At 44.1% G+C, this 288,358-nt stretch overlaps 3 protein-coding genes across 5 annotated transcripts; 2 read left to right on the plus strand and 1 right to left on the minus strand.

Moving 5' to 3' along the window:
• The first annotated feature begins 21,383 nt into the window (after window positions 1-21,383).
• On the plus strand, window positions 21,384-185,188 carry SYT15 (synaptotagmin 15). Of its 3 annotated transcripts, none has more exons than XM_063434660.1 (8): window positions 21,384-21,660; window positions 56,542-56,746; window positions 77,902-78,044; window positions 78,902-79,197; window positions 110,223-110,393; window positions 120,217-120,337; window positions 163,573-163,755; window positions 184,165-185,188. In XM_063434660.1, the coding sequence occupies exons 1-8, from the start codon at window positions 21,654-21,656 to the stop codon at window positions 184,299-184,301; spliced, it is 1,263 nt and encodes a 420-aa protein (XP_063290730.1). In that variant the 5' UTR covers window positions 21,384-21,653; the 3' UTR covers window positions 184,302-185,188. The 3 variants fall into 3 exon arrangements, with proteins under 3 accessions (XP_063290730.1, XP_063290731.1, XP_063290732.1); XM_063434661.1 differs by having other exon boundaries at window positions 120,217-120,328; XM_063434662.1 differs by having other exon boundaries at window positions 21,517-21,660; window positions 56,547-56,746.
• A 52,242-nt stretch (window positions 185,189-237,430) lies between these two features.
• LOC134575371 (oocyte zinc finger protein XlCOF8.4-like) lies at window positions 237,431-244,349 on the minus strand. Its single transcript, XM_063434663.1, has 5 exons — window positions 244,257-244,349; window positions 242,259-242,401; window positions 240,566-240,814; window positions 239,949-240,018; window positions 237,431-238,625 (listed from the first exon to the last, which is right to left on the minus strand). The coding sequence occupies exons 2-5, from the start codon at window positions 242,334-242,336 to the stop codon at window positions 237,670-237,672; spliced, it is 1,353 nt and encodes a 450-aa protein (XP_063290733.1). The 5' UTR covers window positions 242,337-242,401; window positions 244,257-244,349; the 3' UTR covers window positions 237,431-237,669.
• A 271-nt stretch (window positions 244,350-244,620) lies between these two features.
• LOC134575841 (zinc finger protein 260-like) lies at window positions 244,621-253,304 on the plus strand. Its single transcript, XM_063435277.1, has 2 exons — window positions 244,621-244,688; window positions 250,679-253,304. Exon 2 carries the CDS (start codon window positions 250,757-250,759, stop codon window positions 253,046-253,048), a length of 2,292 nt encoding a protein of 763 aa, XP_063291347.1. The 5' UTR covers window positions 244,621-244,688; window positions 250,679-250,756; the 3' UTR covers window positions 253,049-253,304.
• Window positions 253,305-288,358: the final 35,054 nt, after the last annotated feature.

The following is a 288,358-nucleotide window of genomic DNA, read 5'->3' on the forward strand; positions in this document are numbered from 1 at the left end:
GGCTATGGGGGTAATGTAAAATAAACAGGTTACTGGCTATGGGGGGATAATGTATAATAAACACAGGTTACTGGCTATGGGGGATAATGTATAATAAGCACAGGTTACTGGCTATGGGGGGGGATAATGCATAATAAACACAGGTTACTGGCTATGGGAGGATAATGCATAATAAACACAGGTTACTGGCTATGGGAGGATAATGTATAATAAACACAGGTTACTGGCTATGGGAGGATAATGTATAATAAACACAGGTTACTGGCTATGGGAGGATAATGTATAATAAACACAGGTTACTGGCTATGGGAGGATAATGTATAATAAACACAGGTTGCTGGCTATGGGAGGGATAATGTATAATAAACACAGGTTACTGGCTATGGGAGGATAATGTATAATAAACACAGGTTACTGGCTATGGGAGGATAATGTATAATAAACACAGGTTACTGGCTATGGGAGGATAATGTATAATAAACACAGGTTACTGGCTATGGGAGGATAATGTATAATAAACACAGGCTACTGGCTATGGGGAGGATAATGTATAATAAACACAGGTTACTGGCTATGGGAGGATAATGTATAATAAACACAGGTTACTGACTATGGGGGATAATGTATAATAAACACAGGTTAATGGCTATGGGGGGATAATGTATAATAAACACAGGTTACTGGCTATGGGGGGTAATGTAAAATAAACACAGGTTACTGGCTATGGGGGGATAATGTATAATAAACACAGGTTACTGGCTATGGGGGATAATGTATAATAAACACAGGTTACTGGCTATGGAGGATAATGTATAATAAACACACACAAAAAAAACAAGAATGCAGCATCAGAATTAATCTAAATTGTATGCTGTCTAGGATGTGGGAGGATCTGGGAGGGAGGGTCTGCTGCTGATTGGCTAGAATGTGTCTGCTGACTGTGAGGTACAGGGTCAAAGTTTACTCAATGATGACGAATAGGGGGCGGACCGAACATCACATATGTTCGCCATCCGTGGCGAACGCGAACACGCTATGTTCGCCTGGAACTATTCGCCAGCGAACCGTTCGGGACATCACTAGTGGTCACCCAGCAGTAGAGTTTTCCTTTAATTCAGTAACGGATTTTAAAGGATGTCATTGTTCATCACCTCTTATTATATGGCTACAAAGTTTACTTCCCCTTAATCATTCTCCCTTCATACTCAACCCCCATCTGCATCTCTCCTCCTCTATCAATGACATCAATGACACATATATATCTCTCCTGCTTTATCAACCCCATCTGTCTCTCACATACTGTTCAAAACCCATCTGTGTCTCTCCTCCTGTTAACCCCCATATGTGTCTCTCTTTGTCTCCCAGTATGTCTCCTTCAGCCTGTCCTCCCACTTCTTTAAGTTTGGATTCCAATATTGTTGAATGGGTAAGGCAGTGGCTGAGTGACAGACAACAGAGGGTTGTAGTCAATGGAGTATATTTATTTTATTATTTATTTTTTAGATAATGCATCTTGGACGTAAAAACCCAAGGGCAGAGTACAGAATTTTTGATAGAGTCATAACCTCAACATCCGAGGAAAGGGATTTAGGGGTGATTATTTCTGATGACTTAAAGGTAGGCAGACAATGTAATAGAGCATCAGGAAATGCTAGCAGAATGCTTGGTTGTATAGGGAGAGGTATTAGCAGTAGAAAGAGGGAAGTGCTCATGCCATTGTACAGAACACTGGTGAGACCTCACTTGGAGTATTTTACGCAGTACTGGAGACCGTATCTTTAGAAGGATATTGATACATACCTTAGAGAGAGTTCATAGAAGGGCTACTAAACTGGTTCATGGATTGCAGGATAAAACTTACCAGGAAAGGTTAAAGGATCTTAACATGTATAGCTTGGAGGAAAGACGAGACAGGGGGGATATGATAGAAACATTTAAATACATAAAGGGAATCAACACAGTAAAGGTGGAGACTATATTTAAAAGAAGAAAAACTACCACAACAAGAGGACATAGTCTTAAATTAGAAGGACAAAGGTTTAAAAATAATATCAGGAAGTATTACTTTACTGAGAGGGTAGTGGATGCATGGAATAGCCTTCTAGCTGAAGTGGTAGAGGTTAACACAGTAAAGGAGTTTAAGCATGCGTGGGATATGCATAAGGCTATCCTAACTATAAGGTAAGGCCAAGGACTAATAAAAGTATTTAGAAAATTGGGCAGACTAGATGGGCCGAATGGTTCTTATCTGCCGTCACATTCTATGTTTCTATCCCTCAGTTACCTGATCGCCAGGTCGGGAGCTGCTGGCTGAAGTTGCTGCGCTCTGTACTGCTTCATTCAGTCAGTAGAGAGAAGCTGGGATAAGATGTAACTTTCTATCCCTCTCTCCACACACAGCCACCCTAGTGGCTGGTGCTGGTACTGCAGTCTAAACTCAGAGAAAAATACCAGCATTTCTGTTACTACTTTTATTGGTTTATATCATGGGTCGTCAACCTGGTCCCTACCGCCCACTAGTGGGCGTTTTAGGATTCCAGGTGGGCGGTAGGGATTTCCAGGTTTTGACGACCGGGCGGGTGCGTGACCATTTGCGGCCCCGGCCCGCGCGGCAAACCGCCGGTGCCACATATGGAGGGGTCCATCGGGTGGCCCATGCTGTCAGGGCCACCCGATGGATGTGGATTGTGAGGGGGCCTGGTCAGCTCTGGGCGCTTTAACAGCGCAACCGGGCCCCCTGTGATGACATCACAGAGCTGGGAGGAAGTAACTGCACGTCACTCCTCCGAGCTAACAGTGAGAGCGGCGCGGGAGGAAGACCAGGGAGTCAGAGTGGGAACTCTGACTCCCATCCACCTGAGCCACCACTGGACCCCAGGGAAAGTCACCCTCCTGCATCTAAAAGGTAGGAAACAGGAGGGTGACTTAAATATGTGTGTGTGTCTTTGTATGTATGTCTTGTCTGTGTGTGTCTGTATATATGTGTGTGTGTGTGTGTGTGTCTGCATGTGTGTCTATGTATGTCTTATGTGTGTGTCTGTATGTGTGTGTTCATGTATGTATGTGTGACTGTCTGTTGGTATGTGTGTCTTGTGTGTGTCTGTATGTATGTGTGTCTGTCTGTGTTCCTATGTGTGTCGTGTGTATGTGTCGTGTATATATGTGTCGTGTATATATGTGTCGTGTGTGTGTGTGTATGTATGTGTCGTGTGTATGTGTGTGTGTGTGTCTGTATGTGTGTCTGTATGTGTCTTTGTATGTGTGTCTGTATGTGTGTGTGTGTGTCTGTGTGTGTGTCTTGTATGTGTGTGTGTCTGTATGTATGTGTCTGTGTGTGTGTCTTGTATGTGTGTGTGTGTCTTGTATGTGTGTCGTGTGTGTGTGTGTCTGTATGTGTGCCTATCTGTTATAGTGGACTATAGTAAGTGGGCTACCTAGCTCAGCCTTCCTACTGGGCATTGCTACAAGGAAGGTTAAAAAATAGAAAAAATGGAAAAAAAGGTGGGGAGGGGAATTGAGGAGGGAGAGGAGATGAGCTGACGCACAAATGAGAAATCATATTATGCGCAAACAGAGAAGTCGTCTGAATATCACTGAAAGAGACCTTCGTTTGTTCCTTACGAAAATCGAACCAGATATCAAATATTTAGTCTCGCAGCATCAACCTCAAGGATCTCATTAATCACTAGTAAAGGTAATTTCAATTTACTTTATTGTTTTCTCATTAAACTTTATGAAGTTAAAAACCTTATAAACCTGCATTAAGTAGAAATAAAAAGAAAAATGTACGTACATTTATTTTTTTTAAAACACCCTCCTTTCTAAAAAATATTCTGCATTTGCGCGAAAACTGGTGGGCGGTAAGGACATTTTTTCAACCAAATTAGCCAATTAGTTTGATTCCTTCTTAAATATGGACACTCTGTGTGGCTTACTTCAAACCGGTGGCACAAGTCCTAAAAGACAAAAATCCTGAAAGATTAAAAACAGTGGTTTAGATATTACCACCCTTAGCTCCATAAGTAATTGTGGCAGAATGCCATCAAGCCATTGGTTTTTGCTTTTTTCCTAATCCTCATTTACTAACACACCCTTTTCTTATTAATGTGAATACTTTCACCTTTCAATTTCACTTGTATCATTGTATGGTATTTCTTTAATAAACGGCTTTCATTTAGTTTCGACATATAAACAATGTATACCAAATTCCTTCCTAAAAATGTATACCAATATTAAATTAACTTCCCGATCATACGTTGGGCTCTAATATTGAAAACTAGGCACCAGTTTCCACATCCAGCCCCCACCAATGGGGGCTACATGTGTCTCACCCCAAGCTTTTCCCATGATTTGCCATTTGAGTTGGAGTGCTCTGATTGGTCAATTGTGGGGAAGCCCTTATTAGAGCTCCCATGCTATGCAAGCTTATTCTACGCAGAGCCTTCCATCGGTGAAGGATTTTTTTTTTATATGCTGTGAAATGGTGCAGCAGGCATTGCATATCCCACTAGCATTTGACCAGACCACCAGGAAGTAACACTTAGAGCCCCCTCACTGTAAAAAAACGTGTGAGGAGGCTAGTCAGAGAAATACACCTTCCTTACACACATTCTACCACTCCAATTCACCCTGTCACATCACACAATCACACTTTCATACTTACCTACAACACTCACCCCTCAATCTGTCACATTCATCCTCACACACAGTCACCCGCACACACTCAGTCACCATGTCGCAGTCACCGTATCACACCTCCTACACTCAGTCACCATGTCACCCTCACACACAGACACACTCCCCCTTAGACATGCTCATTAAGTCACTCCTCATACCACATAGCTTCGCCATAAACACAATGCACATACCACAAGCAATGCACCAAAGACCACAAGCAGCCGCCTCACAATCACTACAAGCAGTTCCTCCACACACATTCACTCCCAGGAACAGAGATACACATGTCCACAGACACAGAGATACACACTCACAATGATCCTCATTTTCAGACACACTCTTAGCACATATACACTACACAATGTCAATCATGCACATACAGGTATCCAGTGGCGTAGCATAGATTGCCTGGGGGTACTTGGATGTTGCTATCATCCATGTCTCTTCCTCATGGTTGCCATGTGTTTGAGGTACCCCCCATGTACTTGTAGCTGTTCTCTACATCTCCTATATGGCCTTCTAGTACTTGAACTCCTTATGTCTTGATCATCTTCCCTCTTTTTGCTATCATTTATCTAGTCCGAATGACATTCCGATGTCCTTGCTGTATATCCTAGTTAGGTGAATCAGTGAGTCAATGTTCCGCTCACTCTTGGCATAGAGCCTGATGTGGTCCATGTAGAGTATGTGGCTGCTGGTAGCTCCACTCTTCAACCTGTAGCCTTATCCACTCTGAATGATAATCTGGCTGAGGGGGTTCTGCATAGGCCTCAACACCCTGAGCTATATATATATATATATATATATATATATACACACATACATACATACAACTGATAGTGGAGGGCATGATATATCATGTATATGTGAGAGGATTATAGACTATTTAGGGGAAAAAGTCTATGTTACATTTGAGAATTATTTACAGCATTTATTTACAACACTGCTTTCTTATATATAACATCATTGTTTGGTACAAGATTTATTAACCCCTTAACGCCATTACGGAGTTCTATGCCGTCCCGCATTAAATGGGCTTTAAAGCCGTTGCGGCGGCATAGAACGCCGTAACGGCTTGCAGCCCCAGGAGGTCAGATTTACTTACCTCCGTCGCTATCCTCTCCTGGAGGGCTGCCTGACAGCCCAGGCAGCCCTCCCACGTCAAATGAGGCCACCTATAGCTGGCTGTGGATCTGCCAGAAGGGGACTGTCTGAAATGTCAGACAGCCCCCCTGCTGGTGGGTAGTTTAAAAAATAATAATTAAACAGTTTTAAATTAATTAAATGTATTAATATATAAATATAAAATATATATATATTATAAATATAGTATATATACACATCTTATATATATGTAACGTCATACATAGTGTATTTTAATATTAATATAAGTATATATATTAGTATTAAAATACACTTAGAATGACGTTACATATATATAAGATATATATGTAGTATATATATAATACATCTATATATATTTTATATTTATATATACAAAAATATATAAAATAAATAAATAAAATATTTTTAAAAAAATGTAACTAAATTATATATAAATATGCAATTTCATTCTAACTGGTTTTTGTTATTAATATATATATATATATATAAATTGCTAACAAAATACACTTAGAATGACATTCTATATTTATCTATATATAAAATACAAATAACCGCAAATATATATAATTACATAAATAACTACATAAGTGTACACGTAGACTTTAAATACATGTATATGTATATATATTAAAATTCTACGTGTATATTTAAGTAATATTTTAACATAATTATGTGATTTAATTAGTTAAAATTTGATTGACATGCCTGACAACCCAGGCAAAAAGTGCAGAGAATTTGAATGGCAAGCATTTTATTTAACCCTGTAACTTTCCAAGACACCATAAAACCTGTACATGGTAAGTTTTTTGTATTTTTCACACATGAACAGCACTTTTACTGACGATATTATTGTTGTATTACAAGTTACCATTTTGGAACACTAATATTTGTGTTCAGCAAAGTCTCCTGAGTAAAACTGTTTTACTCAGGAGACTTTGCTGAACACAAATATTAGTGTTCCAAAATGTACAGGTTTTATAGTGTTTTGGAAAGTTAGAGAGTCACATATAAGGCTTGCGTTTCAGTTTTTTCACATTAAAATTTGCCAGATTGGTTATGTTGCCTTTTGAGACCATATGGTAGCCCAGTAATAAGAATTACCCCCATGATGACATACCATTTGCAAGTAGACAACCCAATGTATTGCAAACAGGGTATGTCCAGTCATTTTTAGTAGCCACTTAGTTACAAACACCGACCAAATATTAGTTTTTTGCTTTTTTCACAAAAAAATTAATATGAACGCTAACTTTGGCCAGTGTTTGTGACTAAGTGGCTACTACAAAAGACTGGACATACCCCACTTGCAATACCATGGGTAGTCTACTTTTGCAAATGGTATGCCATTATGGGGGTAATTCTCATTCCTGGGCTACCATACGGTCTCAAAGGTAACATTACTAATCTGGCAAATTTCAATGTGAATAAACTGAAAAATGGAATGTGCTATATGTGACCCTTTAACTTTCCAAAACACCGTAAAAACTGTTAAAGGAGGCTACTGTTGTACTCGCGAGACTTTGCTGAATCCAAATATGTGCTTTTTCTGCAGTAAAAGCTAACAGTATTATGACATTTACAGCTAAAATGTGAGGCGGAACTACAATTTTTTTTTAAATAAATAAAATTTCTCACAGTTTTTTTTATTTTATTCATAATAAATTATGTTCCATATATAAATAGTTAATGATAGATTAAAGCCCTGTTTCTCCTGAACAAAATGATATATAATTAGTGTGGGTGCATATAATATGAAAGAGGTGAATTACGGGTGAACAGACATATAGCGCAAATTCCAGTTTTCGTTTACGTTTTGTTTTGATCAGAACGTGCACTATTGACTCCGTCCTGAAGGGGTTAAAGGTTTTCTGCCCAAAGTTTTCATTTGTTTCCATCACATAATGTGCTATTTCTGCATACTGGAACAAAAAAATACATCTAAACATACCTTTCCAAAATACTTAGAGTATGGGTGTTTTTTCGGAGGGCAAACTGCTTGGCAGTGAAGGGGTTAATGGAATTCGTAGAATTCCAGTCATTTTATTTCTCTACATCTCATTATTCCAGTATTTAAATCCTTTCCTGTATCTCCCGAAGATACTTTCATAGTCTAATTACTCTGTGTGTAAACACTAGGAATTAAATAGAAGCCCAAGGAACTGAGACGGAAATCTAACAAGGTTAGGTACAATGGATTAGCGTCATCCTGTCATTTGACGTTTGCAAAGTAAATGCAGCAGCTAACATTCTAATGAGTATGCAGTCACTGTATAAAAACTGTATAAAAAGAAAGGCGGTATTGTGCTACATGCTACTGAAACTGGTTTCTGTGGTGATTACCCCATTACTAGTACTTTAGACCACTTTTAAAACATAACACCTTGATAAATACCCCCGCCAATCTTTCTGTGGGTGGTTCCTAGTGGTTGGTTGATATGTAGATTTTTTTTTTTTACATGCCAGCTCCATGGAATTAAAGCATACACTCAAAAAAACTTGCACGGTAAAAAATAACTCACTATTTGAAGGTTAAACCACTTTCCCCTTTTACAACATACAATAGGCTGGTGGGGAGAGCTAAGTACCAGGAGCCTTGGTCATGGGCATCTCTAATCCAGTCAGCCTTAATAGTAGACCTGCAGTAGTAGTTCCCCAATGCTAGTGTGGCAAGGCACTGAATTGTCTGAGATCATCGATCATCATACCAGACGCAGACAGAGCGGCACGGTATGAGAAACAAGGTAAGTTAACTTTTAACCCTCGCGTATTGGGAGTTGCCCGGTCACCTAAATGGTGACTAGGCACTATAGCATTAGTAATACATGTTGGGAATGCATGTTTGTTCCTGCAATCCTATGCCTAACTTCTCTTGAAAGCCAAACACCTCCTGTACCTTAATACGGAATTTAACCCAACTCTAACCCTAAACTCAATTATCATAAAAGATCCCCTTGTACCAAAGTACTAAATTCAACCCCACTTTAACCCTAAACCCAATAATCCTAAACAGCCCTTATACTACAACTTTAATCCCTCTCAAGCTTTTAATCTTCTTAAAATAAACTATAGTGTTAGGAATACAAATGTGTTTAAGTACTGGCCTCCCCTATTCCCCCACCAAATCCAAAAAGCAGTAGAAAGAAAATTTCCTTATACATCTGGTAGGGGAGCATTGTGGTCAGGGTTAAATTTACATGTCTGGAACCTGTAGGCACTAAATTCTAAGGCACCTCTATTTAAAACAAAGAAAATAAAACCAAAAACATAAAGCACTACACGTTTCACCCAAAGTGTTCTTATGTCATTGGTTTTGTTATCTTTGTTTTAAATAAAACTAGTTTTTTACCTTACCAGGACCTTCCTGATTTTATCGTTTAAGATTTTATCTGGAGAAGTCACACTTTTTACCTCTTTGGTCGCAGACACCCTCCATGGCTGAGATCATCAAGACTGATGGTCTCAGCCAATCTAACACAGCGCTGCACCATAGCTGCTGCTCAGCTATTTTGGAGGCAGTGCCTCTAGTGGCTGTCAGAGTGACTCATGTAATGGTATTGCCCAAATTAAATAAAACATTTTTGGGAAGATGTTAATTTTTTAATGCAGCAATTCCTAGCTATGGTAACTCAAAATTGCTCCATCTATTAAATTTGTCTCTTAATTCTGGCCATTGTTTTTCATAATGTAAGAAATACATATCTGATAATTTTATTGTAGTATAACATCAGCCAATGTCATAAATGTTATATTAAATGGTATGTAAGTAATGCAGAGCATTAGTAGGATCACTAAATACAAGAGTAATGAAATGTTTCCCTATAGTTATGCCTTTAATTTCTTCTTTATTTATAATAGCTATTGTTACTCTTTCTCAGACACCAACGAGAGAAGCATGGAAGGCGTTTGAGTAGAACAAATATGATAAATTACATTTACAAACCTTCTTGTACTACCTGTAGCCAGTCTCTGCATCACAAACCCCACCTGGTCATTGTTTATCAAACTTGGAATTAATTCTGCTAATCTTTTAGCCAGTATTTTGGAATATATCTTTGTTGTTTAGAGATATAGGTCTAAAGTTAGTACGGACATCTGGTGTTTTACCCGACTTAGGTAGTGTTACTATTTGAGCTTCTAATTTATATACATTATACAATTTAAGTAATTGGGGAACTAAATTTCAGTATATGTTTTCTGATATAAGATGGTACAGCCATTTAGGCTTGGTGCTTTGCCACTAGTAGTCTCTTTTTCAGATGGCAAGATTTTTTTATCTAACAGATCGATTTGATCATTATTTACATTTTTAATAGAGTTTATTAAGAAATTATTGTATTTTTTTCCTCTGTAGGTTGAATCGTTTTATCATCATTTCTTAAATTATATAGACTGATGATAACAGGTAAATACATTACTAATTTAAGTTGGGTACTTAATCGTAGTTCTGTTATCTTTTAAATATTTAAATCAATCCTTGATTGCGAACTTGGTTGATTTAATATAGACGCCGATAATGATGATGGCTTATTTCCTTATGAATAAAAAAAGCTGTTTAAGTCTTTTTAACATCAGTGCAGTGTGTTCCAATCAAATTATGTTTTTTTTTTACATCTCCAATCATTTCCGTCACTGACGCAGAGGAAGGCCCAAGATTTTATTTTTTTTCAAAAAGGCTGCCCTCTGTATAAAACGTTCTCTCAGTGTTACTTTGTGTGTAATCCACAGTGTTTCCTTTGTTAATTCTGAGAGGAGTTTTCTTTAAAGTAATTATGTAACGCTGCTTCCATCAACTGTTTATTTACTGGTCCCATTATCAAATAGTCACCTAATTTACATGGCCTATATGTATTATCAGTAGATGATTATTATTTTTTCAAATTTATGTTTTATTCTTTTAGTCAAAATGGTTCGGGGTACAGAAGAGAAGGTGGGAGGGTTAGTCAGGCAGATGTCACATCCATCGTGACAATCATTAATGGTTACGTAACAGCATAATATAAATACATGTTGTACATTTGTTTCATCATGATATTAATGGTTACGACACAGCATAATACAAGTATGTGTTGAACATTTGTTTCATCGTTACCTTTAACAATAAAGTGCCAATAGCTAGATAAAGCATTAGGTGTCACATTGCTCTTCCCTTCTTCTCAAAAGTCTGGATGGTATGAACCTGTTTTGGGGGTCAAGAACTTGGGAGGGGGGCCGAATTTGGAAAGGAGGGAACTGTAGGAGGGGGGGGGGGGGTTGGGAGGGATAGGGAGAGGTGCGTGAGTAATACCTATGGTCATTTGGTTGGTATCTTAACCCAGGGTCAGTGTTATGGTGGGGGCAGGGGGTAATTCAAGACATACTCCTAGTTAGTGCTTCTGGCGGAGTTTGCCAGTGGCTGTGCCCTTTCTTTTATCCCTCCAAACTCTTTCTCCCATTGTCCCCAGGTAACATCAAATTGTTGTATTTTTACCGAGGATGTAATTGCCATTCTCTCATATGTGTGAAATTGCTCCACTTTATCCTTCAACTGGGGTAAAGAAGGGCAGTCCTGGGATTTCCAATTAAGTGCTAGGAGATTTCTTGATGCTAGTAAGACCAGCACCATGATTTGTTTTTTGACCTGGGTTTAGTCCTGTCGGGAGCAGTAGCAATAGGCAAATCAATGCCGTCAGTTCAAATTTTGGGATATCTAGTGTGTCCAAGATTGACCTTGCTGTAGTCCAGAGAGGTTGAATGCCTCTAAAGGACCACCACAGGTGAAGTAGTGTGCCCGGGGCTGAGTTACATCTCCAGCACATCGGGCGTGTCGTGGGGAATAACTGGTGGAGTCTTTGTGGGGTCATGTACCACCGGTACATGAGTTTCCTGTGGGCTTCTACATGTGAGAAGCACTTTGTCCATTTGGACAACGCGTTTAATGCCTGGAGCCACTCTGTGTTATGCCACAGTCCTTTTCCCATTGGACTTTGTGCGAATGTGGTTTTGTTGGCGTGAGTTCTTGCATGGTTTTATAGCACAATGAGAGTGCTTTAGGTTTATTAGGTGAGGACCAACATCTGTCAATGAGTAGATGTGGGGTAACCTGTGGTGGGTCTTTTGAGTTGTGTGGGGTTATCGCATGTGCTTGAAGTACACTTTTCACCTGCAGGTATGAAAAGGTGGCTCGGCTTGGGAGTTGCCACTGTGACTGTAGTATTGGAAAGAGTGTTACTTTCCCGTCAGTCATCAGTTGGGATATGTTCTTGATCCCTGCTTTGTGCCAGTCTTGGAGTGGTATGTCTGGTACTATTGCCCTGAGGGCTGAGATGGGCGATTTAGGGTGAAGGAGTTGTTGTAGCCTATTGCTCCCATAAATTCGTCCCACATTGCTATCGTAAGTTGGGTGGTTGGGAGGAGATCTTGTCGTTTCAATCTTAAATGCTTGGGCGTCCATAGATATTAAATTAGGGATTGATTACAGAATTGTGCCCTTTCCATATCCACCCATTGGATTGTGTTAGGTGGTGCATGCAAGAGAACACCTGAGGACAGAATTGCTGCCCTGTAATATTGTCTAATATTTGGGAGGCTGACACCTCCAGAACGGGTGGCTGGCTGTAGGAGTGCCATAGACACTCTGGGTTTCTTGCCCCCACAAAAAAGCGCACTACATAATTTCTGTAGTGTTTTGCAGTATTGGTTGGGAACTCTGAGGGGAAGCATCCTAAAGACATAGAGGCTACGGGGCAGGATCATCATCTTGTAGGCATTAATTCTCCCTAACTAGGAGATCATGGTATGTTTCCATTTGTTCATTTCCGTTTTGCAGAGCGTCAGCAGTGGTGTATAGATATGTAATAGAGGTAGTTCTCCAGTCAAATTTGTATGTGGTGCGGAGGGAGTCTGTTTGGGTTTTTGTTAAGTTGATGGGTAGGGCCTGGGTTTTGTCTTGATTTAGTTTATAGCATGAGACTTTTCCAAATTGTCGTATGAGATTCAGCATGTGGGGTAGTGAATGGGTGGGGTCCGTCAGTGCTACGAAGATGTCATCGGCAAAGAGGGCTAGGCTGTACATCTTGCCTCGTATGGGAATTCCTTGTATGTCTGGGTGTAGTCTGATTTTACATGCTAGGGGTTCCAGGGCCAGTATGTACAGAAGGGGGAATAGGGGGCAACCTTGCCGGGTACTATTCGTGATGGAGAAGGGGTTGGACAGGAAGCCTCCATGGGAGACTCTGGCTGCTGGATTGTGGTATAACGCCATAATACTTTTAATGGTAGGCTCAGGGAAGTTAAATTTGTGTAAAGTCTTGGCCATGTACGCCCAATTTAAGCGGTCGAAGGCCTTCTCCGCGTCAAGTGCGAGGAAGAGGCCCTTCGAACCACCCGTGTCAAGTGTTGCCAACATGTTCAGAATTTTCCTGGTGTTGTCAGAGCCTTGACGGCCTTTTATGAACCCTGACTGGTCATTGTGTACCAGTTTGTGGAGGAGAGGGGCCAGTCGGTTGCTAAGTTTAGCATAAATTTTGGCGTCTCCGTAAAGTAGGGAGATAGGCCTGAAATTTTTGCACAGGTTGGGGTTTTTTCCAGGCTTAGGGAGGGTGGATATATGGGCCAACAGCATCTCATCTGGCAAAGCACCTGCAGTAGCACATTGGTTTAAAAGGCTTAGAAGGTGTGGCGTGAGGATGGTTGAGAATTTCTGGTAATAGGCATTCGTGAAGCCATCGGGACCTGGGGATTTGTGGGCTGGGATATATTTGTGAGTTGTGATATTACAGCTGTGAGCTCGTCTAGGGAGAATGGTTGTTGTAGCAGGTCTAGGTCTCCGACTTTTAGTTTCGGTAAGTCGAGGCCTGTCAAGAAGTTGTCAACGTCACCATGGGTTGGTAAGAACATGTTGGTGTCATTTTTGAGATTGTACAACTCACTGTAATATTGTGCAAACAGATCTACAACACTTTTTGGTTTCAATGTCTCCTTTCCCTTATTATCTATTAGTAAGGCAATCCTGGAGGCGACACATCTCTCCTTTAATTGTGAAGCCAATTTGGCACCTGCACTATTTCCATTGGCAAAAAAAGTTGTGTTTAGCTTTGCGTAGGAGATACGTTGTTTTTGCTAATTCTATGTTTTTCAATTGGCTTTAGAGGGCTAATAGTGTTTTGTAAGTGGTCTTGCTTGGTTCTCGTTTGTTGGAGTGTGTCAGTGTAGTGATTTCCGCTACCAGCGAGTTATAATTTGCCAACCTTTTTTGGCTCGACTGGCATGTTTTATGAGACTACCCCGTAAGACCGCCTCATGTGCTAGCCAGATCTGTTCTATAGAGGAGTTATGTGTCGTATTTTCAGTGAAATAGTTCTGGAGGTCTATAGTGGTTTGTGCTACTATAGAGGGATCTGCTAGAAGTGACTTGTTTAGTCTCCACGTGCCTGTCCCTTTATTGGGGAATGTTTCCTTAATGCTAAGGGCAGTGGTGTATCCTGGTTTTGTTCTGCCCTAGGCAGGACAAAACTCAGGCGCCCCCCCCGCGCGACACCCCCACCCAACCCTCCCCCCCGTCCCGCCTTCTAAATACACACACACACACACACACACACAAATTCACTGACAGATACGCATACACTAGCTAACAGACACAATATATATATAATATAATATATATAATATAATATAATATATAAAATATAATATAATATATAATATAATATATATATAATATAATATATATAATATATAATAATATATATAATATAATATATATATAATAATATATATAATTAATTTAACCTACCCCCCCAGCCTCCTTACCTTTGGGAATGCTGGGGGGGGGGGTTTCTTTACCTCCCTGGGGTCTAGTGGGGCTGCCGGTCGGGCTGCTGGGCTGGTTGCTGGGCGGGCGGCTGGCGAGGGGGCTCTTCCTCTGAGCTGTCTGCTCAGCTCCCTCGCGCGCCGCAGAGTGAGGGAGCGGCGCGCGAGGGAGCTCCCAGCCTCACTCTGCGGCGCGCGAGGGAGCTGAGCAGACAGCTCAGAGGAAGAGCTCCCTCGCCAGCCGCCCGCCCGCCCGCCCAGCAACCAGCCCAGCAGCCTGACCGGCAGCCCAGTTAGCCGCAAGGCCCCCTGGAAAATGCCGCCCAAGGCAAATGCCTTGTTTGCCTTGCGGCTAAAACTCCCCTGGCTAAGGGTAATAGTTGCATGGTCAGACCATGACATCGTACCAATAGTAGCTTCTTCTATGTTAGGCATTAAGGTGGCGGGGATAAGAAAGCGGTCTATTCGGGAGTAGCTATTATGTGCTGCTGTATGGCATGTGTAATCCACCTCTGTGGGGTGGAGGATGCGCCATGGGTCCACCAAGTGTTGGGAGGCTAGCGTGGTGCAGACTTTGGCTGCTAGAGCCGTTCTTTGTCGCATGGTACCTCGTGAAAGCCCTATAGCAGTTGACGAGTCAGACTTGCCATCTAGTAAGAAATTTGTGTTGCCCCCAATAATTACCTCCCCATATTTATACATGTCAAGTAATGCCAGAGTCGAGGTTAAGAATTCATGTTGGTTCTCATTAGGACTGTAGATATTGACTAGTGTGTATGGAGTATTATTAAGAAGACATTGCAATATTAAGTATCGCCCTTTTCTATCAGTTATCTTGCAGGCCAAAGAGAATACTGCATCTTTGCTTATTAAAATGGAAACACCCCGTTGTTTGGCTATATAACAGGTGTGGAAGTCGTGGGGGAACCACTTGGAGGTAAATTTAGGTCTATCCTTCCACCTAAAGTGCATCTCCTGGAAGAACGCCACTAGAGAGCCACATTTCTTAGCCTCCTGTATGGCCAACCTACGTTTGTTCGGGGAGTTAAGCCCTTTCGTGTTTAGGGACATAATCTTAATCACCATAATGTAGTTGTAAGGTGCGCTGTACTCTTAAATATTAAAGACCCAGGGATTCGTTGTAAGTTGGGTATGGTGCAGATCGTGAATATACTCACAAGGGAGGGGGAGTAACAGGTTAATAACTATATACAGTACTCCGTGTGTCACCGAAGTCACTTCTCAGTGACATATGATGCTCTAGGCAACGGAGAAATAGGGCTACTGGAGCCTTGGGGGTATACCTCTCAGGGTTAGAGTACTGAGGTCCCAACAAGTAAGGGGTCAACAATAGTCTGAGTCCGAGCATAGTGCATCCGGGTGTGATCCACCCGCCGCGGCTAAGGCTTTTGGCCTTCTAGTAAACCTTTCAATGTATCCTAAGGTAAATAATATTTGTACATATAAACCCAAAACATAAAATTGGTGTAAACCTGTACAATAAGTCCATGTGAATATTGGTGGTGTGGCACCGGTCTGTGGGCCTTTCAGGTTGGTGATGTCTCCGGATCGGCCGTTGTGCGCGATGTTCTGGGCACTTGTGACCAGTCTTTGGAGATCGTCTTTGGAGCCTGGGTCGTCGCTTGTTTTTTCCAAGGGCTGTTGGATGGGAGCGGTATGTTCCACTCTTGCAGCATTCTTTTGCCGTCTACTGGATTCATAATGGGTTTGTCAATGCCGTTTCTTTTGATCAGCAGTTTTGCGGGGAAACCCCACTTATAGGGGATATTTGCGTTTCTCAGTGCTTCTCTTATCGGTGCAAAGGTACGGCGCTTGGTCATGGTTGCTGAGGAGAGGTCTGTAAATAGCTTGATGTTGTTGTATGGTTCCGGCCATTTGCTGGTGGTTCTGGTAGTTTGCATAATTCTGTCTTTGACAGTGAAATGATGGACTCTGGTTATGGTGTCCCTTGCGGTGTCAGGGGGAAGATGTTTGGGCTTGGGGAACCGTTGTGTTCTGTCCAAAATTAAGTCAAATTCAGACAAGGAGGGAATTAAGGCCTTGAACAGGTCTTTGACATACCTGGGGAGATCTTGTGGTGTGATATTTTCTGGCATGCCCCTTATACGAATGTTGTTTCTCCTACTCCTGTCTTCTTGATCCGCCACCTTTTCTTCCAGTACTTTGATTTTGTTTTCCAGGGCTGAGTATGCATCTGCCATGGAGTTGTGTGCCTCCACTAATTCCTTTGTCCTGTCTTCCAGACGGGTAGTGCGTTCCCCCATGCTGTGTATGTCTGCTTTAATATCTGCAGTCATCTGCATAAGGTCTTCCTTAAAGGAGGCTTGTAGCTCTTGCATTATTAGTCTGATGGAGGAGTTTGTTGCTGGGCTGTTGTGTTCCTGCTGGCTGTCTCCTGCTTCAGAGCTACGGGCTGGTGAGTGTTGCCCGTCGGCGCCATTTTGATTTTTCGACTCCGTGGTTTGCGGCCTCTCTAAGTGAGAATTTAGCGTTTTTTGTTTCAGTTTTTTGGTAGCCATGGGGTACAGGGGTATTTACCCTTCAGTGTGTGGGTTTTTCGCGGTGTTCATAGGTTTTTCCACGCTGTTTAAAGCCGGTTTTGTGCCGCGGTCCGGGAGAGCTCCGGTTTGCACATCCGCTCACATGTGCGGCTAGCAGTAGATGATTATTTTAAATGCAAGGTGAAGGGATATATTTTAAAATCACAATCAAATGGGAAAAAAAAAAGCAGACCTCATTACCTGGCCAGAATTTGTAATATGGGCAAGAAACTAAAAAGTAAACCAGAGCTTTTATTGGTTTACTACTATAATAATTAAAAGAAAGAAAATGAAATATTTATATATAAAAGATAAATATGAATGAGTGAACCGATATGGTCAATCCCTGAATGATTATATTACAATCAAAACATAATATTAAACATATAACTAAATATAGCATAACATTATAGGTTAATTGCATGTTATTATACATTACCATCACATACGTGCGATGGTGGGATTTCTAGCGCTTGTTAGATTCAAGTATGGCAGCTGGTACTTCCAAAATCAGAATCTCTTCTATCTGTAACTAGGTATAGGTCAGGAAAGGTTACAAAGAAGCAGCGCCTTCTCAGTATCCTTAAACTCGTATGGTGGTGAGTCAGTATGGGAAATATGAAGACAGAAAACAGAATACAGTCTACAGGTGGTGAGGTAAAATAAGAGAAATGAGACTTACAATTTTCTGGAGCTTATGTTCACCTCCAGATATATGCACCTGGCCGATATGATCCCCTCCTGTGGATATGTTTCTCAGCTTGGTTCCTTGTAGATGGTAGGTCAGGGTCAAGGGCCAGTTAAAGTGTCAAGTGTTCACGGGTATTTCCCCCCAAATTGGAGTATCACAGATATTTACCAATTGCATAAAATGAGAATTAAAAACAGAAAAATGGTGCACTCTGTTTTGTTGTTGTATAAGCAAAATTAAAGGAGGTATACTCACGTAAGGAAAGCAAAAAAATTGGTGTTTGCTTAAGCGTGTGTAGCGTAGGTGGTTTCCTCCCCACCAAGGAGGTAAAAAGTGTGGCTCCTCTGGATTAAATCTTCAGGGATAAAATCAGGAAGGTCCAGGTAAGGTAAAAAAAAAAACCAAAAATACTTTTATTTAAAACAAAGACAATAAAACCAATGACCTAAAAACAGTAATGCGTTTTTTTTTTACATTCTTTATTTTTTGTCATTAACCATGAGGAAATTTCACAAGCTTGCAATATAACATATCAAACAAGGTCATTGTCAGAAGGATAATATCATGGTGAATGATTTGTTTTAAATGATAAAAGTAAAAGAAATAACAGAATACCTATATGAAATACAAAACGAGTGGATGAGGTCATGAGAGGAGAACAAGAATTAACCATTAGTGAGGGTACCATAGTCAAATGGGGGGGATCCCTGTCCAAAGTTGTAACGTTGTCAGTAAATGCTTACAGATAATGGCAGGTGGTAGGGAGGGGGTGTTATGGAATTGTTGCCCCTAGGTTAGAGCTGACTCTGATCGGCCCGTAGGCCTGCAAACCACAATGGCTGAATATTGGGCGAGGTAGTCTAGGCTAACAAACTATTTACACATGAAATGCAAATAACCTGATCTCAGCTATACGTGAATAGCCATAATATAATATTATGCGTGCTAAGATAAGGAAAGAAAACTGTGGTTTCCGGTGGTGGGGGTGGTAAACCTGGAGGAAGTGCATGGGATACAGGACTGCAGTTCAAGTCACTTCAAGTTGCCCCTCTTGCGGGTTTTTGGCACTTGAACGTGCGGGGGAAGAATTCTGCTACGGTGGAGGCATATAGCTGTGATAAGCCTGTTCCGTCCGTTCTTGGTGGTGTATTCAGGCCCAGCTGTTGTAGTCTGGAGTCCAACTCCTGCAAAGTCTTCACCCGGTGCGAAGTGCCCTGATGAGTAAAGATGTGTATTCTTGGAAGCCCCAATTTGTATTGGACATTCTGTCGCGGGAGGATTTGCAGGAGTAGTTGTAGGGCCCTGCACCATGCAATGATCCTACGGGTTAGGTCTGGGAAGAGCATGAGTGAAGAGCCTTCAAACAGGAGGGCAGATTATTACTGCGAGGAGGATGGCCCTGTCTTGAATGGACTGGAAGCGGATGATCAAGTCGGTGTGTGCCGCTGGTGGTGCTGTACCCGGCTTCAGTAACTGGAACACGCCGTCTAGTTTTAATGCCTTGGCCTGCTTTGGTGGTAACAGCGTTTTGAGCAGACGGCAGAAAAAATGTAGGCTTACAGTGTCAGGTACACCATGGATCTTCAAATTGTAGTGTCGTCTCTGATCTTCGGTGTTGTCTATTCTGTTGATAATGGCCTTTTGTTGTGTCTGGAGTACAGCAACTTGCTGCTCCAGTGAGATGATTCTAGAGTTCTGGGTGGTCGAGGAGGCCTCCAGCAGGGTTAGTCGGGAGGTGGCGCCTTCAATAGCGTATTTGATGAAGGCAATGTCAGCCGCAATATTCGTCTGCAGCTCTGCCAGCATTCCTTTCAGTTGGTCTGCCGTGACTGGTTCCCCCGTAGGGGGTATCTTGGTGTTAGACATATTCGGTAGTTTGGCCGCAGCTCCCTCACCCAGGTAGGAAGATATGTCCTCTGAAAAGGAGGAGGATTCATCTTCTCCCATTGCCATTTTGTCCCATGGTGATTTTTGGCTGCCTCTCAGCAATTCTCCGATATCACAGCTCATCAGGCCCTTGTCCGCTCTCGTTTTTTTGTTTTTCTGTCCCATATCCTCCTACCCCAGCTGTTGAGCCGGTATCTAGCTAGTTGGGCACCCGTTTTCCACCTTAAATCTGCTGTTGTCAGGTTATGTAGCACGGAGCTCTCCAGAGCACGTCTGCTCAGTTGCACTGATAGCTCTGTCCCCCGCATTACTGACATGTTCTTGGTTTTATTATCTTTGTTTTAAATAGAGGCGCCTTAGAATTTAGTGCCTACAGGTTCCAGACATGTAAATTTAACCCTGACCACAATGCTCCCCTACTGGATATCTAAAGATACAGCTCTACAGGGTACTCTTCACTGGTTTGCTAGGGATAAACATGAAATGAAAAAGCCTCACTCAAGACAACACACAACACAGCCTCTCCCGCACACATACACAGCACTCACCCACGCTCAGACTCCCCTCCACACACACAACACTCATTCCGCACCCACAGACACACTCAGCCTCCCCTACCATATAGCTCTGTCTACTCTACACACTCAACACTCAGTCACTACACACAGCATCGAGCCCAGGACACTAAGAGGGTTCCCAAATCTGGCATCCAGTATAAGGCAATCTTAATACAGATGTGTGTGTGTGTGTGTGTGTGTATGCACGTGTGTTTGTATAATATACCCCTCTAACTTTGCCACCTCAAAACCCCTTAGTGCCATTATTTTCTCATAATCATATCAAGATGACCACTATCACTAATTATGTAGTCCTGAGTCTAGTGGCATTGCCTACATCAGGAAACAGAACGTGTGCCATCCCAGGTCATCTACCACAGCCCCGATGTTCCTGAGTAAAACCATAAACCGTTCTAGATATATCAGTATGTATCAGTAATTATGGATTAGGGAAGATAAAAAATACTTACACAAATACATTTTACTCAATAAAAACAGGTCATTTCCATGTAATGTTTATTATGCTATAAAAGAAGCAGATTGTGACCTTTTAGAAACTTTCTCCCAGCTCTGAGAACCCATCCAGGCCATGTTCTCATTAGTTTAATTAGCATGTAGTCTGCAGGAGGTTAAGAGAGAGCTGAATCAAAAGAATGTTTTAGCATGCCTAGCTTTCGGCTCACTCATTCATTCATAGAAAGACAAAACAAGATAGTTCAGAGTTATTTTTCTCCAGTTATAGCAAACGAAACAACACACTAAAGAAGAAACCAGGTGAAAATAGTAGAAGTACCAGACATTCCTACAAGATTTTTGCTCAGGGCTAAAAGCAGTACACTTTTCCTAGTACTGCAGTGACTGTGTGAACCGACATCCAAATACTTTCCTTAATTTAACCCCTTAAGGACACACGACATGTGTGACATGTCATGATTCCCTTTTATTTCAGAAGTTTGGTCTTTAAGGGGTTAAAGGCGTAGCTTACAGAAACAACAGGATCCAGAATGGAGGAAAGTCACCTAATGCCTTCTTATATTCAGAAAAAGCTCCACACCCCTGTCAGCCACCTATCTTTACACAAATAGAAGAGAGATCAGTGTGTGTAGACGTATACAGAGGAGTAGGAGGTCTCACTGCACAGTGTGCACAGTGTGTGTGACTGCTCGTTCAGGACATAACCATGGCAGCAATGTGTCTGAAGTGCTGGATTTAATGAGCTCCGAGGGTAAGATCCGAGGAAGATCACAGACAGCTGGGTAAAGGATCTTCATGGAATGTAGAAAGATATAAGGTGGATCATAAGAGAGATCGTTCACCTGCCAGCTGTAGAAGTTTCCATTCGGTCAGTAAGAAAGAGAGCACACAGCAATGTCTGGTGAGTTATAGCACATGCACCTGTTGCTTTCAGAAGCACCTTTTCTGTTCGTTTTACGGCAGATGTTGGGTGTTCTTACACCAGCATTCATTAGTTGATGCTGTCTAGAAATTAATATTGAAAAAAATAGATCTACCAAAAAATGAAGGAGAAAGAAGCGATTGTGAAAAAGGGATCTCTAACAAAAGGTTGTGTTGCTATAATTGATTAAATAACTGCGGTACAAGCAGTATAGAAACTTTATAAATTGTCAAGATTCTACCATTGTTTCTTTTCTCCTTAGTGGCCAGTAATGTAGCCCCTGTCCTTCCGATCTATTTAGGGTTTTTTTCTTAGGTTTGTTACCTTTTGGAGAGTTTTCTACCGATGCTGTGTTTCATTTTTATACACATAGCACCAACTCTTCCTCCAAATCCCCAGGGGCATCTCCTGTCCAGATAATCATAGTCTCCCTTATGTTTCAAATGAGATAAATAGCTTGTTTTTCAGCCCATTTAACCCATAATTTATTATCTTTTCCGCTTTAGATGTTGATTCACCAAGTTATATCATGTGAACGTGGTATTTTTTCTACCATAAAAATAACGCAATAAAGCATTATTGGCTATTGTTTATTGGTATATTTGGATGGGCTCCCTTTATCTCTTGTCCTTCTCTACATTTTAGTAATTGTGAAGGTTCACATATACACATGGTAATATGTTCAATCATATATAAGTTAATAATGGATTTATGCTTTTACATGTTTTTAATGTTAAGGATTTCTTTCCAGTACTCCCATCGTGAAGAACTTTTTTTTTTTTTTCATATGATGTTTTGTGTTAGAAATGAATAATGATCTGGATTTGCTTTGCACCATCACTGTTCTCACACCTAAAAATCGTTACAGATTACAGAGAATTATCAAAGACTTTTATTGACTAAACTCTGAATTGTAGTGGACTGCTATCAAAACATATGCAAAAAAGCTGATTTCAAATTCCAAAAAAGCTACAAATTTTATTTATAGTTGCAAGCTATATTTACCAAAATGTTTAAAATTCTATTACAATTTGTATTGCATAGAAATATTTGCTGTGTTTGTTAAAAAATGCACTATTTAGAGTAATGATTTTGGTGTAAGACTATAATTATTTGAGATTGCACAGTTTTAATGCAGAGCTCTTCATACCATCAGGGTTATTCAACGAACTAGGAACTGACCATAGATTGTTAATTGTAACTAATTTTAGCGGGGTTGAATAATTTTAGAAATTTGAATTATTTTGTTTCTAAATTTGCAATTCATTGATTCATTTTGGATGATTATGGTTTATTGAAAAACCTTTGAGGAATTATTAACAAGCAGTGACAATAAGTCAGCTGGATAGTTTACCAGCTCTGCTGTTTTAGCCTCCGTTTCCAATATATTACAATTCAGTGTCTGGTATTTAAAAAAATAAATAAAAAATCACTCTTCCGTTATCTGAATAATCCACTTATCCAAGTCCTAACTGCAAAATCTAAACCGTGTTTCACACCAATTAACATTGTCTGAAATTTACAATCCTGGCTCTAGATGAGCAATAATTTTGTCTAGATTCCTACCTGTCCGGGTGTGACCTAATAGCTCGAATCAGGAACTGAATGTTCTAAATATGGGTCTGAATTGTAAAATCTAGCAGCCAGCAGGCAAATAATTAAATACCCCCTGACACATAAGTGTTTGCTAGTTGGCCAACTAATTCTAGCCAGATATATATAAAAAAAAAAAAGTAAAAATTCATGAATAATGCAAGCATATGAGGGTCAGTAGTATGAGGGTCATATAACTAATTGGAGTATATAATTTCCCCCTTATGCCCCCATCCATCATGGGGTTATATCTAAACAGTAGGTCATCAGCAGCTGCTATATCATGAATACTCCATCGCCTGGGTTATGGGATTGGGTGTTTACATAATAAGTTAAAAAAAAAGTAAATAAGAGTAAATAGGGATCTTTGGTCCCTCTTTACACCCCCGCCTCAGTTAGGTGTTAAAAATTAGGGACTGGGCAACTATTGGTGTCCATTTGCTAAAGTCCCTATCCAATTTAGCTGTAGGATGGGGGCTGTAGTGAATTTGGGGAAATATTCCAATAATTTCCTTGGCACTATTCATAGGTATTAGATGGGAGATAAATTATTATAGCAGGGAACATGCCTTTTTCCAGCACCTGTCCTAACGAAACAACACCAGTTGTTCCAACATGCTCCCGCCCAAGGACACTGGACTGAAGGTAATAAAATGATAACAAGGTGTTGACATGTTGCTTATCCCCCTTCTCTGCCCCAACACATGGTCAATGGGTTGGAGCTAAATAGTAATAGAGAAGTGGACATTGCAGTCAATCCCCCATGTACATTGTGTTGTGGGTTATTAATAAAGTAAAGGAAGTAACATGCCAGTGTCCAGCCCTCTAGTCTCTGGGTTCTGCCTTCAATAACTCTCCTTGGGTAGCTGGGGTCCCCAAGACCCTAGCTACCTCCTTACCCCTAGATGCTTGCATGTCTATTCCCCCATACTAATTATACTGAGGGGTCCAATAAATCTGATACACTTTGAAAAATGTGGCCCCAAAATGGACAAATAATATAAATAATAGACAAAGCAGCTATTAAAACTAAAACAAACACTGATGCAAAAATGAAAATCAGTGTGAGCTCCACTTTGAGGGCTCCACTCCAACTAAACATGCAAGATGGGAAAGGACTTTATAAAGGCCTTCCCATGCTTTATGTGCCAGCTGTGATTGACAGCTTAGAAACCAACTAATCGCATCGCTCTGGTGGACAAGTCTCAGCCCTTGCAAGACGTGCCTCATAACGTCGATCTATCTAGAGGCATTTTGACATGTATCCTGTGACACTTTTATAGTTTCTGTTCTGACAGACTGCTTTACTGAGACCATGTCTTCTTTAAGTTTGAGTTACTGGTTACAAAGTAAAATTAAATCTATCATGGTATACCATTTGCAATCAACACCACAGGGAATGTGACATAAAGTTAGTTTGAGTGGAACTACGAGGCCATTTCATCACCAATTTTGCCCAATGAAAGTTATCTGTTTGAAACCTTGATGCTGTGTCAGGGGCATGAGGCTGTGTCAGATGCCAAGATATGTCTGTAAAATTCCTTGTTATGACAGTAAAAACTATTTTATTCTTAGAACTTAAAGGAACATTTCAAGCACCATGACAGCTAGAGCCCCCCTATTTTCCCCATTGTAAGTAGTTAAAACATTGTAGAATGGTTGGAATTCATATCTGAGGTCTACCAGGTCCTGCTCCTTCTCAGGCAGAGACTGAGCTCACTGGCTGAGAGCAGTCTAGTTTAGTTCTCAGCCAATGAACTAGACTTCCACTTCAGAGCTGTCACGGTTCACACCGTGCCATCCAGACTGCCAGGCGAGGTCGCCCCAGAAGTGCCCAACAGTGGATTTGAACATGGGGGCCTTCTGCATCCTAAGCCCAAGTTCCTGCTTCCTGAGCCACTTCTAACCTTGTTTTCCTGGCATTGCCTGCAGCACTAGGGGTCTGGACATCACCAGTGGCTCCTACCTGTCCCTCTAAGTTCACCTGAGGCAGTTCACTCATTAGCTGGGCATAAAACACTGCCCCTCCCTGAGGACATGGTCAGTTTGTTGTTTCTTGTATCCTGTTTCCTAACACTGACTTGGCTTGTGACCCTTTCTGTTTGGGTTATTCGTTATTGCCTGTTCGCTACCTGCCCTGACTTTTGGAACCGTGTCTGACTACTTTACTGGATTTGCCCTTGTCTGTTTCCACGTACCTGAGTACTGTTCCTGCCTAAGCCCCCGTGCACAGGTTCACAGTCCTGGTAGTTTCTAACCTTATCACCTTGGACTGTGTATATCTGCACAAATCTCTGCCCACCGGACTCCCAACTAAGGTAAGCCATGACATAACGAACTGACCATCATGGAGTCCGCAGAGATGTGAAAGCTGCTTACCCAGCAAGTGTCCAGCCTGGCCCAGACTGTTTCGGAGGAATAGTATGCCCAGCCCCTGAACCTGCTTATCCTAAGCCGTTCGTCATTATGCCTGAGAAATTTGATGGTAGCCGTCCAGCACTTTAAGGTGGACTGCGAATTGTTGTTTGCCTTGAAGCCTCGGACTTATGCTACCGCCTTCATAATGAACAGAGCGGCTATGCTATCAACCTCCTGTCTGGACGGATCAGAACATGGGCACACCAGATGTTGCAGGCTAAGAGTCCTGTCCTTGACAGTTGGGATTCCTTCATGACTGCTATGGATTCAAAGTGCAAGACCTCTAGGAAGACCGTTGTGCCAAAGCCTGCTCCACATCCCAGATTCCTAGAACCCGGGATAATCAGTTCAAACACTACTCCCGTGTTTCCTCCTTAGGATCCGGTTCCTAGGAAGACTCCAGAGGTATCCTATGTTCCTCTTGACTCTGAGGAACCTATGGAAATAGGACTAGTCCAGCTCAAAGTCCCTCATGAAGAAAGAGACTGGAGGAGAAGCCATGGTCTTTGTTTTTACTGTGGGAAAGGGGTGACTTTATCTCTCATTGCCCTGTTCGCTCACCTAGGCCTCTAGTTCTCCGATTGGCTACCACCTTTCTTTGTCCTATGAACTCTGCATGCCAGCCTGTAAAACCTCAACACGCCGACATGCCTGTCTGTGTTTAGCCACCCTGAGAAATTCTCCATCTCTTTCTCCAGAGATGTCTGCACCACCTCCTGAAAACACTCATGTTAAAACCGGTACCATCACCACTTCCTGCCTGCTCAAAGATCTACCTTCGGATTGTACCTATGCCTCTAATGGTACTAAAGTCCACATAAAGGATTTGGAAATGTTTGAAAAGGCATTGCAAGACGCAAACTCCATTCCTGTTGATGTACGTAAGGAGAAAAGTTCAGAGGATGTGCATCTACCTTTTGGCACCCCTGGTGTAGGACTAAGAAATCTGCCTTGACATGGCAGGTGAGCTTACACTTTTTATGACTATTATAGAAGTAGTAAAAACCTTTATTTAATAGTGTGCATTGTAGGCAGGTAATATGTTTGGTTTTGCTTTGTTAGGGCTGAATACTAGAGCCGTTGCTGCCACCCATGAGAAGTGGAAGTTTGAGCATCGGGTTATGTCTGGTTTTATCATTTGTTTTTTTGTATGGACACTCCATTCATGGGTTCTCCAGCTTGACTGTGTAGAATAGATGAAAATGTATCCATAATTACCGTAATTTTCCTTTCCTGGTCATAGGCCATGGCAGCACAACAATGGGTTAGCTCCTCCCTATCCCTAATTAGACAGAAACAGAATTAAAATAGAGGTATAAATACCCCCTCCCACCATTACTCCCTCAGTCTTGTTAACAGCAATATCCCAGGGCGGGATCTTTGTGCTGCCATGGCCTATGACCAGGAGGTTCAGCAAAAAGAAGCCTGAAGTTGACAGTCAAAACTGGATACAATATCACTGAAAGGACTACCAGATGCCAGGATAACCTAAAAAAGGTAAATTTGTTTGGATTTGGCACCTTTTTAAAGGAGGCGTGTGACGTCACTGATGACGTCACCGGCTTTGCGAATGATCGCAATGCGCATGTGCGGAACCTGTACCACGCACATGCGCGGAAGATAGCATGACGTGCCTGCCGCTTCCGCGCGGAAGCCAGCATGACGCGCCCGCCGGTCCTCGCATGCGCGGAAGTCCCTATGATGCGGCCGCCGGACCCCAGGATACCGATCAAGATGGCGGCTGCCCAAACCCGGGAAAATTTCAACCTAAAGAAGAGGAGAGGAGGAAAAAAAAAAAGAAATGGCAAACAAATAACATTTACTAAGAGGTGGAAGGGGGGGGACCTGACAGCCATAAAGTTATATATATATACATATAAATATGTATATTTGCTTACTGTGCATGCCAGGTAAAAGATAAGAAGAATCTTCTGAAGATGAGGTTCTTCTGCCACTTCCTGCTACCGCTTGGTCACTGCAGGGAATTTGTTCTTATTGACAATTTAACTTGCTACTCCTAGGGTCACTGCAAGTGGTCACTAAAGGAGCATCTCCAGGGGTTTTTCCTTTGCGCAGGGCCGTGTACTGGAGACTTCCCAAGGAAGAGAGGCTGAACTTCCTTGGGGCCGAAGGTAAAAACCCTCAGGTAAGCCAAAAAGAAAAGATGTTCTCAGTCTATAATGACCAGAGTCCTATAGGGATAGGACAGGAACAAAAAGACTGAGTGAGTAATGGTGGGAGGGGGTATTTATACCTCTATTTTAATTCTGTTCCTGTCTAATTAGGGATAGGGAGGAGCTAACCCATTGTTGTGCTGCCATGGATATGGCCAGGAAAAGGGAATTTACAGAAGAAGGTCTTCCGTTTACCACTACTCACTAAACCCTCACATTTTGCCAATTTTATTGTCAAATTACCTAGGGTGTAAATGTGATGTAAATTAATACCTCTATAAACTGTCTATTAGGTGAGAGAAAATAATCAAACTAATGTGCAAAATACATTCACTAATGCAAAATGTACTTAAATGCATCACTGTGCTCTTCTGAACTGGTTGTATGATGACTTATTGAAAATATCAACATGGTGATTTTGTTGCTTAAATGCATGGAAATTTACCTTAACCCCTTAAGGACCAAACTTCTGGAATAAAAGGGAATCATGACATGTCAGACATGTCATGTGTCCTTAAGGGGTTAAAAATGCTCAAAAAATATATTTGAGAACGTTTGGTTAGTTAAGTACATCTCCAGCTACTCTGTGTTCTGTACACTTCAGTTTAAAGGTAATAATTGAGCCAACCTTTTTAATCCTCAATTAGCATAATTAAACAACAATGCACATCAGTGTATGGTCTTATTTTCAGATATTCCATGGTTACTGCCTTCCTTAACCCCTTCAGGACGGAGTCAATAGTACACGTTCTGATCAAAACAAAATGTAAACAAAAACTGGAATTTGCGCTATATGTCTGTTCAACCGTAATTCGCCTCTTTCATATTAAGTGCACCCACACTTATTATATATCATTTTGTTCAGGAGAAACTGGGCTTTAATTTCTCATGAACTATTCATATATGGAACATAATTTATTATGAATAAAATAAAAAAAACTGTGAGAAATTAAGATTTTTTAAAAACAAATTGTAGACATTTTAGCTGTAAATGTCATAATACTGTTAGCTTTAACTGCAAAAAAAACACATATTTGGATTCAGCAAAGCCTCACGAGTACAACAGTACCCCCCATTAACAGTTTTTACGGTGTTTTAGAAAGTTACAGGGTCAAATATAGCACATTTCATTTTTTTTTTCACTATGAAATTTGCCAGATTGGTTATGTTACCTTTGAGACTGTGTGGTAGCCCAGGAATGAGAATTACCTCCATGATGGCATACCATTTGCAAAAGTAAACAACCCAAGGTATTGCAAGTGGGGTATGTCCAGTCTTTTTTAGTAGCCATTTAGTCACAAACACTGGTCAAAGTTAGCGTTCATATTTGTTTTTGTGTGAAAAAAGCAAAAAACTAATATTTGGCCAGTGTTTGTGACTAAATGGCTACTAAAAATGACTGGACATACCTAATTTCCAATACCTTGTGTTGTCTACTTTTGCAAATGGTATGCCGTCATGGGAGTAATTCTCATTCCTGGGCTACCATACGATCTCAAAGGCAACGTAACCAATCTGGCAAATTTCAATGTGAAAAAAATGGAATGCAAGCCTTATATTTGACTCTCTAACTTTCCAAAACACCATAAAACCTGTACTGTTATACTTGGGAGACTTCACTGAACACAAACATAAGTGTTTCAAAACAGTAACACATATTACAACAATAATATCGTCAGTAAAAGTGCTTTTCATGTGTGAAAAATGCAAAAAACCCAACTTTTACTAAATATATCATCGTTGTAATACAAGTTACCATTTTGAAACACTAATATTTGTGTTCAGCGAAGTCTCCTGAGTAAAACAGTACCCCCCATGTACAGGTTTTTTGGTGTCTTGGCAAGTTACAGGGTTAAATATAGTGCGTGCAAATTACATTCTCTGCACTTTCTGCCTGGGTTGTCAGGCACGTCAATCAAATTTTAATTAATTAAATCACATAATTATGTTAAAAGATTACTTTAATATACACGTAGAATGTTAATTTATATACATATATATGTATTTCAATTCTATGTGTATACTTATGTAGTTATTTATGTAATTAAATATATTTATCTATATATAAATATTTGCAGTTATTTGTATTTTATATATAGATAGATAAATATAGAATGTCATTCTAAGTGTCTTTTGTTACCAATATATATATATATATTAAAAACAAAATACAGTTAGAATGAGATTACATATGTATGTATAATTTATTTTCATTTAAAAAAAAATATTTTATTTATTTTATTATTTTATCTATTATTGTAATTATATGTATATATATAAACATAAAATTTATAAATATGTATTATATATAATATATATATATCTTGTATATATGTAACTTCATTCTAAGTGTATTTTAATACTAATATATGTACTTATATTAACATTAAAATACATTATGTATGACGTTACATATATATATATAAGATGTGTATATATTTATTTGTGGTCGTGGCAATATAGCCGTATACAGAAATCATAGCATACAATAACATTAATATCGATTGGTTGGAACTAGTCGGTTGTGGTGTGCCGAAACCGACAGAGCAGTAGGCCTGTAAAAAGTGGGCCCACCTTAGAGGGTGTTTTGTAATAGAGGGAGTGGCGGGTGGGATGACTCGCCAGACCATTAACGGTAAGGTGAGAGTGGATTGGTAGCCCTTTTATAGGAAACCAAGCCCCTCCCACAACTACAGGCCAAGCCTTCAAATTTGTGGTCGTGGCAATATAGCCGTATACAGAAATCATAGCATACAATAACATTAATATCAATTGGTTGTAACTAGTCGGTTGTGGTGTGCCGAAACCGACAGAGCAGTAGGCCTGTAAAAAGTGGGCAAAAATAAGATACCATAAGACATAATACGGTGACCAATACTCTTTATTTAGATAAGTCACAGAAAGCTAGTCTTAATTCTTTTACAGGATTGGGTATGTAGAGAGTGTAAGCTGAGGATTTACAGCGTCCCATTGTTTTGATGATGTGCGGGGGTATGTGGTTAGCAGATGCTGTAGATGCTGCCCTGATTCGAAAAGAATGACCTGAGAAATGACTAGGGTTCAAGCCGAGTCTAGTCAACAGCAGACGTACATATAGCATAAACTTTGTTGTGGTCAGAACGTTACCGTGCAGTTCGAGCAAAGGTTGTAAAGGTTGTTTGTGGAGTGAGTGAAGATAATTGTCAAAATTTTGTACAGGGCACCATTTGTTATGAGTAGGGTACAAGGGGATCGTAACAGTATGAACTATGGTGCTGGTTTTTGATTGTTTTAGCATGAGTAGGTAATGGTCGTTCTGTTTCCCCAAGTCCATGGTTCTCAAGTAATCGGGGGTTGTAATGGTCTTAGTCGTAAATTCGTTGGGACGGAGAAATCCATAAAAAGCTAAATATATAGCTGTCTTTATTACCGTGTTCGTCCTGGGCTCAAAAGGAGAGGAATCTAACAAATTGACTAGTGCATGGAATATGTTATCTATAGGTAGGCGTTTTGAGGGGACATGTGCGTCCAATTTCTTAATGCCTTTAAGTACTGTCTTGATTTGATATGAGGACAGGAAACTCGTAGCGTTGGGTTGTTGGATAAGCATGTGGTGTTGAATTCCCGTAAGGTATAGTTTTATTGTGTTAAATGATAGTTTAAGGTTAAAGGACCACTCTAGGCACCCAGACCACTTCAGCTTAATGAAGTGGTCTGGGTGCCAGGTCCTTCTAGGGTTAACCCATTTTTTCAGAAACATAGCAGTTTCAGAGAAACTGCTATGTTTATGAATGGGTTAAGCCTTCCCCCTATGTCCTCTAGTGGCTGTCTCATTGACAGCCGCTAGAGGCGCTTGCGTGCTTCTCACTGTGATTTTCACAGTGAGAGCACGCCAGCGTCCATAGGAAAGCATTGTGAATGCTTTCCTATGTGACCGGCTGAATGCGCGCGCAGCTCTTGCCGCGCGTGCGCATTCAGCCGACGGGGAGGAGAAGAGGCGGATCGGAGGAGGAGAGCAGGAGGAGATCTCTCCGCCCAGCGCTGGAAAAAGGTAAGTTTTTACCCCTTTCCCCTTTCCAGAGCCGGGCGGGAGGGGGTCCCTGAGGGTGGGGGCACCCTCAGGGCACTCTAGTGCCAGGAAAACGAGTATGCTTTCCTGGCACTAGAGTGGTCCTTTAATGTGGCAAAAGGAAGTGAAACCCAATATTGATTCTAACGTGAACATGTCGTGAATGTGGAAATCAGTGATGAATTTCTTAAATATGTGAAATGCTCTATCGTAAGTGTTTCTAGTATTTACAGAAAGTGCCAGGTGAGAAATGTGACGTGCGTGATCTAACAAAGCTTTTAAACCATTATCATGTCTTTGAAAAGTGGGGCTGAAGTTGCCAGTTTGGAGGCGGTGGGTAGTGTCGTGAAGAATTCCTGAAAACGAAATCGAGACAAGTGATCAGCACCGATGTTTGTGCACCCTGGAACGTGAATACATGTTATAAAGAATTGACAAGTGGCTGCTACCCATGTGAGTCGTCTTAAGAGTCTCATAATTACCAGGGATGATGACCGGCCTTTATTGACAATATGGCAAGTAGCCATATTATCAGAATAGCACCTAACCGTGTGACCGGACCAATGGGGTCCCCAGGTAACGGCCGCCACCACGATGGGGTACAATTCGAATAAAGCTGAGGTCTCTGTGAATTTTGTGAGTGATCTGACCTCAGTTGGCCTTGGCCCCCCGAGCCATTGGTCTCCCCAGATGGCTGCAAATCCTGTGTTTGCTGCTGCGTCTGTCCATAGTGTAGGTGAAGTGTCAGAGTGAGGTGGTATAAACATGGCTCGCCCGTTCCAAGAAGTGAGAAAAATTCCCCACATACGCAAATCGGATGTTGCATGGTTGTCTAATGTAATACTTGATGTGTCTGAGGTAAATTGTGTAAATAGGGATAGTAAGTGTGAAATAAACAATCTGCCCTGGGGAATAATTCTCATTGCAAAGTTAAGTGATCCCAGCAATTATTGTAGTTCTTTTTTGGTGCAACAACCTTGCCGTAGGTAATGGTCAATGCTTGCCAGGATACGCTCAATTTTTTCATGAGGGAGGCTAGCCTGCATGTGTACGGTGTCCAGTTGTATCCCCAGAAATTGCATCTGAGTGTCGGGCCCCAGTGTCTTGTGTGGGGACACTGGGATAGTGAGTGATTCAAATAATGCCAACATGTGTTTTAAACTTGTGGGTGGAAGTGTGTTGTTCTCAATCGTGAGGAAATCGTCTAAATAGTGAATAACTGAGGGGCATTTACATTCATTTAGTAACAACCAACATAAAGCCTCTGCAAATGGGTCAAAAATACGCGGGCTGCTTTTAGAGCCAAAAGTGAGACGGGTGAAGAAATAATGTAACCCTTCCCATTTAATGCCGTGAAGGTGCCAAAGTGTAGGGTGCATAGGGAGTAATTTGAAGGCATTCACTACATCCGTTTTACTTAACCATGCCCCCGTGCCTGCTTTAATGATGGCTCCAATGGCATGGTCGATAGTGGCATAATGTAGTGAAAACTCTTCAGATGGTATGAGGGAATTTAGGCTAGGGACCGTGGAGGAATGTGGTGCAGATAAATCAATGATCAGCCTAGGTTTAAGTGAGTTTTTCCCCGTGACAATCCCAATGGGATTGGTTCTCCAAGAAGTAAAGGGTGGTGAAGGGAAAGGACCCAGCAAGAACCTGTGGTTCACCTCGGTCATGATGAGTTTATGTACCAGCTGTGGGTCATCTAGTGTGGATAGTAGGTTGTCACATTCCAGTGTGCCTGTAGGTAAATGTTTCAACCCTGTGTGAAATCCCTCCGACAGTCCTGTTATGAGATCTGTCACTGAAATGTCGTGATGGGTGTAGATGTAGCAAATCGGTGAATAAGCTGAGGTTCACGCATGTGAGATAGGGTTTTGGGAAAGCTTTATTTGGGCACATTGTCTTGGAATGGGCCCTAAAACAGTATGAACATACATGCATCAATCTACAAGAGCTAAAACCACAATTGCCTGCATTAAAATTGTTACACACTTGGGATTTGCCTAAGAAGACGATATATCTTCCCAATTTATCTTTCAAACCTTTAGTAGGCCTTGGGAGGTTTGTTGCTGCTTGGTTTTGCTCAACCTCGGCTGTATTAGGGCAGGGATTTGTGCTGTGGGTTGCTGATGAGCATACTGCACAAGTTGGGGGTCTGAGGCCTGCAAAGTGCCTGCAGAATAGTTCAGTGTCCAACTTATTCCAATTAATGCTTAAATTGAATTGAGCCAGAGCTGCAGCCACCTTTGCAGAGAAGGAACGGTGGTAATTGTAAAACGCAGTACCACCGTATTTGTGCCCCAGATCCACCATCTTGTGCATATACGCATCCAGTTCAGCTCTTTTCCCAGGGTAAACAGTGCAGTATACATCTCTATAGATGCCAAACCCTAAGACAAATGCTGGGAGGTTCAATTTTTTGTTCAGGCGAGGGTCTCTAGCCCTTAGGACTACCGAAATGTCCCCACAAGCAAAGGTCCTGTTCTCTAGGACATCCTGGGAGGCAATGAGCAATGAAGCTAGGTTAACGTCCTTGCCCTCCAGAATGTCCTTTTTAAGGTGAGCTGGGACCATATGTGAGGGATCAATAGACTCTATAATTGCCGTAGCTGTCAGGGTATTACCGGGCAAGATATTAGCAAGAGGCTTAGTGGTGACCGTCGTGTTTGTAGTGGACTGACTAGCACTACCAGCCTCCAATTTGTCCAGCCTGTCACTAATTGTGCCAATGGATGCCATAAGGGACCTCATCATAGCATGAAAAGCTGGTACTTGGGTCCCGCTAGGGCCTTCCCCTGCCTCGGAGTTGTCAGTGGTAGCGTTCAGTAGTCTATACAACTCCGCCTTCCTAGCTGTAGCTGGGAAAGGGATGCAGCGTCTTCTGAGTTCTGCTGTAAGACGTGGTATGGTCCATGATCTAAGGGATGCAGGGCTATTCACATCTGTACCAGGACCAGGGGTGGCAGGCCTAGCGGGTGTGCTAGGTAGTGATAGTTCCTCAGGGATATCAGGCGTTAGTGACATAACTGAAATTATAAAATAGATATTATCAGTCGTATGTAATGGGTTTGTGGGTGGGTACTGGTGGGCTAGCTAGATACCAAGCGGTGAAACAATTAAGCTTTTTGATCGTGACAGATGAGTCCCTGCTAGTTGCCAAGTGGCTTGAGAGGCACTATCTATGCGTGGGCCCGAGGGGAAGTTTGAGACCACCGAACGTTGTGGCGGGGTGTTGGCCTCTCGGTGTCAATTAAAGCATAAGAAAGATTGGGATTGACAGGTGAGGCTCTCTCTTTGCACTGTTGCGGGGCGGCTAGCTATGATTTGGCCCGAGGGACATAGTACCGCCGAGTATGAGGTTGGGGATGTTGGCCTCGCGGGACCACTAGCCTATGGATTAAGACCAGAATTTTTTTGATCTAATTGGGCCACATAACCTAGGACCAGTACCCCTTAAAGCATAGAAAGTAATGGGTTCTGGCGTAGTACCTGATATGTGAGTCAGGCTGAGCTCTCAATGAAGAGTGACTGTGATAGTGTCGAGTGGTTGACCTGTGGGTATAAGATGATATATAAATATCTGAATATAAGGTAATGGTTAGGCCAGATCGTGGACCTTAGAACCAGAACCTACCCGATAATCTGCAGAGGGGATTTAACCGAAAGAAAGTGACAGCTTTCTTGCTTGTAAAAGCTACCGCCAAATGACTGAGAACCTAGAAGAGTAAATCACACACTTAACTAATATCATATGTATTATTGGCCTTTACATTAATCATATTTAAATTCCTTACCCACCTATAAAGAAAATTACAAATGATACAGATGTCAGAATCCCCAATCTTAGTACGACTCCCTGGTAAGGAAACCTGTGGGAAGATGTCAGGGAAATCAGGACACCATTCAAGTGTAGCATATTTATATATATTATAGAAATTATGAGTGTAATATAGTTTGTGACCGGTATGGGCGAAATTCCCCTTAAGAATTGGATGAAATTCGTGTTTAATTTGTGAGTAATTGCGCGAATTTAGATGGAGTATGGGTACATACGAATAGATACATTTTAATTGAGCCGAGAAGAAAATGCTATGTGTATAGCCGAATGCTGCGTTCGTTAGTTTCAGTGGTATTAACACGCGAGTGGTTCAATTGCCGAGCGGCGTGCTTTATATGAATAAAAAGTACCGAACGCGGTTGATGCGAACGGGGCTCTGCCGTGTAAAGCCGTGAATTTTGCAGCGGTTTCCTTTACGGCGGGCCTAACTTACTTTTTTTGCGGCGGCAAGTACCGGACAAGCTGTGCGGACGCCGGCGGTGGGAAGAAGAGCCCGGAGAGCACCGGACAACCCAGGAGAGCACTGGACCAGGAGACCACGAGGAACAGGTAAGAAGAATCCAAGAGGGCGGTCTGAACCGGAAGTAAACGTTTCAGACTCGCCAGACCATTAACGCTAAGGTGAGAGTGGATTGGTAGCCCTTTTATAGGGAAACCAAGCCCCTCCCACAACTACAGGCCAAGCCTTCAAATATATATAATATATATACACACACACACACACACACACACACATTTATTTTATTTTAAAACATGTTTAATAAATATTTTTTAATATTTCCCACCAGCAGGGGGACTGTCTGACATTTCTGACATAGCACGTCCGCCATCCTTAAGGGGTTAAAGTTCTACACCTCTGATATATAGTCTTCTATATAATCTACTAACCTGAAATTGACTTCACATATTGATTACTATGATTTATTTCACTGATCAAACTCTTTTCTGAAAGAAAAGCGAGTACTTGACTGACTTGCTTTCATCTGACAGCATAGATTAACTATGACAAAAATGGGTTGTTGTGGATGGACATTCATACAGTGCATAATGTTAATTAAGAACCTGGCAATGTCTCTTTCTTCTTATTACTTAAAGCGGCACTGATATTGCCTCTTGGCAACGTTAGCTCTATGAGCTGAAGAGGAGCAGCAGAAAGAGGATGGTGGTGCCCGTAAGGGACAGGTTCAGGCAATTGAATTTCATATTTTGCCTAACTGCCCCCCCTCCCCATGGCCACCAGACCCAAAGTGGCTATGTCACCGCCAGGGGTCTCTGCAAATTATGCAAAGACCCCCAGACGGTGACAATTCAACTTTAACTAATGTCAATAAATTAGAGATGTTTACATAATATTATATATTGGGAATATAGATTAGTTTTTTTAGCAAATCTGTACACTTATACTTAGTAAAATCATTAGAAAATATGTTTTGGGATCCTAGGAACATACAGTTGATATTTGAAATGTGGATTTTCAGTCTTCCTTTGGATTCAACCAATCTCAGGTAGTGTATACAGGGCCGTCACCAGAAATTTTGGGGCCCCTAACTCAGCTCAGGGTCTGGGCCCCTTGGGGCCCGCGGCCCACAGGGTCCACCTCCAAATTCTGCCCACAGGAATACACAAACACACACACTGATACATACTAACAGACACACATACTGAAACCGAAATACACGCATATAGGCATACATACTGACACACACATACTGAGACATACACACATATACACACAGGCATACATAGTGACAAACAGACACATACATACATACAGACACACATGCATAAGGACATACAGTCACATACATACATACAGACACCGACATACATACACGCATACATACATACATACAGACAGACAGACATGCATACAGACACTGACATCCATATACACACAGACATACATTCATAATGACATACAGACATACATACGTTCATACTGACATACATTGATACTGGCATGCATACAGACATACTGACATACATACATTCATACATACTGACATACATTCATACAGACAAACATACATGCATACTGACATCCATACACACACATACATACATTCATAATGACATGCAGACATACATACAGACATTCATACATACTGACATACATACACTGACATCCATACATACATTCATACATATATACATTCATACATACTGACATACATGCATACATACATTCATACAGACAGACATGCACAGGGGCGGACTGAGAACCCTCAGGGCCCACGGGCAAAATAAATCAAGGGCCCCCTTACAGGCCCCACCCATGCTCCGTAGCAAGCCCCACCCTTGTCCCGCCTCCAGCCACACCCTACACAATCTTTAGACACAAGGAACAAAAATGCAATAATCCCCTCAAGGCCCCAGTAGAGACTACAATTGAGGGCTAATGGGCCATGGAGGGGGGGTCTTTCTAGCAGAGGCTATCTCAGTGTTATTTAGAGAGTGTTAGAAAGAATCTACTCGAGCCCCATTAGAGACTACAATGGAGTCTAATGGGGGCCTGGAGGGGGGTCTCTCCAACACTCTGGTTCCTATTTACAATATAGCAACACAACATAGCTTGCTGATACCTAGGCCAAGTTGGCTCCTCCTACCTTAATTACCGTTGCTGGAAGGCTGTGGGCTTGCTGGCTGCGGCTGGCAGGCTGTGGCTTCCCGGCAGGCTGTGGGCTTGCTGGCTACTGCCGGCAGGCTGTGGGCTTGCTGGCTACTGCCGGCAGGCTGTGGGCTTGCTGGCTGTAAGCCTGTGGCTTGTTGTAAGTCTGTGGGCTGGCTACTGGCCTGTGGCTGGCTGCTGGCCTGGCTGGCCTGTGGGCTGGCTAACTGGTGGCTTGGTTGGCTTGTGGGCTGGCTGGCTGGCTGGCTACGGGGGCACTTGTAGATTATTTAAAGAAATAATCCATGCACAATAACCACTGCTGCTCTGTGTAGTGGTTATGGTGCCAGGAGGGCCAGGACCCCCTCCCAGAGTAAGTAGTCAAACCGTTTAAGAACAGTTTGAAAACTTACCTGGGGTCTGCTGGGATATGGGGCTGTAGTAGGGTATAGGAGCAGTGGTGCAATGTGTGAGGGGTGCAGTGTGTGTGAAAGGTTCAGTGTGTGTGTGTGTGTGAACATATAGGGTGTGTGTGGCAATGTTAGTATGGGGGTCTGTGTATGGGGGTCTGTGTATGTGTGAGGCAATGTGTGTAAATGTGTAGGGTGTGTGTGGGGACAGTGTGTGTGTATGGGGGGCAGTGAGTGAATGTGTATGGTGTGTGTGTGGGGGGGCAGTGTTTGTATGGGGCTAGAGTTCACTCTCACTACTACGACCACCAGGAATCCCTGGTGGTCGCAGTGTTGAGAGTGAACTCTAGCCCGTAGCTCCAGGGCTAGAGTTCACTCTTGCGAGAGCCGGAGCGTTGCCGTGGTAACTGCGGCAACGCTCTGTGCTTGCGTGAGAAGGACCCAGAGAAGCTGCAGGCTAAGCTCCCGGGTCCTCTCTTCTTCCCTCCCTGCCAGCTGCCCGCACGGTGCCTGCAGACCGGGGAGAGAGATCGGCTGGGGCGATCCACCAATTATATATACAGCCCTACTGTGTGCCTTTTTGTCTCCCCCAGTCCCTCTGTATGTTTCTTTCTCCCCCTCACTGCTCCTCTGTGTCCATGTCTCCCCTCTCCTTCCCAGTCTCTCTTCCCCCTCTGCCTCTTTCTCCCCCTCCCCTTGTGGGTCTCTCTCCTTTCTCCCTGTGTCTCTCGTCCCCTCTGTCTCTTTCTCCCCCCTTTCCCTGTGTCTCTCTCTACCCCACATCTCTAGTCCCCTCTGTCTCTTTCTCCTCCCTTTCCCTGTGTCTCTCTCTACCCCACATCTCTCGTCCCCTCTGTCTCTTTCTCCCCCCCTTTCCCTGTGTCTCTCTCTACCCCACATCTCTCATCCCCTCTCTCTTTCTCCCCCTTTCCCTGTGTCTCTCTCTACCCCACATCTCTCGTCCCCTCTGTCTCTTTCTCCCCCTTTCCCTGTGTCTCTCTCTACCCCACATCTCTCGTCCCCTGTCTCTTTCTCCCCCCTTTCCCTGTGTCTCTCTCTACCCCACATCTCTCGTCCCCTGTCTCTTTCTCCCCCCTTTCCCTGTGTCTCTCTCTACCCCACATCTCTCGTCCCCTGTCTCTTTCTCCCCCTTTCCCTGTGTCTCTCTCTACCCCACATATCTCTCCCCCTCTGTCTCTTTCTCCCCCCTTTCCCTGTGGCTCTCTCTACCCCACATCTCTCATCCCCTGTCTTTTTCTCCCCCCTTTCCCTGTGTCTCTCTCTACCCCACATCTCTCGTCCCCTGTCTCTTTCTCCCCCCTTTCCCTGTGTGTCTCTCCCTACCCCACATCTCTCTTCCCCTCTGTCTCTTTCTCCCCCCTCCACCATCTCTCTATTCCCCTTCTTTCTCCCCCTGTGTCTCACTCTCCCCCCCTATCTATTTCTCCCTCCTTTCCCTGTGTCACTCTCTCCCCCCCCTCTGTCTCTTTCCTTCCCCTCCCCCTGTCTCTCTATTTTCCCACTGTCTGTTTCTTCCCCTGCCTCTATCTTTTCCCCCTCTCTGTTTTATTTTTCCCCCTCCCATTTACCAAGAGAAGACTGAAGGGGCCGGGTACATGCTGGAGCCGCCGGGCCGGGTGGCAGCCTCGCCGGTCCGGCGGCACTCCTGTCAGGCTGTCAGTAACGCTGAGGACGGAAGGAGGGGAGGAGCATGTCTCTCTCACATGCTCCTTTGCGGTTCCCACATCCTGTGCTGGGAATTGTGGGAACCGCAAAGGAGCATGTGAGAGAGACATGCTCCTCCCCTCCTTCCGTCCTCAGCGTTACTGACAGCCTGACAGGAGTGCCGCCGGACCGGCGAGGCTGCCACCCGGCCCGACGGCTCCAGCATGTACCCGGCCCCTTCAGTGTGCCACCGGACCGGCCACCCGGTGGCACTTACATGCACAGATGCCGAGGCCGCGGTGGGGCAATCCGGCCCTGCCGCCGGGCCCCCTGATGGCGGCTCTGGCGGCGGGCCCCCCTCCCAGCCGGGCCCTCGGACCATGTCCGAAGTGCCCGACTGGTCAGTCCGCCCCTGGACATGCATACTGACATACATGCATACAGACACTGACATCCATACACAGACATACATTCATAATGACATGCAGACATACATACATTCATACTGACATACATACATATATATATATACATTCATACATACTGACATACATGCATACAGACACTGACATCCATACACACATCCATACATGCATTCATAATGACATGCAGACATACACACTGACAGACATACGTGCATGCATGCAGACACACACACACACAGCAAATTTTTCAGCCACCCTCCTGTTCTTACCTTTTCTTTGCAGGAGGGTGGCTAGGGCTGATAGGAGTCGGCGCGGCTCTCCCTCTTCAAGACCTCCACGCTGGCTCTCCTCCCGTGCAGAGTGAGCTGGGAGGAAGTGACCAGTTAATCCCAGCAGCACTTGCGCTACGGCAGCACTTTTTTTTTTTTTTTTTTTTTTTTAAAGGGGCCCGGTCGAGCACCATCGGGTGGCCCTAAGTGCAAGTTGAGAAATTATGATGAACAGCAGATATTTATTTTGTGTAAGATGTGACCTGAGTAGGCAGCGTGTATAACATGTAGGGCGCAATCCTTTTTAAGGTAAGGGTGAGGGCATGGAGGTATTTATCAATCTGGATGCTAAGAAGGCCAGAATCTGTATCTATTTAGTATGCTGTAATCATCAGCATCGAACTTTTAGCCTTATGGGCGCCTTGGCATAAACAGCGTATACGTTGCTAAACAAATATAATGAGCAGGCTTCAGAAGGCGGTGATAAATCATAGCTATTTGTAACACAGCAGCCCCTACAGAGTTGAGATTAAAGCATGTGATAACAGTGTATACATAAAACGGATAAATAAGAGCAGGGCTGGTCTCAGTATCGGTCCTATGAGGGCCTCCCATTGTGGTGGAATCTCGGTAAAAATAAATTTAGTAGGCCGAGATTACCACGTGGCATGTGTACGTGTATATGCTGACGTATCGATCAGTTGGTTGCACGAGGCAAGATACGATCAGTAGTGTACGGAGCATGTGCAAGAATACAGGATGTAGTATTCCCCCTCCTCCATTGTGCTGGACAAGCCATGCGGTCAAACAGGAAGTTAATTCTTATTTGTGTTGATTGGTTAAGAGAATGTGCGGGTGGAGCTTAATATGGGAGGAGTTATATGCCTATATAAGGAGCCTGCACTATTGTCCGGGGCTCAGAATTTGCTGTATTTTGGTGACGCTAGTCCCTCTGAGTCCCGATCGGTGATCCAATAAAGAATCTCTTCCTTCCTGAAGAAACCTGTGTCCATCTCTCTGTGCTTGGCTTCCGTCAGTTTCTCCGGTATCATTTGGTGCATTGGCCGGGAAGCTCATCGTTCAACGGTAGCTGAGAGGCAGAGGCGTGAGACGGTCTATCTTTGCCCACGTTCTCTACGGCTGCACCCCTGAACTTCTGCGTGGACCTCCCTTCGTCTCGGCGCCACTGGTCTGTTGTCCAGGAGATCATCGGCCTCTACGTGAGAAGTGCTGGGGTGTCCCCGTCGATGAGTGTGAACTCAGGTTCAGGAACGAGGAGGTAAGACAACTGCTGTTTTAGACGGCAGGACCCGCTAGGGGTATACCGATTGTGCGGTAGGCCCAAAGGGGTTTTTGAATCTGTATCTGCCCCCTCTGTCGGAGGGAAGGAGCGAAGGCGCACCGCTCGATCGAACGCTCTTTAGTCAGACCGTTTGATTTGGTTAGTCAGGCGGGGTCCTGGTGTAAATAGCCCTAGCCGGACACCGGTGTCTTGTCTAGACTAGCGTTCTAGGGTGTATATTACGTTCGCTAGGTCGGAGGGACCGGGAGACTAAGCGGCGCCTGTGTAAATTCGGTTCGCTAGTTCTCATCCTATCTGGGCTAAGTGGGAAGGCGTGTAAATTTGGAACCCACTAGACTTTTGATAGTACGACTAAGAGGCGCCTGTGTAAATTCGGTTCTCTAGCTCGTTGTATAGTGCGACTAAGAGGCGCCTGTGTAAATTCGGTTCTCTAGCTCGCTATATATGTGGTGATTGGGCAGTGTGGCTAACCAAAACGGGTGTATATAGTTTTAGGTAGTCCATTCAAGGTACTGGCCAATAGTTTAGTTGGGAATTGTAAATGTGTTAACGATTGTTTTAGTAAAGTGTATATCTTGTTAGATAGCGCGAGCTCAGCCGTCTAGCGAGAGTGTTAATAGTGTGTTGCTGTATTATAGTGCACGGTACCATAACCCTGTATATTTACTGACATTGTATAATAAGTACTAATCATTGTCGTCAATTGCATGTTTTAACACCATAACCACTAATAATTGTATTGTGACCTTAACTTGTACTTTGACCTATGCTAACCGTACTGTAACCGCTATTTGTAAAAGACGATGTTACTGGGGTGTGTTATAGACGGGTAATTCGTATATAGAGAATTATAGCGTGGGTGACTGTATAGTTACGCCAAAGGGCATAATATTGATTATATAGTGACTGGTGTAGCAGCTGTGTGTGTACGGGAATTCCCTGAGTGTTTATTGTTATTGTGTACGTTTCACTTGGTAACCGTACCACGTGGTGCTGTTGCCAGAGGAAACGGGTGTGATTGTTGAATAGTACGCATGTATAGTAATCGTTGTCGACGACGTTCCATTGTTAAATATGGGTGCGTCGCAGTCAACGATTCCGGATCCCTTAGGATGTATGGTTAAGAATTTTAAAAAGGGATTCAAGGTTTGTGATTTTGGGGTTAAGATGTCTTCTGTGCGTTTAGTTACTTTGTGCACTAGGGAGTGGCCTACTTTGGTTGCGGCATGGCCGCCACGTGGCAGTTTGGATCCAACTCTGGTACAGCGCTTACACGTGGCTGTATCAGGTAGGCCTGAACTTTACGGCCAGTTTCCTTATATTGACTGTTGGAGACAGGCCGTAAATGACTCGCCAAAATGGCTCCAGACATGCCACGAGGAGCAGTGTCGCCTCATGGTAGCTAGGACTTGTTCGTCCACTAGGACTGGTGTTAGGCCCATTTTGGACACGCCCCCTGAGTCCGAGATCCCTTTGCCGCCCCCTTACTTTCCGTTAAGAGGAAGTGACGCAAACGCAGGAAGACCTGCAGCCCTCCCCTCATTACCCCCATCCACTTCCGCTTCCTCCTCCAGTACAGGATCCACCCCCCCTCGTACTAAATCTCCCCTTCCGGAACCAGAACCCACCCCCATTAGAAACGAATATCCTGATTTGGCGCCACTTCAGACTTCCGGTCAAGCTTCATCTAGCTCGGCCCGAAGTGTTCTATTTACCACCTTTTCCCAAAACCAACCTCCCACATCCCCATACCCTATCTCTCCCCGACCGGAAACCATGACTGACGCTTCCCTACGTAGCCCCATCCAAACCCGACAGTTGACTGGTGCCCAACAATTAAAGCATTATCAGATGCCTCTTCGCCTAAATCCCGGGTCAGCTTATATCGATGCCGCAGGTCAAATGGCACACGCTGACCCAGTCTTCGTATATGTCCCATTTACCACTACCGACCTTTTAAACTGGAAGACCCATAATTCCTCGTATACTGAGAAACCACAAGCCATGACTGATCTGTTCACCTCAATAGTACAGACGCATAATCCGACATGGGCTGATTGCCAGCAGTTACTAATGACTTTATTTAACAATGAGGAAAGGACAAGAATAAATCAAGCAGCCATTAAAGCATTAGAAGATAGAGCCCGTGCTTTGAACCAAGCTAATCCAGCAGCATGGGCCGCAACACACTATCCCAACACTGATCCCGATTGGAATGTAAATGGTGCTGATATGGTTCAACTCAGAGCCTATAGAGACGCTATAATTGCTGGCATGAAAGCCGGAGGAAAGAAAGCCATTAACATGTCGAAGACAGTTGAGGTGATTCAGAAAAGCGATGAAGCGCCCAGTGTCTTTTATGACCGATTATTGGAGGCATACCGCTTGTATACCCCCTTTAATCCGGAAGACGCAGATAATTCCCGAATGGTTAACTCCGCCTTTGTCAGCCAAGCATACGGAGATATTAAGCGCAAGCTACAAAAGTTAGAAGGGTTTGCAGGTATGTCCATCACCCAACTAATGGAGGTAGCAAATAAGGTCTATATGAACAGGGATACAGAAAATAAGAAAGAGGAAGAGCGTAAGATGCGTAAAAAGGCTGATATGCTAGCGGTAGCAATCGCAGGCGTAGATAAACGGGGCCCAGATAGAGGCAATAATAGATGGAGTAGGGAGCCTTTGAGTAGGGATCAGTGCGCGTATTGCAAGGAAGAAGGGCATTGGAGGAACGAATGTCCGCAAAGAGAGCAGTACGAGAGAGACCTACCCAGGGCAGGCTACGGAAACTTTAGAGGCAGAGCGAGAGGTAGAGGAGGTCCCGGAGGGAGTAATGGTTATAGAGGGAGTAATGGGAACAGAGGAAGTGTTAGGGAAGACAGGTATATTCCAGCAGCGCAAAGGTCCCGCGATAGAGAAGGTAGGGACTTCGTAGGATTGGCTGACACGGTCATGGAGGACTATTGATACCGACCGGGCTCCATCCCCCTTGGTCGAGCGGAGCCTATGGTCGATGTATCAATAGGGGGGAAAAGGAGTGCGTTCATGATCGACACTGGTGCCGAACATTCAGTGGTGACTAATCTAGTTGCTCCTCCATCTGGAAGGACTATTACTGTGATAGGAGCAACTGGAAGAAGTGCTGAAAGACCGGTTCTTAAAAGTCGACTCTGTACATTGGGAGGCCACGTAGTAAAACACCAATTCCTTTATATGCCTGAATGTCCAGTCCAATTGCTGGGACGTGATATGCTATCAAAATTACAAGCGCAGATTACGTTCCTACCAAATGGGACAACATCTTTGAAGTTTAATGGACCTTCAGGTATTATGACTTTATCCGTACCAAAGGAAGAAGAGTGGCGACTTTATACAGTGTTGACTAGCCAAAACCCTAGGAGTGATGAGACATTGTTTAACATACCAGGAGTTTGGGCAGAGAACAACCCACCAGGACTGGCCCGCAATATTCCACCAATAAAAATTGAACTGAAACTTGGGGTTTATCCAGTAAGCCTAAGACAATACCACATCCCACAGAAGGCTAAGAAGAACATCCAATCCTATCTGGATAAGTTCATACGGTATGGTATCCTAAAATTCTGTACTTCCCCCTGGAACACCCCATTGCTGCCTGTTCAAAAGCCCGGTACAGATGAGTATCGACCTGTGCAGGACTTAAGAGCAGTCAATGATGCGGTTGTTAGTATACATCCAGTTGTACCCAATCCATATAACCTGCTTGCTTTAATTCCGGGCGGGGCTACTTACTTCACAGTCTTAGATCTCAAAGATGCCTTCTTTTGCCTCCGAATTGCCGCAGAAAGTCAATGTATTTTCGCTTTCCAATGGGAGAACGCTGTAACGGGCTCAAAACGCCAAATGACTTGGACAAGACTGCCCCAAGGGTTTAAAAATTCACCTACCCTATTTGGTTCAGCCCTAAGTCAAGATTTATTGGATTTCGAGTCTATCCCAGGAGAATGTGTATTGTTACAATATGTAGATGACTTGTTGATAGCAGCAGTTACAAAAGAAAAATGTCAGCAAGCAACGCACGATCTACTACACATTCTCTGGAAGGCAGGATACAAGGTGTCTAGGAAGAAGGCTCAGTTGTGTTTGCCAACTGTCAAGTATCTGGGATTCCATATCTCTGAAGGTCAAAGGATTATGGGGCCAGAGAGAAAAGAAGCTGTCTGCCAAATACCAATACCCAAGAATAGAAGACAAGTGCGAGAATTCTTGGGGGCAGCGGGCTTCTGTAGGATATGGATTCCCAGCTATGCGATACTAGCAAAACCTCTGTACGCAGCTATCAAAGGTACAGAGCACGACCCCTTCTTATGGACCCAAGAACAGCAAACGGCATTTGAAGATGTGAAGAAGGCTTTGATGAGTGCCCCAGCATTAGGTCTACCTGATCACACACGACCATTCTACTTATATGTACACGAGCAAAGAAGAATGGCTGTGGGAGTATTGACACAGTACTTGGGATCATGGCAAAGACCTGTTGCCTACATGTCTAAGCAATTGGATGCAGTGGCCAGCGGACTTCCACCGTGTCTAAGAGCCGTAGCTGCAGCCGCCCTGCTAGTAGCTGAAGCCGATAAACTCACTCTGGGTCAAGAACTTTATGTACGAGTCCCACATGCAGTACAGACGTTGTTGGATTACAAAGGAAATCATTGGTTTAGTAACAGCCGTATGACCAAGTATCAAGCAATGTTGTGTGAAAACCCAAGAGTGCATTTAGAGACTGTAAACACCTTAAATCCAGCTACCCTTTTGCCACAACCTACTGAAAGTCAACATGATTGTTTGGAAGTAATGGATGAAGTATTCTCAAGTAGACCAGATCTTCGTGATTTTCCCATCCAGAACCCCGATGTTCAATATTATACCGACGGCAGTAGTTATGTGAAAGAAGGGATCCGCTATGCAGGATATGCAGTGACAACAATAGACAAGGTGATAGAAGCTCGGCCACTGGCGAAAGGAACATCAGCACAAAAGGCAGAATTAATAGCACTAACACGAGCGTTACAATTGGCTGAAGGTTTAAGAGTGAATATCTATACGGACTCTAAGTATGCGTTCTTAACCACTCATGCCCACGGAGCTTTGTATAAAGAAAGAGGACTACTGAATTCAGAGGGCAAAGAAATCAAGTACGCAGCTGAAATCCTACAACTATTGGAAGCAGTGTGGGAGCCGAAAGAAGTCGGTATCATACATTGTCGAGCGCATCTGAGAGGAGATGGTGATGTAACTAAGGGAAATCGGATGGCAGATAGTGCAGCTAAGCGTGCTGCTGAATCAGGAAGACAGGAGTATGTGGGGCATATAGCTGCTCTTATACCAACTCCACTGTCCCAATGGACTCCAGTTTATACAGCTCAAGAAGAGGAGTGGTTAAAGACTGAACCGGGAAAGTATCTGGAGAACAAGTGGTATCAGCTAGAAGATGGAAGAATAGTTATACCAGCATCGCTAGCGGTAGAAATTGTCCAAAATTATCACAACGGGACACATTCTGGGAGAGACAGTACTGAAGAATCTCTCCGGAAACATTTCTACATACCAAGATTGTCCAATTTGACTCAGGCCATTGTACGCAGATGTGTAACGTGTGCTAAGAATAATGCAAGACAAGGACCAGTAAAGCCACCAGGAGTCCAGTTTATGGGGGGACTCCCCATGTCCGATCTACAAATAGACTTTACAGTGATGCCTAAATCGGGTGGACATCGTTACCTGCTGGTAATTGTGTGCACCTATTCAGGCTGGGTAGAAGCATGTCCTACTCGTACCGAGAAAGCAGGAGAAGTTGTGAGATTCCTGCTACGAGAAATAATACCCCGATATGGACTACCCTGTTCTATAGGATCGGACAATGGTCCAGCTTTTGTTCACCAGTGCCTACAACAACTGACTCATATGCTTGGTATAAAGTGGAGGCTTCATACTGCATATAGACCCCAGAGTTCTGGTAAGGTAGAGAGAATGAATAGAACTATAAAGAACCAGTTGGCTAAAATGTGTCAGGAAACCCAACTTAAGTGGAACGTTCTCTTACCTATAGCTCTATTGCGAATCCGCAGTACTCCTACCAGAAGGATGGGCCTCTCTCCTTTTGAAATTATGTATGGGCGTCCACCTCCCGTACTTGGTAACTTAAGGGGGGACTTGAGTCAGTTGGGAGAAGGAATTACCCGGCAGCAGGTTGTAGAGTTGGGTAAGACTATGGAGGAGGTACAGAAATGGGTACAAGATAGATTACCTGTGAATATTTATCCCCCTGTTCATAATTATCATCCAGGAGACCAAGTGTGGATTAAAGAGTGGAATAATGTACCGTTAGGGCCCAAGTGGAGAGGTCCTTATGTTGTTCTTTTGTCTACCCCTACAGCAATAAAAGTAGCAGAAGTGACTCCGTGGATACATCACTCCAGGGTTAAACCAGCAGCAGTCGATTCTTGGCAAGTTACAGCAGATCCAGAGAATCCCTGCAAGATCCGGTTGAAACGCACTACTCAGTCGGAGTAACGAGGAATTATTGTGGATTACAAATTTTATTGTTACAGGTGTGAGTGAGAAGGCCATAATAAAGCCTGTCCGCTTACCATCACATAGTGTATAAGCCAGGAAAGTCCCGAAGGGACACCTGTGAAGACGAGCAGAACTCCATTCCCTGCAGCCCTCACATCCTGGAAGCTGAGGTTCCATCGCACGGACGAAGACTGAGGATGACGGCGAAAGATGTGCTTTTGATTATGTTTATTTACATGTGTTTTTATATTCAGGAAGGTAGAGGTACCGACACTCCTAGCTGTGAGGTATGCATTAAGACTACGAGAACAGGTAACCATATTTCCCAAACCCTAATCTGGCATTCACAATACGAGTGTAAAGGAGATGTATCAAGATGTAGATACTTAAATATAGATTATAGTGTGTGCCATTTAGGAGTAGGAGAACCTAAGTGCTTCAGTCCGGAGTATCAGCCTCGTACAATTTGGTTAACTCTCAGGAATGGAGATCCTCAGGGGACCCTAATTAATAAGACGGTGTTAGAATCCGTACATTCTTCGGGTGTTCTGCTATTTGATGCGTGTAAAGCGATATCGAGTGGTAGAAAGCCGTGGAATGTATGTGGGGATCTTAGATGGGAGAGGACGTATGGGTCTAATGATAAATACATTTGTCCCAGTAGCAAAAATAAATATGTGAGTCCTAGATGCCCAAATAAAGACTATAACTTCTGTCCATATTGGTCTTGTGTGGGGTGGGCGACTTGGGGACAGACAGTAGATAAAGACATGATAGTGACTAAGTTGCCGACTAGCCCTTATTGTAAGTCTATGGAATGTAACCCAGTCCATATACTTATTAATAACCCCGACAAGTTCTTAGATAAGTATGGCAATTTATTTGGGTTTCAGATATACGGGACGGGTTTAGATCCTGGGACATTATTGTTTATAGGAATAGAGACTGATACGGTATCCTCCCAGACTCATCAAGTATATCATTCCTTTTATGAAGAGATGAGTATAGATAATAAGATCCCCCATAACGCTAAAAACCTGTTCATTGACCTAGCTGAAAGTATTGCCGGTAGTCTTAATGTTACCAACTGCTATGTGTGTGGAGGTACTAACATGGGAGACCAATGGCCTTGGGAAGCAAAGGAGGTAATGTCCGGTTCTGAGGCAGTTGACCAACTAATATCTACACAAGCCGATTATCATATGAGTGTTAGAGGTAAATCTGAGTGGAGATTAAAGACCTCCATCATAGGTTATGTTTGCATAGCAAGGAAAGGAATAATGTATAATACTTCTGTAGGAGAATTAACTTGTCTAGGGCAAAAAGCTTATGATGATGATACAAAGAATACAACTTGGTGGTCGGCTTCAAATGTCTCAGAACCATCTAACCCGTTTGCTAGATATGCCAATTTAAAGGATGTGTGGTTTGATTTATCCATCACATCTACCTGGAGAGCCCCAGCAAATTTGTACTGGATCTGTGGTAAGAAAGCCTATTCGGAGCTGCCACAGGACTGGGAAGGGGCATGTGTGTTGGGTATGCTCAAACCATCCTTCTTCTTGTTACCGATTGAAACAGGTGAGACTTTAGGTGTTAAAGTGTATGATGTGAATCATAGGAAGAAAAGGGGACCCATAGAGATAGGCACCTGGGAAGATAATGAATGGCCTCCCCAGCGTATTATAGATTATTATGGGCCAGCCACGTGGGCTGAGGATGGTACCTTTGGTTATAGAACCCCTATTTATATGCTCAACCGTATTATAAGATTACAGGCGGTGGTTGAGATTATCACTAATGAGACATCACAAGCGCTCAATCTTCTAGCGAAGCATAACACCAGGATGAGGACAGCAGTCTACCAAAATAGATTAGCCTTGGATTACCTTTTGGCAGTAGAGGGAGGTGTATGTGGGAAGTTTAACCTAAGCAATTGCTGTCTTCAAATAGACGACGAAGGGCAAGCAATAGCTGAGCTTACTAGCCATATGGTTAAACTAGCGCATGTGCCTACTCAGGTATGGAAAGGGTACAATCCAAGTAGTTGGTTTGGTAGCTGGTATGAATGGTTTGGAGGGCTTAAGGCAGTGGTAGGTGGAGTCCTACTGATTTTACTGTTGTGTCTACTCCTACCGTGTCTTATACCCTTAGTAGTTAGATCTGTGCAAAGCCTGATAGGAAGTATAGCAGAGAGGAAGGCTGCTGCACAGATAATGGCGATATATAAATATAGGGCTCTAGATCAGGGAGAACCAATGCAGGAAGATGAATGTTGAAGATTCACATCATAAGATAAGTCTGGTCTGGTTCAAGGTAACTTGCGGTGTAAGCAAAACTAAGGTTATGTGATGCCTCAAGTAATTGTAAAATATCAAGAGGCATCAAAGGGGGGAATGTGGTGGAATCTCGGTAAAAATAAATTTAGTAGGCCGAGATTACCACGTGGCATGTGTACGTGTATATGCTGACGTATCGATCAGTTGGTTGCACGAGGCAAGATACGATCAGTAGTGTACGGAGCATGTGCAAGAATACAGGATGTAGTATTCCCCCTCCTCCATTGTGCTGGACAAGCCATGCGGTCAAACAGGAAGTTAATTCTTATTTGTGTTGATTGGTTAAGAGAATGTGCGGGTGGAGCTTAATATGGGAGGAGTTATATGCCTATATAAGGAGCCTGCACTATTGTCCGGGGCTCAGAATTTGCTGTATTTTGGTGACGCTAGTCCCTCTGAGTCCCGATCGGTGATCCAATAAAGAATCTCTTCCTTCCTGAAGAAACCTGTGTCCATCTCTCTGTGCTTGGCTTCCGTCAGTTTCTCCGGTATCACCATGACATGGCCGCCGCGTGACCTCCAGCCTGTCGGGTCACCATCCGTCCTCCCCGAAATGGCCCCAGCCCAACACACGAGTCCCCCGCGGTGCTGTGGGCACTCAGGGGCAGACAGTCCACCTGACCCCCACACCAAGGCCACCGGTCCGCTGGAAGGGCTGCGCAGTCCCGCCCCACAGGGCTCATGGCATCGGGGACAAGGCTCTCCGGGGACCCCACAAACCCAGAGGCCCAGGTACTCACTGCTCCTGCGGGCCGGTAGCCATCACGGGGTATTCATCTGGCTTCCGGCAGTGCCGAGGCCCGCTTGGGCTGCCCTGGTCAGCTCCCCATGGTACGTATTCAACCTATTTGCTCCGGCTCCGTGCATGTAAAGGTGCCTGTAGGGAGAACAGGCGCCGGTAGTGGGACGCAGCTTTGTCGTGTCTCCGACTTTTATGACCTCTGTGTTGGCTTGAGACCCCTGGGTCCCTGTCAGGGTTCTTCCGCCCGCGAGTGCTCCTTCCTCATCATGTTGCTGGCGGGCTCCTTGTCGGCAGCCTTTGCCAGTCCAGGAGGACAGCCCGAGCCCAGTACTGGATCTCCCGTCTCGGCCTGTGTTGCCTCCATGAGGCCGGGACTGCCCCCACCGGCCGGGGGGGGGGGAGCGGGGCCGGGCCCCGAGCCAGCTGCATCCGCCACCAGGAAGAGTTTCTTCCTTGCCTGTTCCCTGGTGCGGGGGATCCGCACGTGTGTTGGCCGACTCGTGTGCACCCGAGTCGCAGGTAGGCCGCAAAATTCTTTTGCGGTGCTTACAGCCCGCTTTTGGGCTCCAGTTGGTAACATCTTAAAGCTGGTGTTATTCTCCACGCTGTTGCAGCGGGCAGACTGGTCTTTGTGCCTTCTGTGGTCATTTTAGTTTGTTTGGGCCTGGAGCCACATTAGTCTGCTGACATGCAGCTCGGCAGCCCAGCCCCGCCCCCGACTTTATATATTTGGTTCTCACATATGGGAAGGTTGACTAGGGTACTTGATATTTTTTATTTTCTTTTTTTAAGAAGCCAAATATTTCTCTCTAATCTTCTGCCACCCGCACCAATCTTTGTCATAATTCTTATCTTTTCCTTTTATCCGATATGCCATTTTTTTTTATACTGAGACGTCATATCGACTCTCTTTAACACATCCTGAATGGTAGGGGGACTTTTATTTTCCATTTGTATGCAATGCCCATTTTAGCAGCTAACAGAATATGAATTATTACTATAGATTGAGACACCTCCACAACCTCAGGAAGCATATGTAAAAGGTAAATTTGTGGCTCAAAAGGCAAAGTTATTCCCATTATCGAGGAGATCACCCCTTGAATCTGCCTCCAGTAAGAGTACAATCAGGGGCAGGACCAAAATACATGCAACATGGAATCTCTATTTCTGTCACATCTCCAGTATACTGAGGACGAATCCGCATATATGAGATAGCCTAGAGGGCACCAAGTACCATCTCATAATCAGCTTACAATAGGCTTCCCAATGGGAAATGCTAATTGATGACCCCTTCGTCATTGATATAGTTTTTAACCATGATGTCATAGGAATACAGGCCCCCAAGTCCCTCTCCCACTTTGAGGTTTGAGCTCCATCTAGACTTAAATAATAGCATTTACAGTTGACAGATTTTCTAGGGCCAGGGCCGGATTAACATAGGGGCTGATGGAGCTGCAGCTCCAGGCCCAGGCCCATGGAATAGGCCCATTTAAAAAAAAATAAAAAATTTAACTTTTTTTTTTTTTTTTTACACACTACTCTTACGTTTGCCACCTGGCTGGTATTTTAATGGAACAGCCGGTATTTGAGGCTGCCTGGCACAGCCGGTATTGCAGTAATACCGGCAATACAAATGCAGGTCATTTTCTTAGTATAAACGGACATTACTCTGCAATACCAGCACCGGCCAGTAGGGGTCACTGTGTGTGGAGAGAGGCAGGGATAGGAAGTTACAGCATATCCCTGCCTCTCTCTACTACTCACTGATCCGTGGGGGAGCAGCTACACAGCACAGAGAATCCAGACAGCAGCTCTACAGCTCAGGTAAGTGAGGGATAGGGTGAAAGGCTGCAGGGAGACATGGGGACACTGAGACACTAGAGGACACATGGGGACACATACACTAGGGGACACTGGGAGACCTGGGGACACTGAGATACTTGGGGACACTGGACAACACAGTGACACTGAGACACTAGGGGGCACTGTGAGACATGGGGACGCTGAGACACATGGGGACAGTGTGAGACATAGGGACATTGGGAGAAGCTGAGACATTGGGACACGGAGATTCTAGGGACACAGTGTCCCCATGTCCCCCTGCCAGTGTCCCCATGGCTCTCAGTTTCCCCTAGTCTCCCAGTGTCTGTGTCCCCATATCTCTGTGTCCCTATTGACTCAGAGTCCATATGTCTCCCAGTGTCCCCATGTCTCCCAGCCAGTGTCATCAGTGTCCCCATGTCTCCCAGTGTCCACAAGTCTCCTAGTGTCTGTGTCCCCATGTCTCTCAGTGTCCACATGTCTTCCAGTGTCCCAATGTCTCCCATGTCTATGTCCACAAGTGTCCCCATGTCTCCTAGTGTCCCCAAGTGTCTGTCTCCCAGCCAGTGTCCATAGTGTCTCAGTATCCCCTAGTCTCCCAGTGTCCCCTAGTCTCCCACTGTCTGTGTTCCCATGTCTCTCAGTGTCCCTAGTGTCTTAATTTCCCCAAATGTTTCAGTGTCCCCATGTCTCTGTGTCCCCATGTCTCTGTCCCCATGTCTGTATTCACATGTGTCCCCATGTCTCACTGTGTCCCCTAGTATCCTAGTGACACACTGAGACATGGGGACAATGAGAGAAATGGGGACACAGACACTGGGAGACTAGGGGACTGGGCTACACGGGGACACTGACACTGTGATACATAGGGGCACTGAGACACTGGGTGACTTGCGAGACTGGGAGACAGGGAGACACTGGGAGCAATTCCTCTATACAGCAGAATCAAACTGTGAGTAGTTTGTTGGTGATTTTACAGAATTTTCACTCCTTGTGATTTACATCATGTGATGTCACGCATAACTAATTAATTATACAAATGATTAAGGCTGGTATTTTTTTTCCAAGAAAGGTGGAAACCCTAACTACTCTTCACATACTCTTGCTTAAAGGAACATTATAGGGTCAGGAACACAATCATGTATTTCTGACCCTATAATGTAAAAACCACCATCTAGCCCCCCTTTCCCCTTCTTGCCTCCCTAAATATAGTAAAATCTTACTTGTATTCTGTAGTCTGCAGCTGCTGGCTCTGCCTCTGAACTGACTCTGTCTGCTGACATCATCAGAAGTGGTGGTCTGAGCAAATTGCAATGCTTCCCTGTAGGATTGGCTGAGACTGTCAACTAGGCAGATCAGGGGCAGAGCCAGCAAAGGTCAAACATAGCCCTGGCCAATCAGCATCTCCTCATGAAGATAAATTGAATCAATGCATCTCTATGAGGAAAGTTCAGTGTCTGCATGCAGAGGGTGGAGACACTGAATGGCAGTGCTGCACACTAGGCAGTACTGCCCCAGGAAGCACCTCTAGCCGCCATCTAAGGAGTGGCCAGTGGAGTTATTTTCTCTGAAAAGACATTATTTACTGCAAAAAGCCTAAAGGGAATGATTCTACAAATACAATAATCTGTAGTTGTTCTGGTGACTATAGTGTCCCTTTAAGTTTGTTTAAGAGGGATGTATGGCAACAAAACTTGTGTGGACTGGCTGACAATAAAATTAGGTAATTGGGTAATGCAGACTTTGGTTTCTCTAACACTGTGACATGTCCTCTTTCTTCTACAATCACTATATACACCTTTACTCTGTCCCAGACTATATACCAGGAACGTCTGTCTGCTAGTAAGATGATAAGGAGACAAGTGGACATGTGAGTGCTAGGGGACAGTCCTTAGAAAGCGTGGGGTAGGCGCATCATTTGATGCATTTATGTCAAGCTCTGGGTGCTGCCTGCATAGTATGCCCTTAGTTGGACAGCATTCATGCCAGGCTGGCCTTCCAATTCTTTGGACAGACATGCCCCCTTTTTGGGCATGTTCACCCCTTTTGGCAGGTCTGGTCACGTGATTTGCGTCAGTGGCACACCCTTTTACCCTTCCCTTTGACTTCCTGCTTCACTGGACACTGCTGTTAGGGGTTCTGGATTTACTTGAAAGATGAAAGCATAAATTAGAGAGAGATTAGCATAGAGTATGTGTTTTCATATAGCTGCATCCTTTGAGTTTCTCTCCAACGCCATCTCCATCAGAAACATGACGCTTGGGAGGTATGACTGTTTTAGTGTTTTTGGTCGATAAGATTCTGTAATTAGGCCCATCATAATTGTCAGCTCCAGGCCCTCTGGGCTCTTAATCTGGCCCTGTCTAGGGCACAAATTTCCCAAACTGACTTGGCAAAAGTCACTGAAATTTTCCGTACGACCTATGCTAGTGCCGCTGTTTGTTTACAGAGATTGGCTATGGATTTTTTTGCACCTGTGTTTGATTGTGTGTGTGGTAATGAGAGAAGCAATGTTGCTTGTGAAACTGACACCCAAGAATGTATCTCTGCATGTGAAGTTTTCAACAATAATGTGGTCTTAGAGTCAAATGACTGGAGTCATTGGATCATTGTAATAGTGTGCTTCTCTCTGTGTTTTTGTGCAATTAGTGCAGGTGGTTGCAGTGGCCGGTGGTGTGATTGGAGGTGTCCTTTTCCTGCTCCTGGTTGGCGTTTGTATCTACATCTTGTGGAAAAAAGTCTGTATTGGTCCACCATACGAAGAGCTTCACAACGTGGCCACGCCCACACACACAGATACCATTACTGCGGATCAGATGATGACATCATCGGTGGGCCACAACAAAGATAACGGGTAAGAAGTGCCCTTACTGAAATGTAATCATTTGTTCACTCTTATGCAAAAATATGGCAGTGAAAAACTGTAAATTAGAAAACAAAGTTGCTAAGTACGATGATCACCAGCTTCTCATAGGCAGCATTTAATGGCCAATGGATGTTTAGGGTGAATGTCGTAACAGAAAAACACCAAATATGAGATTCAAGAGCTAAGATTTATTTCACCTTATACATTAGTGGAAAACTGTCATCAAAATGATGTATTTATGCAATGTTTATGTTATAAAATATAATTTAAAGGGACACTATAATAACTAGAACCAATACAAGTTAAAGTAGTGGTTCCGGTGTCTATAGCCTGTCTTTGCAGTGTTAGCACTGTAAACACTGCCTTTTCCCAGAAAAGGAAGCGTCTGATTGCTCCCTGCTCACGCCCGCCTATTTCGTCATTAAGATGGGAAAAGCCTTTATATATCTGATTTGTTGGCTTGTAAGGCAGCCAGTCAGAGCGCTCCAACGGTCTAGTTTCACCTCTCGCTCGAGACTTGTGTGGGAATATTCATTTGAATTTTGTCCTTGAAATTGTTTCTGACAAAATAATTCAGATGATTTGAAACGCCACATCGATTATTATTTTATTTTTTTTGACCAATCAATTTAGCCGAATCACATTTTTTTCCTTGTGCGAGTCTAGAATTTAGTCATATAATATACTCCCGTGAATCTGCTTGACATGAGGTTAGATTAGTGAAGAGATGTAATAAATAACATGAAATTAAGTGAAATGTGTGTTTTAATTTTACAAATTTCCCTGATGGGCTATGTTTAATAGATCATAATTCCACCAAATAGATAATAATTCCACTAAATTAAGGTTACATGTTTTTACCCCTGTATCCCACCAAACCACATACACATGTATTCTACAAAACAATGTCATTCGTCTCTATGCCAGAAGGCTGTCCACCACCCTGAGGAAAACACTTTATTGTAGGCATTTCCATGGAGTCTGCTGTCCCACCATTGGCATTGGGGACTGACTGAAATAGCTTGGCAGACCCAGTTTTTGCTCCTGAGGTTAAGACCCACTGCCCTAGGCTACATTCTTGTTGACTGACTGTGAATGTGTATAGAGCTGTCAATGATTAATAATCACAACATTCCACATTGACAATGTATCTACACATGCCAGATTATCATGACCCAAGGAATGTCTGTTGACCATAAGGGTTAACAGAAACATATACAGTGATGTTTACCTTTTCACATTCAACTTAGCACCTAAATTGGAAAATATTGATTTTATTTTTTTAAGATACGGTAATTAATTGTACTTTTGTTTCATTTTGTTTCAGTGCTATGTTGGTCACTCTTTAGTCTGCTGAATGTTATATGATGCTGGTTGAAGTGTAGGAAGAATAAGCCTGAGGCACATTGGCAAAAGCCAACGGAAGCTATAAGACATCGACATTGCATGCCTTGGGCATAACATAGTTAAAGAAGCTGTTCTTAGTTTAGAGACAAAGTTTAAGGAGTAAATTGCAGATCTAGTGCTCTGCCTTTCTACTGAATAGTATTACTCCATTATAAATACAAAAAGACAAACAAGTTCTGCGCTCAAACCCCCATCACTCCTGGGCGGCAGCCCCAATACATACAGTAAAACCCAAAGCAACATGCGCTCTTCCCAAATCCCTATGCATGTTTAAACAAATGGAGGTTATTTAGTTACTCCAATGGCCATTGGAGGGAATGCCCACCTGCCAACGTCAAGGCAAACCTTGAGCTCCTGCCAAAGGTTACGCAGGTAACTTTATTCTTTGGTTTTTACTGTATGTATTGGGGCTGATGTGTACTATGGTCATTGCTGCTGCCCAGGAGTGATGGGAGTTTGAGTCACACAGCTATGTTACAATGCTGCCGCCCATCCCATATGTTCTGTATTAGGGGTTAATAGGGGTAGGGCTAGGGGTGTATATAAGAAAATACCCTTTCTGTCTCATTAGAGATATCTTTGCAAGAAGCTCAAGGAAGCAAGGTGAAAGGTTAGTCTAGGACGCACCTGAGAGGCAGGTGCCCACGTGGCAGGTGGGCTGAAGTCTTTCATGGCCACTGGAGAAACGAAATAACCTATATTTGTTTAAATATGCATAGGGATTTAGGAAGAGCGCAGGTAACTTTCTTTGGTAATTACTCCATTATAGCCTGGATAGGAAACCGTAGTATATTCTAGGTCAGTGGTGGATCCAGGGGGGGGGCAACGGTGCAATTGACCCCCCCCCCCCCCCCCGAGAGCCGATGCTCTCTCCTGCTGTCCAAGCGCCGGCCCTGTTATGTGCCTTCACGGACCGGAGGGGAGATCAGAGATCTCCCTCACCGGTCCGCAGGCATATTACTGGGCACCATACACGGAGAGAGGAGGCCCGGCAATGCTCCATTCTTGTGAGAGTGAACTCTAGCCTCAGGAGGTGAAGGTTAGAGTTCACTCCCCACTTGAACACCAGGGATTCCACCAGACCACCAGGGATTCCAAGCAAATCCCCCCCACCCTCCCCCTCCCGCTGGGCAAAGGTAGGAAGGTAGGGGGGATTATAAATAATTTATTAATTTAAAAAAAAAAATTGTTTTACATAGCCCCCATACACACTGCCTCACCACACACACTGCCCCACCAAACACACTGCCCCCACAGCCCCCCATACACACTGCCCCACCAAACACACTGCCCCCACAGCCCCCCATACACACTGCCCCATCAAACACACTGCCCCCACAGCCCCCATACACACTGCCCCACCAAACACACTGCCCCCACAGCCCCCCATACACACTGCCCCACCAAACACACTGCCCCCACAGCCCCATACACACTGCCCCCACAGCCCCGCATACACACTGCCCCACCCAACACACTGCCCCCACAGCCCCCCATACACACACACTGCACCCCCACACACACACTTCTCCTCCACACACACTGCAACCCCACACACACACTTCTCCCCATAAAAACACTGCACCCCACACACACTGCACCCCCACACACACACTTCTCCCCTATACATACAGTGCTCCCCATATAAACACTGCACCCCCACACACACTGTGCTCCCCCACACAAACATTACACCCTCACACACTTCTCCCCCACACACATACACTACACCCCCATACACACAGTGCACCCCCACACAAGCACTGCACCCCCACACACATCTCCCTCCCCACACACACACTGCACCCACATACACACAGTGCTCCCACACACAAACACTGCACCCCCATACACACACTTCCCCAACTGCACTCCCATACACACACTGCCCCCACTACACCTTCATACACACACTGGCCCCATACACACAGTGTTTCCACTGCTACCCACATATACACACTGCCCTCCAATGCACACACTACACCCCTCACACTGCCCCTCCTACACACAGTGCTCCCACTGCACCCCTTTACACACCCCACAAAGAGCTGTAGTGGTTATTGTGCCTGAATTGTTTCTTAAAATAATCTATGAGTGCCCCTCCCGCGATAAGACACTGGATCCGCCAGTGTTCTAGGTTGGCCTTGTTTTTAAAAGCTGTACTAGGTAATCCCTTTCAACAACCTGGAGTAACTTTTAACAGCAAAGTAATGCAAAACATACCTTATCGTCCAAACTCAACTCATGTACCACCTTTGCTTCAACTCTGGTTTTTATGCTACAGATAAATGAACATGTAAAACGTGGGACATTTCTGAATTGGGATAGTTACACATCTTACTGGAACATAAGCAAATGATTTTGACAGTAATATTACAATTACCATTGTTGTTATAGTGTTCAGGTGTATAGTTTGTACTAATATAGTAATATACCTATCGGATACCAGGTAGGGAGCAGATACTGGCTGACAAGGTCCTGGGAGAGTGACCATTACCATTTGTATGGCAGCTCTTGGGAGGAAGCATTGCAAGGGAAGGACAATAGTCATTTAATGTGTGAATAGAGGCTGTAGAAGGTGCAGTGGGACTGTAGTGAGTGCATAGGGGGATAAGGGCTGTAGAGAGTGCATGAGGGATAGGGGCTATAGCGAGTGCATGAGGGGTAAGAGCTGTAGCGGGTGCATGAGGGATAAGGGCTGTAGAGAGTGCATGAGGGACAGGGGCTATAGCGAGTGCATGAGGGGTAAGAGCTGTAGCGAGTGCATGAGGGATAAGGGCTGTAGTGGATGCAGGGGAGATAGGGGCATTAGCTGGAGCAGGGAGGAATGGAATCTGTACTGGGTGCAAGGTAGGCATAAAGGGCTGTAGTGGGTGCACAGAGGGATTGGGTGCTGTAGTGGGTGCACGGAGGGATTGGGTGCAACCAGACAGGGGTACAGGATCTGTGGTGGTTGCAAGGGGTAGTGAATGTAGTGGGTGCAAAGATAAATATATGTTGTTTTTGGTGCAGGAAGGGATAAGGGCTGTTGGTGCAGGGAAGATAGTTGTACAGGGGTCATAGGGTCTGTAGTGGGTGCAGGGGAGGGATTGCGTGCTAACGTGGGTGTAGGGGATATAGAGGTGCTCGGTGGGTAAAGGGACTATGGTGGGTTCAGGTTGGGGATAGGAGTCCCATATAACTCATACTGCCTGTGCCACTGCCCATCCCATGTCACTACACCTCCTATTTTACTTTTAAAATAGGAACATACCTGGTGTGTGCTGCCTACCCGGCTGCTGCAAATCTGCACTCTGCAAGAGAGGAGAGCACAAGAAGTGATGTCACTTCCCAGACCTAGCCTCCTCACACAGAGCACCGCACAGGGAATCATGGAGACTTGGCACAGAGAGAGCAGAATCTCTGCCATGTGTCACTGAGAAGGCAAGGGGAGGAGGTCACTTACAGCAAGAGATTGCAGGGGTTTTCTGACTGGGTAGATCGCTAATCTCTCCAGCCACTGCATGGCTGGTCAGTCCGCCCCTACCATATGTCTTTCTAATCCCCCCCTCCCCAAGGCTGTTGTGTACCTTTCAAACTCTGGCCTTCTGTGGCATGCAGATCTCACTGCCCAGTCTCTTTGGAGGAGTTCCTGCCCCCTCCACTTCCACAGCATTTCAGGCACTGCCATGAAAAGACAAGGCAGATGGCTGTACATTACTTCATGGTGATACTCCCTGATAGCATCTCCCTCCAGGGAGCACCCCTGTCCTCTAAAAGGATGAACAACCACTCTCCTGTATGTACCCCATGCCCATGTGTAACGGACCGTTTTGCTCAAAAAGGGATAAAAATCGTTTAGGCGATAATCCCCTTTTTCCTAGACCAGCAGCTACTGCAAGCACCAATCTCCCGAACTGCAAACTGTACGAATTCTGGAATCAGCCGAACAGGAAAAGCATACAATCCGCTTACACTCCTGGCAGTCAGCATACAATCCAATTCCCCCAAAAACGAGACGACACATCGGTTTGAGGGTCAAGCAGAATCTGGTTTACTGAGGGCTGCCTGCCCAGTATTTATGCAGGTCTCCCACTTGGTGGACACTCCCCTAAGGGACCAAATGGAAGACTGAAACAGCAGACAGACATGTATCACTTTAGTACATACAGCCACAATACTTTCCCACAATGCATCCTGGCTTCCTCCTCTCTGTCCTGGAGATAATTAGAGAAGTAATTCAATTATCTCCTAGGACAAAGGCAGAACTCCATTATACACGTGGGGACACAAAACAGACTATCACTTTAAAATACATAAAGACACATTTTATACATAAAACACAGACATGTAACATATCCCCAGATAGCTCAGGTCTGAGTGCACATTATTAGGTGAATGGCACCCAGACCACCCGAATACAGTTTAATTGCCATGGAGCCAAAGTCTTTAATTATACGAACAGGCTCCATGGCATTGCTATCTGGGTTAAAACATTCACATAAAACATAAAATACAGAATTTCCCTGCATTCACCAAATCCATACGAATTAGAACCAGGGGCTGGAGGTTCAGCGGTGCCTGCACGTAAAAGTGTCCGATTTTGGTGCATGAAAGCCGGGCAGAAAAGCGCTGGCTGCCCGGGGAGTTCCAGAACACCGCCACCTAGCGGCCGCTAAGTGTAACAGCGGCCACCCAGTAACATTCAATTAAGCTGCGGTTAACCGCAGCTTCAGGGAGGTAAATTGGAGGCACACTCCAGCTTCTGGGTGGCCCATTAACAACGCCGGACGGCTTCCCACGGCTCTGGGGAGGTTTGTAAACGGCTGTTTGTTCGGTAGATGGAATCTACCGAACTGCTGTGCAGAAAGGGAGAAATAAATCCTTCTGCACAGCAAAATTAACCCTTTAGCTGCCGGTCCATAATCTAAAGGCAGCAGGCGAGCAACCAGGCTTCTCCAGTTCACAGTGGCGAAGTTGGTTTCGCCACAATTCTCCCCTCTACCAATTAGACTAACAGGGTACCTGACCTCCTGCCGGTCAGTGCCCTTGTTAGTTCAGCAGCCCACCCACAATACAGAAACAGCAGTACAGCCCACCCACAATAAACGATTACTACACCTGGGTAGAGGAGAATCTTGTCCATGTCCAGGTGCCTCACCACGGCTGTGTGGGGGACTGGTAGGCTGCCTGGGTGGGTTGCTGAGGGGGCAGAGACCAGCGGTACTCTGTCCTGGTGCCAGCACTACCACGGGAGTAGTCTGGTTGGAGCCTGGTTGCTGGAGACTGACTGTCTCCCCTTTAGGTGCATAGCTCGGCTGCCGGAGGGGGAGACCGACTGTCTCCCCTTTGGATACATCGCTCTGTGGTTAGGGGACAGGACCGACTGTCCCTACCCCTTGTGCTGTAAGTGCAGAGACTACGGTCCCATCTGCACAGTTGTGGGGCTTAACATCTCCCCTTGATGGGTTAGGCTGCCGCTGGAGAGACGGTGTAACAAGCTCCTCTCTCTGGACAGTAAACTGCCGCTGGGGAGAGGGGTTAGCAGGCTCCTCTCCCTGGCACTCTCTCTGCTGGTGGAAAGGGGGACCAGCTGTCTCCCCTTTCATTCTCTTGTCCTGCTGCTGGGGTGCGAGACTAACGGTCTCTGTTCCCTGCAGGACACTCAGTCGCTGGGGAGGAAGGACGGCACCTTCAGCTCCCTGGGGTGTACACTGCCGCTGGGGAGGAAGGACGGCACCTTCAGCTCCCTGGGATACACACTGCCGCTGGGGAGGACGGACGACACCATCAGCTCCCTGGGTTACACACTGCCGCTGGGGAGGAAGGACGGCACCTTCTGCTCCCTGGGTTACACACTGCCGCTGGGGAGGACGGACGACACCATCAGCTCCCTGGGATACACACTGCCGCTGGGGAGGAAGGACGGCACCTTCTGCTCTCTGGGTTACACACTGCTGCTGGGGAGGAAGGACGGCACCTTCAGCTCCCTGTAATACACTCTGTCGCTGGGGAGGAAGGACGGCACCTTCTGCTCCCTGGGACACACACTGCCACTGGAGAGGATGGACGACACCATCAGCTCCCTGGGGTACACACTGCCGCTGGGGAGGAAGGACGGCACCTTCTGCTCCCTGGGTTACACACTGCCGCTGGGGAGGACGGACGACACCATCAGCTCCCTGGGATACACACTGCCGCTGGGGAGGAAGGACGGCACCTTCTGCTCTCTGGGTTACACACTGCTGCTGGGGAGGAAGGACGGCACCTTCAGCTCCCTGTAATACACTCTGTCGCTGGGGAGGAAGGACGGCACCTTCTGCTCCCTGGGACACACACTGCCACTGGAGAGGACGGACGACACCATCAGCTCCCTGGGGTACACACTGCCGCTGGGGAGGACGGATGACACCATCAGCTCCCTGGGGTACACACTGCCGCTGGGGAGGAAGGACAGCACCTTCTGCTCCCTGGGACACACACTGCCGCTGGGGAGGGCGGACGACACCATCAGCTCCCTGGGTTACACACTGTCGCTGGGGAGGAAGGACTGCACCTTCGGCTCCCTGGGACACACATTGCTGCTGGGGCAGAAGGCCGGCACCTCCGGCTCTCCGGAACGCACTCTGCAGCTGGGGAGGGCGGACGATACTGCCAACTTTCTCACGAACTGTACGTATTTCTCCTCTGGGTTGGGGCCAAAGTAAGCCAGCCGCATGGCAACCTCTCTGTCAAACTCATCCTGAGTGTAGTCAGACGCCATGCTTGCTCTGCCGACGTTGGTTCCTTTGTAGATAGGGGCGCTGTACAGGTACTGGCGTTGCCCTCACTTTGTAAATCCAGGGGATGGTGTTACCTGAAGCTGTCCTTCTGGTTGTAGGAACGATCCCACTGCTGCCACCAATTGTAACGGACCGTTTTGCTCAAAAAGGGATAAAAATCGTCTAGGCGATAATCCCCTTTTTCCTAGACCAGCAGCTACTGCAAGCACCAATCTCCTGAACTGCAAACTGTACGAATTCTGGAATCAGCCGAACAGGAAAAGCATACAATCCGCTTACACTCCTGGCAGTCAGCATACAATCCAATTCCCCCAAAAACGAGACGACACATCGGTTTGAGGGTCAAGCAGAATCTGGTTTACTGAGGGCTGCCTGCCCAGTATTTATGCAGGTCTCCCACTTGGTGGACACTCCCCTAAGGGACCAAATGGAAGGCTGAAACAGCAGACAGACATGTATAACTTTAGTACATACAGCCACAATACTTTCCCACAATGCATCCTGGCTTCCTCCTCTCTGTCCTGGAGATAATTAGAGAAGTAATTCAATTATCTCCTAGGACGAAGGCAAAACTCCATTATACACGTGGGGACACAAAACAGACTATCACTTTAAAATACATAAAGACACATTTTATACATAAAACACAGACATGTAACATATCCCCAGATAGCTCAGGTCTGAGTGCACATTATTAGGTGAATGGCACCCAGACCACCCGAATACAGTTTAATTGCCATGGAGCCAAAGTCTTTAATTATACGAACAGGCTCCATGGCATTGCTATCTGGGTTAAAACATTCACATAAAACATAAAATACAGAATTTCCCTGCATTCACCAAATCCAAACGAATTAGAACCAGGGGCTGGAGGTTCAGCGGTGCCTGCACGTAAAAGTGTCCTATTTTGGTGCATGAAAGCCGGGCAGAAAAGCGCTGGCTGCCCGGGGAGTTCCAGAACACCGCCACCTAGCGGCCGCTAAGTGTAACAGCGGCCACCCAGTAACATTCAATTAAGCTGCGGTTAACCGCAGCTTCAGGGAGGTAAATTGGAGGCACACTCCAGCTTCTGGGTGGCCCATTAACAACGCTGGCCGGCTTCCCACGGCTCTGGGGAGGTTAGTAAACGGCTGTTTGTTGGGTAGATGGAATCTACCGAACTGCTGTGCAGAAAGGGAGAAATAAATCCTTCTGCACAGCAAAATTAACCCTTTAGCTGCCGGTCCATAATCTAAAGGCAGCAGGCGAGCAACCAGGCTTCTCCAGTTCACAGTGGCGAAGTTGGTTTCGCCACACCATGTAACATTAAAGGACCACTATAGGCACCCAGACCACTTCAGCTTAATGAAGTGGTCTGGGTGCCAGGTCCAGCTAGGTTTAACCCTTTTTGCAGTAAACATAGCAGTTTCAGAGAAACTGCTATGTTTATAAATGGGTTAATCCAGCCTCTAGTGGCTGTCTCATTGACAGCCGCTAGAGGCGCTTCCGCGCTTCTCACCGTGATTTTCACAGTGAGAAGACACCAGCGTCCATAGGAAAGCATTGAGAATGCTTTCCTATGAAACTGGCTGAATGCGCGTGCGGCTCGTGCCGCATATGTGCATTCAGCCAATGGCGGGAAAGCAGGAGGAGAGTCCCCGGCGCTGAAGAAAAGGTAAGGGATTAACCCCTTCCTCCCCCTAGAGCCCGGCGGGAGGGGGGCCCAGAGGGTGAGGGGGACCCAAGGACCCTATAGAGCCAGGAAAATGAGTATGTTTTCCTGGCACTATAGTGGTCCTTTAACATGTGTATGGAAAAACATTGTGGATATTGCAACCCTGCTCACTGTTTAAGCTGCATTGTGTTATAGCTTATAATATTTTGCATATTGATTGGGTGTGTTGAATAAATCCGATATGCAAGGATTTAAAACATAATTTTAAAAAAAATACAAAAATAAAAATTTCAATTCCTCAAAGTATGAATAATAATAAAAGGGAATATAAAATGGTCTTGGTATACTTTTTTTATTGGCCAACATCTGGCTATTTAATTGAACATAACCACTTCAACCGCTGCAGACACAAACCACATGGCTCTGGCATCCTGTACCAATTATCTCCAGACATTGTTAATTGGATAAGTGTATGCAGTGATATTGCCCACAATACATTCTATGATTCTTTAAAGTTCAGTAATTTGGAGAGCTTTTAAATGTGATATTTCTGCAAAACATTAGCTGTCTCGGGGACGAGGTATTTATTGATTTATCTAATTGAAATCTAGTCCACCTATTGTTTTCGAAGGGAGAAAATACCTCATAGTATTGCATTGCGCAACATGGATAATAGGACTTTTTTTCTGCAAACCTATTGTAACAATGGGCTGTCTACTACTTGATTGCAAAGTAGCTTCACTTCTATTTTTCCATAAATAAAGTTTCTATATGTACAATCGAGCATACGTGAAGCTAGTGTACAGGCTCTCAATGAAAGCTCTATGCGTCTGTATAGGTCACTTAGGACATGTGGGTACCAGTACATATTGCAATGTCACAGGGAAATGTAACCTTCCTCATTTCCTTCCTCTGGCAGGACCTCTTCAACTCCTAGCGCTTTGGCACCAGGAGCCGACATCACTGCTGTACTCGCATGCATGAGAGTACAGCATTAAGGTCTGTAAGGATCTATGCGGGATCCTTCATACACAGAGCCAATTCCCTGCAGATATCACTGGTGACGGCTGTCGGGATTGACACTGTAGCTGTGACCAGTGTCTAAGAAAGTCAGGCGGAGAAAATATACAGAATCAATGTAGTCCTTACTTTGTTTCTGTATATCTCTTGACCGGGTTGGAATTTCAGTGAACTTCCTGCACTGTCAAAATTTGTATTTCAGAAAGATTCGATCTTCATGAAATACTCATTTTTCATGGGGAGGTGAAGGGACAGTGCTGCATTAAGGCCAGAGTAGCAAAGCTGAAAGCATAGCTGAGTTAAGGGATTTTTTCAAGCTCAGCTATTTTGACCTTAAATTTTAAATTGACTTACAATTCTCACTTTAGTGAATAAAACTAATGATTCCTAACTTGGGAATTAATGTTCCTCAGCAACAAGGACATGATGAGGTCAGTTCAAAACTAGTTTCATAGCTAACCTGGGCGTCTCCACCTAATAGTGCATTAAGGGTTATTGTAAAGTTGAGTTTTTGGTCAAGTTTCAGTGAATCCGTGGGTAGAAATTTTGGGGGACGCACAGTGCATCAAACCAAATTGTTAAATTCTATTAAAGCGGCACTGTCATGCCGAACTTACCTTTCTTTCATCGTTTCCACTTCTCTTTCTCTCTCATGATCTGTTCTTCATTTCTTCCTGTCTGCTTTAGTTTTCTTTAAAACATAAGACAAAGTAGGGACTACTTTGTCTTATAGAGGTTTCCTATGCCTGACCATCTGACTAGCGGAGGAGCAAAGTGTGCTTAGTTTCCAGTGATCAAAGCAATTTTCCCACAATTCTCACCTTTGATTCGTGATCTTGCGATGCTTACTGTCAGTATTCCCGAACGTCCTGTTGCTTAGACAGAACGCCGGCGAAACTACCAATTTTCGTCCTAACAGAATAACAACAGTTTGTTCATTCATGTTAGGACGCATTTCGGGACTTTGTTCGTATCAGAATTTCATTTGAATGAATGAAACTCTGATCCTATTCGTGCCATGGCTGCATCTTGCATCCGCTTAGTGGATAACTCCCTAATTCCCATGGTATCAGGGAGCTATGTACCAAAAGGCTGAAAGACCTAAATTGGTCTTTCAGCCAAATTTACTAATACTGAGTAAAGATTACTGTGTATTAATAAATTGTGCCTCTACTCGATATGCCGCGAGTAGGGGCATGTCTAGTTAAAAAATAAAAACCCTAGTGTCCCCTTGCTGTGTAATTTGACTCATAACAACACTCTGGTTGCTATCAGACAACCAATCAGAGAGTTATGAGTCAAATTACACAGCATGGGAAAATTCCAAAGAACTTTCCCACGTTGTGTAAATGACACAGAGCACTTTGATTGGCTGAATTTCAAGTCAACCAATCAGAGTGCTGTGACAGGAAAATGTAGAGACTTGGTAGAATATACCTAAACATATAAAAAATAAAAGAAAACGCTCATAGGGGATTAATGTAAAACACACGGATGCCCCTTATGTTTATGTCACACTCACGAGATATATGTGGTTTTCAGGCACATCAAATAGATGAGTATTCTTAAGTCCCTCAGGGTCAGAGTAGTAGTTTGGACATGTAAAGAATAATAAAAATCGACATAGTGTAACGTTATGTAAATAAAATCACAGCTTTAATGGTTGCACTTACAGTGTAACACTTGTAAAAAGGCCCATCAGAACAAGTCTTTTCCTCCCATCAAAAGTGGAGCAGAACGTCCTTGTTGAAATTTCAGGCAGGCAGTACACAATAGTAAAATAATAAGATAGCAAATAGCAATCACTATCAGTCTCTACGCATTTCGTCCGGTTCGCCGGACTACCTCAGGAGTAGTGGAGTGCTTCAATCCTTCTGGGGCTTCCAATCCCTTTTAAATCTTCCCGCCGACATTTTGATCTAAATTCTCAATTTCGAACAGCTGATTGTCAATACGTTCATACGCTCCATATATGGAGTTCCGGCTCTCATTCGTGGAACGCACGTGCGTTCCACAGACCCGGAAATACCCGCGTCACCCTGGACTGAGCGGATGTGTGTCACTGGAACGCACGTGCGTTCCACTTCGTCCGATCGTCAACGGCATTGGAAAAAAAAAACATACGAGGAAACAAGATAAAGAAATAAAACAAAAATAAAGACATATTAGATATCCAATATATCATAGGACACCAAAATGAATACAATACAGATCAAGTCAAAATAAAACGCCATTACACTTATAGGTCTAACAGGACCTTCCTAGCTATCTATCAGCCCTTTACTGTGTATTAAAAACACACAAATCCAGACATATCTTACATAACCAATGTTATAAAAATCCAAACATATCTTACATAGCCAATGTTATGAAAACACTTTATCCATATGTGACAAAGAGTGGAGTTGGGAAGGAGGGATGTGTGGAATAAAGGGGAGGATTCTGGAGCCATCCGGCCAAAAATAAAATAAAATAAAATAAAATAGAATATGAAAAAATCACACAAATACATAGAAATCAAAAGTGTTAAATAAAAATAAATGATGTTTATAAAAAACAAACTACCGTATATACTCGAGTATAAGCCGACCCGAATATAAGCCGAGGCCCCTAATTTTATCCAAAAAAACTGGGAAAACTTATTGACTCGAGTATAAGACTAGGGTGGGAAATGCAGCAGCTACTGGTAAATTTCTAAATAAAATTAGATCCTAAAAAAATATATATTAATTGAATATTTATTTACAGTGTGTGTATAATGAATGCAGTGTGTGCGTATGTGTGTGTGTATGAGTGCAGCGTGTGTGTATGAGTGCAGCGTGTGTGTATGAGTGCAGCGTGTGTGTATGAGTGCAGTGTGTGTGTGCATGAATGCAGTGTGTGTGTGCATGAATGCAGTGTGTGAATGCAGTGTGTGCAGGGCCGGTGCAAGGATATTTGCCGCCGTAGGCAAAAAATTTTTTGCTGCCCCCTCCCCCCCCATATGTCCTGACTTCCCCTCCTCCTCCCTCAGTGGTCCTTACCTCCCCACCCCCGTGTTCCTTCACCCCCCCCCCCAGTGGTCCTGACTCACCCCTCCCCTAGTGGTCCTTACCCTCCCCTCCCCTAGTGGTCCTTACCCTCCCCTAGTGGTCCTTACTTCCCCCTCCCCTCCCATAGTGGTCCTTATCCCACCCCTTCCCTCTCATAGTGGCCCTTATCCCCCTTCTCCCTCCCATAATGTTCCTTATCCCCCCCCATACCTCCCATAGTGGTCCATATACCCCCCCCCCTCCCTCCCATAGTGGTCCTTATACCCCCCTCCCTCCCATAGTGGTCCTTATACCCCCCTCCCTCCCATAGTGGTCCTTATCCCACCCCCTCCCATAGTGGTCCTTATACCCCCCCTCCCTCCCATAGTGGTCCTTATACCCCCCCTCCCTCCCATAGTGGTCCTTATACCCCCCTCCCTCCCATAGTGGTCCTTATACCCCCCTCCCTCCAATAGTGGTCCTTACCCCCCCCCCCTCCCTCCCATAGTGGTCCTTATACCCCCCTCCCTCCCATAGTGGTCCTTATACCCCCCTCCCTCCCATAGTGGTCCTTATCCCACCCCCTCCCATAGTGGTCCTTATACCCCCCCTCCCTCCCATAGTGGTCCTTATACCCCCCCTCCCTCCCATAGTGGTCCTTATACCCCCCTCCCTCCCATAGTGGTCCTTATACCCCCCTCCCTCCAATAGTGGTCCTTACCCCCCCCCCTCCCTCCCATAGTGGTCCTTATACCCCCCTCCCTCCCATAGTGGTCCTTATCCCCCTTTTTTTTGTTATTAATTTTTTTTTTTATTATTATTTTTTTTTATTTTATTTATATATTTATTTTTTTTCGTCCCCCCTCCCTGCTTGATATATGGCAGGGAGGGGGGCTCCTTCCCTGGTGGTCCAGTGTCATTGGCAGTTCAGTGGGGGGAGAGGGGTGCTGGCAGAGCTGTAACTTACCTGTTCTGCAGCTCCTGTCAGCTCTCTCCTCCTCCGCGCGGTCTGTGCAGCTCCCTCTGTCAGCTCCCAGTGTAAGTCTCGCGAGAGCCGCGGCTCTCGCGAGACTTACACTGGGAGCTGACCGAGGTGCTGAACGGACGGCGCGGAGGAGGAGAGAGCTGACAGGAGCTGCAGGACAGGTAAGTACAGCTCTGCCAGCACCCCTCTCCCCCGGTCTGTATTATGGCAATGCAAATTGCCATAATACAGACAGTGACTCGAGTATAAGCCGAGTTGGGGTTTTTCAGCCCAAAAAATGGGCTGAAAAACTCGGCTTATACTCGAGTATATACGGTAAATCAAAATCCACATTGAGTCCTAGTGGATGTAAAGTCTTTAGCCTATGGATCCAGAATCCTTCCCTTTGTCTGAGTTTGGTGGTGATATCCCCTCCCCTTGCGTCCAAATTCACCTGTTCAATAACAATCCAAGACAGGTTGGAGATTCTAAAGTCTGGGCACTTATTGCAATGTGTGGGAACTGTGTGGTTCTGGACCCCCTTCCTTATGTTGTTCAAATGCTCCAGAAAGCGTATTTTAGCTTTCCGCCCTGTTCTTCCCACATACTGTGCCCCGCAACCAAACATGAGTAAGTAGACTACATTATTGGATAGACAAGTTACATTTCCCTTAATTTTAAATTCTTCTCCCGTAGTTGTACTTCTAAAGGTATGGGTAAGACCTGGTCTATGTTTGCAGGCTTTACATTGCCCACATGTATAAAAGCCTGTTCTACAGTTTTTTCCTCCAGTTGTGTTTATAGGTTTAAAGAAACTCGGTATAAGGTGTGTTGAGAGATTTCTCCCTTTTCTATATATGACCTTAGGGATGTCTGGCAATTTCCGTCACAGGAATTCATCAAGCTGGAGAATTGACCAGTGCTTTTTAAAGATCTTATTAATATGAAAAGCCTTTGAGTTGAACTGTGTGTTGAATGAAAACTCAAAAGGATTTTTCATATTAGTTGATGATTTAACTCTATTTGTCAAAAGGTCCCCCCTACTGGTGTTCCTGATTTTCACTGCCTCCATCTGTAGTTGATCTTTTTTATATCCCTTCTCTACAAATTTCTTAATCAGAAGATCTGCTTGTTCTGTGTATGACTTCTCATCAGTGCAATTCCTCCTCAGCCTCGTAAATTGGCTTTTGGGAACCCCTGAGAGCCATTTAGGGTGGTGCCCACTGTCCGATTGGATAAAACTATTTACATCTGTGGGCTTGAAGAAGGTTTTTGTTTTTATTTTTGAATCTTCGATGTAAATCGTTAGATCCAAAAAATCTATACTGGTAGGATTAAAGACCGGTGTAAACACCAGCGAAAACTTGTTGTTATTTAGATATGAGAAGAAGTCATCAAGTTGTTCATCAGACCCTTTCCAGATAACAAGAATGTCATCAATGTACCGACGCCAGAGCACCAGGTTTGCCCCAAAAGGACTGTCCGACCAAATAAATGAACGCTCCCAACAGTCCATGAAGATGTTTGCGTAACTGGGGGCAAACCTGGTGCCCATAGCCGTACCCTTGATCTGTAGAAAGAAATCATCATTGAAGACAAAAAAATTATGCGTCAGGATAAACTCTATGGATTCAAGTAGGAACAACCTAAACTTGAGGTCCACAGTCTGATCTCCCTCAAGATTCTCTCGTACAGCTTCTAATCCTTGCTTGTGGTCTATCACTGAATATAAAGAACTAACATCCAGTGTAATCCAAATGTAGTCTTTACTCCATTCGATCAAATCCAATTCTTGTAATAGATGTTTTGTATCTTTTAGATAGGATTTCGCTGCTTGGGCATATTTTTGTAGTGAATGGTCTATAAATTGGGACAATTTGGATGTAAGGGAGTCAATCCCGCTTATTATCGGTCTTCTGGGCGGGTGGGTTTTAGACTTATGCACTTTCGGGAGAAAGTAAAAAGTGGGAATTCTGGGATGTTCTTGAAAAAGAAACCTATAGATGTTGGTATCAATTATGTTATCATTAAGTGCTTTTTCTAATAAAGATTTTAGTTCGCCCCTAAAAAATATATTGGGGTTATTCGGAAGTCTAATGTAAGTAGTGGTATCTCCCAACAGTCTATCAGCCTCTCTCAGATAAAAGTCTGTTGACATAACCACTATGCCTCCCCCTTTGTCGGAATGTTTAATGACTATGTCATCCCTTTTCCTCATATCCTCCAAAGTTTTCATCTCTTTTTTAGTCATGTTATTACAAAACTCTTTTTTGTTAGTTAGTTTTTCCAGATCTTTAGTAACCATCTTGTTAAAAACCTCTATTTGACTACCTTTTTCTTGAGGATTAAAGGTAGACTTAGGTCTAAATTTCATAAGGGCGTCTGTCCCATATTGGGATTCCTCTTTTTGTCCTAATGGGTCCTCTAGTTCTTTTTTGATAAAGAATCTCTTAATACTCAACTTTCTAATGAACTTCTGGAGGTCTATATAAACCTGGAATGGATCTGGAGGAATATTTGGTGTATATTTAATGCCTTTTTTCAAAATTAGGCATTCCTCTTCAGTTAGTTTTATTTTTGAAATGTTAAATATACCCATTGCTTCCTCCTTCTCCTGTTGTGTTATTTATATGTTTCCTTCCCTGGGCTTAACCTCCTCCTTTTCCCTGGGGTGTCTTGATCTATTAATGGGGTGAAACGATTGGTTAGGTCTATCTTGTGGGACTTCGGAGCAAAGTATTGGGTTATACCCTTTTTTCTGACCCTTTGGTCTTGCCCCCTCTCTAAAAAATCTCTATCTTGGGTTCTTCCCTCTAGATGTGTCTCGTCTCTATTGGGTCTAGATGTCTCCTCTCTATTTGGTCTAGGTTCATTTCTTACTTTTAAACTCCATTTAGATTGTTGGTTATATGTGGAGACATATCTGTCTCTGTTTATCGGGGAATGTTGTTTATAACCCTCATCCATTTTTCTCTTTGTCAAGTGAGTGTCATACCTCATGGGTTTGACTTGTTTACTTTTATTATAGTTAGAATGAAAATTTTGAACACTGCGTAACTGTGTGTAACTTGTCTATCCAATAATGTAGTCTACTTACTCATGTTTGGTTGCGGGGCACAGTATGTGGGAAGAACAGGGCGGAAAGCTAAAATACGCTTTCTGGAGCATTTGAACAACATAAGGAAGGGGGTCCAGAACCACTCAGTTCCCACACATTGCAATAAGTGCCCAGACTTTAGAATCTCCAACCTGTCTTGGATTGTTATTGAACAGGTGAATTTGGACGCAAGGGGAGGGGATATCACCACCCAACTCAGACAAAGGGAAGGATTCTGGATCCATAGGCTAAAGACTTTACATCCACTAGGACTCAATGTGGATTTTGATTTAGTTTGTTTTTTATAAACATCATTTATTTTTATTTAACACTTTTGATTTCTATGTATTTGTGTGATTTTTTCATATTCTATTTTATTTTATTTTATTTTATTTTTGGCCGGATGGCTCCAGAATCCTCCCCTTTATTCCACACATCCCTCCTTCCCAACTCCACTCTTTGTCACATATGGATAAAGTGTTTTCATAACATTGGCTATGTAAGATATGTTTGGATTTTTATAACATTGGTTATGTAAGATATGTCTGGATTTGTGTGTTTTTAATACACAGTAAAGGGCTGATAGATAGCTAGGAAGGTCCTGTTAGACCTATAAGTGTAATGGCGTTTTATTTTGACTTGATCTGTATTGTATTCATTTTGGTGTCCTATGATATATTGGACAATATCAATGCCGTTGACGATCGGACGAAGTGGAACGCACGTGCGTTCCAGTGACACACATCCGCTCAGTCCAGGGTGACGCGGGTATTTCCGGGTCTGTGGAACGCACGTGCGTTCCACGAATGAGAGCCGGAACTCCATATATGGAGCGTATGAACGTATTGACAATCAGCTGTTCGAAATTGAGAATTTAGATCAACATGTCGGCGGGAAGATTTAAAAGGGATTGGAAGCCCCAGAAGGATTGAAGCATTCCACTACTCCTGAGGAAGTCCGGCGAACCGGACGAAACGCGTAGAGACTGATAGTGATTGCTATTTGCTATCTTATTATTTTACTATTGTGTACTGCCTGCCTGAAATTTCAACAAGGACGTTCTGCTCCACTTTTGATGGGAGGAAAAGACTTGTTCTGATGGGCCTTTTTACAAGTGTTACACTGTAAGTGCAACCATTAAAGCTGTGATTTTATTTACATAACAACGTTACACTATGTCGATTTTTATTATTCTTTACATGTCCAAACTACTACTCTGACCCTGAGGGACTTAAGAATACTCATCTATTTGATGTGCCTGAAAACCACATATATCTCGTGAGTGTGACATAAACATAAGGGGCATCCGTGTGTTTTACGTTAATCCCCTATGAGCGTTTTCTTTTATTTTTTATATGTTTAGGTATATTCTACCCTGTTTCTATATTTGTGAGGATTAAGAGGAATCCTCTTGTTTTACCTGATTAGAAAAGGGAAGTAACTATCCTTTTTATTTATTTATTTTTTCACTGCACCTGGGTGGTCTGAATTTGTAAATGTAGAGACTTACCTGTCAGTCTCTTCATTTACCTGTCAGAGCTCTCTGATTAGTTGGCTTAAACCAACCAATCAGAGCACTCTGAACCTAATTGCCAGGCTTGGGAATGCTTTGTAAGCCTTTCCCCACCCTGCGGAGCTCATTCTGCGCTGTGCCCTTCATGGGTGAAGATGAATTATTTTTTAGCGTTGGGCTGTTTTTTTTTAATCGTCTTTTTTATCTTGTTTTTTGCGCACGAGTTTTTATTTTATTTTCAAAGTGCGACGGGTATTATTGACTTTTATTTGGCCTTTTTTGGGGCTGAAAAAAGAAGACATCAAATGGTAAGTTTATTTTTTTTATTTACAGGGATTTAGTTTTATTGTTCCCCCCTCACTATTTTTAGGGTGAGGGTGGTAGGTAGGGGTTTAGTAATTTTTTTTTGTGTGGGGGGGTGACTAGGGGCTTGGGGACTCCCAGTCACCTGGGGGGGGTTAATATTTTTATGTAGGGCCCCAACCCGCCGCTCATGTGTGGGGGCTGGGTAGGGACAATAGATGTTTCCCCCCCATTTTTATTTAGGGCACCCACCCGCCGCTCAGAGGTGGTGTCCAGGGAAGGAGAAAAATAGGTCTCCCCCTTATTGTTATTTAGGGCCTCCACCTACCGCTCAATAGGTCCCTCCTCTCCATTTTTATAAAGGGCACCCACCCGCTGCGCAGGGGTGATGGAAAATAGGTCCCTCCCCTTATTATTATTTAAGGCCACCACCCGCCGCTCAGGTGTGGGCGCCTGGGGGGAGGACAATATGTCCCCCCCCCACATTTTCATTTAGGGCCCCCACCCACCGCTCATGAGGGGATGATAGGTTTACTCACTGTTTACTAGACATGCCGCTACTCGCGGCATAGCGAGTAGGGGCAGATTATTTACTAACACTAAGTAATCTTTACTTAGTATTAGTAAATTTGGCTCAAAGACCAATTTGGGTCGTTCAGCCTTTTGGTAGATAACTCCCTAATTTCCACAGTATCAGGGAGCTATCTACTAAGACAATTTAAGGCTGCAAGATGTAGCCGCGGCACAAATAGGATTCAAATGACATTCCGATCTGAACAAACTCCCGAATTGCGTCCTAACACAAATGGAGAAACTGTTCTCATTCTGTTAGGATGAAATTCGGTAGTTTCACCGGCGTTCTGTCTAAGTGACAGGGTGTTCGGGAATACTGACAGGAAGCATCGCGAGATCACGGAGGAAAGGTGAGAATTGTGGGAAAATTGCTTTGATCATCAGAAACGAAGCACACTTTGCTCCTCTGCTGGTCAGAGATGGTCAAGTGTAGGAAACCTCCATAAGACAAAGTAGTCCCTAGACTATGTCTTATGTTTTAAAGAAAACTAAAGCAGATGGGAAGAAATGAAGAACAGATCCTGAAGGAGGAAGAGAAGAGGAGTCGTTTGGGGAAAGGTAAGTTCGGCAAGACAGTGCCGCTTTAAATTGTCTGACCAGATTTTGTGCTTAGTGCACTTGATTTACACTTGACGTTGGAATTTCTGGTGCATACATTGGTACTAAACCTTTACATTTATTAATAAACATGGCTCTCTGAATAAAACAGACATACTTTTATTCTTATTAAATAATTGTCAATATTTCAAATAAATCACAAAAAACTATTACAAGCAAAATAGAAAAAAGTAATAAAGATGGTTCCCTTCACATTCTAACAGATTATTATCTATTTGTCAGGAATAAAGGTGTTCCCTTTATTTTGCCTCCCAAGTTCCATGGACGAGATTGGGTGGATTTACAGAATGGAGAGCGAATTCAGGCGGACAGTGAACCCTATATTGCCCCTGGTATCCTTCCTCGGTCATCTTTCTGTTCAATGGGTACAGTTTGGAACATTCTATTTTTCAATATGTAGCATCACATCAATCTGAAATGTATTGCTGATCCAATAAATTATAGCACAGGTTACACATTTTACAAAGTTGATATCCATGCTAAGAAAGTTCACAGCTTTGTTCAAGCTATCAATATTAATTAACCCTCCAAAAAAGCGAGCTGCTTTTTTTTTTTTATTTTTTTTATTTTAATGGCTCCAATGTTATCATGTAATGGACCATCTGTTAAATTCTGGACATTTAACTAAGCTGAATTTCATTTTAAATAAATACCATGACATTAAAGCAAAACCTATTGTGAATCACCAGTTGCACGGAATTGATCTAAAGTACCCCAAGATAACTTTGGAACCCCAGATTTTTGTAACTCTATTTTCCATTATACCCAACAAGCCGGCCATAGTTCTTATCTTGCGTATTTCACAAACATCTGCAATGTCACTAATCTAGGGAGTTATAGTTTAATAGGTGTGATAGCAATGAGGGAAGCAAATAATATGCACTTGGTCAGACCTCAATGAATCCCCTTCATCACAGACAGAACAAAGATCCTGAGAAAAAGAGTCCAAATAGACTTTTATTAAACATGTTTTAGCTCCTAATAATTTTAACAATGGGGTAATGGTATCTATAGTAAGTTTCATAAGCTTGCTGCCAAGTTCACTTACAGGAAAATCTTAATTATTTATTTTCTTTCTTTTAATCTGTTTAAATAAATTTAAAAAAACACATTGTAATTTCTCCATAAAAAAAAAAGAAGAAAAAAAGAGAGAAAATAATCTATTTTCATGGCAATGGTAAATATCACAATAATCTAACTATACATTTATTTTGGTTTTAAGGGGGAGCATATGTTTTGGGCTCCATCAATCCTGATTTGTACAAATATCCAGATGACAATGAAGAAACCGATTTTCCCAAGGGTAACATTGGTCGTATTTGGTTTGCAGTGGAGTATGAACATGAGACAGAGAGACTTGTGGTCTCCCTGATCAAAGTGAGGAACCTCCAGCTCAACTCTGATTCATGCAACCCCTTTGTCAAGATCCATCTCCTTCCAGATGAACGGCGCTATCTACAGTCTAAAGCAAAGCGCAAAACTGCGAACCCACACTTTGATGAAAACTTTGTGTTCCAGGTACGATTAATAACATACTAACTTCTAAATTTTCTTTGTGATTAATAAAGTATTTATTGCTTAGAAATAGAATATCAAGTTAAACTGGCTCAACATTTTTATATTTCAGATGTAAGCAATCCACCCTTCAACTATCAATAATACATTTTCTAATGTCAAGCCTTTCCTTTACCCTTAATTTCTCTGATTTGTGTAGAACAGAAATAAGCCACTACTTGGTACTAATCCATGTAGAGAATGATAGGTGAGGGAAGAGACCATGTCATGAGGCAAGCCTCACTGGATAGAACCCAATTGATAGGCTTGTGAATACAAGTATTTCTAGTCCTTGGGGTGACTGGACTTGATGCAAAATAACTATGAAAGATAAAGAATTGTAGTCAGAGGAAACACAAGGTCCAAGTTCCAATTAACTTATTCATAATTCTAGTCAAGACAGGTACACCCATGATTGTACATAACAGAGCATCAAGGAATTTCTAAAGGGCGTAGATACCACAACAGGACACTGCTGATAATAAAACTGTGTGGTGGGTCAAGTGAACATCTCCAAACAGAGATGGTGCTCAGGTGCACACAAGCTGGTCTATTCTGTGATATTTGACACAAGTGTTGGGTAAGACTGAGCATACCTGTGTGTGTGAGAGAGTCACAGCATCCATGCTGCTGGCTGAGATATAAGTACCCTGGCATTGTACTATTGTAACTGACATTGTAATGATAATAGACATATCAAAACTACTAGCCAGGCTATAAACGTTACTTGCCACTGCACTCCTGCAGGGTTCATGGCACTCTTACCAGGGGTGAATTTCTATTCCACTAGGGTTAAATTTTGACTTGTCAAGTGGCGAGTGGAGATTTTGAACTCTGTGTTTATCATAGGGAAGCACAGCGTGGGTGACCCCTACAGGTAGTTGGTGACCTTCCCCATGGTCCTTCTCCTCTCTCCAGTGGTCCAAACACCACCCAATGTGACCCCGCCTCCTTTTATGATGCTGTTGATTATGTCGCAACCCATCAAAATCTGCAAATTCCAAATTTGTGGGCGTGGCTATAGAGTTAAAGTAACAGACTATAAATAGTTTGCTAAGACTCAGGTCCTTGCTCTGTTGTGGTTCTATTTTGGTTCTCAATAGCTCTCATTATCCTCTCATTGTATTTATGGCTTTAATCTTGGCCATAACTGACTATTCTTCTATTTATACTCCTTGACTCACCTATTGTACCTCTCTATTCCTGATTTCTGACCTAATGACCGACCCTATAGTGCCAGGAAAACAAGTTTGTTTTCCTGGCACTATAGTGGTCCTTTAAGACCAAAATTTTCAGCTATGCTTCCATTTTGCCTTCGTTGGCCTCATATTTGATATTCACTCTGAATTCACTTTAAATTGTCACTATAGTAAATAACCTTTAAATATTCTCCCATAACCTTTTAGTAATTGTCCTTTCCTAATTCCTGCTGCCCAAAGATTGACAGTGGATTTTTTTATTCTTGGTTCTCAGTCCAGTTAGTTTATAATTTATCCCAATTGTTGTTCTCCTGAACTGGGTTCCATTTTGGATTTTCTATATTTCTGTGTTCCTTCACTTTTGCTTGTTATTCTACCTTTGCTAACCTGTCTGTTGATATATTTTTATGGTAATCCCAGCCAAATGCAAGGACTGGTAATATGCTTCAATCATGCTTATTTACTGTTAGTACCAAGAAAGTTGTGAAAGCCTAAATTCTACTTGTCAGGGTCCTATCCACTTTGACCGAGAATGATTGAGTGAGGTTTTAAACTATATTTTCATTGTGCTCAATTAGCTGTTTGCATGGTGTAACATTTAATTTAAAGCTATTTACAATGTCCAAATCTTGTTGAAGAGAGATTTGGGGAGGTTACTAGTGGACTCTAGACTCCATGACAGTTGTCCGCAATCAAAAGTCAATATATTACAAATGTAAAGGCATTATTTCTTATAACTGTATAAAACATTGCTTACACTTTACTTTAATATGGATCCCTGTTTTGGTCCTAATTTATAAAAATAAAAATAGAATGGACTATACTAAAGTGAATGACAATGAAGTTATTAAAGGAACACGCCAAGCACCATAACCACTACACTACCACGAAAGCTAATGGAAGTTCCTGCTTAGGAATTTTCAGCACTCCAGCATTAGTGGTCAAGGTGGGACAACTAGTGGACCCCAGGTTATGGTAAGCGGTTTAACTCAGTCCTGCACAACCTGCAGCCCCCTAGATATTTTGAACTACAATGCCCACGATTCTTTGAATGAAATAGCCAGGGAATCATGGGAGTTGTAGTTCAAAACATATGGGGTCCCACAGGTTTTTCAAGCCTGGATTAACTACTTACAATGGGGGCGGGGGCCAGAAAAAATTCTGGAACCATAGCCACTACAGCAAGCATAGTAGTTATTGTATGTGGAGTGTACTTTTAATTAAAAAAGAGTGAAGGATTTTCGTTATGAACTTCTATAAAAAATGTGGTTGTTTACTCTTTAAAAGTACATTACTGTGTACAAATGTATATATTAAAACTGCATCGACCTGTTTAATTTTCATGTATTTCTAGGTGTGTTGAGGAATACTAAATGCATTCATCTAGGTGTAGCCATTAGTTTCATAAAATATCAGTGTATATCCTGGGGCTGAAAAGGGATAAAGTGACATCTATTGTGATTCAAAAACACACCAATATGACACTTTGTAGAAGTTTGAAGAAGAAACAAAAATAGCATTGAGCTAGAACTTGGAGGAAAGGCTTCTAGCTTTTAGAAAATAGCAGTAATGTTCATGGAATAGCCTTCCAGTAGAGGTGGTAGTGACCAAACCAGTTGATGATCTTCGGTGAAATTACATATTGTGGTTATGGAGATTCCAAATCAGGAATAAAGTGTGTGTTTTTTGTTGAAAATAGACAGACGTGATAGGCCCTTGAAACCCCACATGTCCTAAACATGACTGCTGACCCATAATCCATGTCCCCACCGTTGCCCCCCAATAACACACCAGACACCTTCTTAGTGGATAAGGGCAACGGCCACAGCTTTATTAAATGTATAACTTTTAACATTATCCAATCTGTCAGCTGTTGAGCGGTTGCCCAACAGACAGTTCCCCCAACATTTTTTCCATGAGACTAAACAGCCGGCACTCCGCCATCAGCTCCCGTGCGGGCTGTCATCTCCCCAAAGTGACTCTTCGTCTTAACCTTTTCTTTGCGCTGTCCAGGATACTGCCAAGCTGTGACAAAACAGAAAAGCAAAGCCAGACACCAAACAACCAACAGGGTGGGTGGGAGGGAAAGTCAGTATTCTCCTCTCCCTTGTCTCTGCTGACTGGTGAGACTCCTCCCCCAGCCTCCTACCAAACTGACCACTTTGCGACCTTGTATAATTTTATAATCCAGCCCCTTATTCATGTGCAGCAGTCATGCTCCCCCTTCCCAAGTTGTCCAGGGGGAAACTTGACTGCTGACCCATAATCCATGTCCCCACCGTTGCCCCCCAATAACACACCAGACACCTTCTTAGTGGATAAGGGCAACGGCCACAGCTTTATTAAATGTATAACTTTTAACATTATCCAATCTGTCAGCTGTTGAGCGGTTGCCCAACAGACAGTTCCCCCAACATTTTTTCCATGAGACTAAACAGCCGGCACTCCGCCATCAGCTCCCGTGCGGGCTGTCATCTCCCCAAAGTGACTCTTCGTCTTAACCTTTTCTTTGCGCTGTCCAGGATACCGCCACCGCGATGCCCTCCTCGCGTGCCTTACTGCGCGCCGGCATCGCGCCCCCCGCCAACAGCGCAATTTCAATTCCTGACTGGAGTCCCACATCGAATATGCCCAAGCCTACCGGTAACAAATGTACGCCATCCCCCTGCATCAAATTAGCATTATCTCCTTCCAGCTCAAAGTGGCGTACTACAACTCCCCCCGTGCGCTGAATAAATCTAGAGACCGTCATGTTGACCTCCCTCCTACATCTCTCCAAGCCTCTGCCATGTGCGCTCGCCCGCCATACTGGGCAAGGGATGATTTCTGACCAAACTACAATCAAGTCCTTAAAAAGAGCAAAGCAGTGCGGCAACATCTTGCTTCATGGCCAGTATGAGATCGACCGACCGCCGGCGGCCAATGTTATTCCCGCCTGCGTGCAATACCAGGATGACTGGACTGGAGAAGCTGCGGCTTAATTGAAGACATTCAGAGTACATTTGGTCCCAGCGTAATACCCTTAACCCCCTCCAACGTACCCAAACTGACTCATGGGGAAAACTCAAGTTACGGCCATACACTCTGTCTACCGCGTGCCGGGCTGCCCCGTACACATAGTAGAGCCCTATTATCCATACGAAGCACAGACCCCTGCCTAGAATGAAGGAACAGACATAACAACCCTACATCCGGGAATCACATAACTAACAAATTGAGGGAAGGGAAGAGGGGGGAGAGAGAAGGGGAAATTGCTAAACCATCATAACATATGCGGGCATACATATAGCTGATACCGGCCCGACTTCCATCTCCTAGCCGTTTTAATGCCTCTGCAGGGAGACCTGTCCAACTCGCATGCGTCGCCGCACCTATACGTAAGGAATGTGACGTGTACTGGGTAGGGTCTGCATACCTACAGAATCCAAGAGAACTGGAATCGACTCAGCGACGTACCATCCTGGTGAACCAAAAGGGAACCCCTCCCTTTGACCCAGAAACCAGAGGAACTCCATCACTAGCAAAACTGGGCAGTATACACCCCCGTAACTCCGATACGAACCTGGGCCCCTTCGCCTGCCTGATCTGTCTTTGACCATCGTATACGGAGCACTATGCCCGATGTTGACAGCTCCAAATCCCTGAGCCACCAACCGCGAGTGCGTCGAGGCCCTGGGTGCTACCAATTCTCCAATCCGCAGCGCTCCGAAAAAGCACAGTAAACCTCATATGCAGGCGAGCACACCTGAGAAAGGAAGGACAACAGCTTCCCCAGTATCTCAAATGAGATCGGCCTACGAGAGTCCGGTCGTCGACATTGCATCCATCCTTCCACCACACGAGAAAAGCCAAGTACCTTGGAGACATCCTCCCACCCGAACCATTGACACAAAAAGGAGAGAGCAGACAAGTTGCGACTCCAAGAGTTCCAGCATCACACGTAGCCTCCCCGCCGCTGTCGACAAGCCCTTTTCCGACCCGATGACAAACCAACGCCGCCATATCTCTGTATAGGACCTCCAGGTTGACTCTGATAGGGATCCCCTAGCCAACCTCCTCAAATGTCAGACATCAGGTCCCCTAACTCTCGAGGACATTGCTCCCCCGTCTGCGCCGCCTCTGGCGCCGTCTCCCGAAACCGGTCCCACTGACCGAGAAAGGGGGATCGGCGATGACATTCAGCACGCCTGGAACATGACACGCTAAAATCCCCACATTATGACGCAGGCTCAAGAGCACTAACCGCCTAAGCAGATGCGACGCAGAGGTAGACCGATTAAATACATGGACAACACCCTTGTTGTCCGTGCGCACCACCACCTTCCTATTCGAGAGCCCTTCTTCCCACAGCTCCACTGCCACTACTATGGGGAAGAGCTCCAGAAACGTAAGGTTTCCCTTTAACTTACTCTCCTTCCACGCAAGCAGCCATGCGTCTATGCACCAGCGACCGTGGAAGTACGCGCCAAACCCCACAGACCCTGAGGCGTCCGTGAACAGCTTGAGATCCGTATATGACATAGCAGGACGCAACCAACATGACTGACCATTATACGTACCGAGGAAGGAACTCCACGTCTGCAGATCATCCCGCAGCTGACTGGAAACCCGACCTATGTGAAAAAGCTGACTCCTACAGAACGCCCGTCCCATAGAGAGCACATGAGGTGACCCAAAAGCACCTGGATTTGCCTCAGCTGCCTTTTTTTTTTTTTTTTGCACACCCTTCGCCATATCAACCAACCTGAGTAATTGCTCCAGCTTCACTTCCGGCAGTCGAAAGACCATGAGCGAGCAATCAATCACTATGCCCTGATAGGAGAGGACCTCCACTGGCCCCACTGTCTTGATCTCTGCCAGGGGAGACCTTCCTAAATGACTCCCATAGACGGACGCATGTGACCGACCCCCGAGCTCCCATGAACAAAAAATTGTCCAAATAGAGCATAATGGACGAACAGCCAGCCACCCATTCGAGAAATGAGGCGAACATCTCAAAGTATGAACATGAAATAGCACAGCCCATAGGCAAACACGTTCAAAAAGAACGAACCCTTAAACTGGCAACCTAGTAAATGAAAACATTCCGGATGCACCGGAAGGAACCAGAAAGCGGATTCAATATCAGACTTCGCTAGCAAAGCCCCGGCTTCCGGCCTCCCTAAGCAATTCAAGAGCCCTGTCAAACGATGCGTACCTAACGCGGGACACCTCTTTATCAATATCATCATTCACCGACCCGCCCGACAGGTACGACAGGTAGTGAATGAGCCAAAAAGCCACGGAATCCTTTTTTGGGCACAAAGCCCAATGGAGAGACTCATAAATTGTGAAAGGGAAGAACCGTGAATGGGCCAGCCATGCGCCCCCTTCGCACTTCCTTGTCCAACTTCTCCGCTAAAATGTCTTCTTTTCCCAGCACAGACTTCAAATTACTGGAGAGGGAAGGGGAATCTGAATGTACAAACGGAATCCCGAATCCCACGGCAAATCTGTCCAACAAATCTCAGCTGCCCGCCAGTTAGGTTACCGGTCGAGCCACGGCCGCATCCTTACCACGCTCCCCGGCAAGGGCGCGTCATCTCTTGACGAACGCTGACCTTGTTTACCTTTCCTGAAGCAACGCAATGCTGGGTGAGACCCTCTGCAATGGGAACACTCATGTTTAAACCTGCAAACTCTCTAAAGAGCCAGCACATGCCCTTGCGTGCCCCTGCCGATGCACCAGGAAAAGGGAAAATTGCTGGTCGTAGCGACACCAACATTGGCCCCCCATAAACTTTGTACGCCCCCAAATAAGATCCACATAACCGAACAGTGCCGGGGCCTTCCCTGGGAAGCTCCTTGACACTATACTCGCATATACCATGAACCCTTGGAGCCAGTTTCCAAAGGTGCGTGGAATCTTACCTTATTCACCCTCCGCCGACTCCCCGCGCTGCGGTCTGTCCACAGATTCCCGGTCGGGGGAAACCAGGGTTAACACATCTATAGACTCACCCCTGATTATTTTATCCCTGACCTCCATGGGAATATGCATCCCTAGTGGTGCCATCTCGCAACGGGGCATAGGGGGAGGACCAGACGCTAACGCCTGCATAAGGACACTAACCAGCACCTTGGCCTGAGCAGCCCCCTCTGGCAGCCTGGCTAGTACAGCCCTAAGCAATGAGAGAACACTATCCCCTTGAAGATCCCTTGCTTGTCCCATGCGCTAGCGCAATACTCACCAGTACCTGTTGCAGGAATCAGCGCTGGAACAGTGGTCCTCTCCTCCTCCGATCTAGACTGGGCACTGCCCTCTTCAGAAGGTGAGGTTGGGGACCCACGGCTGCCTGTACCCGGGGCCGTTGTCTGTACCTGCTGCTCCTGTCATGTAGATGTTGCTGCGCCCAGGCCTGGGACCGGCGCTCTCCCCTCTGCGCCGCAGTCCCGTACTCGCCCGGCGTTCCTGCGCCGACTTCCGGTGCACGCCATGTCGCGTGCGTGATGTCGACACTTTTGCTCTGGCCGGAAAAGACTCACGCGGACTGCGCGATCTTCTGGCGGGCTTGCCGCCATTGCTGGGGCCGCCATCTTGGGCCTCACCTGCTCCTCCTCGTTTGGACCGTCACCTGCGCCCCGCAGCTACCGCTGGCGATGTCCTCTCACCACTGCCGGCGACCCCCTGGCTCCCTTGTCGCCACCGGTCACCTCTCCTCACCGGACTGGGGGATAAACGCGACGGAGGCCAGGACCGCCTGGCCCTCCGTCCGCCAGCCACCGCAACATCATCCGTTGTCCCTGTGGTCCCCAAGGTCGTTCCCACGCCTGATACCAGGGCCTCCAGCGCCCCCGGCCTGTGGGATGCCTGTTAGGCCTCCAGGAGCCTTACCAGGTCGGATTCAGCCATCAGTGTTGTGGTAGTCATACTGGAAGGGGTGTTACACAGGGTCTCAGAGGCCTCTGGTCAGCCTAACAACTTATTTTTCTTCCTTTTGCTTGCAGAAATCTTCAGGACAAAACTGGACAAATTTAAAAGTCAGTATTCTCCTCTCCCTTGTCTCTGCTGACTGGAGAGACTCCTCCCCCAGCCTCCTACCAAACTGACCACTTTGCAACCTTGTATAATTTTATAATCCAGCCCCTTATTCATGTGCAGCAGTCATGCTCCCCCTTCCCAAGTTGTCCAGGGGGAAACTCACCTTTTCCTTAACTCTAAATTTAACCCCTCTCAAAACATAAACAAACTCTTTCCTTATTCCCAAATTAAAGCACTCAAAGCCTAAAGCTGAAAAAAACTCTTTATCTAAAAACTAAACACCCCATTTATCCCAAAACTAAATTTAACCCCACTCTAACCCTAAACCCAGTAATCATAAACAGCCCTTATACCACAACTAAAACCCTTCTCAAGCTTTTAATCCTCACCACTAAATGCCCTGTGTAATCTAAATCTGAAATTAATCCTTCTAACTTTTTACACAAACCACTTCTAACATTATCTTTGACCCTGCATGTATTTACACAGCTGCAAAAACTCACTATACTCACAGATTCAAACACAATACATTACAAGTAACAATATACACATACATACAGGGAGTGCAGAATTATTAGGCAAGTTGTATTTTTGAGGATTAATTTTATTATTGAACAACAACCATGTTCTCAATGAACCCAAAAAACTCATTAATATCAAAGCTGAATATTTTTGGAAGTAGTTTTTAGTTTGTTTTTAGTTTTAGCTATTTTAGGGGGATATCTGTGTGTGCAGGTGACTATTACTGTGCATAATTATTAGGCAACTTAACAAAAAACAAATATATACCCATATCAATTATTTATTTTTACCAGCGAAACCAATATAACAACTCAACATTCACAATTATACATTTCTGACATTCAAAAACAAAACAAAAACAAATCAGTGACCAATATAGCCACCTTTCTTTGCAAGGACACTCAAAAGCCTGCCATCCATGGATTCTGTCAGTGTTTTGATCTGTTCACCATCAACATTGCGTGCAGAAGCAACCACAGCCTCCCAGACACTGTTCAGAGAGGTGTACTGTTTTCCCTCCTTGTAAATCTCACATTTGATGATGGACCACAGGTTCTCAATGGGGTTCAGATCAGGTGAACAAGGAGGCCATGTCATTAGATTTTCTTCTTTTATACCCTTTCTTGCCAGCCACGCTGTGGAGTACTTGGACGCGTGTGATGGAGCATTGTCCTGCATGAAAATCATGTTTTTTTTGAAGGATGCAGACTTCTTCCTGTACCACTGCTTGAAGAAGGTGTCTTCCAGAAACTGGCAGTAGGACTGGGAGTTGAGCTTGACTCCATCCTCAACCCGAAAAGGCCCCACAAGCTCATCTTTGATGATACCAGCCCAAACCAGTACTCCACCTCCACCTTGCTGGCGTCTGAGTCGGACTGGAGCTCTCTGCCCTTTACCAATCCAGCCACGGGCCCATCCATCTGGCCCATCAAGACTCACTCTCATTTCATCAGTCCATAAAACCTTAGAAAAATCAGTCTTGAGATATTTCTTGGCCCAGTCTTGACGTTTCAGCTTGTGTGTCTTGTTCAGTGGTGGTCGTCTTTCAGCCTTTCTTACCTTGGCCATGTCTCTGAGTGTTGCACACCTTGTGCTTTTGGGCACTCCAGTGATGTTGCAGCTCTGAAATATGGCCAAACTGGTGGCAAGTGGCATCTTGGCAGCTGCACGCTTGACTTTTCTCAGTTCATGGGCAGTTATTTTGCGCCTTGGTTTTTCCACACGCTTCTTGCGACCCTGTTGACTATTTTGAATGAAACGCTTGATTGTTCGATGATCACGCTTCAGAAGCTTTGCCATTTTAAGAGTGCTGCATCCCTCTGCAAGATATCTCACTATTTTTGACTTTTCTGAGCCTGTCAAGTCCTTCTTTAGACCCATTTTGCCAAAGGAAAGGAAGTTGCCTAATAATTATGCACACCTGATATAGGGTGTTGATGTCATTAGACCACACCCCTTCTCATTACAGAGATGCACATCACCTAATATGCTTAATTGGTAGTAGGCTTTCGAGCCTATACAGCTTGGAGTAAGACAGCATGCATAAAGAGGATGATGTGGTCAAAATACTAATTTGCCTAATAATTCTGCACTCCCTGTATATATGCAATTGGCAAATATATACATACATATATATATATAAATATAAATTCCAAACAATACCGGTACTCTGGGATTTCCAAAAATGTATTCTTTATTCAAGCAAACCACGTCAACGTTTCAGCTCCTCAACAGAGCTTTCATCAGGACATACAAAGCATACAACACAGTAAGGGGCTCTATATAGGACAAATAGCATAAGGGTACTCCCCAAATCATCTGTTCCCTGTTCTGTCAATTGATGCATTGCATTGGACGCCATGGCGCATGCGCAAAATCCCAGGGTTCACACCCATGTTTACGTTCTGGAGCTTGATAAAGACCTTAAAGGTCGAAACGTTGCGGTGTGACATTGGGTTTGAATAAATTGCCTACTTGAACCTTGGAGTGCCTAAACCTCTTTTTATTTTCTGCATATGATATCTGGGACCTGGTGCTGGGTCAAGGTTTAGTTGCACCATGGCTTAGAGTGATTGGATTCAGTGCAGTTCCTAATTTATTTTTGGTAAGGTCTGGATCAGGACCAATCAAAGCGTTCCGGCTACGTCATGTTGCCAGGGAAACAAATGACACATCGCGGCCATTGGTTCCTCCTGCATGTACAGATGCTGTCGGGAAATTCACTTCTCTAAGCCAAGACAGACCTGGGCTTGACGTGGGCTTTGGTGCGTATATATATATATATATATATATATATATATATATATATATATATATATATATATATATATATATATATATATATATATATATATATATATATAGAGAGAGAGAGAGAGAGAGAGAGAGATTGTAGCCGTATTAGTCCAGTGATGTAGATGTAAAAAACAGATACAATGTGTATCTTGTAATACCTTTTTTATTGGACTAACAGAATTTTTTAATGACAAGCTTTCGGGATAACCTCCCTTTCTCAAGTCTGAAGCATTTCTGAGCAAGACGACACATAGAATGCAAAGTTGAGTTGTGATACAGGGGTTAAAGCGACATGAGTGTAGATAAGACACAGGTTTGTTAGAAAATAGACACCATTTTTGCAGAGGGCCATAAATATATTTCTGAAGAGCAGAGTGAGGGGGGAGATGTGTGTGTGTGTGTGTGTGTGAATACGTCTGTCAGTGTATGTGTCTGTGTGTGTCAGTATATCTGTCAGTGTATGTGCCTGTGTGTGTATGTATGTATGTCTGTGTGTGTGTGTCAGTATGTCTGCCAGTATATATTTGTGTGTCAGTGTATGTGTGTGTCAGTATGTATCTGTGAATGTTTTAATGTCTGTCTGTGTGTATGTGCCAGTACGTCTGTCTATGTGTATGTCAGTATGCCTGTGTGTGTCAGTATGCCTGTGTGTGTGTCAATACGTCTGTCAGTGTATGTGTCTGGGTGTGTCAGTATATCTGTCAGTATGTCTGCCAGTGTATGTGTCTATGTGTGTATGTATGTCTGTGTGTGTGTGTGTCAGTATGTCTGCCAGTATATATTTGTGTGTCAGTGTGTATCTGTGAATGTTTTAATGTCTGTATGTGCCAGTATGTCTGTCAGTGTGATTGCGCATTGGGCGTAATTGGGGGTGAGGGATAGGAGGGGCAGAGCCCAGGAGGCCCAAGAAAATGCATTGCCCAGGGTCCTAATCATATTATAGACGGCCCTGCATCCTCATGCAAGACATGAGGACATCCAGCGTTGTTTCGCTGAGTTAAACTCTGTGAAAAGCCACAACGCACTGCTAGAGCCTGTCTGGAAGACATACACTAGAGTTTGTCTTAACCCTGCATGTAAACATTACAGTTTCTCTGAAACTACACTGTTTTACATTGAACGGTTAAGAGGACAGGGGCACTGCATACAGAGCACTTCAATAAGATGAAGTGGTCTGGGTTCCTATAGAGTCCCTTTAAACTCACTTTATCTGCAGGGAGCACCTTAGAATTCTGTGCCTACAAGACACCTGATATGTAAATACATTCATAGACACATAGAATGTGACGGCAGATAAGAACCATTCGGCCCATCTAGTCTGCCCAATTTTCAAAATACTTTCATTAGTTCCTGGCCTTTTCTTATAGTTAGGAAAGCCTTATGTCTATCCCTTGCATGCTTAAACTCCTTTACTGTGTTAACCTCTACCACTTCAGCTGGAAGGCTATTCCATGCACCCACTACCCTCTCAGTAAAGTAATACTTCCTGATATTATTTTTAAACCTTTGCCCCTCTAATTTAAGACTATGTCCTCTTGTTGTGTTAGTTTTTCTTCTTTTAAACATAGTCTCCTCCTTTACTGTGTTGATTCCCTTTATGTATTTAAACGTTTCTATCATATCTCCCCTGTCTCGTTTTTCCTCCAAGCTATACATGTTAAGATCCTTTAACCTTTCCTGGGAAGTTTTATTAATTATTCATGAGCAAACCACACAAGAGAGAGCCAGTAATCCTGAAATACTTTTTTACCAAACACGTATTGGGATACACAGACATTTTCAATGTAAAAGTGTAATCCCACTAGTGAAATGCAGGGAATACATTTCTACAGTATGGCAGACTGAATAAAATATAACAAAGATATATGCAGTTAACACAAAACAGATCACAAGGGAATTACAAGGTTATGTATTCAAAAGAATCATTTACATACCAAATAATTCAATATTAGCATTGCTCCAGATATGCAGTACTGTTTGTAGAGGCAGAGAGGCAGAGGTTTTAGTCTAGTGGAGATTGTATGATTTCTGAAAGGGCATCAAACCGTAGTAAAGGTCTACAAGAGAAGCCTGATTGTCCCACTTAGTTTTTGAAATATTGATGTAATATAAAGATCAGAGACAATTATGGTACTTGGGGTGTCCTTTTAACATATAAGGATTAGTATTTGTAATCCATTGCCTGACATATGAGGATAATTATTTATTCTGAGTGCTGAGATGATCAAGAAGGATTTGTGTGCAGATGATAATCTCACATCTACATTTTTAATGACTTGTTATAGTATTTGTTGCAAAAGTTATTTCCTTAGAAAGGGACTTAAACCCGGTGTGTTTCTCATCAGAAAGCCAATTTTAAGATAAAATTCCAATATGAAGTCTTACTGAGAGATCGCGGGCTGGCAACATACCAAGATACGTTTAGGAATTACCTGTAAATGTATGACTGATTGGGATTGTTCAGTAATTTGTGCAATTCTCAGACTGCAGTTTTTGTCATTATAGAAAAAATATATATATATATTTGAGACAATTACAATTTATGTAGCGCCAACATACAAATACAATAGGTAACACAGATAAACATTTCATTTTTACAAATCACGATTGACATAGTGGAGCAGTAGGTGAAGAGGGCCTGCCCAAACAAGGAATAAGTGCACAAAGGGAATTTGTGATCTGTATTTACCTGAAGGATTGGGGGGGGGGCGGGGGGGGGGTTGAAAATAGGGAGCACAGTAGGTTGGAGATGACAGAGGAAGGTTATAAAGGATGAGGCAAGAAGTATGTTTTTTTTTAAGGATTTTTTTTGAAGGACTGCAGAAATTGGGACAGTTTAATATGGCGCGGGAGGACATTCCATAAGGGGGAGATGTCCTGCAGGCATGAAGGCAGGGTGCGGGCATGGGAAGGGAACAAAAGCAGGTAGTCGGCTGAATGAAGAGGCCTAGCTGGAGCATAACTGCTTACACAGGGGTTCCCAAACTGTGTGCAACACTGAGAAAATCATGCTGTGCCTCACTCTCCCTTACCGTCTCTGCAGGACCGCAGGATCAGAGATCTCCCTCACCCGCCCGCTAGCACTGTAATGCTGCAGCCGGCAGAGGAGGGAGAGAGTATCTGGGGGAGCTCTAACCTGTAGCTCCGCCGGGTTCTCCTCTCGTGAGCTCAGAGTGTTGCAGCGGTTACCTCAGGAGTTGTTAGAGTTCACTCTCACCACTGGGATCCACCAGGGCTTCTCCACCGGACCACCAGGGATTGCCTTGTACTGTCCCACCTCCCATAAAAGGAAATTATTATTTTTTTAAATTGATAAATATAAACTTTTTTTTTAATCTCCCCTCCTACCCCCAAAGACCCACAATAACTCCCCCCTCACACACACTGCACCTATACACACACACACACTGTACCATCACATATACACACACACTGCCCCCCATGAACACACACTGTACCCCTCACACACACACACACACTGCCCCCTCACTCACACACTGTACCCATCACACATACACACACACACACACACTGCCTCCCATACACACACATTGTACTCCTATACGCACACTGCCCCATATGCATATAAAAAAGCTATAAAATTTAAATTAGTAGTAAAATAGTAATATCATGCTTTGATTTTTTTTTTATATAATTGGATGATCTACTATAAAAAAAATCTAGTATGTATAGCAATTTAGTTGTACTCAAGTTTCCTTTATGCAGTTCACACAATCAGAGTGTCAGAGAGGTTTATTTACGAACGTGACAATTCAAAGTGTTTGGCTTTGTTGACCTTAAATTTTAAATTCACTTTGAATTCCCACGATAATAAGTAAACATGAAAAAAGTGAATTTAATGGTTTGAGCTGTACAGGCAATTAAGTAACAGGCTATATATATATGTATTTTATTTTTTCACAATCCGCAGTAAAGTGAAATGTTTTGGAATGGATTGAATCAATTTGTACTAGTACAAAGACTCATAGTAGCCCAATAATCAGAAGAGACCTCTGTGCACAGCTTCTTCCGTTGGTACCCTCTTTTCATTTGTCTGTGATCAAAGGGAAATGGAAGTTCCTGAACAGAAAAGGGTGGCACAAAGTATAGCAGCATGATTAAGATTGGGGGAACCTCTGATGTACACAGAGGGTGTTTTCTGAATCCTCTCCAGAGACCACAAGCACCACTAACAATGCCGCTACTACCACTAGCAATGGTTCTACGGTTCCCACTACCTCTAGTTCCGTGATTCCTCCTATATTTTATGGTAGTAGCAAAGTATCATTGGTGAAACCACTAAAGTTGCTGCTGTCATTGAACATGCTACCTCCCCTGTGTGTGTGTGTGTGTGTGTGGGGGGGGGAGGGGGGGGGGGGAGGGGGCATAGGGAAAATTTATTTTTTTGTTTTTATTTAAAATTAGAAGAAGAAAACCAACCTTCACGTCCCCCCTTTAGTGCCCCCACCCTTCTTACCTTTGGCGGGAGGGGGGGACACTGCTTACCCTGGTGGTCCGGTGGTGAGTAATGATCTAAAACCTACAGCTCCTCTGGCTGCAGGCTATCTTCACTCCTCCCACAAGCAGAATGCTGTGTCGGCGATCACCGGCGATCGCGACCATGGGGTCTGCCAGACCCCTCTGCCCGATACGGCCCTCCCAGGCTATGTGATCGTGAGGTCCTCGCGATCACATGGCCGGAATAGCCGGCTTGTGCAGTGCCTGCAGGGGGCCTGCCTGAGCTTGAGAAAATTCCAAGTTGGAAAACTGGAATGTGCACCCTCCAAAAAATGTATTTTAGCCCCCAGAGAACCCGACACACCTATACATGGGTGGTACCACTGTACTCGGGAGATGTTGCTGAACACATATTGGGGTGTTCTTTGGCAGTAACCCTTAAAGTTCTCAGTACATGTATTCGTAAATTGCAGTGTGTGTCAAAAAAATTACCAATTATTATTATTTTTTTTTAATTTGGCATAGATTGGTGGTGTTGGATGAAAAGAGCACGAAAAGAGTCAAAATACCCCAAGTTTAATACCTTAGGTTGTCTTCTTTTAACAAATATATACATGTGAAGGGTTATTCAGGGATTCCTGACAGATATTGGTGTTACAATGTAACTTTGCATTAATTTTGAAAAATAATGGTTTGGAAATAGCAAAGTGCTACTTGTACTTATTGCACTATAACTTGCAAAAAAAAGGCTAAGAACATGTTAACATTGGGTATTTCTAAAATCAGGGCAAATTCAGAAACTATTTAGCATGGGTATTTTTTCGCGGTTGGAGATGCGCAACAGATTTTGGGTGCAAAGTTCGAAAAAATTTGTTTTTTTTATTTTTTTATTTTTCATCATATTTGTTATAGTAAATTATATGATATGATGAAAATAATAGTATCTTTAGAAAGACCATTTTAATGGCGAGAAAAACAGTATATAATATGTGTGGGTACAGTAAATGAGTAAGAGGAAAATTACACCTAAACACAAACCGCAAAAATGTAAAAACAGCCCTGGTCCTTAACGGTAAGAAAATTTAAAAGCGATCTGGTCACTAAGGGGTTAATGACGCAGTTTTCTTGTACAGATCCAGGCTCTGAAGTATCACTGCTCAATTCTCTGACATTTAGGAGTTAAAACACTCTTTATTTCTGTCCATGCAGCCCTAGCCACACTTACCCTGGCTGTGACTGACACAGCCTGCAATGAAAAAAAGTGGTTTAATTTTCAATCAGATGTAACTTACTTTAAAAGTGTACCTTACTTTAAAAGTGTTTATCTTCTGCTCTGTAAAGTGAATTTTAATTACATACAAGAGGCTCCTGTATGGTTTAACAAGCTATTGAGAGTGCCAGAGAAGAAATTCTAAATTAAACAGAATTTGCAATAAAGGAAGTATAAACATTAGATTACTCTTTACAGAAAGTGTTTAGGAAGTCATAAGTAGGGCAGTGTGACTAGGGTTGTTTCGGTGACTATAGTGTACCTTTAATATATTTTGGTCCACTGTATCAAAACATTTTGAAACAGTTAAGAAAATAGGTCTAAGTTTAGTTTTTGCAATGCAATTCTAAACATCATTAAAGGCAGTTGTCATGGGATGTTCAGAACAAAATTCACATGAAATGGGGTCAGAGAAATGGGCAAAATGTTATATCTGTATAGTTGTTCATGAACATATCTTTCTAGATCTTTAAAATGGTATATTTGCTGTGTTCCATTCTTGGTGTATAACACTTGAAGATGGGCACAGGAAGAACTACCAGAGTCGCAACATTTGTGATTGTGACCAGGTGCTGAAGCACCTTCTGTCATCGGGTTCAGACCATGAGGAGGCCCCCCTGTAAAACAGCTGTGCCGTTCCTGCCTCCGTGGCTTAGATAATCCATCTTGATGATCTCAGCCAAGCCAATGCTTTCCTATAGGAAAGCATTAGGAGGCAATTGTGCATGCGTTAATCAGCATCTCCTCATAGAGATGCAATAAATCCATGCATCTCAATGGGGAACATTCATCCAAATCCCACACCTACATATCACACTCAGCCAGCCACACACATCACACTTTGCTAACCTCCCCCACACATACACTGACAATTCTTGCACCAGGGCCCTCAAGTTTCTAATGGTGGCCCTGATTAGTGGGAATATATAATTAACATTTATATTTAGCATGAAGAAAGACTGTTGGAGTCTGATCATCGCCAACTTCCTCATCATCACGTTTGTATTTTATAGTCAGGGAAGTGAAACATCCAGCAAAGCGGCTTTTAAAAGTGTTTGCTTTAGCTCCAGGGTATTTTAACATACCTATGTATTTTTTTTAGGAGTGATCAAGAATGGTTTTAGGGACAACTGAAGGTTTGTAGATGTTTTCAATTCTATTACAGACATTTGCCAGGTTTGATCATTTCCTCTTTAAGTTATTTGTAAAATATTCAGCAATGCAGATGTTCTCAGATGTTTGAAGTATCACACAATTATTTGTAAATTGTGTGTTTTACCTTAAGGACACATGACATGTGTGACATGTCATGATTCCCTTTTATTCCAGAAGTTTGGTCCTTAAGGGGTTAAAGAGACTTTAAATGTGTTGCTATGTTTAACTTCATGTAATGCTTTCAGTGATAAATCACAATGAGATCCATTGCCAGCCATAATGTATGGATCACCCTTTTAGAAAGATTAAAGATAGAAACAGTTGACTGTATTCCTAGCTCCTGCATTGTATCTGGACAGGACAAGAGGATCGATTCGAGCTAAATAAGGTGTATTGAATAATAGATTGGTATATAAACAGCAAATGTCATATCTGATCAAGGCAACTTACTTAATATATATTTGTAATGCATATTTAAACTTTAAGATTGCAGACTGAATTTCTATCTTGGTGAGCACCAATTGACTTGGGAAATATCTATTCTGCAGGACAAACTTATAAAAAGGAGAACATCTCCAGGTATTCTTCCGAGTAAATGTTTTATTGTTGCCGATCCTACAATAACTCTCACTGGAATTTATATGAAAGTTTAAGGCCGGCCTGAAAAAGTTATTTGCAAAAAAGAAGTATTGAAATGTTTATTTTCATTTGGATCTCACAGACCTATGGAATAAATATACACAGCTAGAAGTGGTTATGGTTAATGAGTTAGATATGGATATAAAGGCAAATGAAATGAAAGTGTTGAAAATATAGTGTTAACATGCGTGTTAGACTTTGGTCTCTGATGGTATTGCAGCAGTTAAATTCTCTTGTAAAACACTGTTGCAAAAGTTTTTAGAAAACTTGGTGCACTTCTCATGCAACCCTGTATCGACAGGTTAAGGCTTACAGCAGATGACAAATGTCAGGAAGTGTCCGTTTAAATGCAATACAAGCTTCCTTAAAAGCATAACTCCATAAAGGGCATCTTTTGTAAGCCCAAAGGAACACTACAGCGTTAGGAATACAAACTGCCCTGTTAACAGTTTAGGTGCTTGACCCCCCACCTGTAAGGAGTAAAACAGCAAGAAGCATGTTTTCTATATGTATATTATAATTATATTAAAGAACACTTAATCTCACCATATTTTGATAAGCAGTCATAAGTGTGGTATGTTGAACACAAGGTGAGCATGAATGTGATTTGCATTTTTAAAAATAGAGTAACATTTGTTTGGCGCATGGGATCCAAAGCTTGCAAAACACAAATTCATGATTAAAGCGGCACTGTCATGCCGAACTTACCTTTACCCAATCGATTCCTCTTCGCTCCCTCTCTCAGGATCTGTTCTTCTTTTCTTCCTATCTGCTATAGTTTTCTTTAAAACTTAAGAAAAAGTAGGGACTATTTCTTTTCTGGAGGTTTCCTACGCAGTGACCAGTGGAGGAGCAAAGTGTGCTTCGTTTCCGGTGGTCACAGCAATTTTCCCATGATCCTTAGCTTTCCTCTCTGTTCCCACGATGCTTCCTGTCACTTAGACAGAACGCCGGCAAAACTGCCGAATTGCGTTCTAACAGTTTCTCCATTCGTGTTAGAACGCAATTCGGGACTTTGTTCGGATCGGAATTTCATTCGAATGAATGAAACTCCGAACCTATTCATTGCTGTGGCTGCATCTTGCAGCCGCTTAGTAGATAACTCCCTAATTCCCACGGTATTAGGGAGTTATCTACCAAAAGGCTGAAAGACCTAAATTGGTCTTTCAGCCACATTTACTAATACTAAGTAAAGATTACTTAGTATTAGTAAATAATATGCCCCTACTCGCTATACCGAGAGTAGGGGCATGTCTAGTAAGCAGTGAGCAGCCTGTGGCTGCTCACTGTAAAAATAAAAACACACAGAAAAAAAAACAACCTATTGGCCCCACCCCTGTGCGACGGGTGGGGGCCATAAATTACAATGGGGGGGACCTACTGTCCTGCCCCCACCCCTGCATGGTGGGGGCTATAAATCACATCGGGGGGGAACTATTGTCCACCCCCCCCACCCCTGCGCGGCGGGTGGGGGCCCTATATAAGAATGGTGGGGGGGGACCTACTGTCCTCCCCCTCTGGCCCCCACTCCTGAGCGGTGGGTGGAGGCCCTAAATAAAAATCCCCCCCCAATCAAGGTGACTAGGGGTCCCAAGCCCCTAGTCACCCCACCTAAATAAAACTATCCCCTACCTACCTCCCTCACCCTAAAAATAGTGAGGGGGGAATAAAATAACTAACCTGTAAAGAAAAATTCAACTTACCATTTGACGTCTTCTTTTTTCTAAAATCTTCATTTTTCAGCCCCAAAAAAGGCCAAATAAAAAGCCATCATACCCGTCAAATTTAAAATAAAATAAAAAACCCGAGCGCCAAACAAAATCCAGACGAAAAAGAAGAAACCCGACGCTAAAAAAATTAATCCATCTTCACCCATGGAGGGCTCCGCGCAGACTGAGCTCTGCAGGCCGGGGGAAGGCTTATAAAGCCTTGCCCCGCCCTGCAATTAGGCTAAGAACACTCTGATTGGCTGGTTTAAGCCAATCAGAGTGCTCTTTGTCATTTTACACAGCGTGGGAAAATTCCAAAGAACTTTCCCACGCTGTGTAAAATGACACAGAGCACTCTGATTGGGTGGCTTGAAATCCATCCAATCACAGTGCTCTGTGTAATTTTACACAGCGTGGGAAAGTTCTTTGGAATTTTCCCACGCTGTGTCAAATGACAAAGAGCACTCTGATTGGTGGGCTTGAAATCCATCCAATCACAGTGTTCTGTGTCATTTTACACACCGTGGGAAAGTTCTTTGGAATTTCCCCACGCTGTGTAAAATGACAAAGAGCACTCTGATTGGCTTAAACCAGCCAATCAGAGTGTTCTTAGCCTAATTGCAGGGCAGGGCAAGGCTTTATAAGCCTTCCCCCGCCCTGCAGAGCTCAGTCTGCGCGGAGCCCTCCATGGGTGAAGATGGATTAATTTTTTTAGCGTCGGGTTTTTCTTTTTCAACGGGATTTTTTTTTGGGGCTCAGGTTTTTTATTTTATTTTAAGTTTGACGGGTATGATGTTTTTTTATTTGGCCTTTTTTGGGGCTGAAAAATGAAGATTTTAGAAAAAAGAAGACGTCAAATGGTAAGTTGAATTTTTCTTTACAGGTTAGTTATTTTATTCCCCCCTCACTATTTTTTAGGGTGAGGGAGGTAGGTAGGGGGTAAATTTTTTGGGGTGGGGGGGTGGGTGACTAAGGGCTTGGGGACCCCTAGTCACCTTTGATTGGGGGGGAGGTTTGTTTTAGGGCCCCCACCCGCCGCCCAGGGGTGGGGGCCAGGGGGGGAGAACAGTAGGTCCCCCCCCCCTCATCTTTAGGGCCCCCACACACCGCTCAAGGGTGGAGGTGGGGGGGGAGGACAGGTGGTCCCCCCCTCCCCATTGTAATTTATGGCCCCCACCCACCGCGCAGGGGTGGGAGCCGGGAGGGAGGACAGTAGGTCCTCCCCCCTCATTATCTTTAGGGCCTGACCCGCCGCGCAGGGGTGGGGGCCGGATAGTAGTTTTTGTTTTTTTTACAGTGAGCAGACACAGACATGCCCCTACTCGCGGTATAGCGAGTAGGGGCATTGGGGAGATTCTAGTCTCCCTTATGCTATTATGGGGGTCATATTGACCCCCATAGAGTGAGGGGGAAGGACATGGGGGGCTTAGGAAGTGGTGGGGAGCAGTGCTCCCTGCCGCTTCTCTCTTTACATATTACAAGGAGGAAGCTGCGTGCCGGTAGCTCCCTCCTTGTAATAAACTAAACGAACAAACGAACACTGATACACAGTGTTAGTTTGTTCGCCTGATTTTTTTATTCATTCATTCGGGTTTCTGATGAATGAATGAATAGATGAAATTCCCGTTCGCATGTCCAGGTGTTTCACTGGGCATGTGCGGGAATCTCACAGGCTATCTATTGTGGGCAGATGACGTGCCCCACAGGGACTTCATCTACCCACACAAAGATGGCGGCGCCCTGAATAAAGATCGGGGAAGAAAATAAAGATTAAAAATAGGTAATCTGGGGGGCTTAGGGGCATTTGGGGGTGACTAGGGGGTCAATTGGATGTAGTGGAGACGGGAGGGGGTTACAAAAAAAACGGGATTCGGCCATGACAGTGCCGCTTTAACATCTTCCCTTCTCTTGCAATATTTCAAAAAAGGTCTGACATGGGGGCGGGGCCGGACCGCCGAGCAGGACGGTCGCATGTCAGACCAGCTCCTGGAACAACAAGGAAATATAAGCATGAAACTGGAATTTTGGCATATAAAACCGACCGGCAGCGGCAACCCCAATCGGGTGGAGAGTACCAGACCCAGGGTGAGGCTGGCCAGAAGGGCTCCAGTCCCCTGGGGGGTGAACCCTCACTGGCGCAATCGAGGCCTTCTCCGGCGGTGAGTGGAGCAGACGGCCGCTGCTCCACTATCCCGTCCATCGGTACCAAACCAAGGGCCAGACCCATGAGGAAATGGCCCCGTTCCCCCCCCTCTGGACCGGGGGGGTGATCCCGGTCCTCACCCTCGAACCCCGACCAGGCAGGACGCCGCTTCAGGGCCACCCTGATCCGACACAGCATTCAAGATGGCGGAGACCAAAGGTGAGGGCGCAAAACCTGTAACCAATACAAGGTACCCGCCAAAACCAGCAACGAGGCGCTGAAGAAGCGACCCACCTCAGCCCCCCCTTCAAAGCACCCACCTTCAAGCTGGCCCAGCAAGAGATGGCACCTTAAAAGAGGACTCCATCCTGACGGCCTCTCACATGCCCCCTACAAAATGGCGACCCTAAGGCCTATACTGGGCACGGCGGCACTCACCATCCACAGGCAACAACGCAGAGAGGGGCACCTCACTCTCACGAGGTGATTGAGCAGTGGAACCCCCTCACCGCACCACTCGAAGCAGGTCTGTACTGCCTAGTCTCCGCACCATAAGACTGGGACTGACCCCACGACAGCCTTCCTGGGCCTTGAGCCCCAGAGGTCACTCCTCAAACCGCAACCCAGCACCTGGACTGACCACACAAACCAGGAATTCCGTTACCGGCCACTTATGGAACCGGGACCGTGGGCACAGATGGTTGGCTCATATGGAGCCCAGGGCTGGCAGCGTGGCATACGCCGGACCCACCCTTATAGCGGGACTCAGCTACATCTTCACTCAAGGCGGAGGGAGGAAAAATCACAAGCCCAGGAGACCTGACTTGCCTGACAACTTGCCGATGGGGAGCAGAAGGACTTTCCTGACAATACCCAGTGAGGTCTTTCAACCTGCCTCTCAGATTGAACTCAGATAAGGGTCATGTTGCCATGCATATGCTATGTTGACTGAATTCCCTTTGTCATCTCCTCCTGTAACCCTAACATGTTATGCAGCATTGTCACCTAGAGGCAAACACAGTAGTAGGATCTTGCATACCTAGCACGTGATGCAGCATACTATCCACATAACCTGTAGGGCAGCCACGACAGATTTATATATGTCCATTTAATATAAAAATGGGGCAACACTATAAGCTATGGAATCCCACTATTGTAAACGCTCACCTTTGTGACCTTACCGCTACACACACCTATGGTCATACCTATACTGCAGCCAACTAAGCATCTTCCCACGCTACAGCGTACTACACTGCACACTAAGGGGTCATCCTGAGTGCCGACATAGACTCTCACCTGACTGCCACGGGGTAAACATGGGGTGGTTACCTTAAGCACATCTTAAGCATTTATTTTTAAGCATATTATGCGCTGAAGCACAGTCTTTACTATTGACTCTGCTTCTCTGTTCCAAGCTTATATACTTATCAAGCACTAAAGGCTCATTCACTCTAATGTACATCGACAAGTATTTTCACTATGAGTAACCGTATGCTCATTCTATGATTATCGAAGTTAAATGCATAAGTATTTTAACATGTCATATTGCAAGTATGAGCAAGTTATTCCTAAGCCAAGTTTATTTCCAACCTGATGTCAAACCATATGTATCTATGAAACAAAAAAAAAAGTACATTGTTTATCTATTCCCCACTGTAACTAATGTCTTGAACCTGCATACGGATTGCCGTTGGGGTACCGTATGTATGCCTGTGATTAATATATGCACTACAAAAATAAAGAATTAAAAAAAAAAAAAAAGGTCTGACATATTAACAGGCACAATTAAAATATATGTTACATATTTTAGATGGCATAAAATGCTAATATTCTCTGCTTGTAGGTATTTGGAAGGTAACTGATGGCATTTATGGAAATACAGATTCTCAAAAGTGCCACCGTAATGCACAAAAATATCTGTATAGTGTGCATAATGCCAACATAGCATCAATACAAGTTACACCAAGCATATGCACTACGCATTGTGCTAGGTATATTTAAAATTCATTATTTTATTGCCCTCCCTGGCTGCTAGGATGTATCCTCTAAATCTGACCCGAAAACGATTCTGTAGCATGTGAGACATGGAAGGCGCTACCATTTACAGTGCCTCTGCAGAGACGCTGAAGGTCCAAATGTTGCCAAATGTGTTTTTCCAAGTTGAGCACTGGAGAAAAGGGGTAGGTGCTTATTGGGCTAACTTAATTTTGCATTGTTTTGCAATGAAGATGAAAGCTAATGAAATGATAATGTTTAAAGGAATGGGGGCAAATATATATGTGGTTCCCAATAACATTACTCTGGATTATGGCTATAGCTTAATATGTCCCACAAATCTAAATAGCTGTCACATAACCCTATTTTAATAATCACATTAATTAAACCATTGTGTTCCAAAGATCTGTTGCTCTCAATAACTACTCAGAACAGTGACACCCTGAAGGAGCAGGAGTTTCAGAGATTAGTTAACAGCTTCCAGGAACAAAAACTAGAATTAATGCCAAACAGGAAAAATGGTAGGCTTAGCATCTAGCAAACAATTGCAAATGAGCCAACAGGGTCAAATCAAGATCGTTTTTACATTTAGATCACCTCTGTCCTCTAGACATCCTCATTGGTGGAGGCAAACAGTAATTATGGTGCCTACGCAATAATATTCTACGTTAGAAACTTAAATTTTTCATGCCAATTTCTTTTAACCCCTTAAGGACACATGACATGTGTGACATGTCATAATTCCCTTTTATTCCAGAAGTTTGGTCCTTAAGGGGTTAAAAAAGTGCTTTAAGTCAACTGAATCCATACGCAGCCAAAGTGTGTCCATGTGTGTGGCCAGGGCAGATGTTCTCACAAAGGTAGATCTTCAGTAGTTGCAGAACTACAGTGTGAGGCTGGTAGAGCATTATTGGTGTTGCAGTTTTGCAGCAGCTGGTGATCTACCTTTTGTGGACTCCTAGTCTATAAGTTGCCTTGCTAACAATCTTTGCTAACTTCAAAAGAATATTAAATAAACTAGGTTCAGCAAACATGTCCCAAAAGAACTTTAATTAATTAGAATAGGTTATCTGTAGATAAAGTAGACAAACACTCGTGTGTTATTCGGCACAGTCTGCATATCTAAGGAACAGTCGTGTTAATACCATTTATTTCACAAGGAAATGACAGACAACCCAAATATGTTCTCCCTTCATGACCTCAGCTCCTAAAAGCGAAGAAAACCTGGCGCTCAACAGGTTCAGCAAGATATTTCTAGCAATACACAAACCACAAAAAAGAGCTTTCGTCTATGGGGTTTTTAGGCTAATGATAATATTCATAGAACTTGTTGGGGAGAAGAAAAACATGTTACCTAAACCAGCATTCTTGCATCATCTGGATAGACGTGTGAGAAAGTATCCAGATGTATTATATCAGAGTTAATTCCAGTGAAAGTATGACTCTAGATAAGGTGGAATGAAGAGTAGGGAATCATTTTTGACGAATGAAATCTAAAACTAATGATTACTTTGCAGTACTAAGACTGCCTCTAGTGACTGTCATTCAGAAAGCCACTAGAGGCACTTCCTGCTTGCTAGGCGACAACTGACGCTAGACATCCTCACGCTCTGCATGACGACATCCAACATCTGTTGAGTCCCCACAGGGAAGCATTGAAGCATTATTGTTGCTGTGTTGCGAGGGAGGTGGGGACAGAGGGACACGATAGCATTAGGAATACACTTTTGTGTGCCACACCTGTGAGGTGGATGGATTATCTCGGCAAAGGAGAAGTGCTCACTAACACAGATTTAGACAGATTTGTGAACAATATTTGAGAGAAATAGGCTTTTTCTGTACATAGAAAAAGTCTTAGATCTTTGAGTTCAGCTCACGAAAAATGGGGGTAAAAACAAAAGTGTTTTGTTCAGTGTAGTTGGCTCATTTACTTTTTGCGCTTTGTGGGCCATATCCACTAAAATACAATGTATGTATTGCATGTATGAGAAATGTATGTAATATACACAGTATAGCAAATTAGGGAGCTGTCTTCTAGACAGCTGAAGAATAAAATAAATAAATAAAAAAAAGCCTTTTCTTCATTTTGGTCTTTAACCCCTTAAGGACCAAACTTCTGGAATAAAAGGGAATCATGACATGTCACACATGTCATGTGTCCTTAAGGGGTTAAAGGATCACTAAAGGGTCAGGAACACAAACATGTATTTCTGACCCTAAAGTGGTAAACCCACCATTTAGGTGGCTCGCCCTCCCTTAGCCCCCAATAAAAGTTTAAATTCCCTTTTTTTCCAGCGCTGCGCGGGACCGCCGGTGCTGGCTCTGCCCCCTTTGTGACATCATCAAACGTGCCGATTTTTAGCCAATCCAATGCTTTCCCATAGGGAAAAGGCAGTGTTTACATGAAAATGCCTGAATAGAGCTTTTATACTCACCAGAACAACTACATTAAGCTGTAGTTGTTCTGGTGAAATGTAGTACCTTGCCTTACAAGGGATTGCCATTTTAAGGCTACCGAATTAAGGAGCTATCTACTAAACACAACAGCTCCCTAATTTCGCACCCATATATTGATATATATATAAAGGGGCACTATAGTCACCAGAACAACTGGAGCTTAATGTAGTTTTTCTGGTGAGTATAGTCAGTCCCTGCAGGCTTTTTAATGTAAACACTGTGTTTTTTTATTTTTTTTATTTAATTCTTTATTTTTGAAGTGCATAGGTTTACAACATTCGCTTGTGAGGTACCCCTAAGGCAGTCCTCTAGCGCGGTAAAAACAGTTGAACCCATAGGTACTTGGTAGGTCAGGCCCATTTTTTGTATGGCTATAAACAATATAGATTAACTTCGCATAGGTGTTTTCTTAACATAACATAAATTAACATTGCTGGAAGGTACGCGTTTAAGGTATCGAGTGGGTTACTAGACAAACCACTTTAGAGCAGTTAGTAGAGTCTGCACAATTTTAAGAGGTTATTACAGACATGCATGAAGAAACAGTTGCATTGAATAAGTAGTTGATATTTGAGCTATGGTTAGCGAGCTAATTGCCTGTGGTTAGTAAAGGATATTGCTTGCTCCACTGCTGTTATGGGCAACTAAAAGATAGTGCTGTTAGTAGAGTCTCCGTTGTGAGTTACTGGGGCTAGTACTGACTGTATTGTGAAATGGACTGTGCGGTGGGATCTTGCAGTGTCTCTACTGCAGGGTCTGCAGGGGCACAGAATGTCTCTGAGGCATTCCGCTTTAATCAGCCAACACCAGCTCTGAAGTTTTGGCAGGTGGGACCGGAGCGCTGGTGTGGTGGGTACCTTAGTGGGGCTCCGGCTTTTTAAGGAGAGCTCTCCGTCCCTGTTTGTCCCTGGTGGGTGGCTGTGCTGTGTGTCGGTGTAATGTAGCATGCAACATGCTAGACAACCTGCACATTTGCAATGTAGCATGCAACATGCTAGACAACCTGCACATTTTTAAAGTAGAGTGTATCTTGTTAGACAGCTCGCATTTTTTAGTTTTAGGTAGAATATAGCATGCTAGACGGCTTGCACACTTTTAAAGTAGGAGATAACTTGCTAGATACCCTACGCATTTTAAAAGTAGAAGAAAACATGCTGGGCAACTTGCCCGTTTTTATGGTAGAGTATATCATGCTAGACAACTTTTTTGTTGTTAAAAAAATAGGATGTAACATGCTAGATAACTTGCACCTTTTAAAAGTAGAATATGATATGCTAGGCAACTCGCACATTTTTAAAGTTGAATATAACATGCTAGACTACTTGCACATTTTTAAAAGTAGAATATAACCCGCTAGATTACTTTCACATCTTTAGGGCAGAATATAACATGCTAGTCTTTGCATTCCCCAGCGCCCGGTTTACTTGGTTTTATATACATGTAGCGAATTCAGCTGGGTTAAGACTGTGAGTGTCCCGGTGTCTCTACGTCGTGATCGCTGCATATGCCTCTGGCGTGGAGCTCTGGGGGATGAAAGGGGCGCTCCGATCTGGATCCCATGTATGGGTGCGGTCGGGGGAGCTGTTGTTGCCTGTGGTGGCTGGCCCCGCCGGGGTCAACAAATCTTGGGGAGGTCGCCACCGGTAATCCAATTTGTGGGCACGGAGAATTAAGGTGAGTGGCCTTAGCGATCTGCACCATGCCAGGGTGCTGCTGGACAGATCCAAGTAGAGTGAGAGGTCCATGTTCTCGATTCGGAAGGGGCTCTTGCCTCGGAAGGCTGATAGAATCGTCGCTTTGTGTCCGCTGTTGTGGAGGCTCAGAATGACATCCCTCGTGGCAGTGTTTGGCGCGTTTGTTGGTTTGGGGATTCTGAAGACCCCTTCTGGGGTGATCGTTGCACGCTTTCCTTGTGGTAGTATTTCTAGTAACATGCGCTCAATTAGTTTAGGTAGTTCGGCCTCGGTAATGTCCTCGCGAACTCCCCTGATTTTAATGTTGGAGGCCCGTCTGGCGTCCTCAAGCACCGCAAGTCGATGTTCATATAGCCGGGTCTGTTGTTCCAGGCCTTGTACCGTGTGTTGTAGTACGGTGACTTCCTGGGCCTGGGATAGTGAAGAGCCTTCCAGTTTGGAGATGCGGCCTGTCAGGCCCTTCAGGTCTGCGCGGAGGGCTGTGACTTCCTCGTGGAAGCTATGTTTCAGGTCCGCCATTAATGCCTTCATGACCGCTATGGTGATCGGCTCTGCGTCTGCCCCTTTTCCACAGTGTTGTGCCTTTCGTGGTGGGTCCGGAGGCTGTAAATATCCCCCTTCCTCCGCATCAGATATGTCCTCGGAGAAGTCCGAGCACCCGCCGTGTTGGGCCGCCATGTTGGCTTCAGAGGCTCCGCGTGCCTGCATCCACATCTCCTCTATTGTTAGCCCCGAGGTGGGCTTGTGTGGTGCCGTTCTTTTCCTCTTTCTCCCCATTTGGTCTTGGAGTTTTCGCTTGTAAGTAAGAGTAGTAAGGGGCGATATATCGTTCGTTTTTCACTGTTTGGGGCTCGGAGCTCCCTTTGCATGTGTCCAGTTGCTTCAGCGTTCACTCTCCGCCCTCTAAACACTGTGTTTTTAATGAAGTCAGTGTTTACATTACAGCCTAGGAAAACTTCAAGTGGTCCTTAACTATGAAAACCCCAAGTAGGGATACCAAATTAAGTTATCTATAAACAGTTGATCAAAATTAAGAGAGAGGCCCTTTTTATTTATTTTAATCGTTTTGCTGTGTTTAGCAGATAGCTTCCTTATTTGGTAGGATTAATACTATTAAGGAAGCCAAATAACGGAGTTAATATTCTAATTTGGTATCCTGGAATAATGAGAATAATGGTGTCCGAATTTCGTTTTCATTCCTAATTTATTCTAAATTTTGTTTAGTTCTGAATTTCGGACATACCAAAATTAGAAAATTAACTAATTGAAACAAAACAAATTGAAACAAATTTTTTTCACCCATGCACCTCTCTATCCAGAGTAGCACCTGTATATACCTTGATAGGTCTCCCTTATTTTCTACATGCCTTGGAGAGGAGAGGAGTGGTTATTTAAGAATTCACTTTAAACAACTGATGGTCTTTCACTGTATCCTGATACATTTGTCCAGTAAAAAAATATATAGGAACATTTTGTTCTTTTAGAAAAACGATCTAACTTGTCCTAGCCATGAGTTTGTTACCAATAAGACACCCTTGAGATAATGATTAGACCAAGGACATTCTATTCTATTTAAATTTGCTATAGGCAGCATAGAAAATCACAAAGAACAATAGGCTGTGCATTCAAGTACCAGAACCCATCCCTCAAATTAGCATCCTTACTAGCAATTGCTTCCATATACTATAGACTTATTAACATTCCACTCATCTTATCAGAAGTACCACATAGTGTACATGTGATCTTTTAGGCCAAAACAGACTAACTAAAACATACCTGACTGATTTTATATTGGCATTAATTCAAGTGAAATTCACTTGAATTTGAAACAATTGACACGTTACTGAATAACTCTGTTTTACAAAAATCATTTCTTACCTACTTGCTTGCTAACTACTACTGATGAAATAATATATCTGATATGTTCAGCAGTGTATTGGATGGTCTTCATAGTCATCTTCAAATGAGTTACCTTGTAGTAAATGAGCAGTGTTTCTTTTATGCACTTTGTGATGTCATCAAGCTGTAATGACATCACTGAGTTCTGGAACAGTAATATGTATCTCAGTGTCACAGTTCAGGATGACCTGTATCCAAGCAGCATCATTACAAACAATTACAAGTGATGATCAGAAAACGATATATCCATACATTGGTAAGACCTAACAAATATGTTTTTGGAGAATCCTTTTAGACTGTCAATGAAATGAAAAATGATGACATCTCAGTAGTAGAGGTATTGCTTCACTGAAAAAGTCAGAACGAGGCTCCATAACCTGTTAATTTTAACCAATGATATATTTATTTAATGTTTTACTGCTTTGTAAATATTCCCCATGGTACTAAATATTGAAAATCTTTTTAGTTGCAGATGGGTGTACATGCTTCACTGTACTCGTCAATCTGACTTGTTTGTCTTATTTATTTTCAAGGTTTCTAGTAAAACAGTGCATCACAGAACACTGAGGTTTTCCATTTATCATGTGGATAAAATAAAGAAACACCATCTACTGGGGCAGGTGCTGTTCCCTTTGAAAAATGAAAATTTGACAGATGATGGGAAGCTTGTTATTTGGAGGGATCTAGAAGTTGAAAACATGGAGGTAAGGCTGTAATCAGTATTGTTAAATTCTAAATCAAATAATATCTGAAAGGGTCTCGCAGCGTTGCATCTCCTATATCCTTTCTGTATAATCTTGTATTGATCACTCACTTTAATATAGAGGGCCAATGTGTATATACATAAACACAGATATAAACACATGCGCACACACATTCACTTTATAGTGTGTGTATACAATTTTTTTTTGATTTTATTCAACCAATTACCTTTTTAAGTCCTCACTTGAAAACAATGTAAGGGGATATATATGGCATTTATATAGCACCAACTTATTCCGTAGCGCTTTAGAATATTATATATTACTCACTCACTGACAGACAGACACACACACACACTCACTGACAGACAGACACACACACACACACACTCACTGACAGACAGACACACACACACACTCACTGACAGACAGACACACACACACTCACTGACAGACAGACACACACACTCACTGACAGACACACACACACACACACACTCACTGACAGACAGACACTCACTCACTGACACACACACAGAAACTCACTGACAGACATACACTCACTCAATGACAGACACACACACAGACGCTTACTGATCGACATACACTCACTCACTGACAGACTTACACTCACTCACTGACAGACACACAAATACACACTCTCAGACAGACACACACACTCACTGAAATACACTCACTCACTGACACATATACTCACTCACTGACGCACACACTAACAGTCAAACACTCACACACTCACTGACACAAACACACACAGGCAGATACTTACTGACATACATACACTCAGTCACTGACAGACAGACACACACACACACACACACACACACACACACACAGGCAGACACTCACTGCCAGACACACACACACTCACAGTCGATCACTCACCTCCCTGGGGTCCAGTGTGGGGCAGCTCCTCACTCCTGCAGCACGCTGTTTAGTATGGAGGGGCTGGAATTACGTCATATTCTGACTCCCAGCATCACAGAGGGCGCGTGAGGGACTAGTGGGAAGCTGCAAGAACAGACTCCCTCAACGCCTGCCTTCTCCGCCCCCCTCTTTTCATGTCACCGGCATTTGTTGGCAGAGCAGGCACCTGCCATCAAGGTAAGCAGGTGCCTGCTCTTCCTTAACTAGCGCACATCTTTGAGGGCACCCTGAGATGGCCATATGGCCTCCTCCTGGCCCCCCTGTGACAGGGCTCCTCTCAGCGCCCCCAACTTCGGGTGCCTTGAGGATCGGCCTAGCGCTGGGGGCAGCTCAAAAGTCACAGGGAATGTTGTGAAAATTGATGGCAAAATGAATGCAGCATGTTATCAGAAAATACTGGCGGAGAATTTGCATTCTTCTTCACGAAGGCTGAGCATGGGACGCTCTTAGACTTTCCAGCATGACAATGAACCTAAGCACAAGGCCAAGTTGATCCTCCAGTGGTTACAGCAGAAAAAGGAGAAGGTTCCGAAGTGGCCATAACAGTCTCCTGACCTTAATATCATCGAGCCAATCTCGGGAGACCTCAAACGTGCGGTTCATGCAAGATGACCAAAGTCTTTGCATTAGGAATTTTGCCAAGACGAATGGGCAATTATAACGCTTGCAAGAATTAGGGGCCTCATAGACAACTATTACTGAAGACTGCACCTGTCATTGATGCTAATGGGGGCAATACACAGTATTAAGGACTAAGGGTATGCAGACTTTTGAATAGGGGTAATTTCATTTTATTTTATTTTTTGCCATGTTTTATGATTGTGCCATTCTGTTATAACCTACATTTGAATATGAATACCATAAAAATTAAAAGAAATGTGTGTCGACATGAGGGTGCACTGATTGGTCGCTGCGGAACGCAGGCAACCAATCAGAGAAGGATCGCCTTCCAAACGGGGTTTCGCACCCTTTCGTCTGATTGTGCAGCGAAATCCCTCTTCTCCCTGAGCGCTGTTTGGCGCGATTTGATTCACGCCCTTTCAGCTGATTGGTTGTTGCTTGGTTTAGAGGCGAAGTTTGAATTCACCGGACTAAACCAAGAACTAATTTCGGGGATCTACAGAGCCTCGAACCCCAGAATTTAGATGGTGATTTCTCGAGCTCTGTACATCCGATAGCCCCACTATTTGCAGGGTACACAGAGGGGACCCGGGGAAATCCAGTGATATGTGTCTGATATGTGTGACCCCTTCCTGGGGCGCGGAGCCCCTAAGTCTCCCCCTGTATGTACTATGTTTTAATGTGTGTAACTATTGTCCAGTTGGTATCTCCCAGAGCGGGAGATGGTTATCTGCTGTAAGCCATCCCCCACCAACCTGGGACTGAGGAATTTGTACTGATGGTCTGTGCATAAAAGAAGCCTGCTTTCAATAAAGATTGTCAGAGTTGTACCTCCAGAACCGTGTCTTGTCCAGTTACTGGGGTGGAAATGGGTATCTTTGAATTTTAAATGGTTCCTGATTGGCTGAAGAAAAGGAATTAGTGAAGGTTTCCGATCTGGTTACCAGGTGGTCCGCTACGGACACAATTGTTTTCTTTTTATTGTCTTCTGAGGATCAACAACATAAAAGAATGGGCTTTGTGGTTGAACTTGTTGGACTTTAGTTTTTTTTTTTTTCAAGCTAAACAACTATGTGACTTTGTACTATGTCTGTAAGTGAATGTGTGTGTCTGCCAGTGAGTGTCAAATTAGTGAGAGTGTGCCAGTGAGTGTGTGTGTTAGTATGTGTCTATCAGTTAGTGTGTGTGTGTGTGTGTGTGTCTGTCGGTGAATGTGTGTGTCTGCTAGTGAGTGTCAAATTAGTGAGACTGTGTCTGTATGTGTGTGTGTGAGTGTGTGTGCTTGTCAGTGAATGTGTGTGTCTATCAGTGAGTGTGTGTGTGTGTGTGTGTGTTGGTGAATGTGTGATTGTCAGTAAGTGTGTGGCAGTGTGTATCAAATCAGTGAAAGTCTGTCTGTCAGAGAGGGTGCTTGTGTCAGTTTCCTCTGTGTGTGAGTGTGTGTGGCAGTGTAGTCTGTGTGTAACTATTACATTATATTTCCATTTTGTGATTTTTAGACATCAGATTAATAATTTATACACTTCTCTTTATATTCACTTTATGTCTTATTTATTTTGAAGATATTCTTTACTACCTTTAACCAGGCTTGTTAAGTTAAATATCAGTGTCTACACGTTTCATTTGGAATTTAAATCAATAGAAATTACTTTCATGAGGCAGGGTACTTAGGAATTTATTTGATACCTGCAGGAGTACTTCTCCATAAAATTTTGAGAAACACTGCTCTAAAGTAAAGTGATAAATAATGAGTAATCGCTCTGGAAACCAATAGAATGTCTCAAAGCATAGCCCTTTTCTCCCCAAATATTACCTGATTTTCCTTTCCACACTTACATAAAAAAAACAAACGAATGATTTAAGTTGTGGATTTACGGTTACAGATGTACAGTTACAGTCTGCAGCATCTTCAAGCAACTACCCCTGCATATTCATATTATGGCTTTGATTTAATATTTTTGTATACGTTTTCCAAATAATCACAATCTGTTAGAAAAAGTATTTGAACAAAGTATCTATAAAAATTCCAATAGACTTTAAAAATGATTTCTGTAGATAAATAATTTGAAACGTTTTTCTAACAGATTGTGATCTGTGATTGTGATCTTCTGAAAAGCTTGGCCAAATTTTTTAACGCGAGGCCAATGTTCCCTCTACCCAAAGCCGCTCTAACCCACCAGATTAAATAAATTGCACAGATTTTTCTTTTAAGCAAGCACAAAACATTTCTAAAATATTACATTGTTATTATTGCAAAATAGTACATGCATTTTCATCTGTTGTAACACTTGATGCATTGTTAAAGCAAGTTGTAAACTTTGTCTTTATAGGAATTTTGAAAGGGATAGGCTGAGTGCTTGACATTTTTTAAAGAAAGCTATACAAACACATTTATTGCAAAAGTTTACAGTAAATGTAAATTAAACCTATCATCTGTCAAAAGCTTTTATTGTATTCTTTAGTTAGACAGGATGAATAAACATAATATGGATTCATAAAAAGTGAAATAAAACAATTATCATAGAATGTCAAGTTTTAAGATTGACAGCGGGTGTTCTTAAAGGCACAGTGAATAATGCAGCTAACATAGTCATAATAAAAATGTAAAGCCTTGTGCTGCATAATTTGTATTTATCCCACATAAAAAAAAAATAATAATTGTACATCTTGATCGTGGTTCATTTGATCACAGATTGCTCTCTTCAGTGATGCAACATCTGAAGCTACACCCCACCCTGAAATATTTTTGAAATACTAGTCCCCAAGCATGTTTGGCGACTCCTGTGCATAGTTTTAGACTGCTTAATCCTTCATATTTGACTTCCCAGTTTGTCTATGTGCTATAATGTTTAAAACAGATTCATGTTCAAATATAACATATTCTTATTGTGTTCTTGCATTGCAAGACCACTTAATGTTATCTCACATATATAATATTATTATTATTATTATTATAGCCAAATTTACCACCCTAACTCCTCCCACAGTTTTTACACTACATAGACCGAAATATACCAAAACGTGCGGATTGTTCCCGATTGAATTGCTCTTACTTTGTGGAACGTTTCGCCGAATGGTTCACGGAATATCGTCGTTCTTGTGGCGAAATTGGTCCCATAGGAATGAATGGCAAAATGTTCAAAACTAGAGTGGGAGCTGGCAAAAGCTGAAAAATCAGGACATGATTTCTAAACTGCTACACTCCCTCATTTTCAAGCCCACCTACACAAATCTTATATCAAAACGTTCACCTATCCCTGCTGCCATAATCCTGATAGTTTTCACAATATCACCATTTGTTTGCAACTCACGCCGTCCATTAACATTCATTGAAACTCCACTCTAGCCAGCTCAAATTTAAAGGCAATTTCTAAACTGCAACTGTGCCTTCATTGTTAATAGCTCAGAGACATACTATACATCAAATTGTAGGTCTGGGTCTTGTGATTCTCACAATATAAAGCTCTTCGCTGTAGGATTTATAGTTTTTAAAATACGACCGTTTGAAGATGGCAACCGCCAAAATACTCTGACCTGTGCCAGGCTGGAGCAGCAAGTGATGTCATAGACAGGGCCTTTTGTACACCTGCTAATGTTTTTATAAATGTATGTTTTAATGTAACTGTGAAGCACTTTGGGCAACAACGTTGCAATTAAATGTGCTATAAAAATAAAATAATAACAGTTACTTCGCCCACTCCAGTTGTAGACTACTGGGGGAGGCAAGAACACTTCACACAATTTCCCCAGAAATTGTAGCTTTTCTAGTTGTGACATATACTGCAACATGATAAGTTACCGGGCCTCCCAAATGTCCCAATTTCAGTGGTACAGTCCATACTTATTCTACTGTTCTGACTGTCCCCTGAAAGCGTAGTGTGAGCGCATTATTATACACGCTTGTTCTATGCTCAGGGCACTTTGACCACGCTTAAAGTACTGTTACAGTGCTGTATGCATGGTCTGCCCTTAGTGGGCTGGCCTTCTTGATTGACAGTAAGCCTAACATGCATTCAAGCCAGGTGTATCTGCTGAGCTGACTGGTCCCTTTATGATTGAGTCTGCCCATATTACCCCACCCACCGGCATCAGGGCCGGACTGGGAAAAAAATTAGGCCCGGGCATTTTTCAATCAGAGCGGCCCCCTAAGAAGGGGGCGGGGCCAGAGAGGGTGTGTTTTGTCATCACTAATGACAATCACGCCCCCTCTCAAAGTGAGCATGTTGGTTCAGTACACAGAGCCCCGCTGAAGAGCTCTGGCATTAGAAAAAGGCCCTGTATTTGTTCTGCGCAGGGCAAGCAAATTTAATAACATGCTTGCGCTGTGTTTGCTTTTAAATTGTCTCTGGTGTCTCCACAGGTGAGATACCAGCGGACAAAAGGGCCAGGAAAGTGTATGGTGCATGTGGGATTGCATGTGTGTAGAGTGTGGTGTGGTATTGTGTAAATAGGTCAATTTAATTTGTGTTTGTGGTGTAATATGTGTGTGTATAGGGGGCATAGTGTTATAGGGGATGTAGAGAGTGTGTGCATACGGGTTGTAGTGTGTGTGTAGGAGACGTAGTGTGTGTAGGGGTTGTAGAGAGGGTGTGTTTAGAGAATGTTGTATGTGTTTGCTGACAAGGAATGTAGTGTGTGTGTAGGTGGTGCAGTGTGTGTGTGTGTAGGAGATCTAGTGTGTAAATGACCAAGAGTGTGTATAGGAGATTCTGTTTGTGTGTGTGTGTGTGTGTATATAGAGGATTAAGAGTGCATATAGGGTAAGGGATCTAGCGTGTATCTGGAGCGTAATGTGTGTAGTGGTGCAGTGTGAGGGGTGCTGTAGTGTGTGTGTGTATATATATATATATATATATATATATATATATTTGGACGTATTGTATGTGTGAGGGGCGCAGTGTGGGGTGCTGTGTGAGGGTGTTTTTATCTGCCATCACATTCTAGGTTTCTAATTTTCTTTGTCTTTTAACTCACTGAGGGTTATTTTATATAATATATATATATATATATATATATGTGTGTGTGTGAGCGAGGGTGATGTCTGTCTGAGGGTGATGTGTGTGAGTGAGGGTGCTGTGTGTGAGTGAGGGTGCGCTCTGTGTGTCTGGGTGCGCTCTGTGTGTCTGGGTGCGGTGTGTGTCTGGGTGCGGTGTGTGTGTCTGGGTGCTGTGTGTGTGTCTGGGTGCGGTGTGTGTGTCTGGGTGCTGTGTGTGTGTCTGGGTGCTGTGTGTGTGTTTGGGTGCTGTGTGTGTGTTTGGGTGCTGTGTGTGTGTGTCTGGGGGTGCTGTGTGTGTGTCTGGGGGTGCTGTGTGTGTGTCTGGGTGCTGTGTGTGTCTGGCGGTGATGTGTGTGTGGCTGGGGGTGATGTGTGTGTGAGGGGGCTGTTAGTGTTATTTTTTTATTTAAATGCAAGTATTTTTTTTATTAAATAAAAAAATCACACTAACAGCCCCCTCACACACACACACATCACCCCCAGCCACACACACATCACCCCCAGACACACACACACATCACCCCCAGACACACACATAGCACCCAGACACACACACAGCACCCACACACACACACAGCACCCCCAGACACACACACAGCACCCCCAGACACACACAGCACCCCCAGACACACACAGCACCCCCAGACACACACAGCACCCCCAGACACACATGTGGTGCTGTGTTTGTGTCTGGGGGTGCTGTGTGTGTCTGGGGGTGCTGTGTGTGTGCCTGGGGGTGCTGTGTTTGTGCCTGGGGGTGCTGTGTTTGTGTCGGGGTGCTGTGTTTGTGTCGGGGTGCTGTGTTTGTGTCGGGGTGCTGTGTTTGTGTCGGGGTGCTGTGTTTGTGTCGGGGTGCTGTGTGTGTCTGGGGGTGATGTGTGTGTGTCTGGGGGTGATGTGTGGGTGTCTGGGGGTGCTGTGTGTGTGTCTGGGGGTGCTGTGTGTGTGTCTGGGGGTGCTGTGTGTGTGTGTGGGGGTGCTGTGTGTGTGTCTGGGGGTGCTGTGTGTGTCTGGGGGTGATGTGTGTGTGTCTGGGGGTGATGTGTGTGTGTCTGGGTGCTGTGTGTGTGTCTGGGTGCTGTGTGTGTGTCTGGGTGCTGTGTGTGTCTGGGGGTGATGTGTGTGTGGCTGGGGTGATGTGTGTGTGAGGGGGCTGTTAGTGTTGTTTTTTTATTTAAATGCAAGTATTTTTTGTATTAAATAAAAAAAATACATTTTAAATAAAAAAATCACACTAACAGCCCCCTCACACACACACATCACCCCCAGCCACACACACATCACCCCCAGACACACACAGGACCCCCAGACACACACACATCACCCCCAGACACACATAGCACCCAGACACACACACACAGCACCCAGACACACACACACAGCACCCCCAGACACACATGTGGTGCTGTGTGTGTCTGGGGGTGATGTGTGTGAGGGGGCTTTTAGTGTGATTTTTTTATTTAAAATGTATTTTTTTTATTAATAATTAAAAAAAAAAAAAAAGTTATATTCCCCCCCCCCCTCCTCCCTTCTTACCTTTATCCTGGGAGGGGATGGGGGGATCCGTGCTGCCGTGCTTCCTTCCCTCCTTCCCTGGTGGTCCAGTGGTGAGAGTGAACTCTAGCCCCTGCAGGCTAGAGTTCACTCTCGCGAGATCTGAGCGTTGCCGCGGTAACCGTGGCAACGCTCAGACCTCGCGAGAGGACCCGGCGGAGCTGCTGGATAGAGCTCCGCCGGTCCTCTCTCCTGCCTCTCTCCCCCACACCCCAGCAAGCGGCCGCCTGGAAGTGTCTCTGGGTCGGTGGGTCGGAAGTTTCTCTGGGTCTCTGGGTCTTTGATCTCCCCATCGGCCCATGGAGACACACAGCAGGGCCGGCGCTCGGATAGCGCTGGCCCTGCAGGGGCTGGCAGGGGAGATCCTGTGATCTCCCCTGCCGGCCTCGGCCCCACGGCCATCGCGGCCCACCGGGCATTTGCCCGGTATGCCCGATGGCCAGTCCGGGCCTGACCGGCATACCGCTTTATGAGATGTAAATGTTGGGGGTTATGGTATATGCTTACTTGGATTTTTTTTAAATTTCCCTAAATAATTATAAACAATAAGAAAACATAACCTATATAGGACAAATATAACAGAGAAACGGAAAACAAAAATCTTAAAGGATATTCTATAATTAGTTTTTTGTGTTTTTTTTTTATATTTACAATTTAAGATGTTGTCTATTCATCAATTATCGAATATATTCAAATATAATGAAATCTTGGTATCAGATAATAAGGAAGATAACAATAGTTCAATTAAAACTGCAGATTTCATATTTCTCAAACTCCTCATCTCTAGGAACTTTTAACAAGTCTACCGCTTGGTCAAGTGTAAATCACAAATAATAACAATAAGTAAAATCATTTCTTTCACACGGTTACACCAATTCTCTTAAAAATCTTAATTTCCAGTAGGTGTAGATGGAGTTATTATTACGTTATTTTTACTATGTTTTGTGTTGAGATTTTGTGAGATCAAGTGAGTACTGTTTAGCAATGTGTTGGTCATAACAATTGAACTCAAAGGGATAAACATTTGAAATATAAATTTCTGATATTTCATATTAGTCCAATAGATTAGGAGGTGGAGAGTCACTGGTTCCTGGTTATGTTGCGGCTAGTTCAACTCTTTCTTGTTCCCTCTAGGTTGCACAGTACCTGTAAGGTAGGTAAGAGAGGAATAGGTGGGGGAGGAATAAGTGCTAATTATTTACTGCATAATAGACAGGGGGGGGAGGAAGATAATAGAATATAAAAAAAATATATCATGCCAATTGTTTTGGCTATTGATTTTTTTTGTAAATAATGGAGTTTTTTTACAAAACAATACCCTATAAAAACTAAAATTATTTTGTTTTGGCTTTTATGACCTAAAAAAATGTGATACTCCTGTTTTGAATTTTTAGTGGATGACATTCAGTGATAAATGCATGGTTTGTCTTTTTTTTTTTTTTTATATCATGGCAGAAATTTGAATTTCTATCAATTTACACACTGGCGAACTGAAATTTTTTATTTTTTTTACCAAAATAGTCAAATTGAAAACATAGTGTAGAGTCCAATTTGGATTGTTGCCTAAAAATTGACTAATCATGTTCTCAACCAGAAGGCTATGCTTAAAAGTGTAAACTTGGTTGAAGTTAATTCTTTTTAAATATCGTATTATTTATACTGCTTGTAGATTAATGGGTTTTTTTTCCGCTTTTTTTTTTTTCCCAGCCTCCATCAGAGTATGGAGACATCCAGTTCTCTCTTAGCTACAATGACTACCTGGGGCGCATGACAGTAGTTGTTCTCCGTGCCAAAGGTTTACCATTTCAAGTGGAGCCTGGTAAGAGCAGTAAGTAACATCCAACTTCTCATTCAACACCACATTAACATCTTTCTGCACATTTCCTGCTTAGAATGTTTTTTATTGATATCTGTTTTATATAGCAACAGAGTTAGAGATGGCCTGGGAGATTTGCGATTGGAGGTTAGAAGTTGTTCGGTATTAGGGTTAATACGTTCCTATGACTGGTTTAACATTAAGGAATCTTAGAGAGAAAGTATAAGTGCATTCTTGAGCTTGTGGTCTGTAATTCATAAAAGCCATTATATGTCTACTATGATTGATGAAGGAACAGGGAAGACTTAACAGGGTTATTTACCAAAGTAAGAATTCTAAGTAAATGCAAAGTGAAAATACATTTTTTTAGGCCAAAAGTAGCAGTGGAGGGGAATGTGAGTTTACTTTACCTGAATCTATCTATTGCGGGCGATGCCATCCTCTTCCAGACAGTTCTCTTCTGCTCTTGACACTTCAGCACCAGGAGCCAACGTCACTACTGTGGGATCCTTCATAGATAGAGCCAGTTTCTGCTGGGGGATTGACTCTTCTTGACGACGGTAGCTCCGCTCAATGTCTAGAAGTGTCAGGTGTAGGAAAAATTACTAAGACAAATTTGTCTCACTATATCTTTTGACTAAGTTAGGTTGGATTTAAAGCAGATCTACTATGTTTATTCTTTCTTGTGGTTTTCCTTTCCTTATGCCCCTGTATCTTAATGATTATACCCCCCCTACTTGTCTTTATTTATATTCTTTTCTTCCTTGTGCTGGATCTCAATACCTGGGTGCAGTCATTTTGTTCTTCTCTGTCCATGATGCCTGCAGTTTCCCTTCTGCGGGATTTATTCTACTGATGTATTGTCATTTGATTTGATTGGTCACTGAAGCAGAACCTTGTTTTATGCTCCCCCCATTGTCAAGTTTTGTCAACTTAACTGCTATACATGAAGGTAAATAGTCCATAATTTCCTTATGTATTTTATAAAAGCTAGAGCACTCAGGTAAAATAAATAAATCAGATTTAGAAACGTGGAGCTATATAGAAAAGATTAGGTAAAGTTTATTCTTTATCTAATGGCGCTAATGCTCTGAGAATGCCGCTCTAAATTCGCAACGAGTGCAGTTGCCTTTTGATATAAGGTAGATTAATTTTGTAATGAGGATGTTTTCAAGGACTTCCCACTGGTGGGACACTTTATATTTTTTGTCAGATTTTCCATGTATGCTGATCTCTAAAGGAGAAATCTGCTTGACTGACCACATTTTGAGGTAAGTAATGGAAAGGAAGGAACAGGAGGAGGACATGGGCAGTGGAGAGCACGCTCCAGTAAGCATACTGGTTATGTAGTGTGGACGTTTACCAGTGAGATGGTCAAGAACCAAAATATATATGAATTTGAAAGTTGGTCAATTTAGCTGTTTCAAAACATCATAATGATGGTTACTACGTCTATAATGAAGGACAAGCTACTTATAAATGATATATAAAGTTGTGAATGCACACATAAAGTGTTCAGTTATTGAAACATTAAAAGAACTCTATATGAACCCAGACCACGTCCTCTCAATGAAGTGGTCTGGGTACACTGCCTCTGTCTGTTGAACCTTGCAATGTATAAAAGGAGAAACTGCAATTATTACACTGCAGGGTTAACTCCACCTCTAATGGATATCTTCCAGACTGCCACTAGAGGCTCTTCCAGGTTCCTAGGAGAGTTTTACTTCACTATCTGACATAGGATGTCCTCACACTTTGCACGTGGACGTCTAACATCTTCTATGTTCCAGATATAAAAGCATTGATTCAGTGATTCCCTATATGGAAGCTTGAAAGCCTCTGCGACACTCGACGCGCTTGCACATTATGTCCCACCATCTCATCACGGGAGGAGACCTAGCCAAAGAGGTAATGTAAAAAACAATGTTTCATTCATTAGTCATCGAACAGTAGTGAGGAAGGATCTACAAAACTAGGGATAGTGACTTTATAGCGTTAGGAATACAGGTTTGTATTCTGAAAACTGTAGTAATCCTTTAAAGGGATATTCTACAACAAAACAGCAACAAAACAACTGTATCTTAATGAAGCAGTTTTGGTGTATAGATCATGCCTCTGCAGTCTCACTGTTCAATTATGTGCCATATAGGAGTTAAATCCTAGTTAAAGCCTCGAAGATGACAGGGATACTATAACCAAAATGTTAGCCATACGTCTAAAAGATAGCAACATTTATAGAACAAAACACAGCCATACAGAGGCGATCATTCCATTGTAGTGTGCAATCTATAATAAGTAGAATAAAGACAACAGCCAAAACCTAATTCAGGAGTAGTGACATACGTCTATGAAGATCAAAGTATATCCTGAGGGTTCTGGTTGGTAAGGTGAGTTATCACTCAGTGACAGTTATCATTCTCTGATATTAATCCAAATAGAAGGTGAACTCTAATAGTAGTCTTTCTCCTTATTGCAGGTAAGAATATATTTTGTCTTCACAATTTTGGAATCAAATTACCAGTTCACTAGTAGCAGAATATTTCCCTGTTCTTTTTTAGAAAGCCCTCTCATGCATCTGTGTTTAGAGGCTTTTGAGAGGAGGTAATAGGGGAGTGTGAAGGCATGGCTTGATCTTGGTCAGCCGATCCCCGGATCGTACCACTGCAGTTGCTAACACCAATGGGGTTGATTTGTTACTGGCACCAGGGTTAAGCCTAGTTCTCCCAGCTGGTTTGATCTCAGTGGGCTGGCATCAGTCCTTCTGCTTTCTGGGAAATAGTGGAGGTTGGGAGTGGATATAAAGGTATCAATAGGTAGAGAAACACCACTGGGAACTTTTTAAATAGCTTCTCTGTGCAGACCGGTTTCAACATGTGACTTTATCAAGGCAGCGTGTTCTATATAGTCCTCCTACTTTGAAATTTAAATGATCACTATAGGGTCAGGAACACAAACATCTATTCCTGACCCTATAGTGTTAAAACCACCATCTAGCCCCCTTGGGCCCCTCATGCCTCCATAAATATAGCAAACTATTACTGTATTCAAGCCAGAAGCTGTAGATCTGCATGCTGTTTGCCTCAAAAAAAATAAGCAGTCTGCTGACATCATCAGAAGTGGTAGCGTGATCCAATCACAGTGCTTCCCCATAGGATTGGCTGAGACTGACAAAGAGGCAGATCAGGGGCAGAGCCAGCATGATTCAAACACAGCCCTGGACAACCAGCAACTCCTCATAGAGATGAATTGAATCAATGAATCTCCATGAGGAAAGTTCAGTGTCTGCATGCAGAGGGAGGAGACACTGAATGTTTGGATGTACCGTGGACACCCAATACAGGTCGTTCTCCTTCAGCCTTTTTATACAAGGGTCCCTCAACAGGCACGACAGCATGAAAGACCCCATTTGAACAAGGTTGGATGCCGAGCTACTCATGTCCCGTTCCTCGTCCTCAGTGATCTCACTGAAGGTATGTTCTTCCCCCCAGCCACGTACAACACCACGGGTCCCAGATAGCTGACAACGAGCACCCTGGGATGCCTGTTGTGGTTGGTCTTCCTCCTCCTCCTCAAAGCCACATTCCTCCTCTGACTCCACTTCCTCACAATCCTCTTCCAGCATTGCCGCAGGTCCAGCAAGCGATGCTGATAAGGCTGTTTCTGGTGGTGATGGTGACAACAACTCTTCCTCTTCCTCTTTACGCTCATCTATGGCCTGATCCAGCACTCTTCGCAGGGCACGCTCCTGGAAGAAAACAAATGGTATGATGTCGCTGATGGTGCCTTCGGTGCGACTGACTAGGTTTGTCACCTCCTCAAAAGGACGCATGAGCCTACAGGCATTGCGCATGAGCGTCCAGTAACGTGGCAAAAAAATTCCCAGCTCCGCAGAGGCTGTCCTAGCACCCCGGTCTTACAAATAGTCGTTAACGGCTTTTTCTTGTTGGAGCAGGCGGTCGAACATTAGGAGTGTTGAATTCCAACGTGTCGGGCTGTCGCAAATCAAGCGCCTCACTGGCATGTTGTTTCGCCGCTGGATATCTGAAAAGTGTGCCATGGCCGTGTAGGAACGCCTGAAATGGCCACACACCTTCCTGGCCTGCTTCAGGACGTCCTGTAAGCCTGGGTACTTATGCACAAAGCGTTGTACGATCAGATTACACACATGTGCCATGCACGGCACATGTGTCAACTTCCCCCATATTCAATGCCGCCAACAAATTTATTCCGTTGTCACAAACCACATTGCTGATCTCCAGTTGGTGCGGAGTCAGCCACTGATCCACCTGTGCGTTCAGGGCGGACAGGAGTGCTGGTCTGGTGTGACTCTCTGCTTTCAGGCAAGTCAACCCCAAGACGGCGTGACACTGCCGTATCCGGGATGTGGAATAGTACCTGGGGAGCTGGGGGGGGTGCCGTTGATGTGGAGCAAGACGCAGCAGCAGAAGAGGACTCAGCCGAGGAGGTTATGGAAGAGGATGGAGTAGGAGGAGTAGAGGAGATGGCAGCAGGCCTGCCTGCAAGTCGTGGCGGTGTCACCAACTCCTCTGCAGAGCCACACATTCCATGATTGGCAGCCGTCAGCAGGTTTACCTAATGCGCAGGTATCAGTGGTGAGATGGACCCTTGCCCCAACACTGTGTGCCAGACATGCCATTACTTCCTTTTGCACAATCAAGTACAGGTTGGGGATTGTCTTTTGTGCAAAGAAATTTCGGCCGTGTACCTTCCACTGCGGTATCCCAATAGCTACAAATTTTTGGAACGCCTCAGACTCCACCAGCTTGTATGGTAAAAGCTGGCGGGCTAAGAGTTCAGACAAGCCAGCTGTCAGATGCCGGGCAAGGGGGTGACTTTGTGACATTGGTTTCTTACGCTCAAACATGTCCTTGACAGACACCTGACTGTGGGCAGATGAGCAGGAACTGCTCAAGGCGAGAGACGGAGTGGCGGATGGTTGAGAGGGGGCAAGGAGGACAGCAGTGGTTGACGTGGCTGAAGATGCTGGACCAGGAGGAGGATGGCGGCTTTGAGTTTGTGTGCTGCTTGTACTCATGTGTTGATCCCATAGGGATTTGTGATGTGCGATCATGTGCCTTCACAAAGCAGTTGTACCTAGGTGGGTGTTGGACTTCCCATGACTCAGTTTCTTTTGGCACAGGTTGCAAATGGCATCGCTGTTGTCAGAGGCAGACACACTTATAAATTCCACACTGCTGAGCTCTGCAATGACGGCATTCTGGTGGTGGCAACAGCATGCGTTGATTGGCGTGCTGTCTGGCTGACCCCGGGTGCTGATGCATGCTGTCTGACTGTGCCACTAGCTCCTTGCGATGACCTCCCCCTGCTTCCAACTCGTCTCCTCCTCCTCTCTGTCTCCCCATCTGAATTTCCCCCTGTTCTTCTTCTCTTCTAGCGGGCACCCACGTGACATCCACGGACGCATCGTCATCATCAACCGCTTCACTTGTATCTGACAACTCAGCAAAGGAAGCAGCAGCGGGTACAACATCATCATCATCATCATCACACCGTACGTCCATGTGCGTAATGCTGCCTGACTGAGATATATCCCTGTTATCTACATCCTCTGGCAATAATGGTTGCGCATCACTCATTTCTTCCAACTGATGTGTAAATAACTCCTCTGACATACCAAGTGAAGCGGCTGTGGTGCTAGTGTTGGTGGTGGCGGCAGGCGGGCGAGTGGTAACTTGAGAGGTGCCCGAAGCTAAGCTGGAGGAGGATGGTGCGTCAAGGTTCCGAGCGGAAGCTGTAGAAGATTGGGTGTCCTGTGTTAGCCAGTCAACTATGTCCTCAGAACTTTTCGAGTTCAGGGTACGTGGCCTCTGAACACTGGGCATTATTCTAGGGCCAAAGGGAATCACAGCACCACGACCACGACGGCCCCTGCGGGGTGGCCTGCCTCTGCCTGTCATTTTTTTTTCGATTAGTGGTACTATGCGTGCAAGCTACTGTGACAACAGATATGAGTGGCACTGTGCACTTGCAGAAGTTGGCAGAGTAGACGCTGTAGGCCTGACACACACGCTTGCAGACAACTAACTGCTATTCAATCTATTACAGTCAAAATTGTATTTTTTTTTTTTAAATGTACACTACTGTTACACCAGATATGAGTTGCACTGGTGTGACACTGTGCCCTGGCAGGCCCTGAAATGCACACGTGTGAAGGAAACTGACTGCTATTATTTCACAGTCAAATTTCTAGTTTTTTTTTAATGTACACTACTGTTACACCTGATATGAGTTGCACTGGTGTGACACTGTGCCCTGGCAGGCCCTGAAACGCACACGTGTGAAGGAAACTGACTGCTATTATATTTCAGTCAATTTTTTTTTTTTAAATACAAGCTATAGTGACACCAGATATGAGTGGTGGCACTGGGCAAGTGGGCACAGTATACGCTGTGAGCCTGACACACACGCTGGCAGGCAGGCAATTGCAATTAGATTACACAGAAAAAAAAAAAGCAGACTGATGTTCTAGCCCTAAAAAGGGCTTTTTGGGGTGCTGTCCTTACAGCAGAGATCAGATGAGTCCTTCAGGACTGTAGTGGACACTGAATACACTAGCCTAGCTATCGATTTCCCTATTAAATCAGCAGCAGCTACACTGTCCCTCCTCTCACTAAGAATGCAGCTTCCGAATGAATCTAAAATGGATGCTGTCCAGGAGGTGGGAGGGTCTGGGAGGGAGGGTGTGCTGCTGATTGGCTGGAATGTGTCTGCTGACTGTGAGGTACAGGGTCAAAATGTACTCAATGATGACGAATAGGGGGCGGACCGAACATCGCATATGTTCGCCCGCCGTGGTAAACGCGAACAAGCTATGTTCGACAGGAACTATTCGCCAGCGAACTATTCGGGACATCTCTACTTGCCATTATTCAGTACAACTAATTCAATGTAACTCGGCACCAAGAGGCATCGGTCAAAGAATAGATTTGATGGTAAATATGAAGAGGAATTTTTTTTTTCTTTCTTAATAGAAGCCTTAATAGCAAAATCTACATTCATTCCAAAGTTTCATACCATAGCTTGTGGTTTCAATTGGTTTCTCTCTTGCAAACCTTTTTAGCAAACGCTCACCCCCAGATCACAAACAAAGAGCTTCAGTGGTGGTCAAGTGGGAAATTCATACAGGATAAAAGTACAATTATAGAAGGGGGGCTTTTACTCCATTTTGCAACTCTGTGTCATGCTGTTTGATTGAAGCCAGTTTCCTCCTACAACAGGCCAATGTCCCAAGGAGGGAAGGATTTTTGAACATGGAATTAGGAGTGTAATTAAAGGAACACTATAGGGTCAGGAAGACAAACATGTATTCCTGACCCTTTAGTGTTTAATCCACCATTTAGGTGGCTTGCCACCCCTTGCCCCCTAATAAGAGTTTAAAACTTACCTTATTTCCAGCGCCGCGTGCGTCCACCGGGGCTGGCCCCGCCCCCCAATCCACCTCCTTGGTGACATCAGCAGAATTGCCATAGGGAAAGCATTGGATTGGATGAAATCGGCAAGGAGGTGGGATATGGATGAGTTGAATCAATGCAGCTCTATGAGGAAAAATCAGCATCTCCATACAGAACGTGGAAATGCTGAACGGCAGTGCTGCCTACTGTGCAGAACTGCCCCCAGGAAACACGTCCAGTAGCCATGTGAGGAGTGGCCACTGGAGGTGTCCCTAGGGGGCAAAGTAAACACTGCCTTTTCTCTGAAAATGCCTGCAGGGAATGATTGTACTCACCAGAACAACTATATTAAGCTGTAGTTGTTCTGGTGACTATAGTGTCCCTTTAAGCCCGAAAGCAGTAGGATTAAATAGTACATCCTGCATTGACAAAGTCACAGGATGAAACCAGTTGGCACAGCAAAGCTATATATTATTGCCACATTTCAACATAGCAAAACATTGCCACATATTACAGCATAACAATACAAAGAAGTAGGCATGTGCATGGGGAAAATATTCGGCTCGGATCGGCATTCCGAAATTCGGGACTTCAACAATTCGGCACTTCGGAACTTCGGCACTTGACCACTTCGGAACTTCGGCAACTTCGGCACTTCAGAACTCCGGCATTTCGGGACTTTTGTTGCAGCCGCTTGGTAGATAACTCCCTAATTTCCACGGTTTTAGGGAGTTATCTACCAAAAGGCCTTTCAGCCAAATTTACTAATACTAAGTAAAAATTACTTAGTATTAGTAAATTGTGCCCCTACTCGCAATACCGCGAGTAGGGGCATGTCTATTAAACATTGTGGCTGCTCACTGTTAAAAAACAATATATAAAAAATAAAAAAGGAACCCCCCTCCCTGAGCGGGTGGGGGCCCTAAAGTAAAAAAAGGGGGGAGGACCTATTGTCCTCCCCACCGGCCCCCACCCCTGAGCGGCGGTGGGGGCCCTAAATACAAATTGGGGGGGACCTAATGTCCTCCCCCCTGGCCCCCACCCCTGAGCAGTGGGTGGGGGCCCTTAACAAGAATAAGGGGGGGAAACCTAATGTCCTCCCCCCGGCCCCCACCCCTGAGCGGTGGGTGGAGGCCCTAAATACAAATTGGGGGGGGCCTAATGTCCTCCCCCATGGCCCTCACCCCTGAGTGGTGGGTGGGGGCCCTAAATACAAACTGGGGGGGGACCTATTGTCCTCCCCCCTGGCCCCCACCCCTGAGCGATGGGTGGGGGCCCTAAATACAAATGGGGGGGAACCTAATGTCCTCCCCCCTGGCCCCCACCCCTGAGCGATGGGTGGGGGCCCTAAATACAAATGGGGGGGAACCTAATGTCCTCCCCCCTGGCCCCCACCCCTGAGTGGGTGGAGGCCCTAAAGTACTGCAATAGCAATATAACAGTACTGGTTAACAGTTTTGGTATTGCAGAAATCCCTGCGATCAGTTAATAGCAGTAAGAATTAGATAACAAGTAAGAATTAGATAACATGAGACCAGTGCAGTGAGGATGTGAGCCCTGGCGAGAGAGAAAAAAACAGTTTGACCAGTCTTCCAAGAAGAGAGGTCAGAAAAAAGAGTAAGAATAAGGCCTACGTGAAGACGCTGAGAAGAAAAAAATTAATAAAGTCCGTCCAAGAGCTATATCAGGTAGGTAACATGAGGCAACTGGGGTAAACAAACAAGTATATGTGGGCTGGAAGCATTGGTCCCTCCAAGGTGTCTATCCTCTGGCCGTCACCCCCAGACCAGTCTTGGCCATCCATCAGAGTATTCCATAGTATAGTGGGCACTTGGAGACGGCTTAGTCCACTGAACCCGCCCCACCAAGAATCTGCAGACCTTCTGCCACCTGCACCTCCCCTGCACCTCCCGATATTCTGTTAAGCGTGTGTCCCCACATGCCTCACTGGCACCGGCTATACACTTGGCCCAGGCATGCCATCATTCACGGTCACTGGTACACCAAAGATCTGCACAGGGCTCACAGTGTCAGGGACAAATCTCCCAGGGCCCACCCTGCACCCAGAGATCGGGGTCACCTCACTCTCAGTGGACTGGCAGCTCGGAGATACAGTCGAACAGCAGCCCCTCAGGGTACACAAGCAGCATGTTGCAGCCCAGCTCTTCAGGTAATTATACCCTCTTAAGTTGCTTAGTGTATAGGCAGCACAGAGACAGGGTAGGAGACAAGCAATAATCGCTGCCATCTGGATAAGTGCAAGATAATGCATCTGGGGCGTAAACACCCAAGGGCAGAGTATAGAATATGTGATAGTCCTAACCTCAACATCTGAGGAAAGGGATGTAGGGGTAATTATTTCAGAGTATTTAAAAGTAGGCAGACAATGTAATAGAGCAGCAGGAAATGCTAGAAGAATGCTTGGTTGTATAGGGAGAGGTGTTAGCAGTAGAAAGAGGGAAGTGCTCATGCCATAGAACACTGGTAAGACCTCACTTGGAGTATTGTGTGCAGTACTGGAGACTGTATCTTCAGAAGGATATTGATACTTTGAAGAGGGTTCAGAGAAGGGCTTCTAAACTGGTTCATGGATTGAAGGATAAAACTTACCAGGAAAGGTTAAAGGGACTCTCCAGTGCCAGGAAAACAATCCGTTTTCCTGGCATTGCAGGTCCCCTCTCCCTCCCACCCCCCATCCCCGGTTGCTGAAGGGGTGAAAACCTTACCTGAGACCCCCGCCGATGTCCCTCGGCGGTGGTTTCTGCTCGCCGCTGCTCCTACTCTTCCTTACATCAGCCGGTGGGCAAGACTGATCCCGCCCACAGGCTGAGGAGACCTAATGCGCATGCGCGGCAATGCTGCGCATGCGCATTAGAGTTTCCCATAGGAAAGCATTAAAAATGCTTTTCAATACTTTCCTATGGGGAATTGAGCGACGCTGGAGGTCCTCACACCTGTGGAGCGACGCTGGAGGTCCTCAAATCTGTGCTAGAGACACGGAAGTGCCCTCTAGTGGCTATCTAGTAGACAGCCACTAGAGGTGGAGTTAACACTACAAGGTAATTATTGCAGTTTATAAACAACTGCAATAATGACACTTGCAGGGTTAAGGGTAGTGGGAGTTGGCACCCAGACCACTCCAATGGGCAGAAGTGGTCTGGGTACCTGGAGTGTCCCTTTAAAGAAACTTAACATGTATAGCTTGGGGGAGAGACGAGACGAGGGGATATAATAGAAACATTTAAATACATAAAGGGAATCAACACAGCAAAGGAGGAGACTATATTTAAAAGAAGAAAAACTACCATAACAAGAGGACATAGTCTTAAATTAGAGGTTTAAAAATAATATTAGGAAGTATTACTTTACTGAGAGGGTAGTTTATGCTTGGAATAATAGTAGTGCCATAGACGAAAGCACGTTAGTAGCGCCAAAGGGCGCGTCTGCAATTTTTTGCTTCATTTTATTTCTCACATTCACTCGTTATACACGGTTAATTTAGTTATGAGATTTCCGTTATTAGGGGGGGAGCTTAGATATGGAAGGGTTGTAATACGGCTATATTGAAGGAGGGACGCTGGATTGGATGTGGTGAGGGATTTCTGAGGCTTAGTTATAGTGTAGAAATCTTGAAGCAGGGTAGCAATGCAGGCTTCTTTGTACAGCTGCATATTGGTTATAAAGTCTTCACTTAAATGAGGATGAGTCTTCACTGTATTGTAGCATTTTTTTTCCCTTTTTAGTTATTCTGTTACCTATTCAGCTACATAAAAGTGGAGATTTTAGGAATCTTTGAGGCTCGGCTATAGTGGAGAAATCTTTAACGGGACACTATAGTCACCAGAACAACTACAGCTTAGTGTAGTTGTTCTGGTGAGTATAATCATTACATGCAGGCATTTTCATGCAAACACAGTGTTTACATTGCCCCTACGGACACCTCCAAGTGACCACTCCTCCAGGCCCGGACTGGCCATCGGGCACACCGGGCAAATGCCCGGTGGGCCGTGGTGGCCACGGGCCGAGGCCGGCAGGGGAAGGTCCCAGGATCTCCCCTGCCGGTCTATGCAGGGCCGGCACTATCCGAGCGCCGGCCCCCCTGTTTGCCATGGAGGGCCGGTGGGGAGATCAGAGATCTCCCTCACCGGCCCCCTTGGACAGACATGCGGCACATGCGGCTGGGGAGGGAGAGGACCCGGCAGAGCTGCAAGATAGAGCTGCCATGGCAACACCGGATCTCGCGAGAGTGAACTCTAGCCCGCAGGCTAGAGTTCACTCACCACTGGACCACCAGGGATCGTGCCGGAACCCCCCTCCCGGGTACCACCATGCCGGTCCCCCCCCCCCCCCCCCCTCCCAGGCTAACGGTAAGAAGGGAGGGGGGGATTTAATGCCTGTTTAGTTATTTTTATTTTTTACCCCCCAAACACACATACACACACACACACACAATCCATTCTAACATTCACACCCATCACACACAGCACTCTCACACACAGCACACACACACAGCACTCTCACACACAGTACATACAGCACTCTCACACCCATCACACACAGCACTCTCACACACAGCACTCTCACACACAGCACTCTCACACACAGCACTCTCACACACAGCACATACAGCACTCTCACACACAGCACTCTCACACCCATCACACACAGCACATACAGCACTCTCACACACAGCACTCTCACACCCATCACACACAGCACTCTCACACACAGCACTCTCACACACAGCACTCTCCCACACAGCACACACTGCACTCTCACACACTGCACTCTCACACACTGCACTCTCACACACTGCACTCTCACACACTGCACTCTCACACACTGCACTCTCACACACTGCACTCTCACACACTGCACTCTCACACACAGCACTCTCACACACAGCACTCTCACACACAGCACTCTCACACCCATCACACACATCACACACAGCACTCCCACACACAGCACTCTCACACACATCACACACAGCACTCTCACACACAGCACACACAGCACTCTCACACCCATCACACACAGCACTCTCACACACAGCACTCTCACACCCATCACACACAGCACTCTCACACCCATCACACACAGCACTCTCACACAAAGCACTCTCACACCCATCACACACAGCACTCGCACACACAGCACTCGCACACACAGCACTCTCACACCCATCACACACAGCACTCTCACACCCATCACACACAGCACCCTCACACATCACACACAGCACCCTCACACATCATAAACAGCACCCTCACACATCATAAACAGCACCCTCACACACAGCACCCACACACACATCACGCCTCAAACACAGCATCCATCACACACACATACTGCACCCTTCACATACACACTACATCCCTCACAGACACCCACTGCACCAAACACACACACACACACACACACACAATACTTCCGAACATATTTATATTATATAAATATGTTTGTGTGTGTATGTATGTATATATATATATATATATATATATATATATATATGCACACATTGCAGCACCCCTTACACACATACTGCACTTCTAAACACATTACGTTACCAAACTCTGGATCATATACGCACACTAGATCCCTTTATACACTCTGAATCCGTTATATACACACACACTCACTAGATCTCCTACACATTCTGGGTCCTTCAAACACTAGACTCCTGTATACACACACTGCACCATCTACACACACACAACATTCCTAAAATACACACTCTGGATCCCTTATAAACACACTAGATTAATTGTAAACAAACACATACTACACCTCTAAACACACACTCTCTACAACCCCTACAAACACTACATCACCTATATATACACACACACACACACTATAGCCTGTATGCACACACTTACTACATCCCCTATACACACATTCTCTACAGCCCCTAGCCACATATGGATTACATTACACCAAAAACACAACACGACTAAAACCGACCTTATTACACAATACTACACCACAATCAGCTCACTCCACACACAATCCTACAAGCAGGCTCCAAACACATGCACAGTGCTCCTTTGTCTCCTGGTATCCATTTATAGAGACACCAGAGACAAGTTGCAAGGAAACACAGTGCAAGCATGTTATTAAATGTACTTGCACTGTGCAGAACAAATACAGGGCTTTTTTTCTCATGCTAGAGCTCTTTAGCAGAGTTCTGCGCATGGTCTGCCCTGGAAGAGCATTTAACCAACACTTTGAGAGGGGGCGTGTTTGTCATTGGTGATGACGAAACACACCCTCTCTGCCCCGCCCCATTCTTAGTGGGCCGCTGTGATAAAAAAATGCCAGGGCCGAATTTTTCTCCCAGTCCGGCCCTGCACTCCTCAGATGACCACTGGAGGTGCTTTCTGTCTCACTGCTGCACAGTAAGCAGCAATGCTGTTCAGCGTCTCCATGCTCTGTACACCCCTTCTCAAAGTGAGCATGTTGGTTTCAAAAAAGGCCCTGTATTTGTTCTATGCAGCACAAGCAAATTTATTAGCATGCTTGCGCTGTATAGCTTGGAGGAAAGACGAGACAGGGGGGATATAATAGAAACATTTAAATACATAAAGGGAATCAACACAGTAAAGGAGGAGATTGTATTTAAAAGAAGAAAAACTACCACAACAAGAGGACATAGACTTAAATTAGAGGGACAAAGGTTTAAAAATAATATCAGGAAGTATTACTTTACTGAGAGGGTAGTGGATGCATGGAATAGCCTTCCAGCTGAAGTGGTAGAGGTTAACACAGTAAAGGAGTTTAAGCATGCGTGGGATAGGCATAAGGCTATCCTAAAAACAATGCATACTTACATAAAATGAATAAAAGTGGAATAGAGTCCTGATAAAGAGTATATAGATTAAAATAGTCCAAGTTTGATTGAAGAGATTAATAAATTTGGTGGGCTTTGTAGGATCCTAGGTAGTTAGGTGTCCAGATAACGTGGAGGCATGCAGATAAAAGAAAAAAATTCCAATAGTGTAAAACTGCGGTGGTAATAGTAGTCCTCCTACTCACCTATTGTAGAGCTATGGCCAGCTCAGGAGTGAATAGCATTCAGTGGCGTTGATCCCCCACTGGTAGGATATAGGTGTTGGTAGGTGGTACAGGTCCTCGGTATGGGGAAAGCGAAAATAAAACCAAATTGTGCTCTCTGTATGGAGCAGTAAAGGGTAAGTATATCAAAAAAGGTAAAATACCTTTATATATAGGTAAGCAGGATGTACTGCTCGCTATGATAGCGTAGGTGGTATAATCCCCACCTAGAAATCCTGGGTGAGTAGTTAATCCGGAGTATTTTATGAATAAAAAATAAAATAATAAAAAATGCTATATAAAAAAGGTATATGGCACAAGCACAATATTAGGGGCTAATATTCCTTTAATAATTGATAATAAAATACATTAAAAAACAGCTGGTGCTTGATGTCATTCTTTGCCCAGTCAAAGGGGAATAGGTTCTTTAACAAGTCTTGAGATGGGCCATCCATCTTGAGGGGAACTATCTCACTTTTGGAGAGGTTAACTTGGAAGTTGGATACCTTTTGATATAGAGTGATTTCCTCCAGTAAAGGTGCCAACGATGTGGTGGGTGAAGTTAGTGTGAATAAAAGATCATCGTCGAAGGCCGAGACCTTGAACTCATGCTGTCCTATCCGAAAACCTTGAATTTCCTCTCTGTCACGGATCCCTTGGAGGAATGGTTCCATCGTTAAGATGAAAATGAGAGAGGAGAGAGGGCATCCCTACCTCGTGCCATTCCGAATTATCACCGGCTCTGAAAGTTGGGCGTTTATTTTTAGTTGGGCTGTGGGGTTGAAATAAATGGCTGCCAGCTACTTCATCCAGTTAGCCCCGAAACCGATGATATGTATAGTGTGTTTTAGAACCAACCAATCAAAAGCCTTTTTGGCATCACAAGATAGTAGAACGCTTTGGTGAGGGCGCAACTGTGACAGATGTATGAGGCTTAGCAGTTTAGTGGTGTTGTTTGGCCTCACATGTGGGCACAAAGCCCGATTGGTCTGGATGGACCAGGTTCTGGAGTAGGGGGCGCAGTCTTATTGCTAAGATTTTTGTAAATAGTTTCAGATCTATGTTGAGCAGGGATATTGGTCGGAAGCTGCCACAATTTGTAAGATCTTTCACTGGTTTTGGTAACAATGTTATGTGTGCCTCCAAAGCAGAGGATGGTAATGGTTGAGTATCAGACAGTAAGTTAAAGGCTTGTGTGAAGGGGTCAGCTAATACATTAGCAAATAACTTGTAATATTTGGCCATAAAGCCGTCTGGGCCCGGGCTTTTGTTTAAGGGCAATGCGTGTACCACTTTGTCAAATTCTTTTTTGTCCTGGCGCGTCTAGGGTTTGCAAGGCGACTTCCGGAATTTTGTTTTTTACTCTAGGGGTAGGGAAGTTGATGATGTCAGTGTGGGAGGGTGGAACATCCCTCAAATTATAGAATAGTAGAAGGCTTCCATGATATCTGGTAGTGTGTGTGATACACCCTTAGTGGGTTGTTTGATCTTGGCTATAAAGGTATTTTGCCTGCATTGTTTCAATGCATTGACCAAGAATCAACCACATTTCCCTCCCATAGAATAGTATGACTGTTTGGTGCGGAGCAATTTGTGTTTGACCTGAGCATTTAAGAGTTGCTGTAATTCTGAGCGTTTAGAGATTATTTGTTTATAAGCAGTTAGGTTCTCTGTTTGTTTATGGGTTAATTCAAGCACATCTTTTTGTGCTTAGAGGCGAGAGCAATAATATTGCCTACATTTACACATTTATGTGCTTCCCTTGTGATTTGTGGTGATGTTGTTTTTTCCACTATTTTCTTGAAAATAGTGTTGAATGGAAGTGTGTATTTATGAAATTATGTCTTTGTCGTTGAGCATTGGTCATTTAATTTCCATTGGAAGGACTTCAGTGGTAGAGAAGGGATCTGGATGACAAGAGACAGGGGTGCGTGGTCAGACTAGGTGATTGGGCCATACATGAGCTAACTAGGTGTAAAAATATGTGTGGGAGGAAGAACATATCCAGCCTGGAGTATGTATATGTGGTATGTGAGTAATATGAGTAGTCTTTCAGAGTCCGAGTGTAAGATTCGCAACAATCGAATAGTTGTGATTGGTCAAGAAGGTGGGAGAATTGTTTGCGGACAGAGATCAGGTGTGTAGAGGTGTTGGAGGACGTATCCATGACTGAATCAAGGGAGACATTAGAGTCCCCTCCCATGAGCAATAGTCCCTAGTGAAGGTGTCTACAGATTTCATATATTTCTTGAGTGCCTTGCATTGTTTCCTATTTGGCAAGTAAATGTTCACAAGTGTAACCATAGTGTGGCCCCTTAACCATCAGGCATCTAGAGTCGTCACTCTTATGATCAACGTACGTGAATGGTACCTGTACAGAGAGTAAAATGGCAACCCCACCAGCTTTTGCCTCATCAAAATGGCTAAAGTAGCTAATCGGTATTTGCGATTATGGAAATTAGGGGTCGTATCCCTTCTAAAGTAGGTTTCTTGAATGAAGGCAATGTCTGCCTTCAATCTATGAAGTTCAGCGAGAGCTGTCGAGCGTTTTTCTGGAGAGTTTAAGCCTCAAGAATTCCCTTGCGCCCCTCTTGCAGAGCACAGCAAAGATGAAAAGTCAAACAGAAAAATAAAAGTTAACTATGTACAAAGAAACCCAGAAATAAAACGTGACCCTGACACTGGAGGGCGTAGGGGGAGCCCTCTGTGACTGTCTCAGATCCAATCTAACACCGGGACCGAGATCCTTACTGTCACCGCAGGTAGGTGCAATACCTATAAGAAGGTAGGGGTAAAAGGTGGGTAAATGATCGTGTACAGGGCGAGGGTTAGGATCTCTAAAAAGGAGAAATTAGCAAATTCAAAAAGGTTGCTGGGAAACATCATCTTTTCCCGAGAGAACCCTAACCCAAATATGCTGTAGGTAACCAATTAGAGGTGAAATATTCATATAGGCAAAAATTGTGAACAGGGGCGATAACTGGGCATATGTGGTCATGGTTCAGTAGTTTGGTGCGTTGTGTGGGATTTGGCTAGTGGTTTCTAAGATTCGATTCTGTAACCAATTCGGCATCCAAACCTGACCTTGTTGTTTTTTTTTGTTTGTTTTTTATTTTTTATGGGTTGTTTTTTTTTTTTTTTGGACTCTTCCTCCCTGGACAAGAGATACAGGAGCCTTGAGGTGAACTGGGGATGACCTCGGCAGCCGGCTAGAGGCGTATTGGTATCTATGCTATATTTCATACCCAGGGAGATATCCACCCATCCCTCCTTCTAATCTGCGGGGTGTTCTAGGTTTGGGCTGGGGTCCTCTGCGATCAGTTTATGCCTTGTGAGGGTGTTGGGAGCGCAAAGTATTCATATGATGTGAGAAGCATGCTAGGGAGCTGGGGAGTTTCAGTAGTCTGTGAGGAGGGGTGGTGTAACAACAGTACAATAAGTAATGATAAGTAAAAACAATGCATTGGAAAACCACATTTGAAACTAAAGTCTTACGAATCACCAGGGCAATGGCAAATACGTCTCAGTCCCTCTTGAACACTACTAGTGTGGTTCACCACAATGAGATATAGGTAATTTCAGGTAAAGGCAGCGTCTATGTCGTCAGCACCATAATAACTTTTTGTAAGCCATGTCCACAGATAAGTGTTCGTTCCATCAGGGCTAATTATCCATCTGGATGTTAGACCTGGTAGATGTTGCCGGGTTGTCACTGGCGGTCTCTGTCCGTCTCTTCTTCATCCTCTTGTTACCATCTTTGACGCTGTGGAAGCTGAGGTCGTTCAGGTAGTACAATTGGGCCATATCAATGACTGATTGGAGTGGTGGGTAAGTCCAGGTATTGTTGAAAAGCCAGAACTTCGTGGATGGTGTGTGTGACGTTCTTGAAAGTGGCGCTCAAGGCGAATGGGAAACCCCAGCGTTAGCGTATGTGACAAAATCCCCTTTTCAAGTGAGTTTGCCTCGAGTTCCTGGAGAAGCCTGCTTGCCAGTTTCCTGCCCACAGACTATAGACTGTGTAAAATGTTATATAAAAGTCTCCGTTTGTGTATTTGGACTATATGGTTAGGGAACCGAACAGCCGCACGAACCAGAGACCACCCTGGAGCTTGTTAAGCCTAATTGGTACTTTGTAACAATTTCCACCTCAGTGTTCATCTGGGTGGCCGCAATTCCTATGGACGACCACAAAACTCCCGAACACCGCTGAACTTCTATGATTGCCTGCGTTCAGTTCGGCAACACTTAGAAAGACACTGTTCGGTGGAAACGTTCCCACAAACAAGAGGAACAAGCTCCAGGGTAAGACTATTGACTATGTTCGGTAGTTTGTTCATTTTTAAACTACCGAACTAGACCGACCGCAAGCCCTGATTCTCTAAAACTGTCTTGGGCATGGGACCATGCGTGCGGTCGGTCAAACAAATGACTTCCAGGAAATTCCTGAACCCCTGAACTGATCTGGGTGATTTTTGGATATGTTGGTCACCCAGATCAGGGCTATCAGGGGATGTGGGGATTTTATGTATTTTTAGGGTACTTTTTGGATTTTAAGGAAAAGTGTGTTTTTACTGTGCTTGGAGATAATTGGACTAGATTTGTACAGTTCCTGATCCAATTATCTCCCAGGCACAGAGGAGAGATTATCTGATTATGTATGGGAGTGTCCTGGATCTGAGAGCCAATGTAATTGTGTATTTGTTTCTACTGTGGTTTACACTCAGGTCCAGGAAGGAGTGCCCCTTGCATGGAGACATGCATATAAGGCCAGTTGTGGCTGCCATTAAAGCATCCCAGCTTCTACTCCCAGAACTATGTGTTGTCTGGTTACTGGGAGGGGAAAGGACTATTCGTTAATCACTGTTTCAGTCTGGAGGATTCAACGGGGAAAGTCCTTGTAAGGACTAGAGCTCCCAGGACTGAGTGTCATCCAGTGCCTGGGCATTGCTAGAGAGAGTTCTCCATTTGGCTCCAGGAGAGAGTGGTTCAAGGACACCAGTCAAGCCATGGCAACTGTGGGCAGAAATGCTGCGGTTTGTCCCCTGTTCCAGCTTCGAAGCGGTCCTTGGCAGAGGTACCCAGCCAGGGGTACAGGAAGCTCTGTTACATCATATGTTGTGGGTCTGAGTTGGTCTGTAATGGGTCTGAGTGCGCATCTTGCTTGCAATGTGAGCCAGGACAAGTCTGGATCGATAGTGATGGGTACATTGTGAAATAATAAAGGCTGTGAGGAAGTATGGAGAGCCGTTAGTATGTCTTCTTTACAGCGGAAGTAATGGAGCCAGCATATTATGTCCCTTGCATTGTCTGCTGAAACTCCTCTGGGGCGCAGGGTCCGATGAGCTCTGTCTGGCAATATTGGGGAGTCAGGGGGTTTGTCCAGGATAAGATTGAAGAGTTCCTTAAGTATCAGTGGGACATCTTCCTTTTCAGTTTCTGATCCTGAGATTATTGCGTCTCCCCCTGTTGTCCAGGTCATCCATTGACCTCTGCATTGCAGTGATTTGAGCTGTGTGTGGAGAGAGTTCAGCTGTGTAAAAATAACATCCCTGTTGTCTTCCAGGGCACCCACTTTATCCCCTATGTGGCGGATGTCAGCCCCTATGGGGTCTTGCTTATTTTGGAAGGTCACCTCTAGTTATCACAGCATATGTGCTAAATCCTGTTTAGAGGGCATGTTCCTTAAAATATCTCTCACCTCAGTGTCCACTTGGTGACCTGATGCTTCCGATACCCCCGGGATTGATGGCGTGGCTTGCTGGGTTGTTGTTCCACATTATCGCGGAAATACTTAGTCAAGGCTCCCGATTTGCTAGCTGGGGTCTTGCTGGCGGCATTCTGTGAGGATGTGGAACTTTTAGGGTGACCGATGCCGATGGATTCTGCTCGTAGGACGACGGAGCTAGTCTAGGTAGCGACCATTCAGCTTTGTGGTTGGCTCCACCTATTTGCAGCCTTTCTATGACGCGTAGCAGCAGGCCACCTGTTGTCTCATATGAGTCATATGACATCGGGCTTAGGCACATGAGTAAGCCCAAAGTGCTGGCAGGTTACATGGAGTTATACCAGGATCAACGGTGAGCTAGTGTATTCCCCCACATGTATTGTGCGGTTTTCAGGGATAAGATCACATTGGTGTGCTCTAAATTAGCCTTTTTGAGGGGAACAGGACCAGAGGTTCTGAAGATAGTTGTCAGAAGTCTTGGAGGCGAGCATCAGATGTGGGAGTAAGGACAGAGGATAGACGTAGGTCTTCGGCAGAGCGCAGGGGCCTCAACAGGACATAATTGTGTATTAGGGAGGATCGGTAGGTTGGAGCAGCATTATGTAGGGACTTGTAAGCAAACACCAGAATCTTAAATTGAGCCCTATTTCCAACTGGAAGCCAATGAAGGGACTGACAGAGGGGGGAGACGTGGGAGGTGCGGGCGGACAGGAAAATGAGCCTTGCCGCCTCAATCATTATAGATTGCAGCGGTGCAATCTGGGAACATGTAAGACCACTAAGAGTTAATGCCAGTGCTGCACAGGAGTGTCTTTTCTCTGAAAAGGCAGTGTGTTTACATTAAAAAGCCTACAGGAACAGGCTATTGATACCCGAACCACTATATTAAGCTGTATTGGTTCTGGTGACTATAGTGTCCCTTTAATGTAAATTAGAGATTAGTGAGACTATAATATATTGGATTACCTACTTTCCATCAGACGAGGACAAGAGGATGATGATGGGCTCAGGCTGCAGTCTGGCTCCACTGGTCAGGTGTAGAATAGGCTCTCTGGAGGCTGTTTGTAACTCTGCTCACAAAAATCTACGAACATGAAGCTGCTTCAGTTTTTGAGGCCCCTTACACAGCTCAAGGTCTGGGCCCCCAGGGCCTGACCGTGAGTATGCCTATAAGGCCCGCCCATTAGTCCACCTACATAGCCCACACCTGAGTTCGCTCACAAGGAGTGGAGTGTATGTGTGTAGGGGACATGTTATGTGTTATTGTAGAGGATGTAATGTGTGTGTGTTCTTATGGAATGTAGTGTATAGGAATACCAGTTTGTGTACGGGATGTAGTGTGTGTGTGTATAGGGGATACAGTGTGTTTGTGTGTAAGGGATAGAAAGCAGTGTGTGTTTGTGTGTAAGGGATAGAAAGCAGTGTGTGTTTGTGTATAAGGAATGCATTGTGTGTTTCTGTGTGTGTGAGGGATGCATTGTGCGAATCTGTGTTTCTATGTCTAAGGGATGCAAGATGTGTTTCTGTGTATGTAAGGGGTGCATTGCATGTGTGTAAGATGCTTTCTGTGGGATTAAGAGAGGCAGTGTGTGTTTGTGTGTGCACGTAAGGGATGCATTCTGTGTGCAAGGGTTGCATTGTGGGTGTGTGTGTGGGTGTAAGTGGGTGGGTGTAATGGATGCATTGTGTGTAAGGGTGCGTGTGTGAGGGAAGCATGGTGTTTTTCTGTGTGTGTGTGTAGGATTCTCTGTATGTTTCGGTGTGTGAGTACTGGTGTCTGCACCTCCCGGCCACGCTACTAAGAGTAACTGGCAGGAGGAAGCGCTGTGCGCTTCCCTCCTGCCAGGTCACTTATATCTTACGCCCCCAGAGCCGATGCTCCCTAAAGGACGCGCCAGCCCTGGCTGTGCCGCCTGAAGGTGGCTGCAGCATGAGTGGCACTGTGCTGGCAGTGCAGGGCGCCCCCTTCAAAGAAGCGCCCTAGGTGACTGCCTAAGTCGCCTATAGGAAGCGCCGGCCCTGTATGGGTAGGCATCCTTAGGCACTCCAGATTTTTTGGACTACACCTCCCATAATGTTATGTCAGTATTATGGCTCTGATGGCATTATGGGAGATGTAGTCCACAACATCTGGACTGCCGAAGATTTCCTACCGCTGGTCTAGACATTAGTATGTATTGAAGTATACATCCACCTACCACTGATTTATCAGAATTACTCACAACTTCATACGTTTGTGGGTATTGTACAATACTTCACAATAAATCAGCTCAATAATTGTTCATAATAACTTAGCTCAAATACGTTTGTGACTCAAATGCTTTAAATTGTTCTAAAGTACGGTAATTCAGATTGCTCAGGAAAAAAGGGGAAACATTAAAGCCAATATACAATGCACTAATAAAATGTGGCTAGGTGACAAGTGATCTCAATAGAGACACGTCATAGACGCTGGAATGTACGCATCCGGGGCATCCCAGAGTCTGTAGAGGGAGAGCAGCTGCTGAGGTTCACAAGAAAACTGATTGCCTGGGAGTTAGGGGCTGCGCAGACCCCCACAAATAACGTCAGTATTCCGAGTGAAAAAATCTGCCGCAGTGCCCTGCATTGTCCCCAGAGACAACATTGCACTTTTGAGAGACATCACAGTAAGAACCGTGATCATGGCTCGATCAAGGGCAATGGGGACCATACAATTTAAAGGCAACACTCCAATTTGCAGTACTGGTGGAAAGCAGGAGGCTGGCACCAATAGCAAGGAAGCTGGGAGACAACTCAGTGAAATAGTGCTGGGGAATCAATAGTTCCCTCTCTGCGATGTCTGGAGCCGGACCCATAGCTCTCAACCCTGAACCCTTTCTACATAGCTTGGGCCTATTAGCTGAATGGCAAGTGAATACACTTTCCTCAACCAGGAAGATAGTTAACCCCAAAGAGACTGACAAGCCAATACCGTCGACATCGGGATACGCAGCGTCACAGTGGTGATCTAGACTTGGGGACAGGCCCGGACTGGCCATCGGGTATACTGGGCAAGTGCCTGGTGGGCCGCGATGGCCATGCGCCAAAGCCGACAGGGGAGATTAGTGCATCTCCCCTACCGGCCCATGCACAACCAGCGCTATAAGAGCGCGGGCTCTGCTGTGTGCCTTCATGGGTCGGTGGGGAGACAAACTATCCCCCCACCGGCCCACAGGCACTGAGAGGCACTGGGGGAAGGAGGGAGGATGAGGGAGTTCTATACTGCAGCTCCGCCAGGTTTCTCTTGCAAGGTCAGAGCGTTTCCGTGGTTACTATGGCAATGCTCCAATCTCGCGAGAGTAATCTCTACCCCAGGAACTGCAGGGTAGAGTTCACTCCTCACCGGACCACCAGGGATATCCTACCGGACCACCAGGGCAACAAGGTCCCCCCTCCTAGATAAAGGTAAGAAGGGAGGGGGGGGGGCATAAATATAATAATAAAAAATAAGAATACACATATATATTTATTATTTTCACCCCACAACACCCCAAGCATCACACTATATCCCAATCACTACACTGTGCCCCTCACACACACTACACCCCAAACATCACACTACACCACTCACACACACTGCACCCCAAACACCACACAGCACTCCTCACACAGTGCACCCTTCACATGCACCATGCACCCTTCACACACAGTGCACCCCCCACAAACATACTCTTCACACACACACACACACACACACACACTGCATCCTTCGCACACACAGTGCACTCCTACATACATTGCATTCTAGACACACACACTACACCCCATCATACACACACCCTAGATCCCGTATCTAACTATGGATCCTCTACACACATACACACTATAATCCCTATACACACTCTAAATCCTCTACACACACTCAATCTCCTACACACAGTCTGGGTTCTCCACACACACACACTAGATCTTCTACGCACACAATAGATCCCCTATAGGCACACAATGCACCACCTACACACACTACATTAATGACATACACACTCTGGATTCCCTATGAACACACTAGATCCCCTGTAAGCAAACACACACTAGTTTCCCTAAACACACACACTTTACAAACCCTACACACACTACATCATCTATACACACATACACTACACCCCCTATGCACACACTCACTACATTACCTATACTCACACTCTCTACAACCCCATGCCATACATATTACACCACAAACACAACACAACACAACTGAAACCGACATTTACACAAAACTCCTCACCACCATGAACTCACTCTACACACACTCAATCTCACAAGCAAGCTCTAAACACACGTACAATACGCTTTCCTTACACGTTTGTTCTTTGGTATCCCACTTATGGAGACACCGGAGACATGTCACAAGCAAACACATAGAATGTGACGGCAGATAAGAACCATTCGGCCCATCTAGTCTGCCCAATTTTCTAAATACTTTCATTAGTCCCTGGCCTTATCTTATAGTTAGGATAGCCTTATGCCTATCCCACGCATGCTTAAACTCCTTTACTGTGTTAACCTCTACCACTTCAGCTGGAAGGCTATTCCATGCATCCACTACCCTCTCAGTAAAGTAATACTTCCTGATATTATTTTCAAACCTTTGCCCCTCTAATTTAAGACTATGTCCTCTTGTTGTGGTAGTTTTTTTTTTTTTTTTTAAATATAGTCTCCTCCTTTACTGTGTTGATTCCCTTTATGTATTTAAATGTTTCTATAATATCCCCCCGTTTTGTCTTTCCTCCAAGCTATACATGTCTTTCCTCCAAGCTATACATGTCTTTCCTCCAAGCTATACAGCGCAAGCATGTTAATAAATTTGATTGCGCTGCATAGAACAAATACGGGGCCTTTTCTTAATGCAAGAGCTCTTCAGCGGGGCTCTGCACATTGAACCAACATGCTCACTTTGAGAGGGGGTGTGCTTGTCATTAGTGATGACAAAACACCCCCCGCTCTGTCCCGCACCCTTCTCAGTGGGCCGCTGTGATTCAAAAATGCCCGGGACGATTTTTCCCCAGTCCGGCCCTGTTTGGGGATGCCGAATCCCGGATCCCTTCCCCGCTGAAACTTTGGAGCCCAAGGTTCATCTACCAGACAGAGCACAGAGAGTACAAAGGCCACATATGAAGATATACCTGACTATTTGGTGGCGATAGATTTGGATATCATTGTTGGAGTTTATTTAATGTTTCTTTCTTTATATTTTTCTAGTTGATACTTAACCATATAATGGTCATGTTGCCTACTTTGTGTGCAAATACAAATAAAACACAGATTCTAATTAAAAAAAGTGTGGCTAGATTTGTATGCATTATTATTTTGATGTTAAAAAAGGAAAATTGTTCACCTTGAAAGTGTACTGTGAAACATTTTAAATCAATTGCATTTGAAAAAGTGCAGAATAGTACGTAGGCTATTTTACTGATGGATTACCAAATAAAATTGTATAATGTACTCTTACAGTGCAGATGTGTCATTCGATTGTGTAAACGGTTTCTTTAGGCAGTCATAATGAGGATGACCTAATTTGAATCTGCTTGACGAATATCTGATTTAACTAGCCCTTTTCATACCCTTTACAAAGCACATGTTGTACATCCCTATAGCCCTAACAGTCAGATTTCTACCTGGTCAAGGCTATGAGTCATTAGGTTGATACTGAATGAAAAAGGGATATTGACGCACTTTGCAAGCCATGCTTGATGGACACCTTGAAAAGGTCATCAGATCTCTTTGTGTTTGAAGTTCACCCAAACCAATTAAAATATTGTTTCCAGCAAGCAGTTTCACCCTCTGACATTCAGCTTATTAACGATCTTTTTTAACATTAATTAAATTATGTAGATAGAATGGTCACTTTTGAACTTCTAATGGTGAAGCAGAAGTTAATAGTATAAGCTCGCTATTAGGTGTTTCAAATAGAAAGGTCAACATAGCTAACAAAATTACACATAATAATTCATTAAAAAGAACTAGGCTCTCCTACTATGACATAATTAAAATTGAAATCCCACATTTTTTTCCATTATTAATATTCTGTATCACATTATGAACTGCTGGGAAAGGAGTTGTATATTTCTTAAGGATATAAAAAGTGCTATTCTTCATAAATACTGCCTACTTGCCCAATACTAAAGGGGGATATAATAAACTAAATGGGGTTTAACACACAGGGATAACACATTCAAGAGGGGATATGTAACGCTAAAGGGGGTAAGAAACTCAAAAGAAGGGTTACGGGCACACAGGTGAAGATACATTTGGGGTGAGGGGGGTGGGGCAAAATGCTTATTCGCCAATCAGTATCTCCTCATAGAGATGCGTTAATAAAGAGGGTGGAAACACTGGATGGCAGCACTGCCCCAGGAAGCACATCTAGCATAGAAACATAGAATGTGACGGCAGATAAGAACCATTCGGCCCATCTAGTCTGCCCAATTTTCTAAATACTTTTATTAGTCCCTAGCCTTATCTTATAGTTAGGATAGCCTTATGCCTATCCCACCCATGCTTAAACTCCTTTACTGTGTTAACCTCTACCACTTCAGCTGGAAGGCTATTCCATGCATCCATTACCCTCTCAGTAAAGTAATACTTCCTGATATTATTTTTAAACCTTTGCCCTTCTAATTTAAGACTATGTCCTCTTGTTGTGGTAGTTTTTCTTCTTTTAACTATGGTCTCCTCCTTTACTGTGTTGATTCCCTTTATGTATTTCAATGTTTCTATCATATCCCCCCTTTCTCGTCTTTCCTCCAAGACCCTGTAACCTTTCCTGCAAAGTTTTATCCTGCAATCCATTAACCAGTTTAGTAGCCCTTCTCTGAACTCTCTCTAAAGTATCAATATCCTTCTGAAGATACGGTCTCCAGCAGGGCCAGATTAAGAGCCCAGTGGGCCTGGTGCTGACAATTATGAGGGGCCTAAGTACAGAACCTTTTGACCAAAAACACTAAAACAGTCATACCTCTCAAGCGTTATGTATCTGGTGGTGATGTTGCCAGAGGGAAACTCATAAGATGCAGCTATAAGAAAACTCAGATTCTCTTAAAATATGATAATCCCTCTAATTCATGCTTTCATCTTTCAAGTAAATCCATACTCGCAAACAGCAGTGTCCAGTTAAGCAGGAAGTCAATGGGCGGTGTAAAAGGGTGGGCCACTGACGCGCATCATGTAACCAGAATTCCCGAAAGGGACGAACATGCCCAAAAAGGAGGCGTGTCTGCTCAAAGAATTGGAAGTCTAGCCTGGCATGAATGCATGTCAGGCTGCCTGCCAAAAATGCATGCTGGCCAACAGCATCCTGAGCTTGGCATAAATGCATCTAATGACGTGCTCGCTTCATGCTTTCTAAGGATTGTCTCCTAGCACTCACATGTCTCCTTACTTTCTTACTAGCAGGCAGAAGTTCCTGGTACAGAGATGTCTGTCTGAGACAGAGAAAAGGTGGGTGTAGTGAGTGTAGAAGAAAGGGAATATGCTACAGTGTTAGAGAGACCAAAGTCAGCATTACCTTAACTAATTTAATTTCAGCCATTTCACACAAGTTTTGTTTCCATATATCCCTCTTCAGTTTAATTTCTTGAACAAGAGTTTGTGAAGAGTAGTAGAGGTTGCCACCTTTCTTGGAAAAAATACTGGCCTAAAAACTACTTACAGTTTGATTCTGCTGTATAGATGGATGTATAGATGGATACTGGCCTAAAAACTACTTACAGTTTGATTCTGCTGTATAGATGGATTGCTCCCAGTATCTCGCTGTCTCCCTGTGTCCCCATGTCGCCCAGTGTCTTCTAGTGTCTTTGTCCCCATGTCTCCCAGTGTCCCCATGTTACTAGGGGACACTGTGAGACATGGGGACACTGAGACTATGTATTACACTCTCCCTATGTATCACAGTGTCTCAGTGCCCCATGTCTCCCAGTGTTCCAATGTCTCTATGTCCCCATTTCACCCAGGGTCCCCTAGTGTCTGTGTCCCCATGTCTCCCATTGTCCCCATGTCACTAGTGGACACTGAGAGACATGGGGATACTGAGACACTTGGGGACATTGAGACACTTGGGGACACTGGGATACATGTGGACACTGAGATACTAGGGACACTGGGAGACATGGAGACACTGAGACACCAGGGACACTGGCAGGGAGACATGGGGACACAGACACTTGGGGACATTGTGTCCCTGGTGTCTCAGTGTCCCCATGTCTCCCAGTGTCCCCAAGTGTCTGTATCCCCATATCTCCCAGCGTCCCCTAGTATCTCAGTGTTCCCCGGTCTCAGTGTCTCCTAGTGTCTATGTCCCCATGTCTCAGTGTCCCTAAGTTTTCCAATGTGTGTCGCCATGTCTCAGTGTCCCCATGTGTGTCTGTGTCCCCGTGTCCCCAAGGGTTTCAGCGTCCCCAGAGGTCTCCCTGTGTCCCCATGTCTCACAGTGTCCCCATGTCTCTCTGCAGTCTTTACCCCATCCCTCACTTCCCTGAGCTGTGTCTGCAGGCTGGAAGCTGCTGTCTGGACTCTCTGTGCTGTGTAGATGCTCATCCATGGATCAGTGAGTAGAGATGCCGGTATATGCTGTAACTTCCTATCCCTGCTTCTCCAAACACACAGCGACCCCTACTGCCCGTTGTTGGTATTGCAGAGTAAACTCTGTTTATACTGAGAAAAATACCGGCATTTGTATTGCCAGCAATACTGCAATACCGGCACGACTTCAAATAGATACCACCCAGGTGGCAACCTTAAGAGTAGTGTGTAAAAAAAAATAGATATAATTTTGCTTTGGAAAAAAATCAATGGGCCTATTGCATGGGCCTGGGCCTGGGCCTGGAGCTGCAGCTCCATCAGCCCCTATGTTAATCTGGCCCTGGTCTCCAGTACTGCGTACAATACTCCAAGTGAGGTCTCATCAGTGTTCTGTACAATGGCATGAGCACTTCCCTCTTTCTACTGCTAATACCTCTCCCTATACAACCAAGCATTCTGCTAGCATTTCCTGCTGCTCTATTACATTGTCTGTCTACCTTTAAGTCATCAGAAATAATCACCCCTAAATCCCTTTCCTCAGATGTTGAGGTTAGGACTCTATCACATATTCTGTACTCTGCCCTTGGGTTTTTACATCCAAGATGCATTATCTTGCACTTATCCACATTAAATGTCAGTTGCCACAACTCTGACCATTTTTCTAGTTTACCTAAATCATTTGCTATTTGGCTTATCCCTCTTGGAACATCAACCGTGTTACATATCTTAGTATCATCAGCAAAAATACATACCTTACCATCAAGACCTTCTGCAATATCACTAATAAAAATATTAAGAATGGGTCCAAGTACAGATCCCTGAGGTACCCCACTGGTGACAAGCCCAAGCTTCGAATATACTCCATTGACTACAACCCTCTGTTGCCTGTCATTCAGCCACTGCCTTACCCATTCGACAATATTGGAATTCAAACTTAAACATTGCAATTTATTGATAAGCCTTCTATGTGCAACAGTGTCAAAAGCCTTACTGAAATCTAGGTAAGCAATGTCTACTGCACCACCCTGATCTATAATTTTAGTTACCCAATAAAAAAATCAATAAGATTAGTTTGGCATGATCTCCCTGAAGTAAACCCATGTTGTCTCTGATCTTGAAATCCATGTATTTTTAGATGTTCAACAATCCTATCTTTTAACATGGTTTCCATGACTTTCCCCACTACTGAAGTAAGGCTTACTGGCCTCTAGTTGCCCGACTACTCTCTACTACCTTTCTTGAATGGGTACAACATTCGCTAACTTCCAATCTTCTGGGACTACTCCTGTTAACAATGATTGGTTAAATAAATCTGGTAATGGTTTTGCTAGTACACCACTAAGCTCTTTTAATAGCTTTGGGTGTATTCCATCAGGTCCCATTGACTTATTTGTCTTTACTTTTGACAGTTGAAATAGAACCTCTTCCTCTGTAAACTCACATGTAACAAATGACTCATTTGTCCTTTTTCCTAAAAGCAGCCATCTAAGTGGCCAGTGAAGTTATCACTAGGCTGTAATGAAAATGTTCTCTGAAAATACAGTGTTTACAGCAAAAAGCCTGAAGGTAATGATTGTATTCACCAGAACAAATACAATAAGCTGTAGTTGTTCTGGTGTGGTAGATGGCAATGTTTGCCATCTAGCTTTAAAGCTCAACACTGCCATCTACTTGTTTCTTGGTCATACAATCCAGCAGGATGGGGTTATGTTACTGTAAAAATACAGAGTATCTCTTAGTTCATTTACCATATATTAACAAGGAAAACAAATGTTTAGACAGCAAAGAAACAAGTATGTCGATTAGAGGAAATGAATAGACACAGAAGATCTCAGTACTGCCATCTACTTATCTTATGGCCGTAGAGCTAAAGAGAATATAATTCAATATATCACTTTATTTACTATGTATCCTTTAATTAGTAGGGATGTGCATGTGGAAAATATTTGATTCGGTTAGGCATTCTGAAATTCGGCACTTCGGAATTTTGGGACTTCAGAATTTTGGGACTTTGGTACTTTGGATGTTCTCTTGCAGCCGCTGAGTAGATAACTCCCTAATTCCCACGGTATTAGGGAGTTATCTACCAAAAGGCTGAAAGACCTAAATTGGCCTTCCAGTCAAATTTACTAATACTAAGTAAAAATTACTTAGTATTAGTACATTCTGCCCCTACTTGCTATAGTGGCTGCTCAGTGTTAAGTGCCCCCCGGCCCCCACCCCTGAGCGGTGGATGGGGACCTTAAAATACTGGGCCCTAAATAAAAATGCTACCCCCCACAGGTGACTAGAGGTCCCCAATCCCCTAGTCACCCCCTCCCCAAAAACTTTTAAATCCCTACCTACCCCCTTCACCCTACAAATAGCGAGGGGGGAACAATGACTAAGTAGCTGTAAAAAAAAAAAAAAAAAGAAATAAAACTTACCATTTGATGTCTTCTTTTTTTCTAAAATCTTCTTTTTTTCAGCCTCAGAAAAGGCCAAATAAAAAACCATAATATCTGTTGCACTTAAAAAAAAAAAAAAAAAAAAAAAAAAATCCAACAAAACCCCCTCGATGTTGAAAAAATAATCCATCTTCGCCTATGGAGGGCACCGCGCAGACTGAGCTCTGCATGGCGGGGGAAGGCTTATAAATTAGGCTCAGAGCACTCTTGTTGGTTGGTTTAAGCCATCCAATCAGAGTGCCCTGACAGGTAAATGAAGAGACTGACAGGTAAGTTTCTACATTTACCTGTCACAGCACTCTGAATTGGTTAGCTTGAAATCCAATCAGAGTGCTTTGTGTCATTTTACACAGCGTGGGAAAGTTCTTTGACATTTTCCCATGCTGTGTAATTTAACTCATAACACTCTGATTGGTTGATTGAAAGTAACCAATCAGAGAGTTATGAGTCAAATTACACAGCGTGGGAAAATTCCAAAGAACTTTCCCACGCTGTGTAAAATGACACTGAGCACTCTGATTGGCTGGATTTCAAGCTAACCAATCAGAGTGCTGTGACAGGTAAATGTAGAGGCTTACCTGTCAGTCTCTTCATTTACCTGTCAGAGCACTCTGATTGGATGGCTTAAACCAACCAACCAGAGTGCGCTGAGCCTAATTGCAGGGCTGGGCAAGGTTTCCCCTGACCTGCTGAACTCAGTCTGTGCGGTGCCCTCCATGGGTGAAGATGGATTGTTTTTTTCGTCTGATTTTTTTTTTTTTTTGGCACATTGGCAATTCAGCTATTCAGACATTCAGAAGTCTCCAAATGTCTGAATTGCCTGAAATTCGTCCAAATTGACATTCGGAACTAAACGACTTGCACGTGTCTATTAGTTAGCAGGAGGGGAAAAAAAATATCAAAGTAGAGGAACAAAACCATCACTTCCCATACCATACGTTAATAGATAAATCCCATAAGCAAGTGGTGGTGGAAGATGCCTATGTAAGTGTTTAGCGGTGTTAGGTATGGTTATTTTAGGCAAAAATGGAATGTAGTTCATTCAAAGTAGACTTAGCCTAACAAAAATGATTTGGTATTCTTGACTCTCTAAAGTGTATATTTGTGCTTCTGACTGATTAATGTAAAACACTCTCAGAAGAGGTGCTGAAGATTAGGGGATCAAACCATGTATGACTGCCTATACTGTGTGTGTCAGTAGTCATGTTGCAGGCAGGGTACACTAAGAAGAATCTGTTTGCAAAGCCTTTTTTCTGTTACTGTGTACAGTCTATAGGGAAAGCATTGGATTGGCTAAAATCGGTACGGGGCGGGGACAAATGCCGTTTTGGCCAAACAGGACTTCCTCGTAGAAATGCATTGACTCAATGCATCTCTATGAGCAATATTCAGCGTCTCCATTCAGAGCGTGGGGACGCTGAACGGCAGGGCTGCTCACTGTGCAGCACTGAGCCAGGAAGCCCCTAAAGTGGCCATCAGAGGAGTGGCCACTTGGAGGTGTCCCTAAGGGCAATGTAAAATGCCTGAAGGGAGCTATTATACTCCCCAGAACAACTACATTAAGCTGGAGTTGTTCTGGTGACTATAGTGTCCCTTTAAGGCTATGTGTTTTACATTTTACATTGGAGTGTGCCTGCTACCACTGCATACACAGCTGAGAGAAGCTGCTAGGGCACTGTTTTTTTTCTGGACTAAAGAGCGGTCACTGACGCTACAGACTGGATATTTGGGAAGCTTTGTTGTTGTCAGGGTGGAAAATAACTCCTATCCTCAATTTGACATCAATAAAAGCTGGAAAGAAGATTACAATCAGTCATTTAAATTCTTTCAAAACCACTTTCTCATATATTTCTATGCATCCCTGTTTTAGATGTATAGGATACAATATTGATTTATTTTGCTGGTTTGCATGTTTAAAAACTTCCTCTTTCTTATTACTTAAATTAGAAATATTCCTTTCATTTTTTTTTCTCAAGGTTAGATTCCTACCATAATTTAAAACATCAATATATGCATTAAAGGAATAAAAAGGTGCAAACTCCAATCCCTTATTAAGAACTAGAATCTTCTCATTGGTTAATTTATCGGAGTGTAGATTCTTTATACCCAATGGTTTTCTTTCCTCTCTCTTTTCCTTTCCAGTCTTCCGTTTTCCTCCTGTATTTCCCCAATACTTATATTTCTTCTATCCTTTTCAGTGTTACTCATCCAGTCATTTGTTTCTATAAAAAAATCAGTATTGTCCTCTTTTTCTCTTAATTTTTTTTTTTTAACGATTTCTGTTCGTAGTAAACTACGTAGATTTATGGGGTCTATAAAAATCTATATTTTTCCTTTGAAAATGTCCCCTCCATTTATCCGCTTTAAATTTCCCCCATATTTTACTTGTTTTTCTTGTGTACAGGAATTCTGCCGAGCTGAAAAACGGCATGGACTAAATTATGCTGTCCCCCCCCCCCCCCCTTTTTTTTTAGCTGAAATCTAATGTTAATGATACTGAGTGAAGAGCGATGATGAAGTGCATGCAGAGACAGGACAGCCTACAAAATATAAATTACATTTTGTTTCCGTATAAAATATTGTTGGTAAGACTTTAACTGTCCCCATTTGAGGTGACAGGGGACAATGCCACCTGCACTAAAGCTCTGTGTCAGATCAAATAGTAATAAACCACTCAATATGTTTTTTTTGCTTTATGTCAATAGTCAAACAAAATAAACAGTGTTATTATTAAGCATTAGTCATGTTACCCAGCATAATAGTCTAAAAGCATGGTTAAATTGCAGATAGCAATACCAGATGCAATACAGCTGAGATTTAATCACAAGAGCAGCTGCTATTTAATCCTAATAATCTTTACATTTTGAAAATCTCTACCATATTGCTAAAATATTACAAAATAAGCTGATGAAAACAAGAGTTGGACAAGCTATGACTTTTTGCAAAAAAAAAACAATATTAACCAAATGGAGTATAAACCAAAGAAAATGTGTGAAGGACAATCTTTCATAACAAATCCGCAACAAATTTGCACCCTTTATGCATGTGTTAAAGCATGCAACTTTCTATACACTGTCACTAGGGAGGGTAATAGTAGACTGGTACCATATATATATATAACAATCTACCTCAACATCACAACATTAAAACCACCTGCCTAATATCGTATAGGTCCCACTCATGCTGCCAAAACAACTTTGATGTGTCGAGGCATGTACTCCACAAGACCTCTGAATGTGTCCTGTGGTATCTGGCACCAAAACATTAGCAGCAGATCCTTTAAATCCTGCCAGTTACGAGGCAGGGCCTCCATAGAACGAATTTGTTGTCCCAGCCCATCCCACAAATGCTCAATACAATTGTGATCTGGGGAATTTGGAGACCAAGGCAACACCTTAAACATTTTGTTATGTTCATCAAACCACTCATGAACATTTTTTGCAGTGTGGCATGGTAATTATCCTGCTGAAAGAGGCCACTGTCATCAGGGAACACCATTGCCACAAAGAGGTGTACGTTATCTGCAGCGCTCTCTAGGTAGGTGGTACATGTCAAAGTAACACCCACATGAATGCCAGGGCCTAAGGTTTCCCTACATAACATTGCCTCCACCTGCCTTCCTTCTTTCCTTAGTGCATCCTGCTGCCATCTCTTCCCCAGGTAAATAATGCGCCCACCAGGCCATCCACCTGATCTAAATGAAGATGTCAGATAAGGCAACCTTCTTCCATTTCTCCATAGCTCAATTCTGATGCTCATGTCCCCATTGAAGGCACTTTCAGAGATGGGCAGGGGTCATCTTGGGCACTCTGACCAGTCTGCGACAACGCAGCCCCATATACAGCAAACCACAAAGCACTGTGTGCTCTGACACTTTTCTATCATGAATACACTATAAACTAGATACAAATTCATACACCCCAGTGTGAGCACACAAATATATTTATGTTTGCAAAAATGAGATGAGAACTTCCACATTTGTATAGCAGCAGCAGCTACATGAGTCTAAAACATAAAAAAAACACAAACACACAGTGTACTCCATGACATATAAACTGAATCTAAAAGAGCTAAAATAAAACTCACAAAATGAGACAGAATGCAGGAATCTTCAGTTAAAAATCTTTATTGTGAATGAACAATTAATAAAATATATACAAAATATATGAGAAAAAAAACGACTACAGTAGTAATCAGCGTGACAACATAAGTCATAATATAAAACTTTGAAAAGTCCCAGAGATTAGTTTTTTCGGGACTTTGCGGTTATTTATATTTTGAAGAATTTTTTTTTTTTTTTTTTTTTTTTACATATTTCTTATATATTTTATTTATTGTTCATTCACCTTTCTATCATGGCCAGCATGTTTTTTCTGCAATTTGAGCTAAAGTTATTCTTCTGAGCGATTGGACCAGATGGACTAGTCTTTGCTCCCCACATGGATCATTGAGCCTTGGGTGCCCATGACCATGATGCCAGCTTACCGGTTGCCCTTCCTTGCAACACTTTTGGTAGATACTAACAACTGCATACCGAGAACATCACACACGAATTTCCATTTTTAAGAAGCTCTGACCCAGTCGTCTAACCATAACTATTTGGCCCTTGTTAAAGTCACTTTTTGCTTGCCCATTTGTCCTGCTTCCAACACCAGAAATTTAAAAACTGACTGTTCACTTGCTTCCTAATATATCCCACCCCTTGGTAGGTTCCATTGTAACAATATAATTAATGTTATTCACTTCATCTGTCAGTGGTTTTAATGTTGTGACCGCGTAAAGTATATATGTATACACACACACACACACACACACACGCTATTTTTGCATCTTCCTGTTGAAATTTAACTTTTCAGGAATTTTTTTCAAAAGCTACACCCCCATGACATTATGACACATTTACAGATAATTATGTTGTTGTTTTTTAACATACTGGAGTTTTCAAATAGAAATATGGATAAAAAAAGAAAAATGAGCTGGATAGAGGCTGAATTGTACTGTGTCTCCCCAGCCCGTCTACCCACATATATGTAACAGAACGTTAACCATACATTACAATCTTAAATGTGGAAGGTGCCGTGTTATCACCCACCATACATTAAGGGATTTTAAATGATGGTCAGAAATAAACTGTGTATATAATGATCCTGCCCCCACACAAGGAATTCGATTTTTACATGTAATACGCCCCCAATAGGGTATATATCAACTACAGCCTTGCAGAGTCAGAATATAATAATAATCATCACAGTCCATTGACATTTTGCAGTTACTGGCAACTTACACATACAATTTCCCTATAAAGAAAAACCATGCTCATCTTTAACTAAGAAACAAAACATCCATTTCCAACTTCTGGTTAAAGTAACAACACACTGGCTTCACCGACCTGTAAATCAGGGGTAGGTATCTGCACATTTGGTCTTTACTTCAGTTCTTTAGATTTCAATAAACATTACCAGTGTTATAATTAACCTTGTTACAGACCCCTGTCTGTCAACTTAGAAAACAGGACACGTAACTTCCTGGTTAGTTTAGCTCAGTGGTGTTAAATTCAAGAGGCAGCAATTGCCCATAGCACCTGCCTTCTAGAGACATCTCCTTGAGCTGCATTGGGAAGTCTATGATTGGACAGCGACAGAAAGCCTGGGCGGGGTTAGAAGGGGAGGACTTACAAAGGCTACAAACAAGAGATCTGCGGGGTTTGCATGTTTTTAGAAATAATCCTAATGAAAAAATGTGTGACTAAATGCATGCATGCTTTCATTAGGGGGTGTATATTAATAACGACTTGAGATTTGTTTATTTGGTATTTGGCAGCAGAGTGTCCCTTTAAGTTGCTGCTAATACTCTCTTGCAGCAGAGGACAGTTTGGCATCAACCTGGAGTCTTCCATTTTGTTTTGCAGTTGTTTACAAACTGCTGTGTGGATAACATACTCCTCACTAAAAAAAATAGAAGTGAAATATAAATACTGCCACTGACAATTCCATGCACCTTATCACATAATTAATAAATAGTTATTCTTTATACACATATATGCCATCTATATAACCACCATCATATTGTTCAAGGTAATGCTTCTGTCTCCCCTGCTTCAATCTCCTTATAAATATATTTTCTATTTTTGGTGTGATTCAATTAAACAAAGCAGATAGCAGATCACCAGCAGGAAGGAAGGGATTCTCCATAGCTCTTCATTCTTTGAATTAGCCGTAATGTAAAAATACATAACAATTATCTTTCCTTGTATGCCCTTGTTGTGTACAGTAGAAAATATCAAAGCATCTGTGTCACAACAGTTTGTATTGTGTGACACATTTGTGACTAGTTGGCAATTTATACTACAGTGCGACCTAAGCATATACAGTCAGAACGCCTGAAATCCAGGGACTAATTTTGTGTGGATAAGGTTTTTTCCCCACTATTGACAGTTTTTTAACTGTCTCCAAATCCTGCTGCTCCTAAGTATTTAATCTATGATGGTGCAAATGTTTTGCTGGAGTTGTGATACTGATGAAACACTGGGCATGGGAATTCTTGCAAACTGCTAAGTTATGTTTTAATTCTTGTATGTTTTATGTGTGAACAGTATATGAATATATGTGCATGTAAAAACACTAAGCCATTTTTCTAGCCTACCCTTACCTTTTGTGTCACTACACCCATGTAAGCTCATTGAGCAGGAACCTCAACCCCTCTGTTCCTGTGCGTCCAACTCGTCTTGTTACAAATACTTGTCTGTTAGTCCACCAATTGTATAGCGCTGAAGAATTTGTTTGCGCTTTATATATATTAACAATAATAATAATCGTGTGTAACTGTGCTGGTGTACATACTGTACAGTGTACCTAAATATATACATGCATATAGTGTGTGTGTTTTAGTAACAAATATATTTGTGATTGAACATGTCTATAAAACATGAGCATTAAATATCAAACAATTTCCCGTTCTGTCTCTTTTTTGGTTGCCAAGGATACATGATTTCTTGAAGCTAGTTGCTGCCCCATGTCTTTCTTGATCTCTTACTGGCATTTTCACATCATTCTGCCACCAGTGGCATCAGTACACTATTTAGCTAATTACCAGCCAACAGACTACTATCTATTTGGAGCCCCGCTGTGCTGTACCTTGGTATCGTATTCTTTTGCTGTGACTCAATTTTGTTGACTACCGCTGTTTCTGTTTATCTGACCTCGGTCCATCCATCACATCTTTCACACTATTTGCTCCCTGCTTTGATGTTTTGCCCCGTCCACCTTTATATGTGCCCCTGTGCTCCTGCTATTTTTCCAGTTTTTTTTTAGTTCTTTTACATCCTTGAAAATAAAAATGGATCATACCAACATAAGCCCACGACTAGTTGGCTTAGATATAAACATATCTCTGTGTAAATGCAACCATCATAAAAAGCCTTTCAACATATCCTATCATCTTTAAATTTTAATTTGTGAGGCATGATGATGTTAGCCTTTTCTTTGTGCTGTTCTAATGTTTTTTTGTACCATGTGGTGCCACCTGCATTTAGGTGGAAAATGCAGGCCTGTTAAAATGTGGCCTTCCAGTGGTGTGGTATATATTTGAACAAGCAGGGTGATAGCGTAATCATTTTTGTCCCTTCTGTTCCTTAATCATTTTAGATTTTTGCGCTCTCCCCCTTTTTTCTTGTTACAAAAATCAATATTAAAAAAAAACCTTTAATCCAGAGCCAAGAAAGATTTAAGTCATCAAGATTGATGGTTTTTGTTCAATCAAATATTTTGATTGAGAATCATTTCAGATGTATGGTCAGCAGTCATGCTCAGACATGCTCAGTAGGTATGTCAAGAACCATGTTATTACTTGGCTCTTCAATAGCGAGACAGTGCAGCAATAGCCCTCCATCCCATGCTGCCCAAGGAATATCATTGCCAAGGCATTATACTACTGAGATTAGATGCCAACTGCCATAAAAAATGATTGGCCCACAGCAAATAATGTCATAGCCCATTCTACAGGACTACGTGCAATAAAGGACTCAGCAAAACTATTTGATTGGACCCCAAGCTGGGTGATCACCATGTGGAACCAGTCACAGTAAATGTATTATCTACAATCTACTAAATAGTAACCTTTTAGAGGTTTGTGCTAGGGTCAGTGGTATGGCCCTTCAAGTTCTCAAACAAAAACCTGACAAAAGCATACATGTGGGTTATTATTGTATTCACTATTAATGAGATTATTTACTGTAAGAACAATCAGGATGTGGAATTCTCTGCCTGAAGAAGTGGTTTTATCAGAGTCCATACAGATGTTCAAACAGCTACTAGATGCATACTTGCAAAAACAGAATATTCAAGGATATCATCTTTCAATGTAGGGTAATAACTGCTTGATCCAAGGATTAATCTGACTGCCATTCTGGGGTCAAGAATGATTTTTTTCCCTAGCTTGTTGCAAAATTGTGCTGACAGCCGGCAGGGGAGGGAGTGAGAGAGGACCCGGGAGCTCTTACCTGCAGCTCCTCCGGGTCCTCCTCTCGCGAGATTTGGAGCGTTGCCGTGGTAACCACGGCAACGCTCCAAATCTCGCGAGAGTGAACTCTAGCCCTGTAACTGGGCTAGAGTTCATCTCACCACCACTGGGACCACCAGGGATTCCCCACCGGACCACCAGGGACTAAGAAATGTCCCCCCTCCTCCCAGTAAAGGTAAGAAGGGAGGGGGGACATGAATATATTAATTTTAATTAAATAAAAAATATATAAAAAAGCCTCCCTACCCTCCTTACCCCCCATACACACACTGCCCCCATGCACACACTACACACATTGCCCCACAAACACTGCCCCCATGCACACACTACACACACTGCCCCACAAACACTGCCCCATACACACACTACACACACTGCCCCACAAACACTGCCCCATACACACACTACACACACTGCCCCACAAACACTGCCCCCATGCACACACTACACACACTGCCCCACAAACACTGCCCCATGCACACACTACACACATTGCCCCACAAACACTGCCCCCATGCACACACTACACACACTGCCCCACGCACATACTACACACACTGCCCCACAAACACTGCCCCCATGCACACACTACACACATTGCCCCACAAACACTGCCCCCATACACACACTACACACACTGCCCCACAAACACTGCCCCCATGCACACACTGCCCCACAAACACTGCCCCCATGCACACACTACACACACTGCCCCATACACACACTGCCCCACAAACACTGCCCCATGCACACACTACACACACTGCCCCACAAACACTGCCCCCATGCACACACTACACACACTGCCCCCAAACACTGCCCCCATGCACACACTACACACATTGCCCCACAAACACTGCCCCCATACACACACTACACACACTGCCCCACAAACACCGCCCCTATACACACACTACACACACTGCCCCACAAACACTGCCCCCATGCACACACTACTGGCGCCATAACTACTACACTGAGCTGTAGTGGTTATTGTGCCTGGATTATTTCTTTCAATAATCTACAAGTGCCCCTCCCGAGATCAGGTTCTGGATCCGCCACCGGTGCGAACTGTGCGGTCGCACAGGGCGCCATAACACAAGGGGCGCCCTGGCAGCCGACACGGCTCGCAAGCTGAATCCATGATGGTCCAGTGGTGCAGCTAGCAGGAGCTGCAGCTAGATCATCATAACTTTTCCCTCGCGGTTCTGGCGCTCACTTAGTGAGTCAGAGGCAGCCTCAGAGATTCACAGCCTGCGCTCTGACTCCACACAGCGCCAGAACCTCGAGGGAGAAGCTATGATCAGCACTCCCTGCTATTCACCTCCAGCCCACCAGAGGCCAGCACTGGAGACCAGGGACATAGGAGACTTGTGATCGGGCACCAGAGAGAAGGGGCACTGCATGGAAGCAGAGGCAGCTTGGGACAAGGTAGGTAGGAGACTGAAATACAGCCTTGAGTTCCCAGCCACAGAAACTCCCCCAGTCTGTGACTGGGAAAGAAGCTGCTGAGTATAGGTGGTGTTACATCAGCATTAGTCTGCTGGTGTAACACTACCTACCTATCCTGTCTGTTGATAAGGGAATCTTTTAAGCAAACAAAGAAGTTTGAATGACTATCTGTTCCTGTCCAAATTAGAGATGTTTAAATCGCGTATACGCAGAAGTAAATTCACACTGACACAGAGTTCAGATTAGATGAAAGAACTTCAGGAAATTTATTGGCTTCTGTTAAAAAGCGGGCTTGCAAGCCCTTTTAAAGGCAAAATTACATCATTGAAAGAAATCAAGATACGAGCAAGAAAACATTGTCAATTGGTTAAAGGTGTAAGTGGTCAGTCAAATGCCCTCCTTGTTGGGTGTTACGTCTTTATGTCATAACTGACGTCATAAAGTTCTCCTACAGGTTTCGGCTCCATTTTGCTAAGCACGAGGGAGCTTACTCGATGGGAGGGGGGCTTGGCATCCATCCATAATGAGTGGCTGGTACGTTAAGGGTTTCAAGGTTAGTATCCTTCAGTGTTCTCAAGGCCTTCTTAGCAATTATACATTCTATCAAGACTATCTGCTACAGAGTTTCATTGAATCAGAAGATTCTAGCATTTTCTGCTGACATGCTGTTTCTATGAACAAAGGAATCTTGTAAAGCTTAAACTATGAGGCCTGAGAGCTGAATATGAGAATATAGTATTAAAGGGGCCCAGTAAGGATTATATAGGTTATAAGGGGTCTAATAATTCTACAACACTGTCACATACCCTCATATGTACCCCATTTTTATTAACTCTCACATGAACATGCTATATACATTCAGTCTGCGTATGTGTGGGACCCTGAACCAACAATTTTGAGTCTATGTCTTTATGTGACTGTTTTTGTGATTTTCTCACTATGTATGTGTCTGTGTGTTTTTTTAATATATGTGACTGTTTTTTTTGTCTTATTAAATCAAAACAAGCGGGCCACGGAAAAATGATCAAACATTTACCGGTCCGCGGCGATAAAAAGGTTGGGGAGCACTGCACTAAGGCACACACAAACACACACACACACACACACACACAAAATGAGATGTCTCTATGCAGTCTTATAGGTGAGAATGTGGTTAAGCATATGTGGAGACTATGTGTTGCACTAGGTGTCAGGAAAGTATGATAGGTAGTGCAGGTGTCTTATTCTTCAGATTAAAGTGGAAGCCGGGGTATAGGTCGCTAACTTGAACCCTGTGAGGCATGTCTTCATCTGCACAGTTTCCAGGTTCAAGGCATTTTTTGTGTCTTTACTCTGTAAGTGGCAGAAGGGTCTAAAAAGGGTCTTGCAGGTTTATTCAAATGAAACTCAAATTTACGCCTTGAGTATCTGAACTGAAAGTGTAGCTGGCTGTTTTCCAGTTTGGATATTTTAACCTTAAATTAATTTTTTTATTCACTATGAATTTGGACTTTAGTAAATAACCCTGTTGATGTTCAAGTGACCGGTTTGCAAAGTGGGACCAGCATACAAGAATATTGAGCTAAGTCTAAATATTGGGATATTCTGAGAGACATCAAAGAATTCCCAAATCATAAACGGATGCTGGCATAACACCTTGTATTAACGTTATATAAATATAGATGTGTGATAATAAAGTTGTCCTTCAATGAAATCCCTTAACACAAACAAGTTTCTATTTTTATTTGAGGCCAGAGTATGCCAAACTTAAAGCATAGCTGAATAACCATGAAAGTTATCTTAAATAGCAACTTTAGCACTTACATATAGACCTCCATTTAATATTTTTAGGTGAACGTTTCCAATGATTTACATTTATTAGATAAACTTTTTAAAATTATTTTGAAAAATATGTTAATATTTGATATATATTTTTAATAATTTGAAAAAAAAAAATCAGTTTAAAAGTTCCAAAGTATACAAAGATATTATTAAGTCATTTGAAATGCTTTTACAAAAATCTGGAATTTATTTCACCAAACTGGAAAATCAATTAAACCATATTAGGTTATCAATTTATTTTTTATTTATTTATTGCAGGATCAGCTTTTATCAAAGTATCTCTCATGAATCACAACAAGTTTATCAAATCTAAAAAGACTGCTGTAGTTTGTGGGTCACCCAATCCTGTTTACAATGAAACCTTAAGCTTCAAGTTGGAGCAGAACGAGTTGGATACGGCAAGCCTGAGTCTGTGTGTCTTTCAGAGCAGTGAAGGAGACAGTAAGTGCTTTGCTTCACCTAATGTGTTTCTTCTTGTCGCTGATAGTAATATATAATGTATGCTCAAAAGTAGGATGTGAAGAAGATGTCAAGCCCCCTTATATCAGGGATATTTACCTGATTAACAAGGCTTTGCATACTAGTGCCATCTCTGACATTGCAATGGTATTAGATCTCTCTCTTGCTTTCAACTTTTTTTGGTCTATATGATGGTCTATTCTAAAGTGTTGAGTATCGCTACGGAATCTGATGGCGCTATATAAATAATAAAATAATAATAATAATAATAATAATCTACCTTATTATTCTGAAACACTGTGATCTGGCCGACAAATTCATACCACAAATACTTTTTGAGGGCCTCCCTCTATCCCAAGGGTGGGTAACAGATAGCTCATTAACGCCCTTACCACTCCCCCAAAGCTTAGCCAGCTGGGGATCTACAAGTTTACCCATACTTGTAGGATTGTAGGGCAACAGTCAGGAATAGTCAAGAACAAGCTAATTGAAAATCAGAAAAATCGTGAACATAAGAAACACCAAACTCTGAGCCAAATGAACAGCACAAGGTCAGAGAAGAGCCCTCACATCATGAGCCTTGAAACTTAAAGTGGCACTGTCCCCCCTCCCTCCCCTCTGACAAAATTAGTACTTCATAAAGCTAAGATCTTTATGAAATACTCACATTTCACTTAAATTCCAACCCAATCAAAAGATATACTAAAACAAAGTAGGCACTCGTGCCGTCAAGCCTTGTCAATCCATCAGCCGTCATCAGTGGTCTTGTGGGATCCTCCATAGTCGTCCATGCTCTACATTTACTCATGTGCAAAAGTACAGAAATGACTTTGGCTCCTAGCATGAAAACTGTAATAATTACAGTTGCAGGGTTAAGGGTAGTGGGAGTTGGCACCCAGACCACCCCAATGGGCAGAAGTGGTCTGGGTGCCTGGAGTGTCCCTTTAATTATGCTTTAATTGCTGATGTCTTTCTTAAAGTCAGGGGGATTAGTGAATGGACTCTACCAATTCACTGTTAGCGTTATGTTGATAAAGTGCGCTATACTTTTTAAATGCCTTTATTTTGTATTTATATAGTTCAACTCTATTTACTGTATGCAGTGGCGTACACATGACCCATGGGGCCCCGGTGCGAAAATTTATCTGTGGGCCCCCCCCCCCCCCCCGCGGGCCGGGGCAGCAACACATCGCGGCGGGCACCTGGTCACAGGGGTTGCAGGGCTGCGACCCCTGCGACCGCGGTATGTACGCAAGTGCATGCAGATGCACACACACTTAAAGGACCACTACAGACACCCAGATCACATCAGCTCAATGAAGTGGTCTGGGTGTCAGGTCCCTCTAGTTTTAACCCTGCAGCTGAAAGCATAGCAGTTTCAGAGAAACTGCTATGTTTCACTGAGGGTTAATCCAGCCTCTAGTGGCTGTCCCACTGACAGCCGCTAGAGGCGCTTCTGCGATTCTAAGACACTGAACGTCCATAGGAAAGCATTGAGTAATGCTTTCCTATGGGCGGTTTGAATGCGTGCGCGGCTCTTGCCGCGCATGCGCATTCAGAGCTGAGAGGCGGAGGGATCCCCAGCGCCATGGGAGTCCGGCGCTGGAGAAAGGTAAGTGCTGAAGACACACACACTCTCACGAACAAACGCATACACACTAGCTAACAGACACACACATTTACTGACAGAGACACATTCAGCGGCAGACATACATACACACTCACTTACAAAACATACACTCTCACTGACAAACACACATTCACTAACAGACATCAAACAGACTTACTAACACACACACACACTAACACTCACACACACTTACACTAACACACACTAACACTCACACACACTAACACACACTTACACTAACACACACACACACTAACACTCACACACACACACACACACTAACACTCACTCACACACACACACACACACACACTAACACTCACTCACACACACACACACACACACTAACACTCACTCACTAACACTCACTCACTCACACACACACTAACACACACTTACACACACTTACACACACAATAGTTTTTTTTTTTTTATTTATCAATCCCCCCAGCCTCCTTACCTTTTGGAGTGCTGAGGGGATTCCCTGGGGTCCAGTGGTGCTGCTGGGCTCCTGGGCGGCCGGTCAGGCTGGCGCGCGAGGGAGCACTCTCCCCTGAGTGCTTCCTCTTCAGCTCCCTTGCGCGCCGCGTAGGGATGCCGGCGCCGGAAGATGACGTCATCTTCCGGCTCCGGTATCAGTGCGGTGCGCGAGGGAGCTGAAGAGGAAGCACTCAGGGGAGAGTGCTCCCTCGCGCGCCAGCCTGACCGGCCGTGGGGTGACAGCAGGGCCAGCCTCGGGGGGCCCTGAGGTGGCCGGCTCCTGGGGCCCCCAGGAGAAGAGGCTGGCCCTGTGGGTACATACAGGGTCGCAGGGGCGGCCGGGCCCCCTGGTGGGCCGGGCCCGGTCGCAGCCGCGACCCCTGCGACCCTGGTATGTACGCCACTGACTGTATGAGTGTATGTTGCACTGCAGACAATTGTTTTTCAGTTGACATTTCTGTAAGCTGAATTGTTAGTAATGCCTTCAGTGTCCTTGCAAATACCTATAAGCATTCTATTTATACAATTTTTCTATGACAAATTTCTATCATGGCTGGGCTATCTTTCACTCCCCATGTGCATCAATGAGCCTTAGGCATTCATGACCCTTATGCCAGTTTACTGGTTGTCCTTATTTGCACCACTTTTGGCAGGTACTAACCACTTGTGACGGACCCTCCGTCAATCGATGCTCCTAGTGCTTACCAAGGACCATCAGCACCGCACCAGACACCATAAGCACTGCAGACCCCACGAACCGCTGCAGCTTGGTTGGGGGTCTCGCCGTCTCCTACCCACCCTGGGCCTACGACAAGGCTCCAGGCTCCAGTGGGTGTGCCTCTCTTCCTTCAGAGAGTGAAGCAGGAACAGCTCTTAGAAGAGCTAGTGATTAGCATCCAGGGGAGTATGCAGAGTATAGCAATCCCCAGTGTGATATAGCAGTACCCTACAACACGAGACAAGGCTGCAAGTTTATGGGAAAGAAGGTCTGAAGGTTTATTGAACAGCTTGAATTTTTATTCTGTTTTTACAGCAAAGGTGACGCTCAGGTGGACCTAGTTGGGCACCGAATACAAAACATACAAACCAATCAAAACAGTAATTAACAGTATGACACTCCCACATACAGTAAACAATCCCTCCCCTCTGCGATATAAAATTAAGGTAGTTAAGGCATTAACTTAATTATCCACAGGCAGAAAAAACACACATTTTTATAAAGTCCCATAAGTCTCCCAAAACATAACATATCCCCATAAATCTTACATCCCCTGAACAACATATCCAGAAATCACCCAGATCGGATCAGGGGTTCAGAAATTTTATGGAAGTCATATTTTTGCCCAGGCGAACCCAGGATTTCATGCCCAAAACAGTTCCATAGATTCGCAGCTAAGTGCCGCTGGAGGACTGACCGTGAACCGCGAGGTTTTCATGCCGAAAATAGTTCCAGGGCATTCGCAGCTAAGTCCCCTGAAGTCTGTTCATGGTTTTAGCCAATGCAAACAAGATGGCCGCCACCACGTATTCGAATGGCGAATGGTGGCCACTTCGACTGTTCGGGAGTTCGAAAAAAAAACAATGTTTAAAGTCCCAATAGCCACAATTAGGGTCTCTCAGACAAAATAAATTAAAGGGGCCGTAGTCACAGGGTAAAAGACTGGCCATTAATCCTCTCCAAAAAACAGTGGCGAAGTTGCTTTCGCCACACCACTGCATTCTGGGAATACAACACAAGACTTGCTGTTTTGGAGATGCGCTGACCCAGTCGTCTAGTCATCACTATTTGGCCCTTGTCAAAGTCACTGAGATCTTTTCCTGCTTTCAACACATGACATTTTAAAATGTGGCTGTTATTTTGCTGTCTAATATATCCCACCCCAATACAGACTCCATTGTAACAATATAATCAATGTTATTCAGTTCACCTGAATGTTGTGACTGATCAGTGTATATGTTATGCTAATATTTTTTCAAAACAAAAAGTGCTTGGTAGTGAAGGGATTAAACTATCTAATTCAAGCTTTAACTACCGTATATACTCGAGTATAAGCCGACCCGAATATAAGCCGAGGCCCCTAATTTTATCCCCAAAAACTGGGAAAACGTATTGACTCGAGTATAAGACTAGGGTGGGAAATGCAGCAGCTACTGGTAAATTTCTAAATAAAATTAGATCCTAAAAAAAATATATTAATTGAATATTTATTTACAGTGTGTGTATAATGAATGCAGTGTGTGCGTATGTGTGTGTGTATGAGTGCAGCGTGTGTGTATGAGTGCAGTGTGTGTGTGCATGAATGCAGTGTGTGTGCATGAATGCAGTGTGTGTGTATGAATGCAGTGTGTGAATGCAGTGTGTGCAGGGCCGGTGCAAGGATATTTGCCGCCGTAGGCAAAACATTTTTTGCCGCCCCCTCCCCCCCCCCCATATGTCCTGACTTCCCCTCCTCCTCCCTCAGTGGTCCTTACCTCCCCACCCCCGTGTTCCTTCACTCCCCCCCCCCAGTGGTCCTGACTCACCCCTCCCCTAGTGGTCCTTACCCTCCCCTCCCCTAGTGGTCCTTACTTCCCCCTCCCCTCCCATAGTGGTCCTTATCCCACCCCCTCCCTCTCATAGTGGTCCTTATCCCCCTTCTCCCTCCCATAGTGTTCCTTATCCCCCCCCATCCCTCCCATAGTGGTCCATATACCCCCCCTCCCTCCCATAGTGGTCCTTATACCCCCCCTCCCTCCCATAGTGGTCCTTATCCCACCCCCTCCCATAGTGGTCCTTATCCCCCCTCCCTCCCATAGTGGTCCTTATACCCCCCCTCCTTCCCATAGTGGTCCTTATCCCCCCCCTCCCTCCCATAGTGGTCCTTATCCCCCCCCCTCCCTCCCATAGTGGTCCTTATACCCCCCTCCCTCCCATAGTGGTCCTTATCCCCCCTCCCTCCCATAGTGGTCCTTATACCCCCCCTCCCTCCCATAGCGGTCCTTATACCCCCCTCCCTCCCATAGTGGTCCTTATACCCCCCCCCCCTCCCATAGTGGTCCTTATACCCCCCCCCTCCCATAGTGGTCCTTATACCCCCCCCCTCCCATAGTGGTCCTTATACCCCCCCCCTCCCATAGTGGTCCTTATACCCCTTTTTTTGTTATTAATTTTTTTATTATTTTTATATTATTATTTCTTGTTTTATTAATATTTTTTTTTTCGTCCCCCCTCCCTGCTTGATATATGGCAGGGAGGGGGGCTCTCCTTCCCTGGTGGTCCAGTGGCAGTTCAGTGGGGGGGGGAGGGGGGCTGGCAGAGCTGTAACTTACCTGTTCTGCAGCTCCTGTCAGCTCTCTCCTCCTCTGCGCCGTCCGTTCTGCTCTTCTGTCAGCTCCCAGTGTAAATCTCGCGAGAGCCGCGGCTCTCGCGAGATTTACACTGGGAGCTGACCGAGGTGCTGACCGGACGGCGCAGAGGAGGAGAGAGCTGACAGGAGCTGCAGGAAAGGTAAGTTACAGCTCTGCCAGCCCCCCTCTCCCCCCAGTCTGTATTATGGCAATGCAAATTGCCATAATACAGACCTTGACTCGAGTATAAGCCGAGTTGGGGTTTTTCAGCCCAAAAAATGGGCTGAAAAACTCGGCTTATACTCGAGTATATACGGTAAAACCCTATATATATTTTCCTTATTATGTAAGCTACAAAAAAGTCCCATTTGGTCAGTTGGTCACTTTATATTACTTCTACCAAAGTGAGACCCACGTTGGAGTCAGAGCAGAGTGACCGTGAAGGGATGTATCTATAAATTAGTAAAGAAATGTAGTGTGGGGGTAAAGTTGTGAAGGCAGAAGGCATGAAGAGTTCAAAAAAGAAGAACATAATCAACGGTGACAAAGGCAGCAGAGAGATCCTGAAGTAGTAGTACGGAGTAGTGATTAGATCATTAGTTATTTTAGTCCGAGTGGTTTCAGTAGAATGAAGGGTGTGGGAAGTCACATTGAAGAAGGTTGAGAAGGCGTGAAAGATGTGTATATCAAGCCATCAAATTATGGCATTTTAGGATGAGTATGACCGTGACATGTTTAAGGGGCGTGGGAACCATAGCAGAGAGATCAGTTAAAGATATGATATAAAAGGACACTCCACTGCCCAAATACAAAGTTACTTTTTTTTATCTCTATTTATTATATACACCCCCAATGGAAACATGCATGAATGTTATTATGCCTTTTTCTTTGTTGGTATATCTAATAAAAGCTGCAGATGGTTTGTATACAATCTTTGCAAACCCTCACCTTTTTCCACAAGCACCTTTTTCCACATTTTGTCAATGCAGTTCAATGAAAGATATTTGAAAGGCAGGTGTTCTGGACAATTGCCTGCCTCTTGAGTTTAGCTGAACTGAGCTAATCAACCTTGGAGTAACAGGGCAGGTTTTCTGATTGACAGCCAAGGGGGGTGTAACAAGGTCAGTTTATAAAAATAAAAAAAGGCAATTTCTATTGAAATCTTCACATTTTGTAAAATGAAAAAAGAGGACACACTCAGCAAGCTAATGTGCCCTAGGTGTTTAGAGTGTCCCTTTAAAGATGGCACAAAGCAAATGTAGAGAGATCTTATAATGGGAGAGGCAATTGGATTGAGGGAATAGGTACTGAGGCAAGAGGAAAGTAAAAGCTCAAACATCTCCTGTTCAGAAAATAGGTAGAAGGCTGAGAGGGTAGGAGGTATAGTCCATTCGGGCTGAGACATTCGGGCTGATTTCCTTAGCTCATTAATATTGTCAATGAAACAGCATGCACAGGTTCTAGCTCTGAGTATAGTGTGGGAAGTGGCTATAGCAGGGTGAAGCAAATAACCATCTGGGATTGTGAGAGTATGTGCTGATTAGATAGGAAATTGTTATTGTTTAGCAAGGAAGAGGGCTGAATTGCAATGATCGTGGAATAATTCACTGAAAATAAATACTATCGATTTCTGAAATACCAAGATAAGAAGAAAAGAGATGAGCGCTACAAAGTATAATGTCTGGTTAAATAGCCAGACATTCTGAATGCCGCAATACAAAAACAGTGCCGCTTTAAAATTGCAAAACACAAAAAAAAAAAACACTTTCAGTTTCAACAATCTTTACATGTAATCTGCAATACTTATCCAGTCCAAGAGTCATAAAGAATAATTCTTAAATAGTGTGCGGCATTCACAATATTAAGTCACTTTAAAAGTCTATCCAAAAATAGCAATCATTTGGAAAGCTTGCCCAACTATATTAGGCTCTAAGCCTTGATTTAATTCACTTTTCAATAGATTCGGTTCTATTTAGCCACCATTAAAGTCAAAATTTTGCAAATAAATCACTTGGAAAGTTTTTAACTGGAAAGCTTAGTAACTTGAGGGCTATGTTATGAACAATAAAGCCACATTTGTTCTTTATTTTCACCCACTTAGATAGGCTTTATCAAAATAAGCCAGGCATTCCCTGTCACTCCATGTATACAGTCCGTCCCTCGTCTCTTGAAGGGATCATTTCTAATACGCAGACTAATATTTTGCTACAAAAAAGCAAACATATTGCATAAAACATAAATAATAAAAAATCATATTTTGGAGTGTCCCTTTAAAGGCCATGTGTAATCAACAAGAATACCAGGACATGTGCTCTGAGAGGTTGTTTTTTATCTCACAGCTCCTATTGTAATTTGTCGTGGTTTAGTATTTTATATTTTTATTGATATTCTTTATTTGTGCTTTCTTATTCTGTGTTTTATTAAGGATGAAAACATACTAACATTGATATAAATTTCAAGTAGATGAAAGAAACCGCAAGTGGTTTCATATTTACTCCCCTAAGATTATTCATGGACAGTTACCTAATACGTCATATTTCTTTTAAAGTGAGTGGAAAATAAAACAGAATTCAATGTGAGAACGTTCAGCTTTCGGCCAACTGTTTCTTCAACCTTCACTTGTCTTATATCTCCAGCGTGGCAGTAAAGCAAATACCTATTCACATTGGTTTGTTATTTTCCATTAAAATTTGTTTCAGTCTTCTGTTAAAGAACAAGGTTCCATTATTACATTTCCGTACATTATCAGCAAACTAAAGGTTGTGAGAAAGGTTGACATTAAACTAAAGCTCTTTATATTTCCTTATAGGTCCCAAATATTTAAATAGCTAGTGTTTACAGTAAAGGTGTGCAGAAAAACATCTTGGAATATACAAAATATCAAACATAGCAACTTTCTAGCAGATGGGCTACAATAGCAAGTAGACCACACTGGTTCTATAATATCAACTGTTAAACAAACAAGAAATGAGTGTCCTATACATAAAATATAACTTTTATTAGTCTGTAACCTTAGAAAACTAATGGGCACAAAATTCCTTTGGGGATAACCTTTATAAATGTTCACATTCTGGATTTAATTCAACCAATAATTATGTCATTCCGGCATCATCACTATTTCGGAATTACTTTCTAACTTTAACTCAGTTCACAAGGGGTTAAAATATTCTAATTTTGACTATTTCCACGTCATCCACTGAGGGGTTTTCCTATTGGCACTCAGAGGGATGATGAATTTTGAAACCACCAATCAGAATGGCAACCCCCTTTTAAAATCCCGGTCATTTCCCACACATCAGTTCCCCTCTGATGAGTTGTGGGCGAAACGCGCGGCAGGGGCACTCGGGGATTTTTGAGCTACAGAGACATTTACTATTGGAATCTTTTATTATATCTATCTCATGCCCTGAGTTACACACTTCTTAACCATTATTGCTATACCCAGACGATAAAGGCTTTTCTTTTATATCTTTAGCGATCTAGCTATACTCCGATATCCATTAGATATTGATAAGCCATTCTATTGTCCCCACAGCAATTACGGTCTTTTCGATCCACAGAGGTGGTTTGATTGTACCTCTTTAGGCAGATACTTTATTAACAATCTTTGATATTTGGTAACCCCTATTTGATATTATTAAGAAGGGATGTCTGTTTCTATTTAGAGGCTACATTTTAGCTACATTGCATTGGTTTACCGACGGGTAACAATGTAACATTGAAACTATTTTTGCACAAACTATTTAGCAATAGATATCTGTCTCGCCCACTGTGGATTGCAAAACAAAGTTTTGCACATACATCTGGGAATAGGTTTCTGAAAACTTTTGAACTAAACCACCCAATTTTGTTAATATTTAACCTTTTGAGATCGAACTTATGGTTATTTAATCTTTCAGAGTTTCCTATTTCTTATGTGTCTTAATATTGCATCAGAAAGTCCAAATTTTGACACACTATACCTGACCCTAGAGGTAATTCAGATGCATATGTGTTTTTTCGAGTTATTGGATAAGGTTTAAGAATATCCTATAATGGGATCTATTTTTACCTTTACTAAATAGTTGACATTGGCACATTGGTATATTACCATATGGAAATATTGGTTCACATATGTTTGACAATTGGATATTTTATCCCTGTTTAACACACCAATTTTAATAGAACTAATAAAAGTTATATTTTATGTATAGGACACTCATTTCTTGTTTGTTTAACGCTTTTTGCCAATGGGTTAACCCCTTATAGAGTGTTCCTCTAGCTTCCTTTTCTCTCATTTCTTTTTTGCTTTATAATATCAACTGGGAACATGTAAATAATTTAGAGTTGACAAAGCTGGACAACTGAAGATTAGAAATCTTTTGCCTGATGTGCTTCTTGATTGGGGCTATTCTCTAGGGCAGGACTGGTTATCTTACCCTTGTATAATGATAAAGGTGATGTTTTCCTTTTTTTATGATGTGTTGCCAAAAAGTCTGCAGGAAACAAGCGATGCTATGAAACAAGCAAGCACTTTGTTGACTCACTCCCGCAAAGAACTTATGATCGGTATTGAAACCTCATTCTGCACGGAGCCCTCATGGGGTGAAGATTGAACCACTTTTTTGCATCGTAGTATTCATTTTGTCCCATTGGACTTTTTGCTTTTTTTATTATTATTTTGAAACTTTTCTTATTTCACAGGTACTAGTTTTAATGCCCCCCATTATTATTATGGCGAGGTAAGGAACGGTTCACTTAATTTTGGGGAGGTAGCTAGGGACTTGGGGACCACTAGCCTCCCTAGGCTGCAGGTTTCAGCAACACCATTTATTGGCACTGCCACTCTTTGTATAATTATTTAGAACCTCTACCCATCACCCATGTGTCAGGGCTAGGTCATTCCACTGTATTTTATCTTTAAAGCGTGCGTAGACAAATACAGTTTAGTTTTCCATGCTGGACAAGAGGTCTGCTCAATCACGTGGACTAGATCTTCTATCCAATCAAGAGGTAAGAAAAAAAAAATGGTGGTTAGGGGACAGCCGGTAAATGATGATTTTATTCACAGATCAAGTGAAGTGAACAAAGGAGGGGTAAAAATGTTAAGCAATAAAGCAACAATACTTCCAAGAAGGATTTTTCTAGATATGTTGACTTCACCTACCAAGAAAGACAATTGAGCAGTGTGTGCGTGTTTTACCTTGCTGTGCCTGTGTTGAAGTGGAAAATAGCCTGGATCCTTGATTCTATCATCTAGTAATACCAGGGGCACTTAAAAAGAGTTGAAGATAGGAGATTGGCACTTGAGCTTGTAAAAATGTCATTGTCCATCCTAATGTAAGACTATTTTACCAGTATACAGTTGTTAATTATTTAGAGAATTTTTTTTTTTTCTTTAGGACACTGTGGAAAAAAATATTTTGCCCAGCCTGGGTTATTGATCCTATTATGAGACTAGCTTAGCAGTTTACTGTTGTTAAACATTTTTTGGGTGATACATTTGGTGATGATAATTCTGTTTCCCCCACCACTGCAGACATAGCACTTTTACCTCCGGCCCAGGAGCTACTGGACTATGATGAGTCAGGACAATCACTAGTGGAAAGGGTTGAGTGGAGAACACTTTGTAGCAATTTTTGAATATCAGTATAGTCACAATAATAATCACCTTTTTTGCTGCGGTTCTGGATTTTACTAATCTTTTTCAGTAAACAAATGTGTCCGAAATGAACAGTGACATGAACCAAATTCTGGCAACGTGAATTTATTTTTTCTTTAGAAAAAATACAGAATGTTTTGCCTTGCACAAGTCTTACATAGTTAGATAGCTGAAAAGAGACCTGTGTCCATCAAGTTCAGCCTTCCTCACATTTGTTTTTTGCTGTTGATCCAAAAAAAGGCAAAAAAAACCCAGTTTAGTCTAGATCTCACAATCTAAGTAGTACAAGATCATCATGTTCTTCCCTTTATATAATGTATGTGTGTGTAGTGGGTGTATATATACGCATATACACACACATACAGAAACATACGTCTGATGTTGAAATAAAGCCAAGCAATTCAACTATGCAAAAAAACAAAAACAAAAATAAAACAAACAAAGGAACGGAGGTGCAGAACGATTGCCGAGGTTGCCCTGCACTGATGAACCAAAATGTGAAATATTTAGAAATATCAGAAGGCAGTTTGTTTGCTATATGGCAGGAAAGTGTTACAGGAATTAGTTCCTACAGGCAACAATGAAGCATGGTGGAGGTTTCTTGCAGTTTTGGTGTTGTATTTGTACAAATGGAAGGAGATTTTGTCAGAGTTAATGGTCTCCTCAAAGCAAAGAAGTACAGGCATCCACTGTGCTATTCTGTCAGGGAGTCATCTAATGGACCACTAATTATTATTATTATTATCACCATTTATATAGCACCAACAGATTCCGTAGCGCTTTACAATATTATAAGAGGGGGGATTTAACTATAAATATGACAATTACAAGAAAACTTACAGGAATGATAGATTGAAGAGGACCCTGCTCAAACGAGCTTACAGTCTATAGGAAGTGGGGTAAAGAACACATGACCTGTAAAATACAGCCAAAGTCATTACAAACTTTCTTCAGTGTGCATTTGAAGAAGAAATTAATAACACTGCCATAGAGGCCCTAATCTCAGCATCATCATCCATCTGGGTTTACATAAGCAGACAGAACTGAGGCTGCCTATACCCACAGAACTGTGTTTAGCTCTCCAAAATGTTTGAAACAACCTACCTTTTGAGTTCCTCAGAAAATCGTGTTCGTGTTAATCTAGATCTGATGCTGTTCTGAAGGCAAAGGGTGATTCGATTTAGATTTTGTCACTTTGTCACTTAAAAAAAACAAAAAACTATTAGCCTTCTATTAAATAATTCTTACTTTACACCCTTTATTTCACTCCTGCCTAAAACTTTTACACTAATCAGGCCCGGACTGGCCATCGGGCACACCGGGCAAATGCCCGGTGGGCCGCGGTGGCCATGGGCCGAGGCCGGCAGGGGAAGTCCCAGGATCTCCCCTGCCGGTCTATGCAGGGCCGGCACTATCCGAGCGCCGGCCCCGCTGTTTTCAATGAAGGGCCGGTGAGGAGATCAGAGATCTCCCTCACCGGCCCCCTTGGACAGACCTGCGGCTGGGGAGGGAGGGGGAGGACCCGGCAGAGCTCTATCTTGCAGCTACGCTGGATTACTCTCGCAAGATCCGGCGCGTTGCCATGGCAACGACCGGATCTCGCGAGAGTGAACTCTAGCCCGCAGGCTAGAGTTCACTCACCCACTGGACCACCAGGGATGGTGTCCGAATGCCGGTCCACCCCTCCCACTCACCAGCATGCCGGTCCCCCCCTCTCGGTCCCCAGCGTGCCGGTCCCCCCCTCCCGAGCTAAAGGTAAGAAGGGAGGGGGGTCATAATGGCTACTTTTTTTTTTATTTTACCCCCCAAACACTCAATCCCTTCTAACATGCACACCCATCACACACAGCACTCTCACACCCATCAGACACAGCACTCTCACACCCATCATACACAGCACTCTCACACCCATCATACAGCACTCTCACACCCATCATACAGCACTCTCACACCCATCACACACAGCACTCTCACACCCATCACACACAGCACTCTCACACCCATCACACACAGCACGCTCACACCCATCATACAGCACTCTCACACACAGCACTCTCACACCCATCACACATAGCACCCTTACACACATCACACACAGCACCCTCACACACAGCCCCCACACATCACACACAGGACCCATCACACACACATACTGCACCCTTCACAGACACCACTGCACCCCTCACACATACACACTGCACCAAACACACACAACCCAATACTTCCGAACATATATATATATATATATATATATATATATATATATATATATATATATACTACAGCACCCCTCACACACATACTGCACTCCTAAACACTTTACGTTCCAGACACACACTAGATCCCTTACCCAACTCTGGATCATATACACACACTAGATCTCTTTATACACTCTGAATCCATCATATACACACACTCAGTAGATCTCACACACATTTTGGGTCCTTCAAACACTCCTGTTTACACACACACTGCACCACCTACACACACACACACTACATTCCTAAAATACACACTCTGGATCCCTTATAAACACACTAGATTCATTGTAAACAACACATACTACACCCCTAAACACACACTCTCTACAAACACTACATCACCTATATACACACACACACACACACTATAGCCTGTATGCACACACTTACTACATCCCCTATACACACATTCTCTACAGCCCCTAGCCACATATGCATTACATTACACCAAAAACACAACATGACTAAAACCAACCTTATTACACAATACCACACCACAATCAGCTCACTCTACACACACGCAATCCCACAAGCAGGCTCCAAACACATGCACAATACTCTTTCCTAGCCCTTTTGTCTCCTGGTATCCATTTATAGAGACACCAGAGACACCAAGGAAACAGAGTGCAAGCATGTTATTAAATTTGCTTGCCCTGTGCAGAACAAATACAGGGCTTTTTTTCTCATTCTAGACCTGGTCTGCCCTGGAAGAGTATTGAACCAACATGTTCACTCTGAGAGGGGGCGTGTTTGTCATTGGTGATGACAAAACACACCCTCTCTGCCCCGCTCCCTTCTTAGTGGGCCGCTGTGATAAAAAAATGCCCGGGCCGAATTTTTCTCCCAGTCCGGCCCTGAGTCACTAATATATATTCTCACACAGAGAGGATCTTTAAACAAAGATAAAATGCAATATTAAAGTACTTACATGGGTATGTATTCTGTTCTTTCCTGTAGGAAGTAACAGCAAGCTGTCCTATTTAGAATTTCAAATAACTTCAGTCTGAGTACTCCTTTTATTTTTTTGCAAACTATGGTCAGCAACCCAGAATTACACAGAGGAAAATAAAATGATAGCAGTCGTTGTCTACAGTAAAATTCATATTTGCTGGAACAATAAAAGTAAAATAGGCATATTATTATTAGTGTGCATTTTCTTACTAAACTTCTACTGAAACATTCATCTCTCTTTAACAAAAAGAAGATTCATAGTACAAGAGAAGATCTCAAAACAGTTATGCAGAACAGAACAGAGAATTAAAATGTCAAAACTTAATTAGATGCCAGCTAAGGCCATCTGTTGCCTGTGCCAGCTGTCTGAGCACAGTATTAAATGACCATAAGGCAGAGTGCATGAGTTTTGTTTTTATTAGAGATACGCCCCCACTACACTAACTACAACTCCTATTATCCTCAGGCACCCACTACAGCCCCTTCACTCATGCACCCACTACAGCACCACCCTCTCCAGCCTCTATTCCCAGGCACCCTCTACAGCCCCTATCCTCCTGCACTCTCAACAGCCCCAGGCACCCACTACACCCCCTATCCCCCTACTTCTACTACAGCCCCTGCAGCCTCTACAGCACCTACCCTCCTGTGCCTACTTCAGATACTAGCACCTCTAGAGCCCCTATACCTCTTGCACCCTTTACAGCCCCTATCACCCTACACCCTCTACAGCCCCTATCTCCTTGCACCCTCTACAGCCCCTATCTCCTTGCACCCTCTACAGCCCCTATCTCCTTGCACCCTCTACAGCCCCTATCTCCTTGCACCCTCTACAGCCCCTATCTCCTTGCACCCTCTACAGCCCCTATCTCCTTGCACCCTCTACAGCCCCTATCTCCTTGCACCCTCTACAGCCCCTATCTCCTTGCACCCTCTACAGCCCCTATCTCCTTGCACCCTCTACAGCCCCTATCTCCTTGCACCCTCTACAACCCCTATCTCCTTGCACCCTCTACAACCCCTATCTCCTTGCACCCTCTACAACCCCTATCTCCTTGCACCCTCTACAGCCCCTATCTCCTTGCACCCTCTACAGCCCCTATCCCCTTGCACCCTCTACGGCCCCAATCCCCCTGCACCCTCTACAGCCCCTATCCCCCTGCACCATCTACTGCCCCTATCCCTCTACAACCCCTATCCCCTTGCACCCTCTACAGCCCTATTCCTTTTCACCCTCTACAGCCCCTACCCCATGGACCCTGTACAGCCCCTACCCTCTGCAACCTCTATAAACCCTATACCTCCTGCACCCACTACAGCCCCTACCTCCCAGCACTCTCTACAGCTCCTATCCCCATTCACCCACTATAGCTCCTATCTACCCTGCACCCTGTAGAGACCCTAAAGCCTCATGCACCCACTACAGCTCCTGGTACCCCCATGTACCCACTACAGTCCTTATCCCCATGCACCCACTACAGCCCCTATCCCAGGCACCCAATACAGCTCATATTACCCCCATGCCCCCACAATTCAGCCGTTACCCTCATGCACCCACTACAACCCCTATTACCCCATGCACCCAATACAGCCCATTATTACACCCATGCACCCACTTATCCCTTTCTGTGCCCACCACAGCCCCTATGTCCTTTAGCACCTACTTCAGCCCCTATGTTCCCACACACACCACAGCTTTTATCCTACTTACATACGCACTACAGCCTCTATATCCCCCACACACAGTAGAGCCTCTATTTTTCATACACACACACATACTACAGACCCACTAACCCCCAGATGCCTACTACAGCATCATCCCACGCACACTGCAACACAACCAACCCTCACTACTCACATACTACACTGCAAACAGCCCCATCCACACACACAATCCTGCAAGCAGCATCCCCACACATGTAAACCCACATGCAGCCTCCTTAACCATGCACACCACAAGCAGCACCCCAACTATTGCAATACTGCTGTCAGAACTTACCAAAACTCCATTCCCTCTGGGTTACTTCCACTCCTACGTAAAGGGTTCATAAGACCATCGACATCTTCTGCTGCTTCAGGGATGTTCTTTGTGAGGAATAAGGATAAAACAATAAGGCCTATTATTGATCACAGAGAATTAAACAAGAGAACCATTTAAAACTGGTATCCCCTACCATTGATTCCAGAACTGATTGACAAATTGAGAACAGCCAAAATCTACACTAAATTGGACTTGCGAGGTGCATGCAATTTAATCCGGATAACAGAAGGGCACGAGTGGAAAACAGCCTTCCGTGCCAGATACGGCTTATTCAAGTACCACGTCATGCCTTTTGGGCTCTGCAACGCCCCTGCTACATTTCAACACTTTATTAACAATATTTTTAAAGATTTATTAGATTATTGTGTAATCATTTATTTGGATGATATCCTAATTTACTCAAACAACATCCAAGATAATTGAAAACATGTAAGGTGGGTTTTATCCCGACTCAGAACACATAACCTATATGCCAAACCAGAAAAAAAATTTATTTGAAGTTTCCCAACTTGCTTTTTTTGATTATGTTATTTCTCCCCAACAAATACAAATGGATGATTCCAAAATTAAATGCATATTGGACTGGCCCATTCCTAAAATCCTTAAAGAATTACAAAGCTTTTTAGGCTTCGCTAACTTCTACAGGACGTTCATAAAATATTTCTCTGTGATAGTACGCCCTTTACACTATCTAATTAGTAACAAACATTCTTTCAAATGCAATGACGAAACCCAAGCAGCTTTTGATCATCTAAAACAAAGATTCGCTACAGCTCCCATCTTAAAGTTGCCAAACCCATTGTTACCTTATGTTCTGGAGGTGGACGCCTCCGATGAAGCAGTGGGAGCCGTATTATCCCAACAAGAGACTTCACAACCTCCTCTTCATCACGTTGCTTTTTTCCCCCAGACCCTGACTTAAACTGAACGGAATTAACCCGTGGGGAGAAAGAATTATTGGGAATCAAGGCCGACTTTGAAAATTGGTGTCACCTACTGAAGGGACAAGAATCTCGAATACTTAAACAATAACAAAACATTGTCTGCCAGACAAGTTAGATGGAGTCTTTTTTTGAACCGTTTTAATTTTTATTTTGTTTATAAACCAGGGTCCGGGAATAAGAAAGCTGATTTCTTGTCAAGAATTCCATATCCTGTTTCTCGTAAAGAAAATCCAACGACTATTTTAAGGCCAGGTACTTTCATCGGATTATCATGTACCTTAATAGATAAAATCAACTAAACACCTGCTTCTGAGTTGAATTTACCAACCTGCAGAGATGGCATTTATTACAAGGAAGATAAAATATATAACCACCCAACTTTAAGGAAAGAAGTTATACGAATGATTCATGATTCCCCTCTGGCAGGACATCCCGGTATAAAGAAAACCTCTGAATTATTAAACAGATTATATTGGTGGCCCCAGCACAATAAAAGCGTTTCATCATATGTTTCATCATGCTCCATTTGTCAAAGATCCAAACCTGACCTACATCATCCTTACGGTCTTTTAATGAATTTACCAATCCCAGATAGACAATGGAAATCATTTTCCATGGACTTCATAGTCGACTTACCTCCTTTTTAAAAATGTACTACCATCCTCGTCATTGTGGATCGATTCACAGATGGCTCATTTCCTTCCATTAACCAAGATACCCACCTCATCTGAATTATACAAATGTTACAATTCCAATATAGTTAAATGACCTGGATTACCAGAGGAAATTATTTCAGATAGGGGAACCCAATTTACCTCCCGTTTCTGGAACGAGCTATGTTCTTCCCTTCAAATAAAACAAAAATTATCCTCCTCATTTTATCCCCAAACTAATGGTCAAACAGAAAGAGTTAAGTATTGTTCGAGACACTGATTAAGATGTTATTGTATCTATCTACAGGATGACTGGTCCACATGGCTACCCCTTGCAGAATTTTCTTTCAATAATTCCATTCATTCACGTACAAAGATGTCCCCCTTCTTTGCAAACTATGGTTTCCATCCAAGAACACTCTCCACAGATCTTGTTCAAAACCATAATCTGGCTGTTAACATTCAACTTTCCAAAATCATATGCTTTTCCATAAATTAAGAAGTAACCTTGAAAAGTCTTCAATGAGTCATACAATGTCGCTAATCTAGTGTGGCTTTCTTCAAAGACACTGATTAAGATGTTATTGTACCTATCTACAGGATGACTGGTCCACATGGCTACCCCTTGCAGAATTTTCTTTCAATAATTCCATTCATTCACGTACAAAGATGTCCCCCTTCTTTGCAAACTATGGTTTCAATCCAAGAACACTCTCCACAGATCTTGTTCAAAACCATAAACCGGCTGTTAACATTCAACTTTCCAAAATCATATGCTTTTCCATAAATTAAGAAGTAACCTTGAAAAGTCTTCAATGAGTCATACAATGTCGCTAATCTAGTGTGGCTTTCTTCAAAGACACTGATTAAGATGTTATTGTACCTATCTACAGGATGACTGGTCCACATGGCTACCCCTTGCAGAATTTTCTTTCAATAATTCCATTCATTCACGTACAAAGATGTTTGAGACACTGATTAAGATGTTATTGTACCTATCTACAGGATGACTGGTCCACATGGCTACCCCTTGCAGAATTTTCTTTCAATAATTCCATTCATTCACGTACAAAGATGTCCCCCTTCTTTGCAAACTATGGTTTCCATCCAAGAACACTCTCCACAGATCTTGTTCAAAACCATAATCTGGCTGTTAACATTCAACTTTCCAAAATCATATGCTTTTCCATAAATTAAGAAGTAACCTTGAAAAGTCTTCAATGAGTCATACAATGTCGCTGATCTAGTGTGGCTTTCTTCAAAAAACATCAAGGCTAACCGTCCTTCGAAGAAATTAAGCTCTCTCTACCTTCGTCCTTTAACTATTGAACAAATCAAAAATGAATCCGTAGTCAAATTTACTCTTCCACCTTTAGTCAAGTTACATCCCGTATGCCATGTATCCCTACTAAAACCTCACAAACCAGACCCTTTCATTAGGAATATCCAAGACAATCCTATTCCTATTATCATTAATGGCCAGGAAGAATACGAAGTTCAAAAAATACTTGATTCACATCTTCATCATGGCTCATTACAATGTCTGATTAGATGGAAAGGATATGGTTCAGAAGATGACAATTGGGAAAGATCTTCCGATGTTCATGCTCCTAGACTAGTCTCTACGTTTCACAGACATTATCCCTACAAACCTCGTAAATAGCACCCTGGGGGTGCTCCTTGGGGAGGGGGTCCTGTCGGAACTTAGCAAAACTATGTTCCCTCGGGGTTACTTCCGCTTTTGGAAGTAAACTCCTCCCACTTGAATGACGCAAGACTCACCTGCCTTATAGGGGAGCCGCTCCAAAGTCAAACTGCTGAGTGATTCTGTCTCTTCCCGAGAACACTCCTCACAATTCAGGGGGGTGAGGCACTCCTAGTACCATAGCTGCTATAGCAAGCTGTAGTTGTTATGGTGTCTGGATTGTAATTTTAAATAGTTTTTAATGCATTACTAATATTATGCATTTAAATGAGGGGGGGAGGGGGAATTGTAATTCTTGCTATTTGTTTACCTTTAAGAAACAGCAGGCAAATGGATTTTCATAGATCAGTGATCAACTCATTTTAAAGAGACACATGCTAAAAGAAACTCAAAGCAGGAGGCAAGCATTGGAATCGATGCTTTTCTGTGCAAAGCATCAGCAGAGTGTAGTGATTGTCACACAAATATTGGAGTTACCCAATTCTTCTCTGAGTATTATAAGATTGGACTGGAGATCATCACAAATGGTGTCCTGGCCCCTGGAAATTGGATTTGTTTATTTTATTTTACTAATGATACCGGTGGGGTTCTAAGTCTAAAACAAAAAAGGGATACCTTAGCATAAATATATATATGTGATGTTAGAGGGTTCCTTTTAAAGCATTAACTTTTTTGATTCTAGAAGAATTGATCTATTTGTTTTGATTGTGATGGCAGGTTTATTATTTATATTTTTTCTTCTCTTTACTTTTTTTCAGAAAATCACTTGCTGGGCCGCGTTGTGGTTGGGCCATTTATGTATGCTAGAGGACGTGAACTCGAACACTGGAATGAGATGCTCAACAAACCAAAAGAACTGGTGAAGCGATGGCACGCCTTATGCATTAGTACCTGATGTGGAGATCTGTTCTACCAAAAAGGACATTCTATGAGTTGGGGACAAAGTAGAGCAACAGTGCTGTTATTGGAACCCTGCAATCTCTCTGATCGACCATAGTGACCTACCCATTGTTCAGACTGTGTATAAAGATGGACATTTACGTAGGCTTTGTTGTAAAATGCAAAGGATAACTTAGCTAGTGGATCTTATTGTAGTATTGATTCAGTGTTCATTTTATGTGAATTATCGTGGTCAAATAAAAACACAGATAGTGATAGTATTTGTAAACAGCTACAAGAAAATAAGTGAAATACTCTAAAACATAACAAACACACATATCCCTTAATATAGAACAAAAGTGTACAAATCACATAGTGCTGTGGGATATGTTGGCTCTTAATGAATCCAGTTATTGTAAGGTGATGAAAGACCAATTGGTTCATAAAAGCAACAAGGAATCTAGCATTGTGTAGAGAGGCAAACATGCACAATCCATTAAGTAATGGTGTCAAAACATCAGGGATAGCTGAATAGTCCTGTATATTATCAGTAACACACCTCTATGGTGATTTCGTTATTAGTTGTTTACAATTAATATTATCAGGTTTTGTGTTTTCATTTTACAGAAATTTTCCAATCTGTCCCTAAATTTGCTCTAGCTGTTATTGAAGAACACATGTATCCAAGATGCACCTCTATCGGAGTTTATTGTTAAATATTTGGTGTTCTCTCTATTTGCTTTTGTTACAGATGGCGTATATGTATTAAAATACAGTTAAAGGAACAGCACACTCACAAAAACAAAAATACCGCTGTAAATTTTACAAGACAACTCAAAAACACCTATCAAAAAGAATCAGACTGCACAGAAAAAATGGGAATTGGGGGCACACCCACAACATGCATTTCTTTTTTTTTTCAATTCTTTATTTATTACAAGGTTAAACACCATAGTCAACAGAAACTGTAGCATATACAAAACTAATATGAACACAGTCAGGCACCAACATATAAAAGGAAGCTCGTACAAGTGTACATGCAAAAAACGTTCGTTATCTTCGGAAATGACGAGTGCATATCGGCCATGAAGGTCCATATAAAATTATGGTGGTCCACCTAATTTTAAGATATATGTAAAACAAAGAAACATGACTGTCTGTATCACATGAATCGTTCTGATAGGAAGAATAATTTCACGGCTTCAGATAACTCATGCACTACTTGCTGATATCACCCATCTCCAGCACTGAGAACGAGTTCGCCTACGTAGATGCTTTATCGAACCTAAGATAATCTCTAGGCGTTCGGAACTCCATGCAATCAGGGCTAAGATGGCACTGACAGACTAGAGATGAAGAAAAATCCAGTCAGATTTAAAAGAGAAAAGTAGTAAGAGAAAGTATAAGTGAGAGAGGAAAGTAGAAATAGGAAAAGACCGTAAGGACGGGTCTAGAGGGGGGGGAGGGGAGAGGAGGGTAGGGAACTTAAAGGGGATGTCGCATAGATCCTCCCACACATATGATAATCAGCGTACGTGGTCATATTGTTGTATAGTAGGTAACGGCAACAAAATGTATGGCACCTATTGGGCCGGTTGCGCACTGCCAATCTCCCAGCGGGATCCTCAAACTCCCACCAAAGGAGACGAGATGGAGCGAATTAGCAGGTAACAAATAAGTACCATAGAGACAGGGGTATGGGGGAATGAGCCCATCCCCCCCATCTCCTAATCGCCCACTCCACTGTCTATCCATGGTGCCCAAATCTTATCAAACTTCGCAATTGTGCCTCTGACCTTCGCTGTCAATTTGTCCATAAGAAATTAATCTTTAATCTTTTGCAGCACAAGCACCATTGGGGGAGGTACACTCCGCAGCCACACTTGCGCTAGGGCTCTCCTAGCTGCCAAATTCACCTTATGTATCAACTTCTGTTCCACTCTGGACCTCCAGAGGTCTGGCCAGAAGGAACACCCATGGGTCCAGCTTGACCTCTCTATTAAAGATATCCTTCAGTAACTCTGCCACCTCCTTCCAGAATTTCCGAGCCTCTGGACAGTCCCACCACATGAGTAAATAGGTTCCCTTGTAGCCACAACCTCTCCAGCACAAATCCGTAGACATTTTGTGCATTCTACAAAGTTTCACCGGGGTGGTATACCACCTGAACATGGTCTTATAAGCTTGTTCCTGCATGGAGACACATATAGACGAAGTCGCTGCGGCCTCCCAAATCTCTTGCCAATCCACCCCCTCAAGTCCCTCATCAAGATCAGCTTCCCATTGGGATGTGTAAGTGAGTTCCCCCCATTCTAACGTGGAAGTACTTAAGTGCGAATACATAGCGGTAATGAGACCTTTTGGGAAATGCTCTTTAAGGCACATGTTTTCGAAAAAAATAGGCGGTGTCAACGCGCTACTTTTAACCGCCGGTGTCTGGGCATAATCCCTAAGTTGAAGGTACCGAAAGAAATCAGAAGGGCGTAGAGTAGCCCTGGTTTTCAATTCCTCAAACTGAAGAAGCGAGCCGCCTTCATATAGATAAACGTTGGATACCTGTGCTTTAATGCCCTTAAAATCTCTAGCATCCAATCCTGGGCTAAAGGCAGTGTCTCTCAGATACGGAGCCAACGGGGATAACCCATATTTAATTGATGTGGCATCCCAAATTTTCAAAGAGTTCGCTATTGCTGGGCATTTGATGTGTATTGACGGTCTATTGGCCTTAGGGATCCACATGAAGAACTGGGGGATGTCAGGTCCCATGAGAGAGGACTCTAAATCTACCCACCTCCTCTCTTCCGGAGGAGAGTGCCATAATGCTATTTGCGTTAGCTGGGCCGCTAAATAATAAAAATAAAGATTTGGCAAACCTAAGCCACATCTCGATTTTGCTCTGTATAAAATGTTTCGTGAAACTCTATGCTTCTTGTTCTGCCAAATAAATTTTCCCATAGCCTGCTGGAGTGTGCCCAGATCAGACTTAGTCAGCCTAACCGGGAGAGTCTGAAACAGAAACAAAATCCTAGGGAGCACATTCATTTTTACCGAGTGGATCCTGCCATTTTTCCATATCTGGTACATAATTTTGCTGGTGAAGTTGGGCAGGATCCGCCGTCAGTCGAACCCCTAGGTACTTTATATGGTCTCTAGTAATAAAAATTTTATAAGTTCTCCCTATGTGGGCTATATCAGAATCTAACATACAAATAGGGAGGGCGCTCGATTTGGATAGGTTCACCTTATATCTGGCCAGCCCACTATAAGCTTCCAACACAGTCGTCAGTGCTTCCATAGAAGCCATCGGGTCCGTCAGGGTCAGCAGGACGTCATCGGCAAATCCGGATACAACATATCGCTGACCTCTGATCTGAATCCCTCGAATCTCCTGGGTGTTTCGCACCTTTTGCAAAAGGGGTTCTAACGATTGAGCGAATAGCAAAGGCGACAAAGGACAGCCCTGTCTCGTTCCATTACCCAAGCTAAAGGGCATCATTTTCGATCCCGCGATCCGGACCCGTGCCTGAATATCAGTGTACATCGCCTTAATCGCGGTTACAAAAGTATCCGGGAGGCCAAAGTGTCGGAGAACCTTGAACAGATAGGGCCATTTAACTCTATCGAAGGCCTTTTCCGCATCGAGTGATAAGAGCAACGTCGGGAGCCCTTTGTCTGCCTGCCTCCAAATGAGATCGATGTTACGCCTAGTATTCTCAAATAATTGTCTGCTAGGTATCAATCCCACCTGATCCGGGTGAATTAAACGCGTTAAGAAAGGGTTCAGACGAGTAACCAAAATTTTAGAGTCATGATTTATCAACAAAATCGGGCAAACGTTTTCCGGAACCGAATCGTCTTTGCCAGGCTTCGGCAAAAGCAACACATCGGCTAGTCACATGTCTCTATCCGGCTTACCCCCCTTCATGAGATCATTGAACAAGGTTTCCAAATGGGGTGTAAGTTCCTTGCGGATGATTTTATAATAGCTACCCTCAAAGCCATCTGGGCCCGGAGCTTTATTACCTTTCAGTGATGATATTGCAGCGTCAATCTCCACAGCTGTAATTCGCGTTCGAGGGCAGCAGAGTCCTCCCCCCAATGCCGGCAGAGACAGAGATAACAGAAAAATCCTGGTATCATCAGTTTCACGCTGTCGATCAATGTCGTCACTCCTGGAATGATTGTACAAATTGGAGAAGTAATCTGTAAAAACCCCAGCTATGTCGGTAGGATCTGTACAATACTTACCCGCAGTACTTACTTATTCTTGTAATGTGTGACTGGCCCTGCCTCGGGCGGAGAGATCTGGCTAATAGTGTATCCATTTTGTTGGACTTTTCATAGTAAGTCCTCTTAGACCACACTATAGCTCTAGCTGTATCATCAAGGAGCGCTTTGCGAACCGACGCCCGTAGATCCCGTACGTCCGCCAGCGAGGCGGGCGACGAGGCAGCCTTATGTTTCTCTTCAGCTTTTCCCAAAGCTTCCAAGAGAGATGACAATAATTGCGATTTGCGTTTCTTCTTCAGGGAGGCTTCGCGTATCAAAATACCTCGTATAACCGCTTTATGTGCGGCCCATACCGTAGCCGGACGGAGAGCAGACTCCGTATTTCTAGTGAAATACTCAGTCAATTCCTTCCGAACTATCTCTACCACGGCCGGATCCTGCAGCAAAGATGTATTAGGCTTCCAGGACCATGGAGACGCCACACATAAATTATCCAAGGTCAATGGGACCTCAGCGTAGTCCGACCAAGTAATAGAGCCGATCGCAGATCCAGAAACTTTTGATGCAGAATGCGAGTTCACCAAGAACATATCGATCCTGGAGTAAGTATCATGGGGAGCAGAGTAGAAAGTATAATCGCGGTCAGCTGGATGATGCGCCCTCCAGACGTCCAATAGGCCCGTTCGGAGAATAAAAGAACGGAGCAGTTTATCCTGTCCGCCTCTCCTGTGCGACCTCGGCAGACCGCCGCTCTGGCTCCGGTCCACCGCTGGACACGGAGCGTCGTTGAGGTCTCCTCCCACTATTATCATGCCATGCGGTAAATCATTCACCGTCTGGGCCATGTTATCCCAAAAGTCAGCGGAGGGGTCATTGGGGCATATATATTAAGAAAATGAATTGTATGGGAATACAAACTCCCCGACACCAGAATGAAGCATCCAGTCGGGTCCGCTATCACTCTTCCTACTTTGAATGGGCATCTATGGTGTATAAGCACAGCTACGCCATTTATTTTGTTCAAAGCCCTAGCCTCGTGTACGGTTCTGAATGTATGGTCCTTCAGAGCAAATTTAGCCGGCTCCGGTATATGTGTCTCCTGCAGGAACGCTATGTCTGGGTTTGAGCGTTTAAGATCCCTGAACATGAGGCGTCTTTTACTCGGAGCGTTAAGGCCCTTAACATTTAGGGATAATAACTTTAATATCATTGCAGCTGATAGAGAATCAAGCTTATCTTACCTACCTGACCCGCCCGGGGCTGGCGTAAATGTTGTAAAGTATTGAACAATAATAAAGAGCAGTGGCCCAATCCCTGACGACCAGAGCAGTGTGTTGCGCCACATCTAAATACATCTACATCCCCTTCCAAAGGGTATGGGAAAGGTATGAGGGGAAAAGGGAAAAAGGGAAGAGAAAGAACAGAAAAAGGAAAAGGTAGAGAGAGAAAAAAGAAGAATTGTGAGAACTTTTGCCTGGGCTTACCTATAGCCAGGACAACATGGGGTATATTTTGAAGTGTCTCCAGAGCACAGAAAAAGCTCCAGAGCAGCATGAACATAGACCAACTGTGGTAAGCAACCCGAGGTGCCCAACCTAATCATAATGGAGACAAATACGCACAGCTAAATGGCCAGGCTGAACCCGACCCACCCCCTCCCAAGCCGAGCGCTTTTAATCCGCTGCTGTAACCCTAAGCGATGCAACTGTACAACTAAGCGATCGTCACCACTCCCACATGGCTCGGGCTCACACCACCCCGGTGGAAGTAAACCCCACCACCTCAAAAGTGATCCCGTCTGAGATACAAACACGGGCGCTAGGGGGAAGCCATCAGTGGCGACACCCATCACCCCGAACAGTAGAGTATGCTCAACGGGCATAGAAAGAGATATAATAAAGTTACACCTCCACAGAGTAGAAGCCTCCCCACAATGAATATAACCCAACACCAGGGCCACCCCTCAGGACTGTGGTAGTAAATATATTTTGACTCCTCCAATTGAAAAACAAGCAGGGAGGAGCCCGATTTAGACAATAAACAGTATATTGCATATGATGGCGAGAAACAGGCCCGAAACTTCCCGTGCCCCCCGAGTAGTCTCCGGCCCCACCCACATCCCATCTCAGCATATACATAGATAGATTGCCGGTGAACAGGCAGTGGGGGGAATGCAAAAATAAGCATCCCCCACCCTATCAATCCAGCCGAGGGAATGCTTCCAAATTACAAACTCTGTCCCCCGCTCAATACAATCACCTGAAGCATGTCGAAAGACCCAGTGTGATACCCCCCCCACCCCTAATCCGAACCCCCTCAGGCATATACCCCACAACAGCAAAAATCACACTGTAACAAAGTCCCCAAACATAGTATAGGGATCTTCGCCTGCCGCACGCCGCCCGGATCAAACCCAAAAACCCAGCAAGAAACATAAACTTAATGGACATCTGCCTCAAGCCATATTGGACCCGAAAGGAGGAGTAAAGTGGTCCACCCCAGTCTTGCAGGCATCACCCGTCGCCAGCCTTGAAAAGAGTTAAAAAGCAGCTGTGTGGGGTCAAGGCCAGAATACCAATACGGAACCAAGGCAGAGTTCGGGAAGATCAAGCAGCCCTAGCCCGCCCCAAACAAAAAGATCCCACCCGCGAAAAGGGATACTGAGTGACCCGTGGGAGCCCCACCAAAGAACCCGCGGACCGGGGCCGAAAAACATAAAAGGGAACCGGCACCACCCTCCTAAACAACAATATCCCTCTCGGAGGACCTCACCACCCGGATCCGCAGACATCCGACCTCAGACCGCCATGGGAGAGCTGACCTTGTCATTCGCCTGCCGCAAACCACTCGCGAGGGAGAGCAGCAATGACAGCCGCCGATGCCTTCGGTACCGCAAGACCCTCAGGAACCTGGATCCCTAGATCACACAGAAAAGTCGCCGGGTCGCCATCTGGAAACAGAACCTTGGTACGGCCATCTTTGAATGCCAACAGCCGAAAGGGGTGACCCCAGGCATATTTAACCGAGTGTTTCTGTAGGAGCTCGGTTATCGGGCGCCACTCTCGCCGTCGCTGCAGAGTAGTTGGGGTTAAATCTTGATATAGGGCCAGGTCTACCCCTTTGTAGACTATCGGGCGATCCCTAACGCACTTCATCACGGCCTCCTTCGTTTGAAAAGATAGGAATTTAATAATGACATCTCTGGGCCGTCTATCATCCGCCCTCTTAGCCCGGAGGGCTCTATGTGTCCGTTCAACATGCCACAAGTGGTCCGGTATTTCGGGGAGAAGCGGTCGAAAAATGCCCAAGACAACCTCGGCGAGAGACCCTTCCCCCTCCTGTTCCGGCAGGCCGCGGAGGCGAATGTTGTTACGCCGCGATCTATTCCCCAAATCGTCAATCGCCGATGTAGCCGTAAGGAGTTGGGACGTCAGGAAATTAATCTGTGCGGCGGCCTCATTGTGGGCCACGACTGTGGATTCCACACGCTGTTCTAACGCCGCCGTTCTGATGCCCAAAGCCTGTATTTCCGCCTTTACCTCGGCAGTGTCGGTGGCCAGGTAAGTTCTAACTTCGGCTAGTTTAGCCAGTATCAGTGTCCGAACTCCCCATGGCCACGCCGCTTCCCGGACTCGAGGGTGAGCGTGGTGTTCCCTGGCCATCCCGTCCGCCATCTTGCGTGCTTAGTCTCACAGCGCGAGAGGCCGCAAACATTTCAGATACCGTTGTACCCGTTTCAGTCGCTTTTTTTTGCCTGTTTCCTCGGGGCCCTCTTGTCCATCGTAGTTCCCCCACAGGTATATGCAATTTTTGTATTTCGTCTCCGCTATTGTAAGCCGTTGGCACCGTGGTCACAGCGGAGCTCTACCCGGACACGTCCAGCTCACTCGGCTGCAAACCACGCCCCCACAACATGCATTTCTAAGCAGTGGTGCTGCTGTAAATAATAAAATCTATACAAAATACAGTTAAAGAACAGTGCACACACAAAAACAAAAATACAGTTGTAAATTTTATAAGGCTACTCAAAATCACCTATCTTGGCAAACATGGGGATAAAGTTTCACTACATGGCATATTGTGTTTAGCCCACCGCTACGTAGTGTATCCCAACTTCCGTGGGTCCCACACCAACCCCAACATGGGAGATTTGCATGCTAACTTGCAATACTTACAGCTTAAACTTCTTTCAGAAACACTGCAATGCATGCTTTCTTAAGGGCACCGATAGTGGATGATTGGAGTACTCAGCCCAATAGGAATCAGACTGCACAGAAAAAATGGGAAATGGGGGCACACCCACAACATGCATTTCTAAGCAGTGAAATCTATACAAAATACAGTTAAAGAACAGCGCACACACAAAAACAAACATACCTTTTTACATTTTACAAGGCAACTCAAAATTACCTATCTTGGCAACCAAACGTATATGTTATGTCTGACCCAAGGATAGGGACAACACCATTAAATCATTTGATGGTGCAGTGCATCACGATCGTTTCTATCGTGAAGGTACGTTTTATTTTTGTTAATGAAATACAGTGGTAAACTAGTATGTAGTAAAAAAAATCCAACTTCCCCAGATAGATTAAACATGGAATTCAACAGAATTCAACGGAATTTAACTATCTTGGCTCATTTCTTGTCCTCTCTAGACATGTTGTAATGTCTTCTGATGTAAACATGCTAAATTAAAAGTGCTAATATCATGAACTCAAAATCTCTTTCTTGAAGTGAAACAACATGAAACATAATCTTTGATATGCGATTATATTAATATATACTACTTTTTAATTTGTGTGCTACTTTATTAGCATAAAAATCATGTGTTTGGGTTTGTTGATTATTTTCCCTGTAGTTTGATCTACTGCATGGGTAGTCAACCTGGTCCCTACCGCCCAGTAGTGGGCGGTTTGGGATTTTAGGTGGGCGGTGGTGGGTTCTGCAGAAAACGCCCGGTGGGCCTCGATGGCCATGGACCAAGGCCAGCAGGGGAGATCCTATCATCTCCCCTGCTGGCCCATGCAGAGCCAGCCTTGCTGTAAGCCCTCTTGGGTTGGTTGATCAAAGATCTTCCTCACCGGCCCGCTGACACTTAGTGCCAACAGAGGGAGGGAAGAACCTGGGAGGCTCTGTGTTTCTCCCGTGAACAGGCTGGTCGGAGTGCTGTTGTGCGTTAAGATAGCAACGCTCTGATACAGTGCTGTGCTCACAGGAGGATGGGAGAGTCATCCGGAGGAGCTGCAAGCTATAATGAACAAACCACCACTGGACCACCAGGGCTTGCAGCATTATGTCCACCCACCCTGGTAAAAGGTAAGAAGAAGGGAGGGGGAGACATTAAGATAGATTTTCACATCTGACCCACCTACACACAGCATAGACCCTATGCATCCTTCACACAGCACCCTTCACACACACACACACCTCACACATGCACACACTGCCCCCCCCCACACACTGTACCCCTCACACACAGTACCCTTCACACATACACAGCACCTCTCATACACACATCACTTCTAACACACACACACTCCACCCCAGACACACACTACTTCCCTCACACACAGCTTTCTTCACACACACTGCCCCCCCGCCCCCACACACACACTACACCCTTAACACACAGCACCCCTCACACGCACACTTCACCCTTCATGCACATACTGCACCCTTTACACACATACAGCACTCCTCACCAGGCACTGGTGGGCAGTAAGGAAATTTTACCATCAACAAAGATACAAAAGTGGGCGGTAGGTATTAAAAGGTTGACTACACCTGATCTACTGTATTTCTTGAGTATTCTACAAACAGAAATGTATCTGTTCAGAACACTGGCAGCAGTCTGATATGCCCTGACTAGAAGATGAAAAAATAATTGAGTGATATCACAAAGAGTTAAATCAGGGCTGGCGCTACCTTCAGGCTGCACTGGAGGCATTCTGGTGGGGGTGCGCATAAAATGCCCCCCAGTTAGCTCAAGCAAAGCACCAGCCAATTTCACCCACTGTAGTGGAGAAGGTGGGACCAGAAAGCTTTTGGTCTGCCCCTTCTTTCAGGTGCAGACTTGGTATATGGCTCCAAGAGCTCCTGGCCATTCAGAACATTGCAGCAGGTTCCCACAGCAATGCTCTGATACTATTAGTCTAGAACCCAGTGAGAGCCTTTACACCAGGTCAGAGGGTGCAGACCAAAAACTCTCCACACTGGCATGTCTCCCCTCCCTGTTGCAAGGTAACAACAGGGATAGAGGAATAAAATTCATTTTTGTTTTACTAATATATTATAATTATATTTTTCATTACACATTTTTTTAAATTTTGTCACAAATCCTTATGTCACCCTGTCACACACAAACACAGCCCCTATCCCACACTACATCACTGACACATATGTACTGTGTCCCCAACACACGCACACACGCAACATCCGCGACACACCTTCTCACAGCCTGCTTCCCCTATACAAATGCACTGCTTTTTCCCTATGCACTGCATTCACCTTACACATATGCATGGTTTATCCCCTGTACACATACAAATACACACTACATCCCCTGCACTGACACACTGAACCCCCTGCATACACTATATCCCCTACACATATAGATATTACATCCTCTTCACACAAATAGTCACACTCTACACCTAGACACACACTGCTTTTCTACAGCCCTTGATACATATACTGCATACAACACAAGCAGACCTATCGACACACCTACACTACACACTTTCAATACTTGAAGCAGACTTCAAAGGAATTCACAATACCTGTTCCTCTTTTGTATCCAACTTAGGGAGACACCAGAGACAAGTTGCCAGCAGTCATGAGGTTTATTACTGTGGAACTCTGTGATGCTGACATACAACATGCATGTTACTCTGGGTTTTATAGCTGTGGAGCTCTGTGATACACTGCTATGCACAGGTGTTTTTTTTCTGTGAAGCTGTGTAATACATACATATGCACTGACTCTAGCTGAAGTAGGAAGTACAAACCTTAAATGCCCACTCCAAGTACCCTAACAACCCATGTTTATTGTGCAGGTTATGGTGCAAGCAGGTCCCTTATCATAATGTCATGGAAAACAATGGGTTATAGCTGCAGCAATTTGTAAAATATCCCAGTATCAATAAGAATGCCTTCACATCCTCCTTTACCTTTCAAAATTCGTCCAGGTTCTCTGTATGCCATGAACATGGCAGACGGGAACACACTGTAAATGTTGTTACTTTACCTGTAAACCATGACTATGTGGACATCCTTGTTCGATGGCTTAGGAAAACAACATGTACACCCTAGTTCAGAAAACTGTGAATGGAATTGTCCAGAAACAGTAAATGTCAGTACAGTGAGGACCAGCTTGTTTAGCAGCTCCACCTTGCTGTGTGTAAGTGGAACTTCTGGGACTGGATTACAAATCTCATAAATAAAGTGAATAGAATATGCTATGTCTAATGGAAAAGAGGTGTTGTGGACCAGGGCAGTATACTTGATCCCTATAGCGGTGACTGGTGGCTGGTCCCTGACGTGGGATTCAAACCTGTCCAACACTATTAGTCCTTCTTTGGCTAACAGGAAGCACTGCAGAGAGCAATATCATTATCAATAGATCCATCATCACCTCTACAAAGACTAGACATTGGTTACACTACCCTGGTACTCTGCTCTAACTATTCAGTGAAAAGTGGCACTCATAACATTTAAAAAGTCTCTTGTGAGCTCTATCTTAGTTGCTTCTTGGTGGGCTCCAAGCAAAAAGGGAGGAACAAGTCCACTTGTTTTAATGATATCTTGCTACATGCACCGTTAATCACAGATGCTGTAACACTTGATCTAGCTGTGGCAGAAGGAGCAGCAGTGCCAGTGGAAGCAACAGCAAACATTTTTGCAGCATGAAAAGGTTGGGAAAAATCAAATCGCTGCTTCATGGTAAATCAGACTTAATGAACATGCTGGCAATCTCACTATCCTAAGGCTGAATACTGAGTAGTGGACTTGGTAGGGGAGGCAGTGGTGGAGGAGGCATCAGTGGACGAAGTTTCAGCAGCTCTCATGGCCGAGGTGTTCAGATTCTCAGAGGCCATGAAGATGTCACAAACTTACCTTTACTAGGCGCCCACTCCTCTCCTACGTTACCTCGTTACCTCCCCGTTGCCGCACGGCCTGAATATAATACTTACTTTGGTCCCGCGAATGGCTCCCTCTGCTGGTTCGCGGGATAAACTGCAACCCTTAAAAATTAAAGAAATAGCCATGACGTCCCTACCTTAAAGGGACCACATCATCTAGGTGGACCAATGGGAACTCTTTTGAGCCCATGTAAGGCATGTTTCCGCCTCCATTCTTTGCCCTATTGTGGTTTCTGTTTGTTTTAAATATCTTTATTGGTTTCTTGCCAAAGGCGTGATTCACGGTTGTAATTAAACATATCATTAAGTTGCCTGCGCAGAGGCGTGTTTTTCTTTGCGTAGAACAAAACAGTTAGTTGCCTGCGCAGAGGTGTGTTTCTCATTGCATCAAACATAATATCTAGTAGTCTGCGCAGAGGCGCATTTCTCATTGCATCAAACATAACATTTAGTTGCCTGCGCAGAGGCGTGTTTCACATTGTATCAAATATGACATTTAGTTGCCTGCGCCGAGGCGTGTTTCTCATTGCATCTAATGTAATGTTTTGTTGTCTGCGCAGGGGCGGTTTTCTCATTGCATCAAACATAACATTTAGTTGCCTGCGCAGAGGCGTGTTTCACTTAGCATCGATCAATACATTCAGGCGCCTGCGATGAGGCGTGTTTCTCATTGCATCGGGTGTAACATTTAAGTGCCTGCGCTGAGGCGGTTCGGTCATGTCATATGCATCATTAACGACTAATATAGTTAGCGTCTTGTGTGTGGTTTTGCCTGTATGTGTGTGTTGTTCAGGGAACTTGGTGCTCGTCCCGATGCTTGTTTTGGGTTTTGTCGCTTGTTGCAGCGTTGTTTGTTGTATCTATTGGGGGGTCAGCCTGCGCTGAGTGCGCTTGAATCTTCCGTAAGGTTGTGTATGGTTGGGTGTTGTATGGGTGTGTGGTGTGAGTGCTTGTTGCGTTTCAGGTGTCTGGGTTGCTGCCTCTTAATCAACGTCTTTCCCGCCCGTCTCCGTCACGATCCCTGCTGTCTTACTTTATTATTTGTTGCCATGAATTTTGCGTGGTCCGTTGGGGTCTAGTGGGTATGCAGCGTCCGGCGTGTCTAGTGGGTTTATGTCCTTGGGTTGTCTCCGTGGAGTTCCCCAGGTCGGGGTGTTTCCTGTAGTATGGTCTTGCAGTTGTTTTTATCTGTCTATCCGTTTTGTTAGTGTGCGAGTCTGAATTGGTGTTTCGTGTGTTGTGTGTGAGGGGAGCTGTTGTCGCGGCCCGTGCCTCTTATGTTCCTGTCGGTGGCGTGAGGGTGTTTTTGTTGCACTGTCTTGTCTTGTCCGGTTCGTGCTTGTTTGCTTTAGTCTTACAGTTTGTTCCCTGGTGTTTGTGTTGTGTGGGGTTGGTTGTGTCATGCACTGGTCGTGTGGCTGGTTGCGGTTGTATTATGTGTCTCCTTCTCTTCGTCCGATGGAGTGACCTACTCTTGTGTCTGAGTTCACTTGAGTGAGTGTGTTAGTGTGTGTGGGTGTGTCCTGGGTGTGTGGGTGTGTCCTGGGTGTGTGGGTGTGTCCTGGGTGTGTGGGTGGGAGGGTTGTGGGTCGGAGGTCAGTTATCTGGTCCCCCCTCGCCGCTCCGCCCCGCTTAGCCTCCGGGCTCCTCGGACCCCCGACTGGGACTGTCTCTTTCTCTGTCATTCCTCTCGGGGGTGCCTGCTGCGAGGCTGCTTTGGAAGGGGTCTGATGTGGTGTGGCGTAGCCAGTGGAACCAGCGTTGTGTGTAGCGGTCCCTTTGCCGCGGGGTGATTGCTTTCATATCTTCGAATTTCCACTTCTTCTACCCAGTGTCTCAGTGGGGGTGTATTGGTCTGCTTCCAGTAGATGGGGATGGTCGCCTTGGCTGCGTTGAGTAATCTGGGGATGATGGATCTGATATATGCCTGTGTTGGCATGGTGGTTTTGTGTAGGAGGAAGGCGGCCGGGGTCTTTGGCAGTAATTCATCTCGTGTATAGTTTTCCTGATCGTCTCCCAGTATGGGCTGATCTTGGGGCATGACCACCAGATGTGCGTTAACGTTCCCACTGCCTCCTCACATCTCCAGCATTTGTCTGTTATCTCTGGGTTCCTTGCGTGGAACGTTGATGGTGTCAGGTACCACCTGGTGAAGATTTTGTAGGAATTCTGTGGTAGGCGCGCTGATCCTGGTGTTTTCTGTATCAAGGTGATGAGTGTGTCCCATTCTGCCTCCGTCATGGGTTCGCCAAGGTCTTCCTCCCACTGTCTGATACATGGGGGTGCTAGTAGGTATCTGCTCGTGATTAGGACCGAGTGGATCTGTGATATAGCTCGTGGCGGTTCCCTGTGTTGCGTGCAGAGATGTTCAAACGTTGTTGGTTCTCTCAGGAGGGATGGTTTCTGAGGGATAGATCGGGCGTGTTGCGACATTTGCGCTCTCTAGAGTGTGTGCATCTGTCTGGAAATAATTTGTTCAGTGGCCGGACGTCGAAGGGGTTCTGGAGGACGTCCTTCATGCGGATTATTGGCTTGTGTCCTATTGGGTTCGGGGTTGGGCCCATGTCCCCAGCCGGGAAGTCCGGGTTGCCTCTCAAGGGGAGGAGTGGGCCTGGGTCTGTCGTCAGGTATTGCTTCGTGCCTTGTCTATGCCAGACTTGCATGGTGGCCGCTACGAATGGGTTGTTGACGTGTTTGTGTTTATATGTTGCTTTAGGGATCCATGGTAATGTTCTAAGGTCGCAGTTTGTCGTGTCCGATTCTAATTGGGTCCACGGTTTCGTGCCGCTGGCCACCGTCCAACTGATGATTCTCGTGAGGTGTGCCGCATGGTAGTATTTTTCAAAGTCTGGCAGCGACAGTCCCCCGCGGAGTTTGGGGAGGATTAGTTGGGCGTGTGCTACCCGAGGTGATCTGCCTTTCCATATAAATCTGCATACTTCCGTTTTCAATGCCTTGAAGAATGATTGCGGGGCTGTTATCGGGACTGTTTGAAAAATGAATAGTAGTTTGGGAAGCAGCGTCATTTTGACCGCGTTTACCCTTCCTAGCCATGATATGTAGTAGGAGTTCCATTTTTGTAGTTCCTCTGTTGCCTTTTTCAGAATTGGGATGTAGTTGTGTGCATATAGGTCTGCTGGGTTGGGTGTGAGCCAGACCCCCAGGTATCTCAGTCGGTGGTCGCACCAGCGGTATGGGTGTTGTCTCTGGATCGTGTATCTCAGTGCGTGGTCGACGTTTAGGTTCAGAATTTCCGACTTCGAGTGGTTGATTTGGAGATTTGAAAGTCGGCCATATAGTTCGAATTCTGTCTGTATTGCCCGGAGGGAGTTTCCTGGGTTCGTTACCACGAACAGAAGGTCATCCGCGTAAGCCAGGATTTTGTGGTGCGAGTTTCCTCATTCCTTGAATATCTGTATGGTGTCGGATCTTGTTGAGGAAGGGCTCCAGTGCAGAGCGAACAGTAAGGGATGTGGAACGGATCCGATAGACGACATTGATCCTGATTCTTGCTGTTGGGTTTGTGTAGAGTGCCGTCACCCAGGTGAGGTATTTTGTCCCAATGCCAAATTGTTTGTTTTAGGGTTTCGAACATCAGTTCCCAGTCCACTCTGTCGAACGCTTTTTCCGCGTCAGTTGACAGGAGTAGTACCGGTGTCTTTTGTGTTCTGGCATGGGCTATGATGTTTAGGGCTCTGATGGTGTTGTCTCTCACTTCTCTGCCTGGGATGAATCCCGTTTGGTCCGGGTGGATTGATGCCGGTAGCAGTGGCGCCAGTCGGGTCGCGAGGATACTCGCCAGAAGCTTAAGGTCCGTGTTTAGCACGGATATTGGGCGGTAGTGTATTGGCCAAAGTGTATTGGGCTGTCGGCGTGTCCCCGTCTTGGATGGAATTTAGTGCCACCAGAAGTTTCGGTGTCGTGTCTTGTGTGAACGTTTTGTAATATTGGAGGGGGAGGCCATCTGGTCCTAGTGCTCTGCCTGTCTTTGCTCTTTTGATGGCAAATGCTATTTCCTCCGGTGTTATGGGTGCTTCTAACGCCTCTCGGCCTATGTCTCCTATACCTGGTACGTTCGCGGTGTCCAGGTATTCCCTGATGGTGTCAATTATGTTCGTCCGTGGGGCTCCCGGGGCAGCTTGATGAAGGTTATATAGGTTCTGATAGTAGTCTTGGAACGCCGTGGATATTTGGTCTGGCCGGTGTCTGAGTTGCTGTCTTGCGTCTTTGATTTTCGGGATGTAGAGTTGGGTCTTGCGTTGTTTGAGGAGGTTTGCTAGCAGTCTCCTGCATTTGTCCCCGTGTTCATGTATCATGTGTTTGTAGCGTTGATATGAGCGTTGTATCGAGCGGTTGAGGTGTGTGGTGAGTTGATCTCGTTTAGATACCAGGTCCCTATACGTTGTCGCGTCTAGGGTGAGTTTATGTCTTGCCTCCAGGGTTACAATGTCTTGGCTGAGGTCGAGGATCACTTGCCTCGCTGTCTTCTTACGGGATGCGCAGATTGCAATGATTTGGCCGCGGATCACTGTTTTGTGTGATTCCCAGCAAGTCAGTGGCGTCACGTCGTCGGTTTCGTTCTCCTCAAAGTACGTTCGTATGGAGTTGCTGATTTTATCTACCACTGTCGTGTCGGATAGGAGCGATTCATTCAGCCGCCACGACATTTGTCTGGGCCTGTATAGCGGTGACTTAATCCACATGCGGATCGGACAATGATCTGACCAGGTCATTGGTAGTATCTCTGCGGTGGTGAGGAGAGTCAGGTTTTGATGTGGTGTGAGGAAGTAGTCGAGCCTTGTGTATGTTGAGTGGGTCTTTGAGTAGAAGGTGTAATCACGGGCCTTTGGATGCAGAGCCCTCCAGCAGTCTGCTAACTGGTGGCGGTGAAGGAGGCGCCGTGTATTCGCGTATCTGTTGTGCTGCAATACTAGCAAGCAAAGACCACAACAGGGCATAGAGGAACAGGAAAGGTAAGTATTTAAATCCATAGGTTAATTCTGATTGGATAATTTCCAATCAGAATTAACAATCCCACGTGGGAGATATCTAGACCTCCCACTGTGATTGAGGCACTGTGCCTTTAACGCCGGGTCAGGTGGCTGACCCCGGCGTCTATTAAAATGGGCGGTCTCCCAGCGTGCAGCATCATACATGCTGCCGCTGGGGGACGTAGAGGAAGACGCGGGCGGCATCCGTGGCTGGGAGGATGCCGTCCGCCGAGCGCACGTCAGGAAGGGGACCGCGGACGGCTGGAGGGTGAGTGCTGCGAGCGGACTGCAGCCTCCCCTCGCAGCCGCCCGCGGGATCCTGACATTACCCCCCCTCAAAGACCACCCAGAGGGCGGGAAGCAGAAGGCTTCAAAGGAAACCAGGCATGAAAGGAGCGGACCAAAGAGGGAGCGTGCAAATCAGAGCTGAAAACCCAAGACCGCTCCTCAGGGCCGTAACCCTTCCAATCCACCAGATATTGCAGCCGACCCCTAGAAACACGAGAGTCGAGAAGGGCAGCCACTTCATACACGTCACTAGAGACAGTGCGAGGGGAAACGGGCCGTCCGAGGGGACGAGAGAACCGGTTACACAGCAAGGGCTTCAAAAGCGAGACGTGAAACGTGTTCGGAATACGCATGGAAGGAGGCAAGTCCAGGGAGTAGGAAACGGGGTTAATCCTACGTAACACCTTGTAGGGACCAAGAAATCTGGGAGCAAACTTCATCGAGGGAACCTTGAGACGGAGGTTCCTGGAGGACAACCATACCCTATCACCCGGAGCATAAGAAGGGGCTGCACCCCTACGGCAATCAGCAAACTTCTTCTGAGCAGCTGCTGAACAAGACAGCGCAATATGGACCTGATCTCACATCTTCCGCAAAGAGGCGAGGTGCTGGTCCAAGGCGGGCATTCCCTTGTCGGAGAATGCACCCGGAAGGACAGAAGGCGGAAACCCATAAGCAACCTCAAAAGGACTTAAGCCAGTAGGCGAATGAGACACCGTATTCCTGGCAAATTCAGCCCACGGAAGGAGGCGAGACCAGTCGTCCTGGTGCGCATTAGTGAAGCAGCGCAAATACAATTCCACAGACTGATTAGCACGTTCGGCTGCGCCATTAGATTGCGGGTGATAGGAAGTGAACGACAAGGAGACCCCCATCTCAGCACAAAAGCCCCTCCAAAACCGAGAGACAAATTGAGGGCCCCTGTCAGATACGATATCCTGAGGTACCCCATGCAAGCGGAACACTTCCTTGGCAAACACCTGAGCAAGCTGAATCGCAGAAGGCAGTTTCTTAAGCGGAATAAAGTGCGCCATTTTAGAGAACCTATCCGTCACAGTCAATATCACTGTCTGACCATCAGAAGGAGGAAGGTCTACAATAAAATCCATGGATAAGTGGGTCCATGGTTTCTTGGGTACAGATAGAGGCATCAGTAGACCCTGGGGTCTCACATTAGGAGACTTACACTGCGTACAGACCCGACAAGCCTGTACAAAATCCACTACGTCTTGCTTAAGTGAAGGCCACCAGAACTGTTGAAGGAGGCCCTTATAAGTCTTGGTAACCCCCGAATGACCAGCAGTTTTGGCGGTGTGAAATAAAGTTAACAACTTTTTTCTGTCATTTACTTTAATGTATAGTTTACCAACAGGCGTCTCAGGGGGTGCTTGGGTTTGGTATGTCTTAATATTATCAAGGAAAGGAGACGAAACAACCAAACGGGTAGCAGCTATTATCTGAGACGCAGGTACAATAGGTTCAGGAGTTGGGTTAACAAATTCTAAAGGTTCATACTGCCGAGAGATAGCGTCAGCTTTGGCATTACGGCAACCAGGTCTATAGGTAATAACGTATTGGAAGCGCGAAAGAAATAGAGACCATCTAGCCTGCCGGGCGGACAACCTTCTAGCATCAGCTATATAGGAGAGGTTCTTATGATCTGTAATAACCATAATTTTGTGTCTAGAACCCTCTAATAAGTACCTCCATTCCTTAAAAGCTAACACAATAGCTAATAGTTCCCTGTTCCCAACATCGTAATTATTTTCTGGATCAGACAACCTTTTTGAAAAGTAACAACAGACATGGAGGGGTTCGTCATACGATAACCTCTGTGACAGTCCTGCTCCCACACCCGATTCAGAAGCGTCTACTTTCATAACAAAGGGAAGAGAAGGATTAGGGTGGTGTAGCACTGGAGCAGAGGCAAATGCCTTCTTGAGAGTTTCGAAGGCCTTAAGGGCTTCAGGAGTCCCAACCCTAGCGTGTAGACCTTTTTTAGTCAGCTTCGTTATAGGGGAGATAAGTGGTGAAAAGTTTTTTATAAATTTCCTATAATAGTTAGCAAATCCTATAAAACGCTGGATAGCCTTAAGTCCTTGGGGAAGTGGCCAGGACAGTATGGCTTCCAATTTAGCAGGATCCATACTGAAACCCTGCTCAGAAATTATATATCCTAGGAATTGCACAGAGGTCTGATCGAACAAACATTTTTCTAACTTACAATAAAGTCCGTTCTGTAATAACTTTTTTTTTTTTTTTTTTAAATTCTTTATTTTTGTGGTGCATTGAATGGGTACATACACTCGTAATGCCACAACAGCAGTAACAAGAAAGGTGGAGAACATAGTTTTACATACATATGGCATAGATGATTACTGCACACATTTTTATAATAATGAGCTTAGTTACAGGCTTATCTTCCGTGTCTAGAGTATATGCAAAAGTGTGTCACCGTTAGTGAACTAGACATAAAGGTATATGCTTGTGGTACATGTTAGGTACTGAAGAGATATATTTAGACATACTAAGCTATACAATTCTATGAGCTGTCTAGTTTAATGACGTTTAAGATTATATTAAATGCTATGTCACATAGGTGCAATACCTGAGTTACGCTATGCATTTTAAAGTAGTAAGGTATGCAGACGCTAGTATGCTCATTCGTATTCTGCGCTTGTAGTGGTAATTATACATTAAACAATCTTGCTTTTAAGAATGCAGGGAATAATAGCTTTCTAAAGACATGCTAATTAAGCTGACCAGGTTAGTGCTCAGGGTTACAGAACGATTTATAAGTCAGCTTAGGAATAGGTATACCACTGTCCACCAGGGAGCTGCTCCCCCAGTCGATATTGGCACAGGGGTCTAGAAGGTGAGAGAGCTGGAGGCAGAATAAAATGTCCCTCTGGAAGTGAGTGAAAGGTAGCCCTTCAGCCACCACGCTGTCGCTGTGCCAGGGTGCCTGGCTCGCTGCCAGACGCCGGGTACCGCGCGAGATCTCCACCACTCGCATACCGCCATAAGGGATCCCCTCCACGGCGGAGGTAGAGGTGAGTGTTCTTCTGCTTCCCCTTTTGAAGCGTTATAGGTTGCGGGCTGCCGATGTGTCTATAGTTCGCCTTGTGTTCCTGCCCTGAGGGTGAAGGAAGCGCTGGGTCCTCGCGTGGGGTCTCTGTGTGTTCAGTCGCGGTGGAGGTGAGTATGTAGTTGAGGTCTGAGGGTGCAGGCGGATGGCTGCAGATAGGTTCTGTGCCTGCTGTGTCAGCGGTCCGCCCTGGTCGGGAGCCTATTCCAGTGGGTGTTATCTTCCCCTGCTCTGCTGTGTCGCCTCTGATCCTTACTACCTAGTGCACGAGGCAGTCAGTCGGCCGCCATTTTAGGGTGCCGTGTCCAGGCCGCGATTCTCCGCAGGGTGGGTAAGTGTGGTGAGGCGTAGCAGTGGTTTGCCATGGGGACCGGGATGACCCCCGCCGGTCCAAGGGGGGGGGACAGGGCAGCGGGGCGCCGACCGGAGAACTGGGAGAGCGGCCGTCTCACCCCAGCTCAAGCCTTCCTAGGCCGCAGACCTCAATCAGGTTACTTTGAATCCGGATCGGAACTTGAGGGGTATCCCCGTGTTCAGCGTCAGCTAGTGAGTCCTGTGGGTCCACAGTTAGGGCTGTAGCTGTGATCGGATCGCCGTTAGCACCGATATTCCGGTTCTGGTGCAGGAGCTCAGACGACATGCGTCTGATCCGGTCGGCTGTCAGGCCCCGCCCCTGTAATAACTTTTTAAGCACCATCCTAACATGATTATGATGTGACTTCAAATCAGGAGAATATACAAGTATGTCGTCAAGGTACACCACGGCACAGACATGTAATAGATCCCTAAGGACATCATTTATGAGGTCCTGAAACACAGCAGGAGCATTACACAGTCCAAAAGGCATGACCAGATATTCGTAATGCCCACTACGCGTATTGAACGCTGTCTTCCACTCGTCATTCTCCTTTATACGGACAAGGTTATAAGCCCCCCTGAGGTCTAATTTAGTGAAGTACTTAGAACCTTTAACACGATCAAACAACTCAGTGATGAGGGGGATAGGGTAGGCGTTTTTAATTGTTATATTGTTCAGACCCCTGTAGTCTATACATGGCCTTAGGTCACCCTCCTTTTTGGCAACGAAAAAGAAACCAGCCCCAGCAGGAGAGGAGGACCTTCTGATAAAACCTTTACTTAAGGCATCCTGTATGTACTCCTCCATGACCTGGTTCTCTTTTTCGGAAAGAGGATATACCTTACCCCTAGGCGGCATAGTATCAGGTAAGAGGTTTATGGCACAATCATATTCACGGTGCGGGGGCAGTTTATCTGCCTCCCTTTTTTCAAACACCTTTGCTAGGTCTGCATACACAGGAGGGACAGAAACAGAAAGTGCTTTGGCTGTGGGCACATTAAGCAAGATAACAGGACAAACACGGGTCATACAATGTCTTTGACAAGATTTCCCGCAGGAGAGAATCTCCAAACAACCCCAATCAATCATTGGGTTGTGTTTAACCAACCAGGGGAAGCCCAAAACGATAGAGGCTGTAGGAGAGTCGATTATTTGAAAGGACAATCTTTCCTTGTGCAAGGCACCCACAGACATAACCAGTTCTTGGGTCTCATTGGTCACCAGAGGTTTCTCCAGTGGTCTACCGTCTATGGCCTCCATGGCCAAGGGAGTAACCTTTTGGATCAGAGTCAAAGATGCGGTTTTAGCAAAACTCTCATCCATAAGATTGTCAGCAGACCCTGAATCTATCAAGGCTTTGGTAATCACAGTAGTATTTCTAACAAAAAGGGTAACCGTAATAAACGGTCTATCAATGGGGACGTGAGGGGAAAACGACATAACACCCAAGGCCGACCCCTCTATAGGCCTTAGGTGCTGAAGTTTCCCTGCAATTCAGGGCAGGTTCTTAGAAGATGTCCCCTTTTCCCACAGTAAAGGCATAACCCTTCCCTTCTTCGATATGATTTTTCAACCTCAGTTAACCCAGTAGCACCCAATTTCATGGGTTCAGGGGGAGGTTGGCTAGAAGGGGGTAATGCTAGTAGCGCAGTATTGGGTAAAGCAGGTAACATCTGTGTATACATACGCCTCTGACTATGTCTCTCTCTAATACGATTATCAATACGGATGATATAATCATCCAGAAGGACAGGCAATTCCCTGGATGCTATTTCGTCCAGGATGTAAGCGGCCAAACCCTCCTGAAAGGCCGTTACGAGAGCGTCATTATTCCAAACCACTTCGGCTGCTAAAGTGCAGAATTCAATAGTGTAATCCGCTACCGATCTGTTCCCTTGTCGAACCCTAAGCAGAACTTTGCCAGCAGAAGCAACCCTACCGGGTAGACCGAAAGTACGTTTAAAGGCTGTCAAAAACAGCAAAGGATGTAGGGGATGTATTTTCCCATATGGGATTAGCCCATGCTAAAGCTTTCCCGGATAGATGGTTAATAAGGAAAGCAATCTTGGCTCTATCAGTGGGATAGGAACGAGGATTCATTACTAAATGGATATCAATTTGGTTGAGGAAACCACAACATAATGCCGGATCACCACTATAACGCTGTGGTGGTGTCATATGCACTACATGAGCAGGAGCGGGTACTGGCTCGGGAACAGGTTCTGGCATCGTAGCAACTGCTTCTTGGACACCAGGCTGCAAGTGAGCGGTACGAGCCAGTATGGTTTGTAAAGCCTGAACAAATTGGTCCATACGGTGGTCTAAACTATCCATTCTAGCTTCCTGACTAACCAATAACAGGTTCCATTAAGGCCCTGTTGTAATGTCACGATTCCGGGAACCAAACACGCTAACACACACACAGAAAAGGTGCAGTACCGGACCTTAGAGTGGCCGGGCTGAGCACTCAAAGAATAGTCAGGAGACAAGCCGAGTAAGGGGAACCAGAAGACAGAATAACGAGAAACAAGCCGAGGTCAAAGGGTAGGAGAAAGTCACAAAGTAAGATAAACAAGCCAGAGAGTACGTAACCAGAAACAAGTTCAGTAGCGCTTTGTGGGGATGAGGAGTCTTGGTCAGGGTGTAGTGCCAAGTTCAGATCTCCTCCGAGTATTAGGGTGCCTTCTGTGAATTTCATCAAGGCATTCAGCGTGCGTCCTAGGAATTGGTGTTGTTTTGTGTTCGGGGCATACACATTGGCGAACGTGTATGTTTGGTCCAGAATTGTGCCTTTGGTGAATATGTACCTGCCTTGGTTGCATCTGAGCGTAGCCTTCTCCGTGTACGGGATGAATCTGGAGAAGAGTATGCCTACTCTCCGCGTGCGTCCGTCTGGGTTGTTGCTGAAGTATCCCATTTGGAAGTTGCGGTCTTTCAGGGCTGGTGCTCTGCACTCTTGAAAGTGGGTCTCTTGCAGGTAGGCTACCGACGCCTTGTAGTGTTTCAGGTCTCGCAGTAGTCTCGTCCGCTTCTCCCTGATGTTCAATCCGCGTACGTTGTACGAGACGATGTTTAGATCCTCCCGCGCGAATCCATTTGATCCCGGGGCCGACATCCCATGGGCGGCCAGGGGGGACTATTGGGTATGGTCGGGGGTGAGGGGAGGAAGGTGTTGGGTGATGTTGAGCTCGTTGGTGTCTGTATTGGATGGGTTGTGTAGATGTTTTCGCATGCAGAGTTTGTTCCTGCGCTGTGTGTGTTTGTACTGCCTGTGAGGGTTCAGTGTCTGTATAGGGTAATGGACAGTTGTCCCGTCAGTTCGACTGTTCGTCCGGCCTATTGGAGGGACCAAGTCGACTGTGGGGAGTGTGCGTCCCCTTTTTCTAGGGGGGCGCGTGTCCTGTTCTTATGGGGGAGTCGGGCTATGTGTCCGAGCTGGTCCTGCCGAGTCCGTGCAGGTGTTAGAGTTTGTGGTTGGTGTTGGGTTTGGTGTGTGTGGTCTCCCGTCTCTTTAGTGGCTATGTGATCGGTGCTTCTGCTCATACTCTTGTTGAGGTGCGTGTGTGGGTCGTTGGTCGTATTCTGTGCGTGGTGGGGCTGTCGTTAAGTTGCTTTGGGGTGCTCAGGTGTGGCGGTCGTCCCGTCAGCCTGTTCGTGCGTGCGGCTTCACTGGGGGGGCCTATATTTTACGGGCCTTGTGGTTTTATGGGGTTCGGTTGTGTGCCTTGGTGGTCCAGCCGTCCTCTTTGGTCCGGTGGGGTCTCGGGGTTGCTGGTCACGTGGGCCTGCGCTAGGGGTACTATGGCTTCTCCTGTTTAGTGTCTCTAGTTCTGGTGCTTTGAGGTCTGGGGTCGTGGTGGGGTGGTTTGTCCCTCTATGGTGTCTTAGTGTGTCTCATCACCTTTTCGTATAGTGGGCTTGTGTATTGAGCGTGGTCGAGTATTCGTCTAGGGGTTTGGTTGGGTCTGGGTGCGTTGAGGCGTTGCATGCGCGAGGTGGGTGCAGTGCGCGTTCAACATTACGTACAATTGACATAGCGCACGTAGCTGGCGTACGTTACAACCCCTAGCTAGCATTCCATTGTGCGTGTTCGTATTTCACCACCCGTGCCCGTGCTGCCTGTGGCTCTGCATCCCTTTCCTGCTTTCCCCAATCATGCTTTCTTGGTGCGCCCTAGGGTGGGCATTTAAATCATAATGTTCCCCGCTTCCCCCTCCCTTTTCTTCCCTCCCTCCCCCTTGCCCTCTTTTGCCCCCCTCTCCCCTGTCTTCCCGCTTTTTTTTTGTTTTTTTGTGGTTTTTGTTTTGTTTCTGTTTCTCCCCCCCCCTTCCGTCTTTTTGTGTCCCTTCGTCTGTGTTTCCACTCAGTGCTCATTTAGCTCAAACATTTCCCTCCCTACTCCTTTCCCCTTACTTTCCCACCTCTTGTGTGTCTTTGCTATGGGTGTAATTTGCGGCCATGTAGAGTGCTATCTTCCTGTCATGCAGATTCGTAGTGTTGGGGTGTTGTATGCGTGTATGTCTTTAATCTTTCTGGTCCCTTTGTCCGGCCTATGTGCCCGTTCCCCACCCCAATTGTCCAGTTCCCCGTCTTCTGGTGGAGGTTGCATATGGAATAATGCGGTAGTCCCTTTAGACCTCCCGGTTGCCCCTCTCCCTCCCCAATCCTACGTGCCCATTCTTGTGCATGTTCCCATAGTTGTTACTCACAGTTCAGTGTGGTCTAATTATGGCCCATTGGTCCCCCCAGGCTGAGTGGTGGTCTGTTTACCGCTCACGCCGTGCTTGGCCTTGATTCCAGTCACGTCGGCGTTGGTGCTGGGGCCCTTGTGGGTTTTGTTCCGGTCTGCGTGGTTGCTGTGGGCCTGGTGGTTTCTGGAGGAACGACCTCGCTAGCCAGTCGGGTACTTGTAACGGCGGGAGGCCTAGGGTGCGCAGGAAGCTTGGGACTTCTTCCGATTTTCTCAGCGTGAGCTGGTCTGGACCCTGTCTGGCTGTCAGGGAAAATTGGTAGCCCCAACAGTATGGGATGCCTGCTTGTTGTAAGGCTGAGGTCACCGGGCGCAGGGCTCTTCTTGCTTGTAGGGTATAACGGGACAGGTCTTGATAGATGGATATATTTTGCCCCTCTAGGTGTAGGGTTCCCATGCGGCGGGCAATGAGTAGTATTTCTTCCTTTAGCTGATAATTATCTAGGCAGCATATAATATCCCTGGGTTGGTCTTCTGGGGCTGGCAGGGGTCTCTGTGTGCCCTAACTAGGCCTATTCTGGGTATATGCTGACCCCCCAGTACCTGCATGAATATTTGCCTCAGCGTTTCAGGTATATTTTCGGACGGGCCTCCCTCTCTCACCCTGTGGATGCGTAGGTTCAGCCTGCGGCCGCGGTTGTCCAGGTCATCTATCCACGTGGTGAGGTACGCCATGTCTGCATCCCGGTGGTGACTGCCGTATTAGTGTGCTCCAGATCAGTTCGGAGCGCCTTGGTCTCTGCCTCCGCCACGGACATGCGAGCCTCCATGTTAGCCATGTCTGCGCGGAGTTGGGCTACCTCCTCGCGCACCACACGGCCCAGGCAGTCAGAAAGGGGCTCAAAGTCCGCTTTTGTGAGGAGGTTGGGTAATATCTCCCTCCATCCATCTTCAGGCGGCATCAGGGGCTCTGATGAGAAGGACAAGGCAGGTGAGTGCCTGGCTGGGGTGGATGGAGTGGAGTCCGGCGCTTGGATCGCGGCCTCCATTTCCGGTTGCGGCGATCGTGCGCGGGCCGTGGAGTGGAGGTAGGACCTGATTGTGTGGTCATTGAGCTGAAGTGGTCTGGGTGCCTATAGCGGTCCTTTAAGTAGTAAATTAGTACTTTGGTTACATATTTGGAATAAATGCAACTTTTTGCTGTATTTATTTGGAGCATGTGGCAAGAAAAGAATAGGGTTTATTATATATCTATTTTCTACCATTATCTTTATGTTTGTGCTTTCGCACAGAAGGAGGTGACCAGAGCTCTGACTGGTGACTATGGGCAGAGAGAACGTAAATGACCACTATAGGCACCCAGACCACTTCAGCTTAATGAAGTGGTCTGGGTGCCAGGTCCATCTAGTTTTAACCCTGCCTGCTGTAAACCTGGAAGGCTATAGATTTATTAGAGGGTATACACTCCCCACAAATACAACAATCACTACATAATGACTGTGGTAGTTAAAAAAAAAAGCTGTCATGGAGTATAATACAATCAAGTAAATACAACATATCATTAATTAAAACTGAATACAATGATAAGAATCGGCAAAATGAATTCTGGCAAAGAATTCAACAGAGTTCATGTAGCAAATCACATATAAAATATTACAAAAGTGGAGTGGCCACAGATAAATTAGATTAATTAGCACATGTGACAACAAGTAAAAGAAATACATTATATATTAAAAACATCAGGTTAATAGGAATTAACTTGGGACCAGCAAGGGGACAAGTCTCAGTTTCTACATAAGCTGCCTGGAGGAACTGGGACCTGACCAATTTGTCCTGATCGAAAATAGCAAAAAGTCTCATCTTTTTCCAGGCTAAGTTGCCCCGTGAAGTGGTTACATTTTTTGCTGTGGAGGAAGAATAAAAATGATCTCCCTCACTGCTTGCTGTGCCTTGATGACATCCTCACCTGTCCTTCAGTGATGTCACGCCATCCTTGTGATGTCACTAAGCAAGCCTGTCAATAGTCAGCACAGCTGAGGTCCCTTCCAGTCCATACTAGACTTTAAATGAGCAATGATGCAGGAGGCCATAGCTCAGAGCCACGGGTGGATACAGCCTTCACTATTGCACTATTTTTTTTTTTCTTGTTTGGTTTTAGCGTATATGGAAACCAGTGAAGCTTGAAACATTTCAAGTTAATTAAATGCCAAACTGGACACATGGAGGTGACTATGTCCCAAATGTTTTTAATCATAAATAGGAATGAGTCTATATAGCACTACTATCTCCAAAATATGTAGATGATCCCAGATATAGGGAGTAAACTATATAGACATATTCCTGTTCATGAGTGAAATAAATAGACTATTTTGAGACTAAACTCAAATTACAAGTGTAATACTAAGTTTTGCCACAAGGTGTCGCCAAAGGATTACTTTTCATTTTCTATCTATCTATCTATCTTGGAGCAGAAAGCCCTGCACTGAGATTTTTAGCTGTAAAATAGTTTCCTGAGGAGAATTTTCTCAGTAGAAAATGTTATAACTAAAATTTAAAAAAATGATACAAAAATAACTTTAAACAAATAAGCAGCTTGCCCAGTGTCCAATGGCGTATCAGCTTGCTCAGTGTCCAATTAAAGGGACTATAGTCACCAGAACTACAGCTTATTGATTTTGTTCTGGTTAGTAGAATCATTACCTTCAGGCTTTTTGCTGTAAACACTGTCTTTTCAGAGAAAATGCAGTGTTTACATTACAGCCTAGTGATAACTTCACTGGCCACTCCTCAGATGGCTGTTAGAGATCCTTCCTGGGTCAGGGCTGCCTAAAATGCACCCAAACATTCAGCATGCAGACACTGAACTTTCCTCATATAGATTCATTGATTCAATTCATCTCTATGAGGAGATGCTGATTGGCCAGGGCTGTGTTTGGTTCATGCTGGCTCTGCCCCGGATATGCCTCTTTGTCAGTCTCAGCTAATCCTATGGGGAAGCATTGTGATTGGATCAGGCCACCACTTCTGATGATGTCAGCAGGTAGTTTGCCGAGTCAAACAGCATGCAGAGCTACAGCTTCAGGCTTGAATACAAGTAAGATTTTATTATTGTTAGGGAGGCATGAGGGGATCAGGGGGTTAGATGGTGGTTTTAACACTATAGGGTCAGGAATACATGTTTGTGTTCCTGACCCTATAGTGCTCCTTTAAGTTTAGAATGTAAGGTGTACTTATTGCAGAGGATGTCACACTCAGAAGTAGACAACAGAGTCAGTGTGACCTAGGCATGTGACATTCATGAAGGGGCGGAGCGATTGTTAAGTTGCCCGGCTGTGTTCCTTCATACTGCCAGTTTTACCAGAGCAAGCATTTTTGCTCTGAAGTGCATGTGTATTTTTTTTTTTTTTTTAATTCTTTATTTTGTTCGTGCAAATATCTTACATGTGGATTGGCACTGCCACAACAGCTGGTGCAATCAGATTTGTATACACATTTAATCACATGGCAGTTAAGAAAATCATCGCACTTTTTTCTTTTAAAGTAGGCAGGTAAACAAGGCTATAACGTAAGCTTCATAAAAACAATAGAAAACATTAGCTTGGTTCACAGATAGGCTTCCCTCAGCAGGCACATTGAGAGTAACGGGCAGGTTAGGGCATCGCTTTATGAAACTGGGATGAGCACACCTATCCGAGATACTGACTATTCATGGTTAGACGGTCAATACACTAGGTCTTGTTTAGGCTATTAGTGAATCAAAAATAAACAGAAGGATCTCAGTTGATCGTGAGTAAGCCAAGACAAAGCAGGTGTTAGAAGGAGTTGGGTTAGATATTCTGACATTATTAAGGTTAAGATTGGGTAAACACACATCTATTAGGGACATTTCCTGGTTTGTCAGGGAAAACCTATACTAGGCTGGAAATGTCTAATGACTACTACAGGGTATATCGTACCTGGAGACCGCTGCCGTCTCGGTCTCCCTAAGGGTAGGGGCACGGCACTGCCTGCACATCATATCAAATCAACCAATCAGTGGTGAATAGTTTAAGAAACTAGTAGCAAACTTAGTGAAGCCAACTATAAAAATAAACAGATAAACATTATGTTCATAAGGTAACATCACTTTCATGGGAGAGATATTTCCATGCTGCCAGCGCCCAGTTACAGGAAGGAGCAAGTCCCAAAGAGTCCCGCACAGCCCCCTCATCCGGCCCATACCTTCCAGTGTCATAGCCTCTACTGGCAAAACAAAAAGTTATCAACAAGCTTACAGTAAATCAGCAATGAAGCTCTATGACAGAAAGCTTCTCGAGAGGCGATGTACCAACATATTAAGAGCGACTATTGCTGATTAAATAGAAAAAAACATTCAGTAGGCAGTATTAATGGTACTAGGCATGATGTGAGGTGAAAGTCCGGCAGGAATGAGACATGTCTGCAGTCCTCAATCTCCAGCCTATTCATCCGATCCCTTTTGGTTGCGAGATGCAGTCCCCGAGAGCCACTGTCTCCTGAGGCGTCAGAGGCATAGCTGTGGTGAGGTACTCGGTGTCCGAGTTGCGATGGTGCAGCTGTAGTTTGTCAGTCACTCTGTGCTGACCTGCTGGGTAGGGAGCCTCTGTACTGCTACAGGGTTGTTGCGGCTTGGCTTTGTTACGGGTGTTTGTCGTTGGACAGGCCCTGCGTCGGTGCTTGCGCTGCCAGTTCCTTTGTTGGTTCCGCTTTGGGGAGCCTCTGGTGGCCTTCATTCCGCATCCGCCCCTGGGGACCGAGGGTGCCAAGTGTGTGGATGCTGGGATGGTCCGTTTGGCTGTAGCTTTGGTTATCGCTCTTTCCGATATCCTGGCCCAAAAGGCATTAAGGATCTCGTCTAGCATAGCCATGGTGTCCATTATCAACACTCCTCCTGTTCCCATGCTTGCTGGCTGGTTTGTGGAGGCCGCCATTTTAGTGTTGGTGACCCCCGATGCGTGCGGTCTCTGGGACAGGAATGTCTGCGGTGGCCCTGCTGCTGGTGCCGGGATGCCGGGGGGGGGGAAGAAGGCTCGTGGGTGGACCTCCGCAGGTTGGAAGTTTGCTTTTAGGGAGCTCCGGGGTGGGCGATCGGCCACCTCGCCCGCACCCTTACTCCTGATCAGGCTTGTGGTCGTTGCGGTAGGCCCCATCCGTGCCGCACAAGTTCCCAGCGGGGTAACGGTGCAAGAGTGGTCTTATTTTGTTCTCCCCTGTTGCCCCTGCTTGGGTGTTGCGTTTGTGATCGGTTATGTAGCCCAGGAGCCAGGGTTTTTCAGGCAAAACTGGATTATAGACGGGAGCTCGTGCTGTGCACGTCTGTGCAGCTCCACAGCCAGGCTCCGCCCCCAGTGCAAGTGTACTTATTTTTCCCCTTAAATTACAGGGAGCGCTATTGTTTATTACTGATTAGTTAGGAAGACACATTATAGAGAGAAGATGCAGAACAAAACAAGTGTTTAAATTTAAAGGGACATACATATACATATTTTATTCACTGTTATTATGGTGTAGCAGGACATAGATATTGTCTCTTTTGAGGAGGTTGACATTATGCGAACGCATGTTTATGGGCTCAAGTTGTCTGAGTCACGGCCAGTTTATTGGGATAAGGGGTGTGATTCCTCACTTTTGTTTCTACTGAAAGTAGAGGAAGCAATAGATGTAGCTGTATTGGTAAATTGTAAACCTTTATTTAGGTCAAGTTTAGATTCTTTAATAATCTGAGTCTTGTCAATTTCAGAAAATAAAATGAGTAATGAGCAAGGGAGTAAAATTAAGTATATCTACCTTTCAAAGCCTCGCGGAGTGGGGGAAGGGGTGACAATACGTAAATAGGTAGGAGAAAACTGGAACGTTAGGAATACCTGTTTGTATTCATAATACTCTAGTGTTCCTTCAATGAACGAAAAAAATAAAGAAAAACAGCCAACCAATTTAAGCCAACCTTACAGTAGAGAAAATATTGACTTTACCTAGCCCATGGCCATTTCGATCAATTAATCAAGTAATTAGTACAATCAATAAACACAGCGGTGAAACATGAAGGTGCTTTAACTAAACTGCAGTAAACAAATACTATGTGCAAGACAAATATAAAAGACATGGAGATCCCAAAAAATACAATTAAAAATACATTTCATACATATACAGTGCAAAAGTGCATAGCTATGTACATACGTTTTCATCATATATCTCATCAATGTATCTTAAATTTAACATTTTTAACAATTGCTAATAAAGTATTCTATAATGTGCTATACAAAATGCCATCTAGAGGCCATTGTGGAGAAGACATCAATAGTACAAATTTAGAGTGAACGGGGAACTATTCTTTTGACATGTGTTAATTGTTATTGTCTCTTAGATACTGATTTGAACACAGCAGCTGGATAGAAACGGTTATAAATTTTGTACCTAAGAGCCAATTAATACATGACAAAATAATTTTTTCCGATCCAGATATTCCTAAGGCGCAGCTTGGTGAGATGGTAACGGGTTCGTCATTAGGGGTCATCCAGTGGAACAGTGAGAAAAACCAAGTACAGGAGATTCATAATAAGATCTGTAATTAATTACTGAAGCTCTTTGGTAAGAGAAATGGGGGTGATAGGCTTAAGATACAGCACATGGTACCCTAAAATTTGAATTTTTTTGCAGATTGTCATTGTGAAATTTAGGAATTTCTTAAACCCTTTACTAAAGGCACATAAGAAGAGTCCACCTAACAGGCATAAAATCGTCAGAGCAGAGACTTCATTAAAACAAAAAGAGACCACAAGGAGAGGTAATGTCTCATATTGTAGCAATGTGGCATGGAATTCCATGATTAGGAGTGATACAATGCATCACCCTTTGTCAGGATTCCTCCATATTGTCTCGGAACTCCTCCATGTTGAATTCATCCCGAACGGCATTACCTGTATGACTTCCGGGTTTCGTCGATCAGTGTCCGTCCATGCATCTGACGTCACACGCTTCCCTTCAAAAGGAAGCCTCTAGTCTACCACATCTAAGGTGCTCAATCAATCTTTGTGGTTTGATGTGCTCTCGCTACTTGCTACATTGTTGCTGCTCCGCTACAGAACTCTGCTAAACTGATTTCCTGTGTACCGAACCTCTGGCTATGATTCTAGCTTCGCTCTACTCCACTCTTCCTCTCAAGGAACAGACTTAAGGACTTCAAATCCCATCGTTCATGGAAGGAAGTTCTCCAGTGATTGCAATTATTAATTGGTTCTTACCTTAAGTTTTATGAGAAGGATATGGAATGCTAAAGTCTGCCCTCTGGGCTTCTCCTTGCTATCTCTTTTTAATGTAATTTGCCAAATTACTCAAATGTTAATTATTATTATTAAGTCTAATGACTACAATCACTTCGCATACCAGGAAATATTTTGTTATCAAGTTTATTTCTTCAAGTTAAAACACTGTTACTTTGTACAACAGGAATCACCGGCTCTTTCAACTTTATATTGAAGTTGAATGGACTTTACTGCTTGTTGCTAATTAAGCATTCCTTATTTTCATTTGAAACCAATTACTATTTTTCTTGTGAAGTTATACTTAAAGGACCACTATAGGCACCCAGACCACTTCAGCTCAATGAAGTGGTCTGGGTGCCAGGTCCCTATATCTTTAACCCTGCAGCTGAAAACATAGCAATTTCAGAGAAACTGCTATGTTTACACCTAGGGTTAATCCAGCCTCTCGTGGCTGTCTCCCTGACAGCCGTTAGAGGCGCTTCCGCGATTCTCTCTGTGAAAATCACAGTGAGAAGACGCTGGACGTCCATAGGAAAGCATTGAGTAATGCTTTTCTATTGGCTGTTTGAATGCGCGCGTGGCCCTTGCCGCGCATGCGCGTTCGGCGCTGCGTCGTTAGGAGGAGGAGAGTTCACCAGCGCCGAGGGAGCCCAGCGCTAGAGAAAGGTAAGTGGTTGAAGGGGTTTTAACCCCTTCAGCCCAGCGGGAGGGGGGCCATGAGGCTGGGGGACACCTAATAACCCTGTAGTGCCAGGAAAATTAGTTTGTTTTCCTGGCACTATAGGGTTCTTTAACCAAGATTCCCATTCTGCATTATTATTTTAAAACATTATTGTTTTATTATAATTTTCTCGCGAGAGTATTGCACCCTTATTCAGGTAAGAAATATGACCAATTTGGGGAATGGTAATTTGCAATTCCAAATATATGGTATATCTTCTTATGTTACATAGTTACATAGCTGAAAAGAGACTTGCGTCCATCAAGTTCAGCCTTCCTCACATATGCTTTTGCATATGGCAAAAACCCCAGTCTGAAGCGCTTCCAATTTTGCAACAAACTAGGAAAAAATTCCTTCTTGACCCCAAAATAGCAGTCAGATGTCTCCTTGGATCAAGCAGCTATTAACCCACTAATTAGAAATTGTATCCCTGTATGTTATGTTTTTGCAAGTATTTATCCAATTGCAATTTAAACATCTGTATAGACTCTGACAAAACCACCTCTTCCAGCAATGAGTTCCATATCCTTATTGCTCTTACTGTAAAAAAAAACTTTTCTTTGCCTTAGATGAAATATCCTTTCTTCAAGCCTAAATGTGTGACCTTGTGTCCTATGTATAGCCCTGTTTATGAATAGATTTCCAGATAATGGTTTGTACTGGCCCCGAATATATTTGTATAATGTTATCATATCCCCTCTAAGGCGCCGTTTTTCCAAACTGAAGAGATTTAAATTTTTTAACCTTTCTTCATAACTAAAATGCTCCATTCCTTTTATCAATTTTGTAGCTCGTCTCTGCACTTTTTCTAGTGCCATGATATCCTTCTTTAGAACAGGTGCCCAAAATTGCACAGCATATTCAAGGTGTGGTCTTACCAGCGATTTATAAAGAGGCAAAATTATATTTTCATCTCGAGAATTTATGCCCCTATTTATATATGACAAAACCTTACTGGCCTTAGCAACGGCAGATTGACATTGCATATTGCTACCTAATTTGTTGTCTATAACAATTCCCAAATCCTTCTCGTGTGTGGTTATCCCTAGTTCACTACTTGTGCATTCTTAACCCCGAAGTGCATAACTTTGCATTTTTCTACGTTAAATTTCATCTGCCATTTTAGTGCCCAGTCCCCCAATCTATCCAAATGCCCCTGTGAACTTGTAAAAGTAGGTCAAACTATACAGAAAATTAAAGAGCACTTTTCTAGGCAGGCACAGTGTATCACAATTTCAGCTTCAAGTCATTGAACCAGTTCAAGAACTGATTAGGTCATTATATACTAAAAAAGACTCTGCCTGAGAGAAGCTTTTTGGATAATGGAATTGGATTCCCTAACCCCTAGGGTAGTGGTAGGCAACCTTTTGCACCACAGATGTTGCACTACAGATAATGCTCTTAGAGCAGTGATGGCGAACCTATGGCACGCGTGCCACAGGTGGCACGCCGTGCCCTCTCTGTGGGCACGCGGCCACAGGTCCGCCATCACTGCAGAGTAGGCACCTGCCTGCCTGAAACGGCAGGCGCCTACTCTGCTTCCGTGTCGGGAGGCAGGGGGAGGGATCTGTGATGCTGATCCCCTGTACTCCCGCGCGATGCTGTGTGGAGCGTTGCCGAGCGTTACCATGGCAACGCTCCACACAGCATCGCGCGGGAGGACAGGGGAGTTGCTTCACTGATCCCTCCCCCTGCCTCCCGACACGGAAGCACTGCCTGCCACCACCAGACCACCAGGGATGGCTGTGTCCCCCCCCCCCCCACTTCATTAAAGGTAAGAAGGAGGGAGGGAGGGAGGGGGGGGATACTGACACACAGCACCCCTACCCCCCCCAGAAGTACCCTTACCCCCCCCAGCATCACCCCTATCTCCCCAGCACCACCCCCCAGCAGCACCCCACCCCCTCAGCAGCACCCTAACCCCCACAGCACCACCCCACCCCCCCAGCAGCACCCTACCCCCCACAGCACCACCCCACCCCCCCAGCAGCACCCTACCCCCCCAGCACCACCCTACCCCCCCAGCACAGTACCCCTACCCCCCAGCAGTACCCCTACCACCCCCAGCAGTACCCCCATCACCCCCAGCAGTACCCCTACCCCCCCAGCAGTACCCCTACCCCCCCCAGCAGTACCCCTACCCCCCCAGCAGTACCCCCATCAACCCCAGCAGTACTCCTACCACCCCAGCACCACCCCACCCCCCCCAGCAGAGTACCCCTACCACCCCCAGCAGTACCCCCATCACCCCCAGCAGTACCCCTACCCCCCCCAGCAGTACCCCTACCCCCCCAGCAATACCCCCATCAACCCCAGCAGTACTCCTACCACCCCAGCACCACCCCAGCATTATTTATTTATTTATTTTATCTTTCTCTTTATTTCCTTTTTTTATTTTTCCTTTTTTTATTTTTTCATTTTTCATTTTTCATCATTTTTTCATGATTATTTTTTTCTATATTTTTTTCTTTATTTATTTATTTTTTTTATTTTTTTTTCATTATTATTATTTTTCATTATAATTTTTTTTCATTATTTTTCATCAATTTTTGTAATAAGGTTTTTTGTCATTATTATTACTATCATTTTTCGTTAGTTTACAATTTGTATTATTCATTTTTTAGTTTATTTTTATTTTATTTTATTTTTTCATTTTTCTTCTTTTTTTACTTATATCTTTATTTATTTATTTTTTATCCTTATTTGTATTTGCATTTTCATATTTTCATCTGTATTTCCATATTCAATTCCAATTTTATCCCAATTATCTTCATTTGTATTTCTTGCACTTTACTGCTTTTTACTTATTTATATAAACTGTTGTCCAATGCATAATCTTCCAAGCATTACTATATTTGGTTTATAATGGGATATGCTCAAGCAATGCTAACATCTAATCAACTAAATTTTCGTTTTTAATTACAAGTAATTATGGGCTGATTGACATTTGCTTCATTGAAAAAACAAAGTGATTTATTTTATTTTACCGATAATGACAAGTATCTAAGTGTATGGATTTTATAATGAATGTAAAAAGATTTATGTAGTAGAAATTCGATTTTAAAATGAAACATGCTCCAGCAGAGAAAGAGTTAATGCTACAATGACAATTTTATAAAGAATGTTAAAGGATTTATGTAGTATTAATTCGATATCAAAATGAAATATGCTCCAGCAGAGAAAGAGTTAACGTTTCAATGAAACAATTAGACCAGAATGTATTTAATAGATGAGAAAACCGAGAATGCCATCCTCTGATGAAGTGATCCCTGGATCACGAAACGCGTAAGGCGGCATTCTATTCTGAGTCCCAGGAGAGCAAGCTGGAACGCAAACCGGAGCCGCAGTGGAACGCACGCGGCTGTCAGCAAGTCTGTCCACAACACGAGGAGGTCCACATCTGATTTCATCCGGCCGGTGAGAAAGATTTTTACATCTCTTTGGACACTCGTAATTTTAACCAGACAGCAGTTGCTCTCCATATTTGGGAACTTCCATGAACTTTTATTGTCTTTTATATTTTATGTGTTAGTCCTTGACAGTTAATTGTTGTTAAATAAAATCGTGCATATTTTAACCAATCTGTCGGCTGCACAGTATAATTGACATAATTCGTTTTCTACTACAGTGGGATTACATACAATTTTTTCCCTAATTAATTTATCTTCAAGTGTATTGGTTAACACATATTGTGGAACCTCTACTAGATTATTTATATTCAGCTGATTTTATTTATCTTTCTTGCCCTCATATGGGAAGAAAAGATACAAACAGCTGAAACATTTGTTATACAATTTGGTTATCTTGTTATTTCTGGAAACTATATTGCAACCATCTCCACAGAGTCCTGCAAATCACTATTGATTTTCAATAGATACCCCATATTTATACTCTTAACCGTAGGTGGCGGCTATTCCTGCAGTGACACAGTGGTTATGGTATACATATCCGGTCTCATTATTTAAACTTAAAGAGTTATTCACCAGTGGATACTGGCGTTTATCTATTAAGTTGCCTTTTAATTTGCAGGGTTTATTATATATCTATTTTCTACCATTATCTTTATGTTTGTGCTTTCGCACAGAAGGAGGTGACCAGAGCTCTGACTGGTGACTATGGGCAGAGAGAACGTAAATGACCACTATAGGCACCCAGACCCCTTCAGCTTAATGAAGTGGTCTGGGTGCCAGGTCCATCTAGTTTTAACCCTGCCTGCTGTAAACATAGCAATTTCAGAGAAACTGCTATGTTTACAAATTGGTTAATCCAGCCTCTAGTGGCTGTCTCATTGACAGCCGCTAAGGCGCTTCCGCGCTTCTCACTGTGATTTTCACAGTGAGAAGACACCAGCGTCCATAGGAAATCATTGAGAATGCTTTCCTATGAGACTGGTTGAACGCGCGCGGCTCTTGCTGCGCATGCAGCCGATGACGTCAGAAGAAGGAGGAGATTCCCCAGCGCCGAGGGAGCCTGGCACTGGAGAAAGGTAAGGGATTAACCCCTTCCTCACCCTAGAGCCTGGCGGGAGGGGGACCCAGAGGGTGAGGGGGACCCAAGGATCCTATAGAGCCAGGAAAACGATTATGTTTTCCTTTCATTATAGTGGTCCTTTAAGCCTCGACCATGGGGATTTTTTTAAAATCCATTGGCTTAACGCAGTCTCTTGCATGGGTGGGACATCTTAGCCTGGAAGGCTATAGATTTATTAGAGGATATACACTCCCCACAAATACAACAATCACTACATAATGACTGTGGTAGTTAAAAAAAAAAGCTGTCATGGAGTATAATACAATCAAGTAAATACAACATATCATGAATTAAAACTGAATACAATGATAAGAATCGGCAAAATGAATTCTGGCAAAGAATTCAACAGAGTTCATGTAGCAAATCACATATAAAATATTACAAAAGTGGAGTGGCCACAGATAAATTAGATTAATTAGCACATGTGACAACAAGTAAAAGAAATACATTATATATTAAAAACATAAGGTTAATAGGAATTAACTTGGGACCAGCAAGGGGACAAGTCTCAGTTTCTACATAAGCTGCCTGGAGGAACTGGGACCTGACCAATTTGTCCTGATCGAAAATAGCAAAAAGTCTCATCTTTTTCCAGGCTAAGTTGCCCCGTGAAGTGGTTACATTTTTTGCTGTGGAGGAAGAATAAAAATGATCTCCCTCACTGCTTGCTGTGCCTTGATGACATCCTCACCTGTCCTTCAGTGATGTCACACCATCCTTGTGATGTCACTAAGCAAGCATGTCAATAGTCAGCACAGCTGAGGTCCCTTCCAGTCCATACTAGACTTTAAATGAGCAATGATGCAGGAGGCCATAGCTCAGAGCCACGGGTGGATACAGCCTTCACTATTGCACTATTTTTTTTTTCTTGTTTGGTTTTAGCGTATATGGAAACCAGTGAAGCTTGAAACATTTCAAGTTAATTAAATGCCAAACTGGACACATGGAGGTGACTATGTCCCAAATGTTTTTAATCATAAATAGGAATGAGTCTATATAGCACTACTATCTCCAAAATATGTAGATGGTCCCAGATATAGGGAGTAAACTATATAGACATATTCCTGTTCATGAGTGAAATAAATAGACTATTTTGAGACTAAACTCAAATTACAAGTGTAATACTAAGTTTTGCCACAAGGTGTCGCCAAAGGATTACTTTTCATTTTCAATCTATCTATCTATCTTGGAGCAGAAAGCCCTGCACTGAGATTTTTAGCTGTAAAATAGTTTCCTGAGGAGAATTTTCTCAGTAGAAAATGTTATAACTAAAATTAAAAAAAAAATGATACAAAAATAACTTTAAACAAATAAGCAGCTTGCCCAGTGTCCAATGGCGTATCAGCTTGCTCAGTGTCCAATTAAAGGGACTATAGTCACCAGAACTACAGCTTATTGATTTTGTTCTGGTTAGTAGAATCATTACCTTCAGGCTTTTTGCTGTAAACACTGTCTTTTCAGAGAAAATGCAGTGTTTACATTACAGCCTAGTGATAACTTCACTGGCCACTCCTCAGATGGCTGTTAGAGATCCTTCCTGGGTCAGGGCTGCCTAAAATGCACCCAAACATTCAGCATGCAGACACTGAACTTTCCTCATATAGATTCATTGATTCAATTCATCTCTATGAGGAGATGCTGATTGGCCAGGGCTGTGTTTGGTTCATGCTGGCTCTGCCCCGGATATGCCTCTTTGTCAGTCTCAGCTAATCCTATGGGGAAGCATTGTGATTGGATCAGGCCACCACTTCTGATGATGTCAGCAGGTAGTTTGCCGAGTCAAACAGCATGCAGAGCTACAGCTTCAGGCTTGAATACAAGTAAGATTTTACTATTGTTAGGGAGGCATGAGGGGATCAGGGGGTTAGATGGTGGTTTTAACACTATAGGGTCAGGAATACATGTTTGTGTTCCTGACCCTATAGTGCTCCTTTAAGTTTAGAATGTAAGGTGTACTTATTGCAGAGGATGTCACACTCAGAAGTAGACAACAGAGTCAGTGTGACCTAGGCATGTGACATTCATGAAGGGGCGGAGCGATTGTTAAGTTGCCCGGCTGTGTTCCTTCATACTGCCAGTTTTACCAGAGCAAGCATTTTTGCTCTGAAGTGCATGTGTATTTTTAAGGTGGAAGCGTACTTATTTTTCCCCTTAAATTACAGGGAGCGCTTTTGTTTATTACTGATTAGTTAGGAAGACACATTATAGAGAGAAGATGCAGAACAAAACAAGTGTTTAAATTTAAAGGGACATACATATACATATTTTATTCACTGTTATTATGGTGTAGCAGGACATAGATATTGTCTCTTTTGAGGAGGTTGACATTATGCGAACGCATGTTTATGGGCTCAAGTTGTCTGAGTCACGGCCAGTTTATTGGGATAAGGGGTGTGATTCCTCACTTTTGTTTCTACTGAAAGTAGAGGAAGCAATAGATGTAGCTGTATTGGTAAATTGTAAACCTTTATTTAGGTCAAGTTTAGATTCTTTAATAATCTGAGTCTTGTCAATTTCAGAAAATAAAATGAGTAATGAGCATGGGAGTAAAATTAAGTATATCTACCTTTCAAAGCCTCGCGGAGTGGGGGAAGGGGTGACAATACGTAAATAGGTAGGAGAAAACTGGAACGTTAGGAATACCTGTTTGTATTCATAATACTCTAGTGTTCCTTCAATGAACGAAAAAAAATAAAGAAAAACAGCCAACCAATTTAAGCCAACCTTACAGTAGAGAAAATATTGACTTTACCTAGCCCATGGCCATTTCGATCAATTAATCAAGTAATTAGTACAATCAATAAACACAGCGGTGAAACATGAAGGTGCTTTAACTAAACTGCAGTAAACAAATACTATGTGCAAGACAAATATAAAAGACATGGAGATCCCAAAAAATACAATTAAAAATACATTTCATACATATACAGTGCAAAAGTGCATAGCTATGTACATACGTTTTCATCATATATCTCATCAATGTATCTTAAATTTAAAATTTTTAACAATTGCTAATAAAGTATTCTATAATGTGCTATACAAAATGCCATCTAGAGGCCATTGTGGAGAAGACATCAATAGTACAAATTTAGAGTGAACGGGGAACTATTCTTTTGACATGTGTTAATTGTTATTGTCTCTTAGATACTGATTTGAACACAGCAGCTGGATAGAAACGGTTATAAATTTTGTACCTAAGAGCCAATTAATACATGACAAAATAATTTTTTCCGATCCAGATATTCCTAAGGCGCAGCTTGGTGAGATGGTAACGGGTTCGTCATTAGGGGTCATCCAGTGGAACAGTGAGAAAAACCAAGTACAGGAGATTCATAATAAGATCTGTAATTAATTACTGAAGCTCTTTGGTAAGAGAAATGGGGGTGATAGGCTTAAGATACAGCACATGGTACCCTAAAATTTGAATTTTTTTGCAGATTGTCATTGTGAAATTTAGGAATTTCTTAAACCCTTTACTAAAGGCACATAAGAAGAGTCCACCTAACAGGCATAAAATCGTCAGAGCAGAGACTTCATTAAAACAAAAAGAGACCACAAGGAGAGGTAATGTCTCATATTGTAGCAATGTGGCATGGAATTCCATGATTAGGAGTGATACAATGCATCACCCTTTGTCAGGATTCCTCCATATTGTCTCGGAACTCCTCCATGTTGAATTCATCCCGAACGGCATTACCTGTATGACTTCCGGGTTTCGTCGATCAGTGTCCGTCCATGCATCTGACGTCACACGCTTCCCTTCAAAAGGAAGCCTCTAGTCTACCACATCTAAGGTGCTCAATCAATCTTTGTGGTTTGATGTGCTCTCGCTACTTGCTACATTGTTGCTGCTCCGCTACAGAACTCTGCTAAACTGATTTCCTGTGTACCGAACCTCTGGCTATGATTCTAGCTTCGCTCTACTCCACTCTTCCTCTCAAGGAACAGACTTAAGGACTTCAAATCCCATCGTTCATGGAAGGAAGTTCTCCAGTGATTGCAATTATTAATTGGTTCTTACCTTAAGTTTTATGAGAAGGATATGGAATGCTAAAGTCTGCCCTCTGGGCTTCTCCTTGCTATCTCTTTTTAATGTAATTTGCCAAATTACTCAAATGTTAATTATTATTATTAAGTCTAATGACTACAATCACTTCGCATACCAGGAAATATTTTGTTATCAAGTTTATTTCTTCAAGTTAAAACACTTACTTTGTACAACAGGAATCACCGGCTCTTTCAACTTTATATTGAAGTTGAATGGACTTTACTGCTTGTTGCTAATTAAGCATTCCTTATTTTCATTTGAAACCAATTACTATTTTTCTTGTGAAGTTATACTTAAAGGACCACTATAGGCACCCAGACCACTTCAGCTCAATGAAGTGGTCTGGGTGCCAGGTCCCTATATCTTTAACCCTGCAGCTGAAAACATAGCAATTTCAGAGAAACTGCTATGTTTACACCTAGGGTTAATCCAGCCTCTCGTGGCTGTCTCCCTGACAGCCGTTAGAGGCGCTTCCGCGATTCTCTCTGTGAAAATCACAGTGAGAAGACGCTGGACGTCCATAGGAAAGCATTGAGTAATGCTTTTCTATGGGCTGTTTGAATGCGCGCGTGGCTCTTGCCGCGCATGCGCGTTCGGCGCTGACGTCGTTAGGAGGAGGAGAGTTCACCAGCGCCGAGGGAGCCCAGCGCTAGAGAAAGGTAAGTGGTTGAAGGGGTTTTAATCCCTTCAGCCCATCGGGAGGGGGGCCATGAGGCTGGGGGACACCTAATAACCCTGTAATGCCTGGAAAATTAGTTTGTTTTCCTGGCACTATAGGGTTCTTTAACCAAGATTCCCATTCTGCATTATTATTTTAAAACATTATTGTTTTATTATAATTTTCTCGCGAGAGTATTGCACCCTTATTCAGGTAAGAAATATGACCAATTTGGGGATTGGTAATTTGCAATTCCATATATATGGTATATCTTCTTATGTTACATAGTTACATAGCTGAAAAGAGACTTGCGTCCATCAAGTTCATCCTTCCTCACATATGCTTTTGCTGTTGATCCAAAAGAAGGCTAAAACCCCAGTCTGAAGCGCTTCCAATTTTGCAACAAACTAGGAAAAAATTCCTTCTTGACCCCAAAATAGCAGTCAGATGTCTCCTTGGATCAAGTAGCTATTAACCCACTAATTAGAAATTGTATCCCTGTATGTTATGTTTTTGCAAGTATTTATCCAATTGCAATTTAAACATCTGTATAGACTCTGACAAAACCACCTCTTCCAGCAATAAGTTCCATATCCTTATTGCTCTTACTGTAAAAAAAACTTTTCTTTGCCTTAGATGAAATCTCCTTTCTTCAAGCCTAAATGTGTGACCTCGTGTCCTATGTTTATGAATAGATTTCCAGATAATGGTTTGTACTAGCCCCGAATATATTTGTATAATGTTATCATATCCCCTCTAAGGCGCCGTTTTTCCAAACTGAAGAGATTTAAATTTTTTAACCTTTCTTCATAACTAAAATGCTCCATTCCTTTTATCAATTTTGTAGCTCGTCTCTGCACTTTTTCTAGTGCCATGATATCCTTCTTTAGAACAGGTGCCCAAAATTGCACAGCATATTCAAGGTGTGGTCTTACCAGCGATTTATAAAGAGGCAAAATTATATTTTCATCTCGAGAATTTATGCCCCTATTTATATATGACAAAACCTTACTGGCCTTAGCAACGGCAGATTGACATTGCATATTGCTACCTAATTTGTTGTCTATAACAATTCCCAAATCCTTCTCGTGTGTGGTTATCCCTAGTTCACTACTTGTGCATTCTTAACCCCGAAGTGCATAACTTTGCATTTTTCTACGTTAAATTTCATCTGCCATTTTAGTGCCCAGTCCCCCACTCTATCCAAATGCCCCTGTGAACTTGTAAAAGTAGGTCAAACTATACAGAAAATTAAAGAGCACTTTTCTAGGCAGGCACAGTGTATCACAATTTCAGCTTCAAGTCATTGAACCAGTTCAAGAACTGATTAGGTCATGATATACTAAAAAAGACTGCCTGAGAGAAGCTTTTTGGATAATGGAATTGGATTCCCTAACCCCTAGGGTAGTGGTAGGCAACCTTTTGCACCACAGATGTTGCACTACAGATAATGCTCTTAGAGCCATAAGATTTGCAAAGCATCAAGGGAGATGTAGTCCACAACATCTGAAGTGCCAAAGGTTACAATGTGTCTCTCTTAATCTGATTAGGTTTTTGTGTGGATTTTTTTTTGTTTTTACCGTTTTGTTTACTTTAACCCCTTAAGGACTGGACTGTTTTTGCGATGTTGTACATTTGCGACCAGGCCTCTTTTTACACTTTTGTGGTGTTTGTGTTTAGCTGTAATTTTCCGCTCTCTCATTTACTGTTCCTATACAAATTATATATTGGTTTTTTTTCAGGACAAAAAAGGCTTTCTTTACATACCATTATTTATATAATCTCATGTAATTTAATTTAAAAAAAATATATATGAAAAATGTAAAAAAAATACATGTTTTTTTACTTTTACTTTTAAAATCTTTTACTCATCTACAAAAGTGAATAAAAAAAACTGCTAAATAGATTTAAAAAATTTTTGAGTTTTAAAATACCCAGTGTTTACATGCTTTTTTTTGTGCAAGTTATAGGGTTATAGGTACAAGTAGGATATTGCGGTTTCAAAACATAAATTTTTTCAAATTTATCAATAGTGACATTGTAACACTATTATCTGTCAAAAGTGTCTGAATAACACCCCACATATACATATTTTTTTTTTAAAGTGGACAACCCAAGGTATTCAATATAGGGTATGTCCAGTCTTTTTTAGTAGCCACCTAGTGGCAAACACTGGCAAAGTTAGCGTTCATATTTGTTTTCTGTGTGAAAAAAGTAAAAAACTAAATTGAACGCTAATTTTGCCCATTGTTTGTGACTAAGTGGCTACTAAAAAAGACTGGACATACCCCATTTGCAATACCTTGGGTTGTCTTCTTTTGCAAATGGTATGCCATCATGGGGGGGTAATTCTCATTCCTGGGCTATCATACGCTTTCAAAGGCAACGTAACCAACCTGGCCATTTTCAATGTAAAAATATTTGACCCATATATTTGACCCTGTAACTTTCAAAAACGCTATAAAATCTGCACATGGGGGGGTACTGTTATACTCGGGAGACTTTCTTGAACACAAATATTAGTGTTTCAAAACAGGAAAACATATCACAACAATTATATCATCAGTAAAAGTGCTGTTTGTGTGTGAAAAATGCGGAAAAAAAGTAACTTTCACTGACAATATCATCGCTGTGATAGGTTTTACAGTTTTGAATCACTAATATTTGTGTTCAGTGAAATCTCCCGAGTAAAACGGTACCTCCCATGTACAGGTTTTAGGGTGTCATAGAAAGTTACAGGGTAAAATACAGTGCTAGCAAATTAAATTCTCTGGAATTTCGGCCTGGGTTGGCAGGCAGGTCCCTCAAATTGGAATTAATAAAATTACTTATGTAAAAATATTACATAAATACGAACGTAGAATTATTTATGTAATTTTGTATATGGACATATGTATATTTCGTATTATTTTTATTTATATATACATAGATATATATACAATTTCATTCTAAGTGTATTTTGATATATATATATTTTAATATCAAAATACAGTTAGAATAAAATTTCATATAGCTATACTATTTTAATTTTTTTAAATTTAATTTACTTATTATTTGTATTTTATAATAATGTTTATATACAATATATAGTTATTATAGATATATATATATATATATATATATATATATATGTGTGTGTGTGTAATTTAATTATAAGTGTATTTTTATATTAATATATGTACATATTAATATAAAAATACACTTAGCATGACATTATATATATATATATATATATATATGATATATAGACATATATTATATATATAGAATATATGTCTATATATCATATATATATACACATATAATTATTATTTGTTTTATTAACATGCACCTTTCTTTTTTTCTTTTACAGTTGCAGGGAGACACATTGACACCTATTGTGACCATGTGATCGCTCTGTTGATCGATCACATGGCCCCAGGGGTCCTAATCCGCCATGGGGAGACTGTCTGGGCTGCAGGCAGTCTCCCCACAACAGGAGCACCGCCGATCGCCGCCGGGGGAACGACGGCGATCGGGTAAGTACATTGCACCGTTAGGAGGGTTCAGGACCGTCATCGGTCGGCAATGCAAAAATGCCCATGACGGTCCTGAACCGTCCTCGGTTGCTAAGGTGTTAATCTCTTTATTTATTTATTTTTAAAATTCTTTATTTTTTCATTCAGCATATGTGTAACACACGAGAAGCATTTAGATAAGTCATGTACAGTGAGGTTGTCATACTAGTACGCTTTAAGAGAAAGGTAACATGCCAAATGAATTGTTTAAAATAATAAGAGAGAAAAAACACTTCTACTTCTTAGTTGTGTGCTTTCTTAGAAACTGAGTAGAGCTCTAAAGCCAGACACACTGCACAATCTGGGACCTGCCACTCTCCCGGCTACTTAAAGTTGGAGGCACAAGTTTCCCTAAGGGAATCGGGAGAAAGGAGGGGGTTACATCAGAATTATAAGTAGTATTCCGCAATGTGGTGTGGACCGGCAGGTTAATCGCCTGTATCAGTAAGAAACTTATGAGTAGTGCGCTCATCTATAGATACAGCTAGTACCCATAGACCTGCCGAAACGTGGTGGAAAGTATATTAAAACAAACTAAAACAACATATTAAACATTTTAAGAAATGTCAGTTAGTCATGGTGATGGAAATAGGAGTCTCATGAACCCATAGTCACCCCCCTGCCCCAAAAAATAACCACTACCTACCCCCCTCACCCTAAAAATAACAAGGGGGGACCATTAACTAGATACCTGTAAAAATAAAACTTACCATTTGATGTCTTCTTTCTTCTAAAATCTTCTCTTTTCAGACCCAAAAGAGGCCAAATAAAAATCCATAATAACAGACGCACTTTAAAAAAAAAAAAAAAAAAAAACATGGAGGGCTCTGCGCAAACTGGGCTCTGCGCAAACTGAGCTCTGCAGGGCGGGGGAAGGCTTATAAAGCCTTGCCCTGCTCTGCAATTAGGTTTAGAGCACTCTGGTTTGTTGGTTTAAGCCATCCAACCAGAGTGCTCTGACAGGTAAATGAAGAGACTGACAGGTAAGTCTCTACATTTACCTGCCACAGCACTTTGATTGGTTAGCTTGAAATCCAGCCAATCAGAGTGCTCTGTGTCATTTTACACAGCGTGGGAAAGTTCTTTGGAATTTTCCCACGCTGTGTAATTTGACTCATAACAACACTCTGATTGGTGGATTGAAAATAACCAGAGAGTTATGAGTCACATTACACAGCGTGGGAAAATTCCAAAGAACTTTCCCACGCTGTGTAAAATGACACAGAGCACTCTGATTGGTTAGCTTGAAATCCAGCCAATCAGAGTGTTGTGACAGGTAAATGTAGCGACCTGTCAGTCTAATTTACCTGCACTCTGGTATGTGGGGTGCTGTGTGTATGTGTGGGGTGCTGTGCGTGAGAGGGGTGCTGTGTGTGTGAGAGGGGTGCTCTGTGTTTGGGGGGTGCTGTGTTGGTGTGTGTGTGTGTGTGTGTGTGTGTGGGGGGGGGGTGCTTCTGCAAATATACAATCTATATCCCCCCCTCCCTTCGTCTTACCTTTGGTGAAGGAGGGGGGACACAGAAATCCCTGGTGGTCCGGTGGTGGTAAGAGGGACAGGTCCTGCAGCTCTCCTATCCTCCCGCGCAATGCTATGTGGAGCGTTGTCATGGTAACGCGCGGCAACGCTCCACACAGATTGCTTGCGCGAGGACAGGAGAGCTGCTTCTCAGATCCCTCCCTCTGTCCTCCCGACACGGAAGCAGAGTAGATGTCACCTTAGTGACCCAAACACGCAGAGTGTAACCTAAATCAAAAAAACTTATTACCGGACCTTAGGATGGCCGGGTTTAACATGGTAGAGTAGTCGAGGAAATAGCCAAAAGCCAGGGATACCAGAAAGTAGGATGACGATAAAAACTAGCTGAGGTCAGGAAAACAGATAACGGAAAAACGAGAAACCAGTTCAAGTCAGAGTACCAAAGAGGAGAGTAGTCAAAAGGGCAAGCCGGGTCAAAATACGAGGAGACAAACAGAGAAATAACAAGCACTAGAGGGAACCAAGAAATAGAAGCACAATAGGGCACTGATCAAGGAAAAAAGGTGTTCTTTTATACCAAAGCTTCTGTGGCTTTAACAGCACGCCCCAAGAATGTCCGGGAGCGTGGAATACAGTGAACATACGCGGTATAGTCCTCCCGACGTCGGTGCGCATGCGTCACGTCAGAGGAGGAGAGTGAGGAGCGGCCGGCGGCCGACAAGCTGTGCCGTCGCCCAGAAGTGTCGGAACGCGGAACTACACCGCGCGGGTCCGGAGGAGAAAGGATATGGACATCAGGGCTGCCATCAGAAATTTTGGGGCCCCTGACACAGCTTAAGGTCTGGGTCCCTGGGGCCCACCCCTGAGTCTGCCCACTGCCGAGTCTGCCCACAGGTATGCATTGTGTTTGTGTAGGGATATAGCTTGTGTATAGTGAATGCAGTGTGTGTGTTTGTGTAGGGATGCAGTGTGTGTGTAGGCATGTAGTGTGTATAGAATGAATGCTGAGTGTGTGTTTGTGTTGTTGAGGTAGTGTGTATAGTGAATGCAGTAGGTGTGTTTGTGAAGTGGATATAGTGTGTGTATAGTGAATGCAGTGTGTTTTTAGTGGATGTACTGTGTGTATAGTGAATGCAGTGTGTGTTTGCGTAGTGGATGCAGTGAGTATAGTGAATGCAGTGTGTGTTTGCATAGTGGATGTAGTGTGTATAGTTAATGCAATGTGTGTTTGCGTAATGGATGTAGTGTGTATAGTGGAAGTAGTGTGTGTATATAATGAATGCATAGTGTGTGTTTGCGTAGTGGATGTATTGTGTATATAATGCATGCATAGTGTGTGTTTGTGTAGGCATGTAGTGTGTATATAAAGAATGCAGAGGGTGTTTGTATAGTTGAGGTAGTGTGTATAATGAATGCAGTGTGTGTGACTGAATAGTTTGTGTATATAATAAATTCATTGTGTTTGTGCAGTGGATGTAGTGTGTATAGTGTATGCAGTGTGTGTGTTTGCACTAAGGGAGATGCGTAGTGGATTTAGTGTGTATAGTGGAGGTACTGTGTGTATGGTAACTGCATAGTGTGTGTGTTTGTGTTATGAATACAGGGTTGTGGTGTGTAGGGATATAGTGTGTATAAAATGAATGCATAATGTGTGTTTGTGTATATAATGAATGCATAATGTGTGTTTGTGTATATAATGAAGGCATAGTGCATGTAGTGTGTGTAAAATAGGAGCTGTAGTTAGTGGGGGAGAGCATTTTCTTTTTTAACACACCTGTTAAACATGTTATTTTATTCCCCCCTCCCTGCTTCTTACCTGGCCAGGGAAGGGGGAGATCGCATTCCCTGGTAGTCCAGTGACTGTTCACTGCAGTGAGGGCCCGCAGCATACTCCATCTTCCCTTCCCAGCAGCTCCTCTGTGTCTAACTTTCGCGAGACCGGCGTGCATGCTGTGCGGAGCATTGCCATGGTAACAATGCTCTGACGGCCGCGGTGCTCGCAAGAGTTAGACACAGAGGAGCTGCTGGGAAGGGAAGATGGAGTGTGCTGCGGGCCTCCACTGCAGTGAACAGGAGCCGGGGGCCCACAGGGCGCAGGTGCACATATATAGCGAAAATCACTATATATATGCGCACATGTGGGGCACGGAACTCAGGCGAGCAGTCTGGGCCCCTCAGGACCTTCGGGCCCATGACAACCATCATGGTTGTCATGCCCTGATGAACATATACTTATTTGGAGCCAATCGTACAAGAGAAATTATGTCAGTGGGGATTATACCGCTGTACGCTATTTTACTCGGAGCTGGTGTATAGCGCTATATTTACCAGTGGAGGAATGTCACATTATTTACCAGTGGAGGAATATCAGAATATTTACCAGTGGAGGTATGTCACATTATTTACCAGTGGAGGAATATCAGAATATTTACCAGTGGAGGTATGTCACATTATTTACCAGTGGAGGAATATCAGAATATTTACCTAATTTGGTATCCTTATGTGGCTAGGGCTGCATAAATAGAAACAAGAGTGATTTAACTCCAAAATGGCAGAGAATGGAGCAGTAAGACAGCGGGGACATGATCTATACACCAAACTTGCTTAATTAAGCTAGGTTTGTTTTGCTGACTATAGTGTCCATTTAAATTCAGTCTTTACCTGGCACACAACATCCAGGACACATTTCACAATCATCACTTTAACAGTTTTATTTGTAAAAGAAATAATCTATGAACACAAACACATTGGACAGCACAAGATATGTCATTGATAGGATTTATCGTACAAAAATAGTTTTTACTCCAGGCAATAAACACTGGAAGAAAAGTTTACAGACGTGATAGAAGATTTACAAGTGTCAAACATACATTTAATTGATTAGTCGAAAGGACAGTAGGATTATGTTAAAATTCATGTAGTACCAGATAAGTCAGTTCAGATTTTTTTTTCAGTCAAAGTTAAGCTGAATGGAAAGAAAAGCAAAATGACTAATAATATCCTAATTTTGAAACATTTCCCACATTATGGGGCATCCATATAGATATTTCACTTTATAGTATAATATAATTCTCTAATTAAGCTTTAACACGTATACTCAGAAGTGCATCATATATTGTTTTTACAAAACAGAAGTCCATGCCCAATTTATCCATAAGCCACCTAGGCGCTTGCCTTTTAAAAGTGGTTGTGGCACCACTTTTGACTTGCAAATTCAGTATATAAAGTGCTGTGATTGTCTTGCAAATTCAGTATATTGGGGAATATTTACTTGGCAAATTGTACTGAACTGAAAACCACACTACAAAATGTAGACTAAGATAGTGAATCACTAACTATAGTGGTTTGGGCTAATTTTTCAAAATACACATTTTTTCCCCTAATCTTTGTAGATTGGTTTTCAATTATCTACAATTTACTGTTTGATGAAAAAACGTGCTTTAACCCCTTAAGGACCAAACTTCTGGAATAAAAGGGAACCATGACATGTCACACATGGCATGTGTCCTTAAGGGGTTAAACATTTTTTTTCTTAGAAATGGGAGCACTTGTCGCCCTTCTACTTATGGTGGCATTTAGCACCGATGTCAGATGTAGCACCAATTTCAAGTCTAGTATGTAATATCAGTGTAAAGGAGTTATATCAGAGCTGAAATAAATAACCATTAAATAACCTAGCATGTCTAAGAGTATATAAAAGGACATATGATAGGGCTACTGTGTTTCTTTGAATGTTACAAAACAAATGCATTTGTGTCTACAACGATCTTAAGGAGCAGTTGGTGTTCTAGGATGTTTAATATATACAGTCATAATCTGATAATGAGTGCTTATTTCTTAAATTTTCTCCAAAATAAACATACAATGAAGACTAGAAGCATTCAATGGGTACTCTGAACATTACTAATTTACAATGAAAATTATATTTAACTTGGATTTTTCTCTTCAGCTATAGATATCACATGTTCAGTTTCATAAAATTGGTACCTCATTTCTGCTATCATTCCGAATCGTACACAATGTAATCACTTTCATGCTTAACATCCTGCCAACTCAATTCACCTCTACTACAGCATGATCATATGCCATGGGTTGATCACACACAGTGAACCTCAGAGTAAAATCACTCATATTTCCTGTAATTACGAACCTTATTTAACCCCTTAAGGACCAAACTTCTTGAATAAAAGGGAATCGTGACATGTCACACATGTCATGTGTCCTTAAGGGGTTAAAAACTGCAAATGACGACACGAAACATGCTGCATATTCTATATCCCGTAAATTACTTTTTTTTTTTTTTTTTTGGAGCATAAATCACAACCAGGCCTTTTTGGATTATTGTCATTACCACTAAGGCCAATATGTACTGTGAAGTTTTACCTGGGCACTTTGACTTGGCTTGATTCTCATTCTACCCGAGCTGTTTTAATATTCTATGTTCATTTCCTTTCAAACTTCAAGTGTCTCTTAATACTTTCACCTGACGTATATGTTCAACCTTGTTCATGGTTCTGCAAGACTGATCAAGGTTCCTTAAGACTTTGGTATGGATACTGTAACAAGACCATCACGGAAAAGTAAGGGGTTGTGGAATATGTCATTGAAGTCAAAGTCTTTGTCATAATCGCTGATTTACATATTCTGTTATTCCTTAACCAAAAATCTCCCATTTTTCTTTTTCTCGCTCCCTCTCTCTACCCAATCTGTATGCTGCCAATTTTTTAACTTTTTTCAGCCACACATTTTCTGCATAATTTATGTTTGTCTTAATGTCCATAACAAGGGTGTATTTTTAAGTTTTACTTGTTCTTACTTTTCCTTTTACTGCTGTTTTGTCAAAATAAAAAGAAAAACTTTGAACCAATGATAATAAAAAAAAAAAAAAAAAGGATCACGCAGGGTATGATATCACTAAATGACTCTTGTTCCGACAGTACTGCTGCAATGGAGCAATCATTATTCAGTGCTTATAATGCATTTTGCATTATTATTATGATGATTTTTTTTTTTTTTTAAATTGTTAAGCAAAATGCAAATAATGATTGTTAAAAGGCTCAATTCAGCATAAAAATGTTACCCAAATTAAGTAAAAAATGTTTTATTATCTTGTGTGAATCACCTAGTGTTCAGGAAAATATGTACAGTGTGTAAAATGCTTCACACATCTGATGCTACATCACGATAAGAATTGTCCAAATATAAAACACAATGCTTTTATTTCCTCTTGCATGAATTCAAAGTGACCTAGAAAAATTAAAAACACAAGAATAATTTCCTTCTCTTCTTTAGTAAACCACCTAACACCAGAACTTTGTGTTATCTTACACGTGAGTTCGCTGATGCCTAACAAGCTGTGAACTTTGTGTAAATGCTTTCCCACATTCAGAACACGTGAATGGTTTCTCTCCAGTGTGAATCCTTTTATGTTGGACGAGACTTGACTTATCAGTGAAACGTTTTCCGCATTCCGAGCATGAGAACGGCTTCTCCCCCGTGTGGATCCGCTGATGTGTAACAAGCTTTGATTTGTAAGAGAAATACTTGCCGCAGTACGAGCAAGACAACTTTTTGATGATGTGAGTGGTCTGATGTTTGACAAGGTTTGCATTACTAGTAAAGGATTTCTGACACTCTACACAGCTATACATCCTTGGCGTGCTGTGCGTTCGCTGGTGAGCTATGAAAGCTGTGATTCTATGAAAGTGTTTTCCACACTCATTACACTTCATAACAGCCAATCTATTATGCAGTCTCTGTATGCTACCGTTCCCTTTCTTATGTTCTTTCATCTTAACCAAATATGCTACCTGAGCATGTTCTGTGGCTGTATAAAGGTTAGTGTCAGTGAGATTTTCTTGTCGAGATGGTGCAGATTCCTCCTTAACGCGAGAGGGACATGTATATTCTGGAAGTGCATATTCAGTGGGTGTATAAATGTTAGGTTCTACAATATTTACAGTTTCAAATGAGACCAACTCCTCTTTAATGCGAGTAGATGAATAGTCTGTCTCTGTAGGAGTATAAATTGTAGTAGTGTCTGTGAGGTTTCTTTCTGCACATGATGCCGATTCCTCCTTAATAGGTGTAGGTGTATACTCTGTCTGTGGATGTTCTGTGCCTGAATAAATGTCAGGGCCTGTAAGATTTTCTTCTTCACATGTGCTGACACATAGGCCTACATTTTGGACTGTTCCAGACGGTCGCTTTTGTGGTTTATCAATCAAGTATTTTGTTCCTGGATTACTTTTCAGATCACTTCTATCTTCATTTACACAATCTAGCGAAGAAACAGGACAGTATATATTATTTTTAATGTGTCGTCTTTCCTGACCGATATATCCACCAGAAACAAATTTATAGCGATAATCTAAATATTTTTTACAAATGAAATTTTTTTCACATAAAAAGTTATATTTTGTTACACATACCAATTCATTGCATAGGCCATATTTAAACATACAATGTGTGCAATTGCATATTAATCTCTACAGTATACCATAATGTCTGATTATTTACCCCATTTCTGTATATGTCAAAAATACGACTTAATTGGAACATACAGAGTAAATTTACCACCTATCAATTAAAAATAAAATGCAAACAAATAAAAATTTCCTTTATCATTTCCCTTATGCATCTGAAGGCAGACCACTACCTAACAAGGAATCGATTAAAGCCCTGCCCAGCAGAGATTTATGGAATAAGTAGCTTATCCTCAAGAACAATACAATACATCAAAAATGTTGGGCACCAGGCTCCCAGTGGTATATTTTGATTACATCAGTTAATGCAAAGTCACGAAAGACGTTGTTTTATCAAACTCTGCAGATATTTTTTCTAAAAAGGCTGGATTATTATTATTTTTTTAAATAAAAATAATATTCAAGCATATAATTAACCTGTATATGAACAGGTTGTTGATTTACGATGAGATCTGACTGCCAGTATAAAGTCGAGAAAGATTTATCTTTTTGTGGCATAATTGGCCATTCCTTTAAATTGTCTTTTTTGCCTTCTTTTCATCAGCATACAAAGAAGCGTTTTTAAGGTACACCGCAAAAGATAGGAGTCTTTTTTTCAACCTAGATTACTATGTAACAAATTGCAGAGAATTTATGTAACAGGAAGTTTTATAGTTAGTTACCAAAGCTGCACGGACAAACATAACATTTTGAAGTCAATACTTTTCTTAATGTATAGTTCTGAAAGTACCCACCCACTCTATGAGGGTTGAAAGGAATCTACACAAGGTAAATGCTGTTCCTAATTAGCATTCGGTTAGCATAAGCATTAGAAAATGGTTAACGTATGTTCCAAATCACTTTTTAGGCAGTTGTATCCTAGCCTTCTTTATATGGCAGCCAGATTATACAGTGGCTCCAGAGGAAGCACAGTTTTATCAGCACTGAAAAAGAGTATTGATCAAGCCCAGGAATGGAAAATATATATTTACATTAAAAATAAAAATTGCTCTTTTAAGATGCTGTGTGTAGATTTACTTTACAATGCTCACCGGGTGTCCGTGCGAAAAGGGTATTTCCCCTCCCCCCATAACGTCCTCGCTCAACCTAAACACAAACAAGCTTACAATTATTCTTACCGAGTAAGCCGATTGGCTGTGGATTCTCCATCATTGCATCTTTATAAAGATCCTGGTGTCCTCCTAGATACTAAAATAATAAAATATAGAAAAAAAACAACAACAACATTGTTGAGCACCAATCCAAAATTCTACATATAATATAAAAACAAGCAAACAAAGTAATTGGAATAGATCTGTCTTTGTATCAATGCATACACGCCAATATGTGCGCTACATTGCTGGGCCACTGACTTTCCCTTACCGTTTGAGGCTAGCATTTTATTTCTGCCTTTTCACATTCATTTGCATGGGTAGCCAATCAAGTAGGAGCCCACCTTTTTAATTTTTTTTTTTAATTTTTTTTTACAAATTTCCGTAAGTGAAAATGCCACATTAAAGAGTTCATTTTAGTGATACAACCCTCACCACCCCAATTACCCAAGACTTTATTTTCACTCTTGCTTGGGGGAGTGAAAATTCTGAGATACTGCTTTGCACTCAGAACTAAATGAGCTTTGCACTCACCGTTATCAAAGTTTCAGAGATATAAAAATACCGGGTAATAATGAAACACATTAACATTTTTAACTGCGGTTAAAGAAAATAACATATATAATATTAAAAAAATGACCAACTTTTGCCAATCTTGATGAACTACATCCATTGGTGTATACTGGTCCGTTCCCAGCAGTGCTCAGATCTCCAGTTAGTGGGTGAATAATCTTGCTGGTCAACTCCAGTATTTTGTGGTCATTGTTCCGCTCCTGTATCACGGAGTGAGGTGAGGTCACAGTGCTAATGCTCAGGGTGCCACAAAATCCGTCAGATACATGAGGCATTCTTTGTGCACCACGTTCACCAGGCTTTTTCACAATCATATAATCCTAGATATAAATAAACATATTTTGAATTACATACATATCACATCAATCAGTACTGTACTTTTTTTGTATTCTGTGGAATAAACAGGTACCTAAAAAAAAGTGTTACTCTTCTTGTGAAGTTTTGACATTGCTCTTCAAGCAAAACCCAAAAGGAAACAGTGAAGAGGCAAGTTTCATTCAATTAAGCCAATTAATAAGACAAAAACTAAATGGAGCTTGAAAGAAATATGTAGGATAACAAAAGCTCAGCAACTTATGGTGTCTTAGAAAGGAGGGGGTCGTGAAAGAGAACTGCGGCTGCAGCCCTGATGCTCTCAACATAGAAGCACACTCCAGTGCAAAAGTTAAAACTCACAAATAAAAGGAATTTTTATTTGTATTTTTTTTTAAGTGGTAAAAAGGGGACATACTGTTAACCTCTAAAGCACTTAAGCAACATGAAGTGCTTTAGTGGCTTTGAGTATTCATTCAAAGGGACACTAGTCACCAAAACAACTTTAGCTTAATGAAGCAGTTTTAGTGTATAGATCATGGCTGTGAAGTTTCTCTTCTGAATTCTTTGCCATTTATGCGTTAAATCACTTGTGTTTCTGTTTATGCAGGCCAAGCCATCCCTTCCCTGGCTGTGACTGACACAGCCTGCATGAAAACAACATGGTTTCATTTTCAATCAGGTGTAATTTACTTAAAAAAAAAAAAAAAAGTATCTCCTGCACTGTAAATCGATATGATATATACACACCAAAACTGCTTCATTAAGCTAAAGTTGTTTGTTGATTATAGTGTCCCTTTTTAACCATAACTTTATTACAGACCAGGGAGACCCCTCATTGCAGCTCCAATCCACCTCTTGTAAAATCATTATTACAGCAAATAGCGATCACCGCTTCATATAGAGATGCATTGAAACCAAGGCTCATCTGTGAGAAACACTCCAGTTCAAAGCACTACAGTTCAAAGCAAGTGAGGGAATAAGGTAGAATGATAAAGGTGACAATTTCTCTTGAAACTGGAACTTTTATAAAAAATTCCTGCAAGATTATGCAATTAATGCCTAAAGTACTTCAGCAAGCTGCTTATCATTAAACAGGTGGAATTATCATTACTTTACACGTAAAGGGATTCTATAGTGTTAAAAATCCCTTTAATAACGTACCCGATTCAAGCGCCGATATACCTTATTGCTGAGTAGGCGCCCTACCTCCTCCGACATGACCCGCTGAGGGGAGTGCTAATGCGCATGCGTGGCAAGAACATTAGGCCTTCACCGTAGGAAAACATTGCTTCAATGCTTTCCTATGGGGATTTTACAGGACGCTAGATGTCCTCATCAACCAAAAGTCACCTAACCACCAGAAAGTACCTCTAATGACTGACTGATTGACATCCACAGCCCTGTTAAACAGTATAAAATAATCATGATGTAATACGCTAAGAACCTCACCTCTCCTGTCAGCAGGTAGATGATCTCAAGCGTAAGATTCAAGATCCTCTCAGATGTCTGATTCTTATCTTTGTTCATGATCACGCAGTTGTCAATGGTTTTGAGAAAAAGATATGGTGAAACTATTTTCTTGGTGTTGACGTCTGTGGGTGAGAAGTTAAAGAATACTTTTCCTTCATACAGTAGCCACACGTAAAATATGGGTAAATAAATAAAATAAATCAAAATACACAATACAACAGTAGCAGTAATGTCTACAGTCTTGTTTATGATATGAGCAGGCAATATCCAAATTAAATGCAAATATTACATTTCAGTGGAGTGACTGTTCATTAAGACTATAAAGGGCACAATATAGTGAGAGCATACAAAGATCCAATTTTAACCATGGATAAAGAGCACCATAATCACATTTGTACTTGCCATGTTTCAGTCATTTTAGCACAAAACGGTGTTTGCTGTTAAGATTTGTAGAGCATCAAGAACAGAAGAAGTGGTGTAAAACATGTTAGAATTATTATTACTGCCACACATTCAAATCACACAGTGCTACAGGACACAAGTTTGCACCATAATAACAACAATCATAAGGAGATGGATGTTCTCCCAGAAAAGTGACAGCTTCACTCTGATGGTTTTGCATCCTCCGTACACTGATTGTTGGTATCTGGCCAATATTTCGCCCAGCAGAATTAAACACCTCTATGACTGTGAATACAAGCAAGCCACTAAATCTCCAATATCCACAGCCAGGACTATAGGACATCCTACAACCATCCAGCCAGGACTATAGGACATCATACAACCATCCAGCCAGGACTATAGGACATCATACAACCATCCAGCCAGGGCTATAGGACATCCTACAGCCATCCAACCAGGACTATAGGACATCCTACAACCATCCAGCCAGGACTATAGGACATCATACAACCATCCAGCCAGGGCTATAGGACATCCTACAGCCATCCAACCAGGACTATAGGACATCCTACAACCATCCAGCCAGGACTATAGGACATCATACAGCCATCCAGCCAGGACTATAGGACATCATACAACCATCCAGCCAGGACTATAGGACATCATACAACCATCCAGCCAGGACTATAGGACATCCTACAACCATCCAGCCAGGGCTATAGGACATCCTACAACCATCCAGCCAGGGCTATAGGACATCCTACAACCATCCAGCCAGGGCTATAGGACATCCTACAGCCATACAGCCAGGACTATAGAACATCCTACAGCCATACAGCCAGGACTATAGAACATCCTACAGCCATACAGCCAGGACTATAGAACATCCTACAGCCATCCTGCAAGGACTATAGGACATCCTACAGCCATCCAGCCAGGACTATAGGACATCCTACAACCATCCAGCCAGGGCTATAGGACATCCTACAACCATCCAGCCAGGACTATGGGACATCCTACAACCATCCAGCCAGGACTATGGGACATCCTACAGCCATCCAGCCAGGGCTATAGGACATCCTACAGCCATACAGCCAGGTCTATAGGACATCCTACAGCCAGCCAGCCAGGGCTATAGGACATCATACAACCATCCAGCCAGGGCTATAGGACATCCTACAACCATCCAGCCAGGGCTATAGGACATCCTACAACCATCCAGCCAGGGCTATAGGACATCCTACAACCATCCAGCCAGGGCTATAGGACATCCTACAACCATCCAGCCAGGGCTATAGGACATCCTACAACCATCCAGCCAGGACTATAGAACATCCTACAGCCATGGCTATAGGACATCCTACAGACACTCAGCCAGGACTATGGGACATCCTACAGACACTCAGCCAGGACTATGGGACATCCTACAGACACTCAGCCAGGACTATGGGACATCCTACAGACACTCAGCCAGGACTATGGGACATCCTACAGACACTCAGCCAATGCCTGCACGGTATGTTACCCGCCCGCGCTCAGCCCCTCTCCCAGCATGTCACTGAGACCCCCACATACCGGGCAGGCTGTCCCTCTCCCGCGGTTCGGACAGTCTCTCCGCTAATGGCTCCCTGCTCCCAGCAGACACACTCCCAGCATAGTAATGGTAGCTCTGTGCGCCGGAAGTTACGTCACTAATCCCGGTATCCAGGGCATAGAGCTCGCGGAAAAGTAGAGCCATCTGATTGGCTGGCTCTGTTGCACTCATCTGTGCAGCACGCCGAGCTAAACACTGCGCATGTGCGGAATACGGCGTTACCATGGAGAGGGGGCGTGGCTGGAGTGTCACTAAAGGGAAGTATTAGCCGTCCATGATTGGTTCGGGCAAACCTCATCATTATTATTATTCCCACAGGCGGCATTGCCCACCGAGGACACCGTCACAGAGCTCAGTGTGACCCGGGGAGCGCATTCACCGCATCTACCAGCCCAGCCCGGGTATCCAGCCAGGTATGTGTGGGGTGTGACACCTCCTGGGGGAACAAACAGCAGCTGTAACCCGGGGATGGGCAGCCCTGCCCGGCAGGAGGGGGTTACTGGCAGGTTATCCAGAGATTTGGGGGCTCTGACTGGGGGAGGGGGTTACTGGCAGGCTATCCAGAGATATGGGGGCTCTGACTGGGGGAGGGGGTTACTGGCAGGCTATCCAGAGATATGGGGGCTCTGACTGGGGGGGAGGGGGTTACTGGCAGGTTATCCAGAGATATGGGAGCTCTGACTGGGGGGAGGGGGTTACTGGCAGGTTATCCAGAGATATGGGAGCTCTGACTGGGGGGAGGGGGTTACTGGCAGACTATCCAGTGATATGGGGGCTCTGACTGGGGGAGGGGGTTACTGGCAGGCTATCCAGAGATATGGGGGGCTCTGACTGGGGGAGGGGGTTACTGGCAGGTTATCCAGAGATATGGGGGCTCTGACTGGGGGGAGGGGGTTACTGGCAGGTTATCCAGAGATATCAGGGGCTCTGACTGGGGGGAGGGGGTTACTGGCAGACTATCCAGTGATATGGGGGCTCTGACTGGGGGAGGGGGTTACTGGCAGACTATCCAGTGATATGGGGGCTCTGACTGGGGGAGGGGGTTACTGGCAGGTTATCCAGAGATATGGGGGCTCTGACTGGGGGAGGGGGTTACTGGCAGGCTATCCAGAGATATGGGGGCTCTGACTGGGGGAGGGGGTTACTGGCAGGCTATCCAGAGATATGGGGGCTCTGACTGGGGGAGGGGGTTACTGGCAGGCTATCCAGAGATATGGGGGCTCTGACTGGGGGAGGGGGTTACTGGCAGGCTATCCAGAGATATGGGGGGCTCTGACTGGGGGAGGGGGTTACTGGCAGGTTATCCAGAGCTATGGGGGGCTCTGACTGGGGGAGGGGGTTACTGGCAGGCTATCCAGAGATATGGGGGCTCTGACTGGGGGGAGGGGGTTACTGGCAGGTTATCCAGAGATATGGGGGCTCTGACTGGGGGAGGGGGTTACTGGCAGGCTATCCAGAGATATGGGGGCTCTGACTGGGGGAGGGGGTTACTGGCAGGCTATCCAGAGATATGGGGGCTCTGACTGGGGGGAGGGGGTTACTGGCAGGTTATCCAGAGATATGGGAGCTCTGACTGGGGGAGGGGTTACTGGCAGGTTATCCAGAGATATGGGGGGCTCTGACTGGGGGGAGGGGGTTACTGGCAGACTATCCAGTGATATGGGGGCTCTGACTGGGGGGAGGGGGTTACTGGCAGGCTATCCAGTGATATGGGGGCTCTGACTGGGGGAGGGGGTTACTGGCAGGCTATCCAGTGATATGGGGGCTCTGACTGGGGCAGGGGGTTACTGGCAGGTTATCCAGAGATATGGGGGCTCTGACTGGGGGAGGGGGTTACTGGCAGGCTATCCAGTGATATGGGGGCTCTGACTGGGGGAGGGGGTTACTGGCAGGCTATCCAGAGATATGGGGGCTCTGACTGGGGGAGGGGGTTACTGGCAGGCGATCCAGTGATATGGGGGCTCTGACTGGGGGGAGGGGGTTACTGGCAGGCTATCCAGTGATATGGGGGCTCTGACTGGGTGGGAGGGGGTTACTGGCAGGTTATCCAGTGATATGGGGGCTCTGACTGGGGGGAGGGGGTTACTGGCAGGTTATCCAGAGATATGGGGGCTCTGACTGGGGGGAGGGGGTTGCTGGCAAGCTATCCAGTGATATGGGGGCTCTGACTGGGGGGAGGGGGTTACTGGCAGGTTATCCAGAGATATGCGGGGCTCTGACAGGGGGGAGGGAGTTACTGGCAGGCTATCCAGAGATATGGGGGGCTCTGACTGGGGGGAGGGGGTTATTGGCAGGCTATCCAGTGATAGTGGGGCTCTGACTGGGGAGGGGGGTTACTGGCAGGTTATCCAGAGCTATGGGGGCTCTGACTTGGGGAGGGGGTTACTGGCAGGCTATCCAGTGATATGGGGGCTCTGATTGGGGGAGGGGGTAACTGGCAGGTTATCCAGTGATATGGGGGCTCTGACTTGGGGGAGGGGGTTACTGGCAGGCTATCCAGAGATATGGGGGCTCTGACGGGGGGGGCTCTGACTGGGGAGGGGGGTTACTGGCAGGTTATCCAGAGCTATGGGGGCTCTGACTGGGGGGAGGGGGTTACTGGCAGGCTATCCAGTGATATGGGGGCTCTGACTGGGGGGAGGGGGTTACTGGCAGGCTATCCAGTGATATGGGGGCTCTGATTAGGGGCAGGGGGTTACTGGCAGGCTATCTAGTGATATGGGGGCTCTGACTTGGGGAGGGGGTTACTGGCAGGTTATCCAGAGATATGGGGGCTCTGACTGGGGGAGGGAGTTACTGGCAGGTTATCCAGAGATATGGGGGCTCTGACTTGGGGGAGGGGGTTACTGGCAGGCTATCCAGTGATATGAGGGCTCTGACTGGGGGGGAGGGGGTTACTGGCTGGCTCTCCAGAGATATGGGGGCTCTGACTGGGGGAGGGAGTTACTGGCAGGTTATCCAGTGATATGGGGGCTCTGACTCGGGGGAGGGGGGGTTACATGGCCAGATATTGGTAACGGTGACATGTTCTGGGGTGTGGGGGGACGGGACAAAGAGCAGTGTGGCAGTGGGATGTTCTGGTGAGATCATAATGGGGGGGTGTTTGTGGAGTCAGTGGTGATGGTGGCAGTGGGCTGTTCTGGTGATGTGATAATGGGGGGTGTGTTTGTGATGGCAGTGGTGATGGTTGCAGTGGGATGTTCTGTGAAGCTGCTAATGGGGGTGTTTGTTTGTGATGTTTGTGAAGAGCTGCCCATATTTAATAGCCAGCTGTATTGTGATTGTGATTTCTTCTTGCTTTCATTCAGGTATGGTGGTGTGTTCACGGCTGCCACCAGAACTCTTCCTTGAAAACTATTGGCCAGGGCCCCCCTATACACACAGCTACACTTATACACACACTGCCAGACTAAGCTGCACAATGCCACAAACATACAGACACAAATAAACACTGACATTCACCTATAATACGTGGCACACACACACACACACACATATATATATATATATATATATATATATATATATATATATATATATATATATATATATATATATATATATATATATATATATATATATATATATATATAGCTCTGGTTTAACCTACCTTCGCGTCTGGCGGAGTGTGGCTTCCCTGTACTCCAGTGGAGCTGCAGGCATTGCTTGGCTTTCCTTGACATCCTGCATAGCTTCCTTCTTGCTCTGGGAAGAAGGCATTTGACGTAATTTTCTCCATAGTGCTAGCCGGGGACAGTCGGGCCCTGTAACATAGTACTGGCTGTCACCTCCTGGCAATGGCTCTAGGTTTGTTATTGTGGCGCCCATAGGAGGTTGTGAGCTGCTGCCTCGGGAGTTGGCTAGATGTTATCTGCTGGTGAGGAGTTTTCCTGGTATCTTGAAGAAAAAATGTGATCTCTTCAAATAACTAAATTTTTGTTTTGTGTTATGTATAACAGAAGCAGTGGGACTGGTCTCAGGGTTTTCAACTAAACCTATCATGCCCAGCATTTGTCCCTTCTCCTAAGGGGAAATATAGCAGCATTATATTCCAGCACTACCGGATTAGTAGGCCACTACTCCATTCTTCTTGGCCTCTCTGCTGCCTTTGACACCGTTGATCATGCTCTACTTTTTCAGTCCCCCAAGGCTATGTCATTGGTCCCCTTCTATTTTCTCTTCATACTGCCTCTCTTGGCAAACTAATTACCCCATTTGGATTCCACTACCACCTGTACGCTGATGACACCTATATATATATATCTCCTCCCCGGGCCTCTACCCTGCCGTCCTGCAACGTGTCACTGCTTGCCTTTCTTCCATCTCTGACTGGATGTCCTCCCGCTTTCTGAAACTAAATATCTCTAAAACTGGGCTCCTTGTCTTTCCTCCTCTTTCGCTCTCCCTTTAAGTTAGTGGTATCCACATCAGTCCATCCTTGCAAGTGCGCTGTCTTGGCGTTATACTTGATTCTGGCCTCACCTTTGACCCTCACATCCAGTATGTTGCCAAATCCTGTAGATTCCATCTTAAAAACATAGCCCGCATCCACCCCTGTCTTACGCAAGGTGTTACTAAGGAGCTTGTCCACGCTTTAGTAATTTCCCGCATGCATTATTGTAACACTCTCCTAGTTGGTCTTCCCAAAAACCGTATTGCCCCTCTACATTCTGTAATGAATGCTGCCGCCAGACTGATTTTCCTCTCTAGTCGGTCCTCTCACACCTCACCCCTTTGTCAGTCCTTACATTGGTTTCCTGTATTCTATAGGAGTAGGAGTCAATTCAAAGTGTTAATCCATACCTATAAACCATTGACCTATCTAGCCCCTCTTATATCTCTTCACAGATCCATAGGTATGCCTCTTCTCGGTCTCTCCGTAAGTCCTAATGTGGAAGCAGTATCCTTTTCATTTTATTGAGATTGATTGGCAGCCTGCACTGCAGGGATTATCTCATACAGAAAGCATCAGGCTCTTTATCGCTGGTAGTGGAGGCAATAAGCGACGCACTGTAGTAGTTATGGGGTTTAAAGTTTTACTTTAAAAAAATTTGATGTTATATAGGCTGAAAAAAAAGACTCAAGTTTAGTCTACCACACTTATGTGTTTCTGCTGTTAATCAAAAAGAACATGTGAGTGCTATATGTGATATTGGTGCTATGTTGGTGATTAACAGGTACAGTATGTGATGGGGTGAATCCAGGGGGAAAAAAAAATCACACGAAGATAAGTCACAGAAAAAAGGACCCCGAGCCCTAACATTATTTTTGCTGATATCAGTATTGATATCTGAAAATTGATTTTCTACTTAACCCCTTAAGGACCAAACTTCTGGAATAAAAGGGAATCATGACGTGTCACACACGTCATGTGTCCTTAAGGGGTTAAAGAAGTAGAGCGGCATGTGACCACATTAAAACACTAAATATACATGGAATGGCACAATATTATGTACAATTGTTTCAGTCTTTACATGTCATGTTTTATATCTTAATGACTCGCTGACTTAAGTCTGCTTTTTTTTTTCTGCATTTTGTGTAATGCCCTCATATGTAAATGATCTGGTCAATATATAAATGTCAGTTAATACATGTTTTCAAATTGTATTGCTGTTTGTTTATGGTAGTGTGACTTTTCTTCCTAGCTGAAGTTGTGACGTTTCTTTTTATTCACCGATAGGAATGTCTATGTAATTAGGTAACAGATGGATATATAATGTGAGGGGACTACTATTGGGTGACTGCTGGGTGATATGTGTTCCATAGAAATCTTTATGTTCATGTATAGCAGTTTTTTCCATCATAATTAGAATGTATCGTATATACTCGTGTATAAGTCGAGAAATTTTTGACCTAAACTTAATTTTAAAACGCAGAGTCGACTTATCTATGGGTCAGTGCTAGCTTCGATAGAATTTAGTACGCCGTTCGGGAGCCGAATGTGGGGCATTGTCGACTCCTGAACGTCGTTCTAGCTGATCGGGAAGTCGAATGGGCAGGGGTACAAGTCTCAGTGGGGTTCGCAGGTAGCCGACTCAAAGACCCATGCCGTTGACGACCATGTACCGCTTCCTGTGTTCGAGAGACTAACACTTGCGTTCGTATATACGAATGGCGGCCACCCAGGGAATGCTTTTTTTGCAGTTAACAGCCAGGGATGGTCGGTGATTACGAGGTGTTAACAAGGGGGACCACACAGAGTTTGTTTGGTAACCGAACAGAAGGGGAACAATTCCATTCGAAAGTTGTACCCTCGACTTATCCACGAGTCATAGCATATTTTACAATTGTTGGTCAAAAACTGCACTCGACTTATACACTAGATCGACTTATAGACGAGCATATACGGTAGTTGAATGTCATTCATCTTAAGCGTAAATAACAATGTGTTTCTTTTCACCAGATATTATGCAGACATAGCCCTGAAGTATTTGATGCCTTCATCTTTTCTGAAGATTGTGTTACCAAAGATATAAGAAACATGGAAACAAGTTTTACAGAATGTTGCAAAACAGTTCACAAACTAAGAAAGCCACAGAGCAAACTTGTGCAAAATTCAAGAGAGGAATCACACTTTTGTGAAGCAGGAAATCTCACAGGCTCCCACATTAATGGACCTAAACAACATGCACAGAGACCTCTTTCTACTCCTATTAAGACGGAATCATACTCGGATGACGAAGTAAATCTCACTGGCATATATACAAGCTCTGGTCATAAGCCAGAATATACATATTCAGTTAAAGAAGAGTCAGCTTTACATCAATTAGGAAATGTCATAGGTGTTAACATGTGTATACCTTTGGAATATTCACAAACAGATTGTACATCTACGCATCTAAAGGAGGAATCCGCCTCATATGAAGAACATCTTATCACTGACACTAACATCTATACACCCAGAGAACACAAATCTGCTTACATACAGGAGGAATCGTTCTCAAATAATGACAAAAATATCTCAGCTACAAGACATTACACATCAGCGGAATATTTATCTACTCATATTAAGATGGAATCAGTCTTGTGTGAAGAACAAATAAGCATAGACACTGACATTTGTACAGCCACAAAACTTAATTCTACTTATATAAAGGAGGAATCTGCCTTAAGTGAAGATTCTATACAAACAGAATATACATTTGCTTCCCTTAAGGATGAACCAGTCTCATGTGAAGAAACTATTACAAATTCTGGCTTATGTATAACCAAAGAACACACACAGACAGAATATACATCTATGCACATGAAAGAGGAATCTGGTGATGATGAAAATGGGATACTCGCAGGCATTGCCATTTATACCTCCACAGAACATACACAGAAAGTATATACACCTACTGACATTAAGGAGGAATTCAGTGCTGATGAAAATGGAACATTTATAGACCCTGACATTTCTATACCGGTATATGCAGACATAGACTATACATCAATTCAGATTAAGGAGGAGCCAGCCTTCTGCAGAGAAGACACTGTTACAGAAACCGAATATACATCTAATAATATTGCAAGGGACGGAAAAAGGAACCACTCTAAGCAGAGAACATATAAGAAATTAGTGGAAATAAAGTGCAGTGAATGTGGTGAGGCATTCAATAGTGAATCCAGTTATCATGCTCATCAAATGAAACACAGCTCAGAGAGGCTGCATGGCGACTCTGAATGCCAGATGTGTAATAATTATTCTAAGCTTGTTCAAAACCAGAGGGTTCGCAAAGGAAAGACGTTGATTTGTCCTAAATGTGGAAAACAGTTTTCTAAGAAACCTTTGAGAAGGCAGAAGACAGGAAAAAAAACTTCTAGTAATTCAAAACTTGTTAGAAATCGGAAGTCTTACTCAGGGGAAAAACTATTCGTATGTTCTGACTGTGGAAAAGGATTTACATGTAACTCAAATCTTATTACACATCAACGGATTCACACAGGGGAGAAACCATTTTCATGCTCTGAATGTGGGCAGTGTTTTACCACTAAATCAAATCTAATTACCCATCACAAGATTCACACCGGAGAGAAACCATTCTTTTGTTCTGATTGTGGGAAGTCTTTTTCAAGGAAAACAGAACTTGTTTCACATCAAAAGATTCACACAGGAGAGAAACCCTTCTCGTGTTCTGAATGCGGGAAATGTTTTTTGAGAAAATCTGAACTTGTTAAACATTTGAGGATTCACACAGGAGAAAAGCCATTCTCATGCTCTGAATGTGAAAAAAGTTTTTCAAGTAAATCTAATCTTGCAACACATCAAAAAATTCACACGGGAGAGAAACATTTCTCATGTTCACAATGCGGGAAGTGTTTTGCAACCAAGTCATATCTTGTTACACATCAGAGAACACACACGGGGGAAAAACCATATTTATGTAATCAATGCGGGAAATATTTTTCCAGTAGTGCAAACCTTATTACACATCAGAAGATTCACAAAGGAGAGAAACCATTCTCATGTTCTGAATGCGGAAAATGTTTTTCAAGTAATGGAAATCTTGTGACGCATTCCAGAATTCACACAGGAGAGAGACCGTTCGCATGTTTAGAATGTGGAAAATGCTTCTCAAATAAATCGGTTCTTATTATACATAGGAGAATTCACACAGGAAGAAAACAGTTTTCATGTGCTGAATGTGGAAAATGTTTTCATGATAAATCAAATCTTGTTCAGCATCAGAGGATTCACACAGGAGAGAAACCATACTCATGTCCTGATTGTAGCAAAGCATTTAGTTCCAAATTAGGCTTTGTTAAACATCAGTGGATTCACACAAGATAGATGATCGTATTGTGTTTATTTACCCCAAATTGTAGTATATTGAAATTCAAATGGCACTATTCAAACCAAAAGAGCTGATTTGGAAAATGAATCTCCTACCTGGCTATAGACACAGCTTGGTACAATTGAGAGTTCAATGAATAAACCTCAATTGTAATTTTTTTTTTTTTACAATTTTCAATGGGGAATGTTCTTTTACACTCCACCAGTTGCCAAAAACAGCCAAAGAGCATGTCCTAATAAGTAAACATAGTCTATACTTTTTCTTAAGTATAACTAAAAAAAAAATAAGAACAAAGGGAAATAGAGGGCCAAAAGAAGGGTTAATTTAAAACAAAACCTGAAAAGTAACTGTCTCGTTCATTCGTTAAACAGACTCTCCTGTCATAATAGTCCCAATTTGCACAGATTCATTTGTTCTCTATACATTAAATTCTTCTTTCTTTAAGTAGTTTTTTTTTTTTAATAGAAAAATGTAAAATGTTTACTATGTAAATGAGACCGATGTGTCATAATATATTACATATGGTATTATTTCTAGCCCCATGATTCAGTTACCCATAGATCGTTACAGGGCTGCCATCAGAAATTTTAGGGCCTCTGACACAGCTCAAGATCTGGGCCCCCGGGGCCAGCCCCGAGTCCGCCCACAAGGATGAAGTGTGTGTGTGTGTGTGTGTGTGTATAATGGATGTAAAATGTGTGTCATGGATGCAGTGTGTGTGTATAGTGGATGTAGAATGTGTGTCATGGATGCAGTGTGTATAGTGGATGCAGTATGTGTGTCATGGATGCAGTGTGTATAGTGGATGCAGATTGTACGTTTTGTGTAATATATGTATTGTTTGTATGCATGCATTAGATGTAGGTGTGTGTATAGTGAATGCAGAGTGTGTGTTTTTGTAGTGGATGTAGTGTGTTTGTAGTGAGTGCAAAGTGTGTTTAGTGAATGTAGTGTGTGTGTGTGTGTGTAGTGCCGTGCGTGTTTAGTAAATGTAGTGAGTGAAACGTGTATAGTGAATGTAGTGTGTGTGTAGTGCAAAGCTTTTTTAGTGAATGTAGTGTGTGTGTGTAGTGCAAAGTGTGTTTAGTGAATGTAGTGTTTGTAGTGAGTGCAGAGAGTGAATGTAGTGTGTGTAGTGCAGAGTGTATTGAGTGAATGTAGTGTGTGTGTGTGTGTGTGTAGTGCAAAATGTGTATAGTAAATGTAGTGTGTGTGTGTGTAGTGCAAAATGTGTATAGTAAATGTAGTGTGTGTGTGTGTGTAGAGCAAAGTATGTTTAGTGAATGTAGTGTGTGTGTGTGTGTAGTGCGGAGGGGAGTATTATTTTTTTTTATTTATTTGTGTATATTTCAATTTTATTGATTGCATTTCCTGTTGATCCAGTGGCATGGTGGAGGGAGCCAGCCGCGGTACATTGAAGAGGGGGCCCAGCAGCACACATTGTCTTCCTTTGCAGCTCCTCTCTGACTAACTCTCACGAGACAGGCCTGCGTGCTGTGTGGAGGGTTGCCATAGTAACCCGTGGCAACGCTCTGGCGGCCGCAGGGTGCAGGAAAGTTAGACAGAGAGCAGCTGGAAAGGAGGACAGAGTGTGCTGCTGGGCCCCCTCTTCAATGTACAGGTAGCAGGGGGCCCTCTGTGCACATATATATAGCGAAAATCAATAGAGAGAGAGAGAGATATATTAAACAATACACAAGATCCAGCGCACTCTCCTATCTACTAAACAGCAACTTCAATGTTGACAGATATATATATATATATGTGTGTGTGTGTGTGTGCGCACATAATAAATGTGGGGCTTGGGACTGCCGGGCCCATGACAACCGTTATGGTTGTCATGCTCTGATGGCGGCCCTGGATCGTTACACTCACTAGCAATGGGTAGGGATTGATATATTGGAAGCCGAATTGCAAAATATAGGCAAAAGGTTCCGATTTAGAAAACATTCCCTAACTCTGCTTAGGCACTGCTTGATTTATTCTTTTCAATTCACTAGAATTCAGTGTTAAGTGAATGCATTACATTTGATTTGTAAAATGGGACATTAAAATGAAGATCACATTTAAAATCCTTCTTAGACTATAGATTGGATAAAGTCAAAGGAGTAATGTACACAAGTACGTTTACGTGGGAGCTCTGTGGGAGGGGGCCCACGGCCCACCAGAAAAAACTAATAGTAGAGGTCCACAGGCGTCACAACGTAGGGTGAAGGCAAAGAAACATATTTATTGGATATCAAAAAAGATCAATTTCAACCTATATTTTTTGCCATCATCCTACGTCGTGATGCCTGTGAACCACTATTTTAAGTCACAGATTGGCAACTGATTGCTACCACTAACATTCAGGTCACTAGAAATGATATAGAAAGAATGAATGATATGTTTCAAGACATGGGGGAAAATGTACAGTGTTTTTCTTTTTTTCCCTCTTCATAAATGGTAAATAGAACCATCAAGCATAGAAAGCTTTTAGCATTTGGCATGTTACTAATTATGTACCTGCAAGTGAATCACTACATGAAATAGATTTTTAATTTTTTTTTTGTATTATTTTTTATAGAGAGAGCACAATAAACAACCACCAAATTTAAAAGTTTTGCTTTCGAAGTGCCATCCTAACAGCTTATTGTGGCGCTTACAAGGCAAATAGTTGCTATTTGATGCTTCACATTTTAGGTCTTTGTTTTCCCATATTTTTATATTTAATGAAAAGGTAACTGATGTCTAAAGAGTTCTTGCTAAACAAGACATGAATTTACTAAGGGGCAAACATCTCACTTATTGTGTGTTGATATGTGCTCTTGGTTATTGGTTGCTTGATGTAAGCAGTCCCTATCACATTATTTATTTAAAGGGACACTCCACTAACAAAGCCCCCACTGTTTTGTAGATATACCCCAAATAAAAACATACATGCATTAAATTATGCTTTTTTTTTTTTTTCATTGGGGATATATCCAAAAACAGCTTGCAAAAGCTACCATTCTCTCTTTACAATGCAGCTGAATTAAAAATCTTTGCAAGGCAGGTGCTCTGCACAATTGATTGCTTCTTGAGTTTAGCTGCACTGAGCTAAACAAAGCAGGAATTAACATGACCGATAGGTATGCCAATTTATATTTAAATCTGCACTCTTCATAAAATGAAGTGGGGGGGGAAAAAACAACTGAAGTTTTTTAAGGATCTGACACAATTTTAAAACCATACTGCCGAATTCACTTCGTTAAGGTAGTCAAGTAGAGTTATATGAAGTCAATGGGATCGATCATGAATAATTAGGGTTTGCCAGTTTTATTTCAGACCTACTGGACTTTATCAACTGATGTTGCTAGGAAATAGTGAAAACATAGTTTATATATTCCATGGTAATTGTAATGAATAAGGATATAGCATCCTTTCAAAACTGCAAAATGTATTTATATTACACTGCAATTGTTTGCCTATATCTGTGCTTTACTTGAAAGATACATATTGCCAATAAAGATAGTACTTGTTGCAATTTGCTTTTTTTTTTTTGTGCGTAACATATAAGATTTGCAAAAGAAAGCAACTATAACCAGTAGAATTCTGCCAGTGACAATGGAGAAAACACATAGGGCCACATGGGAGATTTAGGGAGCAAGGCAGCCACTTTGAACTGGTCTGGATGTGTCTCTGGAACAATGGGACTACGTACTGCTGGAAAAACAGTAAAACAGGAGAAGAGTGAAGAAAATAACTAACGACTTTCAGGATTACTAGTTGATCCAGCACCCAGAACTGAATCACACCTATACTAAAAGGTAACGTCTTACTGGGCCTTAGAATGGCCGGACTTAACGTACCAAAGAATAGTCAGAATACTTGCCGAGGTCGGGAACACAGATTGAGACACAATGATGAGGGAAAGCCAAAAGTCAAGGATACCAGAATACAGGGAAGTCAAAACCAAAAAATAAATGCTCAGTAACACACTCTCGGACAACCACTAAGGGAAACCACGACAGGTCAATGAGCAGATGGAATAGTTGAGTTTAAATAACCCTCTTGTGAATCCGATTGGCTGTAACCGACCTTTGACCCCAGAACGTGTGTCTGCGTTCTTTGCGTGATGTCATGCGCACGTCGACGTCATCATTACCGTGAGCGGACGTGGGGTTATTAATTGGAATGGATCCGCAGTGGCCGGCGTCCGTCAACATGCCGCAGGAGTCAGATATACTGGCATAGGGCTGCTGAGTAGCATCTTCGTTAATGCCAGGAAGGCACTTGTTATACCGGGCACTACAAGGTGAGGATGAACATGTGACAACAAACAAATACATTATACACACCCTACACCAGAAGTTATCATCAAATATTTGTCAAACAAATGACACTGACTATTTTTGGTATGCAAATTTTTTTTCTCTCTATTCTATTTTTTTTTAAAAAGTTACTCAAAGTACGTCAAATAAGGAAGTTGCTTTGTGAAAAGGGGGTGTAGCTTGAGCCAGCCCAAGACATTGTGCTGCCTGGATCCAAGAATGAAAAGCTGGGTGTCTCCCCCCAGCCCTTGTCTATTTTTGCCCACCTCAGCCCCTGTCTGTGTCTGCCCCCACCAGCCCTTGTCTGTTTCTGCCCTCCCTCCCTTTCCCTCATGAAGCATAGCCGAGGTGTGGACCGAGGTAGAGGAACTTGTTTCCCTCTGCTGGGTCTGACAGGAAGCAGTTTAGTGCTCTCTATTACCGCTTTCTGTCAGACTCTGGAGAGGAAGACAAGTTCCTCTACCCTGGTCCAAGGCTCGACCACACTACATGCTGAGACCGACAGGAGGGAAGTGCTATGCAGTGTGCTCCCTTCCTGACAGTCAGCTGGATCCAGTGCCCCGAGACCTTTGCAGCCGCCTTATGGAATAGCTGATCATGGCCCGGGCCCTGTACAGTGGTGGCAAAATGCTGCATGAAACCATGGCCCCATTGAGGCAAATGCAGGCTGGCCCTGGGTGTAGCCAAGGGGGCGGAGTTATACTGCAGAGAGAGATTTAAATGTGTAGAAAAATACAGATTGAATATCAGGTCATAATCTATCAAATGCACTTTGGTTGAGTGAATGCCCAGGGTGTATGCAGAGAAGTGCAAACTGCTGGCTAGGGTTAGCACTTAGCAACAAAAGTATAGAAGTAGGCAGATAACCTAATTGAAATCATATTTTTTTATAGAGAAAAAAAATTATTTGCTACAAATCAAGGTCTTGGTCACCCTGTCCACATTTAGTGCCCAGGCCGTGGTATTTTCAGCATTTTGCGCTGGTCTTGGCCCTGTGGGCCTGCTCTGGGTCCGTTACAGACACCTGTAGGCTCTGGAGAAACGCTGTCTGATCTCCATAGGGGGGTAACGTGAATGTTTCCCCTTTCTGTTGGGCCACTAAGGATCCCTCTGCTCCCCACCTATATTCGATATCTGCCTCCCGCAGTCATTTTGCAATTGGTGCTAGGTGCCTTTTTGCCATTAGCACTGCAAACGGGAGATCCCCATATATAGCTACAGTGCAGCCCTCAGATCGAACATTTTTAAGCTCTCTAGAGCGGGACATTATGGTGGACCTAGCCGCAATGTCCTTGGTGACTGCTATAATGTCTCTAGATGCATCCTCTGGGGCAGCTGTGGCCTTGCGGATTCAGAACTCCGCGGTCACCACCTCTCTTGGCTCCCATGTGGTTCAGTAAGTAGTGAAGGAAGGACAGGAGATCATCACTCAAGATCTGTTCTGACACCCCTCGAAGGTGGATGTTCTTTCTTCTGTGCCTTGGCTTCAACATCGTCACACTTTTGGTAAGTGTCTGGACTTGTTGGGTAAGGGTGTGGATCTCCTTCTGTGCGGTCTGCAGCCTTTGTTCCCTGGCTCAATCTCTGAATTCCACTTCCGTGAGTCGTGTGCGCAGGGTCCCCAGCTCAGCTTGAGTTGCACGCAGGTCTGCCCTGCACACCTGTCTCCTTTCCAGCAGAAAGGGGGAGGAGGGAGGAGGGAGGAAGGAGAAAGAGAGTGGGGAGGAGGGAGGAAGGAGAAAGAGAGTGGGGAGGAGGGAGGAAGGAGAAAGAGAGTGGGGAGGAGGGAGGAAGGAGAAAGAGAGTGGGGAGGAGGGAGGAAGGAGAAAGAGAGTGGGGAGGAGGGAGGAAGGAGAAAGAGAGTGGGGAGGAGGGAGGAAGGAGAAAGAGAGTGGGGAGGAGGGAGGAAGGAGAAAGAGAGTGGGGAGGAGGGAGAAAGAGAGTGGGGAGGAGGGAGGAAGGAGAAAGAGAGTGGGGAGGAGGGAGGAAGGAGAAAGAGAGTGGGGAGGAGGGAGGAAGGAGAAAGAGAGTGGGGAGGGGGAGAAAGAGAGTAGAGAGTGGGGAGGGGGAGAAAGAGAGTGGGGAGGAGGGAGGAAGGAGAAAGAGAGTGGGGAGGAGGGAGGAAGGAGAAAGAGAGTGGGGAGGAGGGAGGAAGGAGAAAGAGAGTGGGGAGGAGGGAGGAAGGAGAAAGAGAGTGGGGAGGGGAAGAAAGAGAGTAGAGAGTGGGGAGGGGGAGAAAGAGAGTGGGGAGGGGGAGAAAGAGAGTAGAGAGTGGGGAGGGGGAGAAAGAGAGTGGGGAGTGGGGAGGGGGAGAAAGAGAGTGGGGAGGGGGAGAAAGAGAGGGGGGAGGGGGAGAAAGAGAGGGGGGAGGGGGAGAAAGAGAGTGGGGAGTGAGGGGGGGAGAAAGAGAGTGGGGAGGGGAGAAGGAGAGTGGGGAGGGGGAGAAAGAGAGTGGGGAGAGTGGGGAGGGGGAGAAAGAGAGTGGGGAGGGGGAGAAAGAGAGTGGGGAGTGGGGAGCGGGAGAAAGAGAGTGGGGAGGGGGAGAAAGAGAGTGGGGAGGGGGAGAAAGAGAGTGGGGAGTGGGGAGGGGGAGGGGGAGAAAGAGAGTAGAGAGTGGGGAGAGGGAGAAAGAGAGTAGAGAGTGGGGAGGGGGAGTGGGAAGGGGGAGAAAGAGAGTGGGGAGTGGGGAGGGGGGGAAAAGAGAGTGGGGAGGGGGAGAAAGAGAGTGGAGAGTGGGAGAAAGAGAGTGGGGAGGGGGAGAAAGAGAGTGGGGAGTGAGGGGGGAGAAAGAGAGTGGAGAGTGGGGAGGGGGAGAAAGAGAGTGGGGAGTGAGGGGGGGAGAAAGAGAGTGGGGAGTGAGGGGGGAGAAAGAGAGTGGGGAGGGGGAGAAAGAGAGTGGGGAGGGGGAGAAGGAGAGTGGGGAGGGGGAGAAAGAGAGTGGGGAGGGGGAGAAAGAGAGTGGGGAGAGTGGGGAGGGGAGAAAGAGAGTGGGGAGGGGGAGAAAGAGAGTGGGGAGAGTGGGGAGGGGAGAAAGAGAGTGTAGAGGGAGGGAGGGGGGAGAAAGAGAGTGGGGAGGGAGGGGGAAGAAGGAGATTGACATCCATCACACACACAATCACACAATCATGCAACCCTTACACACACAGAAACACACAATGCATTCCTTACACACACTCAATGCACCCTGTACACACACTCAATGCACCCCTTACAGACGCACACACTGCATCCCGTACATACACAGAAACACACCTTGCAGCCCTTACACATACAAACACAGATTCACACAATGCATTCCTTACACACATATCAGGACATCCCCTACACACTCCACCCCTGTGAACAAACTCATTGGTGGAACATGAAGGTGGACCCTGAGCTGTGTAAAGGGCCCCCCAAAAAGGGAGCTGCTTCCCGTTCTCCCAGAACATTGATTTTTGTGACCACAGTTACAAACAGCCTCCAGAGATCCTGTTCTACACCAGACCAGTGGTGCCAGACTGCAGCTAGAGCCCATCATCATCCTCATCTGGTTGTAAGTAGGCAATCTAGTATATTATTTGTGGCACTAATCTCTAATTTACCTCACATTAAAGAAACACTATAGTCCCCAAAACCACTGCAGCTTAATGTAGTGGTTCTGGAGTCTATAGCCTGTCCCTGAAGGCCTTTTAATGTAAACACGGCGGCACTGCAGCACTGGCGTTAGTTAACATGGCAGATCATATGGGTGGGGCATTGTGATGTCACATGGGGGGGGCGGCAAACTTTACTTTTGCCTAGGGCGGCAAAAATCCTTGCACCGGCCCTGTCTGCGCCCCATTATGTCGGCTGGCTTGGGGTTGTTGTTATGCATTGCTTTTTGGAGCGGTTTAAAGGTTTTTAGTCACCTTTTTTCAGTTTCTTTGGTGGAGCTGTGCTCAAGCACGTCTTTCTGCTCAGTCCGTTATCGTGAGTTTTAACTGAGTTACACTGATTTGACGTGCACGTTCAGGTATGGGCAGAAATTACCATTTTCAGGAACCGCCATTTTTAATACTTGAAGATAGCGGCACGTAAAAAAAAAAAAATTCAGAGGGACTGCAATCCTTCAAAAATTGTAAGAAAAGACAGTCCCAGGATCCAAAAATGGTTAGGGGCATCAGGATGAGCTAATGAATTCATCCAAATGATGACATATCTGCTTTAAATCGTATTACATTGACGTACAGGTGGACAATTATTATTTTTTTTTTTTCCTTTAATGCAATTGATGATTTTGTTGAGAAGTACACTATTGATGTTCTTAAAAAAACAAAGCTTTGGAGAGCTTGGCTTAAGTGTCACAGAAAATGGCTGCATAGTTCCGGAACTCTATGGGAACTTTGGGAACAAATAATTTAGTACTTTACTTCTACTCATGAAAATGGCGATATCTCACAAATCCCAAAGCATTTACAAGGCTTTGGAATCTGGCAAAGGCTCTGGGACATTCTCCCTCCGCCAATATCTTCTTACCCTGGTGGACCTTACGTTGCAGTCGGAGTGTTTCTGCATCATGCACTTCTGATGTATCAAGGCCTTCGTTGATTGGTCATCAATTATGCAGAAGACTTCCACTATAGCCAATTTACAGGCCACTAGCACACTGACCATGGCATACTTCACTAGATGGAAATTCAAGGCCTCACAACTAAGGTTTCCAGTCTAGAGGCTGACTGTGATAACCTGCTGGTTGCTCAGAATGCTTCCATGGACACCATGCACAAACAAATGATGCAGCTGCACCTTATGGCATTTACACATTGAAGACATTGATAACTGAAGTCATTGCATCATCATCAGGGTACATGACAGTTTAGGGTTACTCTGACTACCCTGTTGAACTTTCTACTGAATTGGCGTGAACAGACTAAGATTAATTTTATATTGGCGCACAGAGTGATTAGGCCGTGGGGCCCAGTAGACAGTCGTCTTAGAGGCACTGTATGCTGCCTCAATTATTTTTTTTTTTTAATTCTTTATTTTTGTTGTGCATAAGCTATTAACAATCAGTTGAGAGGTACCCCAACGGCATTCCTCCAACGCATAGTAAACAGTTTAACAGAGAGGTACATGCAATAACTAGCACAAATTTTATGTTTAAAGGTAGTTGAGCAGAAACACGGTAGAGAGTAAGCTTTGTTAACATTAAATTTTGTGTCGCATCCAATAATATCATTACCAACAGCGTTAATCTAGGTTATGAAAATACATATCTGGCTTACAGTTTCACAACGGCACGGACAAACGGTTATACTCGTGGTTTAACATTAGTTAGGTATTGGAGGGTGCTGCGCATTTTCTTCTATATACATTAATATCGCTTTGTCATATATTTATTCCTGCGCCGTATATCAGTAGTGAGATGCAAGGTTAGTTAAGGCAGATAACATAAAAACATAAGTGGCCCAAGATGGCATGGATTAACCAGGGACCGCGACCATAGGTTAGTGCGGCGTGACATAGGCTTATAATTCTTTTTTGGTCAGCACATTTTTGGATTTAGTTAAAGTAAGAGTAAAGACAGTGGGTATACATAACGTTTCAACTTGTCATCATATATTCTGTCTGTGGCGTGCGTAATATTTTAGAACATGTTTGAACAAAACGATAGGCAGATAGGGAGTGTTTGGTCCTGTCTTAGGTGAGCATGTCTAGCGCTGTTGTAATAGTGTCATGCATATCTTTTAATGCAATAAGAGCTAGCAGGCCAGTCCCTACTTCGTCTAGTGAGACTATGCATATGCCATAATGTGGTATCATTAGCTGACCTGTTGTGGTGAGAGGACATATACATTGCTGCCCCACTGGTGAGGCACTAAAGGGGTTGTGCAGGGATGGGGGGTAATGCTCGCTATAATAAAAGGCAAGGAGGTGGGCAGTATTATAAGAAAGTCAATCTTGGGTCGTTGCTATAACCTCGGTGGTTGGAGGTGTCAGTCTCTGGGGCCCCAGATCGGGGGGGGAGTTTATCCAATTCCGGCTTTCGGCTGGTACCTTGAGCGTTCTGGAGGTGTATCCGTGGTTCCCCACGCCATCTTGTGAGTTTGCTGCAGGTGCTGGGTCACTTGTGCTTGTGTTGTGATACTCTTTGTGCAGAGTTGGTCCCCGTGTTGTTGGGTGCCGAGCCGCTGGTCAGGAGAAATGCTTGGCTGTGTCCTGTGCTCTGTTGTCCCGGGGATTTTAGCCTGTGAGAGGGAGGGTGCACCCGATTTGCCTGCTGCCTTTTTCACGCTCTGGGCCCGCTGGTGTCTGTATTGCCGGACCGCCATCTTGGATGCCCGTGGTGTTTGTCTATATTGACTGCGTCTTGCAGTCGGCCGGATCCAAGCGGCTACCATTGCCTCCGCCTGGCGGTATGTTGCTCCTCTGTTCCGCAGGATGTCCCTGAAGCTAGTGCACAGGTAGTCAAAAGTCTCCAGAGGAGACCCGGGTGGTTGGGTGCAAGTATTCCGGTCTGTGTGCTTGTGCTGTGTGGCCATCTTGGTACCACCACGTGGGTCAGTTGCCCCAGTGTTGCTCTTGGCTGGATCACTCGATTTCCTTCCTGGCCGTTGTGACCAGTGGGGACCGGGATCTCCCCCGCCGGTCCAAAGGGGGGGGGGGTAATTTGTAGAGCTGTCGCTTGAAGGCTCTCTCACCGAGGTGGGCAGCCGCCTCGCCTCGGTCTCGGCTTCTGTAGGCCGCATTTGTGTCTCCGTCGTTCCGGTCTCGTCGGGCCCTGGGGTGGTATCGTTGGATTCCTGGGGGCACCCCCGATGTGGGTGGCGCACCCCTGGGTCGTTTTGGGCTAAGTAGCTGCTGCTTTTGCCCCAGATTATGCCCGCTTGGCCGGAGCTCGTGCGAGGCACGTCTGCACAGCCCGGTGGTTAAGCTCCGCCCCCCTGCCTCAATTATTTTGAACTTAATGAGGAGATTAAAACAGGAAAAGAAGGTGTAGCGCCTAAAGTGTCCTTTAGGGAATGTATGTAATGACAAAAAAAGGAAAAACAAAAATGACTGATAGTGTAGTAAGTTAAAAACTTCTTGATAGAGTAAGGGAAGCATTCGTATGGTTCCGGTTCGGGAGTTTGGAGAATTCGTATGGTTTCCTGTTCGGGAGATTGGTGTATGGAGTAGCTGCCTGTGAATCTGGAAGGGAATATCCTCTAAACAGCATTTTAACCCTTTTATGCCTGTGGGGTGTTGTTACAGTGCGTACCATTGAATTAGAGTGCAAAGCACAGTAAAAATAATAAAAACCTACTCACATGCTTCAGAGCAAAATTAGGTTTGCTCAATGCAGTTGGCTTGGATGGTATTATCTATCCTACCCTCTATCGGACAAGAGAGACTCAGTTTTTGGTGATTGAGCTGCCTTTGGACTAGGATTTTATTATTTTTACTCTGCTTTACACTTTAATTTTATGGTATCAGTTTTGTACAAGCGCTGAATTTGTTTGTTTTTAATTAATAAGGAGTCTATCTGCAAAGCTTGGGAGGTCCAACAAGTGCTTTATCAAGACCTGGTGGTCAAGCTACCTTGACCTGTAGAACTGCTCTTAGGACCTTAACACAGATCCTGCAGTCCTAAACAATCAACTCTTGGTGGCATATGCGAACAGGACTGATAGTCATTACCCCTCCCTTCTCCCTTTACACACTCCTCAACACAGACTGTAAGCTGACTGATGTACTGGTACACCTCAATAAACAATATATTTTCTGCTTTGCATGGCCGGTGGATAAGTAAAGGCTTGCTAGTTTTTGGCCTTCTTCAATTGGGAGTCTTTTAGAAGCAAAAAAAGATGTGCAATTTATTGTGAAATAATACACAAAGAAACCACTCATGTATAAATATTCTCCCTCTTTACACTAAACAGAAATGCAGCCAGCAAATCTAAACCAGTATGCAATCAGAGTGTGGTCTGTGCATAAACACTGTGTAATTACCTTATTGATCAGCAGCAATGATTACATCAAAGTAATTGACTGCTTTAAAGTGGTTATTTGCATTTGTTTTCATTTTAAAATGTTTTTCTTTTCTTTGACTTACAGTGTTGCCACATATGGAAGCTGATCACAGTAAAGGTACACCTAATTAGTGGTACAGTAAATCACAGTAAAGGTACACCCCAGTTGGGGAAACTAGGAATTCTGGACACCACAAATATGCCCTACGCAAAAGCTGTTTGAAGTGCTAGTATGCCTACACACGCAGTGTATCTGCTGTTTGGACTAGTCAGTGAATATGACATGATTGCCTGCCTCGTAGCCTCTCAAGAACTATCTTGGGCTCGTGCCTTTGCTGGTAATCTGGGGAACTCAGACAAGTTTTTTTTCCGATGTACAGTGTATAATTTTGTCTTGAAATTTTTGTTTTCTGTATGCATTATGCTATATACCTCACTAAACCTTATATAGTCCAAGTATAGGTTGCACAAGACATGTCCTCCCTTATTGTGTGCGATGGATGTATGTCTACCTTTTCAGCTTAGGACCTTTGCTATGCTTTGGCCTGCTTAACTTTATATACACTCAATGTTAGGAGGTAGTTTGTAGATACTTTTTATACCTTAATCCCCTTTTTATTTTATTTCTTTGCCTCATTTGGCACTTCATGATTGCCAGTCCCTCTGGCTCTCCCCGGCAGTCTTTACCAAGTTATTTGCCCATCATGAACTCAATGGCAAGTTTTGTGGATTATTCTTTAGGAGTTTACCCCTATGTTAGAGGACATTACTCATCCAGTGAATCTCACCTCTGATGTCATAACCTTGTTGTACCATAAATTATTGGGTCATATATTAGATCTACACCAGGAGCAGTTTTGTATATACCTTTGTTATGTCCCTTTCTTGTTTTAGGTAAATGCCTCAATATTTTTAATGTGCATACTACATATCAAGAGATTGCATATGTACACTTTAGTTTTATATTTCATCCTATTTGGTTTTCTGCCCCATAAATGCAACTCAAATTCTGTGATTGGGTTTCACACTTTCCGTAAGTTACATGCCACTATTTCACCTCTTGGTCTAGATTAAGAGACTTGAGGTTTGTGAGATGATTTCTATTGTTGGAACATTTTCCATATGCCAGTCCACTCGAGCATTCCCAGTATTGATGCCTTGTTGTTTCAACAGTTTAATATCTCTGTATGTATACAATTTATGCTCTGCTTATTTATAAGTCATATCAATTATTGGTACTTCAGATTTGTATCCCAGAGCTTGATTATATTGTGTAATGCCTCATGTGTTTGTTTATTACACTTTGAACATGTTAAAATATTAAGACGGTTTCTGCTTTCTGATTCACTCGCCACAAGTTTGAGTCAGTTTACGGAGTCTGTTGCTGTCTAGGCTGAGGTGGTCTGTGTAGTTTGTTGTGCTGAAGTGCAGATCTTGTCTCCAATTTGTTGAAAATTAAGCACTCTCTCTTTCGCCCATGCGGCACCCCCGAGGAAGCATTGATTTTGTTCTAGGAAGTGAGCCCAAGGAAACATTGATTTTAGGAAGCATTGATTCTGGGAAGTGAGCCTGATGAAGCACCCCCGAGGAAGCATTGATTTTGTTCTAGGAAGTGAGGCCTTAGGTATCTACCCCTGATACTGTTACTTTCCTCTATCTTTAAGTACTAAATTCTTGTTGAGTACTCTTGTGGACACCTGTCCCCCCTCCTTTTTTTTCTGTTCTTCCTTCACTCCTTTCATTTTTCACTTTCATTCATCTCTTCTTCCTAGACCTTCTGGGGCCTTGGGTGCTCTGATGGACCATGATGGCAGATTAGTTTCTCACACCTGCATTGCATTCTTCATTGGAAAATAGACTATTTATTATTATTATTATTATATTATTATTTTATATATAGTGTCAGCAAATTCAGTAGCGCTGTATGACTGATTATCATCTATCAGACCTACTCATGACTTCACTTGGTACAGCCACCTGGTCAGATCATGCACCTACTGCAATCACTTCACCACTCTATAAACCAAAAGTTCTCAATTGGAAATTGAATGACTCTTTCCTCTCCAAATTTCATTAAAAAGGTCAGGATATACTCACATTATAATATTTTAAAGAAAACAACCATGACTCTGCAACCTCAGATTATATAAATATCTTCAGGGACAATACAATACGTGTGAAAATCTCTTCATAAATAGGAATATACATAGGACACAAGGTCAATCATATAGATCGGAAGAAAAGAGCATTAGTAAGGCAAGGAATAATGGCTTAAATTAACATTATATAGGCCAACAACGTTTCTGATTGGTCCATGTCATCTCTGCGACACCAAAATAATTGATAATGGGGTCACTTAAATGGCATGGTCACTTGAAGGGTGGGCGTGACGTCACATCATTTAAATTATAAAAAACGTGCCACTAAAAAAGCATTGTCTCATATAATGCAGGTAAAAATAAAGCTAACAGGATTTTGGCCCGTGCAATCCAACAAAGGGAGCAGTTTAATGGGCTTAATGGCAAGTATTACCGGTTCATGCGACCTGATGAGGGGAGCAGCACGGGCTCCAGGGACAGGTAAGTTTGTGACACAGGGTCAGTAGGGACTGGTTCGGGATTTTCAATCCTATCTATATAAACATGTCAAAATACCTTTACCTCCTGAAGTAGCTACTTTTCTGGATGTGCCGCTGACAGTGGAGGAGCTTGACATGGATGTTAAGACATTGAAAACAAGCAAGTGTCCAGGCCCAGATGGCCTATATTCATGGAACTACAAAACATTTGCAGACATACTCTATCTACAATTCTTTTAACACTATCTTATACAGACCCTGGCTGCTATTATTACTATTATACCTAAAGAGGACAAGGATGTAGAGAAATGCACAAGTTACAGACCCATCTATTTAATAAATTGTGATGTAAAATTATTTGCCAAAATTCTAGCTGCCCAATTGAACCCCTACCTGTCAGACCTGATACATGAGGATCGTGTGGATTTTGTCCTGTGCCTAGTAGTTGGAGAAGACCTCTGACAGAAGCAGTTGGAATTTTCTGATTTCCACCTTGGCACGAGATGGGTCTGGGACCCAGACCAATCAGATGGATCCAATTGCATACCATGACCCGACTGCTTTTTATGTGTAAATGGGGAATTTACAAAACCTTTAACTGCATTAAACAGAATGTGTCATACATGTGTCCATACATTCATGGGATCAGGCATGGGGACAAACATAAAGTGTCAGTACACACTAATGATCTCATCTTCTGTCTGTTTTGACCTCTGCTCTATGAAATATTATTGGCAGTCTCTCTTTTTATTGAGGCATGTTAAAGATTCAGTACAAACAAGAAAGAGTAACAACAGGTATGTAAATCTGAGCTTATCATATGTAGTAACAGGAATGCATACTCATGTTTAATAAACTCTAAAACACAAACTCATAAGAAAGTAAGCCTCATTTTAAAGTAATATAATAACACAAGATAAACACAGTCCAAGGTGTATATAATGAGCACTATATATAGGATGAGGTAGAGGCAAAAAAATGCCTACAAAATTCAAAATATAAACAAAGAACAAGTTAGACCTGTGCTTCAGATACTCCACGCTGAAGTCCCAACAGTGTATAAACAACCAAAAAACAAACAAGAGTCCTGCGCATCCAGTATAGGTGTGCACACCCAGGTGCTACCATAATTTATTTGAGGACAAAGTTAAAACAGCAACGTTTCGAGCAGCAGCATTGAGAAAGGGCTGCTGCTCGAAACGTTTGCTGTTTTAACTTTGTCCTCAAATAAATTGTGGTAGCACCTGGGTGTGCACACCTATACTGGATGCGCAGGACTCTTGTTTGTTTTTTGGTTGTTTATATATTGATAATAGAAGAGGACAGCAAAGCATGAGCACTGTTAGAAAAGTTGACTGCTTTAAAGTGGTACAAGAGTAAATTGTGTAGCCTAGTTGTCAATGAGATTATCAGGAGTCATCCTCACTGTACACCTAACCTGCAGGGCCACTGTGATCTGAACTAGCTCACCGTCCAGTAAGATGTGCATTGAGGTTTTGCTAAGATAACCCATCTGCCACATCAGCATGTCATCACCTTTCCGGTTAAAGGGAGTTGAGGAGACTTCACAAGTCTGTGCCAGTGCTGGGTTCCTCCCTTTGATGGAATTTGGCTGAGCAGCAGGAGCGCCATGTAGGCCAGCAGGGGCTGTGGCATTGCATGAGTAGGAGTCATCTGCTCCTTATATCAGGATCCAGGAGCCCAGCGTAATCACCCACGCCCTCAGCGGTCGATGAGTATCGACGTATAGGTGTCGGTAGGACCCCCTGTGTAACGGACCGTTTTGCTCACAAGGGGATACAAATCGTTTAGGCGATAATCCCCTTTCCCATAGACCAGCAGCTACTGCAAGCACCAATCTCCCGAACTGCAAACTGTACGAATCTCCCAACTCCCGAACTGGAAACACACGAACCCTGGAATCAGCCGAACAGGAAAAGCATACAATCCGCTTACACTCCTGGCAGTCAGCATACAATCCAATTCCCCCAAAAACGAGACGACACATCGGTTTGAGGGTCAAGCAGAAACTGTTTTACTGAGGGCTACCTGCCCAGTATTTATGCAGGTCTCCCACCTGGTGGACACTCCCCTAAGGGACCAAATGGGAGACTGAAACAGCAGACAGACATGTATAATTTTAGTACATACAGCCACAATACTTTCCCACAATGCATCCTGGCCTCCTCTGTCCTGGAGATAATTAGAGAAGTAATTCAATTATCTCCCAGGACAGAGTGTCACGACTAACTATGTGGTCCAGCACGCAGAAACTATGTAAATATATACATAAGTAAGAAAAGGAAAATAACAGGATAGAGAGTAAACCGGACCTTAGAATGGCCGGACTAATACGCTAGAGACAGAGAATGGTCAAAGGGAAAGCCGAGGTCAAGGAAGCCAGAAAATAGTCAATACCGATAAAACAAGCCAAGTCAGGGAAACCAGAGATCAGAATAATCAGGGAAACGCCAAGGATCAGGATACCAAGAAATCAGAAACACGGAAATAGCACTCTCGGGAAACCAGGAAACTGAAACCACGACAGGGCAAAGTTCTGGGAAAAGCTAGGGGTTTAAATACCCCTCTCTAGGCTATGATTGGTCAGAGGGCGACCTCTGACCCCAAAACGTGTGTGTGCGTTGACGTCATGACGTCACGCACACGTTGGTATAACTCTCGGGGGCGGGGCTATCCATAGACGCGACCACGTGGTCGGCGCCATATTGGATTCGGGCGTGATGCCCGGAAGAAGTGACTGCGCGGTTCCCGGTTCGCCGACGAGCAGGTAAGCTCGTGTAGTCGGTACGGTCGTGCTGGTCGGGCACGGCCGTGAGGCTCGGCGGGCCGGTGACCGCAACAGTACCCCCCACTCGAAGACCGCGCACCGGGCGGGAAGGACCCGGCTTAAGAGGAAAGCGGTTGTGAAATGACCGGATAAGACGGGGCACATGGACCTGGTCAGCAGGAACCCAACAACGTTCCTCGGGGCCATAACCCTTCCAGTCAACGAGATAGGACAAGACACCTCTGGATAACTTGGAGTCCATGATAGAACGGACTTCATATTCTTCTTGATCACCTACTACCAAGGGCGGAGGAGGAGTGGATAACTTGGTGTAGCGATTGCAAGTAAGGGGCTTGAGCAGAGACACATGGAAAGTATTTGCAATTCTCATATGAGCCGGTAGTGCCAAAGAATAGGTCACTGGATTAATACGTTGGGTAACTCGAAAGGGACCTATGTATCGAGGGGCAAATTTCATGGACGGGACCTTGAGCTTGATATGTTTTGTGGAGAGCCACACCCTGTCACCTGGAAGATAGACAGGATTAGCGCCCCATTTTTTGTCAGCTTGGACCTTTGCTCGTAATGAGGCTTTTTGCAGAGCTGAATGGACGGAATCCCAGGTATCATGAATAGATTCTAAACGGGTGTTCAAAGCAGGAATTTCCGTGTCTGAGAATTCAGAAGGAAAAACAGCGGGGTGAAAACCCTGATTTACAAAGAATGGACTATGATTAGAAGATTCATGAGTGGCGTTGTTCCTGGCGAACTCAGCCATGGGTAAGAGTTCATACCAGTTAGACTGATTGGCATTTATAAAGCAACGTAAATAGGCTTCTAAAGACTGATTCGCCCTCTCTGCTGCTCCATTTGTTTGAGGGTGATATGCTGATAACAAAAGGAGAGTTTGATGCCTAATTGTTTACAGAAGGAACGCCAGAACCTAGAGACAAACTGGGTGCCTCTGTCAGATACTATGTTTTTGGGTACACCGTGCAACCGAAAGATTTCTCTCAAGAATATTTGAACTAGATCTTGAGCAGATGGTAATTTTTTAAGTGGGACAAAATGTGCCATCTTCGTGAATCTATCAATAACCATAAGGACTGTTTTAAACCCGTTTGAACTGGGTAGATCCACAATGAAATCCATGGCCAAGTGGGTCCATGGAGCACTAGGTATGGGCAGTGGTTGTAACAGTCCAGGAGGTGACCTAGGAGGAACTTTAGAAACGGCACATATTTGACATGCCCCAACATAATCTTTGATATCGTTTCTAAGAGCAGGCCACCAAAACCTCCGGGAGATGGCAGAGAGAGTTTTATGGACTCCAGGATGGCCCGCTGTGAGGTTGTCATGGAACATATCTAATGCCTTTTTTCGAAACTGAGGTGACACATACAGTTTGTCCGGAGGTTTTCCCACAGGTGCCTGAGTTTGATCTGCTATTATGGCACAGAAGAGTGGAGAAGACACTTCGGAAACTGTAGTGGCAATGAGGCATTCAGGAGGTATAATAGGATATATCACCTGTTCCGGAACTTCATCTGTCTCAAACTGCCTAGAAAGTGCATCTGCCTTGGTGTTTTTAGTACCAGGCCTGTACGTAATTACGAAATTGAATCGGGAGAGGAACAATGACCACCTAGCCTGACGAGAGGACAATCTCTTAGCGTCCCCAATATAAGCCAAATTCTTATGATCAGTAAAGATCAAAAGTGGCTCTTTGGAACCTTCCAAGAGATGCCTCCATTCCTTAAGGGCAAGTACAATGGCCAAAAGTTCCCTATTCCCTATGTCATAATTCTTCTCTGCAGGTGTGAGTTTGCGAGAGTAAAATCCACAGGGATGTAAAGGCGTATCAGGATTTTCTCTTTGAGACAGAATGGCTCCAACTCCTGTTTCTGACGCATCCACCTCTAGGATAAATGGTTTGGTTGGATCAGGATGGGTCAGGACAGGTGCTGAGGAAAATAAAGATTTTAACCGTTCAAATGCCTCTCTTGCTTCTTTGGGCCAAGATATACAATTTGCTCCTTTTTTGGTTAAATTTGTTATAGGGGCAATCACGGAGGAAAATCCCTTTATAAATTTGCGGTAGTAATTCGCAAAACCTATAAAGCGTTGAGTAGCTTTAAGGCCCTTGGGTAATGGCCACTGTAAGACTGCCTCCAGTTTGCGGGGATCCATCTGGAAACCAGACGGAGATATAACGTATCCAAGGAATTGTATCTCCGTTTGGTCAAACTGGCATTTCTCCAGTTTACAGTAAAGGCCGTTCTGTAACAGGGTTTTCAGTACAATTCTCACATGTTCGTGATGTGTCTCTAGGTCTGGGGAATAGATGAGAATGTCGTCCAAGTACACTAGAACGAACATGTGAAGGTACTCTCTTAGGACATCGTTAATAAAATCCTGGAATACCGCTGGAGCGTTACATAATCCAAACGGCATAACCAGGTATTCGTAATGTCCCATTCTGGTGTTAAATGCGGTCATCCATTCGTGACCGTCCTTAATTCTGACTAGATTGTAAGCACTTCGGAGATCGAGCTTGGTAAAGACTCGAGCTCCTTTCAATCTGTCAAACAGCTCTGATATAAGGGGAATAGGGTAGGCATTTTTTATGGTAATCCTATTCAAACCCCTATAATCGATACAGGGGCGTAGGTCTTCTTCTTTTTTAGAGACAAAGAAGAACCCAGCCCCGGCTGGTGAGGAGGATCTACGGATATGACCCTTTTTGAGAGCATCCTTTATGTATTCTTCCAAACAAAGATTTTCTTGGGGGGACAAGGCATAAACTCCTCCCTTGGGAGGCATAGTCCCTGGTAATAAATTTATAGTACAGTCATAAGGTCTATGAGGAGGTAACCCTTCTGACTGGACCTTGTTAAATACCTCTTTTAAATCCATATACTGCGGTGGTATTTGTGTGGTCAAGGGAGGTGTAATAGGAACATTAATGGTGCCAATAGGTTGTGGGATTTGCTTCAAGCACACACCTCTGCATCTCTCACCCCAACTCACAATCTCTCCTTCAATCCAATCCAAACGTGGATTGTGTTTCAGGAGCCAAGGGAAACCGAGTATTATCGGACATGTAGGGGAAGATATGATTTGAAAGGTCATTTCTTCAGAGTGGAGAATACCCACTGAGACAGTGATTGGCAGAGTTTCGTGTGTGATGAAAGGCTGGGAAAGAGGCCTTCCATCAATGGCCTCGACTGCTATAGGTTTCTCTTTTTGTCTTAAGGGCATGAGATGTTTAGCAGAGAACTCTTTGTCTAGGAAATTCTCCGCTGCCCCAGAGTCAATCATAGCCTCACACTGGATAGTAGTCTTTTTAAAAGACAAGGTAACTTTGACAAGGAAACGGTTCTTAGTCAATTTAGGGGACATATACATCACACCTAAGGTCGGTCCCCGTACGTGCCTTAGGTGTGCAAGTTTTCCGGCCGAACCGGGCATGACCATCTTTGATGTCCCTTCTTGCCACAATACATACATAGCCCCTCGTTACGTCTGTGTTGTCTCTCTGCCTCAGTGAGTTTAGCGCTACCCAATTGCATGGGTTCAGGTTCTGGAAGAGGCGCTTGGCTACTCACCACTGGGTTAGAGAAACGAGGAGCTATGGACAAATTAGAACGTTGGTTACGTTGCTTGTTTTTCTCTCTCTCTCTGAGACGGTTATCAATGTCTATCATGTAGGCAATAAACTCATTAAGATTAACCGGAAGGTCTCTAGTTGCGGTCTCATCTTGTATACTCTCAGCTAGACCTTCAGAGAAAGCAGCCACCAGACCGCTATTGGTCCAATCAACCTCAGACGCCAATGTCCTGAACTCTATGGCATAATCGGCTACAGAACGACTGCCTTGCTTTATTCTCATAAGGGCTTTGGCAGCGTTCTTCTCCCTGCCTTTAGGTTCAAACGTGGCCTTAAAAGCTGTGAGAAAGGCACTGTAATCACGGGCTACTGCATCACCACTTTCCCATAAGGGGTTAGCCCAGGTTAAGGCTTTTACAGTTAATTGGTTCATCAGATAGCCTATTTTTGATCTATCTGTTGGGAATGAACCTGGGGATGCCTCAAAGTGGTATTCAATTTGGTTTAAAAAACCTCTGAATTCTTTAGAATCACCTCCATAACGAGGGGGAGGTGACAGGGTTATGGACGGTGGTTTATGTGGTACGGGAACCACTACAGGTGGCGGAACCACAGGGGGTACAGGAGGGACCTCTAAATAGGCAGTCCTCTGGAGCAAGGTCTGAAATGCCTGGGCAAATTGGTCTAACCTGTGGTCCATATCCTCCACCCTATTTTCACAGGCGATCATATGTTTGCATAGTTCTGCAGGATCCATGGCCCTGTCGTAATGTCACGACTAACTATGTGGTCCAGCACGCAGAAACTATGTAAATATATACATAAGTAAGAAAAGGAAAATAACAGGATAGAGCGTAAACCGGACCTTAGAATGGCCGGACTAATACGCTAGAGACAGAGAATGGTCAAAGGGAAAGCCGAGGTCAAGGAAGCCAGAAAATACTCAATACCGATAAAACAAGCCAAGTCAGGGAAACCAGAGATCAGAATAATCAGGGAAACGCCAAGGATCAGGATACCAGGAAATCAGAAACACGGAAATAGCACTCTCGGGAAACCAGGAAACTGAAACCACGACAGGGCAAAGTTCTGGGAAAAGCTAGGGGTTTAAATACCCCTCTCTAGGCTATGATTGGTCAGAGGGCGACCTCTGACCCCAAAACGTGCGTGTGCGTTGACGTCGTGACGTCACGCACACGTTGGTATAACTCTCGGGGGCGGGGCTATCCTTAGACGCGACCACGTGGTCGTCGCCATATTGGATTCGGGCGTGATGCCCGGAAGAAGTGACTGCGCGGTTCCCGGCTCGCCGACGAGCAGGTAAGCTCGTGTAGTCGGTACGGTCGTGCCGGTCGGGCACGGCCGTGAGGCTCGGCGGGCCGGTGACCGCAACCCCTGGGCAAGACTCCATTATGCACGTGGTGACACAGAAACAGTATATCACTTTAAAATATACAATAGGACAAATGGTACAGAAAATATACACATTTAACATATCCCCAGATAGCTCAGGTCTGAGTGCACATTATTAGGTGAATGGCACTCAGACCACACGAACACAGTTTAATTGCCATGGAGCTAAAGTCTTTAATTATACGAACAGGCTTCATGGCATGGCTATCTGGGTTAAAACATTCACATAAAATAAACTACCGAATTTACATGCATTCGCTCAATCCGTAGAACCAGAGGTTGGAGGTTCAGCGGTGCCTGCACGTAAAAGTGTCCGGGTTTGGTGCATGAACGCTGGGCAGACAAGCGCTGGCTGCCCGGGGAGCTCCAGAACACCGCCATCGTGTGGCGGCTAAGTGTAACCGCGACCACCCAGTCACAATCAATTAGGCTGCGGTTAACCGCAGCTACTGGGTGGTCAATTGCCGGCACACGCTCGTTAAGCCGCGGTTAACCGCGGCTTCAGGGAGGTAAATGGAGGGCGCACTCCAGCTTCTGGGTGGCCCATTAACAGCGCCGGCTGGCTTCCCACGGCTCTGGGGAGGCTGATAAACGGCTGTTTGTTCGGTAGATAGAATCTACCGAACGGCTGTGCAGAGAGGGAGAAATAAATCCTTCTGCACAGCAAAATTAACCCTTTAGCTGCCGGTCCATAATCCAAAGGCAGCAGGCGAGCAACCAGGCTCCTCCAGTTCACAGTGGCGAGGTTGGTTTCGCCACACCCTGCCTCTCTGAAAAAAAGATTGCAGGCAGATTTTGAGTGGTAGTTTCTGGTGCTGCCGCCATCAACAGACTCTCACACAATCACCACCATTGTAGGTGCAAAGTGCCTCAAATGATGTGGGAATTGCCGGACAGGAAGATGTTCTCCTGGGACCGGGATAACCCTTGCTGGTCTTAAGGCCCAGACCCAAGTCATCAGCCATCAGGGCCGCCATCACGGGGTGACAACCATGACGGTTGTCACGGGCCCGGCCCCCACGTGGATCAGCGGAACTGCCGCCGGTGCATCTGCACTGGGGTCCACACGCTGATGGGGCCCATCAGGTGGCCCAAGCATATAGGGCCACCCAATGGGCCCTATTATATTCAGGGGCCCGGTCAGCGCTGTAATAGCCCGACTAGGCCCCTTTAAAAAAAAAAAAATGCAGCTGGAAAGCAAGTGCTGCTGGGAGGAAGTGACAGCCGGTCACTTCCTCCCAGCTTATTCCGCGCAGGAAGGAGGAAAGACAGCCGACTCACATCATCCCCAGCCACCCTCCTGCGAAGAAATGGTAAGGAAGAGGAGGGTGGCTGAATGTGAGCATGTGTCTGAATGTATGTATGTATGCCAGTATATGTATGTATGCCAGTGTGTGTCTGTTTGTATGTATGCCAGTGTGTATGTATGTATGCCAGTATGTATGCCAGCGTGTATGTATGTATGCCAGTATGTATTTATGCCAGTGTGTGTCTGTATGTATGTATGTATGTATGCCAGTATATGTATGTATGTAAACAATAAGGAATATAGGATGCACTCACAGGACTTGGTGAAAAAATCTTCTTATTTTATTTAATCCAGGTGTAAACCCAAAACCGATGTTTCGACCTCTGCAGGTCTTTTTCAAGGTTGTATGTATGTATGTATGTATGTATGCCAGTATGTGTATGTATGTATTGTGACCGAAAGCAAGGAATTGTGCTGGAAGGAACCTATATACCTCCCCAGATTTTGCAAGGTTCTTACTTTGTGTAATTAGCCCCAGGGAAATGTGTTATGTTATAATGAATGTTGCACTTTAAATATGTGTATATTTGGGCCCTGGGGTGGAGCACCTGGAGAGTAGGGTGGGCCAGTGCTCCACTCCACATTTTGGAAGTTGCTTGTAACCTACAGGTGAGAAGTCCAGTTCCAGAGTTTGAATCCTAATCTAACTCACCTGAAAAGGATTATCAATTAACAGTGCTATAGCTGTTAGTACCACAAGCCTATTGGCGCACTGTGTTAAACCTTGCACATAGCCATGTTTTGGGGGGTCACCTAGGGGTTGACAAAACAAGAGAGCGTGTTTTGAGGAGATTTTACTGGCCTGGAGTAATCGCAGCTATCAAAAACTACTGTTCGTCATGCCCTGAATGTCAGGTCACTGCGCCCTTTACGGCTTACCGTAGCCCTTTAGTACCCTTGCCTGTTATTGAAGTCCTTTTAAACGTATTGCTATGGATTTTGTGGGTCCTCTGGTAAAATCCAGTAGGGGCATCAGTATATATTAGTAGTACTAGACTATGCTACCCGTTACCCTGAGGCAATACCTATGCGCACATGGGATTGGGATTCCCAAGGAGATCCTATCAGATCAGGGTACTCCATTCATGTCCAAGGTTACAAAGGAACTCTGCAAGCTCCTTCACATTAACCTGCAAGCTCCTTCACTCAAAACCTCTGTTTATCACCCACAAACCGATGGTTTGGTTGAGCGACTTAATAAAACGTTAAAGGCTATGCTGCGCAAAGTAACTGATAAAGATGGGAAAAACTGGGACTTTCTATTGCCCTATTTAATTTTTGCCATTAGAAAAGTACCCCAAGCTTCCACGGGTTTCTCACCTTTTGAATTATTATATGGCAGACACCCCAGGGGATTACTTGACATAGCAAAGGAAACTTGGGAACAAGAAGCAAACCCACATCGCAGTGTAATAGAACACATAACTCAGATGCAGGAACGTATTGAAGCCATTATGCCAATAGTCAGAGAACACATGCAAAAGGCTCAACAAAATCAGCAGAATAGCTATAATAAGAATGCTAGAATTCGAGTATTTCAACCAGGAGACAGAGTATTAGTCCTGGTTCCCACAGTAGAGAACAAATTCCTGGCAACTTGGCATGGGCCATATGAGATTATTGAAAGAGTAGGAGAGGTAAATTATAAAATAAGGCAACCAGGTAGAAGAAAGGAAGTGCAAATATACCATGTCAATTTGCTAAAACCATGGAAAGAAAGGGAAGTTCTGGTTACTACAGAGGCTTCAACCTTCCCTGATAAGTGTAATATTGACCCCGAAGTAAATATCTCAGAGACCCTGTCAATACACCAGACAAGGGAAGTTAAGGAGTTTATTAGATTAAATAAAGAGGTATTCTCCCCAGTCCCAGGAAGGACTAGCGTGATTAAATATGACATTTTAACAGAACCAGGAAAAAGGGTCAATCTCAAACCATACAGAATACCCGAGGCTCGTAGAAAAGCTATCAGAGCAGAGGTTAAGAAAATGTTAGATCGGAGGCGGAGCCTAACCTCGCAAGTGAATGGCTGCATAACTCCTGAGCTCCGCCGAGGCCTAGCCTAAATCCAAAGCCATCCACAGCACCTGAGCCCCTAAACACCCCAAAAATACCCCTCGAGATACCCCCTGACACCTACACTCACCCGATCAATGGGAGGAGGGAAGAAGGTCCGCAATTCGTCCGTTGCACCCATCTTCAAACAAAAGACGGAACAACAACGGGCGCCATCTTTGGAACCCTCACTGACGGACTCTGACTCTGAAATGAGTAGCCAGGCACACTCAGAGAGAACGGAGGCCCCGCTAACCAGACGTGACATGCGGGGATTTATGGCCGACTTTAAAAAATCGGTGGCCGAAGAACTTGATAAAAAGCTATGCCCAATCCTAGAAGGCATCGCGGACCTTTCCGCCTGCACACAGGCCGCAGAGGCCAAAATGGCGGCAACAGATGAAACGGTACAATCCCATGGCAGCGAAATACAATACCTACGGGACCAATTACGATCCCTCGAAGATACCAACGAAGATTTAAACAACAGGACGCGGAGGAACAATATCAGAGTGCGGGGTATTCCGGAAACGATATCCACCGACCTCCTTACCGGTACCCTCACGGAGGTTTTCCAAAACCTACTACCAGAGGCCACAGCGGCCGATCTATTGATGGACCGGGCACATAGAGCACTTCGAGCCCCAAGCACCAACGCCGCCACTCCTAGGGATATTGTGGTACGACTCCACTTTTACCACATCAAAGAGCGCATAATGAGGGCTGCCAGAGATACCCCAATTGATGTCGAAGGAGTACCGGTCCAATTGTTTCAAGATCTGGCACCGACTACCTTGAAGAGACGGAGAGAACTGCGCCCACTCACACAGCATCTTAGCCATCATGGTCTCCGTTATGCGTGGGGCCACCCTTTCAAGATGATTATCCGCAAAGATGGCAGATTCCACTCCCTCACGAGGCCTGATGAAATTCCCGCACTCCTAGACCAACTGGGCTTACCGATGATTCCCGAGCTACTTCTCTCCAATCCCGAGGCCTCATCACGACCGCCACAACGCAACAACCTGCCAGCCAGAAATGGCGACCGCCTAAACCGTAACACAGCACCTCAAAATGCAGACGCAGCACGACATTAGAGACGAAGAGACAAGGGGACAGTGCTACAAGATCAACTACCGAATCCCCACATCCCAGCACCCCGACCGGGACTCACCATAACTCACAGAATGAATCAGCCCCACAACGCCATCACAAGCCTGAGCCACGCATAACACAAGTACACGACCACACAGCTGAAAGCAAAGCAAAAGAGACTCCCCTATGAGGCTACTCAGCCTCCACCTCGCACTCCAGACCCTTAAAAAGACTGGCCGAAGAGCACAAAATAATAGAATTGGAAGACTGCAGAGAAACAGACACTAATGCCTCTGAGTTCAGCCTCATCCCCAGCCGGAACACCGCAAGTACCGGCTATCACTCTCCCCGGAGACTCCAAAACTACCCTGAAGCCCAAAACAAGGTAGCCCACGGCAGAATTCCTAACACCAAAGGTTTGGCCCGGGACTGCTTTCTCAGACATACCACTGACTACTCCGACCGCAAGCGGAAAGAACGCGACAACTACCGAAGCATCTCCAATCAACACGGTCCAACAGCAACTGACAAGACCCCCCTCCAGGCCAAATACCCACAACAGAACCTTGTCGATGAGGCCGGAAATGGGGCTTTGAAACTCGGACACTAAGCCAGACGCAGCAAGTATTTTACAAAAGGGACAATACACATCTGATACCCTCAAGCACAGGGCCCGACCTCAGAACACAGGGTAGGAGGGAGACACCTGGGGAAGGGGGAAAGGGAGACAAACGAGGGGGACAAGGGGACCACCGACAGATATGTCCTACCTGAAACTCCCACACCACACGGGGGACGGGCAACATGGGCAACGTAGAATTACAGGACGAACTAGGCCCCACACTACAGCTGCTGGGGACAAAACACCTCCACACACCCTGTGGAACCACCGCACACTCCCTGACCTTACTTGACGGAAGTTGGAGGACCATAGACCCAGCCACCACGGCCCTACACACGACAGACGGCCCACAGAGCCACGGACACACCACGCATGAGAACTGCGGGCACCGGACTGACACCATTCACACACAAGCACCTCATGACTAAAACAGACAGGGATGGTTAGCAGATGAACCAGGAGACAATGTCACGATAATTGATAAGCGCCCTACTCAAGGCACAGGCACTATCCGACCCCCTGCAAACAGACCGGACAACACACCGCACACAGGGCACAGTTGAAATGGACTACCTATCAGACGACTCTAGGGGTCACTGGGAATGGGGACGTAAGACAAATTATATACGGGACAGGAAACACAAAAAAAAAAAAAGCACTGTTCCCTTCCTTTTTTCATCTTTTTCTTTAATGTATTATTCTTTGTTAACAGCAAATTGTGGAATTGTTATAATGTTGAAATGTAACTGTAACTGTAGGTATGTTAGCTGCATGTCACTGCAGGCACACACGGCCGGTTGACACAGCGCACAAACCAAATCCCGCATGGGGAGTTGGAATCGCGCCCCAACAGGCCACTGTCCTCCCCATGGGGAGGGAGAATTACGGCACTCCAATTGCTCGGAGCCGGCCGCATCCCCTACACAGCTCACTCCCAGACACCACCGCACCACCCCCAACCGCAGGAAACACCACAGCACGACTAACCTACTAAACAGGGGATTACCCTACCTAAACCCTACCGATACGAGGCTGCCCTCCCATTGCCTCGACAAGGCACAACCCACCAAAACAACGGACAAGGACACGGCAAAACACACATCCATAGCCCACATACACACCCCCACATAGGAACACACAATCCTAGCGCCCAAGCGCTTACCAACACGTCACACGCGTCCACACTAGCAAGCCAGTCCAGCAGAACCAAACACCCACACAACGGAAGAGTCACAGTACACTTGAAACACAACACAGACACACCCACACACCACACAACAGACCACACATACCAGGGTCACCATCCAGGACCCAGCTCCCCCACCCCGACCCAATACCCGGCTCAGCCACAGCGACACGATCATGGGCAGGTCATAGGCGGAACCTGTCTTCACTTGCGAACACCCCCCCTACTGGCCTCGACTCTCCCAGGGATCGCTCCACGAGCCTTGGGTCAGATAACCGAGACCCCCGCCAAACCCAAGACTGGCCAGTTTGATAAGCCCAGTCCATCACCAATCGGCCCCCCGGGACGACTTAGCGACCCACAGGGCCCACGCAGGCAGGGCCCCACAGAGTCCTTTCCTTCCCCACTCCCCCACCCCACCTCCCTCCCTGCAGACTCCACACCGACCCAACTACCCGCCTGCTGCTACCGCATACCGAAGAGAGATCAAGCCACACTCAGCCCACTACCCCACTACCCGCATAGGGCCACCGGCTTACAAAAGAATGACGCCACGGAACCTCCAGATCTGCCTCACCTCCCTTAACGTCAAGGGACTGAACTCGCCAGGTAAACGGCACGGGATACTGCGATGGGCCAACCGTACGGGAGCAGACATCATATTGCTTCAAGAAACACATTTCACTGAACAGAAACAATTCCCACTAGTCAACCGACACTTTAAAAGATACTATCTGGCTAACTCGCCAGAAGCAAAAACGAAAGGAGTAGCAATACTGCTGCGAAACTCATGCCCATTAGAAGACATACAAACCCACAAGGACCCTTCAGGGAGATTCCTCTTTCTAACGGGGCGTGTGGGCACCACCTCGCTAACAATAGGCTCAATATACGCTCCCACCATCCCGGACGCATCATTCTGGAATACATACAAGACTCATCTCGCCAGCCTATCAGCTAAACACCTCATCATAGGAGGCGACTTCAATGCGACGCAAACGCCAGCCACGGACTGCAGAACACACGCCGGCGGCACACCAGCCCAACTAGAAATGACAAACTATATGCGGACTTCCTAACCGACACACCCTTACTAGACGCCTGGAGAATTCAGCACCCGTCATCCGCGGATTTCACCTTCTACTCCCACACACATAGGTCCTATTCACGCATTGATAGCTTTCTTATATCCCCAGCGGTACAACCCTGGACCACACATACACATATAGGAAATATTGCGTGGTCCGAGCACGCAGAAGTAGCCCTAACGGTACAGATTCCAGTACAGGCACGACCATGGCGTTGGAAACTAAACCCGTGGATACTCAAGGACGCGGCTACGGTCCACACCGTGACGGAGAACCTTAAAGCCTACTTCGACCTCAACAACACCGACGATGTGGCACCAGCAATGGTCTGAGCAGCTCACAAAGCAACAATCAGAGGCAACCTCATAGCAATAGCCACGGCCCTTAAAAAGCAACGACTACGGAAACTTACGGACGTCCTGGCCGACTTAACTAAGCTCGAAACACTCCACAAACAAAACCCGTCAGACTCGCTCCTCACGCAGCTTCAGACCACACGAGAACTCATTAAACAACTATCGACAGCGGACGTGGCACGGAACCTCATGTGGTCCAAGCAGCGATTCTATGAGAAGGGCAACAAAGCGGACTCACTATTAGCACACTGTCTCAGAAAACGACAGGACAACAAAAAAATCTCGAAAATCCGAACCAGGACCGGAGACACAACGACGAACCCAGACGCAATAGCCCGCGAATTCCTCCAATACTACACCAACCTATACAATCACAACGCCTCGACACCACAAGGAGGTAAGGACCAAACGGAATCCATCTCCTCATTTCTGCGGTCCCTCAACCTACCCTCCCTACCCACCAGGGCGCAAGCCATGTTGGAAACACCCATTGAGGCCGAAGAAATCGCCCTAGTCCTCAAGACACTGAAACCCAGAAAAAGCCCTGGACCTGACGGCTTCACAGCCATATATTACAAGACCTTCCAGGCCATACTGATACCTCACTTATGCAAAGCCTTCAATTCGTTGCTACAAGGACACGTACTCCCTCCCGATATGCTGACAGCAGACATATGCCTTCTGCCCAAGCCAGGGAAAGAGCACCTCGATCCGGGACATTATCGCCCAATCTCTCTCCTAAATACAGACCTGAAAATACTCACGAAGGCACTGGCTAACCGCCTCAACCCATACCTCCCAACCCTGATCCACCCAGACCAGGTCGGCTTCATCCCCAAACGACAGGCAGCGGACAACACCAGGAGAGCCTACGACACAATATGGTACACAAGACACCGAAACATCCCATCGGTAGTACTATCACTGGACGCAGAGAAGGCATTTGATCGCCTTCTCTGACCATACATGTACGGGGTACTAGCACACTTGAAATTCCCACCAGGATTTCTGAACATCATACGAGCAATGTACAACCGACCAACGGGGAAACTCCTACTCCCAAACGTCGAAGCCCAAACATTTACCATAGCTAATGGGACCAGGCAGGGCTGCCCCCTCTCCCCTCTCCTCTTTGCAATATCCCTGGAACCTCTGCTCCAGGCCATCCGCACTCACCTCGCCATTCAGGGAGTGCAGATCAGGCAAGAAGTGTACACCGTGGCAGCATACGCGGATGACGTCCTCCTAACGTTGACGGACCCCATCCCCTCCCTGCACGCCACACTCGCCCTCATCGCTGAATACTCCAACATCTCGGGCTATAAAATCAATCTAAATAAATCAACGCTAATGGCAATAGCGATGGCCCCCACGCAAACACAGCTACTTCACCACTCCTTTCCCTTCCGCATCACAACAACGGCCCTCACATACCTGGGCACCAAATTATCCCCAACACTGGGAGACATCTATGACCTCAACTACACACCACTCCTCAAGACAGCGTATTCGGACCTGCGGCGCTGGGACGGACTGGGGGTATCTTAAACACCTACAAGCGGCCATTGACAAGTTCATATGGAAAGCTAAGAGACCCAGGATTCGCAGAACCACAATGTACATCCCTAGACTCAGGGGCGGACTGGGACTGCCCAATTTCCAGCAATATTATAATGCAGCCCAACTAGCCCACATCCAACAATGGCACGCTCCCCCTGGCACCAAACGCTGGGTGGACCTGGAGCATGACATCCTGGGATGGGACCAACCCTCCTCATACATGTGGGTGCCGCGCACACACCGCCCACTACTGCCACCTACATCACCGGCAATCACCCACACACTGACCTTATGGGACAAACTCAACCCAAAATACGACCTATCCTCCTTCCTATCCCCGGTAACACCGATATACCGCAACAAACTCTTTCCCCCAGGTATGATAGCGAAGCACTTTCTCGCATTTGACCAACGAGATATCTCCAGGCTACTTCACCTATACCACCAGGGAGAAATCTTCAAATACAACGAACTTCCGCACGCGGAAACTCTGAACACAGCAGATTATTTTCGGTATATACAACTACGGGACCTGGCGCAACAGCCCATGATTAAACAAGCAGGCATCTCACCACCGACAACATTCGAGAAACAGTGCTTTGACGCCCCCCTGCAACCAGGGCAAATTTCCGTCCTATATAACACACTAACGACACACGCCTCACAAATCAATCTCACCTACATCGCCGCATGGGAACGTGACCTGGGCCCACCGGATGACCCGAGTGACTGGGCCGAAATCTGGGAAGCAACAAACTCCCTAACGGTGTGCGTCACGCACAAGGAACAGGCATACAAGACGTTGCACCGTTGGTACTTGACACCACATAGACTCTACAAAATGGGCCAAAAACCGGATGACGGGTGCTGGAAAGGGTGCGGAGCCACAGGATCCTATTTACACTGCTGGTGGACCTGTCCCAAACTCAAACCGCTCTGGGCCAAGGTAAAAGACCTCACTGAAACGATCCTAGACCAACCGGTCACCACACAACCGTGGACCATGCTTCTCAGCAAACCACTAGACTCGTTAACCAGGAGCGAAAACAAACTAACCGCCCGGATCAACCTAGCAACACGGCGAGCGATTGCGGAACTATGGGCTGACCCAAGAATCCCCACGATTTCTACCATAATTAGAAAAATCACAGAAACCCGGGACCTGGACGAACTGACGGCACGTACAAAGCGGTCCACCGCACATGGGATCTCTGGGACGCGAACCATACGAAACTGAATGAGAACTCAACGAACTAATCAACCTCAGTTCAAACCAACAACCACACCGGACACCACCCCGAGAAGAGCGAGCATCGCACACGAACGCCGACGCTAACACAGCTTGATACAAACCACCCTGAAGGGACTTTACGCAAGGGCACTCCTTCTCTTAAAACCCCTCCTCCTCTTAAACCTCCTCCCCCCCTTTTTTTTCCTTCTTCCCACAAGGGCCCTGCATGCGTGGGCGCGGAGCAGCCCCTCCTGCCTGGCCCCTCCATAGGAGAGGAATCTACACGTGAGAACCCACACCCCCTCCCCCCTTCCGCCCGGCCCCCCTTCCCCCGACCGCCACGCCCACAAACACACCGGGAACACCCCCCCCCGAAAGCCGCCCCCTCGCGCAGCAGGTACACATCACTCAACACAAACAGGCGCCACCGGGGGCCACTGAATCACTGTCCACTGATGTAACAATGGGACACCAGCCCCCCGAGGGGTAGCAGACCGCTACAAGCCCTTACTACATAGCACACCCCAACACCCCGTGCGACGGGGAGTAATGAAACCCACCACCCACAACACGGTTGCAACAGACCGCCGATAGACAACAATACAAGGTGGTGCACATGCGCATATGCGCGCCAACCCGCCACCCCCTCTTCACCCATCCTAGCCCCCCTCGCGGATGCCCATGAATAGAAAACACGACAAAGGCACAATAAGGGACAAAACTACTACGGGGGGAGAGGGGGGGGCGAGGGAGAAATAGGGGGCGGGTGGGCGGGGAAAGGGATAATTATCAATAGGACACTCCTGATACCTCCCCTTTCATTCTGTACCCTTCCCCGACCCTTAGATTTAGAGGCACAACAAAGGTTATGTGTAGAGCTAAAAAGGATAAGCAATTGTTGGATAACACAACTGAAAAACGATCAGCAAATAGGCTTCATTAGCATGATTGTTACAACAAATGAAAATGAGCTCTAAGTACAATGTAACATACCTCTTACTCCCTTATTACTTTCTGTACACTATACCCCAATGCATACGAAAAACTCAAAATAAAGAATTTATATAAAAAGAAAATGTTAGATCTTGGAGTCATTGAGGAGTCACAAAGTGACTGGAGCAGTCCAATTGTGCTGGTACCAAAGCCTGATAATACAGTACGATTTTGTAATGATTATCGCAAACTGAATGCTATTTCTAAGTTTGATGCATACCCCATGCCTAGAGTTGATGAGCTAGTAGAACGACTTGGGAGAGCTCGGTACCTCACTACACTAGATTTAACCAAAGGTTATTGGCAAGTACCACTCACAGAGCAAGCAAAAGAAAAGACAGCATTTTCTACTCCTGATGGCCTATTTCAGTACAGAGTTTTGCCTTTCGGCTTGCATGGTGCCCCTGCCACATTCCAAAGAATGATGGACAGAATACTAAAGCTGCATGTGCGCTATGCAGCTGCATACTTGGATGATGTTGTAGTACACAGTGAGGATTGGGAATCTCACCTTCCAAAAGTACAGGCTGTCCTTAACTCAATACAAAATGCTGAGTTAACTGCTAACCCTAATAAGTGTACAATTGGCCTAGAGGAAGCAAAATATTTGGGCTACTCTATTGGTAGGGGACTAGTGAAACCCCAAGTTGCAAAAATTGAAGCCATACGAAATTGGCCGAGACCACTGACTAAGAAACAGGTGAGAACATTTCTTGGCCTCATTGGCTATTACAGGAGATTTATATCCAATTTTGCTACAATTGGAAGCCCATTAACTGACCTTACTAAAGCTAATGCTCCAGTAGTGGTAAAATGGTCCCCAGAGACGGAACAAGCATTCAGAAAGCTTAAAGAAGCCATTTGTGCCCAACCAGTGTTGGTAACACCTGATTTTTCTAAAGAATTTATTTTACAGACAGATGCATCTGATGTAGGACTAGGTGCGGTTGTCTCTCAAGAAATTCAGGGTGAGGAGCACCCCATATTATATTTAAGCAGGAAGCTTAATCCCCAAGAAAGAAACTATTCCATTGTTGAGAAGGAGTGTCTGGCTATAAAGTGGGCAGTAGACACACTTAAGTACTATCTCTTGGGACGAAAATTCAGACTAGTGACAGACCATGCACCCCTTACTTGGATGAGCCAAAACAGGGAGA

Source organism: Pelobates fuscus, chromosome 10 (genome assembly GCF_036172605.1).
Source record: "Pelobates fuscus isolate aPelFus1 chromosome 10, aPelFus1.pri, whole genome shotgun sequence".
Taxonomy (NCBI): domain Eukaryota; kingdom Metazoa; phylum Chordata; class Amphibia; order Anura; family Pelobatidae; genus Pelobates; species Pelobates fuscus.

Coding starts and splice junctions, on each gene's coding strand:
- SYT15 (XM_063434660.1), top strand. Junction 56,747..77,901: donor GGCCACAACAAAGATAACGG/GTAAGAAGTGCC, acceptor TCTATTTGTCAG/GAATAAAGGTGTTCCCTTTA. Junction 78,045..78,901: donor GTCATCTTTCTGTTCAATGG/GTACAGTTTGGA, acceptor TTTGGTTTTAAG/GGGGAGCATATGTTTTGGGC.
- LOC134575371 (XM_063434663.1), bottom strand. CDS start 242,336: ATGAACAAAGATAAGAATCAGACATCTGAGAGGATCTTGAATCTTACG. Junction 240,815..242,258: donor TCTACCTGCTGACAGGAGAG/GTGAGGTTCTTA, acceptor ATTTATATCTAG/GATTATATGATTGTGAAAAA. Junction 238,626..239,948: donor ACAGCCAATCGGCTTACTCG/GTAAGAATAATT, acceptor TTTCTTCGCTAG/ATTGTGTAAATGAAGATAGA.
- LOC134575841 (XM_063435277.1), top strand. CDS start 250,757: ATGGAAACAAGTTTTACAGAATGTTGCAAAACAGTTCACAAACTAAGA.